This window comes from Pongo pygmaeus, chromosome 20, assembly GCF_028885625.2.
Source record: "Pongo pygmaeus isolate AG05252 chromosome 20, NHGRI_mPonPyg2-v2.0_pri, whole genome shotgun sequence".
In the NCBI taxonomy this organism is placed as follows: Eukaryota; Metazoa; Chordata; class Mammalia; order Primates; family Hominidae; genus Pongo; species Pongo pygmaeus.
The window spans coordinates 63,121,218-63,335,745 of NC_072393.2; the positions used below are offsets into that span (position 1 = coordinate 63,121,218).

General features: G+C 44.6%; 3 protein-coding genes and 1 long non-coding RNA gene across 9 annotated transcripts; 3 read left to right on the forward strand and 1 right to left on the reverse strand.

The window, feature by feature from the left end:
• The first annotated feature begins 256 nt into the window (after window positions 1-256).
• On the forward strand, window positions 257-34,663 carry ZNF71 (zinc finger protein 71). 3 transcript variants are annotated; one of them, XM_054464655.2, is made up of 4 exons: window positions 257-568; window positions 6,450-6,534; window positions 18,929-19,055; window positions 32,502-34,663. In XM_054464655.2, the coding sequence occupies exons 2-4, from the start codon at window positions 6,502-6,504 to the stop codon at window positions 33,989-33,991; spliced, it is 1,650 nt and encodes a 549-aa protein (XP_054320630.1). In that variant the 5' UTR covers window positions 257-568; window positions 6,450-6,501; the 3' UTR covers window positions 33,992-34,663. The 3 variants fall into 3 exon arrangements, with proteins under 3 accessions (XP_054320630.1, XP_054320632.1, XP_063514597.1); XM_063658527.1 differs by having other exon boundaries at window positions 544-670; XM_054464657.2 differs by lacking the exon at window positions 18,929-19,055 and having other exon boundaries at window positions 521-568.
• Window positions 34,664-54,648: 19,985 nt separating this feature from the next.
• SMIM17 (small integral membrane protein 17) lies at window positions 54,649-68,815 on the forward strand. The gene is made up of 4 exons (XM_054464658.1): window positions 54,649-54,700; window positions 57,079-57,347; window positions 59,060-59,136; window positions 66,687-68,815. The coding sequence occupies exons 2-4, from the start codon at window positions 57,179-57,181 to the stop codon at window positions 66,795-66,797; spliced, it is 357 nt and encodes a 118-aa protein (XP_054320633.1). The 5' UTR covers window positions 54,649-54,700; window positions 57,079-57,178; the 3' UTR covers window positions 66,798-68,815.
• A 4,979-nt stretch (window positions 68,816-73,794) lies between these two features.
• ZNF835 (zinc finger protein 835) lies at window positions 73,795-180,093 on the reverse strand. 3 transcript variants are annotated; one of them, XM_054462842.2, is made up of 2 exons: window positions 179,957-180,093; window positions 73,795-76,867 (listed from the first exon to the last, which is right to left on the reverse strand). In XM_054462842.2, exons 1-2 carry the CDS (start codon window positions 179,973-179,975, stop codon window positions 75,207-75,209), a joined length of 1,680 nt encoding a protein of 559 aa, XP_054318817.1. In that variant the 5' UTR covers window positions 179,976-180,093; the 3' UTR covers window positions 73,795-75,206. The 3 variants fall into 3 exon arrangements, with proteins under 3 accessions (XP_054318817.1, XP_054318820.1, XP_054318818.1); XM_054462845.1 differs by lacking the exon at window positions 179,957-180,093 and adding an exon at window positions 82,733-82,914; XM_054462843.2 differs by lacking the exon at window positions 179,957-180,093 and adding an exon at window positions 82,758-82,909.
• On the forward strand, window positions 83,220-194,499 carry LOC129019708 (uncharacterized). 2 transcript variants are annotated; one of them, XR_008495711.1, is made up of 5 exons: window positions 83,220-83,601; window positions 105,123-105,193; window positions 124,506-124,575; window positions 131,994-132,051; window positions 194,404-194,499. It is a non-coding gene; the product is annotated as an uncharacterized LOC129019708 (long non-coding RNA). The 2 variants fall into 2 exon arrangements; XR_008495712.1 differs by lacking the exon at window positions 83,220-83,601 and adding an exon at window positions 97,491-97,783.
• The last annotated feature ends 20,029 nt before the right edge of the window (window positions 194,500-214,528 follow it).

Genomic DNA, 214,528 nt, shown 5'->3' on the forward strand with positions numbered 1-214,528 from the left:
CCGTTCCCTCTTCTGTTGGTTCTTCTGCTCTCTGACCTGTTGTCTTCCCTTAGTCTCTCCCCAGCCCTTCCTCCTTCCCCTCCATCCTTCTTCCAACCCCTCCTCCTTCTCCATCTCTTCTTCCTTCTCTCCAGCTCTCCTCCCCAAGTCCCTCCCCATCCTATTTCTTCTCCCTGCTCCTCCCCATCCCTCCTCCCCTTCCATCCTTCTTCCCACCCCTCCTACTTCTTTTCTCCCTCCTCCCCCCTTCCCTCCTGTCCCTCCTCCTCGCCCCTCCTTTCCCTCCATCCTTCTTTCCACCCTTCCTCCCTCCGTCTCTTCTCTCCTTCCCTTTCCCTACCTCCTCCCCCTCGATCCTCCCTCTTGCCCCCGCCTCCTTGGCAGCGGAGGCCTCTGTGAGATAGAGGAGCTCAGTTGGCTCCGCTCGGCCGGGCTCGGCTGAGAAAACCCGAGGGCAGGTGGCGCGCGCGGGCTTCTGGGAAGCGTAGTCCGGCGCAGTCCGCGCAGGCGCACTGTGGCCGGGCGGGCCTAGCGGGCGCGGTCATTGTCCTGGCAGAGCGGCGAGCCGGTGAGTGTGGCTGCGGGGTCCCGCCCACCCTCTACCTGTGCCGGGGGCCGGACCCTGGCCCCGGGGAGGGCGCGGCCTCGGGGAGAGGGCGTGCAGGCCCAGGTACGGGGAGTGCAGGGCTGGTTGCAGGTCCAGGGCGTGCGGGCGCAGGAGAGGGCGTGCAGGCCGGGACCGAGGTGCGCCTGGAGAGGCTGAGCGGCCGAAGAGAGGCTGAGGGGAAGCTGAGGGGCTAAGGAGAGGCTGAGGGGAGGCTGAGGGGCTGAGGAGAGGCCAGGGCCAGGGAGGGAGAGGCGTGAGTCGGTTGGAGGTAGGAAAGTTGCATGAACACCAGGGCCATCCTGGGGGGAAGGTGGCCTGGGTGAGAGACAGGCAGTGCATATCCTCCTGAGGATGAGGCTGTGTCTTTGTGGATATTGTGAATGTGTCTGTGTGTGTGTCTGTGTGGGTCTGTATGTGTGTGTGAGACAGATTGTGTCGTCCTGAGGGTATGGCTGTGTCTCTGGATATTGTGATTGTGTGTTTGTGTGTGTGTGTGTGTGTGTATGAGAGAGAGAGAAACTGCGTGTCGTCCAGAGGCTGGGTCTGTGAATGAATGTGAATGTGTCCATGTGTGTCCGTGTGGGCCACGTGTGGTAGCGTGTGTGTGTGTGTGTGTCCCACTTCTTCAGAGTCTTGGTCTCTCTGTGGAGCTGTGTCTCTCCAGGTCTCTGCCTATGCATGTGTGGTGATATCTCTGAGTGACTGCCTGTGTCTTTGTCTGGTGTTGTGGGTGTGTCAGCCTTGATTTCTGTCCATGGGTGTCTCTGTGGGAGGGTGCCCTCTGGGTGTCCACTATGTCTGCCCTTTCCATGCATGTCTCTTGGCATGAGTGTAGGGGTGTGTCTCTCCAGGGGCCAGTCCTGTCCGGATCTTTCCTATCTCTGTGTGTCCACTTGTGTCTAGAGTATTTCTTGATGTTTGCATGTGACTCTGCAGGGGTGGGTGCGTCTGGGTGTGCCTCTTCCAAAGACCGTATGCCTGGACAAGGGGGCCTAGCAGAGCCACTACCTTCTCACCCTACACTTCTCCTAGTCTGCCCGCCCACAGTTCCCTGGCTTTTTCCTGCCCATAGAAGGCTCTGGAGGCGTAGGGGCCTGGGAGTGACAGGGGCCGGGTGGAGGAGGGGAAAAGGAAGGCTGTTTTTTCTGCCTCCCACAGGATCTTCTTAAAGTGGGATCAGACTCCCAAAGGGTCTTTGTGCCTTACTCTGTTCTGACCAAGGAGAGGTTGATTTGTTCAGGGAATGTGTATGCAGCCGGTGCTGGCCATTTATAGGTGTCCCAGTAACTCTGAGGTAGGGACCATTATCATCTTTATCTTACAGATGGGGAAACTGAGTCTCAGACTAAGTGACTCACCCAAGGCTACCTCAGGCATCCAGGTTCCAGAGCCCCCACAATTAACCACCAGACAAATGGGAGATCCTTTTTTTCCCTTTCTGCTCAGCTGACACAAGGTTGCAGGATTTTCCCCAGGGGAATCCCCGCTTGGAAACAATGGAAATGGAAGAAAGGAAGGAAATGCTAAAAAGCTCGGAGGAAGAAGAATCCAGATCTAAGGCCAAACTGGGTTCAACAGTCACTGGCCATACTCTTGGGCAAGTCACTTCCAGGGCCGCTGCATGATTTTTAAGGGTACTTTGCCTTCATGGGCCCCTTGCTCCATTGTTTTTTTAAAGCACTAAAAATTACATTTTGTTATTTCATTAATATGAAGACAAATATAATCTAGGCTGGATTAGATCTTTTCTTACGATTTTAAAAGAAATTAAGACCTTCCTATGGGCCCCTAAAGGTTTCATGGGCCCCAGGCTCTGTGCCTACTGGGTAAGTGGGCTGTGGTCACTGCTGTGATCTGGCAAAATGGGCCAGTGTTCTTGACCTCATAGGACAGGGGTGAAAGTCAGAGACCACTGATCTGCAAGGAATATTTTTTTTAAATTAAATTCTGTTTCAAACATGTTGATGGTAATATGAGGTTTCTACACCCAGGGAAACAATTCAAAGGAAGAGAAAGAAAAAATAATTAATAACTCCTACCCCCTTCTCATTCCCACTCCACGCCCTCCAGACACAAACCCAGCCTCATTCTACAGTCTTCCCCAGGCTGGAAAACGCTGTACAGATGTGTCCACATCCACATGTGTTGGTTTGTTTTTTCACAAAGGGGCTGAAGTTATACATAAAACTGGGTAACTTGCTTTTCTAACTTAGTGAAACCACAGACATGTCAAAAGATGTAGAACTAACTTTGCTTCACAGAGGCGACCTGATATTTCATACTATGGAGACCCTACCCTTGATTTGATTCCTTAAGTAATGTTTATTAATTTTGTTTTCAGCGTGTTTTTTTGCCTCTAGAAACAATGCTGCCATAAATATCTTTTTTTCCTATATGTAACTTTTACACGGAGCTTTTATTGGTGTGGACGGATTCCCAGGAACAGGGTTGCTGGGTTATGGGATTTGTGTATTGCCAGCTCACTTTCCAGAAAAATGTTGAGCAACTCACATTCCCTCACCAGTGTGTGAGAGGGCCTGTTCCTTTGAATCCTGGCCAGCACTAGAAGTTAGCTCATCTGTTCATTCAGCTTGATGTCTAAGTGCCTCCTGTGTGTTAGACATTGTCCTAGATGTCAGAAATACAATCTAAAAGTGATCATCCCTGCTCCCTGGGGGCTTCTGTTCTCATGGAGGGAAGACAGATGACAAACTTGAAAACAACTATTTTTAAAACGACAGTTGTCAATAGTGGTTTGTACTGCAAGAAAATAGAGGGGGAGAGAGTTGCTGCTGGAGGTCAGGTGATTGTGGGTAGAGGACTTCTCCAAGGAGGTAACGTTGGAGCTGACCAGGAAGCAGGGGTAGTCATGGGAAGAGCATTCCCTCCAGAGCGAACAGCAGATGCAAAGGCCAGGGGGCCTGGGGCCAAGCATGGGAGAGGGGAGTAGAGGAGATGGAAGGGGAGAGGGGAGTAGAGGAGATGAAAGGGGAGAGGCCATCAGGGACACATCATAAGGGCTGTGTGGGCAGCAGTGAAGACTTTGAGTGATTTCTAATGGTGGGGGAAACCAACGAAGAGTTTTGAAGAGTTTTAACCCAGAGGATATTTTCACTGAGTGATTACAGTTGGCCAGATGTGGTGCCTGTGTACAGGCATTAAGTAGTAGGAACGCCGAGCCCACACCTTTGTGATCCTTTTGTTCTACAACAGGGCTTCTCAACCTCCACACTACTGACCTTTGAGCCTAATCATTCTTTGTTGTGGGGCCTGTCCCGTGCATTGTACAATGTTTAGCAGCATCCCCGGTCTCTACCAACTAAACGCCCATAGTACTCCCCTGCCAAATTATGACAATTTGGCAAATGTCTCTAGACGTTGACAGATGTCTCCGGGGGGGGCAAAATTGTTCCCGATTGAGTTCCAAAGGCTTCTGCCATCTTGGCCTTATGTATATGCCCCCCTACAATTAAAATTACTTTTCACTTGTGGAAGTTGGGGCCATTTGGCCTAAGGAACGCTCTTCTTTGTCTTAGTGGTTCTTATGCTTTAAGAGGTGTCAGAATCACCTGGGAAACTTGTTTAGAAATGCTGATTCAGGGGCCCTACCCAGGTAGTTTGATTCAGAGGGTATGAGGTGGGGGGCAGGAATATATATTCTGAGTGATATTTTAATAAGCATCCCCAGTGATTCTGGTACTTTGAGAATTGGTGCACCAGCTAAAAGAGCATTGTGTTGGAGAGGACTGAGGTTTTTCTGGGTGATCCTGAAGGGTTGGAGATGTAGAGAGGCATGTTTCTGTTTATAGCAGAAGAAAAACTCATTTCCAGTCAGAGGTGTTGGTGGCACGGGTAGCGAGCCCCCTATCACGGGAGAAGCCAGGACTGAGCCAACACGTCTCAGACTCCAAGAATTTGTCCTCATCTGTGTCATGGATCCTAATTTTTTACTTTGCCATTTACTTGATTTGGCTCACTGATTTTTTTTTTTTAATTTAAATCAACTTAGTTTAAAAGGGCATTCTGTGTGACTGCTGTAAAAGGAAGCTGAGTTTTGCTGTAAGAAGGGAAACAAACTTTAAAACAAATGGAAGTAAAGCCAGGTAGTTCTAATGAGATATTATGGTTACCCTAAGTTTGGGCCTGAACCCTGCTTTTCTTTTTAATTTTAATTTTTAATTTTTGTGGGTGTGTAGTGGATTTATATATTTATGGAGTACATGAGATATTTTGATACAGGCATACAATATGTAATAATCACATCAGGGTAAATGGGGTATCTGTCACCTCAAGGATTTATCCTTTGTGTTACAAACAATCTGATTATATTTTTAGTGTTTTGTTTTTTTTTTCTGAGATGGAGTCTCTCTCTGTCGTCCAGGCTGGAGTGCAGTGTTGCAATCTCAGCTCACTGCAAGCTCCGCCTCCCGGGTTCACGCCATTCTCCTTCCTCAGCCTCCCGAGTAGCTGGGATTACAGGCACCTGCCACCACACTCAGCTAATTTTTTGTATTTTTGGTAGAGACGGGGTTTCACCATGGTCTTGATCTCCTGACCTCGTGATCCACCCGCCTCGGCCTCCCAAAGTGCTGGGATTACAGGCGTGAGCCACCGAGCCTGGCCAGTTATTTTTAAATGTATCATTAAATTATTATTGATCATAGTCACCCTGTTGTGCTGTCAAATAGTAGGTCTTATTCATTGTTTGTGCGTGTGGTTTTTTTTGTTTTTTTGTGTGTGTGTGTTTTTTTTTTTTTTTTTTTTTTTCTGAGACGGAGTCTCGCTCTGTTGCCAGGCTGGAGTGCAGTGGTGCAATCTTGGCTCACTGCAACCCTCTGTGTTTTTTTAATACCCATTAGACATCCCCACATTCCCCCCACCCTTCCACTACCCTTCCCAGCCTCGGGTTTCTTCATCATTCTAGTCTCTATCTCCATGAGTTTGTTTTAATTTTTAGCTCACACAAGTGAGAACTTGAAAAGTTTGTCTTTCTGTGCCTGGCTTATTTCACTTAACATAATGACCTCCAGTTTTATCCATGTTGTTGCAAATGACAGGATCTTATTCTCCTGCTTTTCTTTTGTTTCAAGGGGCGAGTGATGGGTTGCAGGGATGTTAAGATACCTCTGCACTTGAGACTTTGTCCTGAGCTTGTCAGGAGAACTGGAAGATAATTGAATCAAGATGCATTTCTCTAGGCGAATCTGGCTCTGAGAGCCCCTGGGTGGAAGTTGCTTACACTCATATCTGCTAGTTGAACCTCATGATAACCCCATGAAGTCTGGAGGAAGTGCTCAAAGAGGCCACAGGTGGTTCTGGGGCATCTCAGGGGGCCTCGGTCCAGCACTCACACTCAAGGAGAGATCCAGGCAGGGCCATTGGGAGAGGGCAGGGTGTCTGGTGGCCCTCAGCAGCCTGCGGGAATGTGTGTGAGTGTATGTGTGTTAACCGTATCTGTGGGAGTGTACATGGGAGTGCGTTTGTGAGGCATTGTAGCCTGGAGGCTAAGCATGTGGACCCAGACATACTCTGCCTGACTCCAGTCCCAGCTTTGTAATCTTGAGCAAGTGGTTTAATCTCCTCGGGCCTCAGTCTCCTCATCTGTGAAATGGGTGGGTAGAAATAGTACCTACCTTCCAGGATGGTTGGAAGATCAAGTGAGATACATTCAAGTTCCCTACATGCAGTAAGCCCTCTAAATACTCACTGTTGATGTATGTGTATGTGTGTCTATCTGCCTGTCTGCTTGTCTCTCAGTGGGTGTGTGTCTGTCCTGTCTACATTTGTGAGGCCAGCCTAGGCCTGGTCTCTCAGCATGCCTTCCTCTCTCTTCTCCTTACAGCACTGTTGGCCACCCCAGGCCTGTCTTCCTGTTCACCGTGGGCAGCAGAGGGATGGCTGCTCAGCTGCTGACTGATGAGGCACTGGTGAGTCATGTTGCCCTGTCACTCTCCTTTCCAAAGGCTGGATCCTGCCTTGGGTGAGCCTCTGCTGCTCGAACCCTTTCCAAGGCCCCCAGTCCCATCTTCTGGGGCTGTGTCTGCCCTGATGAAGAGGGCTGTGCTTACAGATGATGCTGACCCTGGCTGTGGGGTCACTTGTAGGGGACAGGGAAGTTTTGGAATGGCCAAACTAGCTCTCTGGACTCTCAGGAGACACAGGTGGGCACCTGTGGGAGAGTGGTGGTTTAGACATGTGACATTGAGTGAAAACTCGCGCAGGACCATGCTGGATGTGTGACCTTTAAAATGGGCAAACACACTAAATGCTCCTTGTGAATGCCCACGTGTGATGAAAGCACAAAAGCTTATGGGAATGAGGCCCACAAATTCACCCATGATTTTACCCCAAAAGATAATCACTCTGGAATGTTTGAGTCTGGCTAAGCAATTTTAATGTTAAAGATTGCTTTTTCATCAGATATTTCATCCTGAGCATTTCTCCACATCATTAAAAACTCCTTTGTAACATCCATCTTAATGACCACATAAAAGTGTTGTTCAGTGGCCATACCCTGGTTTACTTAATGGTTCCTCTGTTGTTGGACCTTTATTGGTTTCCAAGTATTCTTTTTTTGGTTATAAACACCGTCATGAGGGACACTGGGCACAAATCTTTCCTTGTGTCTTATATGATTTCTTTAGGAGCGATTCCTTGAAGAGGAAGATTGGGTTGGGTATTTTTGAGGTATTTTGATATTACTTTCCAAATCAGTTATGGCGGTATGTATTCCCACCAGCATGTCTGAGCGGGTCTCCGATGATTTATATGGCTGTTGTCAGGCATTTATTCTGCATGTTGGATAAATTTAGATTGGTGCAATATTGCACCATGATAATAAATGACAAATGGATATAAATGACAAATGCTATAAACCATGATGAGCCTGATAGGGGACAAGTGGTGCCACGTGATTTATTTCTGAGTAGCATTGTTTGTATTATTAGTGAAGTTCAAGTCTTAGAAAATGTTTACTAGCCATTTCTGTGGGCAGGGAAATGATCCATCTTGTGCTTTAGCAGTCTACAGGAATCTGAGTATGCTTTAAAGACTTTACAGAAGCAAATGTGTGCATGTAAATATTTGTGGCAAATATTCTTCCCAGATTTGCTTTTTGTTTCTTTATTTTACTTTATTTTTTCTGTATAAAAGCATTTCATATTTTTAAAATCAAACCTGTTGGTTTCTCCCACTGTGGTGTCTTTCTTCATCTTTAAGCTGTGAAAGGGTTTCTCCATCCACAGGTCACATAGCAGCTATATTTTCTTCCTTTTCACCATTTGTCATTTGAATGTTAACAATGAACTTTTGAATCTACCTGTAATTGATTTTGCTATATAAATGTGTCAGTAGACTTATTTGGGAGCTTTGGTTTACTCTGTCTTCATTTGTTTGGTACCTTTGTTGAGGTACACATCACATATCACAAAGTGTACAATTCACTGATTTTGGGTACATTCATAGAGTCGTGTTAACCATCACCACAGTCAATTTCAGAATATTTTCATCATCCTGAAAAGGAGCCGAGTACCCATTGGCACTCATTTCCATTTTCCCCCATCAGTCTGCGGCGCCTGGCAACCAATCAGCTTTCTGTCTCTATGAATTTGACTATTCTGGACATTTCAAATAAATGGAATCATACACGGTGTGGTCTTTTGTGACTGGCTTCTTTCACTCAGCATAATATTTACAAGGTTCATCCATGTGGTAGCACATATAGAGCTTCATTCCTTTTTTTGACTGAACAGTATTCCACTGTGTGTTTTACACATTTTATTTATCCTTTCATCAGCTGATGGACATTTGGGTTGTTTCCACTTTTTGGCTATTATGAATAATGCTGCTATGAATATTCATGTATAAGTCTTTGAACATATGTTCTCAGTTCTCTTAGGTGTGTACCTGGAAGTGGAATGTTGGGTCATGTGGTTAACTCTGTTGAACCATTAAAGGAACCACCAGACTGTTTTCCTAAGCGATTGCACCATGATGCCTTCATTTTTATCTCATCTGTGATTCTTGCCTTGAATTCTTCTTTTACCTACATTACTTAGAAAGATTTGTTGATTGTTTTTATTTCAACAGGGTTGGGAGTTTTGGTTTAAGTTTGGTTTTTTAAAAATTACTACTAGTGTAATTACATTCTGATTTTTTTAAAAATTGAGGCTGTCTGGTTTCAGCTCTTTAGAGTTTTCCCTGTGGTGAAACAGTTTGTGTCATTACACAGGAAACCGAAAAAGATGGAGTACCAGAAAAAGTGGCCTTGGACACGTATGTGCAGAGAACTCAGAGGCCCTTTGTAGCACTTCTGTCCCAACACGATGGGCTCTCAGACCTGGAAGGCTGTGTTCTGTGTCTCAGCACAACCCTGGTGCCAGTCTGGGCTTGGTGCCTGGAGACTGCTCAGTGAATATTTATTGAGTGAATTAGGTGGGTGTACTTAGGGAAGACTTCAAGAAAGAATTGTTATATTACAATTTTGTTAAATAAATAAATATAGGAGTGAGAGGGAACTTTTGGAGGTAATGGATCCGTTTATGGCCTTGATGGTGGTGATGGTTTCACGGGTGTATATTCATCTGCAAACTCATCAAGTTATGTACATTATTAAATATGTACAGCTTTTTATATATCAGTCACACCTCAATCAATTAGTTTAAATTTTTAGAAAAGGAGGAATTATTAGCTGGGCTGGCTGAAAGATATATTGGGCCAAAAGATCAAATAATATCATATAAGGATCTATAGTTGTATATAAGATATATATTAAATATCAAAATTAAATAATAATAGCAAGAGTCAACATTTACTGAGAGCTTCCTCCATCACACGAGGCACCGTGCTTGGACCATATTTGTACACATTTAACCTCATGACCCTGTGGAGGGGGACATTGTTATCAGGAAGCCTGCCTCTCATATGAGGCTCAGAAAGAGAAAGACAGTTATTCAAGGAAACACAGCTCGTGAGGGGCAGAGCCAGGATTCTGTCGCAGATTGTGGTTCCTGAGCCCACATTCTGAACCACCAGCCCAACTGCTTTCTATCAAAGGTGACCTCTCAGGCAGAGGAGGCTATCCTGAGCTCAAGCCCCAGAAGGGTACCCTGGGACCATGGAGGGAGTAGCCAGCAGGGGTGAAGCCTCCCCTTGGGATTCAGTTGGTGGTGGGGAGACTCAGTATGCTGGAGAGAGCCAACGAGCTCTGGGTGTCAGTAACAATAGCTGGCAGTTATTGAGTGCCTACTGTATGCTATGCACTACCATTCTGAGTATCTTATATAAATAAGTGGGCAGGTGGGGCCTGTGGGAAATTGGAGCTCTCTTGCCCCATCAAAGGGCCAGCCACCACTCAGCTCCAGCCTAGAGTGGCCAGATATTCTGGTGTTTAAAGAGAAACTAGAAATTCATTTTCTTGGTAAATTGTGAATTTTTTTTCATGTGAGTAATAATTAAAAACAATTTTGAAACCCTCATAGGAGCAAAATAGAAGTGTGTACAGCTGGCTTCAGGCCCAGGCACATCTCACATGAGGTGCGTGCTCAGAGCTCCCGTTCTTTCCTTGTGCCATGGGGGTTTACCACTGAATCAGTTCAGAACAGCAGGTCCCTCTGTAGGACACAATAGGTCTCTCATTACTCACATGCCATGCTGTGTGGAAGCCCAAGCAGCCATAAGGAAAAGCGATGTGGAGAAAAAGAGATGCCCACCAAGGCCTCAGCTGTGCCATCCATACCAGCTCAAGAGACAGACATGTAAGCAAAGAAGCCAGCAGACTACTCTAGCCCAGCTGCCATCCAACTGCCACCACACAAGAGATGCCAGGCACGAACTGCCCAGCGGAGCCCATCAACCCCCAAATAGTAATAAATTGTTGTTTTTGAGCCATTAAGTTCTGAGATGGCTGCTACCCAGCAAAATATAACTGGATCGGAAATTTAATCTGTGGCCGTGGCTCAAGATCTTCATGTGGCAGAGTCATGCATGGATGATGTGATCAGCCAGCAATAATGTGAGACATGCAGGCCTTCATCACACCAGGGAGGAGGTCGGCTGTCAAGCACCATCTCTGGAAGTGGCTTCAGGATCGCTTGTGATCTATCTGGAAGAGAAGCGCCAGCTGGGACACTCTGCGATATTTATCCAACTGTCTTCTTTATAGGCAAAAGACATACCATCCATCTCAGGGTCTGATCCAAACTAAACTGCTCCTTGGCCGTGATGCCAGCTAGATCGGTATTATACATGGATGAGGCCATCTAATATTGGGGCTGAGAGTTAAACTGACTGGGTTTAAAATGCTGCCACTCCCATCTGTGTGACCTCTTGTGCCCCCGTCTCCCCCTTTGTAAAAGAGCTCATAAAAGTGCCTACATAGTAGGGTTGTTTTGAAGATGAAGTGAAATGATGTGTGCAATGGGCTTAGAACAATACCTGGCATGTAGTATGTGCTTAATGAGCATTAGTTATTTTTATCATTATTTACTAATGAATTAGTATGGAAGAAACCTGGTGCCAATACCATGTCTGTCTTATTCACAGTTGTATGCCCAGTGCCTGGTGCATAGCAGGTGCTTAATAAATATTGGTCAAATGAATGCATGAAAGGGTGAAGTATCACTCTGTGTGTTTCCAGGAACCACCAGTGAACATATTTAGAATATGTCAGAATATGTATTAGATACGATTGACCTAGAATTCCTGTTTAGGGGGTAAAAATTCAACCATACTTTTCTGGTAGCCTGGAAAATTATAAATTAAAACACCAGTTAAATTTCCGATCCAGTTATATTTTGCTGGGTAGTAACCATCTCAGCACTTAATGGCTCAAAAACTACAATTTATTACTATTTTGGGGTTGATGGGCTCAGCTGGGAAGTTCGTGCCTGGCATCTCTTGTGTGGTGGCTGTTGGATGGCAGCTGGGCTAGAGTAGTCTGCTGGCTTCTTTGCTTACATGTCTGTCTCTTGCTCTGCTATGGATGGCACCGCTGAGGCCTTAGTGGGCATCTCTTTTTTTCCACATGGATTTTCCTTGTAGCTGCTTGGGCTTCCTCACAGCATGGCATGTGAGTAATGAGACATAATGAGACACCTATTGTGATGACTGGCTTCTCCCAGAGCAAGTGTTCCAGGAGGCTGAGGCAGGAGCTGGAAGTCTTCTGCAATCTAGCCTGAGAGTCCCAGAACATTACCTCTGCCAGATTCTATTGGTCAAGCAGGTCCCTAAGGCAAGCCCACATTCAAGGATAGGGGAACTAGATTCCACTAGTGAAGGATTTGAGGCCATTTTCAATCAGTCTACCCACTTACTATTGTCTACTAAAGCTGACTTATATTGAAAGAGACTGTGAAAATGGGTAATTTGATCCAGCAAAATATAACTGGATCAGAAATTTAACTGGTGTTTTAATTTACAATTTTCTGGGCTACCAGAAAAGCATGGTTGAATTTTTACCCCTTAAACAGGAATTCTAGATCAATGGTATCTAATATGTATTCTGATATATTCTAAATATGTTCATTGATGGTTCTTGGAAAGGTACCCGCATTTTCCTTGCTTGGGCAGCAGGACTGGGCATTCTGATTCACAGCCCTGAGAGTATGATAATTGAGAGTATGAGAGTTGTATGCTCATTTTGGGCAAATACTCAAAGCAGGTAGCTTTTTATGTGTCTTCCTATCACATACGATTGCTTTCTCGGGCCTGTTCAAGGTACCATGTAAGAAATTTAAGGATTCAGTCATTTGCTGTACAAACATTTATTGAGTACCTACTAAGTGCCAGACACTGTTCTAGGGCCTGAGGATTCTGTGGTGGCCCAGGCAGACACAACTTCACAACCCCCCATGAAGTTGATGCTGTTATCCCCTTTTAACAGAGGAGGAAACTGAAGCCTGCAGAGGTTAGGTAATTGAAGATGTTCACTTTCATACATTCACATAGCTAGAAAGTGGCCAAGCCAGGGTTTGATAACAGGTCTTTGTACTTCCCAGACATGCCCTTAAGACACTGCACTGTCTTTCAAAAAACAAACAAACAAAAACACTCACCCCCCTGTATTAGTTGTAGCTGTGTAACAAGTTACCCCCAAACTCAGCTGCTTAAAGCAACAATTATTTACTATCTTAAAGCAACAATTATTTACCATCTTACACAGTTTCTGAGGGTCAGGAATGGGGGCATGGCTGTGGCTCAAGATCTTCATTCTTCTCAGGGCTTCCCGGGGTTGGAGAATCCCTTCTGAGAGGCTCACACAGTGGTTGGTGGTGGGACACCTTAGCTCCTTGCTGACATTGGTGGGAGGCTTCAGCTGCTGGTCAGATGGGCCTCTCCAAAGGACTCTACAGGGCAGCTGGCTTCCTCCAAAGTGAGTAATCCAAGGGAAAAAGAGAGGGAGTGTGCCCAGGACCAAAGCGGTGATCTTTATAACCTTTTTGTCTTTTTTTTCCCCTGAATTTCTTATTGTGCTAAAATACACATAACATAAAATTTGCCATCTTAACCATTTTTAAGTGTACAGTTGAGTGGCATTAAATGCATTCCTAACGTGCAGCGCCACCACCATCCATCTCCAGAACTCTTTGATCTTGTAAAACTGAAACTCTGCAGCCATTAAACAAACACTTTCCATCCCCCTCCCCTCCGCCCCCAGCAGCCACCATTCTACAAGTCTCTATAAATTTGACTTGATACTTCATTTAAATCATGGAATCATGCAGTAATTTTACTTCTGTGTCTGGCTTATTTCGCTAAGCATAGTGTCCCCAAGGTTCACCCTTGTAGCATGTGTCAGAATTTTTTTTTTAAAAGGCGGAATAATATTCCGTTGTATGCATAGACTGCATTTTGCTTATCCACTCGTGCTTACGTACACTTGGGTTGCTTCCACCTTTTGGCGATTGTGAATAGTGAGTGTGCATATAACCTTTTCTTGGAAGTGACACCACACTAACCTCTGCTGTATGTTGTTTATCACACAGAATCACCCTGGCACAGTGAAGGGGCTACATAAGGCTGTGGATACCAGGAGTTGGGGATCATTCAGGGCTGTCTTGGAGGCTGCCAACACACACATACACATACATACACGTAAAACATGAAAATATTCACAGTGTCACTCCTCTGATACAGCTGCTGTTCACATTTTGACACATTTCCTTCCGTCTTTTTCCTGTGTATTGTTTTCATGTGGTTGAGATAAAATGGTATTTAGAATTTTGGAAACCCAGAAGCAACTCTACATGGAAAAGCTCTGCATAATCTTGTAATGAAAATAGCTATATAATTGGCCATGGGGGTGGGCTATTATTTAATGAATCCCATGCCATGGATGTTATGGTTGTCCAAAGGCTTGCCCATATAAATAAAATGGAGTGGACATCTTTGTGCATGAAGCTTTGCCCAATTTTTGGATTATCTTTTTGGGATAGATTTCCAGAAATAAAATGTCTGAACATTTTAAAGACATAAAATGTGTAATATTAACCTTTTAATTGAAGAAACAATAGGTAAAACGCACCTATTTGAAAATTAGTAAACTGGGAAAATGAATTCTCCCACTTCCCCTCCCCATCCTGAAACTACTGGCATCACCTGCTCTTACCAGATTCTGTTTTGGTTAAGAGCTTTATTGAGGTATAATTCACGTATCATAAAATCTGCCCATATAAAGTAGACACATTAATATCCAGTGCTTTTTAGTTTATTTACAGAGTTATGCAACCAGTACCACAATATTTTAGAAAATTTTTACCACTCCAAAAAGAAACCCCATACCCATTGGCAGTCACTCCCCATTTTTCTCCAACCCACCCTCACCCCTAGGCAACCATATATCTACCTTCATTCTATTTTGCCCGTTCCGGACATTGTATATAAATGAGGCATACGATATGGATTTTGCCCATTCCGGACACTGTATATAAATGAGGCATACGATATGGATTTTGCCCATTCCGGACACTGTATATAAATGAGGCATACGATATGGATTTTGCCCGTTCCGGACACTGTATATAAATGAGGCATACGATATGGATTTTGCCCGTTCCGGACACTGTATATAAATGAGGCATACGATATGGGTTTTGCCCGTTCCGGACACTGTATATAAATGAGGCATACGATATGGGTTTTGCCCGTTCCGGACACTGTATATAAATGAGGCATACGATATGGGTTTTGCCCGTTCCGGACACTGTATATAAATGAGGCATACGATATGGATTTTGCCCGTTCCGGACACTGTATATAAATGAGGCATACGATATGGATTTTGCCCGTTCCGGACACTGTATATAAATGAGGCATACGATATGGATTTTGCCCGTTCCGGACACTGTATATAAATGAGGCATACGATATGGATTTTGCCCATTCCGGACATTGTATATAAATGAGGCATACGATATGGTCTTCTGTGTCTGGCATCTTTCACTTGGTGTCATGTTTTCCAGGTTCCTTCATGTTGCAGCATGTGTCAGAGCTGTTGTGTGGACGAACCACATTATTTATCCATTCGTCAGGAGATGGACATTTGAGTTGTTCCCACTTTGGGACTATTGCGAATAACATTGCTATGAGCATCAGTGTATAGTTTTTGCGTGGCATTCTGTTTTCATTTTTCTTAGATATCTACCAAGAATGGAAGTGCTACATCATAAGGTAACTCTGTGTTTATTCACTTGAGGAAATGCCAGACTGTCTTCCAAAGCAGCTGAACCATTTTACATCCCCACCAGCTGTGTATTCTTACCAGTTTCTTGCATTCATTTCCATAAAGAAGTCTGCGCCTGTATAAGCACATATGTGTAAATTTCCCTTTATTATTTCCTTTTATGGAAATGTTAACAAACTAGACACACTGTTCTGGGCATTGATCTGTTTTTTCATGTAACTGTATATTCAGGAGATCATTCTGCATCTGCAGCTAAGGAGCTGCCCCCTTTTTTTTTGTTATGGTTGTGTGTATTCCACTGTGGTGGATTCACTGACCTAATTTATCCAAACCCCTACTGATGGCCATTTGGGATGTGTTCAGTCTTTTTACTTCTTCATCTGATACTGTAATAAATATCCTTACACATATATGTTTTTGCATGTGTGTTAATATATCTGAATTAGTCTAAAGTGTTCAAAAGAATTTGAATATTAGTTTTGATAGATTTTGCTAAATGCCACTCCATAGACATTGTCCCAGTCTGTTCTCCTATCTGGAGTGTCAGAGAGGAATGTTTCAGTATTTGAGTTGGAGAGAGTATTTCCTTTCGAGAGGGATGTTGCAGTATTTGTCCTTTTGTGACTGGCATATTTCACTGAGCAGAATGTCCTCAAGTTTCACCCATGTTGTAGCATGTGTCAGAATTTCCTTCCTTATTAAGTCTGAATAAGATTTCATTGTATATAGAGACCACATTTTGTTCTTTTTGTCTGTTAGTGTACACTTGGGTTCCTTCCACCTTTTGTCTATTGTGAATAGTGCTGTTAGGAACATGGTTGTGCAAATACAGAGTGCACCTGTAAAATTCTAAATTAGATTCTGTCCCTCTCCTGCTCAGACCTTCCAAAGAATGAATAAGAAGGAGCCAGCTTAGGCCAGACCTGAAGGAAGAGCATTTTGGGCAGAGGGAACAGCTAGTGCAAGTGCCCTGGGGTATATTCAAGGAGAGAAGGCAGGCTGGCGGGCTGGAGCACAGCACAAGGGGCGGAGCAGGTGTGGGGATAGGGTGGGGGTCAGAGGTCAGAGTCAGGACTACATGTTTAGGCACCACAAGTTTTCATTACCTGCTGCTCTGGATGGTTCATGAGAGGCAGCAGCCTGCAAGGATGAGGACTCAGGCTCTGGAGACAGCCCATGGGGTTCAAAGCCTGGCTGTCCCACGCAGTAGCTGTGTGCTTTGATCCAGGAACCTACCCTCTCTGTGCCTTGGTTTCTTTATTTCCACCTTCCAGCCTCCCTCCAGTGCCCCCTATTGACAGAGCTTCATGGGGAGTAGCTGCTAAGGCAGAAGCACCACCAGATCGCAAAGTCAAAGCCCGCAGATCTCTGTGCAGAGTGTGGAAGGGGGGCTTTTGGGGATGAAAGACAATCACTTAATCACTTTTAAATAGGCATACTATATTATAATGTTAGTGCCTGCCTCATAGGTCTGTTTTAAGTTAAAAGTGAATGAATCAATATGTGCCAAGCACAGTATCTATTTCTCAAGGCTGCTGTAAATCAGTACCACAGACTGTGCAGCTTAAACAAAGGACATTTATTCTGTCACAGTTCTGGAGGCTGGAAGTCCCTGATCGAAGTATCCGCAGGACCACGCTCCCTCTGAAGGCTCAAGGGAAGGCTCTGTTCCAGGCCTCTCTCCCACCTGCTGGCAAGTTCCCTGGCTTGTGGCAGCATAACTCCATTCTTCACACAGCCTTGTCCCTGTGTACATGTCTGTCTCTGTCCACATTTTTCCTTTCTGAAATGCAAGTTAAAACCACAACACCACCTTACCTGAGCCAGGATGGCCATTATTAAAAAGTCAAAAAACAATAGATTGGCGTGGATGTGGTGAAAAGGGAATGCTTATACCCTGCTGCTGGGAATATAAATTAGTACTTCTTTGGAAAACAGTATTGAGGTTTCTCAAAGAACTAAAAGTAGATCTCCCATTTGATCCAGCAATCTCACTACTTGGTGTCAACCCAAAGGAAAATAAGTAATTATATCAAAGAGACACCTGCACGTGTATGTTTATTGCAGCACAATTCACAATTGCAAAGATATGCAGTCGACCTAAGTGCCCATCAACCAATGAATAAGAAAAGTGCCCATCAACCCATAGATAAAGAAAATGTGATACACACACATATAATATATATGTATATCACGTTTATACACATACACACATACATACACACACATACCATGGAATACTGCTCAGCCATAAAAAATAATGAAATAATGTCTTTTACAGCAACTTAGATAGAACTAGAGGCCATCATCCTAAGTTAAGTAACTCAGGAATGCAAAACCAAATGCTGTGTGTTCTCACTTATGAGTGGGAGCTAAGCTATGGATATACAGAGGCATACTGAGTGGTATAATAGACTTTGGAAACTCAGAGCGGGGCAAGGTGGCAGGGGGGTGAGGGATGAAAAACTACATATTGGGTATAATGTACACTATTCAGGTGATGGGTGCACTAAAATCCCAGACTTTACCACTGTGCATTTCATCCCTGTAACCAAAAATTACCTGTACCCCTAAAGCTATTGAGATTTTAAAAATTGAAAAACAAATTTCCCCTTTCTATAAGGACACCAGTCCTGTTGGATTAGGGCCCCCTACCCCCACTCCAGGATGACCTCATTTTAACTAATTACATCTGCAGCAGCCCTGTTTCCAAATAAGGTCATGTTCTTGAGACCTTGAAGGTTGGGACATCAGCATATGAATTGGGGGGGCTCATAATTCAACCCATACCAACCACTTAGAGTAGTACCTGGCACATAGCAGCTGCTGCATAATGACTGGTGTTGCCTACCTCATCATCACCAGCCACCCTGCTCTGCCAGGTTCTTTCAGTCCACAGGCTTATGACATCTACCACAAAGCTTGTGACATCTACCACAAAGTGCTGCTCCTTCCACGTGGACTTCTCTCCACTCCCCAGCAGTCTCATCTGCCTTTTCACCTTCAGGTCTTGATCCAAGCTCTCTTCCCTACCCAGACTCTCCCACTAAAGACCCAACCACCAGTTCTCTTCACAGACTACTCAAAGTCTTCCTGGGCACCCCCCACAGCTGGCATTACTCAGGGACCTGGAGACCTTTGTTCATACCTTCATGATTGATTGTGTTTACCAAATTATGTGTCTTTGTCTGCCTCTGCCATGAGGAACTAGTTCTTGAACCTTTTGTGTCTCTGTATCCCAGCACTGGGCTTGCTGCCTGGTGCTTAGTAGGGGCTCAGAAAAGTTAGCTGTGCCCCTGGATTCCATCTGGGGCTCTTCCTCTGCTGTGCTCCTAATGCATTTGTTGATTCACTGGGTTAGACTCACTTTGCCTTCAGTTCTTTTCCAACTGGTTCTCAGATCTGTGACCTTCTGTTCCAGAATGTTTCATATGGGATTTATTTCTCTGTCAGAGTGCCAACCCAATATAACTAGACACAGAGAAAACTGTGAGTGATCCCTTTAGAATTCTGCATCTTATTGAAATCACTTCAGCTACATCCCATCTGCCTCCCCTAAATCCTCTTGGCTTTTCTGGCCATTCCTCCACACCTCTGTAAGGAGGGCCCTGCGATGAGCGGATGTGGGTTTCCTCTTACAGGAATCAGTGACGTTCAGGGATGTGACTGTGGACTTCACCCAGGAGGAGTGGCAGCAGCTGGAGCCTGCCCAGAAGGACCTGTACAGGGATGTCATGCTGGAGAACTACAGGAACCTGGTCTCACTGGGTAAGGGGCAGCTTCGTTGAGTTACTCATCATTGGCCCATAACTTCAGGACCACAAATAAATTAAAAAAAAAAAAAGATCAACAGATCTGACTACATGGAAAGTTTTAAAATTTGCTCTACTTGAAGCTAAAAATAAAGTTGATCATGATGGTATGGGAAATAATATTTCTCACGTGTTTTACATTCAAAGGGTCATAATTATGTAAGCAGCTCCTGGGAATAAGAAAAAAACTAAGCGAATGATAGAATGGACCAAACTTATGACCTGGTGATTCATAGATTTAGAAATACACAAAGTTACACTTTATAAAAGTTTTTTTAAACCTTACTACTGGAGACACACAAATTGAGGTACTAGCAGTTTTTGCCCATGAAGTGCACAAAGATCAAAAAAGAATAATAGCCCATATTATGAGGCTGTAGAGGAAAGGACTCTCATTTAAGGAGTATAAAGTTGGGACAGCTCTTTTGGAGGATAGCTTGGCCTTATCAGTCAAATATTGAAGGATTCCATTTTTAGAGATCTGTCCTTTAGAAATTCTCACGTAAGTATGCAAAGTTTTCCATGGGAAGAAAAATCAAGGAAAACGACCTAAATGCCCAGCTGTATAAGACTGACTGAACGTATCAAGGCCTATCAATATGATGGAAACCAGGCAGCTCTTCAAAGCTGAGGACTGTTTGTAGGCACTGCCGTGAAAAGATGCCCCACAACATACTGTTAGGTGAAAACACTCACTTTTGGAATCGGAGTGTGGTCCTATTTCTTTAACAGCTTTTCTGGAGGTATTATTGACCCGTAATTAACCACGCATATATAAAGTGAAGAGTTTCATGCATTGTGACATAGTGCATACCCAGGAAACCATCACCGTGATCAAGATAAAGGACATATCCATCATCCCCAAGAGTTTCCTCATCCTCCTTTATTACCCCTCTCTCCCCTTCCTCAACCCCCATCCCCAGGGATCCCCTGGTCTGCTTTATGTCACTGTGGTTGAGTTTACATGCTCTCCAGTTTTATATACATGGAATCATACAGTATGTACTCTTTTTTTTTGGTCTGGCTTTTTTTGGTTTGACTTGGCATTATTTTGAGATTCACCCATGTCATTGCATGTCTCATAGTTCATTTATTTTTATCTCTGTGTATTATTCCACTGTATGGGTATGCCACAATTTGTTTAGCCATTTGCCTGGTGATCAACATTTGGGGCATTTCCAGTTCTGGGCTATTACAAATAAAGCTGCTGTGAACATTTGTGAACAGTTCTTTGTGTAGACATTTCCTTTTCCTTCTGTTGAGTGGAAAGTCTGGATCATGTGCTACATGTATATTTAACTTGTTTAAGAAACTGCCAACCTGTTTTCCAAAGTGATTGTACTATTTCACATTTCTACCAGCAGTGCACAAGCTTCATTCTAATTGCTTTATCTTTTAAATTTAGCCTCCCTTGTAGGTGTGTGGTCTCATCACTGTGCTTTTCATTTGATACTGACACTTGTAGGTGTGCGGTCTCATCACTGCGCTTTTCATTTGATGCTGACACTTGTAGGTGTGTGGTCTCATCACTGCACTTTTCATTTGATACTGATAATCTTTTCATGAGCTTATTTGATGTTTGTATATTCTCTTTGGTAAAGTATCCGTTCAAGTCTTTTGCCTGTTTTTTTTTCTGCTGGGTTATTATTGAATTTTGAAAGTTCATTATGTATTCTTGATACAAGTTTTTTTTTTAGATATATGCTGTGCAAATATTTCCTCCCATTCTGTGGATTGTGTTTTCACTTTCTTGATGGCATTATTTCTGACTCTAAAGTTTTTAATTTTGATGTAGTCCAATGTATCTATTTTTTATTGTTCTCGTTGCCTGTGTTTTTGGTGTTATATCTAAACAATCTTAACTCAAAGTCACGAAGATTTATTCCTGTGTTTTATTCTAAGGTTTTAGTGGTTTAGCTCTTCACTGAGGTCTTTGATCCATTTTGAATTAATTTTGTGAATGATGTAAGAAAGGGGCTCAACATCATTCCTTTGCATGTGAATATCCAGGTGTCCCAGCGCAATTTGTTGAAGAGCAGTTTTTAATTCAATGAAGTCCAGTTTATCAACTTTTTGGTTTTGGTGTCATTTGTAAGAAATCTTGGCCTATCCCAAGGCCTCAGAGGTTTTCTTCTGTAAGTTATATAGTTTTAGGTTTTACATTTTGTTCTTTGATCCATTTAATTTCTTAATATGATGTAAAGTATTAATCCAAGTTTATTGGGGTATGTGGAGGGGACAAATGTATGTCCAGTTGTCCAACACCATTTGTTGAAAATACCACTTTCTCCAATGAATTGCCTTTGCACTTTTATCAAAAATCACTGTCCATACAAGTGTGGGTCCAATTCTGAATCCTGTTCTGTCCATCTGTTTGTCTGCCTTTGCACCAATACCAAGCAATGTCATCCTTTCAGATCTTGCTTTTATGACTTGCGCCAGTCTAGAATGACATTCTCCTCAAGATCATTCTGGGTTTTCTGCCCAAAGCTCCATGAATGACAAGGATTTACAGTCTGATTGGTAGGAAAAGGCACTGTTCCCAGCCCTGTGTCAGCTCTGGGCACTGTTTTCAAATCCTTTCAGACGGTTTTTTCCTGTGTTGGGTAGTTTCCTGACATGCACATTTTGACCAATAGTCTGCTAAATACTGGAGGGAGTTCCTTGCAGGTCTTCAGAACACTCTCTGTGCAGCTCATTCCTCTCTAGTCTGTCCTGGGAACTCTATCTGCCTTGGTCTCTCAGCTCTGTCTCCTCAACTTGGGGAGTTGGCCAGACTGTACCTCAATTTAGCTTTCCTTTGTCACAGCCTGGAAACTTCCAAGGCAGTAAGCTGGAGCAGTTGTAGGACCCACGTCATTTGATTTTCTTCTCTCAGGGATTGTTGCCCTTCATTGCCTGATATTCAGTGTCTTCACAACCATTGTTTTATATATTTTGTTTTAGGCTCAAGGGAATCTTATCCTTTATACTCCATCTTGGACAAAAGCCCCATTTGGGGGAAAAATGTGTGTGTGCATGTACAGGTGTGTTGTGTGTATTTTTTTAAAGGTATGCTTTGGAGGGGAGTCTAAAATATAAACCAAACTGTTAACTCTGGAGAGTAAGATTACAGGAGACTTCCATTTTCTTTTCTTTTCTTTTTATTTTTTTTTGTTTTTGAGACAGAGTCTTGTTCTGTCGCCCAAGTTGGAGTGCAGTGGCATGATCAGAGCTCACTGCAACCTCCGCCTCCCAGGTTCAAGCGATTCTCCTGCCTCAGCCTTCTAAGTAGCTGGGATTACGGCACCTCAGCCTCTCAAGTAGCTGGGATTACAGGTGCCCGCCACCACACCCAGCTAATACTTGTATTTTTAGTAGAGATAGGGTTTCACCATGTTGGCCAGGCTGGTCTCGAACTCCTGACCAAGTGATCCACCTGATTCAGCCTCCCAATGTGCTGAGATTACAGAGACCTCCATTTTCTCTGTTACTGTTTTGGTGTTTGATGTTTTAAAAACAAGTGTGAATTACTTTGTAATCAGAAACAAGCATAGAAAGAAAACTGAAAAACTGTGAAGGACAAGAGATTTAGCAATGTGAAAAAAGAATGCACCTACATTTGTATCAAAAGGACTGAATAGCGCTTTGCACATTAACGGCTTTTGGCGAAAGTGCCCTCTGCAGAAACTTTGGATGTCTCCCATGACAGTGGCCATGCCGCCAGGCTTCCTGCTCTTTTGCTGACCTGACTACAGAAAAGGTGTGATCGGGTAGTTTTAATCTGGCTGGTGTGGAACTGTGTTTTCACAGCTGTCGTGGTTAAGCGCTGAGTGTTTGCTGTTTGCAGATGATCTCTACTGCAGGGTTTTAACCTAAGAAAGGGAGGTGGCTTCCTTCCCCCTGTCCCTCTGCTGGTATTCTGCCCCCAGCTCTCCTGATTTCTCCAGGTCATGTTCACTCCAGGAGACTTCCAGCTGTATTCACAACCAAGACTCCTGGTCCTCTCCGATTGCTGCCAGCTCATATTCCAGAGCATCTCAGACTCCATCGGCCCCAAACCAAATTCGCCATCACCCCTGGAGACAGTCTTCTCTCCACCGAGTCTACACCCCACACTACCATCTGTGCCAGCATCTGGGCATTGTGCCACACCCTGACTGGGGTCTCTAAACCACGATCATTCTCCTGCATGAAGTACTTCTCAGCTCTTTTCCTCTGAGATGGGAAAAGTGATGCATGGTGATATAGCCACTCCTCAGGAGCCACAGCTCGGGGGCCACACTGCCAGGGCTTGAATCCTGCTGTGCCTCAGGTGTATTGTGCCCTCGAGTACATCCCTGACTCCATTCTTGTATCTCCGTTTCCTCGTCAGCAAAATGGGGATGGTCATAACTGTCTACTACTGTATGTAACTCAAGTGTGATTGTGAGAGTCTTCAGAGATCCATGCAAATTGCTCAGCACTGTGCCAGGCATGTTGCCAGTGCTCCATACTCGCTTATCTGGTACCTTCTGTGTGCAGGCTGTGTGAGAAGCTGGGGGGTGAGCAAGGCCCTTGCCTCTAGTGGAGCTGACTCCTGCTAGGGGCTGATAATAATTAGATCAAAGGACAGGCAGAGAAAAATTGCGACAGGTCACTGAGTGTTCATAAAGAAGTAGGCAGGAGGACCTTCCTTCCTTATGTAGGGTGGATTGGGAAGGCTCCCGTGGGGTTGTGGGGAAACAGGCCTGAAGGATAAGGACGTCCATGGCAGGTCCACAGGACAGTGGGTGCAGAGGCCCTGAGGCAGGAAGAACACACAGACAAGAGGGAGAGCATGGTGATGAGAAATTGGGAGGGAGGGAGCGCAGGGGACAACTCAGGCAGGCCGGCTGGGTGCTGAGGGCCCTGAGGCTGCTGGAGGTCCTGGCATCATTCTCAGTACAGTAGGGAGGCCACGGGAGGGCTTGATCTGACTCCTCAGAAGACCGCACTCCTGGAGGAGTGGAGGACGCATCGCAGGGGTGAGAATGGGGTGGGGAGGACAGAGGAGCTGCTGTCGCATTTCAGGCAAGGAGCCGTGGTCGCCAGCCAGCTCTTTACCGGGAGATTTGGTCTGCTTCAGGCTGTTTGCGCACAGCGATGCTTGCCAGCAGTCAGGACGGTGGGAAGGAAGGGGCAAGTCAGGGTGTCTAAGTCTCTCTGAAACAATTTTTAAAGTTTTACATTTAAAACTGTGAAAAGTATATAGAGAACATAAAATGTACCATTTTAACCACTTTTAGGAGTACAGTTCAGTGGCCTTAAGGACATTGATGTTGTTGTGCAGCCATCACCGCCATCCATCCCCAGAGCTCTTTTCATCTCCCGCAAATGAAACCCTATCCCCATTAAACACCAGCTCCCACCCACTCCTCAGCCCCCAGCATCCTCTGTTCTATCGTCTGTCTCTGGGAATCCGACCTCCAGGTACCGCAGATGAGTGGAATCACATGGCATCCATCCTTTCATGTCTCATTTATTTTACTAAGTCTCTTTGATGGGCTTTGCTTTTTTAAAAAATGTTTTCCATGGGGAAAGTCTGAAATCCCAAGTTTCGTATTGGATGTGTTAGGCTTGGGCTATCCAGTTGAGATGCTGGGCTTTTTTGAACAGTTTGGACATAGCCCAGAAAGCAGGTCTGGGCTGGAGGTGCATGTTTGAGCAGCATCAGCCTGTGGATAACATTTAGATCCAGACTCACTTCGTGTGGCTTTGAAGGTCCGGTGTGATTCAGGAGAGGGGTCTGAAACTCAGGTGGCCTCAGGAACTACCAGGTGGATCATTTATGTGGGGGAGGGGGACAGCTGCTGCCCCATGCAATGTCTTGTTGCCCATAAGAATGAGGCTCCATGTGGCCATATCTTCACGTTTTTTATGACCTAGCAGCCACATGGACAGCAACTTTTAAATGCTGGTAATGAGTCCCCTGATGCAGAGTCTAGACTCCACCTAGGCTAGAAGTCGAGGTTTAGAAATGAACAGGATACACGTGGAGGGTGATTGAAGCTGTGGGCACGGAGGTAGTTAGCCAGGGAGGGGTGGATAAGCAGATGAGAGGGTCTGAACCCAAGTTCCACGGAATGCCTGCCACCCAAGAACCAGGCAGCAGAGAGGGGTGTGACGGAGCAACAGAAGCAATTGTGAGACCCCAAGTCATGTGATTATTGTGGGCTCAAGTGAGCGGTCCTGTGTGTGTGAACACTTAGTGCTGAGGCTGATGAGAGGGCCGGGCTGTGGGAGGGCTGGGGCCAGCCAGGGCAGGTGCGTGATGAGCTAGTGGGAGCCGGAGCCCCAGCCAGGGGAGGGGATCTTGCAGCCAGCAACCCTGGGGCAGCCACACCAGAGAAGTGGCAAAGGGGCAGGAGAAATGCCCAATTTTTCTCTCATTTCACTTTCAGTTTCCTGCCTTTGGCCAAACACACAGGAAGCCAGTGGGCAAAGTCAGCATCCTGAGTACAGGACAGGTCAGAGAAGGGTGGAGAATAGAAAGTGGGTTGAAGGAGTAGAGAATAATCAACACATGCCATATAAATGCTAGCTATTTATTATTTCTTTATTCTTTTTTTTCAATATTTATTTATTTATTTATTTATTTATTTTTTTTTTTTTTTTCCAATTTTTTTATTATTATTATTATTATTATTATTATTATTATTATACTTTAGGCTCTATGGTACATGTGCACAACGTGCAGGTAAGTTACATATGTATACATGTGCCATGCTGGTGCGCTGCACCCACCAACTCGTCATCTAGCATTAGGTATATCTCCCAATGCTATCCCTCCCCCCTCCCCCCACCCCACAACAGTCCCCGAAGTGTGATGTTCCCCTTCCTGTGTCCATGTGTTCTCATTGTTCAATTCCCACCTATGAGTGAGAATATGCGGTGTTTGGTTTTTTGTTCTTGCGATAGTTTACTGAGAATGATGATTTCCAATTTCATCCATGTCCCTACAAAGGACGTGAACTCATCATTTTTTATGGCTGCATAGTATTCCATGGTGTATATGTGCCACATTTTCTTAATCCAGTCTATCATTGTTGGACATTTGGGTTGCTTCCAAGTCTTTGCTATTGTGAATAATGCCGCAATAAACATACGTGTGCATGTGTCTTTATAGCAGCATGATTTATAGTCCTTTGGGTATATACCCAGTAATGGGATGGCTGGGTCAAATGGAATTTCTAGTTCTAGATCCCTGAGGAATCGCCACACTGACTTCCACAAGGGTTGAACTAGTTTACAGTCCCACCAACAGTGTAAAAGTGTTCCTATTTCTCCACATCCTCTCCAGCACCTGTTGTTTCCTGACTTTTTAATGATTGCCATTCTAACTGGTGTGAGATGGTATCTCATTGTGGTTTTGATTTGCATTTCTCTGATGGCCAGTGATGGTGAGCATTTTTTCATGTGTTTTTTGGCTGCATAAATGTCTTCTTTTGAGAAGTGTCTGTTCATGTCCTTTGCCCACTTTTTGATGGGGTTGTTTGTTTTTTTCTTGTAAATTTGTTGGAGTTCATTGTAGATTCTGGATACTAGCCCTTTGTCAGATGAGTAGGTTGCGAAAATTTTCTCCCATTTTGTAGGTTGCCTGTTCACTCTGATGGTAGTTTCCTTTGCTGTGCAGAAGCTCTTTAGTTTAATTAGATCCCATTTGTCAATTTTGGCTTTTGTTGCCATTGCTTTTGGAGTTTTAGACATGAAGTCCTTGCCCATGCCTATGTCCTGAATGGTATTGCCTAGGTTTTCTTCTAGGGTTTTTATGGTTTTAGGTCTAACATTTAAGTCTTTAATCCATCTTGAATTAATTTTTGTATAAGGTGTAAGGAAGGGATCCAGTTTCAGCTTTCTACATATTGCTAGCCAGTTTTCCCAGCACCATTTATTAAATAGGGAATCCTTTCCCCATTGCTTGTTTTTCTCAGGTTTGTCAAAGATCAGATAGTTGTAGATATGTGGCGTTATTTCTGAGGGCTCTGTTCTGTTCCATTGATCTATATCTCTGTTTTGGTACCAGTACCATGCTGTTTTGGTTACTGTAGCCTTGTAGTATAGTTTGAAGTCAGGTAGCGTGATGCCTCCAGCTTTGTTCTTTTGGCTTAGGATTGACTTGGCGATGCGGGCTCTTTTTTGGTTCCATATGAACTTTAAAGTAGTTTTTTCCAATTCTGTGAAGAAAGTCATTGGTAACTTGATGGGGATGGCATTGAATCTGTAAATTACCTTGGGAAGGATGGCCATTTTCATGATATTGATTCTTCCTACCCATGAGCATGGAATGTTCTTCCATTTGTTTGTATCCTCTTTTATTTCCTTGAGCAGTGGTTTGTAGTTCTCCTTGAAGAGGTCCTTCACATCCCTTGTAAGTTGGATTCCTAGGTATTTTATTCTCTTTGAAGCAATTGTGAATGGGAGTTCACTCATGATTTGGCTCTCTGTTTGTCTGTTATTGATGTATAAGAATGCTTGTGATTTTTGTACATTGATTTTGTATCCTGAGACTTTGCTGAAGTTGCTTATCAGCTTAAGGAGATTTTGGGCTGAGACAATGGGGTTTTCTAGATATACTATCATGTCATCTGCAAACAGGGACAATTTGACTTCCTCTTTTCCTAATTGAATACCCTTGATTTCCTTCTCTTGCCTAATTGCCCTGGCCAGAACTTCCAACACTATGTTGAATAGAAGTGGTGAGAGAGGGCATCCCTGTCTTGTGCCAGTTTTCAAAGGGAATGCTTCCAGTTTTTGCCCATTCAGTATGATATTGGCTGTGGGTTTGTCATAAATAGCTCTTATTATTTTGAGATACGTCCCATCAATACCTAATTTATTGAGAGTTTTTAGCATGAAGGGTTGTTGAATTTTGTCAAAGGCCTTTTCTGCATCTATTGAGATAATCATGTGGTTTTTGACTTTGGTTCTGTTTATATGCTGGATTACATTTATTGATTTGCGTATATTGAACCAGCCTTGCATCCCAGGGATGAAGCCCACTTGATCATGGTGGATAAGCTTTTTGATGTGCTGCTGGATTCTGTTTGCCAGTATTTTATTGAGGATTTTTGCATCAATGTTCATCAAGGATATTGGTCTAAAATTCTCTTTTTTTGTTGTGTCTCTGCCAGGCTTTGGTATCAGGATGATGCTGGCCTCATAAAATGAGTTAGGGAGGATTCCCTCTTTTTCTATTGATTGGAATAGTTTCAGAAGGAATGGTACCAGCTCCTCCTTGTACCTCTGGTAGAATTCGGCTGTGAACCCATCTGGTCCTGGACTTTTTTTGGTTGGTAAGCTATTGATTATTGCCACAATTTCAGATCCTGTTATTGGTCTATTCAGAGATTCAACTTCTTCCTGGTTTAGTCTTGGGAGGGTGTATGTGTTGAGGAATTTATCCATTTCTTCTAGATTTTCTAGTTTATTTGCGTAGAGGTGTTTGTAATATTCTCTGATGGTAGTTTGTATTTCTGTGGGATCAGTGGTGATATCCCCTTTATCATTTTTTATTGCATCTATTTGATTCTTCTCTCTTTTTTTCTTTATTAATCTTGCTAGTGGTCTATCAATTTTGTTGATCCTCTCAAAAAACCAGCTCCTGGATTCATTTATTTTTTGAAGGGTTTTTTGTGTCTCTATTTCCTTCAGTTCTGCTCTGATTTTAGTTATTTCTTGCCTTCTGCTAGCTTTTGAATGTGTTTGCTCTTGCTTTTCTAGTTCTTTTAATTGTGATGTTAGGGTGTCAATTTTGGATCTTTCCTGCTTTCTCTTGTGGGCATTTAGTGCTATAAATTTCCCTCTACACACTGCTTTGAATGCATCCCAGAGATTCTGGTATGTTGTGTCTTGGTTCTCGTTGGTTTCAAAGAACATCTTTATTTCTGCCTTCATTTCATTATGTACCCAGTAGTCATTCAGGAGCAGGTTGTTCAGTTTCCATGTAGTTGAGCGGTTTTGAGTGAGATTCTTAATCCTGAGTTCTAGCTTGATTGCACTGTGATCTGAGAGATAGTTTGTTATAATTTCTGTTCTTTTACATTTATTGAGGAGAGCTTTACTTCCAAGTATATGGTCAATTTTGGAATAGGTGTGGTGTGGTGCTGAAAAAAATGTATATTCTGTTGATTTGGGGTGGAGAGTTCTGTAGATGTCTATTAGGTCTGCTTGGTGCAGAGCTGAGTTCAATTCCTGGGTATCCTTGTTGATTTTCTGTCTCGTTGATCTGTCTAATGTTGACAGTGGGGTGTTAAAGTCTCCCATTATTAATGTTTGGGAGTCTAAGTCTCTTTGTAGGTCACTCAGGACTTGCTTTATGAATCTGGGTGCTCCTGTATTGGGTGCATATATATTTAGGATAGTTAGCTCTTCTTGTTGAATTAATCCCTTTACCATTATGTAATGGCCTTCTTTGTCTCTTTTGATCTTTGTTGGTTTAAAGTCTGTTTTATCAGAGACTAGGATTGCAACCCCTGCCTTTTTTTGTTTTCCATTTGCTTGGTAGATCTTCCTCCATCCTTTTATTTTGAGCCTATGTGTGTCTCTGCACGTGAGATGGGTTTCCTGAATACAGCACACTGATGGGTCTTGAGTCTTTATCCAATTTGCCAGTCTGTGTCTTTTAATTGGAGCATTTAGTCCATTTACATTTAAAGTTAATATTGTTATGTGTGAATCTGATCCTGTCATTATGACGTTAGCTGGTTATTTTGCTCGTTAGTTGATGCAGTCCCTTCCTAGTCTCGATGGTCTTTACAATTCCGTATGATTTTGCAGTGGCTGGTACCGGTTGTGCCTTTCCATGTTTAGCGCTTCCTTCAGGAGCTCTTTTAGGGCAGGCCTGGTGGTGACAAAATCTCTTAGCATTTGCTTGTCTGTAAAGTATTTTATTTCTCCTTCACTTATGAAGCTTAGTTTGGCAGGATATGAAATTCTGGGTTGAAAATTCTTTTCTTTAAGAATGTTGAATATTGGCCCCCACTCTCTTCTGGCTTGTAGGGTTTCTGCCGAGAGATCCGCTGTTAGTCTGATGGGCTTCCCTTTGATGGTAACCCGACCTTTCTCTCTGGCTGCCCTTAACATTTTTTCCTTCATTTCAACTTTGGTGAATCTGACAATTATGTGTCTTGGAGTTGCTCTTCTCGAGGAGTATCTCTGTGGCGTTCTCTGTATTTCCTGAATCTGAATGTTGGCCTGCCTTGCTAGATTGGGGAAGTTCTCCTGGATAATATCCTGCAGAATGTTTTCCAACTTGTTTCCATTCTCCCCGTCACTTTCAGGTACACCAATCAGACGTAGATTTGGTCTTTTCACATAGTCCCACATTTCTTGGAGGCTTTGCTCATTTCTTTTTATTCTTTTTTCTTTAAACTTCCCTTCCCGCTTCATTTCATTCATTTCATCTTCCAGGGCTGATACCCTTTCTTCCATTTGATCGCATCGGCTCCTGAGGCTTCTGCATTCTTCACGTAGTTCTCGAGCCTTGGTTTTCAGCTCCATCAGCTCCTTTAAGCACTTCTCTGTATTGGTTATTCTAGTTATACATTCTTCTAAATTTTTTTCAAAGTTTTCAACTTCTTTGCCTTTGGTTTGAATATCCTCCCGTAGCTCGGAGTAATTTGATCGTCTGAAGCCTTCTTCTCTCAGCTCGTCAAAGTCATTCTCCGTCCAGCTTTGTTCCGTTGCTGGTGAGGAACTGCGTTCCTTTGGAGGAGGAGAGGTGCTCTGCATTTTAGAGTTTCCAGTTTTTCTGCTCTGTTTTTTCCCCATCTTTGTGGTTTTATCTACTTTTGGTCTTTGATGATGGTGATGTACAGATGGGTTTTTGGTGTGGATGTCCTTTCTGCTAGTTTTCCTTCTAACAGACAGGACCCTCAGCTGCAGGTCTGTTGGAGTACCTGGCCGGCCGTGTGAGGTGTCAGTCTGCCCCTGCTGGGGGGTGCCTCCCAGTTAGGCTGCTCGGGGGTCAGGGGTCAGGGACCCACTTGAGGAGGCAGTCAGCCCGTTCTCAGATCTCCAGCTGCGTGCTGGGAGAACCACTGCTCTCCTCAAAGCTGTCAGACAGGGACATTTAAGTCTGCAGAGGTTACTGCTGTCTTTTTGTTTGTCTGTGCCCTGCCCCAAGAGGTGGAGCCTACAGAGGCAGGCAGGCCTCCTTGAGCTGTGGTGGGCTCCACCCAGTTCAAGCTTCCAGGCTGCTTTGTTTACCTAAGCGAGCCTGGGCAATGGCGGGCGCCCCTCCCCCAGCCTCGCTGCCGCCTTGCAGTTTGATCTCAGACTGCTGTGCTAGCAATCAGCAAGACTCCGTGAGCGTAGGACCCTCTGAGCCAGGTGCGGGCTATACTCTCCTGGGGCACCGTTTCCTAAGCCCGTCGGAAAAGCACAGTATTCGGGTGGGAGTGGCCCGATTTTCCAGGTGCCGTTTGTCACCCCTGGAAAGGGAACTCCCTGACCCCTTGCGCTTCCCGAGTGAGGCAATGCCTCGCCCCTGCTTCGGCTGGCGCACGGTGCGCTCACCCACTGACCTGCGCCCACTGTCTGGCACTCCCTAGTGAGATGAACACGGTACCTCAGATGGAAATGCAGAAATCACCCGTCTTCTGCGTCGCTCGCGCTGGGAGCTGTAGACCGGAGCTGTTCCTATTCGGCCATCTTGGCTCCTCCCTCCTATTTATTTATTTTTTAAGAGACAGGGTCTCACCCTGTCACCCATGCTGGAGTGCAGTGACGTGATCATAGCTCACTGCAACCTCGAATTCCTGGGCTCAAGTGATCCTCCCACCTCAGCCTCTCAAGCAGCTGGGACAATAGGCATGTGCCACCATACCCGGCTAATTTAAAAAAAAAAATTTTAGTAGAGGCGGCAGGGGGGTCTCACTATGTTGCCCAGGCTGGTCTCAAGCAATCCTTGCCTCGGCCTCCCAAAGTGTTGGGATTACAGGCATGAGCCACTGTGCCTGGCCATCTTATTATTTCTGATAAAAACTGTTGCTTGAGGAGCATGACTGGTTGTGGATCTGCAGGATGAAGTGAGGAGGCCCTGCAAGTCAGTAGCCAGCTGCAATCGTTTCTACTCAGGTTTTCAGAGCGTGCCCTTCGTTCTCTGAAAGCCCAGCTCACTGCTGCAGTTTCTCTCCAGGAGTGCCTGTCATCCCTCTTCTGAAGGGACATTTGCTCTCCCTGCTCACCTCCTGTGTTGACTCTGCCTCATAAACCACATTGGCCTCAGTTCCATGCCTCCCTCCTCCCTCCCTCTCTGATCCAAGGTTCTTCTTTGCTAACTCGCTCTGTGCCTTGGGCCTCATTGGGGTCGGTTTCATTTGCTCCTTCCTGCTGTGGAGCTTCCTCACTCCCAGCATCTTTAACTACAAGTATTTGCATCTTCTGTTTTTGTTTTTTTCAGACTGGGAGACTAGACCTGAAATGAAAGAGTTGGATCCAAAGAATGACATTTCGGAAGACAAGCCCTCCGTTGTTGGGGTGGCCACGGGGGGACCCGCGAGGAATGGTGCCAGGGGTCCTGGCTCAGAAGGAGTGTGGGAACCAGGCAGCTGGCCAGAGAGGCTGTGGGGAGATGCAGGTGCCGAGTGGGAGCCATTGGGAATTCCCCAGGGGAACAAACTCTTGGGGGGCTCAGTACCCGGATGTCATGAACTGAAGGCATTTGCCAACCAAAGCTGTGTCCTGGTCCCACCACGGCTGGACGACCCCACAGAAAAGGGGGCCTGTCCACCCATAAGGCGTGGCAAGAACTTCTCCAGCACTTCAGACCTCAGTAAGCCCCCCATGCCCTGCGAGGTGAAGAAAACCTATGACTGCAGCGAGTGTGGCAAGGCCTTTAGCCGAAGCTCGTCCCTGATAAAGCACCAAAGGATCCACACGGGAGAAAAGCCGTTTGAGTGCGACACCTGTGGGAAGCACTTCATCGAGCGCTCGTCCCTCACCATCCACCAGCGGGTGCACACGGGCGAGAAGCCCTATGCCTGCGGGGACTGCGGCAAGGCCTTCAGCCAGCGCATGAACCTGACTGTGCACCAGCGCACGCACACAGGCGAGAAGCCGTATGTGTGCGACGTGTGTGGGAAGGCCTTCCGGAAGACCTCCTCTCTCACCCAGCACGAGCGGATCCACACGGGGGAGAAGCCCTACGCGTGCGGGGACTGCGGCAAGGCCTTCAGCCAGAACATGCACCTCATCGTGCACCAGCGCACGCACACCGGGGAGAAACCGTACGTGTGCCCCGAGTGCGGGCGAGCCTTCAGCCAGAACATGCACCTGACCGAGCACCAGCGCACGCACACCGGGGAGAAGCCGTACGCCTGCAAGGAGTGCGGAAAGGCCTTCAACAAGAGCTCCTCGCTCACCCTGCACCAGAGGAACCACACCGGCGAGAAGCCCTACGTGTGCGGCGAGTGCGGCAAGGCCTTCAGCCAGAGCTCCTACCTCATCCAGCACCAGCGCTTCCACATCGGCGTGAAGCCGTTCGAGTGCAGCGAGTGCGGCAAGGCCTTCAGCAAGAACTCCTCGCTCACGCAGCACCAGCGCATCCACACCGGCGAGAAGCCCTACGAGTGCTACATCTGCAAGAAGCACTTCACGGGGCGCTCGTCCCTCATCGTGCACCAGATCGTGCACACCGGGGAGAAGCCCTACGTGTGCGGCGAGTGCGGCAAGGCCTTCAGCCAGAGCGCCTACCTCATCGAGCACCAGCGGATCCACACCGGCGAGAAGCCGTACAGGTGCGGCCAGTGCGGGAAGTCCTTCATCAAGAACTCCTCCCTCACGGTGCACCAGCGGATCCACACGGGCGAGAAGCCCTACCGATGCGGCGAGTGCGGGAAGACCTTCAGCCGGAACACGAACCTGACGCGCCACCTGCGGATTCACACCTGAGCGCCTCCGAGCAGGGCTCTCCCTGGCGGTGCTCAGGCCGGACGCCAGATGGCTGCGCGCTTTGTCAGCAGTGCTGTGAGAAGTTCTCCCCTGGGGTGGGGACTCGGGGTCAGGGGAGCTCAGGAATGTGGGGTTGTGGAGGCGCTGGCTGATCACACATGCCCCCTCCTTACTGAGCATCAGAAAGCAAGCCCCTCGGTGTCTGACGTATCTGGGGACACTTCAAGGTTCACTGTAGCTGAGCCATGGCCGCTGGTAACAGACATCAGGGTTCCAGACTAGCCCTCTGAGTAACTGTCCTACGAGCTTGGACAGGTCACGCCTGCCTCCACATCTCTGTTTCTTCAATGGGAAAGTGGAGCTGGTGGAGGGGAGGGAGGAGACATCTCCCTCTTTGTCAGATACATCCTGGAATCCAGATGCAGCTTGTCACCATCGGCATTTTCTCGGTGGGTTGGGAGTGTGAGGGCCTTGCTATCCCTCCACCCACCATTTCCCTGCAGTGCGCGCTGGCAGCCACCAAGCTAGGAAGTGGCAGGAGTTTGCCGGTTGTTTGTGAGGGGAAAATTTTTTTTTCAGAGTTAGCAAACAACAGTAACTACTGCTTTGAATGCCAAAGTTTCTTAGAGTGGTCTGTTACATTTTTTAAAAATAAAACTTTTAATTAAGGGAGACTATGTTATTTTAAACAGTCTTCTGTTTTGGCCAGTTGTCTGGTCAAAATCGGCTTCAGTGATTGTGGGAGGGGCAAGAGGGAAAAGAAACAGCAGCAGGTTTGATATTCAGAATGAAATATGCATGGATTCAATAAGTATATACATCTGAGCACAGACTATTTTTATAGTGATTTTTGCAGCTAAATGTGAAGGCAACTGTCTTAAGTCCCTTCCTGCTGCTGTAACAAAAGACCTTAGACTGGGTAATTTATAAACAATAGAAATTTGTCACTCATGGTTCTGGACGCTGGGAAGTCCCAGATCAAGGCTCTGGCAGATTTGTTGTCTGACGGGGTATGTTCTTCATAGGTAGTGCTTGTGTCTTGATGTGTCTTCACGTGGTTGTAAACGGCGGACTTCCTCAGGCCCCTTATAAGGGTGCTAATCCCAGTCACAAGGGCCCTGACCTCATGACCTCCCAAAGGTCCTCCCTCTTCATACTGTTACATTGGGGATCAAGTTTCCAATATGTGAATACAGGGAGGCACCAACAGACCATATCAGTAACTTCGAGTGAGTTTCCTAAGGCTGATTGAAGCTCTGTTTACACATAAGAGTGTTCCCCAAAGTGCACTTTCTCTGGGGCCTTTTAGGCCATCCTTTTTATTTTGTTATTTGATACTATACTGGTTGCTAATGTCCTGGCATTTGCAGTTGTTCCGCACTCCCTGACACTGGTGTACACAAATAAATAATACAGAAAAAAAAATTATACCAGCAAGCACATTCTGCAAATAAGAAAAACAGCCACTCTGGCATGTATAAACAAAGTGGACCGTTTTTCAAATTCTGGCAGTCAAGTGGGCCTCAGGGTGGGTTTGATTCAGGCTGTCATCATTGGAGCCATAGCTCTGGTTCTCTGTGATTCTCTGGCTCTCCCTTCGTGAGTTAGTATCATCCTCAGGCTCGCTTCCCACATGGGATTGTGGTGGTTTCCAGCAGCGAGTCTTGATCAGACATTGCTTTAGTTGCATCTGTTATGGGAATAAATGAGAATATCTGTGCACTGCAGAGAATGGAGTGTTACAACAGTCAACAAATATTAGCTCATATATACACAAGATTTTACTACTCTTTAGTGGCAAAATGGAGGGGGAAGACCTTCTAAGGCCCTTTGGAGAGATGAAATGGCTCATTTAACCCTCGCAAGATCCTTGAGGTAGGGATTCATGTGCATGTCGTATAGATAAGGAATCTGAGGTTCAGTGAGGCAAAGTAAGCTTCCTGAGGGCACACAGCATGGAAGTGGAGGGGCCAGGGTGTGAGCTGGGATCCGCCTGGGCTCCAAGGTCTGTGCTCCTTGCCTACACTGGACTAATTCTAGAGATGGACATATTGAATTTCTCAGGACTTGACTCCTGGCCTTGGTTTCCTGGACTCCCCAATGTGTGAAGCAGAGAAGGGATCGAGGCCGCACCACCACTGTCCCCCTCTCCCATCCAGAGAACCAGCCAGGCCACCTCTCAGGTCCCTCCTGTTTCTTTTCCCTGCAACCCAAGCTGATGTGGAGGGCATTGAGGCTCCTCTGGAGGGATACTGTGGTACCAGGTGGGTCTCACATCCCTGGTCTCCCGCCTCTTGGGCAAGCTCCTCACTCAGGGCTCCACGTTTCCGCAAGAGGAACCCTGAGGGGGCTGGAATAATGGCCACATTGATGGAGTCACTTGTCCACCTCTGAGGGGGTGCTCTCATCACCCCCACTCTACAGATGGGGAGACAGGCTCGCAGAGGTTCAGGCACCTGCCCAAGGTCACACAGCTCCTGGATTCAAACCCAGTCTGACTCCAGAAGCTGGACTGCAGTCCACAGCACCACTCCACCCCCTAGTTCCTCAGTCAGGTACTTACTGAAGCCAAATTAAATTTACCCCCGTGAAAATGTGGGTTTGGCAGGGATCAAGCAGGTCAGGAACCTGCTTTTTAACAAGTCTTCTATCCCATAATCTGTCCAAGGCACTATTTGGGGTTATGTGCTGGCCTTTGGGTTCACCCTCATGGGGCTCTGTGTCCCTGTGTCCCCAGGCCTGACCCAAGCCTGGCCTTGAAGTAGAGGTCGTGGGTGCCGGGTGGGGTCTGAATGACCCCTTTACTCACTTGGAGTAAATGCCAAACTCCTCACAAACCCCCGTGTGACGCAGCCTCTCCCAGCTCCCGTCCCGCTCCCCCTCCTCACTCTGCTTCAGCCACACTGTGCTTTTGTCCAGTCCCAGCGCTGGCCCAGCCCACTCCCACCGCAGGGGCCTCTCCCTTCTTGGCCCGACACCCACGCTGAGCTTCCTCAGGTCCCTGATGCTCAGTTTCACGTGTTGGCCTGGCTGGGCTCCAGTGCCCAGCAGGCCCATCGCAGTGAGTCCTGGTGGTGCTGAGAAGACACTTTATAGATGTGGATGCCACCCACATCAGCTGACTTTAAGTAAACGATTATTATCTGCAATGTGGGTGGGCCTCATCTAATCAGTTGAAGGCCTTAAGAGCAAAACCAGTTTCTTGGAGAGGAAGAAACTCTGACTCAGGATTACAGTGCCAACTCCGGCCTGAGTTTCCAGCCTACCAGCCTGCCTTATGGATTTGGGACTTGCCAGCTCCCACAGTAGCAAGAGCTGGTTATTTAAATTAAATCTATTTACATATAAAAGTATACATATGCCATATGTATAACAAGAAATATGAGGTATATAAAAGGATATGTATAAGATATATATAGGGTAGGGCATGGTGGCCCACACCTGTAATGCCAGCACTTAGGGAGGCCAAGGTGGAGGATTACTTGAGACCAGGAGTTTGAGACCAGCCTGGGCAACATAGCAAGACCTCATCTCTACAAAAACGTTAGAAAAATTAGTCAGGTGTGGTGGTGTGTGCCTGTAGTCCCAGCTACTCAAGAGACGGAGGTGGGAGTATTGCCCGAGTCCAGGAATTAGAGGTTGCAGTGAGGTATGATCGTGCCATTGCACTCCAGCCTGGGTGACAAGGGAAGACTCTCTCTCTCTCTCTAAAAAAAAAAAAAAAAAAAAAAAAAGTCAGTCAAAGTGGCTCATGCCTGTAATTCCAGCACTTTGATAGGCCAAGGCAGGCAGATCACCTGAGGTCAGGAGTTTGAGACCAGCGTGGCCAACATGGTGAAATCCCGTCTCTACTAAAAATACAAAATTAGCCGGGCATGGTGGCATGTGTCTGTAATCTCAGCTACTTGGGAGACTGAGACAGGAGAATCATTTGAACCCGGGAAGTGGAGGTTGCAGTGAGCCGAGATCATGCCACTGCACTCCAGCCTGGCCAACGGAGTGAGACTCTGTCTCAAAAAAAAAAAATCTATATGGGATATATAATGTATATATAATAAATATATAATATATGTAATAGCATATATATGATATATCTATATGGGATATATATGATCTAAATAAGGCAATCTATATGATAGGACATATATAAATATATTAAGTTGTATCACTACTGCCTCTCTGGAGAACCCTAACTGATATGAGGCCCTCCCTGATCACCCTTCTTCCCCTGCTTCGTATTCCCCATCACACGCACTGCAGTCTGTATTGATACTTGTTTTCTTTCTTTACCATCCATCTCCATCACGGGCATTCAGGTAGAGATCTGGATGTTGCTGGTTCTGCTCGCTGTTGTTCCCCCAGCACTTGGCATGGCACAGGCACATAGTAGGTGCTCAGTAAATGTCCGTTGAATGAAAGAGTTAATAGAAGGTGCTCAATAAATGCTTCCCGGCTGAATCATGAATAAGCAAGTGAGTTTTCTGAGGCAGCAGCCCATTCCACCCTGGACCTAATGTAGTCCCTGGAGACCTGGATCTGACTTGGATTCCTCAGCCTTTTGTCCACAGCCCCTCTCTGATTTAAAATGTAGGTTTTATTCTTATTCTGGGAAGGTGAGGCCCATAGGTCAGGAGACACCAGGGAGTGAAAAGAGAGTTGCTACAGTTCCTGAGAGGCGAGGGCAGTGCCAGGCCACACAGGGAAGCCCAGGGCAGGTCAGGAGGCGGAGGGGCTGGGGGAAGATGGGGGCAGGAGCTTCTCTGTCGCTTCCATAGCAAGGAGCAGGATTGGCTTCTCTGAGTAATTTAGCAGTTCTGGGGCACAGGGGCTGCCCTGGTTGTCTGGTTCTCAGCCCTGGATGAGGGCAGGTGCACAGAGCCCCTGAGTGTGGGAGCCCAGTTGGGGAGGTGCTGGGTGTGGGCTCTGAATTGGGTGGTTTGCTTGTGAAAGGCATGCTTTCAGGGGGATTGTTTGCTGTCTCTAGGAACCACCCAGATCTGGGAGAGACAGTGCCTCCAAGGTCGGCAAGGCTTCAAAATGTCAAAGCATCAGAAAATAAAAGGCATGGTTCATACAATCTTTGCTCTAGCCAGAGATAATCCCCTGCAGTCAGCCTTAGCATGGGCAGCTGGAGAAGGCTCTGGGCCCAGGCCTTGGCTGAGGGGCAGCCTCAGGAGACCCAGGCTGCAGAGGGAAGGCCCTTCTGCTCCTCCCTGCCTGGACACCGTCTTATTGTAGGAATCCCAGTCAGTACCCGGGAACCTAGTGCACCCGCCCCAGAGCATGACGAAGGGGCCTCCTGGGTGGACTGATGCCCCTGGCAGCGGCAGATTCCTGGCCTGAGAATGGTCCAACTGAGAGGCTGGGCCTCAGCTCACAGCCTCAGATATGGGGGAGAGGAGGAAGCTCTTCCTGCAGAATCCCAGCGTGGTGGCGGTTTCCAAATTACATGAGATGAGCTAGGGATCCTCTCCGAGATCACAGACTTTTCTGTGACCCCTGACAGGCCAGGTGTAGGGCCATAAACATGAGTCATTTGAGTCAAGCAGGTGCACTCTCCAACACACACGTTACGGCCCTAATAATATTTTATTATACATACTATTATTTATTAATAGAAAGTTTATATTTGTAATAGAGTCTTAAATATGTATATATAAGAGCTACATACATTAACAGGGCTTACATCATTAATATAGGATAATACTATTCTCACTTTCAATTGAGGAAACAGGCTCAGAACACTAATAATTTGTTGGAGATCATGGAGCTGAAAAGCCAGACTTTATGTGCAATGTTTCTGATTTCTAAATGGCAACAAATTTACATATTTATTAAGAAACGCTATTTTGGGTCAGGCGTGGTGATGTGTGCCTGTCCTCCCAGCCACTCTGGAGGCCAAGGTGGGAGGATTACTTGAGGCCAGAAGTTGGAGACTGCAGTGAGCCATGATTGTACCACTGCACTCCAGTCGGGGCAGGAGAGTGAGAGGCTGTCTCAAAACAAACAAACAAAAAAGATATGCTCTTTGGGCTTGGACTGGACAGGCCACACAAAATACCCCTGGGGAAGAAGGAGATTTGACTCCTGGCTTGCAGCCTGTGTAGGGCCACCAGGTGATCAGGTGGGGTCTGGGGTCAGGGAATCCTGGGCCCAGCTGCTAGTTCCACCACTTACAAGCTGGCGCTTGCTGAGCTCACTTGGTACCTGGGGATGGTCCTAGCATCTTACGCACAGGGATGAGGCTCCGGGTGAGGTTGCAGATCATGTGCTGGTTGGCATGGACTGGATGCTTCAACAAGCCCCAGAGACCAGGAGAAATCCCATGCTGGAAAGTATTCCTCATGCATCAAGTCTGATTCTGCCGCTCTCCCTCAGCAGGAGGATCTACTCCATGGGGTGATTCAGGGATCCAAGCTCCCTCCACCGTAATTTCTCAAGTAGACATCTAGGCAGCAGACAGGGGAGGGCAAAGCCATTTCTGGACACAGCTCTCCTCTCCTTCCACTGGTGAGCAGTGTTCCTTGCACCCTCCTGCACTCAAAGGGTCATGGGAAGTGCAGTCTCTGGTAGGGGGTCAGCCAATTCCCAGGACCAGCTCCACACCCTGGAAGAAAGGTGCAATGGTCTGAATTTGTGTGTCTCCCCAAAATTTACATGTTGAAACCCTAACCCCCAAGGTGATAGTATTAGGAGATAGGGCCTTTGGGAGGTGATGAGGTCGTAAGGGTGGGGCCTCATCAATAGGATTAGTGCCCTTATGAAAGGGACCCCAGAGAGCTCCCTTACTCCTTCCTTCATGTGTGGGCACAGCAAGAGGGCTCCCTCTGTGAACTGGGAATGGGCCTTCACCACACACTGAATCTGCTGGCATCTTGACCTCAGCCTTACCAGGCTCCAGAACCGTGAGCAATGAATGTCTGTTGTGTATAAGCCACCCAGTCTGTGATATTGTTCCAGCAGCCCAAAAAGAAAACACAGAGTTTGAGGGGAGGCTGGGCCTCCTGCTACCCAAAGCCCAGAGTGGTACCAGCACATGTAGACATCAGGTACAGGTATAAAAGGTTAAATTCCCAGTGTTTGGTGGGGGGCATTTCTGAGGCATGACAGTAACAGAATAAATTGCCACCCCTGCCTGGTCCCAGCGATGCTCACCCCTTGCTGGGATGATTGCAGAGGTCTCCCCGCCTCACTCTTGCTCCATCCTCCCTGCCCCGAGCCTGTTCACCACGCAGAAGCCCTTCACGTCCCTCCTCTGACCATAACCCTCCATGGCTAAATTATATTCAAAGACATACAGACTGTGTTGGAATAAATTATATTGAAAGACATACAGACTGTGCCTATTTGAACCAGATAAAAGTTCTAAGGGCTGGAGAAACAGCTATGAACAAGACTTACAAAACCCCTGCCCTTGTGGGGTTGATGTTCTTCTGGGAAGTGACAATTTTTTAAAGCCGTGGAGAAAAAAATCTCAGAAAGAAGTGGATACTATGCAGAGGGTCGGGGCAGGTTCCAGAGTTAAGAAGGTGGAAGGGGGAGACCCCCTGAGGAGGAGACAGGAGGAAAGCAGAAACTCGGAGGCAGGACAAGGTGGGTAGGGATGTGGGGGAAAGTGTTTCAGGAAGAAGGAAGAGCCAGGGCAGAGGCCTGGGGTTTCGCTCACGCCTGAGGCAGTGACAGGAGGACAGAGAGCAGACGGGGGCTGGATCAGGAGGGGCGCTGGCCGGTGGGGTGAAGACTGCAGCTTGACAGGGTGAGGTGGGAGCCATGGAGGGTTATGGGCAGAGGAGGGACGTGATGGGCTTCTGTGTGGAGAACAGGCTGGGGGCAGGGAGAATGCAGCAGGGGTGAAGGGGGGAGACCCCTGCAATTGTCCCAGTGAGGGGTGAGCATGACTGGGACCAGGGAAGGTTGGTGAGAACGTGATGGATTCTGGGTAGGTTTTGAAGGTAAATCCGTGATACAATGGACTTTGGGGACTTGGGGGGAAGCGTGGGATGGGGAGGCGAGGGATAAAAGACAACATACAAGGTGCAGTGTGATGGGTGCACCAGAATCTCACAAATCACCACTAAGGAACTTACTCCTGTAACCAAATTCCACCTGTACCCCAAAAACTTATGGAAAAATAAAATAAAATAATAATAATAAAAAGAAAGTTAAGCCAATGGGATTTATGATCCAACACAGCATCCAACTCCACTGTATAAATCTTGGATCTCCAATAGGAAAGCACAGCTCTGAAGGGGTCTGGGCTGGTGAGCGTTGCAGGCTGAATTGTGCCACCCACCAAATTGATGTCCTAACCCCAGTACTTCCCAATACAGTGACTGTATTGGGAGATGGGGCCTTTAAGGCCTTTAACCAGGTGGTCAAGGTCAAATGAGGTCACAAGAGCCAGCCCTAATCCAATCTGCTGGTGTAATTACAAGGAGATTAGGACTCAGACATGTACAGAGGGTCGACAGTCTACAAGCCAAGGAGGGAGCCCTCCAGGAAACCAGCCCTGCCAACAAATGACAGTGTGTACCTTTGGAGGCTAAACCCCAAGAGGCCTCTGTGCTCTCTCTTCCTCTCAGGTCCCTGCTCAGCCATGTGCACTGGCTTGAGCTAGCTTGCTGGAGGTTGACAGGCCTATGGGGGAAGTCATCCTGGTCAAAGGTATTCTAGGCCAGCCAGCACAACGCCCAGCCCACAGTCCAAGCTCTGGACAGATACAGGAGTAAGTCCAGCCAAGATCAGCCAAATTCAGATCAGCAGAACTGTCTAGCTGGTTCATAACTTCATGAACTATAATAAATAATGGTTGTTTCTGTTTTAAGCTTCTAAATGTTGCCATGGTTGGTTGGTTATACAGCAATAGCTAACTGATACACCTTCCCAGAGCAATGTCTTTATTGGTACTCCCACCACCAATGTATAAGAACACTTATCTCAGTTACTCCCTGACCCATCCTGGGGAATAACTGCAAACTTCTGATTTTTTAGATCTTCAAGGTTCCAGGTGGGTGTGTAGAGACTGCTCATTGTTCCCCAACATCTGGTCTCTCCTTCTTCCATAGTACTAGAACCCTTACATTTTAGCTGCATTTCCCAGTCTCCCTTGCAGCTAGGTGTGGCCATGTGACTAGGTTCCAACCAATGAGGTATAAGTAGCAACATCATGTTGCCACTTCCAGGAGACGGACTACTGCATTCAGATTCTGGTTTTGCCACTTCTCTGTTGAGGAACTTTGGAAAGGTGACTTAGTTTCTCTGGTGCATCAGTTTCCTCATCGGTAGAGTTGGGATAACAATAGTATCTGCCTTATAGTGTTGTCAAGAAGAAGTGAAGTAACACAATGATGCATTTGGAACATGCTTATGGCCAAATGTGGTGGCTAACGGCCAGATGTGGTGGCTAATGCCTGCAATCCCAGCACTTTTGGAGGCCAAGGTGGGCAGATCACTTGAGGTCAGGAGCTTGAGACCAGCCTGGGCAACATGGTGAAACCCTGTTTCTACTAAAAATACAAAAATTAGCTGGGTGTGGTGGTGCACACCTGCAGTCCCTGCTACTCAGGAGGCTGAGGAATGATAATCGCTTGAACCCAGAAGATAAAGGTTTCAGTGAGCCGAGATTGTGCCACTGCAATCCAGCCTAAGCAACAGAGTGAGACTCTGTCTCAAAAAAAAAAAAAAAAAAAGAACAGTACTTACACATGGGTAGTTCTGTTATGTGTTGTTATCATTACCAGTATAATAATACTTTCATTTTATTTTTTGAGAATGGGTCTTGCTATATCCCGAGGCTGGAGTGCAATGGCGTGATCATGGCTCACTGCAGCCTCAACCTTCTGGGCTCAAGTGATTCTCCCACCTCGGCCTCCTCAGTAGGTGGGACTACAGGTGTGTGCCACCACATCTGGCTATTTTTCTTTTAAATTTTTTTGTAGAGATGGGATCTCTCTATATTTCCAAGGCTGGTCTCAAACTCCTGGGCTCAAGCAATCCTCTCACCTCGGGGGTAATAGGTGTTAGCCACCACACCCAGCCAATAATACTTTTATTATCAGCTCCTAAGGTTGATGTAAGGTTTAAGTATGACCAAGCTCCATATCTATTATCAGAACAATTTTCCCTGATGCTCATTTGTCTACCAAGACCAGGAAAAACTATTAGGAATTATACCCATCCATCTACTCCCTCCTCCCCAGCACCACCCCATAAGGCTCAATAGATTTTCCATTTCCTTCCTGATATGTACTCATTTGCCCAATAAATCTTTTTCAAGACATGAAAATTCATAGGGGGATCTTTTTGGGCCCAAATTTCTTGTAAGAGATGCCTACAGGGATGTAAATGTTCATTTATAGCTGATCACCTGTTTTACAGAGAGGTTGAGAGGTGGAAAGAAATGGAGGGAAGGAAGAGGTAGGTGTGAAGTTGGCATTTTTCATTGTTGATCCAATGTAGCACAGAGACGTTGGTGTGAGCAGATGCATGTGGAAAGGAGGAGGAGAAATTTGGGTCAGGAAGGAACCTGAGCTATTTTTTTCTCTCAGTGGTGGGTGAGTAGCTGTTTTAAGGAAAAAGAAATTGGAAAAAAGGAAATAAGAGAGTGAATGCCTAATATATAAATACTGAGAACTTCTGCACCCTCTGATAAGTAGGAACCCCAAGAAATAAGAAGCTTTGGGGGTGAGCGGGGTGTCGTTCATTCAATAAACATCTGAGCACCTATTCTGCGCCAGGCACTGTTCCAGGGTCTGGGAACCGAGCAATGAACAAACCAAAGTCTTTTACCATATGGAACCACCACTCCTAATTTCTGGGCATGATCAGAGAATGGGATGAAATGGAGAGTGAAGGGGAGGCCGCCTTAACTTCAGTGGTCAGAGAGGGCCACTCTAAGCAGGTAACATTTGAGCAGAGACCCACTTGGCAAAGAGAAGACAGTTACATAAGTATCTAAGGAAGGCATTCTCCTTTCATCCAAGTGTTCACTGATGCTTTGCTTAGAAGCATTGGCAACACCCAAGAGTCCATCCTTAGAAGACTGGCTAAATATATCAGGATTCAACCAGGTGAGAAATGAGTTGAATATTTGAATATGGTAGGAGTTCTGAATTACAGAATTAAATGAAAACAAAGAACCATTGATGACAGCACGTATGTGTACTCTCATTTGTGCTTTCTTTAAGTGAGGGGGCTTCAGGGACTTTCACTCAGCAGCTATTTACCGACTTTCACAGAAACATTTCAATAAATTAGCAACCTATATAGAAGTAGTAGTGCTTCTCTGCCAATTATCAGCTGTGTATATAAAGTGTATCAGTCAGTTTTGCTGTGTAACAAACCACTCCAAAACTTAGTGACTTAAAATAACAAGCATTATTAGCTCGTGAATGTGGCCACTGGGGCTAAGTTAAACTGGATAGTTCTGGCCTCAGCTGACCTCATGCGTTCAACTGTGGTCAGCTGTGGGCTGCCTGGTCCAGAATAACCTTGTCCAAGATGACTCGCCTCTCCTCCCTGGGCATCTCATCCTCCAGCAAGCCAGCTCAAGCCAGTGCACATGACTGAGCAGGGATTTGAGAGGAAAAGAGAGCATAGAATTCTCTTGAGATGTGTGTGTGTACGCATTGATCCTCAGCCTCAATTTTCCTATACATAGAATGAACCTGGTTACTATAACCCATTCCATAATAACAATGCCAGATGCCTATCAGCTGCATGCTATGAGATATGCACTGTTGTTATTGGATAAGTTGTGATAAGTAAATTATTTTTTTTTTTGAGACACAGTTTTGCTGTTGATGCCCATGCTGGAGTGTAATGGCACAATCTTGGTTCACTGCAACCTCTGCCTCCCAGGTTCAAGCGATTCTCCTGCCTCAGCCTCCCAAGTAGCTGGAATTACAGGCGCCCACCACCACGCCAGCTTTTGTGTGTGTGTGTGTGTTTAGTAGAGACGGGGTTTTGCCATGTTGGCCAGGCTGCTCTCGAACTTCTGACCTTGGCTGATCCGCCCACCTCACCCTCCCAAAGTGTTGGGATTACAGGCTTGAGCCACCGCACCCTGCCAGTAAATCATATTTTATTGATGCTGAGTTGTTAGTTATTTACATTTTAATATTTCTCACATTGAAATGTGTCTTACAATTGTTCATATCTTTGGCTTTTCTTCTTTTTTCTTTACAAAGTTCTTAACTTCTTTATCTTATAAGCAATACATCTGAAAGGAAAATCGTCACATTCATGGCATGTCATAGTCAGGAAGAAAAATTAGGTTGCATCCTGAGGTTGACCAAACATACCAGATTCACCCTGTTAAGTCCTGGTCCCCAAATAAAACATTGAGCACTTCCTGTAAGCTGGACTCCTTAGCAAAAAAAAAAAAAAAAAAAAAAAAAAAAAAAAAATATATATATATATATATATATATATACAATGACTACCACATCCAGAAAGTTTGTGAACTCTCTTCAAATCTCAGCATGGCAAAACTCAGATATATAATATAGATTATATATCTATATTATATATAATATCTATATAATATATAATATATATCATATATAATATAAAATACATTATATACTATTATAATATATAATATATATATTATGTAATATATAATATATAATATAATATATAATATATATTATGTAATATATATTATATAAAATATATAAAATATTTTATATTATATATTTATATTATATAAATATATAATATAAAATATTTTATATAAATATATAATATAATATATTTATATTATATATTTTATATTATATAAATATATTATATAAAATATATTTATATATATTATATATAAATATTATATAATATTATATAATATATAGTATAATATATAAATATATGTTATAAGTATATATCATATATATATCATTCATAATATATATATTTATATATATATATATCTGAGTTTTGCCATGCTGAAATTTGAAGAGAGTTCACAAATTTTCTGGATGTGGTAATCATTTAGTATTATTACCGCTTTTTTTTTTTATCATGAAAGAACAAATGTAATCTTGGTAAGCTTGGTAATCTTGTGTTTTTTTTCTTTTAAATACCTTTTGTGTTTTTAACTTGAGAAGACTTTATACATATATCTATGTGCCCACAGATAATATCGACATTGTTTTATGTGTTGTTGGGTTTTCACATCATTCATGTCAGACTGCATCTGTAGATTTGCAACTTGCTCCCCCCGTCCTCCCATGAAATGATGTGTCTTGGAGACCTTCTCATATCCATCCGTGATGATCTATTTTGTTCTGTAAAATGAGTATAATAACAACACTCAACCAACAGGATATTGGTGAGGACACATTAAGCTCTCAATAAATGTTACTTGATTTATAATGATTCTGTCTTTGGAATCATTTTTTCTAGCGAGACTGCAGAAAAGCCCTGTGGGCTGGAAGTGGCTAGGGGAACCTGTTTCTCTAAGCAGACTTGGCAGCTCGCTGCCCTTGTATGATTTACCCCATACACCCCCAAGTGATGGTATCCTTCTAGGTTTTAAATAACAAGGTGAGTTTTCCCATTTCAATCATATTTCTTCCCCTTGCAACCCCACCTTAAATAAATGGAAATTTTTTTAGTAGTAGTGAAACAAGAAGGTCTTTGGGGACATATTGCTCTGGGTTTAATCCTGGATATGCCATTTCCAAGCTGACCTGCCCCAGGGGGTCCGAGGCTCCGAAATGATCACAGTTTGGAGACGGCCACATAAACTAGATACATCCACACAATATGATTAATTCCCTGCAGTTGCTGAAAAGCATGAAATAGATTCCTCTCCTTTTGGGATGGTCCCTACTGATAGGATTCCCTGCTTGGTGCCACAGAACCCTTCCTTATGGGCCACAGCAGATGCACCAGAGGATAGAACAGGTCACTGGCCCATGAAGTGGTCTTATGGCAAAGTCTTACTCAACAGGGGTCTATGATCTTGGATGTCTCAACCTGGCAGATCATAGACTTCATCCTGCCAACTGATGAGCACAGTTCAGGTCACGTCACTCATTTTCCTTTTAATTTAGTGAGTTACCATCATTAAAACATTGAGATTGTTTACATTTACAAACACCATCTCTCATTCATTCGACTGTTTCAAAACAACATTCATGGGCCATCTGGCATGTGCCAAGACATGTTCCAGGTTCTGGAGGCTCAGAGGTAAATTAGAAACACAAAGCCCATACCATCATGGGTCTGTACCATTTTAGAAACAAGGCAGACAGTAAGCAAAAAGAAATATTCATAATGTAATGGGTTTCAGCTTACTTTGCGAAATTGAAATATCAAAACTCACTGGGCCAGCAACTCCATTAGAGGACATAATAGAAAGATAGTGAAGAGCCTTATCACAGTGGTTCTACGTAAACAAAGAGCTCAAAGTCAGAGGCTCAAAGCTCTCTGGCCCTTGAAGAGTTGTGATTATCATCCTATTAGGCATAGAGGATATGCTTCAGGCATACTGGGTGTCACCTGCAATGTCCAGCATGTAGTGAGTGCTTTATGAATGTCTTTCTCTTGAGTGATTGTGGAAGCTGTGCCTTTTCTGGTGACCAGATCGTTGGGAAGAACACTTATTCATCATTCAACAATTCCAGAGAGGTTTGATTTTGTGAAGGACTCACTCTTGCAGAGGGTGTACAATTCAAAACCCACATAATTCAAGACTAACCCTGACAAAAAGATGGTGGGTGTGTCTATTCACCAGCTAAAGTGACACTAAAATAACAGTCACAGTTTACAATGTATGTGATTGGTTGTATTTGGAAGCATGGGAAATTGTAGCCACGCTGCATTTCTGTAAATCTACAATAACATCCCTCTTGTGATCCCAGCTTGCAACATAAAAAATAGGGCTTTGCAGGCTGAGCGCGGTGGATCACGCCTCTAATCCCAGCACTTTGGGAGGCCGAGGCGGGCGCATCACGAGGTCAGGAGATCGAGAACATCCTGGCTAAGACGGTGAAAACCCGTCTTTACAAAAAAAAAAAAAAAAAAGAAATTAGCCGGGCGTGGTGGCGGGTGCCTGTAGTCCCAGCTACTCGGGAGGCTGAGGCAGGAGAATGTCGTGAACCTGGGAGGCGGAGCTTGCAGTGAGCCGAGATCACGCCACTGCACTCCAGCCTGGGCGACTGAGCAAGACTTCATCTCAAAAAAAAAAAAAAAAAAAAAAAAATAGGGCTTTGCCAATAACTCGCATATACTTACATAGCTGTCTCCTCCCCACTCCACTGCTTCTCCCAACCCAGAATAACCAACAGCCTGAATCCGGGGCATACCTTTCTCTGAATTTCCTTTCTGTACTTTCTCCCTCTTCAGAGCTGTTTGGGAAACTTCATGTTAATAATTTCAATCCGGTTGTAGCCAGGCCCTGCTGTCCTAAGAACCAAAGCTGTCACTTAAAAATGACTTTGCAGTTCTTGCCCTCATTTGCTTTCATCCCATGCTCTCCACAGCCCAGAGATCTTTGTTTCCAGGCAACAGCAGGGCTTTCCCCAGGCGGACAGGTTCTTTGAAGGAGGGAAAAAAAATCTCCAGCTAGTCTGTGTAGAGCGTCAGCACCACCGAACGCTGATGCTTGAATGGTTTAGTACCGCGGACAGCTCATGCCAGACAGATTCAGCACCACGGACAGCCCCCTAAGGCAGCACGTGAAGTGAATGGTTTAGCACAGCAGACAGCTCAGGCTTCGCAGGACAGCCCTGATGGAAATGGTTCAGCACCACGGACAGTCCTGCTAATATCCATCAGAACCACGGGCAGCTCAGGCCAGAATGGTTCAGCACCACGGGCAGCCCCCCAGCCTCGCAGGACAGTCCCCGCAAGCCTCGCAGGGTAGCCTGTGCCTGGACTATTCCAGCATCACGGAGATCCCTGCTGGACTGGTTCTGCAACATGGATAGGAACAAGTGTCATTTCGCCACCACCTGTGCTAGATGTAGGCATTCCTGAGTCCACTCTGCAACCCTCACCCCTGAAGGCTCTGAAGGGGCTATTTGGGTAATCCAGGCTCTTCTGAAGTTGATCTCAGAAATGGAGGCATCCAACAGTTAATATGCCCGAAAGGGAACTCTGGATTTTCCCCCCAAAAAACCTTGATCCCAGTTAGTGCACTTCAGGGCACTCAGTTGCTCAGGCCCAAAGCCCAGAAGTCTCCCTTGATTCCTCTCTTTCTCTCACACCTCGCACTCCACCCATTAGTGAGTTCGCTCAGCTCCACCTGTAGAGCAAATCCTGAATCCACCCACTGCTCTCCATCCCCACTGCCACTGCTTCACTCCAGGCCACCGTCACTTCTCACCTGGTTTACTGCAAGAGCCTCCTAAGGTATCCTCCTACTTTATTGCCCCTTCTAGTGCATTCCCCACACAGCAGTTTCAGTGACCCTTGGAAAATATAAACCAGAGTCTATCACACCATTCCTTAGTACCTTCCACTACTTTCCAATACACATACAATAAAATTCAAAGATCTTCCTGTGGCTTTCACGACTCTGGATGCCCCTGTATCCTTATTTTTTTATTTTTTATTTTTTTTGAAACGGAGTCTCACTCTGTCGCCCAGGCTGGAGTACAATGGCGTGATCTCAGCTCACTGCAACCTCCGCCTCCTGGATTCAAGCGATTCTCCTTCCTCAGGCTCCTGAGTAGCTGGGACTACAGGGGTGCGCCACCACGCCCAGCTAATTTTTGTATTTTTAGTAGAGACGGGGTTTCACCATGTTGGCCAGAATGGTCTCGATCTCTTGACCTCGTGATCTGCCCACCTCAACCTCCCAAAGTGCTGGGATTACAGGCGTGAGCCACCGCGCCCGGGCGCCTCTCTATCTTACATCCCATTACACTCTCGCTTTCCTGGTCACACTGGCCACACCACCTCCCTGTTTGTTCCTCAGGGCCTTTGCCTCTGGTGTGCTCTGTCCATGGTGCTGAACGCATTCACGTGTGGATTCAACTATAACTGTTTCCTTTCCACCGTTTGGTCCTTAGCTCAAAATGTTACCTTTTCTAAAAGGCCTTCCCTGACCATCCCCATCTAAAGTGGCTTCAAAGTTACTATCACAGTGATTTATTTCACAGAATTTAGTACTTCACAGAATTCAGCACAAACTATATTTCATTTTGCATTTATTGGTTTACTTGACACTGTCTGTTTTCATCATTAGAATGTAAGCTCCATTAGGCCACAGACATCAGTTGCCTTAGCTACCCGGAACAGCTTCTTCATATGGCAGTTGTTTAATAAATATTAGTTGAATGAGTGAATGAATGAATGAGTGGATGAATTCTCAGCCCTGCATTAATTTTTCTTTTCCTGGCTAGTCATGGAGCCCCAAAAAGTTGTCAGCAGCACTCACCTCATGGTAAAATTGTGGTCCAGGGTTTGTGTTGGGGTCCCCAAGATCATCCTCAGGTTTAATGATTTCCTGGGAGAAGGACTCAAGAGAGACTCAGCACATAGTCATACTCACAGCTATGATTTACTACAGTGAAAGTATACAAAGCACAATCAACAAAGGGAAAAGGCCCATGGGCATAACACATCTGTACTCCACCCCTTGACTTGCCATGAGGCTATGGCAAGGCAGGATAATGAAGAATTGGAACCAATAATTCAATCTACCACACCTAGTGGTGGCATGTAGCTATAATTTTTTAATCGTGATTTTATTTCCCTTTTAGATTATGGCACTTGAAACTGGTTTTCCATTTATAGGAGTGCTGTAAAGTTTCCATTAAAGGTACTTCTTAAATGGTTTTAAAAACAAATTCATTTTAAATAAAAATATTAAGTAAATAGGAATGTGGGGATGTTGTGTGTCAATGAAAGAAATAATGAAGATGCTATTCATTGCTGCAGAAACAGGGCAAACATTGAAAAAGGATGTTTGAGAGGTTGAAGTTTGAGAAACATTAAAGTAAGACATAAAACAGGATTTCCCTTCATTGTTTTCTTCCGTTTCGGGAAGAAATCACCTCTAAGGGGTCATTCAGTAACATTCCTTTGGGCCAGGCGCAGTGGCTCACGCCTGTCATCCCAACAGGTGGCCAAGGCAGGTGGATGACCTGAGGTCAGGAGTTCGAGACCAGCCTGACCAACATGGAGAAACCCCCATCTCTACTAAAAATGCAAAAATTAGCCGCGTGTGGTGGCACAAGCCTGTAATCCCAGCTACTCGGGAGGCTGAGGCAGGAGAATCGCTTCAACCTGGGAGACGGAGGTTGCGGCGAGCCGAGATTGTGCCACTGCACTCCAGCCTGGGCAACAAGAGCAAAACTCCATCTCAAAAAAAAAATTTTGTTCCCTTAGAATTCTGGGGAAGCCCCTCAAACTTGAGTCCATTTTGAAACAACCATAATTCATCTGGACTATCAGGATCATAACTGGAGATTTTTACCCCATATTGAGGACCTGCTGTTCAATAATTATAATGATAATACCAGTGACATTTACTGAGCACTCAAAATTAGGAGGCATATGTATTAACTTATATGATGTTCACAATAATCCTATGAGGTAGAAAATATTATTGCCCCCATTTTGCAGGTGAGGAAACTGAGACCGAGTTAATTCACTTCCCAAAGTTATACAGCTAGTACATGGTTAGATCCGCATCTGGACGCCCAGTTCCTAACCCTCTCAAGACTCTGTGACCTGGGGCAGCTCACCTGGTCTCCTGCTCTAAATGTCTTGTTATCAAAGGAAGTGATGAGGATTGGATGAAATGTCTAATTCTTGACACTTCATCTCTCTTCTCTGCACACTCTGAACTATCTTTGGAATGGCAGGAAACTCATCTCCTAAACATAGAAATGAAGAAAATTTCCCCTCCCAATTACATAACCTGTCTGAAAACTCCTAGGCAAACCCGGTCTCAGTCCTTCCATAATCTTGCTGTGTGTCCTTTGTACAACTCATGTAACTCCTTTGTGCCTCAGTTCCCTTCTCTATTAAATGGGGATAATAATACTACCACTTTGGGCTGTTGGAATTAAATGAGATAATATTAACGAGATGCCTTGCCTTACAGCTTTTTTTTTTTTTGATAAATGACAGTTATTTTTGTTTTTCTGAATAATCAGGGTAATTCAATTTTCTATCCATTTGGAAAAGGAGGTTAAATCCTTACCTCATATCATTCAAAAAAATTCCAGAAGGTTCAAACAAAATAAATATATAAATAAGACTGTAAGATATAAGATTATACAGGAAAATGTGTTTATGAGAGTAAGGTGAGGCCAGGTGAAGTGACTCATGCCTGTAACCCTAGCACTTTGAAAGGCTGAGCTGGGAAGATCACTTGAGGCCAGGAGTTTGAGACCATCCTGGGCAACATAGTGAGACCCTGTTTCTACAAAAAATTTAAAAATTAGCCAGGTGTGGTGGCACATGCCTGCAGTCCCAGATACTCAGGAGGCTGAGGCAACAGCATCACTTGAGCCCAGGAGTTCAAGGCTGCTGTGAGCTATTATTACACTACTGCACTCCAGCCTGGGTGACAGAGTAAGACCCTGTCTCAAAGAGACGGGGGGAGGGGGGGTTTGGGGGCGGGGAAGAGAGGGAGAAAGAAGGCTGAGGAAGGACATCTTAAGACCCTAAAAGCAAGAAATAAATAAAAAGGATATCTTGGATTTTTATTAAAATTCAAAACTTCAGGCACTGTGTAAACACAATAAAAACATAAGGGAGGAGCCAGGAGAAAATATTTGCCACAGATAGAGTAATAGACAAAGGATTAATGTGCAGAATATAGAAAGAATGTCTATTAATCAGTAAGTAAAAGCTATATAAACACATAGAGCAATGCGGAGAGGAGGAGATAAACAGGTAATTCACAGAAGAGAGAATAAGCCTGTTCAAAAACATGTGTTTAATTCTCCTCACTAGTAACCAGGGGAATGTAGCTAAGATGATGCAGGGACACCGTTTTCCCCCTACCTATGGCTTTGCCGAAAATTTTAAAAATTTAATGTAGCCTCCATGAGAGCAACTTGGCTGTAGTCACTGAATTGTAAATTTGAACAACAATGGTCATTGATAATAATAGCAGCTATTAGGCACTGTTGTAAGAACTGTACGTGTATTATTATTATTGTTATTATTGTTTTACTTTCACAGTAATCCTGGGACTTGGTAACCATAATTATTCCCACTTAACAGCATGGGCAACCGAGGCACGGAAATGTTAAGCAACACACCCCAGGACTCACTCGTAACAAATGGCAAAGCCAGCCACTGCCCCAGGCGGTCGGGCCTCAGGGTCCCCGGGCTGCCACCCCCTGCCCCAGCTCCTTCTCCCTTCTGCCCACCCCGGAATCCCGGTTTGCAGACTGGAGAACCACGGGGGGTGTGCGCAAAGCCGCTGGCCTTGGGGCGTCTGTCGCAGGGGACCTCGAACATAACCTACGTGCTCATCAGCTGGGGATGGACCAGCTCGGTACCACACCCCCCTGCAACCACGCCGCGGGTACCACGCCTCTGCGGCCCCTCCACTGCCTTCCCCACGCCCCTCCAGGTGCAGGCTTCCCGGGGGTGGAGGAGGGGAGGAGGACGCCCACGCGTCCCAATTCCCCCACTTCCCACCTCCCCCCACCACCCCGCAGCCTCCGCGTCTGCGCAGCCGCAGTCAGTGCGGCGCCAGCTCTGCAGAGCCCAGAAAGGGTCCGGTTGGGGAGGGTGAGTCCTTCGAGGGACCCCCGCGGGCGGGAAGGAGGCAGAGAAAAGGGGCTGGGGGCGCGGGCGGCGATCCGGGGATGTGCGCGCGAGTGTGGATGAGCAGAGTGTGTGTGCATGGGCGAGGGTGAGGGGCAGAACCGCTCCAGGGATAGGGTCCGGGGAGAGGGCGTCTCCAAGCCCGTCCGGTGGGAGAGGGCCGGGGTCTGTCGGGGTCGGGTCCGTTTCTCCGCAGCGGCGGTCTGTGTCCTGGCTTGGGAGTTGCAGGTGAATTCCAGCCTCCTCGTGAGGAGGGGAGCACAGACCTATGTACCCTCGTGGGGCGGCACGGGCACGTGCGCTCGTCTCGCTGGGGCCCGGTGTCGATGTTCGCTCCCCCTGGGGTGTTCAGCGCACCTTCCCGAGTGTGCACCTGTGCGTGTTCGCGTTGTGTGTCCGCCTGGGCCCCTGTGGACCACCCTGCAACGGTGGGAGCGCAGGCTCTCAGCAAACAGGTGCAGCAGCCCCGCCTCCACTCTTCTGAGCTGTGTGGCTTTGATCAAGGGACTTCCCTGTCTGTTAAATGGAAACCTAATAGTATCTGTAGCGAGAAGTATGGCGACCTTTATGTGAGAAAAGGGATTCGCAGGGCTCAGCAGGGCTGGGCACAAGGAGAGTTCTGGGCTCCGGGAAACACTGCCGATATTGTTATTGCTTTTACTGTGGTTGCTGGTTGTCGTTGTTGTGACTGCGTCTCCATCCTCTCAAGGGATAACTTGTTTGCTATTTCACCAAGAACACTGAGGCTGTGGGGTGTGAATCTCCTCCCCCCACCATACCTCTGTCTCTTCCCCTTTCCTTCTTCCTCCTCCACTCACTGCGGATCCAGCTTCTACTGACCTTGACCTGATGGCTCTTGTCTTTCCCATCTGTCACCCCGCTTGCCTGCATTTTCTCCTTTCCCATGCCTTCTCCTCCCGTCAACCTAGATCCATGATTAATCACGTCTCATATTAAAAACAAAGCCACACAAAACCCCAAAGCAATAAACAAATCAGAACTCCCTAATGGTACTCTCTAACACTCTTTCCCACGAAGGTCCCATAGGAATTTTCTTCCCCGGAAAATGTCTAGGCAGCCTCCTCTCCTCACCCCCAACAGACTCCCCAGCCCACACTGAGGTTGCAAATGGGCAACCCCAGGGTCTAATTCAGCCCCACAACTTGTGCTATTTGACTAAAGGTGTCTTCCTATTAAACACTGGAAATAATTATCGACATCATGAAATGTAGAAAATGCCACCTGAAAATGTAGATTTCCAGTCTTCTTTTGAGAAATCACAGGATGGGCAACACCAATCCCATGCGTTTGCTCTGCAGACGTTAGCTGAGTTGCATGGTGCAGCTTCCTCAGACATGAGACCTGATCTCTCTTGCCACAGTCCCCACTGCCCCTGTCATCCTCCCCATGCCATATATCCACTGCCATTTGTTCATGTGCTCCTTACAATAGAGAAGTATTTCTCTTGACCTACATTTAATTTTCATTGGTAGAAAAGTGACAGGAAAAGAGTCCTCTTGATCGATTCATTGATCGATTTTTGAGAGAGTCTTGCTCTCTCACCCAGGCTGGAGTGCAGTAGCATGATCCTAGCTCACTGAAGCCTTGAACTCCCAGGCTCAAAGGATCCTCCCAGTAACTGAGACTACAGGCTCGTGACACCATACCTGGCTAATTTTTAAACATTTTTCTAAAGACTGGGTCTCACTCAGGCTGGCCTCAAACTCCTGGGCTCAAGCAACCCTCCCACCTTGGTCTCCCAAAGTGCTAGGATTACAGGTGTGAGCCACCTCGCCTGGCTGATTTATGTATTAATTCATGTCGTTTCCTATCCCATTCGTTATATACAAATGTGCAGACTGGAGAACCATGTGTGGCTGTAGGTGTGTATATGAGTATGTGAGTGTGTATGTGTGTGAGTGTGAATGTGTGTGTGACTGTGAGTGTGTATGAGTGTGTGTGTTTGTGTTGGTCTATGTGAGTGTGTGTGAATGTGGATGTGTGTGTGTTTGTGTTAGTGTGTGTGTATGTGACTGTGTGTGTGGATGTGTGGATATGTTTATGTTTGTATGCGTGTATATGTATGTGAGTATGTGTGTCTGCATGTGCCTGCCCATGACAATCATTCCCTTTCCAGCTTTGTCTCCAGAGTGCTCTCTACCGCTTGACCTGCTGTGTGCTTTATTTGTGCCCTGCCTGTCTCTTTGTCTCCCTACTAGAATGTAAGCCCCAGGAGGGCAGGAATCTCCACTTGATTACTGCTGTATTTCTAATGCTTACAATCGTTCCTAGCCCCTGCTGGCCCTCTGTAACGATTCACTGAATGATGAAATGTCCATCAGTCCTCAGGTTCTGAATCCTGTGCCTGGGGAACCAGAGAGGACCCTGGAGCGGGAGGAGAAAGAGAAGCTTGTCTCAGAAGCTCCACCTCCTCCTGGGGCAATGCAGAGTCTCAGGCCTGAGCAGACACGGGGGCTGCTGGAGCCTGAGAGGACCAAGACGCTGCTGCCTCGGGAGAGCCGGGCCTGGGAGAAGCCTCCCCATCCCACCTGCACCAAGGACTGGGAGGCTGTGGAGGTTGGGGCCTCCAGCCATGACAGTGATGAGAAAGGTGAGAGGCAGGGGTCCTTTGGGAAGTGAGTGGGTAGAGAGGAAGGAATTGGCAGAGCCTAGGGAAAGACTAAACATTCAGCCCTTCACTCATCCATTCAACAGCTATTCATGGAGCACTGTGTCAGTCAGCTTTTGCTGTGTAACAAGTCATCCCCAAACTTAGGGGCTTAAAGCAACAATCACTTATCAGCTCATGATTCTGTGGGTCAGAAGTTTGACCTGGCTTCAGGGGACACTTTTCCTGCCTGTGCTTGTCTGTGCAGCCTCAGAGAGCTGGTGAGGCCACTGGTCGATCTCAGACGGCTTTACTCCCATGTCTGCTGGTGCTGGCTGTTGGCTGGCTTGGTGGTGCTGAGGACAGGCCATGTGTCTCCAGCAGGATTTTTCGGGGTTATCCTCATGGGGTGCTTGCAGGGTTCTCAGGGATGGCAAGAGAGGGAACTCCCCAATTTTCAAGCACTGGAAGATTTGAAGAGGAAAAACACATGATCTCATTTGCATTTCAAAAATATTCCTCTAACTCAGTGGATTTCAACTGGGCATGGTCTTATACCCCACTTCTCCTCCCCAGGCGATTTTTGGCAGTATCTGGAAACATTTAGGATTATCCTAACTGTGGAGATGCTGCTGTTGTCTGGTGGGGAGAAGCCAGTAGTTATGCTGATAAACGTCCTACCATGCACAGGACGGACCCTCCCCTCACAGAAAGAATGGTGCAGCTCCAAATGCTGTTAGTGCCAAGTTTGAGAAACCCTGAGTCTCACTACATGTGAGAATGCATTGTAGGGCTAGGAAGTCAAGAATAGAAGGTGGGAGGCCAGTTAGGAGACTCCTGCAACTGTCCAAGACAGAGGTGAGGTAAGTGGAGAGATTTGGGACATCTTTGGGAGGAGGAATGAGTTCTTGCTGATGGATGTGGAGAAGGGGAGGAAAAGAGAGGTATCATGATGACTTTTAGGGTTTTGGCCCAAACAGATGGATAAAGGGTGGTGCCATTTGCCGACATCTCAATGGCACCCCATAGCAGAAAGGGGCTGAACCTTATACCAACGACTAGGCACTGTCTTTTTCCTCAGGGGATGAGCAGGCCTGGGACAGAAGGCGTGGATAACAGAGGCCAGCTCTGCTAGTGAGGCTTGGCACTCCTGGCTGGGGCTAAGGTGCAGGAAGAGTGGAAAATGCCAGGATTTGCCCAGTCTATTCAGCTTAGGGATGAGAAGGACGCTAAGGTTCTGACTATGGGGACATGTCCCAACTAGTGTCTGTTCTTTGGAAGCTGGGGAAGCCTTCATCATCCTGGTTTACTTCTGCGGCTTTTTCTTCTGCTCCTTCACTCAGTTTCTGCTGGGGGCCTGTAGAGAAGGAACTCTTTTATCTACTGGACAGGTAAGGGACTGAAGACTCAAGTGGCAGGGCACATCAGGTGACCCAGTTGAAGTTTTCTAGGTAGTTATAGAACAGAATTCAGGTCTCTCATTCTCTCAGCCCCATCTGAACCATCATGTAGGCATGTGTGTTTGTGTGTGGGGGGTTGTGTGTTTGTGTGTGTGTGTGTGAGAGAGAGAGAGAGAAGGAGGGTGAGGGAGAGAGAAAGAGAGAGAGAGGAGGCTATTACTAGAAAAGGGACAAGATGCCAGTGGGAAGAGCCCACTCCCACCATCTGGCCACTCACTCATGGCTCCTTTTTCCTCCACTCCCACCCTCACCCAGACCTGTCTTCTCAAGAGACTGGGCTTTCCCAGGAGTGGAGCTCGGTGGAGGAAGATGACGAATCAGAGGGCTCCCAGGTACACTGGGGGGTTTGTTCTTTTTCCACAAATGTCCCACTCTGTAGATCTCAGCAGTTTGTCACATTTGCATTCTCAGCTTGGAATTTACCTGCCCCATAAAAATCTCAAGCGATCTCTTGTGTCTGATCTCTGTGGTGATCAGACACAGACTGGAGGGTCTCCATGTGGTGTGTGTAACTCAGTTCACATGTACCCTCCAACACTTCCTTCATAAATCCATCTACCCATGCATCCACCTCTGTACTTCATCTTCTATCCACTTATTCATCAACCCTCCCTTCCACCCACCCTCTTACCTTTCCAATCACTCATCCATTCATTCATCTACCTCTCAAACATCTACTAGCCATTCACTCATCTGTCCACTCATTCATCCACCTAAACTTTTATTCGCCTACTCCCTTGTATACCCATTCCATCCATCCATCCATCCATCCATCATCCATCCATCATCCATCCATCCATCCATCATCCATCCATCCATCCATCCATCATCCATCCATCATCCATCCATCTATCCATCCATCCATCCATCCATCCATCCCTATACTTCATCTGTTTATCCACTTATCCATCCATCCATCCAGCATGCATCAACCCATCCCTAAATCTCAGCTGTCTGTCCACTTGTCCATCCACCCATAAACCCTCCCTTCCACCCACCCTCTCACCTTTTCATTCACCTATCCATTCATTCATCTACCCATTGAACATCCACCAACCATTCATCTGTCCACTCATTCATTTACCCAACCTTTCATCCCTTATGCATCCATATACCCATTCCATCCATCCATCCATCCACCCATTCATCCATCAATATATCCAGTTATCCATATACATACTCATTCACCCTTTTAATCAGATGCCATCAATCCATCTATTCAATCCAACCACCTACATACCCATCCCCTATCCACTCATCTGTCCAACCACCTATTGATCCCTCTACTACCTGTTGGCTGTGGTGAGGATATGGCTAGTATGCATCCACCATATGCCCACTCATTCATTCATCCATCTGTATCTATTCACACATCCAGTCATAAGACCACCTACCAATCCATTCACCCATCCACCCACTATTCCATTTATCCATCCACTAACCATCTACTGAGTTTTAATCCACATACTACAAGGAAAACAAATTTCTAATTATCAAACATTTCTTTCACTCAAAAACCTAATATTTTCTTTTTTGAGGAATAAGACGTCAATATAAGAAAACCAGTGGTTCTTTCATTTATACATTCATCTCATACATGAGAAAAATCACATAATCACTCTCAGTGAGCACATGAGAGTCCCATCCATCTCCCAATCATGTCAGGAATGTAACTCTGGCTGCCTCAAGCCAGAAAATGGATTTACTGACTTGTGGTGCAGGGGTGAGGGCGAGGGAAACAAACTGGCCAACAAACCATGATAGTGCAGAAATAAGTGCTGGGCACAGTGGGGTGGCCCAAAGGAAGAAGTTAACTGCATGCCAGGAGGTTTATTCTTGGATATCCTAGAGAGGAGGACACACCAGGCCTGGGGTTTTCAGGATAGTAAGAATTCCACAGGCATAGCAGGGAAGGGAGGAACATGTGCACAGGCAAGGTGGTATAGCAAGGTACGTTTGGGGGACACTGAAGTTAAGGGCAGAGTAGTGGGAGGTTTGGGTGAAAATATGGCTGGGATGACATCATTCATTCATTGCACGTCTATTTCTTGAGCACCTACTCAGTGCCAAGCAGTGTTCAATGCACAGAGCATACAATAGTGAGACAGAAATGGTCCCTGCCTTCATGGAGCTCACAGTCACCGAGGTAGACAAATGACAATTGAAATAAGCAGCTAAAATATGAATTGCGCTGAGTGGTGATAACTGCTGTGGAGAAAAATGAAGCAGGAAGGGGGTTTGGGAGTAGGAGCTGGGGCTGGGGGTTGCTATTTTAAGAAGGGTGTCTAGGAAAGTCCCCACTGAGAGGGAGCTATTGAGTGAGGACCTGAAGGAGGTGGGGAGTGAGACTGGCAGGTGTCTAGGGGGAGGGGGCTCTGCGCAGAGGACACAGCAAGTGCAAAGGCCCTGAGGTACAGACGTGCCTGGTACATTTGAGGAACAACAAGAGGGGTGGTGGTCAGTGTGGCTGGAGGGTGGGAGGGAGGACTAGGAGGTGAGGTCATGGAGGCGATGGGGTGGACGATGTAGCGTCTCATGGGCCATGGTGAAATGTGAGTTTTACTCTGAGTGGGGTGGGAGCCATAGGCGAGTTCTGGACAGAGAAGGGACACGTTCTGATTTGGCCTTTAGCAGGACTCCTCTCACTGCTAAGTCACACACCGAGGAGGCTGGATGTGTTTTGCAGGCAGTGGGAGCCATAGAAGGGGTCCGGGGACTTACAGAATCACTCTGGGAGCCCATGTAGAAGGAAGGTGGGTTGGATGTGGCTGGGGTTAGAGTTTAGAGGGGCAAAGGAGCAAGTCAGAAATGTGTAGTTAGGGAAAAAAAGGTAGAAACGAAACAGAAGAGTTGCCACTTTCCTTGTGCATGTTACAAGCTTCATGCTATTCTTTTTTTTTTTTTTTTTTGAGACGGAATCTTGCTCTGTCGCCAGGCTGGAGTGCAATGGCATGATCTTGGCTCACTGCTCACTGCAACCTCCGCCTCCTCTGTTCAAGCGATTCTCCTGCCTCAGCCTCCTGAGTAGCTGGGACTACAGGCACACACCACCACGCCCAGCTAATTCTTGTATTTTTAGTAGAAACGGGGTTTCACCATGTTGGCCAAGATGGTCTTGATCTCTTGACCTCGTGATCCGCCTGCCTCGGCCTCCAAAAGTGCTGGGATTACAGGCATGAGCCATGATGCCCGGCCAGCTTGACGCTATTCTAAGCGCATCTTATTATAACTCATCTAGTAACTTAACACTCATTAACTCTCATGATTAACTCATGAGCCTTGTGAGATCGTTAGCATGGTATCCTCCTCTGCAGATGAGGAAACTGAGGCAGAGAGAAACCAGATGTCTTGCTTCAGGTCCCACAATGAGTGGGTAGCAGAGGTAGCATAGAGTTTGGGCTTGGAGGGGAGAACAGGAGCCAATGGGACCCAGGACGTGTTGAGTCGGGGACCTGATGACATTTCCAGACCTGTGGGACGTAAAAGGTGAAGGAACAGGGGCAAGCCCAGGGGCAACACGTGAATTCTGATGTGGGGACAGGGCAGAGGGAGGTTCTAGCCTTCAGCATAGGGATCAAGGAGGCAGTTTGGAAGAAATGACAAGGTCGATTTTAGACATGCTGCTTGGGAGAGGCCTCTGTGACATCATTCATTCACTCACTCATTCGCCCAGTTGTAATTCATTGAGCCAGCATTGATGGAGCACACACCAGGGGGCTGATAGGGGAGGGCCTCTCATTGGCAGGCCCTAGGTCAGTTTTCTGCATGGACAGACCCTCCTTCCTGCAGACAACCACCCTCTTTCAAAAAAGAAAGAGGAGCAGGCTGTCTGGAACCAGAGGCCTTTGATGACAGTTAACAGCCTCATCATGGGCCAGGAGCTGGACTTTGTGCTCCACTTACCTTAATTTACTTGGTCCTCTTATCAGTCCTTGATGTAGGACCTGTTATCCCATTTTACAGATGGGAAAACTAAGGCTCAGAGAGGTCATGTGACTTTCCCTTGTCATGCAACGTGTAAATGGCAGAGCTAGGATTTGTACCCAGCATGTCTCTTAACCACCAGGTGTCCTGCCTGTTTGGGGCTTGATCCTGCCCCGAGAGAGGACTGGGGACAGAGATGAAGGCCTCTCCCTGTTCTCCTAGTCACTATACCTCCTGTGGAGAGGAGCGAGTGAAGAAGTGGAAGAAAGAAAAACAGTTACTTTCCGGGAGGGCAGAAGTTCCCAGTCTGTGGGCCCAGAAGAAAGCAAGCAGGGGAAAACGGTCCCATCATTACCGTTCCCTAAAATGCAAGCATATGTAACACCTGCAAATCTTATCTAAGTGCATGAGATTTCAAAAAGATCAATGCCCAGAAATAACCCCTGGTAAAAGTTGCTGTGACAGGCCAAATTCATCCATAGTGTGAGAAGTTGGGGTAGTGGTTACCTTTGAGGTTGGGGGATTTGCGGGGTTGATAATGATCTGCTTCCTGTTTGGGGTGCTAGTTACATGGTGTGTTCACCTTCTGAAGTTCCCTCAGGCTGTACACCTAGGATGTGTGCGACCTCCCCTTTCTACATTCCACTTCAACAGAATGTTTTACGCTGGCTGGGAGCAGTGGCTCACATCTGTAATCCCAGCACTTTGGGAGGCAGAGGCAGGCAGATCACTTAAGGTCATGAGTTCGAGACCAGCCTGCATAACATGGCAAAACCCCGTTTCTACTAAAAATACGAAAATTAGCTGGGCATGGTGGCGCATGCCTGTAATCCAAGCTACTCAGGAGGCTGAGGCAGGAGAATCGCTTGAACCTGGGAGGCAGAGGTTGCAATGAGCTGAGATTGTGCCACTGCACTCCAGCCTGGGCGACAGAGTGAGACTCTGCCAAAAAAAAAAAAAAAAAAAAAGTTTCTGTATATATCCTTGTGTATATCTTGCCAAATATGTTTCCCTATATACTGAGACTGAATTGAGATTTGTGTGCCAGTGCTTGATCGAGGGTTGTGCTCTCAGGTGAAGCCCAGCGGGGAGTGAGGGAAGCTGTAGAGGAGAGGAGAGGAGCCAGGCAAATATACTGGTAGAACTGAAGTCCAGCCTCCGTCTTATCCCAAGGGAACCCTGGAATGTGAATAGAGAGTTGTTCTCCTCTGGGCCAGGTGCAGTGGCTCACGCCTATAATCCTAGCACTTTGGGAGGCTGAGGTGGGTGGATCACGGGGTCAAGAGTTCAAGACCAGCCTGGCCAAGACGGTGAAACCCCGTCTGTACTAAAAATACGAAAATTAGCTGGGCATGGTGGCGGATGCCTGTAATCTCAGCTACTCCGGAGGCTGAGGCAGAGAATTGCTTGAACCCAGGAGGCAGAGGTTGCAGTGAACTGAGATTGTACCACTGCACTCCAGCCTGGGCGACACAGGGAGACTCTCCTTCTTAAAAAAAGAAAGAAAAAAAGATAGAGAGAGAGTTATCCTCCTCTAGGTCAATGGAGTGGCCTTTTGTATCCCATATGAGTTATTGTTGGCTGTGGACTGCCCTGGAGGGCGAATTAACCTCCTGGGTAATCTTCTAAGAAGGAGGATCTCATTAGCAAAGGGCATTTGTCAGAAGAGAAGGAGCAACTACAAACTGTAAACCATATAAGTAGCAGCCAATACCCCTAGCATCCAGGGGAGAGCTGCACCAGCCTGAAAAACAGAAATAGAGAGGAATTAGGTGAGGCATCTATGGGTTTATTATGTGTGATGTGTATAAAATTATTGGATTTCAGATTACCTGTATTTATTACATTTTCTTAACTCTATATTCTGCTTTTCAAAATTGAAGTATAATTATTTCCAATAAAATGCACTAACCAGAGAGTGTTTACACATGTACATCCATGTAACCAACACCCCAATAAAGATATTGAGTGCTGTCATAATTCTAGAACATTCTCTTATTTTCCCTTCTGGTCCATCTCACTCCCCAGCCCTGGAAGCAACTACAGTTCTTGATTTCCACTTGCATGGATTAGTTTTGCTTGTTGTTGAATTTTATATAAACACTGTCATGTAGTAAACTACATATATATTTTTTAATTCCAAAAAAGGAAATTATGGCAAAATTGTTATTCCTCCAGTTGGCGTTTTCACTTAATACATGCTGGGCAGTTTTCCATTTAATACATATTGATTATCTTCATTGTATTTCAAAGTTACTTTTTCCTGCTGCTAAATATTCTCTAGCTTGGTTGTGTCAGACCCATTTCCTTGGCTGATGAATTGTTAGGCTCCCATTGTTGTCACTGTTACAGAAGGCAATGCTACAATGAGCGTTTGTTCAGTTGGCCCAATTTTATGCATGGATTATGAGGAACTTTATAAAAATTCATATTATCTGGTTCTCCTCAGATACACTGAACCAGACAATCCAAAGGGGATCCCAAGATATTTGAAAAACTCTCCCAACAACTTTTGGTGCTCTACCAGGTTTGGGAACTGCTTAAGTGGGTCATTGTCCCTAGGTATCTGGTTGTAAAGGAAGATTTGAAATGAGGTGTCATCCAGAGGGAATCAGCAGGCTAGAGGGAGGAATTTGTTTTCAAAGATTAGAAATGTGAATTCCATCAATGATTTATAATATACTTTAATAATTCATAGTCTGTTTCCTTCCATTTTTCTTCTCTCACAGGATTTTTTTCAGTGTTCACCATTGCCTAACTTTCCAGATAATCCATTATGTCTTGTACATTCACCAAATTTCCTTGATATTTTAATAGCAATTACACTAACTTCATCATTAATTTGGAAAATTATCATCGTTAAACATTTTGTCTTCTCATCTCTTATCATGGTATATTTTTTCATTTATTAACTCATTCAACAAATATTTACAGAGTTCATACCCTGTTCCAGGCACTGGGAATACAGTAGCAAACAAAGCAAAGGTTTGCCCTCTTGGTGCTTACAATGTCACTGGAGGAAGAGACAATAAACATACATAGCATGTCAGGTGGTGATAAGAGCATGGAGAAAAAGACAAGGGGCATGCATAGTGCAGGGTTAAGGGTATCTGGAGGAAGGGCATTCCAGGAAGAAGAACTCGTAACTACAAAGGCTTGGAAGTGACTGTAGCTGGAACAGGGTGAGAAAGGCAAGGAATGACATCAACGTTAGAAGGAGCACTCTGACTGGCCCATGGACAAGAAATTGGGTGGGATTATCAAGATAAGAAACGAAATTCTGTCTCAAGAGTACAAGATAGATGACAGTGGCTTTGGCCAGCGTGGTGGAAGTGAAGGGGAGGGAAATGGTCAGATTCTGAATGTTTTGAAGATAAAGCCAACAGTATTTGCTGATGTCTTGAATGTGGGTGGTGACAGAAAGAGAGTCAAGGATACAACAGTTGGAGGTCTGGAGGGGCCTGAAGGGGTAATGGGAGGAAAACTGCATGAGGAGCTTTCTTTCTTTCTTTTTTTTTTTTGTGGAGGACATTAGAATATTTGTTTGGGGACATGTGAAGTTTAAGATGTCCATCAGATATCCAACGGGAGATGGCAAATAGGCAATGAGATATATAGTTGGGTCAACGAATACACATACATATGCATGCACACACATATCTCTTGAGGGGGTGGGGTCATTAGAGCATAGATGGTATGTTAAAACTGAGATTTAATATACCAGTGAGATTTTGAAATTGTCATCCCATTATTCGAACATTTCCTCTAAGAGAGCATAGTTATTTTACATTCTTTTGTTTATCTTATATCTAGTTACTCAGTTGTACCATTTTAAATTCAAACAGCTTTTCTCTTGATATGACATTTCATTTCCGATCATATAAGTCTATTTTCCTGCAAGTAACAATGATGGCCCCTTCCTTTCCAATATTTATCCTTTTCCTTTTTTCTGTTTCAGGGCTTTGTGGAGTGGTCAAAAGCTCCACAACAAACAACCATAGTCTTGGTAGTGTGCGTGCTTTTTTTGTTCCTGGTTTTAACAGGGATGCCTATGATGTTTCACATTTAACTATAATGGTGGCTGTTGTTTTAAAAGTTTAATTTAATGAAATAGATGCCCTATGTCATGTTAAGGAATTGTGCTAGTTAAAAATCAGGAATAGGTGTTGAATAGTTTCAAATGCCTTTCAAACATCCTTTGAGATGATTTTTAAAAAATTTTTGGTGTGAGTTTTCACATAATTTATTTCCATGAAATGAAGACATCATTGATTGTAAAACATTATTTTGTATACCACGGAGAAAGAAAAGTGCTAATTAATCGTAAGATGCCACCAACTGGAAGATATCTCCTGACTTTGAGAAGATGAAAAAATGTGCAACTGAGGATTGATGAAATCTGGTACATTTCCTAACATCAAACCAACTTTGCATTCTTAAGGTTTTGGTGCACCAGTCTTTTCATGCACTAAATTATATTTATTGATATTTTATGTAGGATTCTTGCCTCTATCTTCACATGTGAGATTGGTGCTATTTTGTGAAGTTTTGGTATCATGGTTAAGCTTGCATCATAGAAAGACTTGGGTAACTTTTACCTTTTCTATGCTTTTAAATAGTTTCTGTAGCTTAAGAAGTATCAGTCCCTTGACATTTTAAATGAATTCATTGTTATAACCAGGTCATAGAGTCATGGAGAGAACGTTTCAGCTAATTCTTGGGGAGCTTTCTTAGTTCTTTACAATGTTATCAGTTTATTAATACTTTTTACCTCTTGCATTTATTTTGGCGAATTACAGAGGTTTTTGTTTTTGTTTTTTTTTTTTTTTTTTGAGACCGAGTCTCACTCTGTCACCCAGTCTGGAGTGCAGTGGCGCGATCTCAGCTCACTGCAAGCAGAGGGTTCATGCCATTCTCCTGCCTCAGCCTCCCGAGTAGCTGGGACTACAGGCGCCCGCCACCATGCCCAGCTAATTTTTTGTATTTTTAGTAGAGACGGGGTTTCACCGTGTTAGCCAGGATGGTCTCGATCTCCTGACCTTGTGATCTGCCCGCCTTGGCCTCCCAAAGTGCTGGGATTACAGGTGTGAGCCACCGCGCCCAGCCCAGAGTTCTTTTATCCTCTAGAAAATTCTTCATTCCATAGAGCTTTTTCATATTATTAGCTTAATTATGCATACTGTTTTATAATTAAAAATTTCTCTTTATTTTGTTCTATCCCCTGTGTCCTGTCAACTGCTGTTTGTGGCTTACTCATTATTAGATTTGTCAAAGTTTTATCTAGCTTACTATTGTTTTTCCAAAGAACCAGCATTAGGATTCACTTATATCCGTTATTTCTTTTATTTGTAATTTGTTTTTCTTTGATACATATTGCATTTATTTTTTATTGTTTTTCTTCTTTGTCTCAGTTTTTATACCGAATACTTGATTTATATTCTCTTTATATTTTCTATAATAGCATACTTATTAATACAAATGTACTTCTGGATATAGCGTTGGCCACATCTTAACATTTGATTATTCATTTTTGTTTATGTTGTCTAAATATTACATTGTAGTGTTTCTAAAGAGTGCTTTGAAACTCGGTGATTTGGTTTATTTTTTGTTTAAAAATAGTTTTGTTTTCTTGTTTTACTGCACTGTGAACACAGAATGTGGCCTATAACACATCTGCTTCCAAAACTTTTTAAAAAGCTTTTAGTGTGGCCTAGAACATGTCCATTTTTTGTAATTGTTTCACGAACATTTAAGATGAAGATTTCTTCTCTGTCTGTAGAACTGAAAACTTTACATGCCTGTTGGTTAACTCAGTATCATCAATTATATTGTTCAGATTCATGTGTTATCTAATTTTGACCTATTGCATTCATTAAAAACCAATAAGGTTATGTGAAACTTTGTTAGTACAATTGTTTTTGCTAATAAATTTTTATAATCTTTGCTTTACGTACTCAACAGCTGTGTAATTCGATGCATATAAGTGCAGCATTGTTATGTCCTTGTTAATTAAGTAATATATGTAAAGCACCATAGGACAGTGGCTGGCAGATAGTAGGCGCTCAATAAATGTTAATTAAAACCTGATTCTGAATCCTTTGTTAAATATAAAATGATTGTTTTCAGTCAATTTAATCCTTTGCCTTAAATTTTACCTTGTCTAATACTGGTTCACATTACCATCCTGTGCTCTTCTGTCTATGTATATGAGGTTCTCTAGAGAAATTAACATGGAAAAGTATGGATTCTCTCTCCATTCCTCTCTCAGGCTGATTGCCTGCAACAAGCAACCAGCCCTTAAAAGAAAGGAAAACAGGCCTTAACTATTACATTTTTTGAGACTCTACTGGAAATAAGAGAAGCTCAATTCAGATGAGCTTAAGCAAAATAATAATAATAATAATAATTATTATTATTCGTTCATGTTACACCAAAGTTTGGGATAAAATTGGCTTTATTTACAGCTGGTTCTGGGGGACCTAAAAATATCACTGGGGCTTTTCCTGTCCTCACCTCCCTCTCTTTCTTCTACATGGCTGGGGACAGCTATCAGGGACCCTGTGATCATCGGAGACCTGGCAGATTCTCATCATGCACACCCGCAACTCGCATCCTTGTTCTGCCTTGGGGACAAGAGTCCTGAAATTAGGGGAAAGAGAGCAGCAACTGCAAAGGCCCTGAGACATAAACCAACTGCTCAAGTAAAGGATGGAGAATGGACTGTAGCAGGGCAAAGGCGGAAGCAGGGAGATGAGTATGGAGACTGTCTTAGGTGTCCAGTCAACAGGGGATGGGCCGGGCATGGTAGCTCACGCCTGTAATCCCAGCAATTTGGGAGGCCAAGGCAGGAAGATCGCTTGAGGTTAGGAGTTTGAGACCAGCCTGGGCAACACAGTCAGACCCTGTCTCTACAAAAAATAATAAAAATAAAAATTGTCAGGCATGGTGGCATGCACCTGTAGTCCCAGCTACTCAGGGAAACTGAGGCGAGAGGACTGCTTGACCCCAGGAGGCTGAGACTGCAGAGAGCCATGATCAGGCCACTGAACTCCAGCCTGGGTGAAAGAGTGAGACCTTGTCTCAAAAAAAAAAAAAAAAAAAAAAAAAAAAAAACACCCAAAAACGAAAAGTAGGGGATGATGTTGGGGGGCTAACTGGGCTCTGATTAGCTCAGACAGTGCCACAGGTCTTGACTGATTTTGTGGAATATTGAAAATAATCATGGCCGGGCACGGTGGCTCACACCTATAATCCCAACACTTTGGGAAGCCAAGGTGGGCAGCTCACTTGAGGTCAGGAGTGCAAGACCAGCCTGGCCAACATAGTGAAACCCTGTCTTTACTAAATACAAAGAAATTAGCCAGGTGTGGTGGGCACCTGTAATCCCAGCTACTCAGGAGGCTGATGCAGAAGAATCACCTGAACCCGGGAGGTCGAGAGGTGGAGGTTGCAGTGAGCAGCAGAGATTGCGCCATACCACTGCACTCCAGCCTGGACAACAGAGCAAGACTGTCTCAAAAAAAAAAAAAGAATAAAGAAAGAAAGAAGGAAGGAAGGAAGGAAGGAAAGAAAGAAAGAAAGAAAAAGAAAGAAAGAGAGAGAGAGAGAGAGAGAAAGAAAAGAAAGAAAAGAATCATGATACTATCAGTAATATAAATCATATTAGCAATGGTCTGCTAATTAGTTCTACAGTATGCCAGGGACCTAATTTCATTGATGACAGAAGTATCCACTCAAGCCACTGACGTTCCATTCTCTACCCAACAGCTGGATAGATCCCATTAAAACATAATCAACCAGATTGGGCAACATAGTGAGACCTTGTCTCTACAAAAATAAAATAAAAATATTAGCCAGGCATGGTGGTGTGCACCTGTAGTCCCAGCTACTATGGAGGCTGAGGCAAAAGGGTCACTTGGGCCCAGAAGTTCGAGGTTACAGTGAGCTACAACTGTGTCACTGCACTCCAGTCTGCACAACAGAGAGATACCTTGTTTCCAAAACAACAATAATAATAATAACAATAACACAATTAGGACCATTCATAATCCTCCCATTTCAGGTAAAGCCAAAGTCTTCACAATGCCATTCAGCCCTATTCCAGGTGGCTTCTGTTCCATCCTCCTTATCTTGCTCCCTCCCACACAGCCACACTGGCCTCCTTGCTGTTTCTCAAACTCGCCCATCATGCTTACTTCAGGACTTTTGCACTGTTCCTGCTCCCCGGAATGCTCCTCCCCCGGAAGCTCACATGGCTCCCTCATCTCCTTCAGGTCTCAAATGTCACCTCCTTAGAGAAGCCTTCCCCGACCACCCTCAAGTAGCATCTCTCTCCGCAGGTCCCGCTCTACTCGTCTTCACAGATTGTATCATGACCTGACGAGTAATGGGTCAATGCAGTTCCAGTCTAGCGTCCTCAATGGCCATTCCTGCTCTTTGGGTGGTTCTCTGTGGAGGAACTGTGAAGATGGAATTGGGGGAGGAGAGGGCTGTGGAGTTCAAGTTGTGCCTCCCAGGAACTCCTCACACATCCATGTCAGCTTGTGGCACCTCCGCACGACCCTACCCCCATGCTCTTGAAGCTGCTGTCTCTTCCTTTTTTTTTTTTTTTTTTTTTTTTTTTTGAGACGGAGTCTCGCTCTGTCGCCCAGACTGGAGTGCAGTGGCACGATCTCGGCTCACTGCAAGCTCCGCCTCCCGGGTTCTCGCCAATCTTCTGCCCCAGCCTCCCAAGTAGATGGGACTTCACGCCCGGCTACCACGCCCGGCTAATTTTTTGTATTTTTAGTAGAGACGGGGTTTCACCATGTTAGCCAGGATGGTCTCGATCTCCTGACCTTGTGATCTGCCCACCTCGGCCTCCCAAAGTGCTGGGATTACAGGCGTGAGCCACGGCGCCCGGCCGCTCTGTCTCTTCCTTTAACAGGGCACGTTGGACCAGGGTGGTATTTGAATATAGTATCTAGGGAACACTGTGTAGGGGGAAATAAGTACTAGAAGTTGGTAAATACGGCAAATCTAAAATCACAGGGATTAGGCCAGGCGCAGTGGCTCACGTCTGTAATCCCAGCACTTTGGGAGGCCGAGGCAGGTGGATCACCTGAGGTCAGGTGTTCGAGACCAGCCTGGCCAACATGGGGAAACCCCATCTCTACTAAAAATACAAAATTAGCCAGGCGTGGTGGCGTGTGCCTGTAATGCCAGCCACTCGGGAGGCTGAGGCAGGAGAATCACTTGAACCCGGGAGGCAGGGGTTGCAGTGAGCTGAGATCGAGCCAGTGCACTCCAGCCTGGGCAAAAAGAGTGAAACTTCATCTCAAATAAATAAATAAAATAAAGTAAAATCACAGGGATTAAGTGGACCACCCCTTGGGCCAGTCATGTGGCCTGTGGTTAATAATTCTCATAGTGAAATAGCCCGATTACCGGCGACATGGTTTGGGAGGGATTAATGAGAAGGCTGCATGCTGCCACCAGAGGGCGGCTTCGGCATCCAGTGCTGTGAGGGTTCACAGAATCCTAGGTCCTCTTTACCTTATCTGTCAATCCTTACATTTCAGAAGCTCAGAAATATTTTGGATAATTTTTCCTCCACGGACTCAGAGGACTCTAACCTCCCGGGTGCTTTTCTCTTTCTACAGCTGGAGGGGTTCATGGCAAATTCTCATCACCCCTCCCTATTGCTGCTCCGCCACTCAACAGGAGTTCACAGCTGACCAATCTGCCCACACCAAAGACACTTTCCAGCGTCGCCGCCCATGGGCGTCCCAGCTCCGCGGGAAACTCTCTCACCAGCGGATGCAGCCCGACGCCTGCGCACTGGAGAGGCGCCAAGCCCCCTGAACCTGCGCACTCCGTCTAGGCGGGGTCTCCTCGAAGTCCTGGCGGAAGGGTTCGGAGGACCGACGCCGACCACGCCCACTACCACGCCCCCAGCCCTGCCAGTTCCCCACAGAGCGGGTTTGACCCAGCTCTTTCTGCTGCTCTCTTGGGTGATAAACTGTGCCCCATGTCTGTAAACTAGGGTAGCATTTCACGCATTCATCCTTTCACCCGGCACCACCTGAGCACCTACTGTGTGTCGAGGCCTGGACTGGGCGAAGTTCGGGTCTCTGTGGTCCCTGATTCTGAATGGCTCTGGGGCTGGTGCTGGGATGTTCAACTTACTCATTCGGTCACTCAGCTTTTCTTGAGGACTTACTGTGTGCTGAGACCAGGGCTGAGCAAACTTTGGGTCACAGGAAGAAACCAGAATGCATGGTCCCTGCACCTGTGGGCTCCAGGGCTGGTGCTGAGGATGTTCACCTGTTCATCCATTTACTTGGCCTCTCCTGAGGACCTACTGTGTGCTTGGCCTGGGCTGGGGGATGTTGGGGGTGAGGGAGATAAGGAGAAACTAAATGTGTGGTCCTTGTCCCTGAATGACTCCGGCGCTGGTGCTGAGGATGTATAACTATTCATACTGTCACTGACAATTATTGAGGACCTACTGTGTGCTGAGGCCTGGGTGGTCAGTCAGGAGCCAAGGGAAGAACCAACTGCTTGGTCCCTGGCCCTAAAAAGCCTGGGCGACAGAGCGAGACTCCGTCTCAAAAAAAAAAAAAAAAAAAAAGAAGAAGAAACTTCTGCATATCATATGCTACCATTTGTGAAGAAAGGTGTACTATATATCTTTCCAGAATATTCTATGCATATAAATATTCATATATATGCTTACATATAGTAAGCAGTGGCTTCTAGTGAGGGGGATTTGGTAGCTGGGAGACACAGGAGTAAGAACAGTTTTTTTTTTTTATCTTTATAAATTGTGGACTACATGAGTGTATTCCCCCATAAAATTATTTTCCAATGATTATAGTCATGTGAAGTTATGAGATTATAACTTTAATTCAACATTGTAGTAGGTGGATTACATTCATAACTCCTACTTTTCACCCTTCCCTGGGACCACACTCTTAGGAAGGCTCTTCCTGTGCTGATCCTAGGCTTGGCTAGGCAGCTTGCTTTGGCCTGTGGGACTAGATGCAAACGTGACAATATCAGAGGCTTGAAAGCATGCCTGTGTGTCCACTTCCTCTCAGACTCCTGCCACCTCCCTGAGAACACACCCAGGTGAGATGTGAGTCAGGAGAAGAAGATCAAATTGGCCCAGCTGAGCCCTCCTGGTCCAGGTCCAGACCAAGCCTGGTCCAGACCAACAGAACCAGCAGCTGACCTCTAGATGCATGAGAAATAGTAAATGGATAAATGAGGGCTGGATGGTTTGTTACACAGCAAGAGCTGACTGATACAAGCATTAAAGTCAGGTCTTTGAGTTAGGGGGAAAAATGCTGGAGATGGGTAGGTGTTTCCTCATACTGAAAAAAAGACCAGGCCCACTCTAAAAATCTTTTGTAGAGGAGAAGCACTCCCTTCTTCTAGATAACTTCCAGCTCTAGATTTCTCCTGATCATTTTCTCTAAGCACTATTTCTATCTTAGTGAATCCAGATTTCTTCTTCAGACTCTGCTCCTTTAGTAAATATGCCAACTTGGCCAAAGGAACCAAACCTTTTATTCACTTTAATTCAATTAAATTTACCGAGCAAGGGCTTACTCAATAAAATCAACAATGAAAAGTTCAGCTGGCCAGACACGGTAGCTCAGGCCTGTAGTCCCAGCACTTTGGGAGGCCAAGGCAGGCGGATCGCCCGAGGTTAGGAGTTCGAGACAGCCTGGCCAACATGGTGAAACCCTGCCTCTACTAAAAATACAAAAATTAGGCCAGGCACGGTGGCTCATGCCTGTAATCCCAGCACTTTGGGAGGCCGAGGCGGGTGGATAACGCAGTCAGGAGATCGAGACCATCCTAGCCAACATGGTGAAACCCCGCCTCTACTAAAATACAAAAAAACTAGTCCGGGCGTGGTGGCGGGCGCCTGTAGTCCCAGCTACTCGGGAGGCTGAGGTAGGGGAATCGCTTGAACCCGGGAGGTGGAGGTTGCAGTGAGCCGAGATTGCATCACTGCACTCCAGCCTGGGCAACAGAGCGAGACTCTACCTCAGGAAAAAAAAAAAAAAAAAAAAAAAAATTAGCCAGGCTCCTGTAATTTCAGCTACTCAGGAGGTTGAGGCAGGAGAATCACTTGAACCCGGGAGGCGGAGGTTTCAGTGAGCCGAGATCGCTCCACTGCACTCTAGCCTGGGTGACAGAGAGAGACTCTGTCTCAAAGAAAAAAAAAAAAGAAAGAAATTAAAGGCAAGCCATAGGTGTTTCTGCAGGTCTACTTGCCTGTGCCCCATTTATAATTTTGCACCAGGAAGACTGCAGGGGAGTCTGGCAGATGTGAGGTACAGTCCTAGCCCTGTGTCTTCCCCACTGTGTGCCCTCAGGCAAGTTAACAAGCTTCTCTGAGCCTCGGTTTCCTCACAGGAAGCGCAGGGGATAACACAGTATCTCCCCCATAGCATTGTGAGGTTGGAAAGGAGGCCCTCAGCTCTTAATCTTCTGCTGGTCCACGCAGGTTTCTGCCAGGGCACCCCTGTTGACAGGTTTCTCCTCCCTGTGAGAGCCCAGGTGTTGAGTCAGGCGTGGGAGCTGGGCAAAGGCGTCCCGAACTGTCTGCATGCGTCCTCTGGTGTCGGATGAGCGCGGAGGAGAAGCTGAAGGCCTTCCCGCAGCCGCTGCACTCATAGGGCTTCTCCCCGGTGTGCACGGTGTGGTGCTGGATCAGGTAGGAGCGGTTGCTGAAGGCCTTGCCGCACTCGGGGCAGGTGTAGGGCCGCTCGCCCGTGTGCGTGCGCTGGTGCAGGGTGAGCGAGGAGCCCTGGCTGAAAGCCTTGCCACACTCGCCGCACTTGTAGGGCCGCTCTCCGGTGTGGATCTTCTGGTGCTCTATAAGCGAAGACACGTGGCTGAAGGCGGCCCCGCATTGCAGGCACCTGTAGGGCCGCTCACCGGTGTGCACGAGGTGGTGCTGGAGGAGGTGGGAGCGGTTGCTGAAGCGCTTGCCGCAGTCGTGGCAGGGGTAGGGCCGCTCTCCGGTGTGCGTGCGCTGGTGCTGCGTCAGGTGCGACACCTGGGTGAAGGCCTTAGCGCACTGGCCGCACGCGTAGGGCTTCTCGCCTGTGTGGATGCGCCGGTGCTCGGCCAGAGAGGCGCTCTGGCTGAAGAGCGCGCCGCAGTCCTGGCAAGTGTAGGGCTTCTCGCCCGTGTGCACGCGCCGGTGCTGGGTCAGGTGCGCGATCTGCGCGAAGGCCTTGGCGCACTGGCCGCAGCGGTAGGGCTTCTCCTCCGTGTGGATGCGCTGGTGGCGGATGAGCGCCGAGGAGAAGCGGAAGGCCTTGGCGCACGCGGAGCACTCGTAGGGCTTCTCGCCGGTGTGGATGCGCTGGTGCTCTATCAGGGACGAGCGGTTGCGGAACGCCTTGGCGCACTGGGCGCACGCGTAGGGCCGCTCGCCCGTGTGCACACGCCGGTGCTGGGTCAGGTGCGTGACGCGCGTGAAGGCCTTGCCGCAGTCGGTGCAGCGGTGCGGCTTCTCGCCCGTGTGCGTGCGCCAGTGGGACGCCAGGTACGAGCCCTGGCTGAAGGCCTTGCCGCACTCGTGGCAGGCGTAGGGCTTCTCGCCCGTGTGCGTGCGCTGGTGCAGGGTCAGGTGCACGCTCTGGCTGAAGGCCTTGCCGCACTCGGGGCACGCAAATGGCTTCTCCCCGGTGTGGATTCTCTGGTGCAAGATGAACGCGGAACAGTAGCTGAAGGCCTTCCCGCAGTCCCCGCATTTCCACGGCTTCTTGGGGCCTCCACCTCTCTCCCGCTGGCGGCTGTCTGGATGCCTCTCCTTCGGGCTCTCCCCAGGCGCGCTGCACCTCCAGGGCCTGCTGTCGTCAGGGACACTGGCTTGGGTAGCAGCAGGGCTCGATATGGTTCTTGGGATTCGGCTGAATTCATCGCGTTCCTGGATGCCGTCCGCGGCAGGGTCTCCCTTGCAGGCCACAGCCTCTGGCTCTGGACAGCTTTCCTGGTTTTCCTGCAGGTCCTCAACCTGGCCCTCGTGTTTCCAGTTTCCTTCCAACTCTGCGCCTTGGAGGGCGACGCTCAAGAGTCCCTCCATCCTCGATCCCTGGGCTGCTGTCTTGATCTCACATCTTTTCTCTGGGTCTGAAAAGAAAAAGATAGAAAAAAAATTAAACATTGCCACTTGTCCTGAGCTGGAAAAATGGCTAACAGCTGAACTGGGAAGAACTTAGCATGGGGTCCCTGGACCTCTGTGCCAATGACATTTTGGGTCCAATAATTTGGTGTGGTGGGACCCATCCTGTGTGTTGTGAGATGTTGAGCAGCGTCCCTGGTCTCTCCACACTGGATGCCAGGGACACTACCCCCCAACCCCTGAGTTATAACAATGAAAAATGTCTCCAGGCTGGACGTGGTGGCTCATGCCTGTAATCCCAGCACTTTGGGAGGCCAAGGCAGGTGGTTGCTTGAGCCCAGGAGTTTGAGACCAGCAAACTGTCTGCTGCCTGGGCAACACAGCAAGATTTCATCTCTACAAATGAAAAAAAAAATTAGCCAGGCATGATGTTGTGCACCTGTGGTCCCAGCTACTCAGGAGGCTAAGGCAAGAGGATCACCTGAGCACAGGAGGTTGAAGCTGCAGTGAGTAGTGATCACACTACTGCACTCTAGCCTGGGTGACAGTGTGAGACCCTGTCTGAATTTTTTTTAAAAAGTCTCCAGACACTGCCAGGTGTCCCCTCCCCTGGGGACAAAATTGCCCCCAGTTGGGAATCACTGATTTAATGCAACTAAAAACAAATTTAAAAGATCCCTGAAAAAGAAAAAAAAAAGCATGAATCTGTCAGCTCTTAAAATATGGCCTTGTAATCCGGTGCTGTGAACTGAATTGTGCCCCCTCAAAATTTATACATGGAAGCCCTAACTCCCAAGGTGATGCTTTGTGGAGATGGAGCCTTTGGGAAGTGATTAGCTTTAGAGGGGGTCATGAGGGTGGGGCCCCCACAATGGGACTGTTTTTTTTTTTTTTTTTTTTTTTGACATGGAGTCTTGCTGTTACCCAGGCTGGAGTGCAGTGGCACAGTCTTGGCTCACTGCAACCTCCACCTCCCGGGTTCAAGCAATTCTTCTGCCTCAGCCTCCTGAGTAGCTGGGACTACAGGTGCACGCCACCATGCCTGGCTAATTTTTATATTTTTAGTAGAGATGGGGTTTCACCATATTGGCCAGGCCGGTCTCAAACTCCTGACCTCAGGTGATCCACCCACCTCGGCCTCCCAAAGTGCTGGGATTACAGGTGTGAGCCACCGTGCTTGGCTGGGACTAATGTTTTGATAAGAAGAGGAAGTGACACCAGAGCTCGCTGTCTGTCAGGTGAACACATGGCAAGAAGGCAGCCATCTGCAAGCCAGGAAGTGAGTCCTCAGCGTGGTCTGACCATGCTGGCACTCTGATCTCAGACTCCCAGCCTCTAGCACTGAGAAGAAATAAGCGTTTGTTGCTTCAGCTACCTAATCTGTGATTTTTTTGTAAGCTGGAGCTAAGATAACTGGAAAGACAGTTTTCTTTTCTGGGGAAAAATCAGTTGAAATTTTAATTCCCAGTGTGACAGTGTTTGATGTGGGGCCTTTGGAGGATGATTAGGTCATGACGGCACTCTCCTTAATAGGACTAGCGTCCTTATAAGAGGAGACACCAGGGGGCTCAGTTACTCTGCTCTCTCTGTCCTCTCTGCGTGTGAGGACACAGGGAGAAGGCGGCCGTCTGTAAACCGGGAAGAGAGCCCTCACCAGACAGAATCAGCCAGCAGTGATCCCAGATTTCACATTATGGGGACACTATTCAACTCACTATGCTCCCCTTCTACAGGGCTCTGTCCGTGAAGGAGCTGCCCAAGGTCTCCCAGGCTCAGAGGTTCATGCTGGCCCCTGGGCCCAGGGTCCTCATTAGAGATGGTGATCTCAAGCTGTTGTAGGTTACCTTGTCTGTGCTTTCCACATTCTCAGTGGAAAACAGGATCTGTTTTTCTATGAGCCCAGGAAATCACTGTGCTTTTTAGAAAGCCGTAACAGAAGCCATACATTTAGTTACTTTTAGTGGGGCTGTGATGCTGAAGGATTTATACCAATTGCCTGGTGTACACTGGACATGCATGCTAGACAGAAACTCACCACTGACTTCTAATGCTTTAGTTCTAACAGAATGGGAAGACAGATGGACAAATGACCTCCAGGTGCTGAGAGAGGGAAGGAGGCAGCTGCCTGTGGATCCACTGTGCTGGGGCTAGCCCCAGAGGACGGGGCTTACACTGCTGGGGGGTCCTTTCCAGGCTGTGTGGCTGCAGGTAAGTGGCTACCTGCTCTGAGGCTCTGCCTGGTTTTCTCTCTCTAAACAGGGCTCCAGCCTCCCCTTCTCCCGAGGGCGATGGCAGGGGTCTCAGGAAGCTTGGCCTCATGTTATGTGTGGACTCAGCCCCTCACACAGGCATTCCCTGAACCAACTAGTAGGCTGCATGCATACAGCAGACAGTGCTCAACCTTGGGCTCCTCCGGGTACACTCCTGCTGCTGCTGGACAGGCTATGTCTGAAGCTTGTCTTCCCCACTTCCTGTGTCAGATCCTAACCCTTTGTGGTGGTGCTAGGAGGTGGGGCCTCTGGGAGGTGATGATGACATGAGGCTGGAGCCCTCAGGCGTTGGATTCCTGCCCTTATAAAAGAGGACCCAGAAGGCTCCCTTGCCCCTTCCTCCAAATGAAGACACAACAAGAGGGCCTGGTCTATGAACTAGGAAGCAGCCCTCACCAGACACCAACCTGCCAGCACCTTGGCCTTGGACTTCCACCCTCTAGAACTGTGCGGAAATAAATGCTGTTTCTTTCTTTCTTTTTTTTTTTTTTTGTTGTTTTTTTGTTTTGTTTTTGAGACAGAGTTTCGCTCTTGGTGCCCAGGCTGGAGTGCAATGGCACAATGTTGGCTCACTGCAACCTTCGCCTTCCGGGTTCAAGCGATTCTCCTGTCTCAGCCCCCTGCATAGCTGGGATTAAAGGCATGTGCCACTATGTCCGGCTAATTTTTTGTATTTAGTAGAGATGAGGTTTCACCATGTTAGTCAGGCTGGTCTCGAACTCCTGTCCTCAGGTGATCCACCCGCCTTGGCCCCCCAAAGTGCTGGGATTACAGGCATGTGCCACCGTGCCCAGCCAATAAATGCTGTTTCTAAGCCACCAGAGTATGGCATTCTGTCACACCCCAAAGGACCTAAAATAGGGCTTTTCTTTCTTTCTTTTTTTTTTTTTTTTGAGACAGGGTCTTTCTTGCTCTGTTGCCCAGGCTGGAGTGCAGTGTTGCGATCATAGCTCGCTGCAGCCTGGGAATCCTGGACTCAAGTGATCCTCTCACCTCAGCCTCCCAAAGGGCTTGGATCACAGGCAGGCACCACCAACCACACCTGGTCAAGACACGGCTTTTGTTTGGGCTGTTCTTTCTGCCTCACATGCTCTTCCCGCAGTGTGTGCCTCAGCAAGAGGACAAGAGGAGACCCTGAGGAAGGGAGTGATGATGTTTGTGTTCAGGGTGGAGAACACAGCAAGTGCAAAGGTCCTGGGGCAGGATGGTGACAAGGGTGATAGAGAAAAGGTAAAGGGGGTGTGGGGCTGGACAGAGCAACTGAGGTGCAAGGCAGGGGAGACGCAGTAGAGCAGGGTGGGGGTCAGCTCACACAGGAAGTCATGTGTGCTGGTAAGAACTTTGCTGGTGGGGGCCAGGCTGGGTCGGCTCAGGTGCCACGTCCATCGGCATCCCCGGAGTGTGTGGGGGTACCCACCTCAAGTGTGGGGGGAAGGCAAGTGGGTTCACAGAGGGGTTGGGTAAACCTGCGGCGTTGTGCACACACACACAGGAGCCCAAGGGGAGACACAGGCTTGCTCGGGGGCAGTAGAAGAAAGCTGTCTACTCCTAGTACTTCTGACACGTGGGCTTTCTCCACACCAACAACCAAGTCTCCAATCTGCTCTGGCTGGGAGGCACAGGAAGCTACCAGCCATAAAACTGCCTCAACCCCTCCTTGGGTTTGGTGATTTGCTCACATAACTCATTGAACTCAGGGACATGCTTTATTTACGGTTACTGGTTTCCAATAAAGGATAGGAACAGCCAGATGGAAGACACACAGGGTAAGGTATAGGGAGAGGCTCAGAGCACCATGCCCTCTCTGGGTGCTCGACAACCCCGGAGCTCAGCAAACCCTAAGTTTAGGGCGGTTATGGGGGTTCCATGACACAGGTGTGACTGACATAGGTGTGATGACACTGGCCATCGGTGATGAACTCAACTTCCAGCCCTCTCCCCTCCCAGGAGGTAGGGGCTGGCTGAACGCTGGAATGCTCATCAGGGCTAGCTCCCGTGGCAACCAGCCCATCCTAGGGGCCTACCAGGAGTCCTCCATTAGCATAATTGTACTTAGGGGTCTACCAGGAGTCCTCCATTAGCATAAACACAGGTGTGGTTGAAAGGGGCTTATTAAGAGTTGCAAAAGACACTCCTTTTACCCCTGTCACTCAGGAAATTCCAAGGGTTTTAGGGGCTCTGGTACCAGGAGCTGGGGATAAAGAGTAAACATATATTTCTTATTATATCACAAGATCACAGGTAGACACATGCATTATGTCACACTCTGACACACACAGGGTCATACACAATCATACCTGCCCAGACACACACAGACATGCAGAGACACCCACACCCATATCCAGGGACACACAGTCGCCCTCCCAACCCCCATGCAAGGAGGCAGGTGGGAAGCCATCACCTGCAGCCACACTCATACATGCACACAGGGTCCCGGGCACACGTAGCTACACACACACCCAGCCCCACACGTAGCTCCCTGTGTGAAGAGGTGCACAGAGAGGGACAAGGTCACACATGCCACCTGCTCCACACAGGCAGGCCATTACCGGGACACACCCACAGGGGATGGCTGGACACATGTGCAGTCACACTCGGTGGATAGAGCTCCAGCATAGCCAAAGCCCACGTGTGCAGCGTCTCCATCGTGTGCAGAGGCACACACTTCAGACAGCACGGCACACTACAGGCTCATACACCCAGGTCACCCATCATTGTGCTGGCAGGCACATGGGCCGAGCCAGCCTACACGGTGGCACACCCAGACATGCACACGTGGGGTCACACACCTCACACCCAGGAGGACTTTCAGACTTGCCCAAAGTCAGTCACACGTGTATGTGACATGCTGTGATATGCAGACACCGCTTCACATGAACGAGCACATAACACACCAATAAAGTGTCACATGCCTTTACATGCAGTCACACACCTGCCTGGGCTGGCACCACTGAGTGAGCAGGTGCAGACACAGTGACACTCGGGGACGGGCTCACAGGCAGTCACACATCTTCACGGCCTGGCACCGCCAAGTGAGCAGGTACAGACACAGTGATGGGCTGGCACCGCCGAGTGAGCAGGTGCAGACGCAGTGCCACTCAGGGACCGGCTCACAAGCAGTCACACACCTGCACGGGCTGGCACCGCCGAGTGAGCAGGTACAGACACAGTGACGGGCTGGCACCGCCGAGTGAGCAGGTGCAGACGCAGTGACACTCAGGGACGGGCTCACAGGCAGTCACACACCTGCACGGGCTGGCACCGCCGAGTGAGCAGGTACAGACACAGTGACGGGCTGGCACCGCCGAGTAAGCAGGTGCAGACACAGTGACAGGCTCACAGGCAGTCACACACCTGCACCGGCTGGTACCGTCGAGTGAGCAGGTGCAGACGCTGTGACACTCAGGGACGGGCTCACAGGCAGTCACACACCTGTACGGGCTGACACCGCTGAGTGAGCAGGTGCAGACACAATGACACTCAGGGACGGGCTCACAGGCGGTCACACGCCTGTGGGCCGGTGCAGACACAATGACACTCGGGGACGGGCTCACACGCGGTCACACACCCGCAGGAACACGCGCGCACGCGCACACTACACACCGTTCCCCTCGCCTCCCGGTATCACCTCCGAACGCGCTGGCCGGCCCCCTCCTAGCCTGGTGGAGTCGGCTCCGCTTCTACTCAGTCTCGGGTCCTCCTGGGCCAACGCAGACCCTGGTGCCTCCTTCCTTAGAGGAGCGAAGGTCAAGACTTCTGCTGCTGCGTAGGAGCCCGCGCACCAGGCCCGGGTGGACTGCGCCTGCGCATCGGGCCCGCCTGGCCCTTAGGAACTACGACTTCCAAGAGGCGCTGCGCGCTCGTCGGCACCGCGACTAAAGCGCGCAGTGCCTGGGTCATCGAAACTACAACTCCCAGAAGGCTAAGCGTCTGCACGCGCTGGGTCCGCAGGGCCCTGACCCCTGGGGGCCCGAGGAGCGCCAGGCTGCTGCCCCGAGCCCCGCCCACTACAGCCTCAGTGCCTGGCGGTGGGCGCAGCCAGGAAGTCAGGGGTGGGACTGTTTTCTTGCTCAGGGGATGAGGCCGAGCCCACAGGCTTAGAAAGAAGGAACCTGAGTCCGGGCACCTGTCATCCCAGCACTTTGGGAGGCCGAGGAGGGTGGATCACCTGAGGTCAGGAGTTCGAGACCAGCCTGGCCAATATGGCGAAACCCCCGTCTCTACTAAAAATACAAAAATTAGCCGAGCATGGTGGCGTGCGCTTCCAGCTACTTGGAAGGCTGAGGCGGGAGAATGGCTTGAACCTGGGAGGCGGGGGTTGCAGTGAGCTGAGATCGCACCACTGCAGTCCAGCCTGGGTGACAGAGCGAGACTTCGTCTCAAAAAAAAAAAAAAAAGGAGAAGAAGAAGAAAGAAGGAAGCTGAGGTTCAGACAGGCTAAGTCCCTATTGCAGGCTGCGCAATCTAAAAAGGTAGGTGCCAGGGTTTGCAACCCACACTTTTGTTTTGGTCTCAGGTAGCTGATGTCATTCCAGTCTATGGCAAAGAAGGTGGCAAATCCATTAACATAGATGAATAATTTCATTTTACTTTTTAGTTTTATTTTTTAGAAACGGTTTCACTTTGTTGCACAGGCTGGAGTGCGGTGGTACAATCACCGCTCACTGCAACCTCGACCTCCCCAGCTCTAGTGATCCTCCCGTCTTAGCCTCCTGAGTAGCTGAGATTGCAGGCGTGTGCCACCACACTGGCTAATTTTTTTTAACTTTTATTTTTTGTAGAGATGAGGTGTCGCTATGTTGCCCTGGCTAGTCTCGAACTCCAATCCTTCCACCTCGGCCTTAACTAATTTTAATATTAATAGTTGACATGCACATGGCATTTACTATTGGCCAGCATTATTTTAAGGTGCCTACTCTGAAGGAATTCTGTTAGCCTTCCTAAATTATTCCCTTGGCCATTAGAAACATAAGCATGACATCATTTTTAGATAATTGGAAAAGCAGAGAAATCTGTGAAGATAGAATGGGAAAAAAATGCATTTCACTAAACCAACAAACCATTGATTGTGAGATACCACATTACTTTATGTAGCCCCAAGGCTGCCCTTAAACCATGACACATGCTTTATTTACAGTTCATATTTTACTTATTCGTAGACCTCAAGAGGCATTGTATGCTTGCCTCTTCCTTCTGGAAGCTTCATGAGAAGGGACATTTTCCTCAAAGGATGGACAACAGAAACAACTCAAATATTCATTTCCTTTAAATATGGTTTTTAAGACAATTTTCTTTAGAAAGCCACATTTACCTGTTGGGGGTTGATTTATGCTCACCCCCCTCCCAAATATATGTTGGAATCCTAAACCCTTATTCCTCAGAATGTGACTTTATTTGGAGATAGGTTCTTTACAGAGGTAATAAAGTTAAAATGAGTAAATAGGGTGGGCCGTAACCCAATATGACAGCTGTCCTTATAAAAAGGGTGCATTTGCACGCAGAGACACGCATAGAGAGAACATGATGTGTAGAGGCACAGGGAGAAGGCCGCCATCTGCAAACTAAGGAGAGAGGCCTGGAGCACATTCTTCTTCATGGTTCTTAGAAGGAACCATCCCTGCCTACACCCTGATTTCAGATTTCCAGCCTCCAGAAGCGTGAGGTGATAAATGTCTGTTGCTGCAGCCACAGGTTGGTGGTGCTTTGCTACATTAGCCTTAGCACCTGATAGATGGTCTCTTTACATGTCAAGCACATTGCAGTGCACATTTGACACACAGGGAGATGGAAGCTTCTGGAGGATAAGTGATTTGTTTGTGATTTTGAAGGTTGCAAGTGGAGGAACTGGGATTCGAACCCCTCTCTGTGTGATGCCTATGCCTCCTCTGTATTAACATTTGTTTTTACTTATTTTTATTTTTTAGTTTTTGTAGAGATGGGGGTCTCACTATATTGTCCAGGCTGGTCTTGAACTACTGGGCCCAAACGATCCTCCTGCCTTGGCCTTCTGGTGTTGGGATTACAAGCATAAGCCACTGCTCCAGGCCTACACTTCCTCTTTAAAGCACTTTGCCTCTTTCATTTCCTAGCCTGGAGAAAATGTACTTCTGTGATCACTAAGAAAACACCTTCACAATCAGGCAAAAATGTCCCCAGAAAATGCTGGCTTGGGCTGCTGAGGAAATGCACCATCAAATCAGGCCACACAACGTTTTAGAGACCCTGAGGCAGGGACTCCATGTCCCAGCTATGTTTGTTACACACCAGTAGGCAGCCTCTACCCAGGGGTGGAAGATTCTAGGCCCAGCTATAGGCTCTGGCAACCAGGGCAGGCAACTCCTTCCAGGAACCCCAAGTTTCTGTGGTTTTCTTTGGTCACTTCCATTAAGTCTTAAACACCCCCTGGAAGAAAATGAAAGTGTGACGTTGAGGAACGTGAGATCAGATGGCAGAGTAGTTTTCTAGAGCCACCATAACAAAGCACCACAGACCAGGGTCTTAAACAATGGAAACATTTCTTCACAGTTCTCAAGGATGGAAGTTCACGATCAAGGTATGGCCAAGGTTGGTTTCCCCTGAGGCCTCTCTCCTTGGCTTGCAGACGACCGTCTTCCCCATGTCTTCATATGGTCGTCCCTCTGTGTGTGTCTGTGTCCTAATCTCTCTCACACACTTTTTTTTTTTTTTTTTTTTTTTAAAGAATGTCAGCCATGGGCCGGGCGTGGTGGCCCACACCTGTAATCCCAGCACCTTGGGAGGCCGAGGCGGGTGGATCACCTGAGGTCAGGAGTTCCAGACCAGCCTGGTCAACATGGCGAAACACCATCTCTACTAAAAAAAATACAAAAATTATCCAGGCATGGTGGCAAATACCTGTAGTCCCAGCTACTTAGGAGGCTGAGGCAGCAGAATAGCTTGAACCTGGGAGGTGGAGGTTGCAGTGAGTCGAGATCACGCCACTGCACTCCAGCCTGGGCAAGAGACTGAGACTCCATCTCAAACGAAAAACAAACAAACAAACAAAAACAAAAAACAATGTCAGTCATATTGGACTTGGGACCCACCCTAATGACCTCATTTTATCTTAATTCTCTTTCTCCATCTCCAAATACAGTCACATTCCAAGGAATGGGGGATTAGGACATCAACATAAAATTTGGTGATGGGGCACAATTTGGCTCATCACAATGGGTAAAATGGGGCATTAAGCTCACATCCTAAATCTAAAACCCACAAGAGGCTGGAGTACTTTGCTTTCCCTGGTTCATGATCACTGTGCTAACTGGAGCGTGGTCACCTTGAAATTGGCTTAGAAGAAGATTTATGATATCCTCCCAAGTCAAGGGCTCTGGCTCTAAACACTGGCTTAAATAAGAGCTGAGTGAAAGTCCACAAATCTTGTTACATCAACTTCTGCTGGATTTTGTTGGACAGATGCTGAAGTCCTCTGTGGAGAAACACCTTAGCAAGTTGTCCAAGTAGTTCCTTTCTAGAGATCTCATGACCAATGAGCAATTATTCTAGATTCCCCGTGGGTTGAAATATTCTGAATTTTATGCTGCATTATCATTATAACTGGCTTATCTCTGGCTTAGCATCACATTTGTGACCTCCTGCCTTCTGAATGTTTAGTGTCCACCTGGCCTCTAACCACCAAAAGATCCTATTATTCCCACCAAGCTCATGGAATCCAATTTCCTTATGGCATTTTCTCCACCCTACAATGGATAGCAGCCACAGGGCTCTTTGCCGATCCAGAAGCCTCTTCACCTTACAGTTTTGGTGAGGCAAGTCTCCCATGGGCCCTCTGGGGGTATGTTTAAGGGTAGCTGGGCAGTTTGCCTGCATAGACCGATGTCTACATTCACGTTTCCTTAAGCTTCCAGACTCCCCCCTCTACCGTGTACTAGGAAATGGCTGGGATTTTGACCTCAAGAGGGTTGCCAGTCCATTCCAGCTGCTATCACAAGACAGCATAAACAGGGCAGCTTATAATGAGCAGAACAGGTGATGTATTTATTTATTTAAACAGAGATGAGGTCTCCCTGTGTTGCCCATTCTGGTCTCAAACTCCTGGGCTCAAGTGGTCTTCCTTCCTCGGCATCCCAAAGCGCTGGGATTACAGGTATGAGCCACTGTGCCTGGCCTTGAAAAGAATAGTTCTGAAGGCTAGAAAGCCTAAGATGAAAGTGCCAGGAGATTCGGTGTCTGGTGAGAGCCCAATTCCTTGTTCGTAGATGCCACCTTCTTGCTGGCTGTATCCTCACAGGGTGGAAGGGAGAAAAGAGCTTTCTCGGGCCTCTTAGAATTATGCTAATCCCATTCATGAGGGCTCTGCCTTCGTAACCAAATCACCTCCTCAAAACCTCACCTCCCAACACCGTCACCTTGGTGATTAACTTTCAACATAAAAGTTTTTTTGGGGGGTGACGCACACATTCAGGCCTAGCAGAGGTGGAGTGATCTGCAGACCACTGTTAATTCAGGCTTCACCGCTCCAACATTGGAGACTCTTTTTTTTTTTTTTTTTTTGAGACAGAGTCTCACTGTGTATGCCAGGCTGGAGTACAGTGGCACGATCTCAGCTCACTGCAACCTCCACCTCAAGCAATTCTCCTGCCTCAGCCTCCCGCATAGCTGGGACTACAGGCGTGTGCTACTGCGCTCGGCTAATTTTTGTATTTTTAGTAGAGACAGGGTTTCGCCATGTTGGCCAGGCTGGTCTCGAACTCCTAACCTCAGGTGATCCACCCTGCTCAGCCTCCCAAAGTGCTGGGATTACAGGCCTGAGCCACTGCGTCCGGCCCTGGTCCCTTGATCTAGGATTTCAGCCTCCAGAACTGGGAGAGAATAAGTTTCTGTTTTTTAGGCGACCCGGTCCGTGGCGCTTTGTTGTTGCAGCCCAAGCTCACTGATATAGAGGCTAAACAACCGCCATGCTTCATTTACTTAATCAGCTGTGGGTCGGCACTGTGGGTTGGGTTTAGCCATGTAGTTCTTCTGTCTTGGCTGGGCCCACTCGTGCATCTGTGCTGAGCTGGGTTGAGTGGCAGCTGGCCCATCTGTAGCCTCTCCTCCTCTGCCAGGACAGCCTAGGGTCATTTCCATGGCAGCCTGGCAGGGTTCCGAGAGAGTTAGTAGGAGCCATTAAGCCCGTTGAGCATAAGGCTCTGTACTGACAGCTTTGCACTTCCACTGCAAGCTACTGGCCAAAGCAAACCACAGGTGCAGCCCAGATTTGAGGGGTGGGAAAATGGCCGCAGGGCAAAGGGAATGGATTCAAGGAGGGGTGGAATACTAGGACCAGTTTTGCAATCTGTCACGTGCACATACACACATGTGGTGAATTGGATACAGCCTGGAGTGTGTAATTACAAACACCCCTCTAATAAAAATGTGCAAAGATCTTTCAATTACTCAAGTGATGTTATTTCCAAACCTTTCCTATCAGAGTCAACCCCCTTTAGATAGGATTATTCTCATGCTGGCTGGGCACGGTGGCTCACGTGTGTAATCCCAGCACTTTGGGAGGCTGAGGTGGGCGGATCGCCTGAAGCTGGGAGTTTGAGACCAGCCTGACTAACATGGAGAAACCCTGTCTGTACTAAAAATACAAAATTAGCTGGGCATGGTGCCTCATGCCTGTAATCCCAGCTACTCGGGAGGCTGAGGCAGGAGAATTGCTTGAATCCGGGAGGCGGAGGTTGCGGTGAGCCAAGATGGTTCCACTGCACTCCAGCCTGGGCAACAAGAGTGAAACTCCGTCTCAAAAAAAAAAAAAAAATTATTCTCATGCTAAAATGTATTCCCAACTATGACTTGAATTTCTCTATTCTTTATTGGTAAAAGAAAAATTCGGCCAAGTGCGGTGGCTCACACCTGTAATCCCAGCACTTTGGGAGGCCGAGGCGAGAAGATCATGAGGTCAGGAGATCGAGACCATCCTGGCTAACATGGTGAAACCCTGTCTCTACTAAAAATACAAAAAATTAGCCAGGCGTGGTGGCAGGTGCCTGTAGTCCCAGCTACTTGGGAGGCTGAGGCAGGAGAATGGCGTGAACCTGGGAGGTGGAGCTTGCAGTGAGCTGAGATCGCGCCACTGCACTCCAGCCTGGGCGATAGAGCGAGACTCCGTCTCAAAAAAAAAAAAAAAAAGAAAAAGAAAAGAAAAGAAAAAAAAAGGAAAAATTCAGAGGTGGCATGTGCAAAACTTGCACCGTACATTTATATAGCTGATATTCAATTGAAGAACATGTATGCGATTTTCAGATTCTTGCTGTGATAAATGATGTTTCCGTGAACATGGTTTTTACCAGTTTTTAAAAATGGGTGATATAATAAATAGAATGTGAAGCTGTATCAGTCAGGGTTCAGAAACAGAATCAGTAGGAGATACTATGTACCTATCCACATATATATTATAGATGTATATATTAATAGATATAAATTGATCATGTGAGCTAATTCCTTAAAATCTTTCCCTTATCTTTCTCTGTGTTGTCTATATGTATACATATATAATAGGGATTCTGGTGGAAGGCTCTGAGATCAAGGGGGAAGGGAGGGGGGGCCATGAAAAAGTCACTCTAAGCCAGATTGGAGTCCTTAGCTCTGCAGACCCAGGAAATTCAGATGTATGTGTGTATATATACCTGTCCCTATCTATCTATCTATCTATCTATCTATCTATCTATCTATCTATCTATCTATCTATCATCTATCTATCTATCTATCTATCTATCATCTATCTATCTATCTATCTATCATCTAATGTATGCAGAGATTGAGATTTATTTTAAGGAATTGTCTCACACAGTTGTGGGAGTTGGTTTGTAGGGCCAGCCAGCAGGTGGGAAACTCAAGCAGACACTGATGCTGGAATCTTGAGGCAGGATTTCCTCTTCTCTGGGAAACCCTGAGTTTTACTCGGAAGGCCTTCAACTGATTGGATGAAGTCCACTCACATTACCGAGGGCAACCTTTTCTTAAAAAACCTGGTTGTAGATGATAACCACATCTACAAAATACCTTCACAGCTACGCCTGGATTAGCATGTGATTGGATTACCGGGCACTGGACCCCAACTAGGTTGGCCCATAAAACTCACCGTTAGCAGGAGTCTTATGGGGAGTGGGCAGGGAGGGGTATGTAGAGAGAAATGACTGAGGAAGACTGATGAGATAAATGTTGGTTCTAAGTACAATTAGGAAAGATCACCAAGTCCTACTTTACCAAAAAAAAAAAAAAAAAAAAAAAGTAGGCCAAACGTAAACCATGATAAATGTTTTTTGTTTTTTTTGTTTGTTTTGTTTTTTCTGAGACGGAGTCTCGCTCTGTCGCCAAGGCTGGAGTGCAGTGGTGCGATCTCGGCTCACTGCAAGCTCCACCTCCCGTGTCCACGCCATTCTCCTGCCTCAGCCTCCCGAGTAGCTGGGACTACAGGTGCCTGCCACCACGCCCGGCTAATTTTTTGTATTTTTAGTAGAGACGGGGTTTCCCCGTGTTAGCCAGGATGGTCTCGATCTCTTGACCTCGTGATCCGCCTACCTCGGCCTCCCAAAGTGCTGGAATTACAGGCGTGAACCACCGTGCCCGGCCCCTATTTTGTTCTTTAGTCACTTGCAAAGATACATGTCAAGCTTCATTGAATCACTTGAGGGCACTATTGCATCACAGAAGGAAGGACACAACCTGCTCAGATCTAACCTATCCCTTTAAAAATAGGGGAAAAAAAAGAAGATTCCAGTGGAAGGCTCTGGGATCAAGGGGTAAGGGAGAGGGGCCATGAAGAAGTCACTCTAAGCCAGGTTGGGGTCCTCAGCTCTGCAGACCCAGGAAATCCAGTTTTACTCCCACCCTCCCCGCAGGAATAGTCCTTGCCAAATGGGCTCCTGGAAGCACAGGGAACACCTGAAGTGCAATCTTCTTGGTGCCCCCTGAAAACTCCTTCAAGTGCTTTAACCTCCCTGTGCCTTATCTGTGAAATGGTTTTTGTTTGTTTGTTTGTTTGTTTGTTTGAGACGGAGTCTCGCTCTGTCACCCAGGCTGGAGTGCAGTGGCACTATCTCTGCTCCCTGCAAGCTCCGCCTCTCGGGTTCACGCCATTCTCCTGCCTCAGCCTCCCAAGTAGCTGGGACTACAGGCGCCCGCCACCACACCCGGCTAATTTTTTGTATTTTTAGTAGAGATGGGGTTTCACCGTGTTCGCTAGGATGGTCTTGGTCTCCTGACTTTGTGGTCCGCCTGCCTCGGCCTCCCAAAGTGTTGGGATTACAGGCGTGAGCCACCGTGCACAGCCTTTATTTTTATTTATTTATTTATTTATTTATTTATTTTTGAGACAAAGTCTCGCTCTGTCACCCAGGCTAGAGTGCAATGGCGCAATCTCAGCTCACTGCAACCTCCACCTCCTGGGTTCAAGCGATTCTCTTGCCTCAGCCTCCCAAGTAGCTGGGACTACAGGCACCCACCACCATGTCTGGCTAATTTTTGTATTTTTAGTAGAAACGGGTTTTCACCGTGTTGATCAAGCTGGTCTCGAACTCCTGACCTCAGGTGATCCACTCACCTTGGCCTCCCAAAGTGCTGGGATTACAGGCGTGAGCCACCGTGCCCGGCCTTTTTCTTTTTTATTATTATGATCATCCTAGTGGGTATGCCCCTCTCACCTTGAACCATCCAGCCACAGATGCTCCCTGCATATCCCACTAATATGGCAAGGCCTATGTGCATGCTTTTCCAACCTCAGGGCCTTTGCACATGCTTTTCTCTCTGCCTGGATGCTGCCTTCCTCTCCTCCTTGCCTGACTTTCCTTCCTCAGGGGGCACTTCCACCCAGTTTCCTCACGAGGGATCCCTCACTTCTTCTTGTTCTTTGCACCCTCTGGTTCTCTCCACAGCACTGACTACAATTAAAATTACATTATGATGTGACCGGGTGCAGTGACTCACGCCTGTAATCCCACCACTTTGGGAGGCTGAGGCAGGAGACTTGCTTGAGACCAGCCTGGGCAACATAGTAAGACCCTTATCTCTACAAAAATTTTAAAATTAGGAGGCATGGTGGTGCATGCCTGTAGTCCCAGCTACTCAGGAGGCTGAGGCAGGAGGATTGCTTGTGCCCTGGAGTTCAAGGCTGCAGTGAGCTATGATTGCACCTCTGCACTCTAGTCTGGGCAACAGAGCAAGACTCTGTCTCTTAAGTAATAATAATAATGGCGATGATGCATATTGTTTGTTCACGCAATAAAGCCCTTTATGAATGGAGCCTGCTACTGCCTCTTTCTTACACCACATAGTTAAAAATGATAGGCATTACTATTTGAAAATTTGGAGAACCAATTAATGTAATTCAAATGTGGTGTATTCAAGTGCTATAATCTGAGTAAAGAATAAAGATTTTTTTTTGTTAATTTTACAAAATATAATATATTACATGAAAGAACCAGGGCCGTTGCTGGTGTTCAATCTCAGACTGAGGACAGGAGAAAATGAGATGAACGAATATAATTTTAAAATCGTAGCGTGCACTGCTAGTTGTAGAGTTTCATGAAACAGATATTGGCTGTGTGCAAGTTGAAGCCTAAGACAAAGGGAAAAAATCACTAATCTTATCTTTATGTTTATTATCTTTTTTTTTTTTTTTGAGATGGAGTCTCCCTCTGTCGCCCAGGCTGGAATGCAGTGGTGCAATCTCCGCTCACTGCAACCTCTGCCTCCTGGGTTCAAGTGATTCTCTGCCTCAGGCTCCCGAGTAGCTGGGATTACAGGCACCTGCCACCACGCCTGGCTAATTTTTGTATTTTTAGTATAGACGGGTTTCAATATGTTGGCCAGGCTGGTCTTGAACTCCTGACCTCGGATCCGCCTACCTCAGCCTCCCAAAGTGCTGAGATTACAGGCGTGAGCCACTGCGCCCGGCCAATCCTATCTTTATTTTATTTAAAATGTTTACCACTTATTTTTTAAAGGATGGCATTAGAATATGATTGATCTTGGTCATCGAGTTTCTTGGAGATGAGATGAGATGTCCCAGCTCAGAAAAGACAAGAAAATTGGGGCAAGTTCCTCCTTCCTTCATCTTTTGTTTATTTAGACCCTCTGTGGATTGCATGATGCTCAGCCACATGGGGGAAGGTCATATGCTTGATTCAGTTCACCAGTTCAAATGCTAACCTCTTCTGGAAACATCATCACAGGCTCACCCAGAAATAATGTTTATCTGGGTATCCCATGGCCCAGCTGCCACACAGAATTAACCTCACAGTAATAATTATCATCATCACCATCACCATCACAACCACCACCATCACCATCTTCATCATCATCATCACCGTCACCACCACCATCATCATCACCATTTATTTTTTATTTTTTTATTATTTATTTTATTTATTTTTTTTTTTTGAGAAGGAGTTTCGCTCTTGTTGCCCAGGCTGGAGTGGAATGGCGCAATCTCAGCTCACCGCAACCTCTGCCTCCCAGGTTCAAGCAATTCTCCTGCCTGACCCCCCCCAAGTCGCTGAGATTACAGGCGTGCACCACCATGCCTGGCTAATTTTGTATTTTTAGTAGAGACGGGGTTTCTCCATGTTGAGGTTGGTCTTGAACTCCTGACCTCACGTGATCCACCCGCCTTGGCCTCCCAAAATGCTGAGATTACAGGCATGAGCCACCGTGCCCGGCCCATCATCACCATTTATTTTTATTTTGTTTCATTAATACATGCAGTGAGCCGAGATTGTGCCATTGCACTCCTGCCTGGGCTACAGGATAAGACTCCGTCTCAAAAAACAAACCACATATAAACATACCCATTGTAACATATCTTTTGTATTCTCTTTTTATTCTAATTTGAGGCAATTTGTATGATATCAAGTGCCTTTGCCATCAATAGGTGGCATTCTAGCATAATGGAAAAGTAAATAACATTTCTTTAAGCTTTTCTTACCTTTTCTTTTTCTTTTTGTTTTTTTAAGACGGATGGCGTTTCGCTATTGTTGCCCAGGCTGGAGTGCAGTGGCACCATCTCAGCTCACTGAAACCTCCAACTCCCGAGTTCAAGCGATTCTCTTGCCTCAGCCTCTGGAGTAGCTGGGATTACAGGAGTGCACCACCATGCCCGGCTAAGTTTTGTATTTTTAGTAGAGACAGGGTTTCACTGTGTTGGCCAGGCTGGTCTTGAACTCCTGACCTCAAGTGGTCCACCTGCCTCGGTCTCCCAAAGTGCTGGGATTACAGGTGTGAGCCCCCATGACCCGCAATTTTTAAATGTGGCAAAATACACATACCATAAAATTTACCATTTTAAGCAATTGTCTTACTAACAGTAACCTTGAACATAAGCCTCAACATGTTTTCAATTTTTTATTTTTAAAAACACGATAGGACATAAGATTACTTACCATTTGGACCATTTTTCAGTGCCCATTTCAGCGGTATTTAGCCCATTCTCACTGTCTGCATGGTTTCCACCATCTTGCTCCAGTATTCTTTCAGTCCTGCAACACTGACACGGGACCTGCTATGGTTTGAATGTCCTCCCAGATTCATGAGTTGAAACCTAATTCCTGTTGTGGTGCTGCCTTTTGGGAAGTGATTAAATTAAGAGGGTCCTGCTCTCATGTATGGATTAGCACCTTCGAAGTCTCACTCTGTCACCCAGGCTGGAGTGCAATGGTGTGATCTTGGCTCCCTGCAACCTCCGCCTCCAGGATCCAAGCGATTCTCCTGCCTCAGCTTCCCTAGTAGGTGGGATTACAGGCATGCGCCACCATGCCCGGCTAATTTTTGTATTTTCAGTAGAGACGGGGTTTCACTCTGTTGGCCAGGCTGGTCTTGAACTCCTGACCTCACGTGATCCACCCGCCTCAGCCTCCCAAAATGCTGGGATTACAGGCATGAGCCACTGCACCCAGACTTGATTTAACACCTTCTAAAAGGGTATTAATTGCCTTGCTGTCCCTCCTACCATTTGAGGAACCCTAGATGAAGCAATCTATTTGGAATGGGACTGCAGCAGACACCAAACCTGCTGCTGCCATAATCCTGGATTTCCCAGTCTCTACAATTGGGAGAAATAAATTTTTATTGTTTACAAATCACCCAGGTCACAGAATTCTGAGTTGTCAACACAAATGGATTGAAATGGTACCCATTAAACAGCACTACCTACGTCCCCCTCCCCAGGCCCTTGGAACCATCATTCTACTTTCTGTCTGTATTAATGTGGGCCCTCTGTATGTATTATAGAGGTGGGATTATACCATATTTGTCATTTTCTGACTGGTTGTTTCACTTGGTATCGTGTATCGTTAGTTCATACTGTAGCATGAGTCGGAATTCTCTTTCTTTTAAAGGCTGAGTAGGGCGGGTGCGGTGGCTCATGCCTGTAATCCCAGCACTTTGGGAGGCTGAGGCGGGTGGATCACCTGAGGTCAGGAGTTTGAGATCAGCCTGGACAACATGGTGAAACCCTGTCTCTACTAAAAAGACAAAAATTAGCCGGGCGTGGTGATGGGAGTCTGCAATTCCAGCTACTTGGGAGGCTGAGGCAGGAGAATCACTTGAACCAGGGAGGCGGAGGTTGCAGTGAGCTGAGATTGAACCATTTCAGTCCAGCCTGGGCTACAGAGCAAGACTGAAAAAAAAAAAAAAAAAAGCTGAGTAAAATTCCATTGTATATAAACATGATATTTTGTTTACCTGTTTACTTTTAATGGAGACCTGGGCTGCTTCCGCCTTTGACTATTATGATTAATGCTGCCATGAATATGTTTGTGCAAATATCTCTTCATTTCACTTTCAAATCTTTCTGGTATATACCCAGAAGTGGCATTGCTGGTCTGATGGTAATCTTACTATTAATTTATCAGGAACCATCTTCCTGTTTTCCACAGCCCCTGCATCGTGTCCTATTTCCAACACCAGTGCAGAAGGGTTCCAATTTCTCCAAACCCTGCTAACACCTGCTACATTCTGCTTAATGGATAGTAGCCATGTTAATGGGTGTTGGTGATCTCTTTTTTATTTTTGAAAGGAAAAATAAAATTGCTTTACTTCTGCCATGATGACAATTACTTAATAATAGGATGTGTGTGTCTTTTGGGCACTCCATGACTTCTCAAACTTTGGACTCAGACTAGGCCATGTCACCCTCATTTCTTCATCCTTGTTAGTTTTCATGTGACAATTGCTTTTCTTCACAGCAAGCACTGACACCCCAGCATCACGCACATGTGATGTCAGCAAAGGAAACGTGGACACAGCTAGTGTTCACACTGTGAACACCTGTAGCTTGGAGAATTACATGTGGTGTCAGATGTCAGCTATGCTGTGTTTCCCTCAAATTTAACATTACCTAGGTGCAGGGTTGCAGCTTCGAGGACAGAACAGCAGGAACAAAGTAGGAATTAGTAGGGGTAGGGGAGAGAATGGAGGAGCTGGTCTGGTTGCCTAGCAACACGCAGTGTCCTTGGAGACGAGTCACCATGGAAACAGTGGGAACAGGTAGCAGGGGAAGGGCGAGTCTGCCCCAGCCAAATGCAGCTGCAGAGAACAGGAAAGTGATGTGGGTGTCCCACAGTTCGTTTGTTTTTCTTTTAAATAACCTCCTGATTTTATATTCAGATGGCTTCCATTTATACTTTCACGTATTATTTGTATATCTCTCAGGTTAGCTTTTCCTAAAATGTAGTTCAAGGACTCCTGGGGGAATCAAGATTCTTTAAGGTGGTTCACAATTCCAAAGTATTTTGGACATTAACACCAACATTAACACTTTGGCTGGGCGCAGTGGCTCATGTCTGTAGTCCCATCACTTTGGGAGGCTGAGGCAGGCAGATCACCTGATGTCGGGAGTTCGTGACCAGCCTGACCAAGTCGGTGAAACCCCATCTCTACTAAAAATACAAAAATTAGCCGGATGTAGTGGTGGGCATCTGTAATCCCAGCTACTCAGGAGGCTGAGGCAGGAGAATCCCTTCAACCCAGGAGGTGGAGGTTGAGGTGAGCTGAGATCACGCCACTGCACTCCATCCTGAGCAACAGAACAGGACTCCATCTCAAAAAAAAAATTTGCCTTTTCTTTTTCTTTGTCTCTGTATGGTGTAATGTTGTAAGTGTTTGAATTAAGTAGTCAGTTAGAGAATCTAGCCATCTTGTAGTAACGGGGACATGAACAAGGTATGCAAAAATGTAAAACGATGCCATGTCTATTGGAGGGAGAAAGAATGGGGGAGCTGGCCTTGTTTCCAGACTGTGCTCAGCATCCCTGGAGAGGATCCACCGTGAGTTGGAGTGGAAACAGGCCGTAGAGGAGGGGCTGTTCCTCCCCAACCCCCTGCAGCTGTAGGAGTGAGAGATGGAGCAGGCAGAGTCAGAGCCCAGCAGGGATGGGGCTTTCCGAGAGAATCGCATGAAAGAGAACATGAAACAGAGATCTGAATCCGTGTAGAAGGAATTAATTTGAATGATTGAGCACAGAAGGTGACCTGGGGGTGGGAGTGAAGGTTAGTGGAAAATAGTTTATCAATGGAGTGCTGATCTTCAAGGGCCAAATGGATGGTAGCATCAAATAGTTTAATCAATGGAGCGCTGATCTTCAAGGACTGAATGGATGGTAGCATCAGGTGTGCAGAGGAAGCTACCTGCAAGGTGAGAGGTGGTGTTGGAGATGGGATACTGGGACTGGGGGGATGGAGGAATTTTGGTCGTGGTATTAACAAGCCAGATGGGAGTGGATGGCTGAGGGAGTTTAGACAATAGCCCTGGAGGACGGGAAGTTAGTATGTAGACAGTCGAGAGTGTTGGGAGGATTAGGGCTTCTCTACTCTGGCAATATTGAAAATTAGGGCTGAGAAAACTATCACAAGGGCAGAAAACCAAACACCACCTGTTCTCACTCGTAGGTGGGAGTTGATCAGTGAGAACACATGGACACAGGGTGGGGAACATCACACACCGAGGCCTGTCGGGGGGTGGGGGGCTGGGGGAGGGATAACATTAGGAAAAATACCTCATGTAAATGACGAGTTGATGGGTGCGGCAAACCAATGTGGCACACGTATACTTATGTAACAAACCTGCATGTTGTGCATATGTACCCCAGAACTTAAAGTATAATAATAATAATAATAAAAGAAAATTAGGGCTGAGAATTCTGTATGTTGTGGGGCAGGATGTTCTCTGCATCGTAGGGTATGGAGCAGCATCCCTGCCTTCTACCCAGGGGATGTCACTAGTCCCCCCTTCACTTATGTCCACCAAAGTATGTCCAGACCTTGTCACTTGTCCCTTGGGGGTGGTCACCCTGTTTCTAAATAACTCCTCCACCTGAATATTAAATCACCTGAAATGCAGATGGAGATGGTTTTGGAGAGGGTGACATTGCAAATCCGCAGACGGTAAGATGCCCAAGGAGCAGGGGACTTTTGTGAGGATGTTTGTACCAACCAGCCTTTTACTTTCTGTGTTCTGATGTTTTGATATCTGTGACTTTGATGACCCTTCAGGGACTGCCCCTCCGAGGCCTAGTCAGTCTTCAGAGCTGATAAACCACTCACCGAAGAGCTTTGCCGTTCATATGCGAACCGCCAACCCAGAGCCCACACTTAACCTCCTGCTCTATCAGGTGCTCACAATTCAGGACACTGTCCACCTGCCCTAATCACTCGGGGCCAATTGTCAGATAGCCATTGTATCCCAGAGCCACTGGAATTATCTAAACCAGCCACTCCTAAGCACACCTGCATTGACTTGCTTGTTCCTTCCCAAGAAAAATAAAATAGAGGCTCATGTCCACATTCCCCACAGCCCTCTGCCTGCCCCTCCCCATGACCCTGTAGCTCCTCATGTGGCCGTGAGTGACATGGTGTGTTCCTCTCATCGTGAATGTGAACAACCATCTTTTCAATGGCAGTCCTCTGCTGACCTGTCTCCCTATTGTGTAGAAGATTGTGTAATGGAAGTAACTATGAATTCCATTTTCTGTGAGCTCTTGAAAACCCAGAAGCATCTCCTTGTCTGTGTGTGTGTCTGTGTGTGTGTGTGCGTGCAAGTGTATGGTTGAAGGGGAGTTTGGGAGACTCTCCATGGACAGCCAAGTTGGAGTCTCAGGCCATTTTCCTTGTCCCGCATCTGCCTTATTAGGACTCTGCCCAAACCACAGATGCCCAGGCCCAAAGCAAGACAGCCTTGGATCTCTCCTCTGGGAGGGGCCAGTGTCACAGGGTAAATCCCCAAATCGGGATTCAGCCCAGGAGGCCATGTAGGCTCTTGGCTTTGCACAGGAAAGAATTCAAGAGTGGGCTGACAGAGCGAAGTGAAAGCGAGTTTATTAAGAAAGTAAAGGCATAAGGCTGGGCAGGTGTCTCATGACTGTAATCCCAGCACTTTGGGAGGCCGAGGCGGGAGGATCACCTGAGGTCAGGAGTTTGAGACCAGCCTGGCCAACATGGGGAAACCCCATCTCTACTAAAAATACACACACACACACACACACACACACACACACACACACACAAATTAGCTGGGCGTGGTGGTGGGCACCTGTAATCCCAGCTACTTGGGAGGTTAAGGCAGGAGAATCACTTGAACTCAGGAGGCGGAGGCTGCAGTGAGCTGAGAATCGCGCCACTGTACTCCAGCCCGGGTGACATAGTGGGACTCTGTCTAAAAAAAAAAAAAAAAAAAGTAAAGGAATAAAAGAGTGGCTACTCCAGAGGCAGAGCAGCCCCAAGGGCTGCTGGTTGGCTATTTTTATGATTATTTCTTGATCATGTGCTAAATAACGGGTGGGTTATTCATGAGTTTTCTGGGAAAGGAGGTGGGGAATTCCTGCAACTGGTTTCTCCCCCTTTCAGATCATACACGGTAACTTTCAGATTTTGCCAGCAGGACTCCCCTCCTTGAATGTCCAGAGACTGGATGGCGACAGGTGGTGGAGGAGTGGGCTCAGGGCCAGATGGCTTGGAGACCTCCCCTCTCTGATCCCAGTGTCCTCCTCTGTAAAATGCAGACACTGCTAGGTCTGTGTTCACAGCCAGGGCTGCTGGGGATGGCTGTGCATATTGTACTCTGCACTCAGGCAAGCATCCAGGGAGCTGAGCTGGATGTAAAATTCAGCATGAACTCTCTCCAAGTTGTGTTCATGCCGGGGCTGCAGGATTCTCATTCAGCATCCCATTAGTCTATCCAAAGTCCCATATCCTACACACTGCATCGGCACAATTGGTGAATTTGGGAAAAATCTTATTAAACAAAACAAACCCCCAAATACCAGCATACCCATTTTGAAAATATTTTGTTTTTTTTCTTCTAAATTTCAGGTGCTGCAAATGGACGTATCCAGCACCCTTGCTATCGCTAGATGGCAGTCTTGCATAATTAAAAAACTAGCTTTCATTAATTTTTTTTCACTTTTTGATTTTGAGTTGTGGGACAATACACATAACATACAATTTACCATCTTAAGTATTTTTTCCTAATATTAAACCATGAACATATGATTTTAACTATTTTTTATTTTTAGATGTGTGGTAAAAAATACATCACATAATATTTACTTTTTTTTTTTTTTGAGATGGAGTTTCACTCTTTCTCCCAGGCTGGAGTGCAGTGGTGCAATCTTGGCTCACTGCAACCTCTACCTCCCAGGCTCAAGCAATTCTCCTGCCTCAGCCTCCTGGGTAGCTGGGATTACAGGCGCCCGCCATCACACCTGGCTAATTTTTGTATTTTTAGTAGAGACAGGATCTAACCACGTTGGCCAGTCTGGTCTTGAACTCCTGACCTCAGACGATCTGTCCTCCTCGGCCTCCCAAAGTGCTGGGATTACAGACATAATATTTACCATTTTAACTATTTTGAAGTGTATAGTTCAGCGGTATTAAGTACACGCACATTGTCCTGCATTATCTCCACCATCCATCCCCCATTTTCTTTTCATTTTGCAAAACTGAAAACTCTGTACCTACTAAACAGTAACTACTCGATTCTCCTCCCCTCCTTGTCCCTAGCAACCAACACTCTACTTTCTGTTTTTACAGATTTGACTCCACAAGGTACCTCATATACTGCACCTGGAATCATACAGTATTTGTTCTTTTGTGACTGGTTTAATTAACTTATCATCAGGTCCTCAAGGTTCATCTAAGTTGTAGCATTTCTCAAAATCTTCCTTATTAAGGCTGAGAAACATTCCATTGTCTGTAGAGACTACATCTTGCTTACCCATTCATCCTTGGATGGAGATGTGGGTTGATTCCACCTTTGACTATTATGAATAATGTTGCTATGCACATGGGTGTACAAATGTCTCTTTGAGTCACTGCTTTCCTTTTTTTGGGTGGGGGAGGGGAGATGGAGTCTTGCTCTGTCACGCACGCTGGAGTGCAGTGGCGCAATCTCGGCTCACTGCAACCTCCACCTCCCGGGTTCCTGCCATTCTCCTGCCTCAGCCTCCCGAGTAGCTGGGACTACAGGTGCCCACCACCATGCCCGGCTAATTTTTGTATTTTTAGTAGAGATGGGGTTTCATCGTGTTAGCCAGGATGGTCTTGATCTCCTGACCTCATGATTTGCCTGCCTTGGCCTCCCAAAGTACTGGGATTACAGGCGTGACCCACCGCACCCGGCCCACTGCTTTCCATTTTTAAGGTCTTTATCTAGAATTAGAATTGCTGGATCACATGACAATTTAATTTTAATTTTTTTCGGAAACCTTCAGACCATTTTCCAGAATGACTGCATCATACCACATTCCCATCAGTGGTGCAGAAGAGTTCCAATTTCTCCAAATCCTGCCAATATTTCTTACATTGTGTTTTATGGATAGTAGCCATGTTAATGAAAGTGAGGTGGTTTCTTATTTGCAAAGATAATGATTTTTAAAAAATTTTCAGTCATAATTGCTTAATAATAGAATGTGTGGCCGGATGCGGTGGCTCACATCTGTAATCCCAGCACTTTGGGAGGCCCAGGTGGGCATATGATGAGGTCAGGAGATCGAGACCATCCTGGCTAGCATGGTGAAACCCCGTCTCTACTAAAAATACAAAAGAAAAAAAAATTAGCCGGGCATGGTGGCAGGCGCCTGTAGTCCCAGCTACTTGGGAGGCTGAGGCAGGAGAATGGCGTGAACCCGGGAGGTGGAGCTTGCAGTGAGCCGAGATCGCGCCACCGCACTCCAGCCTGGGGGACAGAGCAAGACTCTGTCTCAAAATAAATAAATAATAATTAATAATAATAATAATAATAGTAGAATGTCTGTGCCTGCTGGGCATTCTATACCTTCTCAAACCTTGGCATCAGACTGGACTATGCCACCCTCACTTCCTCATCCTTGTTGATTTTCACGTGTTTGATTCACAGCAAACACTGCCAACCCAGCATCACAAAGCATGATGTTAGCAAAGGAAGTGTAGAGAGATCTTAGGCTGAAACTGTGAACCCCTGGAGGTGGAGGTTCATGTGCGTCAGATGTCTAATACTGCTACGCTTCCCTAAAATTGAAAGAATCAGAGTACCTGGGCTGACAGTTGCAGCTGTGGGGATAGAGAGGCAGAAAAGCAGGAGGTGTTCATTGGAGGGGGAGAGAAGGGAAGAGCTCCCCTGGTCACCTAGCAACGCGGGGACGCCCCACAGGGGACTCTGGTGAGAACAGGCAGTGGCAGAGGGGCTATTCTGCCTCAGCCAAATGTAGCTGCAGAGACTCAGGAAAGTAATGTAGATGTAGAAATTAGAAATTAATTAATTTCTTTAATTAATAACCTCTCAGTTGTATAGTGAGACGGTCTCCACTGATTTTTTCATGTCTACCGTTTGCATAGTTTTAGGCCAGTAGTTCCCAAAATGTAGTTTAAGGACTCCTGGGGGAATCAAGACCCTTTCTGGGGGTCCATAATTCCCAACGTTTTCCTAAGAAAATTAAGAATTTACTTGCCTACCGACTTTTCAATTTATCTGCATGATGTAATACTGCAAATGTTTAAGTGGCAGATTTGAGAATCTAGCTGTCTTGTACTAAGGCGAACATTAAAGAAATTTGCAAAAAAGGCCGGGTGCAGTGGCTCACACCTGTAATCCCAGCACTTTGGGAGGCCGAGGCGGGCGGATCACAAGGTCCGGAGTTTGAGACCAGTTTGGCCAATATGGTGAAACCCTGTCTCTACTAAAAATACAAAAATTAGCCGGGCGTGGTGGCGGGCACCTGTAATCCCAGCTACTCAGGAGGCTGAGGCAGGAGAATCACTTGAACCCGGCAGGCTGAGGTTGCAGTGAGCCGAGATCTCACCACTGCACTCCAGCCTGGTGACAGAGCGAGATGCTGTCTCAAAAAAACAAAACAAAACAAACAAAACACCCCCCAGAAACAAAACCCTCAATGTATATTGAGACGGTCTCCACTGATTTTTTCATGTCTACTGTTTGCATGCTTTTAGACCAATAGTTCCCAAAATGTAGTTTAAGGACTCCTGAGGAATCAAGACCCTTTTGGGGGTCCATACTTCCCAACATTTTCCTAAGAAAATTAAGAATTTACTTGCCTATCGACTTTTCAATTTACCTGCATGATGTAATACTGCAAATGTTTGAATTAAGTGGCAGATTTGAGAATCTAGCTGTCTTGTAGTAAGGTGAACATTAAAGAAATTTGCAAACATGTAAGACAATGCTAATTTTATTACTAATTCTTTGGAAAATACTGTATAATTGCCTATAAAAATTGTGAAATGTTAATATATAATAAAATTATTATTTTTAAGTTTTAAATGTATAATTTTCTCAGCTTCAATATATAATTGTATGTAAATATAGATCATACAAAGAAAAAATTTTAGGGGTTCTCAATATATTTAAGAAATATAAAATTGACCTGAGATGAAAAACTTTAAGAATTACTTTCTTAGGTTAAGTTTTTAGATATCAGCTGGGTGGGTGGAAGGAATGTGCACACTCGGTGCTTTTCATACACGATGTCAAATTTCCATGAAGCTATCCAGTTGTTTCCGTGGCTCTAAGTTCTCATGGGAAATGTAATCCAGTTCTGTCTTGCTGTTATCAATTTTTCACGCTGCCTACCATAATGAACCCAGTGAAGAATTTCAGTGAAAGGTAGATTGAGCTATTTGTACCCGGCCTTCCAGAGAATTCCCTTTATATAGGATAAGTTTAAATTCTTTTTGGGGGGCCGGCAGGGGTGGGGGTGGCGGTGTCTGGAAAGGAAGCTCATAGGATAAATTTAACATTCTTAGATGAGAAAGTCAAATGTAGATTCCTGAGTTCACAAACCCCAACCCCAACGTTCATGATGTGGGTGATCCTGGGGAAGATATCTGTCCTTCTGAGCCCACCTCCTTCACCTAGAAATGAGCACTGGGGGTGGGGAAGGATTGGACCTGGTGCTCACCAAGACACTGTAAGAATTAAGAAATAGTAGCTAGGTGGGGGTTTTGGAGCATTTCTACCATAAATATAAAATATAATTTTATTTTAATAATGTGACAAGAGAAAGTAAAGAGAGTCATCTTCTTATTTATTATTATTATTATTTTTTGAGATGGAGTCTTGCTCTTGTTGCCCAGGCTGGAGTTCAGTGGCTTGATCTCAGCTCACTGCAACCTCCGCCTCCCAAGTTCAAGCAATTCTCCTGCCTCAGCCTCCCCAGTAGCTGGGATTACAGGCACCCACCACCAAACCTGGCTATTTTTTGTATTTTTAGTAAAGACGGGGTTTTGCCATGCTGGCCAGGCTAGTCTTGAATTCCTGACCTCAGGTGATCCACACGCCTCGGCCTCCCAAAGTGCTGGGATTACAGGTGTGAGCCACCTTGCCCGGCCGAGAATCATCTTCTTTGTGAATTTTTCCCCAAACACTGTATCGATAATCATTAAAACAAATTCCTCCTCAATGCTGTCATAAGAGGTATGCTGGTTCTCTTGTTCCCCATCCCTCATGGGGATATAACTGATTGTTTACCTGTTTCCCCCACCAGGTCATGAACTCTGAGAGTTTGAGCTGAGCCTCTAAAAGCTGTATCAATAGCACCTTGCACTGTTGAAGCAGGTAAGAGTTTTCCTTGTTACTTCTTAAGTTCAGATGGAAACCCAACATAGCAAATCCTCTGGAATGCAGCTGAAGCAGTACTAAGGCTGGGTGTGGTGGCTCATACCTGTAATCCTGTAGGGAGGCAAAGGCGGGAGGATTGCTGAAGCCCAGGAGTTCAAGACCAGCCTGGGCAACATGGCAAGACCTGGTTCTCCACAAAAAGGAAAAAAAAATGCTAAGAGGCAAGTATATAGCAATAAACTCCTACATCAAAAAAGTAGAAACATTTCAAATAAGAGATTGGGGGCAGTGGCTCAGGCCTGTAATCCTAGCACTTTTGGAGGCCGAGGTGGGTAGATTGCTTGAAACCAGGAGTTCGAGACCAGCATGGGCAACATAGTGAGACCCCGTCTCTACGAAAAATCAGAAAATTAGCCGGGCATGGTGGTGCAAGACTGTAGCCCCAGCTACTCGGGAGGCTAGGGTGGGAGGATTGATTGAGCCTTGGAGGTAGAGGTTGCAGTGAGCTGAGATTGTGCCACTGCATTCCAGCCTGGGTGACAGAGCTAGACCCTGTCTCAAAAAAAGAAAGAAAGAGAAATAAATAAATAAAGAGAGAAAGAAAGAAAAGAAAGAAAACAAACAAGGAAGGAAGGAAGAAAGAAAGAAAGAAAGAGAGAAACAAAGAAAGAGAAAGAAAGAAAGATAGACTTCAATAACCTAAGGACGCACCTCAAGAATCTAGGAAAGCGAGAACAAACCAAACCCAAAAATTAGTAGAAGAAAGTAAATAAACTGCAAAGCAGAAACAAATAAGATCGAGACTAAAAAAAAGTATATAAAAGATCAATGAAAAAAAATTGCTTTGACATCGTGGCCTTGTTGACCTTGCAGGGATGGCCCCTCGTAGTTTTAGCCAATTTCTTGAGGGATAAATAACTTGCTTGAGAGCATGCCTTTTATATACAAACCACAAATCCAGAGCCCACACCCCACCCACTCTCTAGCGGGGTGCTATAATCACCCCAGGACCAGGTATCACACCACTAAGAACAGCCCTTTTCCCCAGATCCCACTGAGGTTATCCGAAGTGACCAGCCCTAACCTTTGAACTCTGCCTCACTTCTTCCTTTCCACAGAAACTATAGCAAAGTCTTGTCCACATCCACATTTCACCCACCTCCTTCTGCCTCCTGGCAGACCCTGGCGCTTTCCCCATGGGGCTGCCTGAGCTGAGATGGGCTCTCTTCTCCTGGAAACTGAGTAACGCACTTTATTTCAATGACAGTCACTTCCTCATCTGTTGGCCTCAGCATACCTCCAATTTTCCATTACACAATAAATTGAAAATAATATAGGCCGGGTGTGGTGGCTCATGCCTGTAATCCCAGCACTTTAGGAGGCTGAGGTGGGCGGATCACCTAAGGTCAGGAGTTTGAGACCAGCCTGGCCAACATGGTAAAACCCCATCTCTACTAAAAATACAAAAATTAGCCAAGCTTCGTGGCTGGAGCCTGTAGTCCCAGCTGCTTGGGAGGCTGAGGCAGGAGAATTGCTTGAACTCAGAAGGCAGAGGTTGCAGTGAGCCGAGATCACGCTGCTGCACTCTAGCCTGGGAGACAGAGCGAGACTCCATCTCAGAAAAAAAAAAAAGAAGAAAGAAAATTGAAGCGGGCCAGCCTCTTCACACCTGTGGGTATTTCTCATCAGGTGGGACAAGAGACTGAGAAAAGAAATGACACAGAGACAAAGTACAGAGAAAGAACAGTGGGCCCAGGGGACCGGCACTCAGCATACGGAGGACCCGCACCGGCGCCAGCCCCTGAGTTCCCTCAGTATTTATTGATCATTATTTTTACTGTCTTAACAAGGGGAGTGTAGAAGGACAACAGGTGGGGAGAAGGTCAGCAGGGAAACATGTGCGCAAAGGAATCTGTATCATGAATAAGTTCAAGGAAAGGTACTGTGGCTGGATGTGCACGTAGACTAGATTTATGTTTCTCTTTACCCAAACATCTCAGTGTAGCAAAGAGTAACAGAGTAGTATTGCTGCCAGCATATCTCGCCTCCAGCCACAGGGTGGTTTTCTCCTATCTCAGAATAGAACGAATGGGAACGGTTGGCTTTACACCCAGACATTCCATTCCCAGGGACGAGCAGGAGACAGAAGCCTTCCTCTTATCTCAACTGCAAAGAGGCCTCCCTCTTTCACTCCTCCTCAGCACAGACTCTTTTCGAATGTCAGGCTGGGGGATGGTAAGGTCTTTCCTTTCCCACGAGGCCATATCTCAGGCTGTCTCAGTAGGGGGAAACCTTGGACAATACCCAGGCTTTCTTGGGCAGAGGTCCCTGCGGCTTTCCGCAGTGCATTGTGTCCCTGGTTAATCGAGAATGGAGAATGGCGATGACTTTTACCAGGCATACTGCCTGCAAACAAATTGTTAACAAGGCGCATCCTGCACAGCCCTAAATCCATTAAACCTTGATTCAATACAGCACATGTTTCTATGAGCACAGGGTTGGGGCTAAAGTTACAGGTTAACAGCATCTATCTCAAAGTAGAAACAATTTTTCTTGGTACAGATCAAAATGGAGTTTCTTATGTCTTCCTTTTCTACATAGACACAGTAACAATCTGATCTTTCTTTTCCCTACAGAAAATAATATGGAGATGACAGTGTCTTGTACAACTGTGTGATGGCTTGTCTCTCCATGTCTGTGTGATTGTGTGTCCTTGAGTGTGTTGGATTGAGTGTCCTTCTGTGTGTGTGTGTCTGTGTTTCTCTCTGACTCTGTGCAGTTGAGGGCGTGTGGTCTCTCACGTATGATTGGATGTGACTGCGTATCTCCACGTGTGATTATGAGTCAGGCTTCATCTGAAAGTTTGTATCTCATCCTGGATGAGCCAAAGGAATGTGTGTGTTCAGGTTTGCTGTGTGTCTGTGTCTGTTTGACCATGGGCTGTTGTGTGTGCATCTTAGTCAGCTGTGTTACATCATGCGCCGTTGTGTGTGACTCTCTCTAGGACAGCCCGGGTGTGACTGTGATCATAGAGGGGATGAAGCCCCATGTGTGTGGGTTTGTGACTGTGAGTGTGTGCTCCAGTCAGGAGGGTTTTGAGTGCTTACCTGAGTGTGTGGGAAGGTTGTGGATTAATTTGCTATGGCTGCTGTAACAAAACACCACAGACTGGGTGGCCTGGGTAGACTGGGTGGCTTAACCTAATACTAACAGAAGCTTATTTTCTCCCTGTCCTGGAGTCTGGAGCCCAAGATCAAGGTGTTGAAGGAGGCTGTGTTCAGGAGGCCTCTCTCCTTGGCTTCTTGGCGGCCGTATTCTCTTGGCGTCCACACTAGGTCTTTTTTTTTGTATGCATCCCTGGTGTCACTGTGTGTGTCTAACTCCCTCCTCTATAAGGATGCCAGTCAAATGGGAGTAGGGCCAGTCCAAAAGCCTCATTTAATCCCCTCTTAAAGGCCTCGACTCCAGATAGTCACATCCTGAGGTTCTGGAGTTTAGGGAATCACCAAATAAGTTTTCAGGAGAAAACAGTGAGCCCATAACAGTGTGTTTGTGTGTGGATGTGTGTTCATGGGAGATGCTGTGAAGGCTGCCATTGCATCCACATGACTGTGTGTGAAACAGTGATTCATGCAATTATGAAACCCATGTTGTGTGAGTTCCACAAGACCCAGACACCTTTCATCCACTAAATGTGCATGTGTGTATGTGTGAGTCCCACAAGACCCAGGCACCTTTCATCCACTAAATGTGTGTGTGTGTGTGAGTCCCACAAGACCCAGGCACCTTTCATCCACTAAATGTGCGCGCGTGTGTGTGTGTGTGTGTGTGAGTCCCACAAAACTCAGGCACCTTTCATCCACTAAATGTACGTGTGTGTGTGTGTGTATAGGTCCCACAAGACCCAGGCACCTTTCATCCACTAAATGTGTGTGTGTGTGTGTGTGTGTGTGTGTGTGTAAGTCCCACAAGACCCAGGCACCTTTCATCCACTAAATGTGTGTGTGTGTGTGTGTGTGTGTATGAGTTCCACAAGACCCAGGCAACTTTCATTCACTAAATTTGCGTGTGTGTGTGTGTGTGTGTGTGTGTGTGTGTGAGTTCCACAAGACCCAGACACCTTTCATTTTCTGTGTGTGTGTGTGATTGAAGGAGATACTATTTGTGGATAAATAAATTGAAACCTCAGGCCACTTTCCTATCTTATATCAACCTTATTAGAATCCTGCCCACCCCAAATGCGCAATTCCAAAGGTAGAGCAAGATAGGTCCTAGGATCCGTCTGGGAAGTGCCCAGGACGCCCTTCCTAGGATGCTTGGAGACAGGATTGGAGCAGGTGATGGAGGCATGGGCTCAGGGCCAGGCATTCTGGAGACCTCTCCTCTCTGAGCCCAGTGTTGTCTGTAAAATGCAGACACTCCTAGGACCTCGCTCACAGCCAGGAGTGTGGGAGATGGCCATGCATATTGTACTCTGCACTTTGGCTCCTGTTCAACAGGATACGTGGGATGTGAAACCCAGCCTGCACTCTCTCCACAGCTGTGTCCATGCCAGGGCCAGAATTCCCACTGGAGTACGACATTGGTCCATCCAAAGTCCCAGAGCCTACCACGGCCATGTGCACCATTGCCACTTGGGGAAAAAATCTTCTTAAACAGATAAACAAACATGTGCAAATGCACATATTTTAGAGTATCATCTTATTTTTAAGCCTGGGCAACATAGTGAGACCCCTTTTCTACAAAAAACAATTAGCTCGGCGTGGTGCTACAAGCCTGTAGTCCCAACTACTCGGGGACTGAGGTGGGAGGATCGCTTGAGCCTGGGAGGTCGAGGCTGCAGTAAGCCGAGGTCGTGCCACTGTACTCCAGCCTGGGCAACAGAGTGAGACCCTGTGTAAAAAGAAGAAACAGGACAAAACAAAAACCAAAAAGCAAATCTTAACTTTAGTCCGCTAATTTGAAGGAACACCTATGAAATCATCATTGCTGTCACTAGATGGCACTCTTGCACCATGAAAAAAATAGGCTCTAATTTACTATTATTTTTTTACTTTTCAATTTTCAATTGTGGCAAAATACATATTACACAAAATTTACCATCTTAAGCATTTTGTGACTAATATATGAAAGATATATTACTAATATCATAAGCCTGTGATATGTGCCTTTTTTATTTTTTTAAACTATGGTATTTATCATTTTAAATATAGTCATGAATCGACAACAGGGATACATTCTGAGAATTTTGTGGTTAGGCAATTTTGACGTTATGTGAACATCTTAGAGTGAACTTACAAACACCTAGACGGTGCAGCCTACTCCACACCTAGGCTCTGTGGTATAGTCTGCTGCTCCTAGGACACAAACCTGCGTGGCATGTTGCTGTACTAAATATTGTAGGTACCTGGAACACAGTGGTGTTTGTGTATCTAAACATAGAAAAGGTACAGTACAAATTTGGTGCTATGATCTTATGGGACCACTGTAATATATGAGACCTATCATTGACTGAAATGTTACTATGCACCTCGTGACTGTATTTTTTTTTTTTTTTTTTTTTTGAGACGGAGTCTTGCTCTGTCACCCAGGCTGGAGTGCAGTGGTGCCATATCAGCTCACTGCAAGCTCTGCCTCCCGGGTTCACGCCATTCTTCTGCTTCAGCCTCCGGAGTAGCTGGGACTACAGGCGCCCGCCACCACGCCCGGCTAATTTTTTGTGTTTTAGTAGAGACGGGGTTTCACCATTTCGGCCAGGATGGTCTCGATCTCCTGACCTTGTGATCCACCATTCTTGGCCTCCCAAAGTGCTGGGATTACAGGCGTGAGCCGCCGCACCAGCCATGACTGTATTTTGAGTGTACATCACTATTAAGTACATTCACTTGTTCTGCCACAATCTGCACCATTCCTCTTCAGAGCGCCTTTCATCTTGGAAATCAAGAACTCTGTGCCTATTAAGCAATAACTCTCCATTTCTCCTCCTTCCAGCCTCTGGAAACCACCCTTTTTATTTTCCATTCAGGAATTCTGACTCTTCTAAGTACCTCGTGTACCTGGAATCATACAGTATTTTGTCCAGTTGTGATGGGCTTATTTCAATGAACATTGTTCCTCAAAGTTCATCCAAGTCATAGCATGGGTCAGAATTTCCTTTCTTTTTAGGCCCGAATAATATGCCATTGTCTGTATAGACCCCATCTTGCTTATCCATTCACCAATCGAGGGAGACTTGAGTTGCTTCCACTTCGACTATTATAAATAACGCTGCTATGCACGCGGGTGCACAAACATCTCTTTGAGTCCCTGCTTTCAAAACTTGTGGGTAAGATTCAGAGGTAAATTGCTGGTTCATGGGTAATTTTATTTATGTTTTTTCAGAACAGTCGGATGGTTTCCCATCACATCTGCATCACATCACAATCGCACCAACGGTGTAGGTGTTTCAACCTCTCCAAATCCTGTTAGTGGTTGTTATATTCTGTTTAACAGATAGTGACCATGGAAATGGCAGTGAGGTAGTTCCTTATTTCGTTGCCAGGAAAAATATTGCTTTCATTTTTAATACTTATTACTTAATCATGGTATGTGTCTTTGGTTATACCATGGCAATGGCTACTGAAGAGTATCCTGACACATGGATGGGGGTCAAGTCCTGACCTCTGGGGTGCTTTATTGTTAGGGCTGTTTTTAGAGTTGGCAGCAGTTGGATGAATAATGGAATATGATGAGGTGGAAGTTGTAATTGATTTTTTTTTTTTTTGAGACAGAGTCTTTATCTGTCACCCAAGCTGGAGTGCAGTGGCATGATCTCAGCTTACTGCAATCTCTGCCTCCCAGGTTCAAGCGATTCTCCTGCCTCAGCCTCCCGAGTAGCTGGGACTCCAGGCGCCTGCCACCAAGCCCGGCTAATTTTTGTATTTTTAGTAGAGATGGGGTTTCACCATGTTTGCCAGGCTGGTCTTGAACTCCTGACTTCAGGTGATCCACCTGCCTCGGCCTCCCAAAGTGCTGGGATTACAGGTGTGAGCCACCTCACCTGCACAGTTGGTTTCTATGTTATGGTAAGATTCTATAGGTGAGGCAGCCTTGTATAGTTATGGATGCTGATTGGTGGTGGTTGCTGGTTGATCTGTGTTTGTTAGCATTTATCTTGCGATCGAGCGTACTCGGGGGAACAGGTTAGATAACTAAAAATAGAGTTAGAAAAGACGGGATAAAGAAAGAGAAGAAGTAGAGTTTAATTAGGCCTTTTTGGGTGGGTATGAAAGTGGAGGCTGAAGTTTGGATTTGGACAATGTTTTTTGGTATTGATTTCTCTAGTCAGATTAGTCTAGTAGAAGAGATGCTAAACATTGACTTGTGTCTAGATTTGTGTGCGGGGTTTTGTGGTGTGCTGTGACTGGATAAAAACCTAGTATAGGCCGGGTGAGGTGGCTCATGCCTGTAATCCTAGCACTTTGGGAGGCCGAGGAGGGCGGATCACCTGAGGTCAGGAGTTTGAGAATCAGCCTGACCAACATGGAGAAACCCCATTTCTACTAAAAATACAAAAATTAGCCACACGTGGTGGTGCACGCCTGTAATCCCAGCTACTTGGGGAGGCTGAGGCAGGAGAATTGCATGAACCCGGGAGGCAGAGATTGCCATGAGCCGAGATTGCGCCACTACACTCCAGCCTCGGTGACATAGCGAGACTCCGTCTCAAAAACAAAAAACAAACAAACAAACAACAACAACAACAAAAACCTAGTGTATTTGAGAACTTGAATGTTTGTGATGGGTATTCAAGTTTAAAGTCATTGGTTATGAGATTAAGATCGTTGCTGCCCAGAAGCCCATTGGGTACTGCACAGCTTCTCAAACCTTGGACACAGACTGGCCCATGCCACCCTCACTCCTCATCCATGTTGATTTCAGGTGGTGATTGCTGTTCTTCATGGTGACCACTGACACTCCAGCACCACAAAGATGTCAGCAAAGGAAATGTAGAAGGATCTAAGGTGGAGACTGTGAACCCCTGGAGCCTTTAGTTCATGTGGTGTCAGGAGATATTGAATATTGCCGTTCTTCCCTTAAATTTCAAGCATAGAGATAACTCTGCAGACACTTGAAGCTGTGAGGATGGAGCAGAAGGGATGCTGTACATGTTCAATGGAGGGGGAGAGAATGGAGGAGCTAATCTGGTTGCCAGGCAATGCTCAGTGTCCTTGGAGATGACTCATGGTGGAATTAGAATGAGAACAGGCAGTGGGGGAAGGACTGTTCTGCACCAGCAAAATGCAGCTGTAGAGGCTAATAAACTGTGCGGAAGTCCCACAGTCTTCCAAATGGATAATCTCTCATTTGTATATTCAGATAATCTCCATTTATATTTTCAGGTCTCTTCTTTGTATATCTCTCAGACCACTAGTTCTCAAAATATTGTTCAAAACCTCATGGCAGAATCAAGATCCTTTCAAAAGGCACACAATTCCAAACTATTTTCCTAGGAACATTAAGATTTTATTTGCCTTTTCTCTTCTTAGCTTTTTCTGCAAGATATAATGTTCCAGGTGTTTGAATTCAGAAGATGATTGGAGGGGATTAAAGCGAGTCGTAAAATGTTAGACGAGGCTGGGTGCGGTGGCTCACGCCTGTAATCCCAGCACTTTGGGAGGCTGAGGCAGACAGATCACCTGAGGTCAGGAGTTCAAGACCAGCCTGGTTAACATGGTGAAACCCTGTCTCTACAAAAATACAAAAAATACAACGATAGCCAGGCATGATAGTGGGTGCCTGTAATTCCAGCTACTCGGGAGGCTGAGGCAAGAGAGTCACTTGAACCTGGGAGATGGAGGAACGGAGATGGCGCCACTGCATTCCAGCCTGGGCGACGGAGCGAAAAAAAAAAAAAAAAAAAGAATCCCACAGCCCCATTGACGGTGACCTGTCCATGGTGCTGAAGAACTCATTGGGTCTATGAACTCATACACTGGTAAGGGAGGTAGTTGATGCCTACTGACTTATGCAATGGCGACTTCAAAATATATTTCTAAAATAAATTGAAACCAAGATTCCTTGTTTGATTACCAAGAAAAGAAGACCCCAATTGGGTCATGTTCTGCCCACATCTTCACGTAAAGACTGATTATGCATTTATCTCATCACTCAGCATTAGGGTAGTAAGTGCCATGTGTTAGCCTCCTCCTGTTGGGATCTGAGGGTCACAAATTATCTTTTCAGTGACAGCTGTTTTCTGATTGACTGGCATCACCTTACTTCATATTTTCTATGAAGGCACCATCTTTTACATCAACGTGGAGGTGAAAGTTTCCTGAGCGACTGTTTGATAGCGCATCTCCCTGTGTCTCTGTGATTGTGTGTCCTTGACTGTGTTAACTGTGTGTCCCTCTGTGAGTGTGTGTTACCTTGTTTGTGGTTGTATTTCTCTATGATTCTGTGTGGTTGAGAATGTCTTGTCTTGAACGGATGATTGGATATAATTTTGTGTGTGTGTGTGTGTGTGTGTGTGTGTGTGTCTGTATTTGTATTTGAGTCCAAATAAGCCTGCAGCACATTGTGTGTTTGTGTCTTTCTGTGTGAATGTGTCTATGTTTGATCAGGAAATGCTGGTGATTCTTCATCTTGGGTGGTTGTGTTTTATCGTCTGTCATTTTGTGTGACTCTAAGAACTGTCCACATGTGATTGTGCTTGCATGAGGGATGAAGCTCCCTGTGTGTGATTTAGTCACGGAGTTCGTGCACTGGTTAGGTAAGTTTGCATCTTGAGTGTGTGTGAAAGTGTATATACTAATTTGTTAGGGCTGCCAAAACAAAACGCCACATCCCGGGCAGCTTAAACAACAGACATGTATCTATTTACCTCTCTGGAGGCTGAATTTTGAGATTAAGATGTCAGCAGGGCTGGTTTCTCTTGAGGCTGCCTCTGTGGATTGTGACCAGTGCTTTCTTGCTGTCTCTAACAGTCTTTCCTGTGTGTGTCCATCTCTGATGTCTCTTTGTGTCCATATTGCTGCTTCTATAAGAAGAAATTGGATTAGAGCCCACCCTAAGGACCTCATTTAACTTAATCATCTCTTTAAAAACCATATCACCAAATACAGCCACAGTATGAGGTACTGTGTTTGGGAAGAGGAGGCAGTATTCAGATCATAACTGTGTTTGCATGTGGATGTGTGCATGCTTAAGAAGTGGTTTGAAGACCATTTATTCTGCATGGCCTTGCATGAAAACATGTGATTCATACTATTACAATCTCCTGCATATAAGCCAAGCTAGCTCAGTGTGTGTGTGTGTGTGTGTGTGTGTGTGTGTGTGTGTGTGTATGTATGTGTCTGTGACTTTATTGGAGTTTTGGAGAATGCTTCAGGGACATACAAATTGGGTTCTATTTCCACTCTCCCTGCCTTATACCTACCTCACTAGGACCCTGCACACTTCAAAAACCCCATCCAGAGGCTGAGGAAGTTTCATACCTGGAATCTCTTCTCTGGGAAGTGCCCAGAATACCTCTCCTTAGATGCTCAGAGACAAGATGGGAGCAAGTGATGGAGGCATAGGTCCAGGGCCAGACAGCCTGGAGACCTCCCCTCTGAGCCCAGCATCCTCAACTGTAAAATGCAGACACTCCTAGGACCTTACTCACAGCCAGGGCTACTGGGGATGGCGGGATGGCTGTGCATATTGTAGACTGCACTGAGGCTCTGATCCAAGGAGATGACCTGGATGTGAACTCCAGCCTGTATTCTCTCCATAAACTGTGTCCAAGCCGGGACTTCAGGCTTCCTACCATAGCATAGCATTGATCTCTCCAAAGCCAGGAAGCCTACCATGCCCGTGTGTGCAGTTATTGTCATTTTGGGGAAAAACCTTATTAAACAGAAAAGCAGACTTATAAAAACATACCCTTAGCCGGGCATGGTGGTGTATGCTTGTAATCCCAGCTATTTGGGAGGCTGAGGCAGGAGAATTGCTTGAACCCAGGAGGCGGAGGTTGTGGTGAGCCGAGATTGTGCCATTGCACTCCAGCCTGGGCAACAAGAGCAAAACTCCATCTCAAACAAACAAACAAAAACAAAAAAAAAAACCCATTTTGGCCAGGCACAGTAGCTCACACCTGTAATCCCAGCACTTTGGGAGGCTGAGGTGGGTGGATTACCTGAGGTTGGGAGTTGGAGACCAGCCTGGCCAACATGGTGAAACCCCCTTTCTACTAAAAATACAAAGATTAACAGGTGTGGTGGCACACACCTGTAATCCCAGCTACTTGGGAGACTGAGGCAGGAGAATCGCTTGAACCCAGGAGGCGGAGGTTGCAGTGAGCTGAGATCGCGCCACTGCACTCCAGCCCGGGCAACAGAGTGAGACTGTCTCAAAACAAAAAACAGAAAACAAAAACCAAAATAAAAAAATACCATCTTAATAGTATCTTTTTGTTTCCTCCTTTCTTCCCATTCGAAGGAATGTCTGGGAAATTTTCAAATGCCTTTGCTTACGCTAGATGGCAATCTGGCATCATGGTAAAATGGGCTTTTATTTAAATTTTTTATTTTTACTTTTCAATTTTTAATTGTAGCAAAATATATATTACACAAATAAGCCATCTTAAGCATTTTGTTACTAATATGTTAATAATATGTTACCCATAGAATAAGCTTATTATTTTAGTTTTTTTTATATTCTTAAACCGCGATAAAATAGTACAATTGAATATTCACCTTTTTACCTAGAGTCAGGACTCACTTAAGGGCAGAGATATGTTCTGAGGATTGTGTTTTTAGGTGGTATTGTCATTGTGTGAACATCCTAGAGTGTGCTTACACAAACCTTGGTGGTAGAGCCTGTTGCTCCTAAGCTACAAACCTTTTCAAGATGCTACTGTACTGAATTCCGTGGGGGACTTTAACACAATGGTAAACATTTGTGTAACTGAACATGTCTAAACATAGAAAAGATACAGTAAAAATTTGCTGCTAAAATCTTATGAGACCACTGTCCTGTATATAATACAATGTCATTGACCAAAATGTTGGTATGTGGCTCATAACTGTATATATATATAATATATATATTATATATATAAAATATATATAATCTATATAATATATAAAAATATATATTATATATAATGTATATAATATATATAATCTATATAATATATAAAAATATATATAATATATAATGTATATAATATATATAATATATATAATATATAATATATAATATATATAATATATAATATATATTATATATAATATATATAAAATATATGTTATATATAATATATATAAATATATATAATATATATAAAATATATATAATATATATAAAATATATATAATATATATATATACTTTTTGGAGACAGAGTCTCGCTCTATCCCCCAGGATGGAATGCAGTGGTGCGATCTTGGCTCACTGCAGCCTCTGCTTCCTGGGTTCAAGTGATTCTCATGCCTCAGCCTCCCGAGTAGCTGGGATTACAGGCGCACCACCACACCTGGCTAATTTTTGTATTTTTCATAGAGATGGGGTTTCGCCATGATGGCCAGGCTGGTCTCGAACTCCTGACCTCAGGTGATCCACCTGCCTTGGCCACCCAAAGTGCTGGCATTACAGTAGTGAGGCACCGCACTCAGCATATATATATATATATATATATATATATATATAGTTTGTTTTTGTTTGTTTGTTTTTGAGACAGAGTCTTGCTCTGTCACCCAGGCTGGAGTGCAGTGGCATGATCTTGGCTCACTGCAACCTCTGCCTCCTGGGTTCAAGCCATTCTCCTGCCTCAGCCTCCTGAGTAGCTGGAACTACAGCATAACTATATTTTTAAGTGTAAAGTTCAGCAATTAAGTACATTTACTTGTTGTATCCTAATCTGTCCCACACATCTTCAGAAATCCTTTAGTCTGGGAAAACCATGACTCTGTACCCATTAAGGAATAACTCTCCACTTCCCTTTTCCAGCCCCTGGCAATCACGATTTTATTTTCTATTTCTATGAATTTGACTCTTCTAAGTACCTCATATACCTAGAATCATATATTATTTGTCCTTTTGGTGTGGATTTATTTCGGTTGACAGCATTCTTCAGGGTTCATCCAGATTGTAGCACCTGTCAGGATTTCCTTTACTTTTGTTCAATTTTTATTTTGGAATCATGGGATACATGTGCAGGTTTGTTGCAAAGGCATACTGCCTGATGCTGAGGTTTAGGATATGACCGAACCCATCACTCAGGTAGTGGGCATGGTACCTGATAGGTAGTTTTTCAACCCGTGTCCTTCTTCCTCTCTCCCTTCTTTGGTTGTCCACAGTGCCTGTTGTTTCCATTTTTATGTCCATATACACCCAATATTTAGCTCCTGCTTATAAGTGAGAACATGTGGTATTTAGTTTTCTGTTTTGAGGTAATTTTCTTAAGAAAATGGTCTCCAGCTGCATCCATGTCTCTGCAAAAGACATGGTTTCATTCCTTTTTTTTTTTTTGAGATGGAGTTTCGCTCTTGTTGCCTAGGCTGCAGTGCAACGGCACTATCTTGGCTCACTGCAACCTCCACCTCCTGGGTTCAAGTGATTCTCCTGCCTCAGCCTCCCAAGTAGCTGGGATTACAGGTGCATGCCACCATGCCAGGCTAATTTTGTATTTTTAGTAAGAGATGGGGCTTCTTCATGTTGATCAGGCTGGTCTCGAACTCCTGACCCCATGTGATCTGCCCACCTTGGCCTCCCAAAGTGCTGGGATTACAGGCATGAGCCACTGTGCCTGGCTGCTTTTATTCCTTTTTATGGCTGCATAGTATTCCACAGTGTACGTGTGCAACACTTTCTTTATCCAATCCACTGTTGATGGGTACATAGGTTCATTCCATGTCTTTGTTGTTGTGAATAGAATGATAATGAGCATACAGGTGCATGTGTCTGTTTAGCAGAATGATTCATTTTCCTTTGGGCATAAACCCAGTAATAGGATTGCTGGGTTGAATGGCAGTTCAACTTTTAGTTCTTTGAGAAATCTGCAAACTGCTCTCCACAGTGGCTGGACTAATTTACACTAATTTGCATTTCCACCAAGAGTATGTAAGCGTCCCCCTTTCTCTACAGCATTGCCAATATGTTATTTTTTTGACTTTTTAACCAAAACTTGGTTAACGAGCAACTTGGGTTGCTTCCACTTTTTTTTTTTTTGAGATGGAGTCTCTCTCTGTCGCCCAGGCTGCAGTGCAGTGGCGCGATCTCGGCTCACTGCAAGCTCCGCCTCCCGGGTTCACGCCATTCTCCTGCCTCAGCCTCCTGAGTAGCTGGGAGTATAGGCGCCCGCCACCACGCCCAGCTAATTTTTTGTATTTTTAGTAGAGACGGGGTTTCACACCGTGTTAGCCAGGATGGTCTCGATCTCCTGACTTCGTGATCTGCCCGCCTTGGCCTCCCAAAGTGCTGGGATGCTTCCACTTTTGACTCTCATGAATAATGCTGCTATGCCCATGGGTGTACAAATATCTCTTTAATTTTCTGCTTCCAATACTTCTGGGTAATATCCAGAGGTAGAAAGGTAATTTTATTTTTATTATTTTCAGAACCGTTGTAATTTTTTTTTTCACAGAATCTGCATCTCATCACAATTGCACCGAGAATGCAGATGTGCCAACTTCTCCAAGCCCTGTGGGTGGTTGTTATCTTCTCTCTTATGGATAGTGGCCATGGAAATGGGAATGAAGTGGTTCATTATCTCTTTGCCAAAGAAAAAATATTTCTTTCACTTTTCAATAATAATTACTTAATAATGGGATGTGTTTGTCTGTTGGTTCCTGCACAACTTCTCAAATGTCGGAATCAGACTAGACTGTGTCACCCTGATGTCCTCATCCTCATTGATTTTCATGTGGTTATTGTTTTTTTCGTAGATACCACTGATAACCCAGCATCACAAAGATATGATGACTACCAAAAAAAAAATTTTAAAAATGAGAGAACCAATGTAGAAACCCTGAATCCCTGCAGCTTATACTTAATGTGGTGTCAGAAGATATGGAATATTGCCATACTTCCCTTAAAACTCAAGTGTAGGGTTACCTCTTCAGACAGATGTGGCTGTAAGGATATAATAGCAGGAATGCAATGCGTGTTCGTTGGATCAGGGAGAGAATGGAGAAGGTGACCTGGTTGCTGAGCAACCCTCAGTATCCTTGGAGATGAGTCACCATGGAAACAGCAATAACTCCTCATTTCCTTTTTTCCGGCCCCTGGCAACCACCATTTTATTTTCCATTTCTATGAATTTGACTCTTCTAAGTACCTCTTGTACCAATAATCAGGTACCTAAGTACCTCATATACCTGGACAGTTGGGGGACGGCGGGGAAGCAGTTCCTCCTCAGCCAAGGGAGCAGTGGAGACTAGGGAGAGTAATTGGATGTTCCACAGTTTCTTTCATGGACAACCTCTGGTTTACTCAAATGATCTCCATTTATAATCTCCTCTGTATCATTTGTATATCTCTTAGACCACTTTTTCCCAAAAATGTAGTTCCAGGACTCCGGGGGGAAATCAAGATTTGGAATCCACAATTCCAAATAATTGTCTTAAACATATGAAGAGTTTATTTGCATTTTCCCTCATTTTCTCTGGATGACATGATATTGCACATGTTTGATTTAAGTAGACAATTTGATCATAGCCATCTAGTGGTAAGGAAAACATTAAATTATATTTGCAAAAATGAAAAGCAACACCACCTTTATTGCAAAGTTTGTTTGGAAAATGCAAGCGTACATTTTTCCTTTGTGCTTCGTTTCACTGTGCTTCACAGATACCGAGTATTTTTGAATGGAAGGTTTGTGCAAGTCCGCACTGGCAAGTCTGAGAGTGCCATTTTCCCAAAGTATGTGCACACATCATGCCTCAGTATCACATTTCAGTAACTCTCATAACAGTTCGGACATGTTTATTATTATCATGTATGTTATGGTGATCTGAGGTCAGTGATCTTTCATGTTACTGCTGTAATTATTTTGGGGCATCACAATCCACATGCATATGAGACGGGGAATCTAAACAATACATATGGCCGGGTGCAGTGGCTCACACCTGTAATCCCAGCACTTTGGGAGGCTGAGGCGGGCAGATCACATGATGTCAGGAGTTCGAGACCAGCCTGGTCAACAAGGTGAAACCCTGTCTCTATTAAAAAAGCAAAACTTAGCCAGGTGTGGTGGCGTAGGCCTGTAATCCCAGCTACTCGGGAAGCTGAGGTGTGAGAATCGCTTGAACCCAGGAGGCAGAGGCTGCAGTGAGCCGAGATCACACCACTGCACTCCAGCCTGGGCAAAAGAGCGAGATTTTGTTTAAAACAACAACAACAACACAACAACAGCAACAACCATGTGTTTGTTTTGACTGCTCCACTAAATACACTAATTGTTCATTCCCCCATTTCCCCATGTCCGAGCTTCCGTATTTTGTGAGACACAACAGTATTGAAATTCTTCCAAATCATAACCCTACAATAATGCTAAAGTGTTCAAGTGAAAGGAAGAGTTGCTGGTCTCTCACTTTTAATAACAAGCTAGAAATAAGTATGCTTAGTGAGGAAGGCAGGTAAGAAGCCGAGACAGGGTGAAAGCTAGTTTTCTTGCACCAGTTATACAAGTTGTGAGTGCAAAGGAAAAGTTCTGGACTGAAAATAAAGAGCTACTCCAGGGAACATACAAACGATAAGAAAGGGAAATACCCTTGTTGCTGAGTCAGGAAAGTTTGAGCCATCTATGAGGATAGAAAATCAAACCAGCCGGAAAATTGCCTTAAGCCATAGCCTAATACACAGTGAGGTCCTAACTCTCCTTAATTCTATGAAGGCTGAGAGAGGTAAGGAAGCTGTCGAAGAAATGTTGGAAGCTAGCAGAGGTTGATTCATGAGCTTTAGAGGAAGAAGCCATCTTCATAACATGAAAGTGAAAGGTTGGCCGGGCGCAGTGGCTCATGCCTGTAATCCCAGCACTTTGGGAGGCTGGGGCAGACAGATTGCCTGAGCTCAGGAGTTTGAGACCAGCCTGGGCAACATGGTGAAACCCGTCTCTACTAAAAATATAAAAAAAAATTAGCTGGGCATGGTGGCACATGCCTGTAGTCACAGCTACGTGGGAGGCTGAGGCAGGAGAATTGCTTGAACCTGGGAGGCGGAGGTTGCAGTGAGTCAAGACCACACCATTGCACTTCAGCCTGGGCAACAGAGTGAGACTCTGTCTCAAAAAAAAAAAAAAAAAAAATAGAGTGAAAGGTGAAGCTGCAAGTGCTAGTGTGGAAGCTGCAGCAAGTCATCCAGCAGATCTAGTGAAGGTCCTTAGTGAGTACATCAAACAACAGATTTTCAATGTAGACAACACAGCCTTTGATTGGAAAAAGATGTCATCTAGGACTTTCATAGCTAGAGAGAAGTCAGTGCCTGGCTTCAAAGCTTCAAAGAACAGGCCGACTCTCTTCTTAGGAACTAATGCAGCTGGTGATGTTCAGTTGAATCCAATGCTTTTTTTTTTTTTAACTATTCCAAAAGTCCTAGGACTCTTTATTTATTTATTCATTTATTTTTTTGTGAGGTAGAGTCACTCTGTTGCCCAGGCTGGAGTGCAGTGGCACAATCTTGCCTCACTGCAACCTCCACCTCCCGAGTTCAAGTGATTTTCCTGCCTCACCCTCCCGAGTAGCTGGGATTACAGGTTGCACCACCATGCCTGGATAAGTTTTGTATTTTTAGTAGAGACGGGGTTGTGCCTTGTTGGCCAGACTGGTCTCAAACTCCCGACCGCAAGCGATTTGCTGGTCTTGGCCTCCCAAAGTGCTGGGATTACAGGCGTGAGCCATCATGCATGGCCTAAAAATTCTAGGACTCTTCAGGATTGTGCAAAACCTACTCTACCTGTGCTCTGTAAATGGAACAAGGAGGTCAAAATATCAACATCAATAGGAGTTTGAAAGAAGTTGATTCCAACTCCTATTTGATGGCTTTGTGGGGTTCAAGAGTTCAACGGAGGAAGTCACTGCAGATGTGGTAGAAAGAGCAAGAAAACTGGAATTAGAAGTAGAGCCTAAAGATATGACTGAATTCTGTAATCTCATAAGAAAGTTTTAGCAGATGAGGAGTTGCTTTTTTTTTTTTTTTTTTTGAGACAGAGTCTCACTCTCGCTCTGTCGCCCAGGCTGGAGTGCAGTGACGCGATCTCAGCTCACTGCAACCTCCACCTCCTGGGTTCAAGCGATTCTTCTGCCTCAGCCTTCCGAGAAGCTGGGACTACAGGCACCTGCCACAACGCCTGGCTATTTTTTTTTTTTTTTTTTTTTGTATTTTTAGTAGAGACGGGGTTTCACCGTGTTAGCCAGGATTGTCTCAATCTCCTGACCTTATAATCCACCCACCTCAGTCTTCCGAAGTGCTGGGATTACAGGAGTTGCTTCTTTTGAACGAGCAAAGTAAGTGGTTTTTTGAGATGGAATCTACTCCTCGTGAAGATGCTGTGAACATTGTAGAAATGACAACAAAGAATTTAGAATTTAGAATATATCCTCCAGTTCACAATATCCCCACCTTAATGTAAAATATATTATTGCTAAAAAATTATAAGAATCACCTGACCCTTCAATGAGTCATAACCATTTTTCTGGTGGATGGTCTTGCCTCAATGTTGATAGCTGCAGACTGATCACGGTGGTGGTTGTTCAAGGCTGAGGTGGCCGTGGCAATTTCTTAAAATAAGACAACAATGAAGACCATCACATTAGTTGACTTACAAAGTGTTTCTCTGTGGCATGTGATGCTGTTTGGTAGCATCTTACCCACAGAACTTTTTTAATAATTGAAATCCATCCTGTCAAAACCTGCTGCTGCTTTATCAATTAATTTTATATTTTATATTTTTATATAAAAAATATAAAGTTTACAAACTTTACAAAGTTTGTAAAAAATACAAAGTTTACAAACCCCAGCCCCAACATTCATTATGTGGGTGATCATGAAGAAGCTACCTGTCTGTTCTGATCCTCACGATACATTGTAAGCAATCAATAAATAATAGCTTGTTTTTTTGCATTTCTAGTGTATATAAGGAATACAATTCTATTGTAATGATACAGCAAAAAAAAAAAAAAAAGTGTTAGAAAGAAGAGTCACCTTCTTCGTGAGTTTTTCCCCAACCACGGTATCCACAATTGTTAAAGCAATTTCCTCAATATTGCCATAAAAGATGTGCTAGTTTTTTTGTTCCCCATCTCTCATGGTGATATAACAGATGGTTTACCTGTTTTCCTATCCAGGTCATGAACTCTGAGAATTTGGGCTGCATTTTTAAAGCTGGATCACTGGCAATTTGTACTCAAAAAGCAGGTAAATATTTCCCTGGTTACCCCTTGATTTAAGAATGAAACACAGTACACCTAAACATATAGGATAGAAAAAAAGCAGTACTAAGAGAGAGGCTTATGGCAAAAAACTCATACTTCAGAGAAGTAGAAAGACTTTCAAATAAATAAATTAATCATCCACCTAAAAAACCTAGAAATGCAAGAACAAATCAAACCTAAAATTAGTAAAGAAAAGAAGGACCAGGGCAGAAATAAATGAAATTGAAGCTAAAAACAATTACCAAAGATCAATCATACAAAAAGTTCATTTTTGGAAAAGATAAACAAAATTGAGAAATCTTTAGCAGACTATGAGAAAAAGAAGGGAAAAGACCCAAATAAATAAATCAGAGACAAAAAGGAGACATTAAACTGCTACCAAAGAAATATGAAGGATTATCAGTGGCTATTTTGAACAACTATTTTCTAATAAATTGGAAAATCTTGATTCTTTCTATCCATGATCATGGAATGTTCTTCCATTTGTTTGTGTCCTCTTTTATTTCATTGAGCAATGGTTTGTAGTTCTCCTTGAAGAGGTCCTTCACATCCCTTGTAAGTTGGATTCCTAGGTATTTCATTCTCTTTGAAGCAGTTGTGAATGGGAGTTCACTCATGATTTGGTTCTCTGTTTGTCTGTTGTTGGTGTATAAGAATGCTTGTGATTTTTGCACATTGATTTTGTATCCTGAGTCTTTGCTGAAGTTGCTTATCAGCTTAAGGAGATTTGGGGCTGAGACGATGGGGTTTTCTAGATATACAATCATGTCATCTGCAAACAGGGACAATTTGGCTTCCTCTTTTGCTAATTGAATACCCTTTATTTCTTTCTCCTGCCTGATTGCCCTGGCAAGAGCTTCCAACACTGTGTTGAATAGGAGTGGTGAGAGAGGGCATCCCTGTCTTATGCCAGTTTTCAAAGGGAATGCTTCCAGTTTTTGCCCATTTAGTATGATATTGGCTGTGGGTTTCTCATAAATAATCTTGAAAAAAATGAATAAATTCTTGGGCACATTAAAACTACTGAGATTGAAACATGAAGAAATAAACAACTTTAATAGACCAATAGCAAATGACTATATAGAAACAGTTAAAAAATAGTTTCCCATGAAATAAGAGCCCAGGACATGATGGCTTTACTGCTAAATTCTAGCAAACATTTAGATGAGAACTAATGCCAAATCTACTCAAACTCTTCCAAAATATTGAAGAGAAGAGAATACTTTCAAACTCATTCTACGAGCACAGAATTATCCTGATACTAATATCAGAAAAAGATACAACAAAAAAGGAAAACTATGAGCCAACATTCCTGATGAACATAGAAGCAAAAATCCTCAAGAAAATGGTAGGAAACTGAATTCAACACGTAAAAAGATCATTCATCATGATCAAGTAGAATTCATCCCAGGGATGCTAAAGAGGTTTAACATATGCAGATAAATAAACACATTAGCAAAATCACAGACAAAAACCATATCATTGTTTTAATAGATGCTGAAAAAGCATTTAATAAAATTCAATATCCCTTCATGAAAAAAACTGTTAAACAGGGTATGAAAGGAACGTGCCCCCAAATAGTAAAAGCCATGTGTGGCAATCCCACTGCTAACATCACAATAAACGGAGACAAATAAGAAGGCTTTCCTTTAAGATCTAGTATAAAGGAAAGAGGCCTAATTTCACCACTTTTATTCAGCACAGTTCTAGAAGTCCTAGCCAAAGCAGTTAGACAAGAGAAAGAAGTAAAGGGCATCTAAACTGGAAAGAAAGAAGCCAAATTGTCCTTGTTTGCAGATAACATAATCTTATATTTAGAAAACCTAAATATCCCACCAAAGAAGACTGTTAAAATTGATGAATTCAAGAAAGTTGTATGATACAAAATCAAAATGTAATAGATAGTAGATTTTTATATGCCATCAGTAAACAATCTGAAAAAGAAATCAAGAAAGCAATCCCATTTACAATAGCTACAAAAAATTACCTAAAAATAAATCTAAATAAAAAAGTGAAAGATCTCTACAATGAAAACTATAAAACAGTGATGAGAAATATTAAAGAAGTCACAGAGAAATGGAAAGATATCCCATTGTGATGGGTTGAAAGAATTAATATTGTTAAAATTTTCATACTACTGCAGCAATCTACAGATTCAATGCAATCCCTATCAAAACACCTGTGACATCTTTTCACAAAAATAGAAAAAAAATCCTAAAATTTGTGTGGAACCATAAAAGACCCTGAATACTGAGCAAAGAGAACAAAGCTGGAGACATTACACTGCCAGACTTCAAGATATGCTGCAAAGCTATAGTAACAAAAACATGGTACTGGCATTAAAAAACAGGTACATAGGCTGGGCACGGTCATTCACACCTGTAATCCCAGCACTTTGGGAGGCCAAGGTTGGTGGATCACCTGAGGTCAGGAGTTCAAGACCAGCCTGGCCAACATGGTGAAACCCCATCTCTACTAAAAATACAAAAAAACTTAGCTGGGTGTGGTGGCAGACATCTGTAATCCCAGCTATTCAGGAGGCTGGGGGAGGAGAATCACTTGAACCCGGGAGGCGGAGGTTGCAGTGAGCTGAGATCACACCATTGCACTCCAGCCTGGGTGACAAGAGTGAAACTCCATCTCAAAAAAAAAAAAAAAATCCAAAAAAATAAAATAAAACAAAAAATATGTAAATATATCAATTAAACAATACAGAATAAAGAAATAAATCCATGCATTTTCAACCAACCCATTTTCAATAAAGGCATCAAGAACATACACCAGAAAAAGGTGGTCTGTTACATAAATAGTGCTGGGAAAACTGGATATTCTTATGCAGAATGAAACTAGACCCCTATCTCTGACCATATAAAAAATCGATCAAAATAGATTAAAGACATAGATGTGAAACTATGCAACTACTAGAAGAAAGCATTTGGGAAGTGCTTCAGGACATTGGTCTGGGCAAATACATTTTGAGTTGACCTCCAAAGGACAGGCAACTAAAGCAAAAATGGGACTACATCAAGCTAAAAAGCTTATACACAGTAGAGGAAAAAATAGCAAAATTAAGAGAAATCTACAAAAGAGATACCTGCACTGTCATGTGTATTTCAGCACAATTGAGAAAAAGCCAAGTTATGGAAACAACCTATGTGTCCACCAATGATGAGTGTGAAAGGAAATGTGGTAAATATATATATATATATAAAAAATGTGGTAAATATATATATATATATATGATGGAATATTACTCAGCCATAAAAAAGAATGAAATCCTGTTCTATGTGGCAAAATAAATAGAACTGGAGGACATTATGTTAAGTGAAATAAGCCAGGCACAGAAAGACAAATATGACATATTCTGACTCATATGTGGGGGAAATAAAATTGATCTCATGGAGGTAGTGAATAATAGAATGCTGGTTACCAGAGGCTGGGAAGGATAGGGGGAGGAAGGGATGAAGAGAGTTCAGATAATGGGCACAAAAATACAATGAGATAAAATGAATGAGATCTAGTGTTCAATAACACAGTAGGGTAACTAAAGTTATCAAGATTATATAGGGTATTTCAAACAGCTAGAAGAGAAGGTTTGGAATGTTCCCACACAAATAAATGAAAAATGTTTGAGGTGATGAGCATCCTAGTTACCCTGACTTGATCATTATTCATTGTGTGCATGTATTAATTTATCACATGTATCCCATAAATATTGCAAAAATTATGTATCTATTAGAAAATCACCACCATTGCCTGAGACCTGTCCATGGTGCTGAAGTTCATGTAAGGTCCGTGAAGAGGCCTGATGCTACCTAATGTAGGCAAAGCTGACTCAAAGTATATTTATAGAATAAATGGCAGACAAGCTTTGTATACTATAAATGAAAAAGGAGGCCCCAGCTGGGTCATACCCTGCCCACTGCCCCACATAAGGACTGGTTATATATTTATTTTATCACTCAATCATCACTTAGCATATGACACATGTTAGGGACAATGCTGGTAACAGAGGAAACAGAAATAGTGCATATGTGGTCATAGCGTTCCACATTCCTCACAGTCTGTGGGTTTTCTGAAGGCACAAAGCTGACAATTACTATGTTTATATTTTGTTTCCCCAAAGGTTTAGAGCAGTGCCTGAACATAAAAAGTATTGATTGCTAAATAAATGGGATTTCTGGAGATCTTGACAAAATCAGAACATATTGAAGGATGAATCAGAAAAAAAGAAGCAAGGGGGAAATATGGGAGAAAGTTAGAAAAGATTGGAAGAAGGAGGGAGAGAACGTCAAAGAAAGGCAGAGTCCATTCATACAGAAGGAGATTCTAGGAGAGAAACAGAAAGGCAAACAGTTTGGCTCCAGCCGCATTGGCGTTTCACCTTCCCTAGATTGAATAAAGTTCAGGACCTTTGCAGGTGCAGCTCCCTCCACCACCCTGAGTCTTCATGTGGCTCCATCTTGTCTCCAACCAGTGCTCTGAACAAAGTTCACCACCCAAGGGAGCCCTCTCTGACTGCTGTCCCCAGAACACCTTCTTTGTTCCCTTCTTGAGGCTGATGCTTCCTTTATTCGCTTTCTGTTTACTGCTTTCTCTCCATTGGCATATAAAATCCTTAGAGTATGATAAAAAAAGATGGATCTAAAGTTGTGAATTTTTATTGGTCCTAGGTTTCTTACTGGAGGTTAGATAGGTCCAAAGGACAACAATAACAACTACTTCTCCTTTCCTGTGTATCATTATTGAAAGTATTATCTTCCTGCTTCTACTCTTATTTGGGAAATAAGAATCAAATGATAATGGGGTGAGAGAGTTGGAGGATGCAGGATAGGAATGCAGTTATGCCGTAGCAATTCACTGGAAGGGAGAGAATGAAGGAGGTAATTTTCCAGGCACTGCTCAGCATCCTTGGAGAGGCATCACCATGAAATTACAGAGAGAACAGGCAGTGGAGAAGGAGCTGTTTCTCCCCAATCACATGCATCTGCAAGAGTGAGGAATGGAACAGGCAGAGTCAGAGAACAGCAGGGTTGAGGTTTTCCAGGAGAGGTGCATGCAGCAGAGTATGCAAGAGATTTGAGTGTGTCCAGAGGAATTTATTCTAACAATTGACCATAGAAGGTGACCAGATGGGTGTGAAGGTCAGTGAAAAATGGTTAAATAAAGACAGTGTTGGTCTTCAAAGAATAACAGGATGTAGGCCTTAGGTGAGAAAGTAGAGTCACTTGGAAAGTAGGAGGTAATGTTGGAGATGGGATGCTAGAACTGAGGGCTTGGAGTGATTTTAGGCTAATGGGAGTGGATGGGTAAGGGCGTTTGGACAATAGCCGTGGAGGAGAGAGGGTCCCTATATAGCTAGTCAGGAGTGTCAGGAGAATCATCTCCATTAGGGTTTATCTACCCTGGCATTATTGAAAATATGATCTAGATAGTTATTTGTGTTGCAGGGAAGGCTGCATTGTGCATTGTGTGTGAAATATGGTCTAGATAGTTATTTGTGTTTTGGGGGAAGGGCTGCTTTGTGCATTGTACATTGTCGTGTGTGAAATATGGTCTAGATAGTTATTTGTGTTTTGAGGGGAGGGCTGCTTTGTGCATTATGCATTGTCGTGTGTGAAATATGGTCTAGATAGTTATTGGTGTTGCGGGGAGGGCTGCTTTGTGCATTGTGCATTGTTGTGTGTGAAATATGGTCTAGATAGTTATTTGTGTTGCGGGGAGGGCTGCTTTGTGCGTTGTACATTGTTGTGTGTGAAATATGGTCTAGATAGTTATTTGTGTTGCGGGGAGGGCTGCTTTGTGCATTGTTGTGTGTGGAGCAGCACTCTCGCTTCTACCCAGGGGATGTCAGTAATTCCCCTCCACTTGTGTCCAGACCTCGCCAACTGTCTCTTGGGGGCAAAGTCACTCCCAGAATAGAAATTCTAATATTATATATTAGTATTTAACATTTTCAGCTGTTATAATCTTTTTAAAAATTTCAACCTTTGTTTCAGCTACAGAGGGTGCAAATGCAGGTTTGTTACAGGGGAATACTGCACCCAGATATTGGGCATAGTACCTGATAGGTAGTTTTTCACCCCACACCACCATCCTCTGTCTAGGAGTCCCCAGTGTCTATTGCTCCCAAGTTTATGTTCACGTGTGCTCAATGTTTAACTCCTGCTTATAAGTGAGAACGTGGTATTTGTTTTTCTATTCCTGCATTAGTTTGCTTAGGATTGTGGCTTCCAGCTCCACCCATGTTGCTGCAAAGGACATGATTTTATTCTTTTTTATGGCTGCATAATATTCTATGATGTCTATGTACCATATTTTCTTTCTTTTTCTTTCTTTCTTTCCTTCCTTCCTTCCTTCCATCCTTCCTTCCTTCCTTCCTTCCCTCCTTCCTTCCTTCCCTCCTTCCTTCCTTCCCTCCTTCCTTCCTTCCTTCCTTCTTTCTCTCTCTCTCTTTCTGTCTTTCGATGAAGTTTTGCTCTTGTTGCCCAGGCTGGAGTGCAATGGTGCAATCTTGGCTCACTGCAACCTCTGCCTCCCAGGTTCAAGCAATTCTGCCTCAGCCTCCTGAGTACCTGGGATTACAGGCACACGCCACCACACCTGGCTAATTTTTGTATTTTTAGTAGAGATGGGGTTTCTCCATGTTGGTCAGGCTGGTCTTGAACTCCCGACCTCAGGTGATCCACCCGCCTTGGCCTCCCAAAGTGCTGGGATTACATTTTCTTTATTGAATCCACCATTGATGGGCACCTAAGCTGATTCTATGTCTTTGCTATTGTGAATAACAAGACAATGAACATATGAGTGCATGTGCCTTTTTAGTATAATAACCCATTTTCTTTTGGGTATGTACCCAATAATAGGATTGCTGGGTTGAATGGTAGCTCCATTTTAAGTTCTTTCAGAAATCTCCACACTGCTTTCTACAGTCACTGAACTAATTTGTATTCCTCTCAACAGTGTTTAAGTAAGTGTTCCCTTTTCTCCGCAGCCTCACCAGCATCTATTGTTTTTTTTAATAGTAGACATTCTGACTGGTGTGAGATGGTATCTCATTGTGGTTTTGATTTGAATTTCTCTGATGATTAATGATAATGAGCGTTTTCTCATGTTTGTTGAACGCTTGTGTGTCTTCTTTTAAGGAGTGTCTGTTCATGTCCTTTGTCCATTTTTTCATTGGGTTATTTGGTTTTTGCTTGTTAATTTAACTTTCTTATAGATTCTGGATATTAGACCTTTGTCAGATGCATAGTTTGCAAATATTTTCTCCCATTCTGTAGGTTGTTTGCTCTATTCGTAGTTTCCCTGGCTGTGCAGAAGCTCTTCAGTCTAGTAGGTCCCACTTGTCAAATTTTCTTTTTGTTTCAAATATTTAATATTTATCTTCTTTCTTTTCAGATAGTGTCTTGCAATGTTGCCCAGGCTGGAGTGCAGTGGTGCCCCTCCTGTTGTGAATGTGAGTAACCAACCATCTTTTCAATGGCAGTCTTCTGCTGACCTGTCTACCTGTTGTGTGTGAAACTGCGTGATTCAAATCAGCTTGGATTACGTTTTTGTGAGTTCTGGAAAACCCAGACACCATCTGTTCATGTGTGTGTGTGTGTGTGTGTGTGTGTGAGTGTGTTTGTCTGTGGTTGAGGAAGTTTGGAAGACACTCGATGGTCAAACAAGGTGGAGTCTAGGGCCACTTTCCCTGCCACATGGCTATCTTATTAGAACCCTGCCCACCACAAATGCCCAATCCCAAGGGTAAGGCAAGAGAGCAGCCCTGGAATCCCTCCTTTGGATGGTTCCAGGACCCTTCTCCTTGGATGCTCAGAGATGGGATGAAGAACAAGTAAGGGAGGCATGGGCTCAGGACCAGAAAGCCTGGTAATCTCCCCTTCCTGAGCCCTGTGTCCTCCTCTGTAAAATGCAGACATTCCTGGGATGTCACTCACAGCCAGGGCTGCTGGGCGTATTGTACTCTGCAGTTAGGCTCCTGTCTGAGGAGAGGAGAGGATGTGAAATCCAGCCTGTACCATCTTCACAAGCTGTATCCATGCCTGGGCTGCAGGATTTCCACCACAGCATAGCATTGACCTGTCCAAAAGCCCCAAAGCCTATCATGGCCGTGTATGCAGTTATTGCTACTTGGGAAAAATTCTCATTAAACAGAAAACGAGCATAGGTGAAGATACCCATTTTGAAACAATCTTATTTTTTATCTTTTAATTTGAGGTGATGCTCATTGTCTTATAAGGGGCCTTTGCCATCACTAGATGGCATTCTTGCATCATGGAAAAGTACACAGGAACTCCTTTAAAAATCAATTTTGAACTGTGGCAAAATACATGTCACGTAAAATTTACCATGTTAAAATTGTACCAAGTACAATTTTAAAACGAATATTGACCATGACCATAGGTTTATAATTTTAAAAATTATTTATGTTTTCAGTTATTTTTTCAACTTTTTATTTTTTAACTTGCATTTTAAGTCCAGGGGTACAAGTGCAGGTTTGTTATATAGGTAAACTGGTGTCATGGGGGTTTGTTGTACAGATGATTTCATTACCCAGCTATTAAGTCTAGTACCCGTTTGTTGTTTTTCACGATCCTCTCCCTCCTCCCACCCTTCACCCTCCAACGGGCCCCAGTGTGTGTGATTCCCCTCTGTGTTTTCATATGTTCTCATCATTTAGCTCCCACTTGTGGGAAACAACAGGTTGTATTTGGTTTTCTGTTCCTGTGTTAGTTTGCTAAGGATAATGGCCTCCAGCTTCATCCATGATCTCCTTCTTTTTTATGGCTGCATAGTATTGTGTGGTGTACATGTACAACATTTGCTTTATCCGGTCTATCATTTATGGGCATTTAGGTTGATTTGCCTTTTCAAAATATGCTAACAGGCATATAAGGTAACTGATCACTATAATTATTTTTAATCGTATAGTCCACTTGTCTGAAGGGCATTCACATTGTTCTGCCACAGTCTCCACAAACTATGTCCTATATTTTGTTAATCCTGCAATACTGAAACTCTGTGTCCATTAAACCAGAACTCCCCATTTCCCCTCCCCCATCCCCTGGCAACCTCCATTCCACTTTCTGTTCCTGTGAATTTGACTATTCTACGTCGAATCTATTATACATCTAATATACATTTCTGTCCTTTTGTGAAATCATACAGTTTCTGTCCTTTTGTGACTGGCTTGTTTCACTTAGTGTAATGTCTCAAGGTTAACTCATGTTGTAGCATGTGTCAGAATTTCCTTTCTTTTTAAGGCTGAGTAATAGTTCGTTGTATGGACAGACCACACTTAATGTCCCTCTTTATTCTTTGATAGATACCAGGCTTTGCTGCCACCTTGACTATTATGAGTCATGTTGCTATGAACTTGGGCATACAAATATCTCTTCAAGACCCTGCTTTTTTTTTTTTTTTTTTTAAGATGGAGTCTTGCTCTGTCACCCAGGCTGGAGTGCAGTGGCATAATCTTGGCTCACTGCAACCTCCGCCTCCTGGATTCAAGCAATTCTTCTGCCTCAGCTTCCCTAGTAGCTGGGACTATAGGCACATGCCACCACATCCAGCTAATTTTTCGTATTTTAGTAGAGACAGGGTTTCACTATGTTGCCCAGGCTGGTCACCAACTCCTGAGCTCAGGCAATCCACCCACCTCGGCCTCCCAACGTGCTGGGATTACAGGCATGAGCCGCCGCGCCCGGCCGAAGACCCTGCTTTTAATGCTTTGGACTTATATACCCAGAAACAGAGTTGCTAGATCATATGGGAATTTTATTTTTACTTTTTTCAGAAACTTTTATATAGTTTTCTGTAGTGGCTGCCTTATATCACACCCTAACAACAGCACAAAAGTTTTCCAATTTCTCCAAAACCTGCCAATACTTCTTATGCTCTGTCCTGTGGATAGTAGCCATATTATTGAGAGTAACGTGATTTCTTTTCTCTTTGGAGAAAACATACTATTTATTTCACTTTTCAATATAGCTTAATAATGGGAGGAATGTGCCTGTTGGGGCTTAATAATTGGAGGTATGTGCCTGTTGGGCACTATACGACTTCTCAAACTTTGGAATCAGCCTGGAAAATGTCATCCTCAGTTCCTTGTCTTCGCTGACTTTTAGGTGATACTTGCTGTTCTTCACAGCGACCACTGACAACCCAGCATCACAAATATGTGATGTGAACAAAAGGAAATGTAGAGGGATCTAATGTGGAGACTGTGAGCCTCTGGAGCTGGTAGTTTGTGTGATGCATGATGATATAGAATATTGCTGTGGTTCCTTTCCATCGAAAATATAGCTATTCCTCTGCCGACATTTGCAGCTGTGAGAACAGAACAGCAGGACTGCAGTAGGTATTCATTGGAGGGGTCTAGTGGAGGACCTCATCTGGTTGCCAGGCAATGCTCAGTATCCTTGGAGATGAGTTGCCGTGGAAACAGTGAGGGGCAGAGAGGAGGGGCCGTTCCTTTCCAGCCAAGTGAGCTGCAGAGATGAAGGAAAGTGAGGTGGATGTCCCACAATGTCTTTTAAAAATCCTCTCCCATTGACACATTCAGATGGCCTCCATTTATAATTTCATGTGTATCTGTTCTGCCTGTGGTTTCCAAAAAACAGTTCAAGGCCTGCTAGGGGAATCAAGACCCTTTCATTGTTCCAAACTATGTTTCTAAGAACAGGGAAATTGTATTTGCTTTTTTTCTTCTCATTTCCTCTGCATGATGTAATATTGCAGGTGTTTGAATTAAGTAGTCTATCTGGCCAGCAGTTTTTTCATGGGGAAAAAAAAACCAGAGCAGAATTAAAAAATCAGAGCCTGTGGCTTAGAGTAAGTGCCATTCCTTTAAACTTTCACTTCAGTTACACAGACATTTACTCACAGACACACACACTTGTGTGTGCACTGGATCAACATGGAAAGGTGTGGGTTCCTGGGGCCTGCAGTGACCAATTTTTTTTTTTTTTTAAGACAGAGTTTTGCTCTTGTTGCCCAGACTGGAGAGCAATGGCATGATCTTGACTCACCACAACCTCTGCCTCCCGGGTTCAAGCAAGTCTCCTGCCTCAGCCTCCCGAGTAGCTGGGATTACAGGCATCCCAGCCACCATGCCTGGCTAATTTTGTATTTTTAGTAGAGATGAGGTTTCTCCATGTTGGTCAGGCTGGTCTCAAACTCCTGATCTCAGGCGATCTATCTGCCTCGACCTCCCAAAGTGCTGGGATTACAGGCGTGAGCCACCACGCCCAGCCTTGCAGTGACCAAATTTTAAATGGTCCTGGTGCGAGCCAAGCTCCCAATTTTCACAGACACGGACTCAGGGGTGATGCTGCAGCTGCAGAAGTTGATAGCCCAGGGCCCATAACCACGGGGATCTTTTCCTCCCTGCTTTTTATTATGGTAATTCTCAAAGATACACAAAAGTAGACAGAATAACGTATACCCACTGTGAAAGCATTCAGCTATCTTCTCCTTTTTTCCTTCTAGTTTAAGTAAAGTAAATCCCAGAAATAATATAATTTTACCTACAAATACCTCAGTACATATGTCTGTCAGATCATAATTTAACATAATATATTAAAGGAATTTGCAAAAATGTAAAATAATGCCACCTGTATTACTATTTTTTTTTGTTTGGAATATGCAGTGTAATTATTGTTCATAAAAAGTGTGTTATGATAATACAAAATAGATTTATTGTAATATTTATTATTTTATTTTATTCATTTATTTTGAGATGGAGCCTTGCTCTGTCACCCAGACTGGATTGCACTGGCGCGATCTTAGCTTACTGCAACCTCCGCCTCCCAGGTTCAAACGATTCTCCTGCCTCAGCCTCTTGAGTAACTGGGATTACAGGCACCCACCACCACACCCAGCTAATTTTTGTATTTTTAGTAGAGATGGGGTTTCACTATGTTGGTCAGGCTGGTCTTGAACTCCTGACCTCAAGTGATCTGCCCGCCTCAGCCTCCCAAAGTGCTGGGATTACAGGCGCGAGCCACCATGCCACAATTTCTGTAATTTTAAACTTAATATTTTCAAATGTCAATGTATAAGATGGCAAATATACATAGATACAAATCATAGCCAACAAAATTAATCATAATTCCTTATTTATCATTTAATATCTAGTCCTACATTTCTGAGGAACTTTATAACCTTTTCTAAAAATTTAAGCAATGCAAATAAATTAGATCAATGCAAAAATATTTAACTTTGTTCAGGTTGAAATCACGGGCACCTGGTGGGGCAACCTGAGGCAGAGGCAGCAGACGCTGGGACCCACAACTGTGTTGAGACCACAAGGCAACTTCCTCAGGCTGCAAATCCCAATCCGAGCCGACATGAAAATGCTCACAACTGAGAATGATGGTTTCCAGCTTCATCCGTGTCCCTACAAAGGACATACACATGTATACATACGTAACAAACCTGCACGGTGTGCACATGTACCCTAGAACTTAAAGTATAATAAAAAAATACATATATAAAATAAAAATAAAAATAAAAATAAAAATTAGGGCCGGGCGCAGTGGCTCACGCCTGTAATCCCAGCACTTTGGGAGGCCAAGGCGGGCGGATCACGAGGTCAGGAGATGGAGACCATCCTGGCTAACACAGTGAAACCCCGTCTCTACTAAAAAAAAAAAAAAAATTAGCCGGGTACAGTGGCGGGTGCCTGTAGTCCCAGCTACTCAGGAGGTTGAGGCAGAAGAATGGCGTGAAGATGGGAGGTGGGGCTTGCAGTCAGCCGAGATCACGCCACTGCACTCCAGCCTGGGTGACAGAGTAAGACTCTGTCTCAAAAAATAAATAAATAAATAAATAAAAAGCTTGAAACCTAAAAATAAAAATAAAAAATAAAAAAATAAAAAATGAAGATATGCTGTTAACAGCTCCCCCCCCAAAAAAAAATGCTCACAACTCAATTTAAGTGTACATCTAAGTTTCTTATAGAAGGGAATTACATCTCAAGTGGATAGTGGCACAATGCATGGGACTGGGTCTATTTTGTAGGTAGCCTTATTCTCCAAACTCCAAATCAGGACTTGCAGGCTGAAAACTACCATTTACTCTGCAGACATCAGGGCAGCAGAGCAGCCCCCAGCTGGTCACTTCTACACCCCAGGCCCCACGCCTCAGGCAGCCAGTGGACTTCTCTGTCATTGTGCTCATTGCTTCAGATGTACCCAGCACCAATTCATGTCCCCATCGGCTCCTCGAGGCCCTCAGCTCTTCCTCAATGGAAACCAAAAACTATCTGAGTCTGGTCTCAATCACTTGAGAAGTTTATTGGCCAGGCCTGGTGGCTCATGCCTGTAATCCCAGCACTTTGGGAGGCCGAGGAGGGCAGATCACCTGAGGTCAGGAGTTCAAGACCAGCCTGACCAACATGGCGAAACCCCGTCTCTACTAAAAATACAAAAATTAGCTGGGCATGGTGGCATTCACCTGTAATCCCAGCTACTTAGGAGGCCGAGGCAGGAGAATCGCCTGAACCCGGAAGGTGGAGGTTGCGGTGAGCCAAGATTGTGCCATTGTACTCCAGCCTGGGTGATAGAGTAAGACTCCGTCAAAAAAAAAAAAAAAAAAAAAAAATCTAGAAGTTATTTTGCCAACGTTAAGCACATGCCCAGAATAAATAAACGTGAAATTACAGAAGCAGTCTGTGGTCTGTGCCTTGCTCCAAAGGTGACTTTGAGGCCTTCAATATTGAAAGGGGAGGGGTGGGCTGAAGGGGAAAGACGGAGGGTATGATAAGAGGGAAGGTATAGGGAAATAGTCAATTATGTATTCATCTCAGGCTCAGTAAATTGACACTTTACATAAGATACAGTGAACACAGTAGTAGTTGCCTGTGGAGATTTTTTTTTTTTTTTTTTTTTTTGAGATGGGTTCTTACTCTGTCACCCAGGCTGGAGTACGTGGTACAATCACAGCTCACTGCAGCCTCAAATTCCCAGTCCGAAGCCTCAAATTCCCAGTCTGAAGCCATCCTCCCACCTCAGTCTCCCAAGTAGCTGGGACTACAGGCATACACCACCATGCGTGGCTAATTTTTGTATGTTATGTAGAGGCGGGGGTTCACCATGTTGCCCAGGCTGGTCTCGAACTCTTGGGCTCAAGTGATCCTTCTGCCTCGGCTTTCCAAAGTGCTGGAATTACAAGTGTGAGCCACCATGCCTGGCCAGGATACACACTGCCACATTGCTACAATGCTATTGTTCTGGCTCAGAAAACAATACTCCAGAAGCAACCTCAGTAACAACCTCAGACGCAAACGTTTTTCCTTGACCATCTCCTATCCTCCTGTCATTCAGCCCCATTCTTCCCTTGGGCTAGCCATAGAAACTAGAATCCCTCCTTTTAGGTGGGTGATAGAAACCAGAATGCCTTTTCCCCAAAGCCAGCTATAAAATCCAAAAATATTACTTTAATTTTCCATCCACCCTTCTGTTGAAAAACTGGCCATAAAGAAATCTGGCTAGGCGCCAGTGTCTCATGCCTGTAATCTCAAGATTTTGGGAGGCCGAGGCAGGCAGATCACTTGAGGCCAGCACTTTGAGACCAGCCTGGTAAACATGGTGAAACCCCGTCTCTACTAAAAATACAAAAATTAGCCAGGTGTGGTGGCTCATGCCTGTAACCCCAGCTAGTCAGGAGGCTAACACACGAGAATCACTTGAGCCTGGGAGACAGAGGTTACAGCGAGTGCTGAGATTGCACCACTGTACTTCAGCCCGGGTGACAGAGCAAGACTCTGTCTCAAAAAAAAAAAAAAAAAAAAAATGTCTGATCTACCTTGTCTGACTGTAGGTTACAAGACCCTCATTCCAGAGAGTGTCCCTGCACAAAGAGGCCAAGGAGAATCTAAGCAGACAAACCTCACTGGGTTTCCCCACTTAGTCCGTTAGCATTAAACCAGACCCTTAGCATCCAATATTTCTACGTGACTCTCCACACTTTGTTGAACCTAAGAATAAAAATGGGCAATTTCTCCCATATCTTTGGGTGTTCATTCTTAAAGCTCCCATGCGTACATTTGTTTTTTTGTTTGTTTTTTTTTTTTGAGGCAGGATCTTGCTCTGTTGCCCAGGCTGGAGTGCAGTGGCGTGATCTCAGCTTACTGCAAACTCCACCTCCCGGGTTCAAGAGATTCTCCTGCCTCAGCCTCCCGAGTAGCTGGGATTACAGGCGCACGCTACCACACCCGTCTAAGTTTTGTATTTTTAGTAGAGATGGGGTTTCAGCATGTTGGCCAGGCTGGTCTCGAACTCCTGACCTCAGGTGATCTGCCCACCTTGGCCTCCCAAAGTGCTGGGATTACAAGGTTGAGCCATTGCGCCTGGCCTCCATATGTACGTGTTAAGTAAGCTTGTTATACCTTTTCTCCTATTAAGCAGTCTGCTTTATGTCACTGATTTTCAGTGAACCATTAGGAGGCCAAAGGCCTTGGCCCCTACACTATCCCGTTGTTCCTGTGGCTTTAAATTCTCATGGGAAATGTAATCCAGGTCTGTCTGATTCATCGATTTGCCAGGCTGCCTACCCTGATTAACCCAGTGAAGGAATTTCAATGGCAAGTGTGCTTGGACTCCAGTGACCTGGGCTTGTCGAGATCGCCTCTAGCATAGGATCAGTTTAGAATTCTCAGAAGAGAAGGTAATATGCAGATTCCCAAGATTACAAACCCTAACATTCATTATGTGGGTGATCATGGGCTAGACACCTCCCTTTTCTGAGCCTCATTTTCTTTTCTTCTTTTTTCTTTGTTTGTTGTTGTTGTTGTTTTGAGGCAGGGTTTCACTCTGTCACCCAGGCTAGACTAGTGGTGTGATCATGGCTCACTGCAGTCTTGACCTCCTGGGCTCAGGTGGTCCTCCCGCCTCAGCCTCCTGAGTAGCTGGGAATATAGGTGAGTGCCACCATGCTGAGCTAATTTTTGTATTTTCTTGTAGATATGGGGTTTTGCTATGTTGCTTAGGCTGGTCTTGAACTCCTGGGCCCAAGTGATCCATCCACCTCAGCCTTGTGAAGGGCTGGGATTACAAGTGTGAGCCAATGCACCCAGACCCTCTGAGCCTCATTTGTTTTTACCTGTCAATGAGTGATAGACATGGGTAAAATTTTGACACAATGCCCAATACATTGTAAGCAATCAATAAATATTTGTTGGGTGTTTTTGTATTTCTAACATAATATAAAATACAATTTTAATTTAATAATATGAGCCAATGGGTGTTACAAATTGTAGTTACGTTCTTTGTGATGTTTTCTCCATCCGCTGCTTTCACAATTGTTACAAGCTCCATCTCAACACTGTCATAATAATAGTGCTAGTAGGCCGGGCTTGGTGGGTCACACCTGTAGTCCCAGCACTTTGGGAGGCTGAGGCGGGTGGATCACCTAAGGTCAGAAGTTCGAGACCAGCCTGGCCAATATGGTGAAACCCCATCTCTACTGAAAAAAATACAGAAATTAGCCAGGCGTGGTGGCAGGCGCCTGTAGTCCCAGCTACTCGGGAGGCTGAGGCAGGAGAATCGCTTGAACCAGGGAGGTGGAGGTTGCAGTGAGCTGGCACCACTGCTCTCCAGTCTGGGTGACAGAGTGAGACTCCGTCTCAAAATAATAATAATAGTAGTAATAATAATAATAATAGTGCTAGTACTCCTTTTTTATTTTATTATTATTATACTTTAAGTTTTAGGGTACATGTGCACAATGTGCAGGTTAGTTACATATGTATACATGTGCCATGCTGGTGTGCTGCACCCATTAACTCGTCATTTAGCATTAGGTATATCTCCTAAAGCTATCCCTCCCCCCTCCCCCCACATAGTGCTAGTACTCTTGTTCCACATCTCTCATGGTGATGTAACTGACTGTTTGCCTGTTTCCCACAGCACTACATGAGAATTTGGGCTGTGTCTCTAAAACCTGTATGTGTCTCTCTCTTTTTTTTTTCCCCGCTTTTTTCTTTTTTTCTTTTTTTTTTGAGACGGAGTCTCGCTCTGTCACCCCAGGCTGGAGTGCAGTGGCGCGATCTCTGCTCACTGCAAGCTCCGCCTCTCGGGTTCACGCCATTCTCCTGCCTCAGCCTCCCGAGTAACTGGGACTACAGGCTCCCGCCACCACGCCCGGCTAATTTTTTGTATTTTTAGTAGAGACGGGGTTTCACCGTGTTAGCCAGGGTGGTCTCGATCTCCTGACCTCGTGATCCACTCGACTCGGCCTCCCAAAGTGCTGGGATACAGGCATGAGCCACTGCGCCCGGCCAAACCTGTATGTATGTCTAAAGCCTGTATTACCAGCATTTTGCACTTGTAAACCAGGTAAATAGTTCCCTGGTTAAGCCCTTGGTTTAAAAATCAGCACAGCCCCACCATTGACTACGACCTGTCCCTGGTTCTGAAAGGCACGTCGAGTCTATGGACTCACCAACTGGCAACGGAGATTGTTGATGCTAACTTGTGCAAAAGTGACCTCAAAGTATATTTCAGGAATACATAAAAGCGAAATTTTGTTGTGTTGTAACCAAGAAGAGAAGACCCCAATTTGGTCATGCCCTGCCCACAACCCCACATAAAGACGGGTTAGGTATGTGTTTCTCCCATCAACAGCCCCTTAGCGTGTGCCATGTGTTATGATACTGCTAGGGACAGAGGAAAGAGGGCAGAAATAGCGCATATATAATCCCGCATTCAAAACTCCTCACAGTCTGTGTGATAGAATGAACGGCAGGGCTCGGTGGCTCACACCTGTAATCCCAGCACTTTGGGAGGCTAAGGTGGGTGGATCACCTGAGGTCAGGAGTTCGAGACCAACCTGGCCAATATGGTGAAACCCCATCTCTACTAAAAATACAAAAATTAGCTGGGCTTGGTGGTGGATGCCTGTAGTCCCAGCTATTCCGGAGGCTGAAGCAGAAGAATCGCTTGAATCTGAGAGGTGCAGGTTGCAGTGAACCAAGATGGCACCACTGCAATCCAGCCTGGGTGATAGAGCAAGACTCTGTCTCAAAAGAAAGAAAAGAAGAGAAAAGAAGAGGAAGAAAAGAAAAGAAAAGAAAGAAAGGAAAGGAAAGGAAAGAAAAGAAAGGAAAGAAAGGAAAGGAAAGAAAAGAAAAAGAAAGGAAAGAAAAGAAAAGGAAGGAAAGGAAAGGAAAGAAAAGAACCCAAAATAATGGGCTTCTGAGGTTCCAGGTTGTTAATGGGGATTTAATAGGTCCAAAAAACCCACCAAAACAAGTATATCTTCTTTCCTGTTGAACATTTAAAAATATTCTTTTAACATTTCTACTTTTGTATGGGAAATAGAAATCTAATGACAGTGAGGAGAGAGTGTTGGAGGCTTCAGGGTAGAAAGCCTGCAGTAGACTAGGTATTCATTGGAGAAGAGAATGGAGGAGCTGGCCTGGTTGCCAAGCAACGCTCGGTGCCCCTGAGATTGGAGATGACTCACCAGGAAATTAGAGTGAGCGCAGGCAGTGAGGGAGAGGCTCTTCTGTCCCATCAAGAGCAGCTTCAGGACAAAGAAAAGTCATGTGAATGTCCTGCAGTTTCTCTAAAAAAATAGCCTGTTATTTGTACATTCAGATGATCTCCATTTATAATTTTATGTCTGTTACTTTTATATATCTTAGCCCACTAGTTCCAAAAATGTAGTTTAAAAACTTCTGGTGGGGCGGGGGCAGGAATCAGGTTCCTTTTAAAGGGTCCAGAATTCCAAACTATTGTGCTAAGAACATTAAGATTTTATTTGCCTGTTTCCATCTCATTTTCTTCATGATGTAATATTGCTTACAGAATTTGAGAATCTGTCTTGTAGTAAGGAGGATATTAAAGGTTTTTATTGCAAAAATATGAAGCAATGCTACCTGTATTACTGTGTATTGTCTGGAAAATATAATCGTTGTTCATAAAATACATGTTTGTTAACAAATAATAGGTTTGTTACTTTTTAGAGTTTTAAGTTTAGAATTTTCTGAGCTCCAATTTATAATATGGTAACTGGGTAAAAAATACAAATTATGCAAATAAAAATTATTTGAAGATCCCCAGTTACTTTGAAAAATATAAAAGTGGACTGAGATTTAAAAGTTTCATAATTGCTCTCTTAGATTAAGTACCTAGGTATCATCTGATTGGGTGGAGTAAAGCACACCTTTAATGTTTTTGACACATGAAGCCTGGTTGCTGAAGTGATAGACAGCTGTTCCCCTAGCTCCAAATTCTCACGGGAAATGTAATCTAGGTCTGTCTGACTTTAATTAATTTGTCAAGTTATAAAATCAGCCTAAGTGACCATCAACAAATGAAAAATGTGGTATATATATATACACAATGGTTTATTATTCAGCCATGAAAAGAGTGAAATCTTGGCATTTGCAGCAGTGTGGATGGTACTGGAGGACTTTATGTTAAGTGAAATGAGCCAGGCACAGGAAGGCAAACATTGCATGTTGTCACTCATACATGGGCGCTGAAAAAGTAGATCTAATGGAGGTAGAAAGTAGAGTGGTGGTTTCCAGAGACTGAGAAGCAGGGAAGATTGGGCACTGGGTAAAAATGGTTAAACAGAAGGAATAATGTCTAGTGTTTCATAGTACAATAGGGTGACTATAGTTCCTAAGTATTTATAGTATATTTCAAAATACCTAGAAGAGAAGATGTGGAATGTTCCCAAGAAAAATAAATGATAAATGTTTGGGTGATGGATAGCCTACTCACCCTGATTTGATCATTACACATTGTATGAATGTATCAAAGTATCACATGTACCCTATCAATATGTACAGCTATTATGTGTCAATTAAAAAAATCAGTGCAGTCCCATCACCGATAAGACCTGTCCATGGTGCTAAAAGGCACCTTGAGTCTTGAACTGATGGCATATGCCAAGTGTTCAGAACCATACTGGATACGGAGGAATGAATGCCTGTATGATCCATGCATTTAAACTTTTTTACAATCCATGAGTATTCTGAAGGTGCTAAGCTGGCTGTTACAAGGTTCATATTCTTATTTTTCCAACGGTCTAGAGCATTACCTGTACATAACATGTGCTGATTGCTAATTAAATAGGATTCTGGAGACCCCAACAATATTAGACTATGTTGAAGGAAGGATAAAACAAAAATAAGAAAGAGATGGGAAAATAGGGAGGGAGTAAAATGGAAGAAGGATGAAGATAACATCGAAGAGACAGAGCAGAGTCCATGGAGACAGAAGGTTTTCTAGGAGAGAAATAGGGAGAGGTAAACAGTTTGGCTCCAGCCACGTGGGCCACTCTCTTTTCTTGGAATGAATCATCCTCAGGACCTTTGCACATGCAGTTCCTTCCATGGCTCTGGGTCTTCATGTGGCTCCTTCCTGTCTCCATTCAGGATTCTGAGCAGAGTTCGCCACCCAGGGGAGTCCTCACTGATTGCCACCCCCAAGCACTTGCTTTGGTTCCATTATGAGGCTGATGCTTCCTTTTTAAAAAAAATACAGTCTCACTCTGTCACCCAGGCTGGAGTGCAGTGGCACGACCATAGCTCACTGCAGCCTTGAATTCCGGGGCTCAAGCAATCCTCCCAAGTAACTGAGTCCACAGGTGCACACCACCACACCCAGCTGATTTTTTCTTTAAGACAGAGTCTACTCACTCTGATGCCCAGGCTGGAGTGCAGTGCCACAATCTCAGCTCACTGCAACCTCTGCCTCCTGGGTCCAAGTGATTCTCTTGCTTCAGCCTCCCAAGTAGCTGGGATTACAGGCATGTGCCATGAAGCTTGGCTAATTTTTGTATTCTTAGTAGAGATGGGGTTTTGATATATTGATCAAACTGTTCTCGAACTCCTGGCCCCAAGTGATCTGCCTTCCTCGGCCTCCCAAAGTGCTGGGAATTACAGGCATGAGCCATTGCGCTAAGCCCCAGCTGATTTTTTTCTATTTTTAGAGATGGGGTTTTGCTATGTTGCCTAGGCTGGTCTCAAACTCCTGACCTCAAGCAATCCTCCTGTCTCAGCCTCCCAAAGCATGGGGATTACAGGCATGAACGACTGCACCTAAACTGATGCTTCTTTTCCTTGCTTACTGTTTGTGCTCTTCCTTGCCTGGAATGTAAGCTTGGAGTGTGGTAGAAAAATATACCTAAAGTTGTGAGTATCTCAGGTTTTAGGTTTGTTACTGGAGATAGAAGAGGTTCAAACGGCAAAAGTAAGAATTGTATCTCATTTCCTTTTGGACATCATTAAAAATATATTTTTAATCTTGTTACTTTTGTTTGGGAAATAGGAATAAGGTGGTAATGGAAATTTAAGAGTTGAAGTCTTAAGATAAGAAAAGTCTGCTGGTGGCAGTGGCTCATGCCTGTAATCCAAGCACTTTGGAAGGCTGAGGCAGGCAGATCACTTGAGATCAGAAGTTCGAGACCAGCCTGGCCAACACGGTGAAACCCTGCCTCCACTAAAAATACAAAAAAATTAGCCAGGTGTGATGGTGCGCACCTGTAATCCCAGCTACTCTGGAGGCTGAGGCAGAAGAATCCCTTGAACCTGAAAGGTGGAGGCTGCAGTGAGCCGAGATGGCACCATTGTACTCCAGCCTGGGTGACAAGAGTGAAAAACTCTGTCAAAAAAAAAAAAGCCATTATGCAGTGGTCATGCATTGAAGTAGTGGTGTGCATAGAGGAGCTGGTCCTGCTTCCAGGCTGTGCTCAGAATCCTTGGAGGTGAGTCACCACGAAGTGAGGGTGAGAACAGCAGTGGGGTAGCAGCTGTTCCTTTCTAGCCACCAGGAGTGAGAAGTAAGGGTGAGGGCAAGGGGAGTCAGAGCCCAGCAGGGATGGGGTTTTCCAAGAGAATCACATGAAACAGACTATGAGAGTGGAGTGTGTGCAGAAAGATTCCATTTCAAGATTGACCCTAGAAGGTGACCTGGGTGTGGGATTGAAGGTTTGATAAAAATGGTGGAATCAATGGAGCATTGGTCCTTAAAGGATAAAAGAATGCTGGCATCAGGAGAGGAGGATAAGTCATCTGTTAGGTAGGATGTGATTTGGAGATGGTAATGGGATGCTGGAAATGAGGAGATTGAGTGATCTTGGTTATTGATAAGTCACCTGTTAGGTAGGATGTGATTTGGAGATGGGAATGAGATGCTGGAAATGAGGGGATTCAGTGATCTTGGTTATTGATAGGTCATCTGTTAGGTAGGATGTGATTTGGAGATGGGAATGGGATGCTGGAAATGAGGGGATTGAGTGATCTTGCTTATTGATAAGTCATCTGTTAGGTAGGATGTGATGTTGGAGATGGGAATGAGATGCTGGAAATGAGGGGAATGAGCGATCTTGGTTATTGATAAGTCATCTGTTAGGTAGGATGTGATTTGGAGATGGGAATGGGATGCTGGAAATGAGGGGATTGAGTGATCTTGGTTATTGATAAGTCATCTGTTAGGTAGGATGTGATTTGGAGATGGGAATGGGATGCTGGAAATGAGGGAAATGAGCGATCTTGGTTATTGATAAATCATCTGTTAGGTAGGATGTGATGTTGGAGATGGGAATGAGATGCTGGAAATGAGGGGATTGAGCGATCTTGGTTATTGATAAATCATCTGTTAGTTAGGATGTGATGTTGGAGATGGGAATGGGATGCTGGAAATGAGGGGATTGAGTGATCTTGGTTATTGATAAGTCATCTGTTAGGTAGGATGTGATGTTGGAGATGGGAATGGGATGCTGGAAATGAGGGGATTGAGCGATCTTGGTTATTGATAGGTCATCTGTTAGGTAGGATGTGATTTGGAGATGGGAATGGGATGCTGGAAATGAGGGGAATGAGTGGTCTTGGTTATTGATAAATCATCTGTTAGGTAGGATATGATGTCAGAGATGGGAATGGGATGCTGGAAATGAGGGGAATGAGTGATCTTGTTTATTGATAGGTCATCTGTTAGGTAGGATGTGATTTGGAGATGGGAATGGGATGCTGGAAATGAGGGAAATGAGCGATCTTGGTTATTGATAAATCATCTGTTAGGTAGGATGTGATGTTAGAGATGGGAATGAGATGCTGGAAATGAGGGGATTGAGCGATCTTGGTTATTGATAAGTCATCTGTTAGGTAGGATGTGATTTGGAGATGGGAATGGGATGCTGGAAATGAGGGGAATGAGCGATCTTGGTTATTGATAAGTCATCTGTTAGGTAGGATGTGATTTGGAGATGGGAATGAGATGCTGGAAATGAGGGGAATGAGTGATCTTGGTTATTGATAGGTCATCTGTTAGGTAGGATGTGGTTTGGAGATGGGAATGGGATGCTGGAAATGAGGGGAATGAGTGGTCTTGGTTATTGATAACTCATCTGTTAGGTAAGATGTGATTTGGAGATGGGAATGGGATGCTGGAAATCAGGGGAATGAGCGATCTTGGTTATTGGTAATGACAAGGCAGGTAGGAATGGATGGCTTAGGGAGATTGAATGAAAGCCTTGGAGGAGAGGAGGTCATTATGGCGATGGTCAAACATGTTGGGAGGATCATCTGTATCATGTGTTCTCTTCCAGGGTAACATTGAGCATTTGGTAGGGTATTCTTTGTTGTGGCAGGGAGGGTTGTGCTAGGCAGTGTGGGTCGCTCAGGGGCATTCCTGGATTCTCAGCAGCTCTCCACTCCTGTGATGACTAAAAACACCTTCAGACACTGCCAACTGTCCCCTAGGGGCACGAGGGCTAGCCCAAGCCTGAGGGTTGAACAAGACAGAAGCCCTGGAAACCCTTCTTTAGGAGGTGCCAGAACCCTCTCCTTGGATATCCAGAGACAGGCTGGGGGAGCAGGTGAAGGGGGTGTGGGATCAGGGACAGGCAGCCTGGAGACCTCCCATCTCTGAGCCCAGTGCTTTCTGTAAAATGTGGACACTCCTAGGACCCTGCTCACAGCCAAGTCTGCTGGGGATGGTTGTGTGTATTTTCCTCTGCATTTAGATTCCTGTCTGTAGAGCTGAGCAGAATTTGAAATCCAGCCTGCACTCTCTCTACAGTTATGCCCACGCCACGGCTGACGAATCTCACCAGAGCCATATCACTGAAACTGTCTTTGCAAAAATTACAACAGCAAAAATTATGACAGTGAAAGAGATCTGATCTAACCAACCCCTATCTTGCCTTTAACCTCCAAAGTGCCTAGATCATTGCTGAGTTTAGGCCAAGTTAATTTGAGGAGTGTTTTAATTCATAATTTAAATGATAACAGCCCTTCCCCCCAAAAAACGAAACTGCCTTTGTAAAGCTAATGAAAGTCCACCAGATTAGGAGGATGAGGAGCCTGAATTCTGCTCAGGTGTAGACTTAAATGATAACCAGGAGTCTGGAGGTCACAAGATTTGCCACTTTCACAATTACCGCTGCAGATAACATCGCTCTTGTAGAACCTAAGATTGGCCTTTTGAAATGTCTTTTTGGGTTTTTGCATTTCTGATGGCCAATGGCTCCATTCGAATCTGTCAACCCACCAACTGGTCCTTTAGCCCCACCCAGAAGTGGACTCCCTGGCCCACCAAACTAGCCTTGAAAAACCCTAACCTTTGAATTTTCAAGATTGATTTGAGTAATAACTCTGTCTCCCACGCTACGTGGCCAGCCTCATATCAATAGACTCTTTGTTGCAGTGTCATGGCCTCAGTGAATTGTTTTTTGCTTGTTTGTTTTGTTTTTTCATTTTTGTTTTTGTTTTTGAGATGGAGTCTTGCTCTGTCGCCGAGGCCGAAGTGCAATGGTGCGATTTCAGCTCACTGCAACCTCTGCCTCCTAGGTTCAAGCGATTCTCTTGCCTCAGCCTCTTGAGTAGATGGGATGAGAGGCACTCACCACCATGCCCGGCTAAGTTTGTATTTTTAGTAGAGATGGGGTTTCACCACATTGGTCACCTGCTCTCAAACTCCTGACCTCAGGTGATCTGCCTGCCTCAGCCTCCCAAAGCCCTGGGATTACAGGCATGAGCCACCGTGGCTGGTGTCTCGGTGAATTGCTTTTTTCTGTCCAGTGAGCAGGAAGAGCCAGCCCATCAGGAGGTTACACCATTGCAGATCAATCCAAAGTCCTACAGCCTTCCGCGGCCATGTGCTCATTAATAAAATTTGGGGCACAAATTCTTTTCAAAGAACAAACAAGAAAGTGACACAGCAATTTTTAGGGTCTCATTTTTTTCTCTTTCTTCTCATTTGAGGCAATGCATATGATTTTATCAAATGCTATCAAGCACCTTTGCCACAGCTAGATGGCACTGTGGAAGCATTGGAAAGTAAATAGGCATTTCTAGTTAAAAATCTGGCAAACTACACAGGATATAAAGTTTATCATATACTCCGTATTTTGCTAATATTAATTCATAAGCAAAGACTTTCAAGTTTGTTTTAAATTTTTAAATAAAAATGGGTTAAATTATTACATAATTCAATATTTATATTTTAATCATTTTTAAGTGTGTAATTCAGTGTCATTAATTGCATTCACATTATTCACAAACATCACCACCTTCCATACCCAGAGTAGTTTCCGTATTGCAAAACTGGAATTCTGTACTCATGAAACACTAACTCTCCGTTCCTTCTCTCTTCGCCCCTGGGAACCGCCATTGTACTTTCTGTCTTTATAAATTAGACTAGTTTGGGTACCTTATGGAAGTGGAATCATAGAGAGTTGTCGCTTTGGGACTGGCTTATTCCCCTTGGCATTGTGCCCTAAAGTTTTTCCGTGTTGTAGCATGTGCCAGGGTTTTATTTCTTTGTAAGGCTCAGTAATATTCCATCGCATGCAAAAACCAGTTTTTTTTTGACAGAGTCTTGCTCTTGTCGCCCAGGCACGATCTCGGTGTGGCATGATCAGTCAGTGGCACATTCTCAGCTCACTGCAACCTCGAGATCGCTCAGTGACACGAACTCGGCTGACTACAGCTTCCACCTCCCGGGTTCAAACGATTCTCCTGCCTCAGCCTCCCGAGTAGCTGGGATTACAGGCGCCCGCCATCATGCCCAGCTAATTTTTGTATTTTTAGTAGAGACGGGGTTTCACCGTGTTGGCCAGGCTGGTCTCAAACTCCTGACCTCAGGTGATCCACCTGCCTCAGCCTCCCGAAGTGAAAAACCACAGTTTGTTTACCCATTATCCACTCCTCCCTTGATGGACACTTCAGTTTCTCTACTTTTGACTATTATGAATAAAGCTGCTATAAACACGAGAGTACAAATATCTCTTTAAAACACTGTTTTCAATTTTTTTGGGCATATACCCAGATGAGGACACAGGTGGATCATCTGGTAACTTTATTATGAATTTAATGGAAACCATCTCACTTCCAAAGCCCCTGCACCACATCCCATTCCCAACAACAGGGCGGAAGGCTTCTTATTTTTCCATAGCCTGCCAACACTTGTTATATTCTGTTTTATGGGTAATAGCCATGTTAATAATGTGTGGTGGTTCCTTCTTTCTCTCAAAATCTATTTTTTCGATTTTTCAATAATGACAATTATTGAATAATGGGATATGTGTGTCTACTGGGCACCGTGCAACTTCTCAAACTTTCGAATCAGACAGGGCCATGCCACTCTCACTCCTCATTCTCACTGATTTTCACTGGGGGATTGCTTTTCTTCACAGCAAGCACTGACACCTCAGCTTCACGGAGACATTGTGTCAGCCCAGGAAATGTAGAGAGATCAAAGGCAGAATCTGTGAGCCATTGGAGCTGGTAGTTTCTGTGGCATCGGATGTGGAATGTTGCTGTTCTTCCCTCAATTTTAATGTATCCAGGGTTCCTCTGCAGACAATTGCAGGTATGAGGATAGAACAGCAGGCAGTAGGTCTTCATTGCAGGGGGAGAGAACGGAGGAGCCGGTCTGGTTGCCAAGCAACGCTCAGTGTCTTTGGACATGAGTCACCATGGAAACAGATGAGAACTGGCAGTGGGGGAGGGGCTGTTCTGGCCCATCCAAATGCAGCTGCACAGAATTTAAAAAGTGATGTGGATATTTCACAGTTTCTTGAATTAATAACCTCTCATTTCTACACTCTGATGGTCTCCATTCGTAATTTCTTAGACCAGTAATTTCTAAATGTAGTAAATCAAGACCTTTGTGAGAGTTCCACAACTTCAAACTATTTTTCTAAGAACATTAATTTTTATTTTATTTTATTTTACTGATTTGTTTTGAGACAAGGTCTTGCTCTGTTGCCCAGGCAGGAATGCAGTGGTGCCATCACAGCTTACTGCAACCATGATCTCCTAGGCTCAAGTGATCCTCCCACTTCAGCTTCCTGAGTAGCTGGGACTATAGGCACACACTACCATGCCCACCTGCTTTTTAATTTTTTTATTTTTAGTATTTTTTATTTTTAGTAGAGGTCTTGCTACATTGCCCAGGCTGGCCTTGAACTCCTGAGCTCAAGCGATCTGCCCTCCTTGGTCTCCCAAAGTGCTGGGATTACAGGTGTGAGCCACTATGCCCAACCAGAACATTAATATTTTATTTGGCTTTTTTCCTTCTCATTTTCTCTGCATGATATAATTTTGTGAGTAGATTGAGGAAATCTCTCTTCTATTTAGGAGGAAATTAAAGGGATTTGCAAAAATGTAAAACAATACCACCTTTACCTTTACTAAGATTTTGTTTGAAAAATATTAACATTGTTCATAAAATGTGGTTTCTTTTAACATATAATAGATTAGTTGCTGTTCTTAAGTTTAAAATTTAACAATTTCTCTGCTTTATTTATAACATGACTAATATAGGAGATATAAACTCTAGAAAGAAACATTCTTCGGGGATTTCTCAATAATTTTTAGGAGTATTGGGGTTCTGTCGATGACACAAATGGAGGGAAAATCATTCCATGCTCAAGGATTGGAAGAATCAATGTCATTAAAATGGCTATACAACACAAAGTAAACTACAGATTCAATGTTATTCCTATCAAACGACCAATGTAATTCTTCACATAATTGGAAAAAACAATCTGAAGCATCAAGAACAAAGTTGGAGGTATCACGTTACCCAACATCAAACTGTAAGACTACAGTCACCAAAACAGCAGGGTACTGGTACAAAAACACACATAGATCAATGAAACAGAACAGAGAACCCAGAAATAAAGCTACTCACCTACAGCCATCTAATCTTTGACAAAGTTGTAAAAAAAAGCAATGCAAAAGGACTCTGTATTTAATAAATTGTGCTGGGATCACTGGCTAGCCATATGCAGAAGAATAAAACTGGGCCCCTACATTTCACCATATACAAAAATTAACTCAAGATGGAATAAAGATTTAAATGTAACACCTCAAGCTATACAAATCCTAGAAGAAAATCTAGAAAACACCATTCTGAACTTGGGACTTGGGAAATAATTTATGACTAAATTCTTAAAATCTATTGCAACAAAAACAAAAATTGACAAGTGGGACCTAATTAAACTAAAGAGCTTCTGCGCAAGAAAAGAAACTTTCAACAGGGTAAACAGGCAACCTACAGAATGGGAGAAAATATTCACAAACTATGCATCTGACAAAGGTCTAATGTCAAAAAATCGGTAAGGAACTTAAACAATTAAACAAGGAAAAACCAAATAACCCCATTAAAAATCGGCAAAAAACATGAGCAGACACTTCTGAAAAGATGATATACAAGCAGCCAACAAACATATGAAAAAATTCTCATAATCACTAATCATCAGAGTAATGCAAATCAAAACCACAATGAGACATCATCTCACATGAATAAGAATGGCTATTAATAAAAAGTCAAAAAACAGTAATCGCTGGTGATGCTGTGGAGAAATGGAAACTCTTATACACTGTTGGCAGGAATGTCAATTAGTTCAGTCACTGTGGAGAGCAGTTTAGAGATTTCTCAAAGAACTTCGAACAGAACTACCATTTGACCTAGCAATCCCATTACTGGGTATATACCCTGGCATGTTGGCTCACACCTGTAATCCCAGCACTTTGGGAAGCTAAGGCTGGTGGATCACCTGAAGTCAGGAGCTCAAGACCAGCCTGGTCAACATGGTGAAACACCACCTCTACTAAAAATACAAAAATTATCCAGGTGTGGCGGCGGGTGCCTGTAATCCCAGCTACTCGGGAGGCTGAGCCTGGAGAATCACTTGAACCCAGGAGGCGGAAGTTGCCGTGGGCAGAGATTGCGCCACTGCACTCCAGCCTGGGCAACAAGAGTGAAACTCTGTCTCAAAAAGAAAAAGGAAATTGAGAATACAATGACTAAAATTTGAAATAGATAATGTAACCAACTTTTCCGTTATGTTTGGGGTCATTGCTATGGCAACAATAAAAGGGTTCCCTGTTTCCCATCAGTCTTAAGCAAGATCTAGTGGCAACCTAACTGATACTGCTGGCAACTAAAAAGCAAAGGCTAGGCATGGTGGCATATGCCTGTAATCCCAGCACTTTGGGAGGCTGAGGTGGGAGGATCACTTGAGCTCAGGAGTTTGAGACCAGCCTGAGCAATATAGCGAGACTAGATCCCTACAAAAGTTTTAAAGTTCACTGTGCATGGTGGCAAGGATCTGTGATTCCAGCTCCCACTCAGGAAGCTGAGATGGGAGGATCCCATTAGCCCAGGAGGTCAAGACTGCAGGGAGTCATGATCACACCACTGCATTCCAGCCTTAATGACAGAGTGAGACCCTGTCTCAAAAACAAACAAACAAAAGCCAAAACAGCATGCTAAAAATATTTTCATAGAAGAAAACAGTCGGCCAGGCGCGGTGGCTCACGCCTGTAATCCCAGCACTTTGGGAGGCCGAGGTGGGCGGACAACAAGGTCAGGAGTTCGTGACCAGCCTGGCCAATATGGTGAAACCCCATCTCTACTAAAAATACAAAAATTAGCCGGGTGTGGTGGTGCACACGTGTAGCTCCAGCTACTTGGGAGGCTGAGGCAGAATAATCATTTGAACCCGGAAGGCAGAGGTTGCAGTGAGCTGAGATTGCACCACTGCACTCCAGCCTGGGTGACAGAGTGAGACTCTGTCAAAAAAAAAAAAAAAGAAAAAGAAAGAAAGAAAAGAAAAGAAAAGAAAGTTGAAATTATTTGAGGGGTATAATTGTTTTCTTAGCCAGTATGCATGTTTTCAATTTAGGACAATTTATCATTAACTATAGAAATTATAAAGGTAATTAAACCCATATTACTCATGTTCTGAACCAAGAAAGCAGCATATTTGGCATTCTAAATACTTACGAAACATAAAAGACTGCTAGAGCAAGAAGTCAGCCTTGTAATTAAATATGAAAAATCAACTTTTGGTTGTTGATAAGTTGTATCTCATGCTTACTTTCTGTTTCACTGATTTCTATTTTTAACTTTATTATTTCCTTCCATTCTTCCTCTTTCTTTCCTTTTTTTGAGACAGGGTCTCGCTCTGTTACTCAGGCTAGAATGCAGTGGTGCAATCTCGGCTCACTGCTGCCTCTGCCTCCTGGGCTCAAGCGATCCTCCCACCCCAGTCTCCTGAGTAGCTGGGACTACAGGTGCATGCCAGCATGCCTGGCTACTTTTTGTAGAGATGGGGTCTCAGTATGTTGCCCAGGCTGGTCTCGAACTTCTGAGCTCAACTGATCCACCCACCTCAGCCTTCCAAAGTGCTGGGAGTACAGGTGTGAGCTATTGCGCCTGGCCTTCCTTCCTTCTTCTTTCTTTAGACTCAATTTTGTTTATTTTTCACCTTTTTGAAATGGATGATTAGATAATCAATTTTCAGCTTTTCTTGTTTTCTATTATAGGTATTTAAGGCTGTACATTTCTATCTAAGCACAGCTTTATATAAATATCATAAGTTTTGATAAATAATGTTTTCATTATTTTGCAGTCCAGATTTTTAAAAATTTTTATTTTTTGACTGATGCTTTATTTAGAAATATATTGCTTAATTTTCTAATGTATGGATGTTTTTGAGTTTTCTTTTTGTTTTTGTTTCTAGTTAATTTATACCATGATCAGAAACCATACTCCGATTCAATTCTTTGAAATTTGTTGAGAATTGCTTCGTGTTCTGTATTTGGTTAATTCCTGGGTACTTTATATGATTGTCTCTTCTAGTTATTGGGTGCAGTGTTTTATGTACACCAGTTGGGCCAGGTTTGTAATCACAATGTTCAAATATTCTTGTTTAAAAATTCACAATGTTTAAAAATTCTTGTTTCTTGTCTATTTATTTTTTCAGTTACTGAGGGAATTATGTTAAACTCTCCTACTAAGAATATGAATTCATTCATTTCTATTTCAAAAAAGAGTATGAGTGTTCTAAAATAAAAGGTTTGAGGAGTACTCTCCTACAATAAATTTCTAGATACAGTTTCACTGAATAGAAGGAAATACACCATTGGTGGTTTCTGATACATGATGCCAAATTGCGACAATGTTTTTCAGTCGTGTTCCTGGGCTCCGAATTCTCATGGGGAATGTAATCCAACCTGTACGACTTTTACCAATTTGCCAGCCTGCCTCCCATAATAAATCCAGTGATGGAATGTCTATGGGAAGCATGCTTGGGCTCCTGTTACCTGGACTTCAAAAGATATCTTCTAATATAAAAACTTTTAGAATTGTCAGAAGAGATGGCAGATTGCATATACCCAGGTCTGCCACCACGGCCCCAACATTCATTACATGGATGATTATGAGCCAGACACGTGCACTTTCTGAGCCTTGCTTCTTGCACCTGGAAATACAGGATGAGGTTGGTAAGAACTTGACAAAATACATTCTAGGTGCTTAAAAAATCATTGCTGGGATTTGGTTTTTTTTGTATTTTCACAATAAATATGAAAACAGTTTTAATTTAATGATTATGAGCAAAAAAGGATGAAAACCAATAGTCAGTTTCTTTGTAAAATTTTCCCCAGCCAGTCTACCACCAAGTGTTTAAATAATTCACTCCTTACAACTGTTGGAGTAGGTGTCACACATCTCTTGATTTCGATAACTCCTGGTGCTATAACTGGCTGTTTACTGTTTTCCCTATCAGGCCATAAACTTCTTGAGAATTTGTACTGTGTCTCGACAACCTGTATCACTACTGCTTTGCATCCAAGAAGCAGGTGAATATTTTTCTGGTTAAGCTCTTGATTAATCAGTACTGCCCCACCATTGACTGAGATCTGTCCATGGTCCTGAAGGCCACGCTGAGACTATCAACTCATTCACAGAAAAGGGAGGCAGTTGATTCTAGCTGACTTGTGCAAAGGTGATCTCCACGTACATTTGTGGAATAAAGTTAGGACAAGCTTTATTGTTTAGTGAAAAGAGAAGGCCACGAATGAGTCATCGCATGCCCACAATCCCACATAAAGTCTGGTTTTATGTTTATCCCATCACTCAACAGTCACTTAGCAAATGCTGTGTTAGGGACAGTGCGGCGGCGGGGTGGGGGCAGAGAAAAAAACAGAAATAATGAATATGTGATTCCTGCATTCAAAATTTCTCACAGTCTGTTGGTATTCTGAAAGTACTAACCTGACTATTACAATGTTCATATTCTTTTTATTTTTTGAGACAGAGTCTCACTCTCTCACCCAGGCTGGAGTGCAGTGGCACAATTATGGTTAACTGCAACCTCCACCTCCTGGGTTCAAGTGATTCTCCTGCCTCAGCCTCCTGAGTAGCTGAGATTACAGGCATGTACCACTATGCCCAGCTAATCTTTGTATTTTTAGTAGAGACGGGGTTTCACCATGTTAGCCAGGCTGGTCTTGAACACCTGTCCTCTAGTGATCCACCTTCCTCAGCCTCCCAAAATGCTGGGATTACAGGCGTGAACCACTGCGCCCGGCCTTGTTCATATTCTTGTTTCTCCAATTGTCTGTAGCAATGCCTGTATGTAAAATGTGTTGATTGCTAAGTAATTGTGCTATCAGGAGACCCTGAAAAAATAAGACTATATTGAAGGATAGATAAGAAGAAATAGAAAAATATAAGAGAAAGAGAAAATAGAGGGAGGTTGTAATGTGAGAGAAAGGATGTGAAAGTGAAAGAGAGGAAGAAGAGCATATTCAGAGAGAAGGAAATTCTAGGAGAGAAATAGAGGTGAATTATTTGGCTGCAGCCACACGAGCCTCTGTGTGGGCCTTGAATGAGCCACCCCCAGGACCTTTGCACATGCTGTTCCCACTGCCACCCCGGTCTTCACAAGATTCCTCCTGTCTTCACACGGGGCTCTGATCAGAGGTCACCTCTCATGGAAGCGGTCCCTGACTGCTGTCCCCAAAAGCCCTTCAAGCACCCCCTGCATTCCACTCATCATGAGGCTGACTTCTATTTCTCCCTGTTTCTGCCTGTACTTACAGTGGAATATAAACTCATTGAACAATGGTAGAAATAAGAAACTCCTGTTTTGAGATTCTTCTGGTGCCAGGAGATTGTTACTGGAGGTGGAAAAGGCCCAAAGGACAAAAATAAAACTATACCTGATTTCCTGTTAATCGTCATTCAAAATGTTCACTTCCTGGGGTGGTGTATGCGAAGGAACGAGGAATAAAATGTCAACGGGAAAAGGAGAGTTGGAGGTCTGAGCATAGAAAAGCAGGAGATCAGTGGGTGTTCATGGCAGGGAGAGTGAACAGAGGGGCTGGTCTTGTTTCCAGGAAGTTCTCAGCGTCCTTGGAGAGGGGCCACCATGAAGTTAGGGTGAGAGCTGGCAGGATGAGGGCGAGGCTGTTCCTCCCCAGCCACCTGCAGCTGGAGGACTGAGGGATGGAGAAGGCAGAGTCAGAGCTCCACGGGTATGGAGCTTTCCAAGGGAGCCACATGAAGCAGAGTATAAAAAGAGATTCAATTGTGTGCATAAGTACTGATTCTAATGATTGACCATGAAAGGTGACCTAGAGGTAAGGTCAAGATCAGTGGAAGATGGTTGTATGGATGGAGTGTTGATCCCCAAGAGATGAATGGATGTTGGTGTCAGATGGGAAGGAGGGGTCCCCTGGCAGGCAGGAGGTGATATTCCACATGGGATGCTTGAACGGAGGGGATGGTGTGATACTCTTTATTGGTAATGACAAGGTTGATGGGAAGTGGATGGTTAAGGAAGTTTGGAGAGGAAATTTGGGAGAGAGGAAATCAATGTGGAGATAGTGAAAAGTGGTGGGAGGATCACCTTTGTTAGTGTTCTTCCACCTCAGCATTGTAGAAAATGTGGGCTGGAACGTTCTTTTACGCAGGGTGGAGGAGGCTGTCCTGATTTTCTAGGGCATCTGTCAGCATCCCTGCCTGCTACCCAGGGGATGTCAATAGTTCTCTTCAGTTGCAACCCCAAATGTTTATCCAAACTTGCCAAATGTCTCCTATGGGCAAAATACCCCTCTCTGGGAACCACAGATTACAATACACATAACATTCACCTGGAAATTAGCGGGAAGTAATATTGGTGAGGATGACAGTTCACACCCACAGAGGACTAAGATCACAAAGAGTAAGGGTTTCATGAGGATCTATGCACCAACCCTGTCTGTTATTTTCTGTAATTCTGGTCCATGACATCTGGGACCTTGCTGACTCCACAGGGATGATCCTGCCAGGTCTTGTCTATTCCGAAAGACAGCAATCAGTTTCCTTGAGAGGGGGACTTTCATGTGGAAATGAATCCAGAGCCCACACCCCAACCAGCTCCTCTATGGAGCTGTCACACTCAGGGCCACTGTGACCTGCCCTGTCACCCAGGGCCATAACCATGGATAGCCATGGACTCTGCCCAGAGCCTCTGAAATTATTCCAGGTAGTCAATCCTGAGACTGCTCGTTTTGTCTCTCTTGTTTCCTTCAGAAACCATAAGGAAGGCTCTTTGCCCACATGCTCCCCAATGAGCTTCTGCTTCTTGACGGACACTGGGGCTTCCCCTGTGGCCCCTCTTGGCTTGGCGTGCCCCCTCCTCTTGTCAATGTCACAAGCTATTTTTTTTTTTAGTGACAGTCATTTCCTGCTCTTTTTTTATTTTGTTTTGAGATGGAGGGAGTCTCGCTCTGTTGCCCAGGCTGGAGTGCAATGGCGCGATCTCAGCTCGCTGCAACCTCTGCCTCCTGAGTTCGAACAATTCTCCTGCCTCAGCCTCCCAAGGAGCTGGGATTACAGGCGCCCGCCACCACACCGGCTAATTTTTTGTATTTTTAGTAGAGATGGGGTTTCACCATGTTCGCCAGGCTAGTCTTGAACTCCTGACCTCAAGCGATCCGTCCACCTCAGCCTCCCAAAGTGCTGGGATTACAGGCTTGAGCCACTGTGCCCAGCCCTCCTGTTCTCTTTAATTGTTTTGTGTGAAACTTTGTGATGCGGGGAATTGCTTCCTGCAAGAATTCTTAAATTCCATTTTGTGAGAGTCCTTCAAAACCCAGAGGCATTTTCTCAAACTACGTGTGTGTGTGTGTGTGTGTGTGTGTGTGTGTGTTTGTGTGTGTGTGTGATTGAAGGGGAATTGGGAGATGACTCTTGAGTCTCAGGTCATTTTCTTGCCTCATATTTACCTTATTAGGACACTCCCTAAACCCAAACGCCTAATCTCAAGGCTAGAGCAAGACAGCAGCCCTGGAATCTCTCCTCTGGGAGGTACCAGCACCCGGCTGCTTGGATGCTCAGAGGCAGGATGGGAGCAGGTGACGGGGGTGTGGGCTTGAGACCAGACAGCCTGGAGACCTCCCCTCTGTGAGCCCACTGTCCTCCTTTGTAAAATGCAGACACTCCTAGGACCTCGCTCACAGCCAGGGCTGCTGGGGATGGCTGTTTACGTTGTACCCTGCACTTAGGGTCCTGTTCAAGGCAAGGGGCAAAATGTGAAACCCCGCCTGCTCTCCACAGCTGTGTCCATGCAGAGCTGAGGGATTATTTTCAGGCATCCCACTGATCTATCCCACTTCCCACAGCCCACCCTGTACATAGGCACAGCCAGTGTAATTTGGGAAAAACTCATTTTAAACAAACAAAAAAATGTCCCAGCCAATACAACATATCCCTTTAAAAAGTACATTATTGTGTTTTTCTTTTCATTTGAAGCAATGTCTATGACATTGCAACATATATATAACTTAATATTTAACATTTTAACCATATTTAATTGTACAGTTCCCATATTAGGTGCTTTCACATTGTTTTACTATGATCTCCGTTGCTCATCTCCAATATTCTTTTCATCTTGAAAGACTGAAACTCTGTACCCACAAACAACAACTCTACTTCTCCCTCACACCCGTCCCTAACATCCACTTTCTTTTTTTCTTCTTTCTTTCTTTCTTTCTTTCTCTCTCTCCCTCCCTCCCTCCCTCCTTTCTTTCCTTCCTTCCTTCCTTCCTTCCTTCCTTCTTTCTTTCTTTCTTTCTTTCTTTCTTTCTTTCTTTCTTTCTTTCTTTCTTTCTTTCTTTTTTTTTTCTGAGATGGAGTCTGGCTCTGTCACCTAGGCTGGAGTGCAGTGACACAATCTCTGCTCACTGCAACCTCCGCCTCCCGGGTTCAAGTGATTCTCTGCCTCAACCTCCCGTGTAGCTGGGATTAAGGCTCCCGCCACCAGGCCTGACTAATTTTTGTATTTTTTTTAGTAGAGACAGGGTTTCACCATGTTGACCAGGCTGGTCTCAAACTCCTGACCTCAGGAGATCCACCCGCTTCAGCCTCCCAAAGTGCTGGGATTACAGACGTGAGCCACTGCGCCCGGCCCACTTTCTACTTTCTGCTCTATTAGCTGGTCAGCATTAGGGACACTATATTATTGGAGTCATAGAGTACGTCTTCTTTTGTGCCTGGCTTGTTTCACTGAGCATAATGTCTCAAGGTTCATCCAGGCTGTAGCATGTGGCAGGATTTCCTTCCTTCATAAGGATGAATAATATCCCATGGTATTGATAGAGGATATTGTGTTTATTCATTCATACTTTGATGGACCCTTGGGTTGCTTCTACTTCTTGCTGTCGTGAATGCTCCTATGAACATGGGTGGACACATATCTGCTCGAGTTCCTGCTTTCGATTATTCTGGGTTTATATCTCAAAGTGGTGTTGATGCATCATATTGTTAGGGAAACAGGAGCATAGGAGAACCAGGGTGACACCATTTTAAAATCTGTCCAAAAAACTAGCAAGGCACATTCCTTGCCAGCCCTCCTCCATGGCCATTAAAATGAGTATAGCTTAATAAACAGCTTAATCAAGCCTGCAAGGACAAACTCCTATGAGAGCAAAATGTCCAGATACCCCAATACGGCATTATATGCTTTTAAGATGATTATAGCTATGCTTTGATGCATTATGCACCAAAATGCCAAGGATAGCTTTCTTTAAATCAACAAAATAATAAATTTTGTCACGCTGCCAGCCCACCTGCACATACACATAACTTTGCTTAGCTATTACCTAGATAAGACCCCCACATAAGTAAAACTTAAAACAAAGATGAGGCATTCCTCTCTTTGCTTTCTGAGGACGCCCTACTCTGTATCTGAGTCACTTTCAGTAAATGATCTCTTCTTACTGCACTCTGCAACTCACCTGGAAGCCCCTCCTGCAAGAGATCCAAGGACCTTCTCTTGGGGTCTGAATTGATAACTGTTTTCTGGCAACAATATGGTAATTCTACTTTTATTTGTCCAGAAACTATTGCACTGTTTTACAAGGCAGCTGCACCATGTGTCCATCCCACTGTCGAAAACCAAAATTTCCACCAGTTTATTTCCACTGTAATCAGATTCAGGATCAGCTGCTCAATGCTCGAAAGCCAGGCATGGGAGGAAAGGGTTGACAGAAGTAAAGACAGGTTCAATCAGAGAGCCAGAAAACTGAGACAGTGGCAAGCTAACATTCTAAAGCACCATCTTCAATTTTAGAATTCACCATGGGGGTTTTAAAGGGGAAGTTGGTATGGGAGACACGTGGAGTGTGCAGGGTGCAGGTCTGTGTCTGTTCTGATGGCTATCATGGGTTCAATTGGAGAGCCAGAAAACCGAGATGGTGGCAAGCTAGCATTCTAAAGCACCATCTTCAATTTTAGAATTTACCATGGGGGTTTCAAAAGGAAATTTGCTATGGGAGACATGCGGAGTATGCAGAATGCAGGTCTGTGCCTTTGTTCTGGTGGCTATCATGGGTATCACCCACCCCAAGGCCTGGCTGGCATTATCCTGACTTCAGAGGAAGAGATAAAGGGGTCAGATGGGAGGGAAAGGAAGTGGGTGATTAAAATATATTTTAAAAACGGAGGTCCCTGGCTACACAATGATTGAATTGGCGTTTGTTATCGATTTATGGATCGGGCTGCATCCCATCTAGAAATACAAAGGCATTTTTGCCCTCATGTCAGAACAGTAGGCGCACTTTTTTGTCTTTTGTTTTTCTTTTGAGACGGATTCTCACTCGGTCACCCAAGATGGAGTGCAGTGCTGCGATCTCAGCTCACTGCAACCTCCGCCTCACAGGTTCTAGCAATTCTCCTGCCTCAGCCTCCTGAGTAGCTGGGATTACAGGTGCCCACCACCGCGCCCGCCTAATTTTTTGTATTTTAGTTGAGACGGGGTTTCACCATGTTGCCCAGGCTTGTCTCAAACTCCTGAACTCAGGTGATCCACCTGCCTCGGCCTCCCAAAGTGCTGGGATTACAGGCATGAGCCACCGCACCCGGCTAACAGTTGGCTTTTGTAGGGCTTCTTGAGCAGGAACAAAGAAACAGCACCATACAAAAAGGTGGCTCTTTTAACTTCTGGTTATTTTAGGTTACTTTCCTTTGCAGGGTTAAAGCAGAGGGGCTTCCTTCTCTTGGCCGCTCACGTTACTTGGGTCCTTTTAGATCAGATGCTGTGGATCTCTTGTGTTTTGAAAAAACTGGCCTGTTTAGGGATTTTCCTGTTTTTCCAAGTTTCAGTTTGATGACATGCACTTAACCTGAAAGACTCCATTTTTATTTGGTTTGTGAAGGGCTAGAGAAGGAGCTCAGTCCACAACAACGGTCTCCTATCAACTTTATTTAACCCATTAAGTGCAGAAGGGTTCCGATTTCCCCAAAGGCTGCCAACATCCTTTATTTTCCATTTTATGGAGAGTAGCCATGTTAATAATGTGTGCTGGGTTCTTTTTTTCTTTTCAGTGGAAAAAATCATATTTATTTCATTTTTCAATAGCAATTATTTATTGATGGTGTGTGCGTGTCTGTTGAGCACTGCACAATTTCTCACACCTTGGGATCAGACTAGACCATGCCACCTGACTTTCGAAACCTTGCTGATTTTCATGTGGTAATTGCTCTTCTTCACAGCAACCACGGATGCCCCAGCATCACAAAGACATGACGTCAGCAAAGGAAATGTAGAGAGACCGAATGTGAAATCTGTGAGCTACTGGAGCTGGTGGTTCACGTGGTGTCAGAGGTGGAATGCTGCTGTGCTTCCCCTAATTTTAACGTATCCAGGGTCCCTCTGTGGACAGCTGAATCTGTGAGGATAGAACAGCAGGAATGCAGTAGGAATTAGTTGGAGGGGGGAGGTAATGGAAGAGCTGATCTGGTTGCTAAGCAGCTCAGAATCTCTGGAGATGAATCATAATGGAATTAGAGTGAGAGCAGACAGTGCGGAAGGGGCTACTCTGCTCCAGCTAAATGCAGCTGCAGAGAATAAGTGATGTGGATGTTCCACAGTCTCCCCTTTCCTTTCCTCTCTCTTCCCCTCCCCTCCCCTCCCCTCCCCTGCCTTTCCTTTCCTTTCCCTTCCTTTCCCTTCCCTTCCCTTCCCTCCCCTCCCCTCCCCTGCCCTCCCCTCCCTTCCCTTCCCTTTCCTTCTTTTCTTTTCTTTCTTTCTTTCTTTTTCTTTTCTTTTTTTTTTTTTTGAGACAGAGTCTTGCTCTGTTGACCAGGCTGGAGTGCAGTGGCACAATCTTGGCTCACTGCGACCTCCGCCTCCAGGCTCAAGTGATTCTTCTGCCTCAGTCTCCCGAGTAGCTGGGACTACAGGCACCCGCCACCACGCCCGGCTAATTTTTGTATTTTTAGTAGAGACAGGGTTTCACCATATTGGCCAGGCTGGTCTCAAACTCCTGACCTCAAATGATCCGCCTGCCTTGGCCTCCCAAAGTGCTGGGATAACAGGCATGAGCCACCGCATCCAGCCCCAAGTTTCTTTACTTAATAAGTTCTCATTTGTTTATTCTGATGGTCTTCATTTGTAACTGTACATCCATTGCCTGTATATATATTTGGCCAACAATCCCGTAATGCAGTTCAGGATCTGTGGGAAAAATCAAGACGTTTTCAGGGGGTCCACAATTTCTAGACTATTTTTTTAAGAACATTAACATTTTATTTGCTTATTTTCTTCTCTTTTTCTCCGCATGATGTGATATTATAAATATTTGAAGTAAGAAGCAGATTGGAAAATCCATTTCTCTTCCATTAAGGAGGAAATTAAAAGAGTTTGCAAAAACTTCAAACAATATCACCTTTATTACTAAGTTTTTGTTTGGAAAATATAATTATTGTTCACAAAATGTGAGCTATGTTAATATACAATAGATTTGTTGTTGTTGTCATTAAGCTTAAAATGTAACGTTTTCTCTGACTTTCTAACATGATCTATATGAGATCATGTTATGTTTTATTTATATCTTATACGAAGAAATATCCTTTGGGAGTTTCCCAATAATTTTAAGAGGGTAAAGGGGTTTGAGATGACAAACTTTGAGAATTACTGTCCTGGGTTAAATTCCTGGGTTCCGTTTTGCTGGATTGAAAGACACACACACTTAATGTTTCTGAGACATGATACCACATTGCTATGATGTTCCACAGCTGTTTCTCTGGCTCTATTTTCTCACGGGAAATGTAACCCAGGTCTGTCGGACTCTTACCAATTTTCCAGTCTGCCTCCTCTCATAAATTCAGTGAAGGAATTTCTTTTCTTTCTTTCTTTCTTTCTTTCTTTCTTTCTTTCTTTCTTTCTTTCTTTCTTTCTTTCTTTCCTCTCTTTCTTTCTTTTTTCTTTCTTTTTCTTTCTCTCTCTCTTTCTTTCTTTCTTTTTCCTTCCTTCTTTCCTTTCTCTCTTTCTTTCTTTCTTTCTTCTTTTTCTTTTTTTTTTCTTTTTCAGAATCTCTCTCTGTCACCCAGGCTGGAGTGCAGTGGTGCAATCTCGGCTCACTGCAAGCTCTGCCTCCTGGGTTCACGCCATTCTCCTGCCTCAGCCTCCTGAGTAGCTGGGACTACAAGCGCCTGCCACCACTTCCGGCTAATTTTTATATTTTTAGTAGAGACGGGGTTTCACCGTGTTAGCCAGGGTGGTCTCGATCTCCTGATGTCGTGATCTGCCCACCTCAGCTTCCCAGCGTGCTGAGATTATAGGTGTGAGCCACCGCACCTGGCCCAGTGAAGGAATTTCTATGGGAAGCACGCGTGGCCTCCAGTTACATGGATGTTCAGAGATCTCCCCTCATGTGGGGTAAGATTAGATATCTCAGAAGATAATGTTCAAGGTATAGTCTTCAGTTTATAAACCCCAGTCCCGACATGGGGTGTCGTGGGCCAGACATGTGCCCCTTCTGAACCTCATTTCCTTTACCTGTAAGTGGAGGATGGGTTGGGTAAAAACTCAACAAAATGGCCAACACATTATAGGCATTTAATACATTATGACTAGGTTTTTCTGCATTTTTACACTAAATAGGAATAAGAGTTTTAATTTAATAATTATGAGCAAAAGAGGATGAGAACAAATACAGAGTCAGTGTCTGTAAAATTTCTCTCAATAGGCCGGGCGTGGTGGTTCATGCCTGTAATCCCAGCTACTCGGGAGGCTGAGGCAGGAGAATCACTGGAACTCGAGAGAAGGAGGCTGCAGTGAGCCGAGGTTGTGCCACTGCACTCCAGCCTGTGTAACAGAGAGAGACTCCATCTCAAAGAAAAAAAAAAAAAAAAGGAATGGATATAGAAGAAAAGGAAAAAAGAAAAAATATAGAAAAGAACATAGGGAAACTCATAATTTGGGATAATAAGCATAATAAAGTCAAAGTCAGGAAGAAGAATGTGATTCTAGGAGACAAAGAGAGAGAGGCAAATTATTTGGCACCAGGCCTCTGTGTTTCCCTTAAATGAGCCACCCCAGGCCCTTTGCACGTATTGCTCCTTCTGCCATCACTGGGTCTTCATGTGGTGCCTTCCTGTCTCCATTCAGGACTCTGACCAGAGGTCACCTCTCAGGGATGCCTTCCCTGATTCCTGTCTCCAGAAGCTTGTCATGCACCTCTGCCTTCCAACCATCATGAGGTCGATTTTTTAATTTCTTCTATGTATATAAAAAAACCAGGATACATGTGCAGAATGTGCGGGTTTGTTACATAGGTATACATGTGCCATGGTGGTTTGCTACACCTATTGACCTGTCCTCTAAATTCCCTCCCCTCACTGCCTACCCCCAGCAGGCCCTGCTGTGTGTTGTTCCCCTCTCTGTGTCCATATGTGCTCATTGCTGAACTCCCACTTATGAGTGAGAACATGTGTTGTTTGGTTTTCTGTTCCTGTGTTAGTTTGCTGAGGATGATGGCTTCCAGCTTCATCCATGTCCCTGCAAATGACATGATTTCATTCCTTTTTATGGCTACACAGTAGTCCATGATGTATATGTACCACATTTTCTTTATCTAGTCTACCATTGATGGGCATTTGTGTTGGTTCCATACCTTTGCTATTCTAAATAGTGCTGTGATAAACATACGTGTGCATGTGTCTTTATAGCAGAATGATTTATATTCCTTTGGGTATATACCCAGTAATGGGATTGCTGGGTCAAATGGTATTTCTGGTTCTAGATCCTTGAGGAATCACCATACCATCTTCCACAATGATTGAGCTAATTTACATTCCCATCAACAGTGTAAAAGCGTTCCCATTTCTCCACAGCCTCGCCAGCATCTATTGTTTCCTGACTTTTTAATAATCGCCATTCATACAGAATCAAAGAAGACCCCGTATAGCCAAGACAATCCTAAGCAAAAAGAATAAAGCTGGAGGCATCACGCTACCTGACTTCAAACTATACTACAAGGCTACAGTAACCAAAGCAGCATGGTACTGATACCAAGACAGACATATAGACCAATGGAGCAGAACAGAGACCTCACAAATAACACCACACATCTACAACCATCTGATCTTCGACAAACCTACCAAAAACAAGCAATGGGAAAAGGATCTCCTATTCAGTAAATGATATTTGGAAAACTGGATAGCCATATGCAGAAAACGGAAACTGGATCCCTTCTTTACACCTTATACAAAAATTAACTCAAGGTGGATTGAAGACTTAAATGTAAAACTGAAAACCATAAAAACCCTAGAAGAAAATCTAGGCAATACCACTCAGGACACAGGCATTGACAAAGACTTCATGACAAAAATGCCAAAAGCAATTGCAACAAAGGCCAAAATTGACAAATGGGATCTAATTAAACTAAAGAGCTTCTGCACAGCAAAAGAAACTATCATCAGAGTGAATAGGCAACCTACAGAATGGGAGAAAATTTTTGCAATCTACCCATCTGACAAAGATCTGATATCTAGAATTTACAAGGAACTTAAGCAAATTTACAAGAAAAAAAAAACAATCCCATCAAAAATTGGGCAAAGGATATGAACAGACACTTCTCAAAAGAAGACATGTACGTGGCCAACAAACATATGAAAAAAACCTCAACATCACTGATCACCAGAGAAATGCAAATCAAAACGACAATGAGATACCATCTCACGCCAGTCAGAGAGGCTGTCTTTTTTGGTTTACTTCCTGTTTTTTGCCTCTCTCTCTAGTGGAAAATAAGCTCCTTTGAGGATGGTAGAAATAATGAACCCCTGGTTTGCATTACTGATTGTGCCAGAAGATTGTTACTGTGAATGAAAAGCTCCAAAGGACAAAAATAGATTCATACCTGATTTCCTGCTCATTATCATGAAAAATGTTCATTTCTCATGCTGCTTATACCAAGGAAATAGGCATAAAGTAACAACGCACACAAAAGAGTTGGAGGTTTGAATATAGAAAAGCAGTCATGCAGTAGGTATTCACTGGACACAAAGTGAATGGAGAAGCTGGTCCTATTTCCAGGCAGTGCTCAGTGCCCTTAAGGATGAGTCACCACAAGGTTAGAGTGAGAACAGGCAGTGGGGCAGGGTCTGTTCCTCCCCAGCCACGTGTACCTGCAGGAGTGAGGATGAGGAATGACATGGAGGGAGTCATGGCTCATCAGGGATGAGAGTTTCCAAGAGAATCACATGAAGCAGAGTACGAAAAGGAGATTTGAGTTTGTGCAGAAGAAACTGGTTCTAACAATCAACCATAGACAGTGACCTGAAGGTGGGATGAAGATTAGCGGGAAATGGGTGAATCAATACTATGTTTTTCCTAAAGAAAAGGAAAATTGGCATCAGGTGAGCAGAAGTCACCTGGAACATAGGCAGTGATGTTGCAGATGGAGGCTTGAGCTGAGGAGATGGGCTGACAGCCTCTGCTGGTAACAACAAGGCTGATGGCAATTGATGGCTAATGGAGTTTAGATAGGAAATTTGGGAGAGAGGAGATCCATTTTCAGATAGTGAAGTGTTGGGAGGGTCATCTATGTTAGTGTTCCTCCACATCAGCACTATTGAAAATTTGGGCTTGAAAGTTCTTTTTTTATAGGGTGGGGAAGCCTGTCCTGTTTTTGTAAGATATTGATCAATAGGATGCCGTCTGCTACCCAGCTGATGCCTACAGCCCTCCTCCAGTTGTGAAAGCCAAACATGTTTCCAAAAATTGGCAGATGTCTCCTCATGGCAAAATATTCCCTGGTGGAGAACCACAGATATTAACGTGTAGGATATTCCCCAGGATTATAGAGGAAAGTGATGTTGGTGAGGACAACAGTCCACATCCACAGAGAATTGAGATCTCACAGAAATAGGGGCTTTTCATGAGGCTATATGTACCAACGTTGCCTGTTATTTTCTGTAATTCTGATGGGTCACATCTTGGACCTTGTTGACCCTGGAGGGATGATCCTGCTGGGTCTTGTCAATTCCTGGAGATAGTAAACAGCTCCCTTGAAGGGCAGCCTTTCATGTGGAAACCAATCCAGATCCCATTCCCCAATCATCTCCTCTATGGAGCGTTCACACTCAGGGCCACGAATCACTCAGCTGCCCCAATCACCCCAGGACCAGGCATCAGACAGCTCGGGGACAACCCCTATTCCCAGAGCCACTGAAATTCTTCAGAGAAGCCAATCTTGTACCTGCTCGTTTACCCCCACTTGTTCTTTTCCTTGGAAACCATAATTAAGGCTCTTCACTCACAAGTCCTTCCATCCCCTTCATCTTGCCGGATACTTGTCCTTCCTGTGTGGCTACCTGGTGTGGTGTTCCCCTCCTCTTGGGAATGTGAGCAAACAGCTATATTTGCAGTAACAACTTGCCCCTCAGTCTGTTTTACCATTGTGTGTGAAACTTGGTAATTTCTGGTCTTGATTCATGCAATTATGAGCCTCATTTTGTGGGAGTCTATTGAGCACCCTGATGCATCTCCTCGTCGTGTGTGTGTGTGTGTGTGTGTGTGTGGTTGAAGGGGAGTTTGGGAGACATGCCATTCTCAAGCAAACTGGAGACGCAGACCACTTTCCCTGCCCCTTATCTACGTTATTAGAATCTTGCCCAACCCTAAATGCCCAATCCCAAAGATGGAGCAAGACAGGGGCCCTGGACTCCCTCTTCTGGGAGGGGCCAGGGCACTTTTCTTTGGATGCTCAGACATGGGATGGGAGCAGGTGATGGAGGCGTGGGCTTGGGACCAGAGAGCTTGGAGAATTCCCTCTCTGAGCCCAGTATTTTCCGCCGTAAAATGCAGGCACTTGTAGGTCTCACTCACAACCAGGGCTGTGGGGATGGCCATGCGTATGTTCCTCAGCATTGAGGCTTCTGTCCAAGAAGCTGAGGGGAGGTGAAATCCAGCCTGCACTCTTTCCAAGTTGTGCCTAGTTCGAGGATGAATAATCCAACCAGCGCCACTCCCTCATTGATCTCTGCAAAGCCCCTTAGCCCACCATGGCCTTGGGTTCACTCATGAAATTTGAGAAACAAATTAGTTCAAGGAACAAGAGAGCAAATAAATAGTGACACAGCCATTTTCAGGATCTCATTTTTTTCCCTGTTTCTTCTCACATGAGGCAATGGTAATGCTACTGTAAAGTGCCTTTGCCATCACTAGGTGGCACTCTTGAAGCACTAGAAAGCATACAGAGGTTTAACACTTTTTATCTTTTCATTTTTAATTGTGGCAAAATACACAGAACATAAAATTTACCATATAATCCATTTTAAACTAATATTAATTGAAAAACAAAGGCTGGCAAGTTTAATTTTTTTTTTGAGACGAAGTCTCGCTTTCTTGCCCAGGCTGGAGTGCAGTGGCGTGATCTCGGCTCACTGCAAGCTCCACCTCCCGGGTTCAAGCGATTCTCCTACCTCAGCCTCCTGAGTAGCTGGGATTACAGGCCTGCACTACCACGCCTGGCTAATTTTTGTATTTTTAGTAGAGACGGGGTTTTACCGTGTTGACCAGGCTGGTCTCAAACTGTTGACCTCAGGTGATCACCTGCCTCAGCCTCCCGAGGTGCTGAAATTACAAACGTGATCCACCACGCCCATCCTCTAATCCTTTTTTTTTTTTTTTTTTTTTTTTGAGACAGTCTCGCTCTGTCGCCCAGGCTGGAGTGCAGTGGCGTGATCTCGGCTCACTGCAAGCTCCGCCTCCCGGGTTCACGCCATTCTCCTGCCTCAGCCTCCCGAGTAGCTGGGACTACAGGCGCCCGCCACCATACCTGGCTAATTTTTTGTATTTTTAGTAGAGACGGGGTTTCACCGTGTTAGCCAGGATGGTCTCGATCTCCTGACCTCGTGATCCGCCTGCCTCTGCCTCCCAAAGTGCTGGGATTACAGGCGTGAGCCACCACGCCTGGCCTAAAAATTTTTTTAATTGTAAAAAATGATATAGGCCAGGTGCAGTGGCTCAAGCTTGTAATCCCAGCACTTTGGGAGGCTGAGGTAGGAGCGTCTTGTGAGCCCGGGAATTTGAGACCAACCTGGGCAACATGGCAAAACCCTGTCTCTACAAAAAATAAAAATAAATTAGCTGGGCATGGTGGTGCAGGCCTGTAATCCCAGATACTCAGGAGGCTGAGATGGAAGGATGGCCTGAGGTCTGCAGTGAGCCGTCATTGTGCTGCTGCACTCCAACCTGGGTGACAGAGCAAGTTCTTTTCTTAAAGAATGGTGTAAATTGTTACATAGTTTAACATTGGTATTTTCATCATCTTTTAAGTGTGCAGTTTGTTGGCTTCCATTACATTCGGGTTATTTGCAAATATCACTACCTTCCATGCCCAGAACAGTCTTCGTCTTGCAAAACTGGAATTCTGAGCCAATTGTACACGAGCTCCGCATTTCTCCTCTCTAAGCCCCCATGAACCACCATTCTACTTTCTGTGTCTATGAATTAGGCTAGTCTGGGGCCTGACCTAAGTGGAATCATGCAACAGTTGTCCCTCTGGAGCTGACTTATTCCACTTGGCATCACGTCCTCAGGGTTCCTCTGTGTTGTAGCATGTGTCTGGGTTTCCTTTCTTTCTAAGGCTCAGTAATATTCCATTGTGTGTGAACACTACAGCTTGTTTACCAATATCCACTCATCCTTTGGTGGACACTTGTGGTTTTCTACCTTTGACTATTATGAATAATGCATCGTGTCACATTTCCAGCAACAAGGCAGAAGGTTCCTACTTTTCCAAAGCCTGCCAGCACTTGTTATTTTCAGGCTGGGTGTGGTGGCTCATGCCTGTAATCCCAGCACTTTGGGATGCTGAGGTGGGCAGATGACCTGAGGTCAGGAGTTCGAGAGCAGCCTGGACAACATGGTGAAAACATGTCTCTACTAAAAATACAAAAATTAGCCAGAAATCTCTTGGCCCTTGGAAGCGGAGGTTGCAGTGAGCCGAGATCATGCCACTGCACTCCAGCCTGGGCAACAGAGTGAGACTCCATCTCAAAACAAACAAACAAAAAACCATTTGTTATTTTCTGTTTTACGGATCATAGCAATGTTAATAAATGTGTGGTGGTTTCTCCTTTCTCTTAAAAATAATTTTTCTTTTCAAACAAAAACTATTTTATTTAGAAAAGCCATGTTGAATCATGGCCCAGCTTGGAAAGTTATTTATTTCTTAAAATTAATTAATTTTTATTAAAACTTTTTTAAAATGTAGATACAGGCTTGTTACAAGGACATCTTGCCTGATGTGGAGTTTGGCTTCTAATGGCCCCGTGGCCCGAGTAGTGAACATGGTGTGAGACAGGTGGTACCTTCTCTTCCGGTGTTGACAGTGTCCACTGTTCTCATATCCATGTGCCTGTGTACCCAATGACAGGTGGTACCCTCCCTTCCAGTGTTGACAGTGTCCACTGTTCTCATATCCGTGTGCCTGTGTACCCAATGACAGGTGGTACCCTCCCTTCCGGTGTTGACAGTGTCCACTGTTCTCATATCCGTGTGCCTGTGTACCCAATGTTTAGCTCCCACTTATAATGGAGAATGCATGGTAAAAATCATTCTTTATTCTTCAATCATGGCAATTCCTTCATCATGGGACACACGTGCCTGTTGGGGACTGCAAACCTCTCACCCCTTGGCTTCAGCCTGGACTGCACCACTCTCATTTCCTTATCTGTGTTAATTTTCGGGTGGTGATTGCTTCTCTTCATAGCAGCCACTGACACCCCAGCATCACAGAGATGTGATGTCAGCAAAGGAAATGTTGAAACTGTGAACCCCTGGAGCTGGTAGGTTCTGTGGTGTCAGATTTCGAATACAGCTGTATTCGATGCCTTCAATGTTAAGGTACCCAGGATCTCTCTGCAGAGATCGTCACAGCGGTGAGGACAGAACAGCAGGAATGCAGTAGGTGTTCACTGCAGGGGAGAGAATGGAGGAGCTGGTCTGATTGGCAGGCAACGCTCAGTGTCCTTGGAGATGAGTCACCATGGAAACAGAGTGGGAACAGGCAGTGGGGAGGGGCTGTTCCTCCCCAGCCAAATGCAGCTGCAGAGAAGAAGGAAAGTGATGTGGGGCTGGCGCGGTGGCTCAGGCCTGTAATCCCAGCACTTTGGGAGGCCAAGGCGGGTGGATCACTTGAGGTCAGGAATTCAAGACCAGCCTGGCCAACATGGCGAAACCCCGTCTCTACTAAAAATACAAAATTATACAAAATACAAAAATACAAAAAATACAAAAATTAGCTGGGCATGGTGATGCATGCCTGTAATCCCAGCTACTTGGAGGCTGAGGCAGGAGAATCACTTGAACCCGAGAGGTGGAGGTTGCAGTGAGCAGTGAGCCGAGATTGCACCATTGCACTCCAGCCTGCTTAATTCAAAGTGAAACTCCATCTCAAAAAAAAAAAAAAAAAAGAGAGAAAGAAAAAAAGGAAAGTGATGTGGATGTCCGGTAGTTTCTTTCATGGATAACCTCTCATTTGTATGTTCAGATGATCTTATAATTTCATATCCACTATTTGAATATATCTTACATCAATGTTTTCCCAAAAGGTAGTTCAAGGACCTTGTGAAAATCAAGACCATTTGAAAGAGTTCCCAAGTTCTATATGTTCTTAAGAACACTGTTTTATTTGCCTTTTTCTTTCTCATTTTCTCTTCACGATGTAATATTGTGTGTTTGAATTAATTAGCTGAAATGAGAATTAGGCTGCTTTCTATTAAGAAACGTTTTCTTTTTGTAGAGACAAAGTCTTGCCTTTGTCGCCCAGGCTAGAGTACAGTGGTGCAATCATAGCTCACTGAAACTTCAAACTCCTTGGCTCAAGGAATTCTCCCACCATAGCTTCCAGAGTAGCCAGGACTACAGGCACACGCCATTCAACTGGACTAATTAAAAAATTTTTTTTTGTAGAGGGGGAGTCTCACTATGTTGACCACGCTGGTCTTGAACTTCTGGCCTCAAGCAGTCCTTCTGCCTTGGCCTCCCAGCATGCTTTGATGACAGGCATGAACCACAGCACCTGGTTATTAAGAAGAGTATTGGCTGGGAGGAGTGGCTCATGCCTGTAATCCCAGCACTTTGGAAGGCCGAGGCAGGCGGATCACAAGGTCAAGAGATCAAGACCATCCTGGCCAACATGGTGAAACCCCGTCTCTACTAAAATTAGAAAAATTAGCTGGATGTGGTGGTGCACACCTGTAATCCCAGCTACTTGGGAGGCTGAGGCAGGAAAATCGCTTGAACCTGGGAGGCAGAGGTTGCAGTGAGCCGAGATCACGCCACTGCACTCCAGCCTGGGTGACAGAGTGAGACTCCGTCTCAAAATAAAAAACAACAACAACAAAAAAAAGAAGAGTATTAAAGGGATTTATAAAAAAGTGAAACAGTGCTCCCTTTATAACTAATTTTTTGTTTGGAAAAAGTAATTATTGTTGATAAAATGTGGGTTCTGTTAATATATGATACGGTTGTTACTTTTTTATGTTTTAAATTTAAAAATTTCTCAGCTTCAATTTATAATATGGTAAATACTCCTAGATATAAACCATGCAAAGAAAAATTCTTTAGAGATTCTCAGTTATCTTGATAAGTATATAGGCCTTCTGACTTTTAAAAGTTTGAGAAATACTATTTTAGGCTAAATTTCTAGGTATAATTTTACGGGGTTGAAGAAGACACATGCTTAATGTGTCTGATCCATGATGCCAAATTGCTCTGAAAGTATAGAGCTGTTTTCTGGCTCTAAATTCTCATGGGGAATGTGATTTATATGTGTCAGGCTTATTGATTTGCCAAGCCGCCTACCATTATAAACCCAGTGGGGGGATTTCTCCAGGAAGTATGCTCTGACTCTCATTACCCAGGCTTTCAGAGATCTCTCTTATATAAATTTAGAATTCCCAGAAGAGAAGGTGGAATGTAGATTCTCAAGTTTATAAATCCCAGGCCAACATTCATTACTGGGTGATCATGGGCCAGACACCTGCCTCTTTTGAGCCTCACTGCCTTTGCCTGTAAATGAGGATTGGGGGTGTATAAGGATTTGGCACAATGCCCAATACATTGTACAAATTCAATAAATAATAGTTGTACATTTTGCATTTCTACCATAAATAAGAAATACAGTAGTAATTTAATGATATGAGCAAATGATAGAAAGAATAGAGAGGCATTTTCTTTGTGAAAATTTCTCCAACAACTGTATCCACAATGGTTAAAGCTCTTCTCTCCCCAATACTGTTATGATACGTGTGCCACTTCTCCTGTTCCTTGTCTCTCTTGGTGATATAACTGTTTACCCATTTCCTTCACCAGGCCATGAACTCTTAGTGTTCGGGTTGTGTCTCTAAAACCTGTATCAATAGCACTTTGAACTTAGAAAGCAGGTAAATAGTTTCCTGGCTTAGCCCTTGATTTAAGAATCAGGGCAGAGGCTGGGCGTGGTGGCTCACGGCTGCAATCCCAGCACTTTGGGAGGCCGAGGCGGGCGGATCACGAGGTCAAGAGATGAAGACCAGCCTGGCCAACATGGTGATACCCCGTCTCTACTAAAAATACAAAATACCAGGCATGGTGGCACACACCTGCAATCCCAGCTACTCGGGAGGCTGAGGCAGGAGAATCGCTTGAACCCGGGGGCAGAGATTGCAGTCAGCCAAGATCGTGCCACTGCACTCCAGCCTGGGTGACAGAGTGAGACTCCGTCTCAAAAAAAAAAAAAAAAAAAAAAAAAAAGAGGCTATGGTGAGCCAAGGTGACACCACTGCACTCTAGCCTGGGTGATAGGGTGAAACTCCATCTTAAAAAAAAAATCAAACTGTATTGAAGGATGGGTAAGAAGAAAGAGGAAAGGGGAAAATGAAGGAGAAACGGGGAAAATGAAGGAGAAAGAGAGAAAATAGGTAGTTTGGGATATGGAAGGATGAAGAGAAAGCAGAGAGGGAAGAGAGGGCATTCAGACCAAAGGAGGTTCTAAGGGAGAAATAGAGGCAAAATGTTTAGCTCCAGCCACATGGTTATATCTTCTACCCTGGAATTAATCAGCCTCAGGACCTTTTCATGTGCAGCTCTTTCCATCACCCTAGGTCTTAATGTTGCTTTTCTCTGACTCCAGTTAAGGTTTTGATAAAAGTTAACCACCCAAGAAAGTCCCCCCTATACTTCTATTTCCTGGTGCTTCTTTCCTTCCTTCCTTCCTTCCTTCTTTCCTTCCTTCCTTCCTTCCTCTCTCTCTCTCTTTCTTTCTTTCTGTGTTTTTTTCGGAGTCTCGCTGTGTCACCAGGCTGGAGTGCAGTGGTGCGATCTTGGCTCACTGCAACCTCCACCTCCTGGGTTCAAGTGATTCTCCTGCCTCAGCCTCCCGAGTAGCTGGGGTTACAGGCGTGCGCCGCCATGCCCGGCTAATTTTTTTTTGTATTTTAGTAGAGACAGGGCTTCACCATGTTGGCCAGGCTAGTCTCGAACTCCTGACCTTGTGATCCATCCGCCTCGGCCTCCCAAAGTGCTGGGATTACAGACATGAGCCACCGCGCCTGGCTGCAGGTGCTTCTTTTATTTGCTTGCTGTTCACTGCTTTCGATCCACTGGAATGTAAACTTCATGGATAATGGCTGAAAATGAACCTAGCATTGTGAGTTTCTGCTAGTTTCAGGTTTGTTACTGGGAATAGAATAAGTCCAATGAGCAACAATAATAACTATATCTCATTTTCTTTTGAGACATCATGAAAATATTCACTCTGTGATGCTACTTATATTTGGGAAATAGAAATCAAGTGAAAATGGGGATGACAGGCTTGGAAGTTTAAGGATAGAAAAGCTGGCATGCAGCAAGCATTCATTGGAGGGGGATTGAATGGAGAAAGTGGTCTGGTGTTCAGGAAGCCCTTGGCATTCTTGGTAGTGAGTCTCCATGAAAGCAGAGTGAGAACAGGAGGTGGCCGAGGGTCTGTTACTCCTCAGCTATGTCCAGCTGCATGAGTGAAGGATGGAGCAGGGAGATTCATAGTCCAGCAAGCATTTATTTTTCTAAGAGACTAACAAAAAGTAGAATATGAAAAATTGCTTCATATGTGTGCATAAAAATTTTATTTTAATCAGAGATCATAGAAGGTGACCTTGAGGTGAAAGTTAAGATTAATGAAAAATGGGCAAGTCAATGGAGCATTAGTCCCCAATGAATGAAGTGATGTTGGCATCTGGTGAGGAGAAGTTACCTGAAATGTAGGAAGTAATGTTGGAGATGGGGTGCTTTAGGTAAATGGATGGAGGGGTTTGTGTTATTGGTAATGAGAAGGCTAATGGGAATGGATTGCTAAGAGGCACTGGACAGAAGCATTGGAGAAGAGGAGGCCAATATATTGATAGTCAAGAGGTTGGGAGAACCATTCATATTAGGTATTATCTACCTTAGCAACATAGAAAATTTGAGCTGGATAATTCTTTATGTCAGGGGGGTTCTGTTCTGACATTATAGGATGAGGAACAGCATCCCTGACTACTATCCACCAAAAAGATCATTCATCATAATCAATTGGGATATTCCACGGATGCAAGTATGTTTCATCATATGTAAGTCAATAAATATGATACATCATATCAATAGAATGAAGGACAAAAATCATGTAATAATTTCAATAGATGCAAAAAAGCATTTCACGAAATTTAATATCCTTTCAGAATAAAAATTCTCAGCAAACTAGGTGTGGAAAGAATGTACTCAATATAATAAAGACCATATATGGCAAACCCACGGCTAATGTCATGCTTAATGAGAAAATGTTGAAAGCCTTTTCTCTAAGATCTGGGACAAGAACAAGTATGCCTATTCCCACCACTTCTATTGAGTATAGTACTGCAGATTCTATCCAGAGTAATTAGGCAAGAGAAAGAAATGAAGGCATCCAAGTTGGAAAGAAAGAAATTAAATTGTACCTGTTTAGAGTGACTTGACCTTATATATAGAAAGTCTTAAAAGTTCCATTAAAAAGTGTTATAACTAATAAATTCAGTAAAGTTGTAAGATACAAAATCAACATGTAAAAAGTAGTAGCATCTCTATACACTAATGGTAAAATATCTGAAAAGGAAATTAAGAAAGCAGTTTCATTTACAATAAGCTTCAATAAAATAAAATTCTTAGGAATGAATTAAACTTAGATGGTGAACGATCACTACACTGAAAACTATAAAACCCTGAGGAAAGAAATTGAAGAAGATACAAATAAATGGAAAAATATCTTGTGTTTATAGATCAGAATAATGAATAGTGTTAAAATGTCCATACTACTGAAAGTGGTTCAATGCAACCTCTCTAAAATCAAAAATGGCATTCCTCATAGAAATAAAAAACTGCATATTCTCACTCATAGGGGGGAATTGAACAATGAGAACACATGGACACAGGAAGGGGAACATCACACTCTGGGGACTGTTGTGGGGTGGGGGGAGGGGGGAGGGATAGCACTGGGAGATATACCTAATGCTAGATGACGAGTTAGTGGGTGCAGCGCACCAGCATGGCACATGTATACATATGTAACTAACCTGCACAATGCGCACATGTACCCTAAAACCTAAAGTATAATAATAATAATAAAAAAAAGAAATAGAAAACAATTCTGAAATTCATATGAAACCATTAAAGACCCAGAGAAGCCAAAGCAATCTTAAGCAAAAAGAATAGAGCTGGAGGTCTCACACTACCTGACTTCAAAATATACCACAAAGCTATAGGAACTAAAACAGGATGATCCTGTCATAAAAATACACACATAGACAAATGTGACAGAATAAAAATCCCAGAAATAAATCCACACATTCACAGCCAACTGTTTTTTACTTTTGACAAAGATACCAAGAACACATAATAAGGAAAGGACAATCTCTTCAACATATTGTGTTGGGAAAACTGGATATTTATATACAAAGGAATGAAGTTAGACCCTTAACTCACCTTACATACAAAAATCAACTCGAAATGAATTAAAGACATAGAGGGAAGCCTCAAAACTATAAAACTAATAGACGAATACATAAGGGAATAACCCCATGAAATATAAAGGAAACGTCATTTGTCTGGGCAATGACTTTTTGGATATAACCTCAAAAGTACTGGCAAGAAAAGCAAAAATAGCCAAATGGGATTGCATCAAACTAAAATGATTCTGCACAGCAAAGAAAACAATCAACAGAGTGAAGAGACACTGCACAATGAGAGAAAATATTTGCAAACTATATATATCTGTTGAGGGGCCAACTCACACTCACACTCCTCATCCATGCTGATTTCAGGTGGTGATCTCTTCTCTTCACAGAAACCACTGCCAATCCAGTATCACAAAGGTAGGATGTTAGCAAAAGTAATGTAGAGAGAGCTAATGTTGAGTCTGTGAACTGCTGGAGCTGGTAGTTCATGGTGTGTCAGATGTGGAAAATTGTTGTTCTTCCCTTAAATTTAAAGCATGGAGATACCCCAGCAGACAGTTGCAGCTGTGAGGATAGAACAGTAGGAATGCAGTAGGTTTTCACTGCAAGGTGAGAGAAGGAAGGAGCTGGTCCTGTTTCCAGGCAGCTGTCAGCATCCTTGGAGATGAGTCGCCATGAGATTAGAGTGAAAACAGGCAATGGGAGAGGAGCTTTTTCTCCCCAGCCATGTGCAGCCACAGGAGTGAGGGACAGAGCAGAAAAGGATCAGAGTCCAGCAGGGATGGGATTTTCCACAAGAATTGCATGGAGAATATAAAAAAGAGATTTGCGTGTGTGCAGAAGGAATTGATTCTGAGGATTAGCCATGGAAGGTGGCCGGGTGTGAAGGTGAATCTCAGTGTAAAATGGTAGAATTCCTGGAGTGCTGGTCACCAAGGAACGGGGGTACATTGGCATCAGGTGGGGAAGGGGTCGCCTGGAAGTCAGGGAGATGATGTAGGAGATGGGATGCCGATCTGATGGGATAAAGTGATTTTGGTTATTGGTAATGACAAGTTCAATGGGAGTGGAAGGCTGAGGGAGGATTGGAGAAGAGGTCAATATGTGGATCGTCAAGAGGGTTTGGAGGAGCATTATAATGGGTTTTTCCATCTTGGCGGTGTGGAATGTTTGGATTGGATAACGTGTCGTGTGGGGACAGGGACTTCCTGCGCATTGGAGGATGTTGAACTGTGTTCCTGGCTTCACAGGACCCTTTCAGAGGTGAAAATTAAAAATGTCTCTAGACATCGACAAGTGTCTCCAGTGAGCAAAATCACCCTGGCTCGGAACTACTGATCTAAATGGGTTATAATAATCAACCACAGTGTGGATCGAAGTGGTATTTTGGGGTTGTCACTCCACATCCACAGAGAACTCAGAACAACAGGAAGTGGGGAGTTCCCTGAGGATGTGGGCACTGAACCATCTTTAACTTCCTGTATTCTGATGCTTTCACATTTGGGACTGGCTGACCCTGGAGACATTTCCCCTCTCAGCTGTCTTCAATCCCTAGAGATAGTCACAACTCTCTTGCAAGTGTGCCTTTCATGGGTAAACCAACCAGTTCTAGCTTACACCCCCAGCCACACCTTATGGAGCTCTGAGCCACAATCCACATGCACAGTCACCCAAGGTCAGGTATCAGAAACAATGAAGGACGTCCCATAACCCACAGCTACTAAAATGACCTAAATGAGTCTGTTGTCAGCCTGCTTATCCCGCATGACCTGTTTCTTCCAAAGGGAACTTCAGCGGCTTTGTCCACGTTTCCTCCTGCATCTCTCTGGGTTTTTGCTGACCGGGTGATTCCCTGTGTAGCTCCCCTGGCTGTGCTGTGCCCCAACTTGTGATTATGAGCAACAAACTCCTTTTAACGGCAGGTGTCTCCTGATCTGTTTAACTCCTGTGTGTGAAACTTTGTGATTCATGCAATGAGAACCAGGCTTTATGTGAACAGACCAGAGCCGAGGTGCAGGGCGGTCATTCCAGAGCCCAGGTGCAGCAGTTGCAGGGCGGTCATTCCAGAGCCCACGTGCAGCAGGTGCAGGGCGGTCATTCCAGAGCCCAGGTGCAGCAGGTGCAGGGAGGTCATTCCAGAGCCCAGGTGCAGCAGGTGCAGGGTGGTCATTCTGCCCACACAGGTATGTGTTGGGGGAGGGCAAGTTGAAACAGAGCCTGAGAGATGAATCCATTAACGAACAAATTGGAGCCCCAAGCCACATTTCCTCCTTTACAGTCACCTTGGTAGGATCCTACCCAAGCCCCAAATGCCAAGCTAGAGTGCAGAGCAAGATGACAGCCCTCAAATCCCCCCTCTGGGAGGTGCCAGGACTCCCCTCCTTGGATGCTCAGAGACAGGATGGGAGCAGGTGATGGAGGCGTGGGTTCAGGGCCAGGCAGCCTGGAGACCTCCCCTCCCTGCGCCCAGTGCCCTCCTCTGTAAAATGCAGACACTCCTGAGACCTCACGCACAGCCAGGGCTGCTGGGGATGGCCGTGCGTATTCTACCCTGCATTTAGGCTCCTATCGGAGGAGATGAGAGGATGTGAAATGCAGCCTGCACTCTCTCCACAGCTGTGTCCATGCCAGGGCTCGAGATCCCACACCTCAGCCTAGCATTGCTCTGTCCAAAGGCAGACAGGCTGGAACAGCCATGTGTGCAGTTATTTTCACTTCAAAAAAAACCTTATTGAACAAAAACCAAATATATGTAAACACACCAGTTTTTTAAGTATCTTATTTTTTTTTTTCTAATTTGAGGCAATGCCCATTGTTGTCAAGTATCTGCTGTCATTAGATGGAACTCTTGAAGAATGGAAAAGTAAATAGGTATTCTTTCTTAATATTTAGTTGTAGCAAGATACACATAATATAAAATTTGTGGCCACGCATGGTGGCTCATGCCTGTAATCTCAGCACTTTGGGAGGCCGAGGTGGGGAGATTACCTGAGGTCAGGAGTTCAAGACCAGCCTGGCCAACATGGTGAAACTTCATCTCTACTAAAAATAGAAAAAAAAAATTAGCCAGGCGTCGTGGCGCATGCTTGTAATCCCATCTACTTGGGAGGCTGAGTCTGGAGAATTGCTTGAACCCAGGAGGCAGAGGTTGCAGTGAGCCAAGATCATGCCACTGCTCTCTAGCCTGAGCGACAGAGTGAGACTCCGTCTCAAAAACAAAAAATTGCTATGTTAACCATTTAAAAAATAATATTAATCCTTGAGTAGAGGCTTTAAAATATTTAAATTGTTTACTTTAAAAAATATGGTAAAATGTACATAACAACATCATTTTCACCAATTTAGATGCACAGTTCAGTAGTATTAAGTACATTCACATTGTTCTGCCACAATTTTACCACACGTTTCTAGTATCCTTATTATGTGGCAAAACTGAAATTCTGTATGAATGAGACAGTAACTGCCCGTTCTCCCCTCTCCCAGCCCCTGGCTCCCACCATTCTGCTTTCTGGGTCTGTAAATTTGAGTACAGTAGGTACCTCATAAAAGTGGAGTCATAAAGTACTTGTCCTTTTTTAACCGGCTGTTGCATAATGTCTCAAGCTTCATCAGCGCTGTAGCACGTGTCAGAACTGTCTTCTTTTTAAGACTTAATCACATTCTAGTGTATGTGTAGACCACATTTTGTTTTTCCCATTCATCCCTTGATGGACACTTGGGTTGCGTCCACCTTTGACCATTATAAGTAATGCTGCCATGATCATGGATGTACAGATATTTCCTCAAGATCCACCTTGAATTCTTTCAATATATTCCCTGAAGTGGCATTGCTGGACTGTATGGGTATTCTATTTTTAATTTTTCTTTTTCAGGAACCATTTTACTGTGTTCTGCAGGCTCCGCACTATATCCCATTCCCAGCAACCGTGCAGAAGGATCCCATTTCTCCAAATCCTGCCAACATGTGTCACTTTCTGTTTTAGAAATAGTAGTCATGGGCCAGGCGCAGTGGCTCACGCCTGTCATCCCAGCACTTTGGGAGGCAGAGGCGGGTGAATCACCTGAGGTCAGGAGTTCGAGACCAGCCTGGCCAACATGATGAAGCCCCATCTCTACTCAAAATACAGGTGGCGGGCACCTGTAATTCCAGCTACCCGGGAGGCTGAGGCATGAGAATCGCTTGAACCCAGGAGGAGGAGGTTGCAGTGAGCCGAGATCGCACCATTGCACTCTTTCCAGCCTGGGCGACACAGTGAGACTCCATCTCAAAAAAAGAAAAAAAAAGAAATAGTCATGTTAATGGCTATGTGGCGATTCCTTTTTTTCTTTTCAAGAGAAATTTTGTTCTTTCGTTCGTCAATAATGATTACTTAACAATGGGATGTGTGTGTCTGCTGGAAAGGGCACCACTCAGCTTCTGAAACCTTGGACTTGGACTGGGCTGTGCCACCCTCCCTCCTCATCCATGCTGGTTTCCATGTGGTGATTGCCTCTCTTCACAGAGACCCAGCCTCACAAAGATGCGATGTCAGCAAAGGAACTCTAGAGGTAAAACTGCAGGAATGAGGGACGTGTTCTTTGGAGAGGGAAGAGAATGGAGGAGCTGGTCTGGTTGCCTAGCAACACTCGGCATCCCTGGCGAGGAGTCACCATGGAAACAGTGAGAACAGGCCGTCGGGGAGGGGCCGTTCCTCTCCATCCAAGTGCAGCCTCAGAGACAAGGAAAGTGACATGGACGTCCCACAGTTTCTTTAAAAAATCACCTCAACAGGCCGGGCGAGGTGGCTGACGCCTGTCATCTCAGCACTTTGGGAGGCCGAGGCGGGCAGATTACCTGAAGTCAGGAGTTTGAGACCAGCCTGGGCAACATGGTGAAACCCGGTCTCTACTAAAAATACAAAATTATCCGGGCGTGGTGGCAGGTGCCTGTAATCTCAGCTACTTGGGAGGCTGAGGCAGGAGAATCGCTTGAACCCGAGAGGCAGAGGTTGCAGTGAGCTGAGATTGCGCCACTGCACTCCAGCCTGGGAGACAGAGCAAGACTCTATCTCAAAACAAGCAAACAAACAACAACAAAAAACCTCAACATGCACATGGTCTCCATTCATAATTTCATGCCTATTGTTTGTATATCTTTAGTCCGGTAGTTCCCAAAATATAGTTTAAGGACTCCTGGGGGGAAACCTTGACACTCTTAGGAGTGCCACAAGCTCCATACTATTCTTCTAAAAACATTATTATTTTATTTCCCTTTTTTCTTCTCTTTTTCTTTGTGTGATGTAGTACTGCCAGTGTTTGAATTAAAAAGCGGTTTGGAGAATCCATCCCTCTCCATTAAGGAGGACCTTAAAGATATTCGATAAAATGTGAAAACATGCTACCTTTATTACTATTTTTTGTTTGGAAAATGTAATTATTGTTCCTAAAATGTTGATTAAGCTAATAGGTAATAGGTTTGTTACTGTTTCTTAAGTTTTACATTTAAAATTTACTCTGTGTTAATTTTTAATGTGGTGAATATAGATAGATATAATCTGTATGTATACAATTTATTTGTGGGTACTGTAAGCTCTGCCTCCCAGGTTCATGCCATTCTCCTGCCTCAGCCTCCCAAGTAGCTGGGACTACAGGCACCCGCCACCACGCCCAGCTAATTTTTTGTATATTTAGTAGAGATGGGGTTTCACCATGTTGTCCAGGATGGTCTCGATCTCTTGACCTCGTGATCCACCTGCCTTGGCCTCCCAAAGTGCTGGGATTACAGGCGTGAGCCACCGCGCCTGGCCAAGGGCACATGTCCTTTTCTGACTGGCTTATTTTACTTGGCATAATGTCCTCCAGATTTATCCATGTTGTAGTATATGTCAGAATTTCACTCTTTTATAAAGCTCAATAATATTCCATTGTATGCGAGTACCACAGTTTGTTTATCTATGATTCATTCAGTCCTTGCTGGAAGCTTGGGTTGTTCCACCTTTGCCTATCATAAATAATACTGCTGTGAACGTGAGTATACAAATATCTCTTCACAGTCTTGTTTTTAATTCTTTTGGGTTCAGAGTCAGATGAGCAATTGCTGAACCATATGGTAATTTTATTACCATTTTATCAGGAACTGCCATGCTACCCTCCATAGCGGCGGCATCACGCCCTGTTCCTGTGTGCAGAAGTGCTTTTGTTACCCAGCAGAAGGGGCTCACTCTCTATTGTGATAGAAGCCAGTACTATGACCCTGGGTTTTTGAGAAAAGAAAAGCTTTTTTATTGCAAGTCAACTAATGAAACCACCTTTGCAAAAATCACAACAGTGAGAACATTATGACAGTGAAAGAGGCCTGACCTAACCAACCCTTCATCCTGCCTTTAACCTCCAAACTGCTCTTAATTAACCAACCCCTTATCCTGCCTTTAACCTCCAAACTGCCCTTAATTATTCCTGGGCCTAAGCCAAGCTAACTTTGGGAGCTATTTAGTTTATAGTTTAAATGATAATAGCGTTTCCCCAAAACTAAGTTTTAGTGGTTTAAAGCTTGGTAAAGCTCATGAAAGACCATCAGAGGAGGATGAGAGGAGCCTGAATTCTGCCCATGTGTAGCCATACATGATTACCAGCCATTTTTTCTGGAGGTCACACGATCTGCAACTTCCCCTAGTCACTCCTGCAGATAGTATCACTACTGTAGAACCCAAGATTGGCCTTTTGAGATGCCTTTTCAGGCTTCTGCATTTCTGTTAGCTGATGGGTCCACCCAGACCTGCCAACCAGTCCTGTGACTGCACCCAGAAGTGGACTCAGCCGCAGGAGGACCATTTTTCCACACCTCCATGATTGCTTCCACAACCAATCAGTGGCTTCCATTCCCTGGCCCACCAAACTATCCTTGAAAAACCCTAGCCTCTGAAGCTTTCAGGAGGCTGATTTGAGTAATAATAAAACTCTGGTCTCACAGTCAGCTGACTGTGAATTAAACACTTTACTGCAATTCACCTGTCTTGATAAAGCGGCTGTATCTGGGCAGCAGGCAAAATGAAACTGTTGGGTGCTTACACTAACAAGGAGATGGGGTCCTGCTCAAATGTGTCTCCCTGTGCCTGCTTTAAGCCTGTATTTTTTTTTTTTTTTTGAGATGGAGTCTCACTCTGTCTCACTCAGGCTGGAGTGCAGTGGAGCAACCTCAGCTCACTGCAGCCTCCGCCTCACAGGTTCAAGCAATTCTCCTGCTTCAGCCTCCCGAGTAGCTGGGATTACAGGCACCCACCACCACGCCCGGCTAATTTTGTATTTTTAGTAGAGACAGGGTTTCATCGTATTCGCCAGGCTGGTCTTGAACTCCTGACCTCAGGTGATCCGCCCACCTCAGCCTCCCAGACTGCTGGGATTACAGGCATGAGTCACTGCACCCGGCCAAGGCAGTAATTTTATTAGAAAAGTTTAGGGGGTGGATTCTGGGATTCATGGGTGATTGGTGGAAAAAATGGGAGGCTGGAAAGTCCTTGGGCAGGCACAGCTATCTCATCCTCCCTCCTTATGGGTCCCATATGCAAATTCAGGTACAGTTAGTATAAAACAAGCAGCAGAAATTCAAGCTGTGACATCAGCAAGCTTGTTCTGCAGACTCCAGTCGTTCATATTGGTCCCAACCAGTTTCAGCCAGTTTTCTTATCTTACCAACGGAGGAAGTTTCAACATTTCAGTAAGTCTGTTGTTGTTGTTGTTGTTCTTGTTTGTTTGTTTGTTTTGAGACAGAGTCTCACTCTGTCACCAGGCTGGAGTGCAGTGGTGAGATCTCGGCTCACTGCAACCTCTGACTCCCTGGTTCAAGCGATTATCCTGCCTCAGCCTCCTGAGTAGCTGGGATTACAGGCACGCACCACCACGCCCAGCTAATTTTTGTGTTTTTAGTAGAGATGGGGTTTCACCGTGTTGGCCAGGATGGTCTCGATCTCTTGACCTCGTGATCTGCCCACCCCAGCCTCCCAAAGTGTTGGGATTACAGGCGTGAGCCACCGCACCCAGCCCGTCGTTTCTTTTCTCATCTGCCATCCCACAAACTCAGTTTCTGTTAGTCTTCGGTGTCTTTAAGTCTTTGGAGCACGTTTTCCTTTCTGTTTCTTCAAATCCTACCAACACTTGTTGTTTTCTGTTTTATGGATAGAAACTGTGTTAGTGGGTCTGTGGTGGTTCCGCTTTCTTTTCAGGAAAAAAATTTTTTTTTATTCTTTCATAATGACAATTACTCAATAATAGGATGTGTGTGCCTGTTGGGCACTGCATAACTTCTCAAACCTTGGAATCGGCCTGGATCAGGCCACCCTCGCTTCCTCCTCCATGCTGATTTCATGTGCTGTTGCTTTACTTCTCAGCGAGCCCTGACACCCCAGCGCCGCACGGACGTGGTGTCAGGGAAGGAAATGTAGACAGATGGAACGTGGAATCTGTGAGACGCTGGAGCTGGTGGTTCATGTCGTGTCAAAGGTTGAACGTTGCTGTGCGTCCCTGCGGTTTAAGGTTTTCAGGGTTCCTCTGCAGACAGCTGCAGCTGTGAGGATAGAACAGCAGGAATGAAGCTGGGATTCACTGGAGCTGGGAGATAATACAAGAGCGGGTCTGGTTGCCAAGCAGCGCTCAGGGTTTCAGAAGATGGATCCCCATGGAATGAGCGTGAGAGCACGCAGTGGGGGAGGGGCTGTCCTGCCCCAGCCAACTGAGCTGCGAAGAATAAGGAAAGTGATGTGGAAGTCCCACAGTATTTTGTTTTTTGGTGACAGGGTCTCAGTCTGTCACCCAGACTGGAGTGCAGAGGCGTGATCATAACTCACTCTCATCTCAAACTCCTGGGACCAAGCAATCTTCCTATTTCAGCCAAGTAGCTAGGACTACAGGCACGTGCCGCTACATCCAGCTAATTATTTTTCATTTTTTGGTAGAGATAGACTCTCACTGTGTTGCCCAGGCTGGTCTCAAACTCCTGGCCTCAAGTGATCCTCCTGCCTCAGCCTCCCAAAGTGCTGGGATTTATAGGCTGAGCCACCATGCCCAACTTCCACACTTCTTTAATTGATAACTTCTCATTTGTTTAGTGAGATGGTCTCCATTTATGATTTCAGGTCTTCTGTTTGTATGTCTCTTAGGCCGGTCCTTCTCAAATTGTAGTTCATGTCTCCCTAGGAACAATAATATTTCATTTTCATTTTTCCTATTCATTTTCTCTGCATAATGTAATATTGCAAATGTTTGAATTAAGATTATTAGTAATCATTTCATTGGAAAATGTAATTATAGTTCATAAAAATTGTGTTAACATAAAATAACATTTTGGGAGGCCGAGGCAGGTGGATTACTTAAGGTCAGGAGTTCGAGACCAGCCTGGCAAACAGGGTGAAACTCCGTCTCTACTAAAAATACAAAAAATTAGCCAGGTTTGGTGGCGGGTGCCTGTAATCCCAGCTACTCGGGAAGCTGAGGCAGGAGAATCGCTTGAACCTGGGAGGCAGAGGTTGCAGTGAGCCAAGATCGCGCCACTGCACTCCAGCCTGGGCAACAAGAGCGAAACTCCATCTTTAAAAAAATAAAGTTACAGTGGGCTTCTGAGGTGACAAAGTTTGAGAATTACTGTCTTTGCTTAGATTCCTGAATATAGTTTTGCGGGTTTGAAGGGTAGACACACACATTTTCTGATACACAATGTAAGATAGTTATGATGTTATTCAGTTGTTTCCCCGGCTCTAAATTCTCGTGAGAAATGTAAGCTGGGTGTTTCTCACTCATTGATTTTCTCCTGTGATAAAAGCAGTAAAGGAATTTCTATGGGAAGCTTAATTGGGCCCCGGTTACCTGGACTTCCAGAGATCTCCCCTAATATCAGATAAGTTTGGCATTCCCAGAAGAGAAAGATGAATGTAGGTTTTTGAGTTTACAAACCCCAGCCTAATAGTCATTTTTTTGGGGGTGGGGGGTGATCATGAATAAGATAGGTGCCCCTTCTAAGCCTGGTTTTTCTTCACATATAAATGTGGTTTGTGGCTGAGTAAGAACTTAGAAAAATGCCCAGTGCATTGTAAATATTCAGTAAGTAATAGCTGGGGATTTGGGGGCATTTCTATAATAAATATGAAGATAATTTTAATGTAATGATTATGACCAAATAATGTCTAGAAAAGATGTAGTTACTTTGTATGCAAGAGTGTACCCACTTATCCACAATTGTTAAACCATTCCCTCCTCAACACTGTTATAACACGTTGCTAATTCCATTGTTCCCCATCTCACCTGGAGATATATCTAGCTGTTTATCTGCTTTCCCCAACAGGCTATGAGCTGTTTGAGAGTTTGGGCCGGGTGCGGTGACTCACACCTGTAATCCCAGCACTTTGGGAGGCCGAGGTGGGCATTCGAGACCAGCCTGGCCAACATGGTGAAAACCCGTTTCTACTAAAAATACAAAAATTAGCCAGAGGTGGTGGCATGCGTCTGTAGTCCCAGCTACTCGGGAGGCTGAGGCAGGAGAATCAGTTGAATCGCTTGAACTCAGGAGGTGGAGGTTGCAGTGAGCTGAGATTATGCCACTGCACTTCAACCTGGGCAACAGAGTAAGGCTCTGTCTCAAAAAAAAAAAAAAAAAAAAAAAAAAAATTTAGGAAAGAAAAGCAAAATTAAAGGAGAGTTTGGGCTATGTCTCTAAAATCTGTAAAACTATTAATTGTACCCATAAAGCAGGTATTTCCATGGTTAAGCTCCTAATTCAAGAGTCAGCACAGCTCCACCAGTGCCGTGGTCCTGAAGGGTACATTTCTACCATGGACTCACTGACAGCCGTGGGAGGTGGTCAACGCTCAGTAACTTTTACAAAGGTGACCTCACGGTATATTTATGGAATGAAGTGAGGCCAAGCTTCCTTGTTTTTTTAATTTTAATTTTTATTTTGAGATGGAGTCTCGCTCTGTTGCCCAGGCTGGAGTGCAGTGGTGTGATCTCGGCTCACTGCCACCTCCACCTCCAAGGTTCAGGAGATTTTCCTGCATCAGCCTCCTGAGTAGCTGGGGCTACAGGCGTGGGCCACCACACCTGGCTAATTTTCGTATTTTCATTAGAGACGGGTTTTCACCCTGTTGACCAGGATGGTCTCGATCTCCTGACCTCGTGATCTGCCCACCTCGGCCTCCCAAAGTGCTGGGATTACAGGCGTGAGCCACTGCACCTGGCCACTTCTTGTTTTATAAACAGGAGGAAAGGGCCCCAGTTGGGTCATGTCTTGCCCGTAGCCCCACATAAAATCGAGTTATGCAATGGCTCAGTGGACTGTCCTTGCCTGCTGCCTAGACGGAGCCGATTTATCGAGATAGGGGAATTGCAATAAGGAGTTTAATTCATACAAAGCCGGCTGTGAGGATGACTGGAGTTTTATTATTACTCAAATTAGTCCTCCTGAGAATTTGGGGATTGGAGGGTTTATGGATAATTTGGTGGGTAGGGGCCAGTGAGTCGAGAGTGCTGATTAGTTGGGTCGGAGATGACACCATAGGAAGTCGAAGCTGTCCTCTTGCACTCAGCCAGTTCCTGGGTGGGGGCCAGAAGACCAGGTGAGCCAGTTTATTGATCTAAGTGTTTCCAGCTGATCCATCAAGTACAAAGTCTGCAAAATATCTCAAACGCTGATCTTAGGTTTTACAATAGTGATGTTATCCCCCAGAGCAGCTTGGGGAGATTCGGAATCTTGGAACCTCCAGCTGCATGACTCCTAGACCACAATTTCTAATCTTGTGGCTAATTTGTTAGACCTACAAAAGCAGTCTAGTCCCCAGGCAAAAAGGGGGTTTGTTTTGGGAAAGGGCTGTTATTGTCTTTGTTTCCAAGTTAAACTATAAACTAAGTTCCTTCCAAAGTTAGTTCAGCCTAACCCAAGGAATGAACAAGAATGGCTTGGAAGGTAGAAGCAAAATGGTCAGATCTCTTGCACCATCATAATTTTCTCCATTATGATTTTTGCAGAGATGGCTTCAGCCATGTATTTATTCCATCGCTCAACAGTCACTCAGCATAAGCCATGTGCTAGGGACGTGGGAAGCAGAGGAAATAATGCATATATAATCCTTGCATTCAAAAAGATTGTTTTTTTGAGATGGAGTCTCGCTTTGTCACTCAGGCTGGAGTGCAGTGGCATGATCTCGGCTCACTGCAACATCTGCCTCCTGAGTTCAAGGAATTCTCCTGTCTCAGCCTCCTGGGTAGCTGGGTTTACAGGTGTGTGCCACCACACCTGACTGATTTTTTGTATTTTTAGTGGAGACGGTGTTTTGTCACGTTGGCCAGGCTGGTCTCGAACTCCTGACCTCAGGCAATCTGCCTGCCTCAGCCTCCCAAAATGCCAGGATACCGAAGTTTTGTTTTGTTTTTTATTTTATTTATTTATTTATTATTATACTTTAAGTTCTGGGATACATGTGCACAAGGTGCAGGTTTGTTACATAGGTATACATGTGCCACGTTGGTTTGCTGCACCCATTAACTCGTCATTTACATTAGGTATTTCTCCTAATGCTATCCTTTTCCTGCTCCCCACCCCCTACAGGCCCCAGTGTGTGATGTTCCCCGCCCTGTGTCCAAGTGTTCTCATTGTTTAATTCCCACCCATGAGTGAGAACATGTGGTGTTTGGTTTTCTGTCCTTGTGAAAGTTTGCTCAGAATGATGTGGGATACCGAAGTTTATTTCTCACTCGTATCATAATTCAGTGTAGCTTAGCAAGGATGCTGTGTTCCCTGAAGTTCAGAAACCTAGGATTTTTTCTTATATCAGTCATTTTCCCCTAGTGCCTGGAAGATCCCCATTTATTATTTTTCTCTCCAGAAAAGTGGTGTGGGGGAGAGAGGTAGAGAGACAGAGAAAGAGAGAAGGAGAATGGATCACACCCAAGGATGGAAAGGCCAGATTTAATGTTAACCCACAACATTCTGCCCACACTTCATTGGCCAGGACTTAATCACATGGTCATACCGATATGCAAGGGATGCTGGGAGATGTAGTTTAGTAGAGCTCTCCGGATTCTGATGTCGTTGATAAGCAAACAAATGCATATCATAACAATGCTATCATTTATCTCCTGTGAGTTTATAAAAGTGGAAAAGATTTAGGGTAACCGATATATGATTTGGAAGACTCAATATTGTCAAATATGTCAGTCTCCCAAAACTGATTTCTAGATTCAATGCAGTCATAATATACGGAGGCCTTTTTTTTTTTTTTTTTTTTTTTTTTACAGAAATGAGTAAATCTTATAGAAGTGGTTCTAAAATTCATATGAAAGTGCAAAAACCTTATAAGAACCATAATTATCTTGAAAAATAGGAAGATATGGAGCATCCATACCCAATGTAGATGAGAGGATGTAAAACACGCATTCTTAGATGTCTTTGATGGGAATGTAAAGCAAGGAAATCTTTTTAGATGGCAATTTTGTAACATGTTTAAAAAGCTGAAGTGCATATCGACCCATTCATTCTACTTTTTTCAACGTATCTTGTAGATATATTCCTGTACATGGGCAAAGATAAGTGTGCCAGGATAGCTACTGCAGCAGTGTTTACTGTAACAAAAACTGGAAAACACATTTTCATTCATAAGGGACTTATTTAATAAGGTATAGTCTATTCCTTGAAGGTTTGACTTCCCTCTGCCAGGCTCTTCCTCCCTATTCCACCACCAGCGCATCAGACGTTCCTATATGGTTCATCAAGCATTCCAAAATTAAAATAATTTGCATTAAGGAAAAACTTCTCTAAGAGTCAGGGTCCAGGTCTTTGACTGTTTTTTCTGGATCAAAAAAAAGTTCCAGATATCTACTGTGAGCCAGGCCTTTGCTCGGCCTCAAGAATACAGAAATAAAAGACAGAGTCCCTGCCCTGGATGAGGTCACAGAAAGAAAAGTAAGCTAATATTTATAATACAAGGTAATAAGAATAGATTAGTGTCAGGAGCTAAGCCGTTTTTAGATTTAAAGGAAAGAAAAATGAACATTCATCACCTTTTCAGTAGAAATTTAAAGAGTGTAAGTGCAGTTTCAGCTGGGCATGGTGGCTCACACCTTGCACTTTGGGAGGCCAATGTGGGAGGATTGCTTGAGTCCAGGAGTTCGAGACCAGCCTAGGAGACATAGGGAGACCCCATCTCTACATAAAATACAAAAAAATTAACCAAGTGTGGCGGCACCCCTGTAGGCCCAGCTGCTCAGGAGGCTGAGGTGGGAGGATCATCTGAGCCTGGGACATCAAGGCTGTAGGAAGCCATGATCATACCACCGCACTCCAGCCTGGCTGTCAGAGTGAGACCCTGTCTCAAAAAACAAACAAACAAACCAAAAAAAAGAGTGCAGTTTGTTACATGACTATACTGTGCACTAGTAAAGTCTGGGCTTTTTGCATAAGCATCATCTAAATAATATACATTGTACTCATTAATTTCTCATCCCTCACTCCCCTCCCACCCTTTCATGTCTCCAATGATTATTGTTTCACAATCTATGTCCAGTGGTATACTTTACTTAGCTCCCACCTATGAGTGAAAACATGCCGTATTTGACTTTCTGATTTTCCTGTTTGTTGTTTCACTTAAGATAATGGCTTCCAGTTCCATTCATGCGACTGCAAAAGACACAATTTCATTCTTTTTTATGGCTGAACAGCATAGACCACAACTTCTATGTCTGAGACTGTGTTGGATCTGCACACATCTCTATTCATTTAATTTTTACATCATTTCTGAGAAGCATATGTAACTTCCACTTTACAGGTATTAATAATAGCAACAGCTTCTGGAGCACCTAAGAGGTGCTATGACTCATGATAGGTGTCTACATGCATAGAACAATCTTCACAAGTCTTCCAGGTAAGCGTCATCATCTCCATTTTATAGATAAAAACATAGAGATTCCGGGAGGCCAAGGAAGGTCAGGAATCCAAATTCAGTTTCTCGTGCTCCTAGTGACCAGGCTATTCCTCTAACTCGGTTTGAAGCCCAGGCATTCAATCAAATTTCTGGCTACATACTGTGGATGATGAATTTCCATGCCACCACAATGCTCTCTCAGAGGGCAAAGAGGGTTACTCCTCAGTGCCTGGAGAACGAAGAAGTGAGTGAAACGTTCTCTGCTGGAATTGAGTTTGAGGGATGAATTAGATTTCGCATTTCATTTCATCAGAACACTCTGGGTAGAGGGAGCAGAATGAGCATAAATCCAGACATGTGCATGTTTTGGTGTGTACGATCATGGGGAAAGGCATGGAAGCACCATATGGTACACCAAAACATGTTAACACTGATGACCTCAGAAGATGGGAGGGGCAGAGGCCATGGATTGTACCATAAACTCAGAAATATATATATATTTTTGAAACGGAGTCTCGCTCTGTTGCCAGGCTGGAGTGCAGTGGCACGATCTCAGCTCACTGCAACCTCTGCCTCCCGGGTTCAAGCGATTCTCCTGTCACAGCCTCCTGAGTAGCTGGGATTACAGGCATGTGCCGCCATGCCCAGCCAACTTTAGTATTTTTAGTAAAGACAGGGTTTCACCGTGTTGATCAGGCTGGTCTTGAACTCCTAACCACGTGATCTGCCTCCCTTGGCCTCCCAAAGTGCTGGGATTACAAGTGTATTTTTTAATGATTGCAGAATATTGTGCATTGATGGTATTACTTACTGTTCCTTTTTGATTTTAAAAAAAGCCATGCTAGAGTTATGACTGCATGATTTTTAAATCTATTTTATTTGGTTACACAAAAGGGAAAAACAAACTTGATAATTAAATTTAATTTGATAATTCAAATTTGCATTGGGCATTCTAAAAGGAGAAAATACCTATTGACTGGAGAATCTAGGCATAGAGAGGAAAAGCTATGTCTCAGTCATGTGATGATTGATGTTGCATGCTAATTTAGGGAGCTAAAATATCCAGCAGGCGGTGTGAAGAAGATATTTTAATTTTCTCTGTGAACTGGTAGAATATCCTGTCTACTTATTTGTTTCTTATCTTACATCAAGCAGAAGTGATCTTGTAACCCTTTTGAGAGACTGAGTTTACACATCCCTTTCACGATGTTTCGCCAAATCTCCAGGTCCCCTTCTTTGCATATAGACATATTTCTTGCCATTTATGTAAAATGTTATAAATGGCTGTTTCAGCATCAGTAGGTGTCAGTGTCCTGGGAGCAGCTTGAGAACCTGGGAGCAGCTTGAGACTTGCATCCCCTGCCGCTGTGTAACGCCAGTTTCCAACACAAGTCCTGGCACCTAACAGGGGTTCCAAGGTGCATAAGAACAGATTTGAAACCAATGTGACCTTGAAGTGACCTTCCCAAGCCCCAGTGCACTTTCATGAGAAGTTTTCACTTCAATTTTTTCTCTAAATCCGGAGAGATTAGGTCAGCCCTCTTAGGTCCATCTCTTGTATTTAAACTGTTTCTTCTGCTTAAATACTCATTGCTCAAGACCAAAGACAAATTTTTCCAGCACTTCTGAAGCATGCGGAGGTCCTTGAATTCATTGGTCAATGCCTCAAGTCACTGGTATGTTCTGCCATGTCCAGGGGCAGAACGTGAACTTTTCAGTCCTGAAAGTCTCCATCAGGAAGGAAAAGAAAGACCTGTCTCACCTTAGCGGAGAGGTAAGAAAGTAAGATCTTCTGATTTGGTGGGAAAAAAGAGAAGATAAGGAAAGTCCTCCCTTTTATGGGATGCTCACAGACTCCTTGCCTGGGTGCCAAGGAGGCTATACTGGAATTAATCCCCATGACAATCTTATGAAGTCAGGGTCATTATCTCCACACCGGAGACTAAGCCGTGAGACTCAGAAGGTTGGGGCCCTTGTCTAAAGTCACAAACTAGTTGTAGACAGAGCATGGGATGTAATTAGTTCTGTTCAATCCCAAAGTTCTGCTCGGTATATTTCAAACTGAGAGTCAGAAAATCAATTTATTGGGTGAATATTAGCACTGAAATTAACACAGAATAAAATAGGAAATAAAACATCAAAGTGACTCATATAAAGTAAAGGTAAGTGCTGTCTAGTTAGACTTCTGTTTTATTGTATATGTGGTTTAGTGTGTGTGTCACTATGACTCAGCCACAATGTAAAATGTGTTTCTTATTGTAAGCCATAGTTAAAATGCTACAGGACCACTGTATGTATGATACCACATCTAAATTTCCCAGAGCATACTACACAGGCAACAAATGAAAGCTATAATTATGTAGTATCTTTCTATTTTTGAAGGAAATGTTGTCTTCTTAAGTAGTGAGTAATTCAGGATTAGGGAGGTCAGGTCACAAACTTCTCTAGGGCCAAGAAACAAGTCAATCATGACCATATCTCAAGCTCTAGCTGCAATTAAGTCGTGACAAATGTTTGTAGAACTGACTCAAAATTTTTGAGTCATCCCCAAATAGCCCAATACCTTTTAAGATACTCTATCAGTTCTTCAGCGGATTAATCAGGGGCATTCTAGGACATCTGATGTTATCAGAGAAGCAAGGTAACACAGAGAAGTTTTATGAACAAGTTAAATTAATAAGGGGTAGACAGAAAAAAAAGAAGAATCAGTACCAGGGATGACGTGGAGCAGAGGAGAAAGTAATTCCAGCCGAGGAGGGACAGTCCACGGCAGGAAACTGGTAGGAATCCATTCGGCATCAAGGACAGCAACACCACCCCTAAAGATCAGGCGGCTGCTGGACCCATGTTCAGGACCAAGGACAGCGAACCAGCCAGGAGACCTTGGGCAGAAGACGCGCATCCACCGCAACCAGTGCAGAAGTTGGGTTGAAAAGAACTTTAAGCACCAACTTGGAGCATCACTATGCTCATCTGAAAATTGGGGTATTGTGCACTAAGATGAAAGTTCTACCAAGAATATGCCTACCACCTTGTGCTGAACTACTTCCATGTCATTATAAAGTAACAATAGCAATGAGAATAATTTATTACATTCATATTATTTAATATTTTTTCATCTCTTACTTGAGGGGGATGATCTTAACAATCTTGCCTATCTTTGACTAAACAAACAGACTTGAAGTATTCATACTTTAATTTAAACATGTGAGAAGTTTAAATTAAATTTCCTTAGTGTAATATAAACTTTTCACATGTTTAAGTTAAATTTTTTAAGTTAACATTTTTAGCATTATTTTCTTAAATTTCTCACATTTAATATAAGTTAAATTTCCTTAAACATTTTAGCATTATTTTCTTCCTTGAAAATGTTTAAGGAAAATTTAAACATATGAGAAATTAAACACTTTTAACAGAGGAAATAACGCTGAAATGAATGAGGAAGAAAATATTGAAGCATGGGAGAAAGAACATAGCATTTTGACTCAAAGAGATCTTGGTAGGCACACTTTATGTGTGATTTTGGCCATGTTTTAAAGAGGGAAGGATATTTATACAAAGTGCATAAATATGCTGGCAAAATTTCTGGAAGGACCTACAAGAAACTGTAGCAGTCATTACCTCTGGGGAATGAAACAAGGATACCAGAGTGAGAAAGTTACTTTTAGATTTTATTTTAAAAATTAACATACGAAACATTGATTTTTTGGCAGTTATACAAATTTGAACATACGAAGAAGCTACTTTTAAAAATGACTTTTATATAAATATTAAGTAGATGTGAAAGAAAATGTGCAACATGGGTTTAAGGCATAAAAATAACAATGCAACAAATCCTGTGTGCTCATTAAACATTTTTTGTTCTTTTTGAGACAGAGTCTTGCCCTGTTTCCCAGGCTGGAGTGCAGTGGCATGACCTTGGCTCACTGCAAACTCTGCCTCCTGGGTTCAAGTGGTTCTCCTGCCTCAGCCTCCCAAGTAGCTGGGATTACAGGCGTGCACCATCATGCCTGGCTAATTTCTGTATTTTTAATAGAGATGGGGTTTCACCATGTTGACCAGGCTTGTCTCAAACTCTTGACTCAAATGATCCACCCACCTCAGCCTCCCAAAGTGCTGGAATTAAGATGTGCACCACCACGCCCCACTAATTTTTGTATTTTTAGTAGAGATGGGGTTTCACCATGTTGGCCAGGCTGGTCTCAAACTCCTGACCACAAATGATCCACCCACCTCAGCCTCCCAAATAGCTGGGATTACAGACGTGCACCACCATGCCCAGCTAATTTTTGTATTTTTAGTAGAGATGGGGTTTCACCATGTTGGCCAGGATGGTCTTGATCTCCTGACCTCGTGATCCGCCCGCCTCGGCCTCCCAAAGTGCTAGGATTACAGGCGTGAGCCACCGCGCCCGGCCTTTTCTTTCTTTTACTTATTAAACTTCTGCTGTAACCTCACCCTTAGAGTGCTGTGTCCATGATTTCCTTGGCTGTGAGACCAAGAACTTCGGGTGGCACCCCCAATAATGAGGCCAGTTTCAAATTGATAGCTTGAGAAAAATGTGTAAAAAGGCTTAATATTATTATATGGTATCTCTATATATTATATATTTATATCCACATATGTCATCTATATATTATATATTAATATCCATTGTACATTATGGATATTAAGGCTTTTTACAGATTTTTCTCAGGCTATCAATGTAATTTTTTTCTATAGAATAGTTTGTATTCCGAAGCTTAACAATTTACATAGTCATATCAGTTTATTGTTTTCTTTCCTGGTTTTGCATCTTAAGCAGCAGTTCTCACATGAATATTTACCAAAAAAAGACATTTCTACAAATCAATAAGAAAAATCAAATGGCTCAACAGAAAATATTTTTAAAGTTTATGTACAGGAATTTCACAGAAGAATAAATATAGATGTTCAAACACATTTTTTAAAAAGGTGCTCAGCATCTCTAGAAACCATGGAAATGTAAATTAAAACAAAAAGAGACAGTTTCCGGCCATGAGATGGACATACATTTAAAAGACTGATATATTCACCATTGCCCAGAAAGACAAAAAACAGATGCTCTTGTACACAGTTATGTTGAGTTTGTATAATTTATCAGAATTAAAGTCCACATCCCCTTTGATTCAGCAACACCACCTTCATGGAACCTGTTCTGTTCACATACTCAAATAGAGAACATTTTGCTTTATAGATCAATACAAGATCAAAACACAAATATCAATGGCTTATGTGAATATCAGCAACATTCAATTAGAAAATGCCGTGAAAACCAGATCCCATTCAGAAGAGTAACCCACACTCTAAGCTAAAGAGAGGGGAAAAAAATAAGTATGCTAAACTTGTGTGAAGAAATGTATAAAACCTTTTCTGAAGACATAAAATAAGAAGTCTGAGAAAGGTCAAAGGATACCCATTGCAGGATTGTTCGTCTTGGCACAAAAGGCTGAAACCCACCTGAAAGTTCACAACAAGAGAATGGCCACCTTAATTTTTCATCCATACTTTGAGACATTCTACAGCAATAAAAAAAAGATGTATTAATATTTCTATGTGTGACCCCTACTTATTCAACAGAAACATCACCAGGACATGTGGTTGTGCAAAAACCACATGTTGAAGAAGAATGTTTCTGGATAGTGGGCAGTATGAATAATGGTCAACAGCATTTACTGCTATGGTGTTTGATGTTTCCAGAACATTCTAGAAAGAGTGTAGCCAGGGTACATGGCTTGTGAGATTCTGCCTGTCAGAATCACCCTCCTTGTCAGAATCTCATTCTCAGAGCCTGGAGCCACCACGGGACAGAAAGTCCCGAGAGGTGAGCTTGGGCAAATTCCCAAGAAGATGAGCCAGAAACAGCCAAGAGGAGACACTGTGGCTCGGAGCCAGCTCCGGCAGAGTTCAGCAGTGCTGGCCCATCCCCAGTTCCCCAGTGCTTTCCTTGCCACAGCTCATAAAGTAGGGATTCACCCCCAAGCCGGGAAGCCCCAGACTGGATCTCTATCTCCACAGCTCAGCCCAGCACCCTGAAGGCGTCGGCTTCCCCTGCTGCTCCAGGAAGGTGGTCACCGTCCAGGTGGGTCAGGCTGCTCCACATTCCCGACTGGCTCCATCCCTCGCCTGGGAGGACTCAAGGCATCAGGGCAGCTATTCAAACCGTGGGTTGTCATAGTCGTCAGACTGATTTGAACCCCAGCCCTGGAACTTACTAGCTTATGAGAACTTGCGCAAATTCCTTCACCTCTCTGTGCCTCTGTTATTTAATCTGTGAAATGAGGTTGATAACAACAGTACCTGCCTTCTAGGGTGGTTGGGAGGATTCAGTGGGTTGTATGCAAAGCATTCAGATCAGAGTCCAGCTTGCAGGAAGAGGTTTTTAAAAAGCTAGTTGTCATTCTGCTGAGGTCGTACAAAGGACTTAAAACTGAAGTCAGGGAGGCCTGGGTTCAGAGTTTGACGCTCCCACTTCCTCTCTAAATCTCGGTTTCCTCATCTGTGAAATGGGAACCCTAACATGCCTGCCTTAGCAGCTTGAGAATCCATCGAGGTCACATCTGGAAAATGCCCTTCCACAAACACAATGTTATCATTAGTTTTTGTGAACAGACAGTGTAAGCATTTGACAGACAATAAAAACTCAATCGCATCCTCCAACCCCCGGGTTCTCCCCCAGGGTGAATACACTTAACCATTTTCTGGGCATGTGTCAGCACTGCCCCCAACCCATTGGAGCATCACAGGCACCACACTGGGCACGCTTTACCTTTTTTTTGAGACGGAGTCTCGCTCTGTCTCCCAGGCTGGAGTGCAATGGCACAATCTCTGCTCACTGCAACCTCCGCCTCCCAAGTTCAAGTGATTCTCCTGCTTCAGCCTCCAGAGTAGCTGAAATTACAGGCATGCACCACTATGCCCGGTTAATTTTTGTATTTTTAGTAGAGACGGGGTTTTGCTGTGTTGGCCAGGCTGGTCTTGAACTCTTGACCTCAGGTGATCCTCCCACCTCAGCCTCCCAAAGTTCTGGGATTATAGGAGTGAGCCACTGTGCCCAGTCTGCTTTTTAAAAATTCTTAGCAATATCTGGCATTTATCATTTCACAGCAGAACATACGGCTGCCTTGCTTATTTTTTATTTATTTATTTATTTTTCTGAGAGGGAGTCTCGCCTCACTCTGTCACCCAGGCTGGAGTGCAGTGGCACTATCTCAGCTCACTGCAAGCTCCACCTCCTGAGTTCAAGTGATTCTCCTGCTTCAGGCTCCTGAGTAGCCGGAATTACAGGTGTGCACCACCATGCCCAGCTAATTTTTGTTTTGTTTTGTATTTTTAGTAGAGATGGGGTTTCACCATGTTGGCCAGGCCAGTTTTGAACTCTTGACCTCAAGTGACCCACCTGCCTCGGCCTCCCATAGTGCTGGAATTACAGGCATGAGCCACTGTGCCTGGCCTGTTTTTTTTTTTTTTTTTTTTTTTTTTAATTCTTAGCAGTATCTGGCATTTATCATTTCACAGCAGAACATATGTCTGCCTTGCTTTTTTTTTTTTTTAATCTTGCTCTGTTGCCCAGGCTGGAGTGCAGTGGTGCCATCTCAGCTCACTGCAACCTCTGCCTCCTGGGTTCAAGTGATTCTCCTGCCTTAGCCTCCCAAGTAGCTGGAATTACAGGTGTGCACCACCATGCCCGGCTAATTTGTTTTTTGTTGTTGTTGTTGTTTTGTATTTTTAGTAGAGATGGGGTTTCACCATGTTGACCAGGCTGGTTTTGAACTCTTGACCTCAAGTGACCCACCTGCCTCGGCCTCCCAAAGTGCTGGGATTACAGGAGTGAGCCACTGCACCCAGCCTGCCTTGCTTTTTAATGGCCTTGTCATATTCCACTGTATGAGCATCCCGCAATTAAGCTGTCCCCAGTCGAGGGGCACTGAGGTTAGCTCAGCATGTCACCACCTCCAACTTTTATGATATTTTGCTATTTGGTTTTGATTCGTGTCTGGTTCCCCCTCTCAACTGACAGCAGGCCCCAAGACAGCCAGTGACTGTGTCATCATGAGCTGCTTTGCCCTCACCGTCCTCTCTTACATCCGCATCTTGGCCACAGTGGTTCAGATCCGTTCAGCAGCCGGCTGCCGGAAGGCCTTCTCCACCTGTTCTCCCCACCTGGGCATGGTGCTCCTCTTCTATGGCACCGGCAGCTCTGCCTACATGCGACCCACCACCCGCTACTCCCCGCTGGAAGGGCGCTTGGCTGCTGTCTTCTACTCCATCCTCGTACCCACCCTGAATCCGCTCATCTACAGCCTGAGGAACCAGGACACGAAGAGAGCCCTGCGGAAGCTCTATCTCCAGGTGCCATACTAGGGTCTGCCATCTGGATGCGGGAGGGACCCAAAAATCCACCTTCCCAAGATTTTCCTTGTGGTCGTGGTGGAAGTGTTAGTGCCTCCAGAGACCCCCAGGAACACACCTATTCGCCAAAGTTGTCAACAAGGTTGAATTGCAATGAGTCATGCAGGAGAACCCTGATGGATGTCTGGATAAAATGGAGACAAATCCAATGTGCATTTAATTTAGGCAAATAGTACTAAATGTACACAGGGGAGGAGAGAAAGAGGAGGAGCAAATAATTTAAATAGGGTGGGTGATTCCATCCAAGAGCTCACTCAATAAATTTATGACCTGGACTACGAATCCAACAGGAGACTCTCCTCTCAACCCGCCTGGGTTTCCATGCACCTCCCCATGTGGACATGTTTTATCCTGCTCAATGTGGTTCTAATGTTTAGTGGTACACATTTTTTCATCTAGTGTTTGTCCTAAATGCAAGCCAAAGCCTTCATCACAAGCAGCAGCAGCTATTCCAGAAGAAAAATAGGCCATATTGGACGTGCGGAGAAATGGTTGGTAGTCTTCACGTGGCTGCTTCCTAAGGGAAAGTCAAGGGTACCTTTATCTTTCTGCAATGTTTCTCTGATAGCAAAGCCTGTAGTTGTTGTATTTCTGGTTCAGCTGCTTTAACAGAAACAAAATAACAGCAGCTTAAGCCATACAGAAGGCTTGTTTCTCTTTTGTGTAATCATTTGTGCTTGGAGGTGACCCTGGGTGTCTCTATGCCACAGTCATCCCGAGGCCAGGTTCCTTCTATCTCGTTGCTCTACCATCCCTGAAGGTTTCCTTATTCCTATGGTGGGAGTTGGATCGCTAGCACCTCATTCACAATCCAGCTGCTGGAAGAGGGACAGAGGAAATGGAGGGCAAGCTACATGGTTTTAAGATGTGACCCGGAAGTTATACACTTCACTTCTTCTAACATCTTATCGGCTGGTGTTTAGCCACATGGTCACACTGACCGCAAAGGAGGCTGGGAAATGTTGTCTCCAGCTGAGTGCCCAGATAAAACTCATGAAAGGAGAAAATGTTATTTACTAATTTGTAATCACTCCCTGACATCTGATCTCTTGATGAGCCACCATTTATCTTCTTACTCAATCCTACCATTATGCTTCCAATTCTTCCTTTGGCCACGTGTACTAATGTTTAGTGGCACTAAAACTTTACATACATTGTCACTTTTATATACATTATCTCTAATATTCAAAACACCTCTGTGAGGTAGTTGTAATTTTCCTCATTTTTCAGATAAGCAAAATAAAATTCTGATAAGTTAGGCAATTTACCCAGAGTTAAGAAGGTTGAGAAAGGCTTGATATTTTTAGATTGATATTTTTAGGTTTGATATTTCAGAACCACTCAGGATTCTTTTTTTTTTTTAAATAGGGTCTTGCTCTATTGCCCAGACTTGAGTATAGTGGCATGATCATAGCTCACTGTAGCCTCAATATCCTGGGCTTAAGTGATCCTCCAACCTCAGCCTCCCAAATAGTTGGGACTACAGGCATGCACCAGCACACCCTGCTAACATTTAATTTTTTTTTTTTTTTGTAGAGATGGGAGTCTCATTATGTTGCCTAGGCTGGTCTCGAACTCCTGGGCTCAAGCGATCCTCCCACCTAGGCCTTCCAAAGCGCTGGGATTACAGGCATGAGCTACCATGCCCAGCCTCTACTTCTTTTAATGATAGAGATTGAATTGTATGTGTCTAGGGCTTTAAAAAATCTTACCTTACAGAGGCATTTCTCAGAAGTTTTAGGAGTCAGTTGCAGTCCTACCAACATATCCCTGAGGATTGAACAATTCTCCTCTACCTGGGACCACCCTTTGATCAAAGACATAACCCTTAGGAGAGACATAAATTGGCCAAAGAGAGAGAAAATGGGTAGGTGACCAGCCAGCTTGATCAAGTCTCTGGTGACCACTGAGGCATGGCAGCCGCACACAAAGGTGACCACCAATTAGTCACTTTCTTGTATAAACCCTTCCCCTTGAGTGTGGTAGGAACCTGGGATTTGCCTTCAGCCAATAGAATATGGCAAAGGTAAGGGGTGGTCACTTCCGCAGTTATCTGAGAGCGCCTCCCTGAGGTGAAAAACACCTCATTCTGTTTTATTGTCTCCATTACATTTACCACCCTTATGAAATTTACATTATTGAGTGTGTTTGTTCTACCCCAACCACCCCATTCCTCTGAATATAATATCCATGAAGGCAGGGTCTTGTTTTCTTCAATGCTGTATCCCCTGTGCATAGCATACTACCTGGCACATATTAGGTGTTAAATATGTATTTTTATGAACAAATAAATGTGAAGCAGAACAACAAAAAACAAAAACCAGAGCTGTTCTTGTGTAAACGAGGGTGAGAGGGCTGGGATCCTTGTCTATTTGGTGTTTTCCCAACCCCTCAGCACAGTCATTTCTGCAACACCTACATGGGATCTTTGAGCTCGACAAACCTGGTTCAGACACCTCTTCTCTAATCAGATTAATACATGCTATTGAATTGAAACCACCATTGATTGGAAGATACTCCATTATCTTGCATTCCATTAAGAAAGAAAAAGACACTGCCAATCAAACTGTGACACTCCATCAATAAAACGTCTTGATTTTCCATGCTAAAATGTGCTCCTCAGCCTTCAGATCACAGCTGAAATGTCACTTCCTGATCACCCCTGCTGGCCAACCTGTGTCATTTCTCCTTCTATACTCTCAGCAAACACACACTGCAATTTTAATTAATTATGTAATTATTTGTTTAAAATGTCTTCTGACGCAAAAATGAAAACAGAATGAAGGTTGGCATTATGTCTGCTTGCTTACTATTATCCAGTGGTATGTTGATAAACTTGCTCTCTCGAAAAAAAATTATATATAGCATTTGACAGTTTCTATGGTGTAAATATTCTCACCACAGCTGATGTCAAGCTATCAATAGTTCAACAACTTATTTCCAACATTCCTGAATATTTATAATTGGCTCTTGTGAGCTGACACCAGCTTGCTCCAGCACAGTTCACCCAGGACCAAACACTGTATCTGTACATAATAATGGCTTAATAAACGATTGGTTAGTGAATGAATAAATGGTTGTGAGTCACACTGAATGAATATGTAGCGGGTATTTCAAAGTTAACAGTTCAAAATACAGCCCTTTACGTCTCCTTCATACCTGTGCTTTTCCCAGTTTTTACCTCAGTTAGCAGCACTGACATCCGCTGGTCACTCAGGGCAAAAACATCTAGGCATATTTATTTCTCTCTCTCCCTCACCTCTTCCCAGCACTCTTCTCATTCAGTATGTCCATGAGTCCTGTCAATTCTATCCTCAATGTGTATTCTATTCTATTCCAAACCCATCCCTCACACCATCCCCATGGCCACCATGCTAACCCAGCACATCATGGCCTGGCCACAACAGCCTCCTGCCTGGATTCCCTCCCTTCAGTCTTACCTTTCAAAGCTCATCCTCTCCCCACCTTCACTCCCCACACCCTGCCTATGCAAAAGCCACAGGGTGTTGCTGAAAAGATAAGTCAGGTCCCGTCATCCTCCCGCTGCCGCCCTCCGGGTCCTCCACGATCGGACCCCTCCCAGCTCTGCGGCCTCCTCTATCATGCTCTCTCCTGCAGCTTTTATTCCCAGCTATGCTGGCCTTAGCTCAGTTCTTCAAGCAAACCATTCTTATCCCTACCTCGGGGCTCTGCACTTGCTCTTCCGTCAGCTGAAATACCCTTCCCCAAATCTGAGCATCACCGCCTCGCATATCTGAGCTTCATTCTAAACGTCGTCTCTTTGGAAAGACCTCTCCTAACCACTTCTTTAAGTGGCATCATCCCCTCCCCCTCTCGCACATCCCCCCGTTTTATTGCTTTCGGAGCCCTTATCACTGTTGGAAATCACCGTGTTGCATAACTTTGCAGAGCCTGAGACAAGGACTTGGGAAGGGTAGTTTACGCCTGGGAAAAGGCAGGCCGGTCGCCGGGATGTAGTGCGCCTGCGCGCCCGTCTCCAGACTACAACTCCCAGAGTGCGCGGCGCCCCGAGCGCATATCCGCTTCCGGTGGCGTTTCGGCGGGAGATCCGAGCGTCTCGGGTGGTGGAAGGGATGAGGAGCTTTGCGGTTATGTGCGAGTGTGTACAGGTGAGTGTGTCCGTACGCGTGATTAAGTGTGTGCGTGTGATCAAGTGTGGGGGCGAGTGTGTGCGTGAGCAAACCTGTGAGAGGGTGTGTGAGAGTCCGTCCGTGTAGGTGAGGGAGCTAGCAAGAGTGTGAGCGAGTGCGAATGTCCCTGCAAGTGTGGGCGCGTGATGTGTTTGAAGGTGTGTTTGTTCGAGAGGGTGTGTGTTGGGGTCAACGAGGGTGCATGTGTGTGAGTGAGGAAGCGTGAGTGTGTGGTGTGTGTGCGAGCCAGCAAGCTGGAATGGCTCTCGCGTGCTTGTAGATCATGAGCGTGACTTGATGGCTTTCTGTGATGGTATTGGGTGTGTATAGCTTTTTGCTGTCCGTGCGTGATTGTGTTAGCGTGACTCGTGTTGGTGTTATGTGGGATTTAGTTCATGAGACTACGTGTGTGTTGCCCTGCAGTCTCAAGTTTGCTGGGTTAGCTGTTTCTGAATAGGATTTGACCCAAGTTCAGTGTCAGCTTTTCAAACAGCCTAAAAACTCTGGCCTTGGGCATTGAGAAATCAGAAAGTTTTTTTTTTTTTTTCTCTCTGTCTCTCTGACTATAACAGTTGTGGTAGTCAGAGAATTCTAAGAAAGAAAGTTTCCTGAATTAGCATTAGAAAAACTAGACACAAAAATCCCACTTTCTGAAAAAATGAGAAACTTCCTAATTGTAACTAAAATGATCAGTAAACAAGCCACTTGCTGGTTTGGAAGACAGGAAGCACACCTATGTGTTCTCTTTCTGTCAACACTTGAATTCTCTGGTCCAACTGTTAGGCCTTCTACATGACTTCCGTTAAGAACAAGCAGCACCCTTAAATGCATCTCAAGTGTTGTATGTATGTCGCTAAAGGCCATGACCGGTTCTTGGTTTTCCTTATCTCCAAGCCAAGCCTCAGTTTCTGCATGCACAAAATTAGGAAGATAATATCCACCCATCTACAACTCTCAATGCATTGAGTCACATGAAAGTTTTGTAGACAGGAAAAATTCTGTGGCACTCGGCCTGATCAAGTCGGCTTTCCTGGGTGTTGCTGAGTTAACTATAAGGATTATATGGAAGGACCATCCCTAGACTAATTCTAGACCTGGCTCCTAATGTGCAGGTCAGCAGTTCTTTCCGTGACTGGCAAGTCTGAGGTCATTTGCAAGTTAAGGAAGATAAGTGTACTGGTATCTGACTTGGTTTGCGCCAGAGATGATTTTTTCAAAAGATGTATTAACTGGGTTGGATGCAGTGGCTCACCCCTGTAATACCAACACTTTGGGAGGCTAAGGCAGGAGGATTGCTTGACCCTAGAGTTCAAGACCAGATTGGGCAACATATCAAGACCCTATCTGTACAAAAATAAAAAATAAATAAAAAATTAGCTGGGCATGGTGGCACTTGCCTGTAGTCCTAGCTGCTTGAGAAGATGAAGTGTGAGGATTGCTTGGGCCCAGGAGCTCGAGGTTGCAGTGAGATGTGATCACATCACTGCACTCCAGCCTGGGCAACCGAGCAAGAACCTGGCTCTTAAAACAAGAATTTATTAACTGGAAAATTAGGCTTCTTCAACAGTTATTTCAAACTTAAGAGCCGGATGCCCCCACATAATATTAAAGCTGATTTTCAAGGATCTCTTTTCTTAATGTAAGAATGAGTCCCAAAAGTGAGAAAAGATCTGTGAAGGCTGTGGTGGAGCAGTGAAAAGCATTCTAATTTTCTTGACTCTTTGGGCCAAACATACAGGAGGGACTTCTTTCCAGTAAACAGGAGTGAGGAAAAGACAAAGAATTTAAATATATCTATGTATGATCTGCTAAATATACAAGCTGTGGCGTATAAGTTAGAAGATCAGCCATCTTTCATGGTTTACAGCAATAGATGGACACAGCTTTGCAGAATTGCAGAACTTGGGTGATTGAGATACCTAAACCTGGAGTTTTGAATCCCAGCTTTGTCATTACTAGTTGTGTGGCCTTAAACAAGTCACATCACCTCCCTGTGCCTTAGTGTCTCTGTGTGTAAGATGGGGTGTTGTTACCCATCTCACAGTGATGGTGTGAGTGACCGATGTGAATCTCCCAGCATCCAGAAAGGCCCTCCAGTCTAGGAGGGGCCCTGAGACTATCAACAGTGGCCAGTTAGGACAAACCAAACTGAAAATAGCAATTATCAAACCTTTATTCACTGACTTCAATAGCATAAACAGAGGCCAAAAAGAAAAAAGTGCCAGCTTCTCTGTTCTTTTTCCCACGTAGCAGCACTGGGTGAGGGTCAGATGAATCTATACAGGAGGTAGGGATCATCTCCCTGCCAGGGAACCCTGAACAAAGGGCCCCAGATCAGACTTCTCAAGTCGGGATGATTTTACCTCCCAGATAAAATGTCGAATGACATTTTTGCTTGTCACAATTGGAGAAGCGGGTGCTCCTGGCATCCACTGAACAGAGGCCAGGGATGCTACTGAACACCCTACAATGCACTGGATGGTCCACAGGAGTTGCCCAACACCAAATGTCAACTGCACCGGTGGAGAAATCGATCCTGACTGCTGCTCCCACATCTGAACCTATCACTCTCCCTCTCACTCGCAACTCTTCTCCTGTCTCCTCCACCAACATACAAAGCTATTTTCTGACCAAAGAGCTTTGCTCATGCTGTTTCCTCTGCCCGGACACTCTCTTCTCCAGGGTCCCAGGCTGACTTCTCATCTGATGATCTTTGCTTAAAGGCCATCTCTTCAGAGAGCCTTTTTTGGACCAACCTGTCTTAAATTAGCCCTCTCACTTCCATGGTAACTCTCTACCCTCTTTCCTGGTTTTATTTTTCTTCATAGCATTTACTACCTTATTTTGCTTATTGTCTGTCTCCCCCATATTGCACATTAAGGTTTGAGAAATACTGGTTTCAAGAAAGGATTGAAAACTGAGGATCCTACAGGGGCCAGCAGAGATGATCTTGGGTGACTTTAATAAAGCAGCAAATGTAGTTAGTCTGGTTCTAAAATTTCAGAATTCCTTGGCAATGCTGAAGTGACCCTATTCTTGAGATGCTGGCTTTTTACAAGAAATATAAGAAAAACTCTATAGAAGAAAACTCTATTTCTGCAAAAACATGCAGAAATAACTAAGGAAAACTTGTGACATTTTGATAAGAAAACTATAAAGCTTTGCTGATTGATACAAAAGCTTGAATGAATGAAAAGACAGTATCATATTTCTGGATGTTAAGATTAAATGTAACAATGCTAATCCTCCCTAATTTGTAAGTTCATTGCAATAATCATCAAAAGGTTGGTTTTTGATTACTAAAGATAAATTTTAATCTGGAATAACAGAAACTTACATATATAACTTCACATAAATTTATGCATACATGTACATACACTTTAAAGGCACAATGATGGGAAACATTAAATATAGCCATAAAAATTAAGAAGAATATAGATCTAGGATAAAACAGGGCAACAAGCCAATAAAAGCAAATAGATGGTCCAAATATAGATCCTACATTATAAAATATAACAATTTATAATTTACTAATAATGTTGGGGCAATTAACAATGAGGAAGAATAATTTTAATTCTCTTTTCATACAATATGCCCAAGTAAATTGAAGAATGACGAAAGCATATTTTTAAAACTCCAGAATAAAACACTAATGTTTACAGAGGGTTAGATTTTGTAGGGTTGGAAGAAAATAGAAGGATTGAAATACATAAAAATTGAAACATTTTCAAAAAATAAAATACCAAACAGGGAAAATCATTTGCAGCCAAGATGACAACAAAGAATTAATATCTCTATTATACAAAGAGATGGTTCAAATTGATAGGAAGCTATTAAAGTCACATAGACAAATGATTAAAAGACAATGCGAAGAGAGGAAACACAATGGCTAAGAAGCTTACAGGAGAAAGTTCAACATCCTTAAAAATCAAAGACAATTAAAATGAGATGCCCTTTCCCCTATTAGCAAAGTTGCTACTAAACACCCTACAATGAAAAGTGCTGTTATTACATAATGCCAGCTGGGCGGGAGGTGTAGGGGGTAGTGGGTGTGTGTGAGGAACACATATCCCCAAGCATTACTAGCAGTAGCAGCAGTGCAAACTGATGTAATGTTTCCAAAAGGAACTTGGATATATAAAAAATCTTAAAAGTAAATTATACACCTTCTGATGCAGCAATTCCTCTTTGGCAAATATATATCTTAAAGAAATTTTACATTTGAAAAAAGGTTTAAGCACCGAAATGTTCATTATAGTATGTTCATAACTATGAAAAACTGAAACTAAATTTTGCCTCCCAACAACAGAGGAGGAGCCATACATAGAAAGCACTGGGTATGCTGTGCAACTGTTAAGGAGGTGATAACCACAGACAAGTGAGTGATGAAAGCAGTTTTGTAAGGTATAAGATTGGGTAGAAAAACAAGGTATACTATTGCACACATGGAATGGTCACAGCTATATGACAACTATCTATAAATACCTTAAAAATAGGTAATACAGGGTTGGGTGCGGTGGCTCACACCTGTAATCCTAGCACTTTGGGAGGCCAAGGCAGGCAGATCACCTGAGGTTAGGAGTTCCAGACCAGCTTGGCCAACATGGCAAAACCCCATCTCTACCAAAAATAGAAAAAAAAAAAAGTGGGGCAGGGTGGTGCATGCCTGTAGTCCCAGCTACTTGGGAGGCTGAGGCAGGAGAATTGCTTGAACCTGGAAGGCAGAGGCTGCAGTGAGCCAAGATCGCGCCACTGCACTGCAGCCTGGGCAACAGAGCGTAATACGGTCACAAGGGTGACAAAGTGGACAGGTATAGACCATGAAAATGAGATCTTTGCTTCAGCCACTCCCCAGAGGCAACTACCTTCATAAATCTAGTCATTAATTTTAAGTTAGAAGAAAACAGACTAAAATGTTAGTGGTGTTCATAGTGTATTTTTCTGTTTCGGGGCAGAGGGAGGGAGAGAGATCTACGTTTCTGTAAAGTAGTTGCCTTTAATGAGTCAAATATTACTTTAAAAAGAAAAATAAACATTAATCCGTCAGAAATGTGTACTTGAAACTGAGTTCACACAAATTAGTAAGAAAAAGCATAAAGACAAAAAAGCTAAAGAGGTAAAGGGCCTAGGTTATACATAAAGAAGTTTTTAAAACTTATTTGGAAAAAAATGCATAATAATAATGCAAAAATGGATTAATTATTGTTAATAATCTTTTTTTTGGTTTATCAAATAGGTAAAGATTTTTTGGTTGTTAAGTGAATAAATACCCAGTGCTGGCAAAGTTATTTAAAGGGAGTATTTATTTGGTACCAGGGTGACAAAGGCAGTTCTTTGCACATACAAAAACTGCTTAGTGTGTCTTGTTTGCCTTGGGTGCTGTGCTGAGAAAGATCCAACCCTGTCCTCAGGTTCACTGGAACCAGAGAGTGCATAACTGGTTAACAACGCCTGCCAGGGACTCGAGAGGGAGGATTGTAAGTTTACCACCTATTTCGTACCTCTGGCCCTCCCTATGCTGAGGGCTACAAATGGCAGAGCCCCTCCACAAACAAATCCAGCGGGATCTTTCGAGAGCCTGAGAAATGTTCATAACATGTCATCTAGTGAAACCACTTTTTGGAAATCGATTCTAAAAAAACTGTAAATACAGTAATTTATGCTTTGTTAATCAGACTTTTATATAAATTAAAAATTGTCACAAAATCAGAAAAGAACTTTAAACTTGTAATGTTATTTTTAAAAACCTACACATAGAAAAAATATTTGTAGAAAAAATACTAAAATATGATAAAATATGGTTGCATTTTGATGTGTTAACTGTGGTTTACAACTCTAGTTTATTGCTGCTAATAAAACATTTTAAAAAATAAATTTTAGGCCGGGTGCAGTGGCTCACACCTGTAATCCCAGCACTTTGGGAGGCTGAGGTGGGCACATCATGAGTTCAGGAGTTTGAGACCAGCCTGACCAACATGAGGAAACCCCGTCTCTACTAAAAATACAAAAATTAGCTGGGTGTGATGGCACGCACCTATAATCCCAGCTACTCAGGAGGCTGGGGCAGGAGAATCACTTGAACCTGGGAGGCGGAGGGTGCAGTGAGCCGAGATCATACCACTGTACTCCAGCCTGGGTGACAGAGCGAGACTCCATCTCAAAAAAAATAAAATAAAATAAAATTTAAAATATTCCCTAATTGCAGCTACTCGTTACTGAGTGCCTTCTAAATACCAGGCACTATTAGGCTCTTTTCTATAGATGAACTCTAGGCCTTTTAATGGTTCTCCCAGGGGAGGATCCCCATTTCCTAAGAAAACGAGGTATGATCAGCCTCTAAGGAGGATCTTGAGATTTGACCTCAGCCCTCCCTGGCTCCAAAGCCCACCCTCTCTCTTCTCTGCCAAGGGTCTCTTCTACTTGTGAATATAACTACCTCCCTGGACTTGTACTAGTTGCATACCTAGATCTATTAGGAAGTTTATTAGCCGCCTCTGTTTTGCAAAATTTTCTTTAATATGCTCAATATTATTTGTATAGTGAGGAAACAATACCTAACAAAACTATGTTAAAAATCAGAGTTCAGGCCAGGCACGGTGGCTCACACCTGTAATCCCAGCACTTTGGGAGGCCGAGGTGGGGCGGGTCACAAGGTCAGGAGATCAAGACCATCCTGGCTAACACAGTGAAACTCCGTCTCTACTAAAAATACAAAAAAAAAAAAAAAAAAAAAAAATTAGCCGGGCGTGGTGATGGGCACCTGTAGTCCCAGCTACTTGGGAGGCTGAGACAGGAGAATGGCGTGAACCCAGGAGGTGGAGCTTGCAGTGAGCTGAGATCGTGCCACTACACTCCACCCTGGGCGACAGAGTGAGACTCCGCCTCAAAAAAAAAAAAAAAAAATCAGAGTTCAAACAAAAGACTTCAATTCATCTGTGGCTCTTTCGAGGCCTGACTTAAATTCTGTCATATTCTAACATGGGTTCATCATGCAAATTCTTCAAGGAGAAGAGGGTTGCGGAGGAGAGGTGAGTGGTTTATAATCCTTCCCTAGAGAAAAAAAATCAACACAACTTTTAAACCCTGCTAGAATGAGGCTAGGAGTGTTTCTAAAACCTTCAAGATACAGACATTTTGGCTCAGAAATTCCACTGCTGAGAATTTCCCCTTAGGAAACAAGACCAGATGCAAAGACGTTAGAGCAAATCAATGAGGAAAAATGCCAAAACCCCAAAACCCAAGGGCTAAAGGGGTGGAAGCATAACTATAGCAGCAATGTGTATATAAGAGATAAATTGGCCGGTCACGATGGCTCACACCTGTAATCCCAGCACTTTGGGAGGCTGAGGCAGGCGGATCACGAGGTCAGGAGATCGAGACCATCCTGGCTAACATCGTGAAACCCCATCTCTATTAAAAATACAAAAAAATTAGCTGGACGTGGTGGT

Excerpts from the sequence above, each read along its gene's own strand:
- ZNF71 (XM_054464655.2), top strand. The coding sequence starts at position 6,502 with ATGGCTGCTCAGCTGCTGACTGATGAGGCACTG. Across the intron at positions 6,535-18,928 it reads TGCTGACTGATGAGGCACTG|GAATCAGTGACGTTCAGGGA; the intron begins GTGAGTCATGTT and ends TTCCTCTTACAG. Across the intron at positions 19,056-32,501 it reads CAGGAACCTGGTCTCACTGG|ACTGGGAGACTAGACCTGAA; the intron begins GTAAGGGGCAGC and ends TGTTTTTTTCAG.
- SMIM17 (XM_054464658.1), top strand. The coding sequence starts at position 57,179 with ATGCAGAGTCTCAGGCCTGAGCAGACACGGGGGCTGCTGGAGCCTGAG. Across the intron at positions 57,348-59,059 it reads CCATGACAGTGATGAGAAAG|ACCTGTCTTCTCAAGAGACT; the intron begins GTGAGAGGCAGG and ends ACCCTCACCCAG. Across the intron at positions 59,137-66,686 it reads ACGAATCAGAGGGCTCCCAG|GGCTTTGTGGAGTGGTCAAA; the intron begins GTACACTGGGGG and ends TTTCTGTTTCAG.